The sequence below is a fragment of the Pseudophryne corroboree genome, chromosome 10 (assembly GCF_028390025.1).
Source record: "Pseudophryne corroboree isolate aPseCor3 chromosome 10, aPseCor3.hap2, whole genome shotgun sequence".
NCBI classification, from domain to species: Eukaryota; Metazoa; Chordata; class Amphibia; order Anura; family Myobatrachidae; genus Pseudophryne; species Pseudophryne corroboree.
Genome location: NC_086453.1, coordinates 222,876,148 through 223,087,211, shown reverse-complemented (window position 1 = coordinate 223,087,211; position 211,064 = coordinate 222,876,148). Strand labels below are relative to the sequence as shown.

The 211,064-nt window shown below is 47.3% G+C and overlaps 1 long non-coding RNA gene across 3 annotated transcripts; it reads left to right on the top strand.

Annotated features, from left to right (window-relative positions):
• The first annotated feature begins 55,813 nt into the window (after nucleotides 1-55,813).
• Nucleotides 55,814-153,860, top strand: LOC134966401 (uncharacterized). 3 transcript variants are annotated; one of them, XR_010188640.1, is made up of 5 exons: nucleotides 140,241-140,550; nucleotides 141,387-141,514; nucleotides 145,447-145,577; nucleotides 152,955-153,137; nucleotides 153,474-153,860. It is a non-coding gene; the product is annotated as an uncharacterized LOC134966401 (long non-coding RNA). The 3 variants fall into 3 exon arrangements; XR_010188641.1 differs by lacking the exons at nucleotides 140,241-140,550; nucleotides 141,387-141,514 and adding an exon at nucleotides 55,814-56,009; XR_010188642.1 differs by lacking the exons at nucleotides 140,241-140,550; nucleotides 141,387-141,514 and adding an exon at nucleotides 58,410-58,449.
• Nucleotides 153,861-211,064: the final 57,204 nt, after the last annotated feature.

Sequence of the window (211,064 nt, the reverse complement as noted above, 5' to 3'; positions counted from 1 at the left end):
GGCGATACCCTGTGTGGCGAAAACGCGGCCATCGGGTGTTTATACATACGAAAATGCTATAAAACCCCCGAAAACAGGGGTTTTATCGGATTTTCCCTTTAGTACATACTGCCCACAGTGTGGCTGCTCAGTGACACCATCCAAGGAGGTGACACCAAAATAGCAGGGTAGCTCTACTACTGTATCTCGAATTTTTGGTGTCACCCGGTACAGCCCACACCCTCTGCAGCCCCCTAGTGACCCCGCTGTGGAGAGGTAGAGATTGAAAAGGTGAGCTAAAATCTAAAGTAGGTTTATTATAAATGAATAGGATGAATCTGTAGTAGGTGAAGTCAATGTAGAAGTCTAATTTTCTGCATTGACGCTCAGTGGAACGGAAGCACCTGAGCAGGTGGTGAGTCTGTTTAGGTACAAGAGGAAGAAACAAAGGGAAAATTTACCAACTCTACCAAAAAGATCAAAATTGTTACGTAGCTGCTGTGATACACAATGCAATAAATGACAGTATGAATAGATATGGAATGAGTTAGTGAAGAGTATATTTAAAAATGATATGTAAGAATATGACTATCACACACAAAATGAATAACCACATTTATTCTCAGGAATAATTCCTAAAACAATCTCATCTACTGTAATATACATAAAAAAGTAAGATAAGTATGCAAATACAGTACTAAGATATTAAAATAATATAGATGAACTACAAGTCTCAGAATCATTGTATTGTCAGCATAAATTCACAAACGTCATATTTCAGTTTCAGGAAGTGACACTGTGTTGTCAGCATAGACTCTCAAACTTTGTGATAGTTTAGCAGTATATATATAACAGCAAAGCAATTCATGGATTATCTCATGTGTGGTAAACCAGTCTCCGATGTGCTTGCACTGCAAAACTGGTCTGTGACCACTGCATGTATCATCATATAGAAGTGTGACCTAGTATTTCACCTCTGCTGGGATTTTGCAAGTGTTTTGAAATCCAAAATTAACTGAAAACATCCAGAGATAAGCCACCTAAAATGGACAGAACCACTAATACCCCTTTCACACCACACAAATAACCCGGGTCGGCACGGGCCAGTGTGCGGTGTGAAAGCGCCAAGTCCGAATTGAACCCGGGTTATAAGCAGTGTTATTCCCAGGATGAATACTGGGTTAGTGGCTGCATAAACGGATTCCCGGGTCGATGCGACCCAGGACCCGTTTACTAGATAGGTAGAGGCGGCGCGGAGCTGAGCTCATCTCCCAGTGCCGCCGCCGGTTCCGCCCCCCGCCGCTATGGCAACCGACCCGGCATATTGCCGGGTCTGGAAGCCAGCGAAAAGGGTAGGAGAGTCTCCAATGCCGGATCCCACCCAGGAAGGACCCGTTTCCAATTCCCGGTGGGATCCGGCTTTGGAGATGTGAAAGAGGTATAAGGGAACCAAGGTGGCAGTTTATGAAGCCTTATCACTCATATTCAACCACTATAGTATTAGGGACATTTCACACCAAAACACAATTGAGTTATTGATATTCATGTTCTTCATCCCCATGTGTAGGGGATCAAGGAGAAGGCTTGGTATTTATATCGACATTCATAATGTCGAAATGAGAAAGTTGACATTTAGCATGCTGGCATTACCGATGTTGACATTCAGCATCTCGACATGTTCAGAATGTCAACAAAATTGTGGGTCCCCGGTGGTGCAGTGATCACTTACCTCTGTTCAGGTGGTGTCAGGTGATGCAGAGTTCGGGTAGTGACTTCTGATCCAGCGGTTTTGTCATTGAGTGTACTAGCCTCCATCACTAACCCTCACCCTTTACTCTAGACCTAACCCTCCTCTGACGTGGTGCCTCATATGAACAGTAAGTCTGTTTGGAGTGCCAGGGTTGGGGTTTAGATGTGGTGTCTGAGGCTACCTTGCACAGAGCTGAGGAGAGTAGTATTGTAAAGAAGAGAACCGGACAGTTTAGATGTGGGAGAGAGGAGTAGAACAAGATAGAAAAAGAAGAATATAGGGTCATGGTCCTTTTGGTGACACTATGGGGCTAATTCAGACTGGATTGCGTCAGCGATCGCAGTCTGAATTCTTTTGTAGAGTGCGCACCGCGGGAGCCCAGTAAGATTTTAAAAGCATCTCTGGGCTGTGATCACCTCTGCCGGAAGGGGGCGTGTCAACGGCGTTAGAACGCCGTTTGCGGGGCGCAGTCTGGACAACGGAGGCGTGTCTGGACCGTTGCGGGGGTGGTCCGCGGCAGCTGTGTGACATCACAATCAGCTGCTGCGACCCGGGATGCAGCAAATAGCGGCCTGCCAGCACGCAGGAGCTTCGCTGGCAGGGAGCTACTCAGCGGGTGCAAAAGCATCGCTGCTGTGCGATGCTTTTGCACCCTTGCGGGGGGTAGGGTCAGACATGCGAGGCGGACTAGCCCTGTGCTGGGCGTCCCCCCGCATGTCTGAGAAACTGATCGTGCATATGCTAAATTTAGCACATCTACGATCAGATCTGAATTACCCCCTAAGTTTGCGAAGGTTTGTGCACAAGTGGAGCACAGGGATCGGGGTATAGTAAAACAAAAGGATATTATGGCCGAAAGAGGAGAAAGATTGAGGTAGAGAAGCAGATGTCACAGAGATGGGAAAACAAGGTACAGGGAGAGTCCATCAGGATGAGTGTTAGATGCAGACCATAAAAAAAGCTTTGGAAGTTTGGAAGTGGCAAATCTGATAGGAATGTCAGCGATGTTGAAATCCCTTAAATTAAGAGTAAGTTGGTCAATGTAAAGGCCCAGCCAGAGAACATGAGCCATCTGTGTAACCCTCAGGTTACTTAGAATGTCCGTCCATCCGACATCCGTTGCCAAGGCCAGTAAATCTGCATTGGAACGGAAGACACAGACAATGGCATTGGCACTCATTGAAAGTGGCAGCAACACAGGGTCTGCCCTCAAACAGCCGCAGCCTATCAATCTAGCTGCAGTTAAGGGGACACTGCATGCCATGAGGTAGGGCCAGTTCTGCACATGTGCAGAACAGTTCATGCCTGTGCACAGTCCCCCTGCCATCAGAGTTTTATGCACACCACTGGTTAGCAGCTAATTGGGGGTTAGGTTCGATTTGGCAGCATTCGGGATGCTGGCGGTCAGAATACTGTCCGCAGCGTTGTCAGAGGTTCCAGTGTTGGGAATCCGGCGTTGGGATTCTGACTGCCGGGATCTTGACGGATCCCCTAATTGAAACCTATTACATTTGGGCCTAGGAATTTGCATTTCTCACACTCGTCTTCACATTCATTAATGACTACACCACTTACTGTCTCCAAAATAAATACAAAAAGAAATATGCATAAAAGAAAAGGAGAGAATATTCTGCTAACCACAAAATAATACTTTGAGCTTAACATACAAATATTGTGAATAGTCTTGTATCAATCCATACTGCTAGCAAAACTGCAGGGAATGGACACCGATTATAGTAGATAACTATTGTCAAGCAGCAACCTTGTAACTAACATGTCCTATTTAGATTGTAAATTACAGTACTGTTACCCTCAAAACTATAGATGGAAACTTACTGTCTACCCTCAAAATACAAATGAGAATAAAGAAACATGGGGGTAATTCCAAGTTGATCGCAGCAGGATTTTTGATAGCAATTGGGCAAAACCATGTGCACTGCAGGGGGGGCAGATATAACATGTGCAGAAAGAGTTAGATTTGGGTGAGTTATTTTATTTCTGTGCAGGGTAAATACTGGCTGCTTTATTTTTACACTGCAAATTCGATTGCAGACTGAACACACCCCACCCAAATCTAACTCTCTCTGCACATGTTATATCTGCCTCCCCTGTAGTGCACATGGTTTTGCCCAATTGCTAACAAAAATCCTGCTGCGATCAACTTGGAATTACCCCCCATGTTGGTACATTTACAGCAGTGCCATAAGTATACATTTTAGCGATGTGTTAAAGAAACAGCATCGGCGTCCCCACCCCTCATATTTTAAATAGGGCCAGCGTGCGTGCCATAAATATAGGGGCTTGGCTTTATGGGGAAGGGGCCTGGTCACAAATAATACCAATTTCTCTGACGTCCTAGTGGATGCTGGGGACTCCGTAAGGACCATGGGGAATAGCGGCTCCGCAGGAGACTGGGCACAAAAGTAAAGCTTTAGAACTACCTGGTGTGCACTGGCTCCTCCCCCTATGACCCTCCTCCAAGCCTCAGTTAGATTTTTGTGCCCGAACGAGAAGGGTGCACACTAGGTGGCTCTCCTGAGCTGCTTAGTGAAAAGTTTAGTTTTAGGTTTTTTATGTTCAGTGAGACCTGCTGGCAACAGGCTCACTGCATCGAGGGACTAAGGGGAGAAGAAGCGAACTCACCTGCGTGCAGAGTGGATTGGGCTTCTTAGGCTACTGGACATTAGCTCCAGAGGGACCGATCACAGGCCCAGCCATGGATAGGTCCCGGAGCCGCGCCGCCGGCCCCCTTACAGAGCCAGAAGACAGAAGAGGTCCGGAAAATCGGCGGCAGAAGACGTCCTGTCTTCAACAAGGTAGCGCACAGCACTGCAGCTGTGCGCCATTGCTCTCAGCACACTTCACACTCCGGTCACTGAGGGTGCAGGGCGCTGGGGGGGGGGGGCGCCCTGAGACGCAATAAAAACACCTTGGATGGCAAAAAAAAATAAAAAATGCATCACATATAGCTCCTGGGCTATATGGATGAATTTAACCCCTGCCAGAATACACAGAAAAACGGGAGATAAGGCCGCCGAGAAGGGGGCGGAGCCTATCTCCTCAGCACACTGGCGCCATTTTCCCTCACAGCTCCGTTGGAGGGAAGCTCCCTGGCTCTCCCCTGCAGTCACTACACTACAGAAAGGGTTAAAAAAGAGAGGGGGGCACTAATTACGCGCAGTATTAAAAATACAGCAGCTATAAGGGGAAAAACACTTATATAAGGTTATCCCTGTATATATATTGCGCTCTGGTGTGTGCTGGCAAACTCTCCCTCTGTCTCCCCAAAGGGCTAGTGGGGTCCTGTCCTCTATCAGAGCATTCCCTGTGTGTGTGCTGTGTGTCGGTACGTTTGTGTCGACATGTATGAGGAGAAAAATGATGTGGAGACGGAGCAGATTGCCTGTAATAGTGATGTCACCCCCTAGGGGGTCGACACCTGAGTGGATGAACTGTTGGAAGGAATTACGTGACAGTGTCAGCTCTGTATAAAAGACAGTGGTTGACATGAGACAGCCGGCTACTCAGCTTGTGCCTGTCCAGACGTCTCATAGGTCGTCAGGGGCTCTAAAGCGCCCGTTACCTCAGATGGCAGATATAGACGCCGACACGGATACTGACTCCAGTGTCGACGGTGAAGAGACAAATGTGACTTCCAGTAGGGCCACACGTTACATGATTGAGGCAATGAAAAATGTTTTACACATTTCTGATAATACGAGTACCACGAAAAAGGGGTATTATGTTCAGTGAGGAAAAACTACCTGTAGTTTTCCTGAATCTGAGAAATTAAATGAGGTGTGTGATGATGCGTGGGTTTCCCCCGATAACAACTGATAATTGCTAAAATGTTATTGGCATTATATCCTTTCCCGCCAGAGGTTAGGGTGCGTTGGGAAACACCCCCTAGGGTGGATAAAGCGCTCACACGCTTGTAAGAACAAGGGCTCTACCCTCTCCTGAGATGGCCGCCCTTAAGGATCCTGCTGATAGAAAGCAGGAGGGTATCCTAAAATGTATTGACACACATACTGGTGTTATACTGCGACCAGCAATCGCCTCAGCCTGGATGTGCAGTGCTGGGTTGGCGTGGTCGGATTCCCTGACTGAAAATATTGATACCCTAGATAGGGACGGTATATTATTGCCTATAGAGCATTTAAAAGATGCATTTCTATATATGCGTGATGCACAGCGGAATATTTGCCGACTGGCATCAAGTCTAAGTGCGTTGTCCATTTCTGCCAGTAGAGGGTTATGGACACGACAGTGGTCAGGTGATGCGGATTCCAAACGGCATTTGGAAGTATTGCCTTATTAAGGGGAGGAGTTATTTGGGGTCGGTTTTTCAGACCTGGTGGCCACGGCAACAGCTGGGAAATCCACGTTTGTACCCCAGGTCGCCTCTCAACATAAGAAGACGCCGTATTATCAGGCGCAGTCTTTTCGTGGGCAAGCGGGCAAAGGTTCCTCATTTCTGCCCCGTGACAGAGGGAGAGGAAAAAGGCTGCAGAAATCAGCCAGTTCCCAGGAACAGAAGCCCTCTCCCGCCTCTGCCAAGCCCTCAGTATGACGCTGGGGCTTTACAAGCAGAATCAGGCACGGTGGGGGCCCGTCTCAATGAATTTCAGCGCGCAGTGGGCTCACTCGCAAGTAGACCCCTGAACCCTTCAGGTGATATCTCAGGGGTACAAATTGGAATTCGAGACGTCTCCCCCTCGCCGTTTCCTAAAGTCGGCTTTACCGATGTCTCCTTCTGACAGGGAGGCAGTTTTGGAAGCCATTCACAAGCTGTATTCCCAGCAGGTGATAATCAAGGTACCCCTCCTGCAACAGGGAACGGGGTATTATTCCACACTGTTGTGGTACCGAAGCCGGACGGCTCGGTGAGACCGATTCTAAATCTAAAATCTTGAACACTTACATACGGAGGTTCAAATTCAAGATTGAGTCACTCAGAGCAGTGATTGCGAACCTGGAAGAAGGGGACTACATGATGTCTCGGGACATCAAGGATGCTTACCTTCATGTCCCAATTTACCCTTCTCACCAAGGGTACCTCAGGTTTATGGTACAGAACTGTCACTATCAGTTTCAGAACCTGCCGTATGGATGGTCCACGGCACCCCGGGTCTTTACCAAGGTAATGGCCGAAATGATGATACTCCTTCGAAGGAAGGGAATTTTAGTTATCCCTTACTTGGACGATTCCCTGATAAGGGTAAGATCCAGGGAACAGTTGGAGGTCGGTGTAGCACTATCTCAGGTAGTGTTGCGGCAGCACGATTGGATTCTCAATATTCCAAAATCGCAGCTGATTCCGACGACTCGTATTCTGTTCCTAGGGATGATCCTGGACACAGTCCAGAAAAAGGTGTTTCTCCCGGAGGAGAAAGTCAGGGAGTTATCCGAGCTAGTCGGGAACCTCCTATAACCGAGCCAAGTCTCAGTACACCAATGGTGGCTTCCTACGAAGCAATCCCATTCGGCAGATTCCACGCAAGAACTTTCCAGTGGGACCTGCTGGACAAATGGTCCGGGTCGCATCTTCAGATGCATCAGCGGATAACCCTGTCACCAAGCACAAGGGTGTCTCTCCTGTGGTGGTTGCAGAGTGCTCATCTTCTAGAGGGCCGCACATTCAGGACTGGGTCCTGGTGACCACGGACATAAATATCCTGAAGCTAAGGGCCATTTACAATGCTCTAAGCTCAGCAAGACCTCTGCTTCAAGGTCACCCGGAGTTGATCCATTCGGACAACATCACGGCAGTCACCCACGTAAACAGACAGGGTGACACAAGAAGCAGGAGGGCAATGGCAGAAGCTGCAAGGATTCTTCGCTGGGCGGAAAATCATGTGATGGCACTGTCAGCAGTATTCATTCCGGGAGTGGACAACTGGGAAGCAGACTTCCTCAGCAGACACGACCTCCACCCGGGAGAGTGGGGACTTCACCCAGAAGTCTTCCACATGTTTATAAAACTCGACAAGTATTGCGCCAGGTCAAGGGACCCTCAGGCAATAGCTGTAGACGCTCTGGTAACACAGTGGGTGTACCAGTCAGTGTATGTGTTCCCTCCTCTGCCTCTCATACCCAAGGTACTGAGAATTATAAGATGGAGAGGAGTAAGCACTATATTCGTGGCTCCGGATTGGCCAAGAAGGACTTGGTAACCGGAACTTCAAGAGATGCTCACGGAGGATCCGTGGCCTCTACCTCTAAGAAGGGACCTGCTCCAGCAAGGACCCTGTCTGTTCCAAGACTTACCGCGGCTGCGTTTGACGGCATGGCGGTTGAACGCCGGATCCTGAAGGAGAAAGGCATTCCGGATGAAGTCATTCCTATCCTGATCAAAGCCAGGAAAGATATAACCGCAAAACATTATCACCGCATTTGGCGAAAATATGTTGCGTGGTGCGAGGCCAGTAAGGCCCCGACGGAGGAATTTTCAACTAGGTCGATTCCTACATTTCCTGCAAACAGGAGTGTCTATGGGCCTGAAATGGGGGTCCATTAAGGTTCAAATTTCGGCCCTGTCAATTTTCTTCCAAAAAGAACTAGCTCCAGTCCCTGAAGTTCAGACGTTTGTGAAAGGGGTACTGTATATACAGCCTCCTTTTGTGCCTCCAGTGGCACCTTGGGATCTAAATGTAGTTTTTGGGTTCCAAAAGTCACGCTGGTTTGAACCACTAAAATATGTGGAGTTAAAATATCTCACATGGAAAGTGGTCATGCTGTTGGCCCTGGCCTGGGCCAGGTGCGTGTCAGAATTGGCGGCTTTATCCTGTAAAAGCCCTCATCTGATTTTCCATTCGGACAGGGCGGAATTGAGGACTTGTCCTCAGTTTCTCCCTAAGGTGGTTTTCAGCGTTTCACCTGAATCAACCTATTGTGGTGCCTGCGGCTACTAGGGACTTGGAGGACTCCAAGTTGCTAGACGTTGTCAGAGCCCTGGAAATATAGGTTTCCAGGACGGCTGGAGTCAGAAAATCTGACTCGTTGTTTATTCTGTATGCACCCAACAAGCTGGGTGCTCCTGCTTCTAAGCAGACTATTGCTCGTTGCATTTGTAGTACAATTCAGCTTGCACATTCTGTGGCAGGCCTGCCACAGTCAAAATCTGTAAAAGCCCATTCCACAAGGAAGGTGGGCTCATCTTGGGCGGCTGCCCGAGGGGTCTCGGCTTTACAACTTTGCCGAGCAGCTACTTGGTCAGGAGCAAATACGTTTGTAAAATTCTACAAATTTGATACCCTGGCTGAGGAGGACCTGGAGTTCTCTCATTTGGTGCTGCAGAGTCATCCGCACTCTCCCGCCCGTTTGGGAGCTTTGGTATAATCCCCATGGTCCTTACGGAGTCCCCAGCATCCACTAGGACGTCAGAGAAAATAAGAATTTACTTACCGATAATTCTATTTCTCTATCGTCCTAGTGGATGCTGGGGTTCCTGAAAGGACCATGGGGAATAGCGGCTCCGCAGGAGACAGGGCACAAAAAGTAAAGCTTTTCCAGATCAGGTGGTGTGCACTGGCTCCTCCCCCTATGACCCTCCTCCAGACTCCAGTTAGATTTTTGTGCCCGGCCGAGAAGGGTGCAATCTAGGTGGCTCTCCTAAAGAGCTGCTTAGAAAAAGTTTAGCTAGGTTTTTTATTTTACAGTGATTCCTGCTGGCAACAGGATCACTGCAGCGAGGGACTGAGGGGAGAAGGAGTCAACTCACCTGCGTGCAGGATGGATTGGCTTCTTGGCTACTGGACATCAAGCTCCAGAGGGATGATCACAGGTACAGCCTGGATGGTCACCGGAGCCGCGCCGCCGGCCCCCTTGCAGATGGTCAAGTCAGAAGAGGTCCAGAATCGGCGGCTGAAGACTCCTGCAGTCTTCTAAAGGTAGCGCACAGCACTGCAGCTGTGCGCCATTTTCCTCTCAGCACACTTCACACGCGGTCACTGAGGGTGCAGGGCGCTGGGGGGGGGCGCCCTGGGAGGCAAATGTAACCTATATAAAGGCTAAAAATACCTCACATATAGCCCCTAGAGGCTATATGGAGATATTTAACCCCTGCCTGATTTCTCTAAATAGCGGGAGACGAGCCCGCCAGAAAAGGGGCGGGGCCTATCTCCTCAGCACACGGCGCCATTTCCTCTCACAGCTCCGCTGGTCAGGACGGCTCCCAAGTCTCTCCCCTGCACTGCACTACAGAAACAGGGTAAAACAGAGAGGGGGGGGCAAATTTATGGCGATATTTTGATATAACAAAGCAGCTATAAGGGAGCACTTATTATAAGGCTATCCCTGATATATATATAGCGCTTTTGGTGTGTGCTGGCAAACTCTCCCTCTGTCTCCCCAAAGGGCTAGTGGGTCCTGTCTTCGTTAGGAGCATTCCCTGTGTGTCTGCTGTGTGTCGGTACGTGTGTGTCGACATGTATGAGGACGATATTGGTGTGGAGGCGGAGCAATTGCCAAATATGCCTTTATTTATGGAACTACGGGATAGTGTCAACACGCTAAAGCAGTCGTTTGACGACATGAGGCGGCCGGACAATCAATTAGTGCCTGTCCAGGCGACTCAAACACCGTCAGGGGCTGTGAAACGCCCTTTGCCTCAGTCGGTCGACACAGACCCAGACGCAGGCACTGACTCCAGTGGTGACGGTGACGAATCAACCGTATTTTCCAGTAGGGCCACACGTTATATGATTTTGGCAATGAAGGAGGCGTTACATTTAGCTGATACTACAGGTACCACTAAACAGGGTATTATGTGGGGTGTGAAAAAACTACCTATAGTTTTTCCTGAATCAGAAGAATTAAATGACGTGTGTAATGAAGCGTGGGTTGCCCCTGATAAAAAGCTGATAATTTCAAAGAAATTATTGGCATTATACCCTTTCCCGCCAGAGGTTAGGGAGCGCTGGGAAACACCTCCTAGGGTGGACAAGGCGCTAACACGCTTATCTAAACAAGTGGCGTTACCCTCTCCTGAGACGGCCGCACTTAAAGATCCATCAGATAGGAGGATGGAAAATATCCAAAAAAGTATATACACACATGCAGGTGTTATACTACGACCAGCTGTAGCGACTGCCTGGATGGGCAGTGCTGGGGTAGTTTGGTCAGAGTCCCTGATTGAAAATATTGATACCCTGGACAGGGACAATATTTTACTGTCGTTAGAACAAATAAAGGATGCATTTCTTTATATGCGTGATGCACAGAGGGATATCTGCACACTGGCATCACGGGTAAGTGCTATGTCCATTTCGGCCAGAAGAGCTTTATGGACGCGACAGTGGACAGGCGATGCGGATTCAAAACGGCATATGGAAGTTTTGCCGTATAAAGGGGAGGAGTTATTTGGAGTCGGTCTATCAGATTTGGTGGCCACGGCTACAGCCGGGAAATCCACCTTTCTACCTCAAGTCACTCCCCAACAGAAAAAGGCACCGACTTTTCAACCGCAGCCCTTTCGTTCCTTTAAAAATAAGAGAGCAAAGGGCTATTCATATCTGCCACGAGGCAGAGGTCGAGGGAAGAGACAGCAACACGCAGCTCCTTCCCAGGAACAGAAGCCCTCCCCGGCTTCTACAAAAGCCTCAGCATGACGCTGGGGCTTCTCAAGCGGACTCGGGGACGGTGGGCGGTCGTCTCAAAAATTACAGCGCGCAGTGGGCTCACTCGCAGGTAGATCCCTGGATCCTGCAGATAATATCTCAAGGGTACAGGTTGGAATTAGAGACAGATCCACCTCGCCGTTTCCTGAAGTCTGCTTTACCAACGTCCCCCTCCGAAAGGGAGACGGTTTGGGAAGCCATTCACAAGCTGTACTCTCAGCAGGTGATAGTCAAGGTACCTCTTCTACAACAAGGGAAGGGGTATTATTCCACTCTTTTTGTGGTACCGAAGCCGGATGGCTCGGTAAGGCCTATTCTAAATCTGAAGTCCTTGAACCTGTACATAAAGAAGTTCAAGTTCAAGATGGAGTCACTCAGAGCAGTGATAGCGAACCTGGAAGAGGGGGACTTTATGGTATCCTTGGACATCAAGGATGCGTATCTCCACGTTCCAATTTACCCCTCACACCAGGGGTACCTCAGGTTCGTTGTACAAAACTGTCACTATCAGTTTCAGACGCTGCCGTTCGGATTGTCCACGGCACCTCGGATCTTTACAAAGGTAATGGCCGAGATGATGATTCTTCTTCGAAGAAAAGGTATATTAATTATCCCATACTTGGACGATCTCCTAATAAGGGCAAGGTCCAGAGAACAGCTAGAGATGGGATTAGCACTGTCTCAAGAAGTGCTAAAACAGCACGGGTGGATTCTGAATATTCCAAAATCCCAGTTAATGCCGACAACTCGTCTGCTGTTCCTAGGGATGATTCTGGACACGGTTCAGAAAAAGGTTTTTCTCCCGGAGGAAAAAGCCAAGGAGTTATCCGAGCTTGTCAGGAACCTCCTAAAACCAGGAAAGGTGTCTGTACATCAATGCACAAGAGTCCTGGGAAAAATGGTGGCTTCTTACGAAGCAATTCCATTCGGCAGATTCCACGCAAGAATTTTCCAAAGGGATCTGTTGGACAAATGGTCAGGGTCGCATCTTCAGATGCACCTACGGATAACCCTGTCTCCAAGGACAAGGGTGTCTCTTCTGTGGTGGTTGCAGAGTCCTCATCTATTGGAGGGCCGCAGATTCGGCATACAGGATTGGATCCTGGTGACCACGGACGCCAGCCTGAGAGGCTGGGGAGCAGTCACACAAGGAAGAAACTTCCAGGGAGTATGGACGAGTCTGGAAACGTCTCTTCACATAAACATTCTGGAACTAAGAGCAATATACAATGCTCTAAGCCAGGCAGAACCTCTGCTTCAGGGAAAACCGGTGTTGATCCAGTCGGACAACATCACGGCAGTCGCCCATGTGAACAGACAGGGCGGCACAAGAAGCAGGAGTGCAATGGCAGAAGCTGCAAGGATTCTTCGCTGGGCAGAGAATCATGTGATAGCACTGTCAGCAGTGTTCATCCCGGGAGTGGACAACTGGGAAGCAGACTTCCTCAGCAGACACGATCTTCACCCGGGAGAGTGGGGACTTCATCCAGAAGTCTTCCACATGCTGGTAACCCGTTGGGAAAGACCAATGGTGGACATGATGGCGTCTCGCCTCAACAAAAAACTGGACAGGTATTGCGCCAGGTCAAGAGATCCGCAGGCAATAGCTGTGGACGCGCTGGTAACGCCTTGGGTGTACCAGTCGGTGTATGTGTTTCTCCTCTGCCTCTCATACCAAAAGTATTGAGAATTATACGGCAAAGAGGCGTAAGAACGATACTAGTGGTTCCGGATTGGCCAAGAAGGACTTGGTACCCGGAACTTCAAGAGATGATCACGGAAGATCCGTGGCCTCTACCTCTAAGGAGGGACTTGCTTCAGCAGGGTCCCTGTCTGTTTCAAGACTTACCGCGGCTGCGTTTGACTGCATGGCGGTTGAACGCCGGATCCTAAAGGAAAAAGGCATGCCGGAAGAAGTCATTCCTACTTTGATTAAAGCAAGGAAGGAAGTAACCGTGCAACATTATCACCGAATTTGGCGAAAATATGACGCGTGGTGCGAAGATCGGAGTGCTCCGACGGAGGAATTTCAACTGGGTCGATTCCTACATTTCCTGCAATCAGGATTGTCTATGGGTCTCAAATTGGGATCTATTAAGGTTCAAATTTCGGCCCTGTCGATTTTCTTTCAAAAAGAATTGGCTTCAGTCCCTGAAGTCCAGACCTTTGTTAAGGGAGTGCTGCATATACAGCCTCATGTGGTGCCTCCAGTGGCACCGTGGGATCTCAATGTGGTTTTGGACTTTCTAAAATCTCATTGGTTTGAACCACTAAATAAGGTGGATTTGAAATATCTCACTTGGAAAGTGACCATGCTTCTAGCCCTGGCTTCTGCCAGGAGAGTATCAGAATTGGCAGCTTTATCTTACAAAAGCCCATATCTGATTTTCCATTCGGACAGGGCAGAACTGCGGACTCGTCCGCATTTTCTCCCTAAGGTGGTGTCAGCATTTCATCTGAACCAGCCTATTGTAGTGCCTGCGGCTACAAGTGACTTGGAGGACTCCAAGTTACTGGACGTTGTCAGAGCATTAAAAATATATATTGCAAGGACAGCTGGAGTCAGAAAATCTGACTCGTTGTTTATATTGTATGCACCCAACAAGATGGGTGCTCCTGCGTCTAAGCAGACGATTGCTCGTTGGATCTGTAGCACAATCCAACTTGCACATTCTGTGGCAGGCCTGCCACAGCCTAAATCTGTAAAGGCCCACTCCACAAGGAAGGTGGGCTCATCTTGGGCGGCTGCCCGAGGGGTCTCGGCATTACAACTTTGCCGAGCAGCTACGTGGTCAGGGGAGAACACGTTTGTAAAATTTTACAAATTTGATACTCTGGCTAAGGAGGACCTGGAGTTCTCTCATTCGGTGCTGCAGAGTCATCCGCACTCTCCCGCCCGTTTGGGAGCTTTGGTATAATCCCCATGGTCCTTTCAGGAACCCCAGCATCCACTAGGACGATAGAGAAAATAAGATTTTACTTACCGATAAATCTATTTCTCGGAGTCCGTAGTGGATGCTGGGCGCCCATCCCAAGTGCGGATTATCTGCATAAATTGTACATAGTTATTGTTAACTAATTCGGGTTATTGTTGAAGGAAGCCATCTTTCAGAGGCTCCGCTGTTATCATACTGTTAACTGGGTTTAGATCACAGGTTGTACGGTGTGATTGGTGTGGCTGGTATGAGTCTTACCCGGGATTCAAAATCCTCCCTTATTGTGTACGCTCGTCCGGGCACAGTACCTAACTGGAGTCTGGAGGAGGGTCATAGGGGGAGGAGCCAGTGCACACCACCTGATCTGGAAAAGCTTTACTTTTTGTGCCCTGTCTCCTGCGGAGCCGCTATTCCCCATGGTCCTTTCAGGAACCCCAGCATCCACTACGGACTCCGAGAAATAGATTTATCGGTAAGTAAAATCTTATTTTCTCGTAGTCCGTAGTGGATGCTGGGCGCCCATCCCAAGTGCGGATTGTCTGCAATACTGGTACATAGTTATTGTTACCAAAAAAAAAAAAAAATCGGGTTATTGCTGTAGTGAGCCATCTTTTCTAGAGGCTCCTCTGTTATCATGCTGTTAACTGGGTTTAGATCACAAGTTATATGGTGTGATTGGTGTGGCTGGTATGAGTCTTACCCGGGATTCAAAATCCTTCCTTATTGTGTACGCTCGTCCGGGCACAGTATCCTAACTGAGGCTTGGAGGAGGGTCATAGGGGGAGGAGCCAGTGCACACCAGGTAGTTCTAAAGCTTTACTTTTGTGCCCAGTCTCCTGCGGAGCCGCTATTCCCCATGGTCCTTACGGAGTCCCCAGCATCCACTACGGACTACGAGAAATAGAATTATCGGTAAGTAAATTCTTATTTTATATTACGCTGCACAGTATGTAGTCTCCATTATTCAAATGCCACTGCACAGTAGTGCCACTTACATTACTCCAGGTAGAGCCCCTATCACACATTACGCCAGGTAGAGCCCCCTTGTACACATTATGCCAGGTAGAGTCCCCTTTCACACATTACGGCAGGCACAGCCCCCTTTCACACACTACGGCAGGTAGAGTCCTCTTTCACACATTACGGCAGGTAGGGTCCCCTTTTACACATTACGGCAGGTAGGGTCCCCTTTTACACATTATGGCAGGTAGGGTCTCCTTTTACACATTATGGCAGGTAGGGTCCCCTTTTACACATTACGGCAGGTAGGGTCCCCTTTTACACATTACAGCAGGTAGAGCCCCCTTTTACACATTACAGCAGGTAGGGTCCCCTTTTACACATTATGGCAGGTAGAATCCCCTTTCACACATTACGGCAGATAGAGCCCCCTTTTACACATTACAGCAGGCACAGCTGCCTTTTACACATTACGGCAGGCAGAGCTCACTTTTACACATTATGGCAGGCAGAGCTCCCTTTTACACATTACGGCAGGAGGAGTTCCCTTTTACACAGTATGGCAGGTAGAGTCCCCTTTTACAACTGTTCCATGGTACTGTATGCTGGACCCAGAGCATCTGCGGAAAAGGGACAGCCTGGCCAGGGTGCACTGCATGCATCAGTTCTTGCTGCAAGTGCTCCTGAATTGACGGGTTGCTGCTTCATAGGCTGGGGAAATGGCTGTTCAGCCCACACTAAGCCCTGCCTCAGTACACTGTACAGTAGATGCCGGGGCCACGTCTGTAGATGAGGGATTCCAAATATAATAGGCGCTTCTGCCGGATTGGTTCCGGTGGCAGTGGCCTCACTGTGGTGCTCCCGTGACAGCTGACGCAGGGTGGCAAATGGATATGCCAGGAGTTATGCCACCACCCCCACCCAAATGCTGAGGCTCCTCGTGGTGCTGGGCACTGTGGAGGTGAGCTGGCTGGACTCAGGATACACAGCAGGTGGCAGAGCATCTGGGAAGAAGCTGCAGCACTTCCTTGTATGTAATGATGCACACGGCAGAGAAGGAGCCAGGGCACCACTACTTACAGGCAGCTAATGGTGGCAGGCGGCAGTGTGGTGTTAAGCAGCCACGCGGGTGCTGCTAGATGGTGCACCCACAGTGCACATGTGCTGTGGGCAAGGCACCGCTGGCACACCACTAGTTACGCCCCTGATTTACAGTACAGACAACTGATATATTCAACATGCATCAAGCTGGAGACATTTCCTTCCTTGATTACTTGCACCATCTTGATGGGGAAATCTGACCCTTCAAAGGCAAATTATGGCACATACAACAAATTCTGTGGTACACATTGAATAGTGTTACTGTTACATAGTGCTTCTGTGGAAATGTGGTTGTTACATGGGGTTGGCCCGTTACGTTGATATAGAAATATTTGCAGGTAAGTTAGTAGATTTCGATATTCCCTAGTAGGATCTATCTTGAATATCCCATAGGTGGGAGTACTTCCATCCTTTATCTACCAGTCCAAACCTACAGACTTTAGTGCTTCATAGTTATCCATGGAGAAATGGGCCAATGGGCCTTATTCAATATGGATCTGATCAGCGATGCAATCGCTTATTGAAGTATTGATGACCAGTGCGCAGGCCTTTATGCGGCTTAACCCAACTGCTATGGGTGTGATAGGGGTGATAAAATAGATAAATTGAATATCGCCCCGTAATCTCCCGTCACTTTAGACTGGAGATCATGCACAATAAATCTATTGGAACAAGGATTGCTATCATGAAGATCGGTTCTGATAACTTATGTAGCTTGATGGCTATGTATTTTCTATTTTTATTTCTTTTAAAGCTGACAAGTATGCTTTCTCATACGTCCTAGAGGATGCTGGGGTCCACTTCAGTACCATGGGGTATAGACGGTTCCGCAGGAGCCATGGGCACTTTAAGACTTTTCTAGAGTGTGAACTGGCTCCTCCCTCTTATGGCCCTCCTCCAGACCTCAGTTTAGAAAATGTGCCCAGGCTGACTGGTCGCACTCCAGTGGAGCGCTACTGAGTTTCACTGAAAAGACTTTATGTTAGGTTTTTTATTTTCAGGGAGACTGCTGGCAACAGTCTCCCTGCTTCGTGGGACTTAGGGGGAAGACGTAGGAACCAACTTCCTAATAGTTTCATGGCTCTGCTTCTTGCTGACAGGACACCATTAGCTCCTGAAGGGTACTGAACACTAGCTGCGGCTATGCGCTCACTCCCACAGTACGCCGTCACCCCCCTAACAGAGCCAGAAGTCAGAAGACGCGTGAGTATTATTACCGGAGATCTGCAAGAGGGACCTCCGGTCATCGTGACGGCTCAAGGTACCACGCAGCGAGCGGGAACGCTGCGCGGACATTCTACCCATATACAGTGCACAGCAGGGTGCAGGGCTCGGGGGGGGTGCCCTGGGCAGCATGAAAACCTACTCTTACACTGGCAAAAGTAGCATATTATGCCAAGGCACAATCCTACACCCCCACCAGTATAAATATTTAGTGAGAAATTCTGAGGGGAAACGCGCCATTACAGGGGGCGGGGCTTCCTCCTCAGTCAGCCAGCACACTGCTCAGCGCCATTTTCTCCACACAGGCTGTAGGGGAAGAAACGCTGGTCCTCCTCCACTTCTGAACCAAGTATCAGGGTGTAAATAAGGGGGGGCACAGTGTATTTGGTGCTGTAGTGTATAATTTGACATTATAAAAGCGCTACAGGTCTCTGTGGACATTTTATATTTCACAGGGATTTTATATGGGTGCTGAGTTGTGAACTGGCAAATCCTTTCTATGTCCTTCTGACAGATTTTACTGTGGGTCTGTCCCCTTAAGCCCCGGAGTGTCTGTGGTGTGTTTGTGCACGTGTGGTGACATGTCTGAGGCAGGGAGCTCTTCCCCTGAGGGAGCCATTTTAGGGACACAGAGTTGTAATGTGGTGGCGCTGCTGGCACACCACGAGCCTGAATGAGTGAAAGAATTACGTGATAGTGTGAATCATATCAGTAAGAGATTGGATAAGCGAGTCTCATGCAGAAACCTGGAGAAAATCCGTGGAGGATGTGATTTTTAATAGTTATGCGTTTTCATCCACAGGGGACCTCTCTGGGTCACATAAAAGGTCATTTGCACAAGTAGTACAAACTGATACCGACACGGACTCTGATTCCTCTGTGGACACTAGTGATTCCAGGGGAATAGATCCAAAATTAGCGAAAAACATTCAGTACATGATTGTTGCTATAAAGGAAATCTTAGAAGTTACAGAAGCCCCTCCTTTATGTTACGATCCTGATGCTCAGGACAGGGGAGATCTTATGTAGTGAGTCCTGAGCACCAAGACGGAATGCTGGGATTGGGAAATGGGGAGGAAATAGCCCCTAGCACCCTACCTCCGTTGTCTTACCCGTGTTATCAATTCACGCCTGAACGACTATGGTTTCTTGGGCCCATGGCAGCCGCGTTTGAAGGGCGGATTAGGTCTGCCCAACTCCGATGCCCCCTCAGGTCTTAAAGAGAGACAAGGCGTGAACTGAGACAGGGTAATAACAAGGGGACCTCTAACTGAAACAACCACGCTAGGGGCTATAAACTACCTAAAAACTAAACGTATGTGCGGCACGCCGCCAAAGGAAAAAGAACTACAAAGAAACCACTGTCCACTCCCCTACACGGCACCGCCGAGTTCCGGGGAGGACAGTGAAAGCGGAAACCTCCGCAAATGCACCAATTCACAGTAAAGTAAACACTAAGCGGCATAGGCCGCAACACACGGCAGAAGCCGCTACTCACGAAACCGGGCGAGAACCCCAGATGACAAACAGGTTCGCAAGGACTAGAAGGATTCCCAGGACCGGCTCCGGACCTCCAAAGTACCAAAGGGCAGAGAGCAAGATCCACCAAACTCGGCTGACAGGTACAGAGTTCTGCAAGACAGGAACAGCATACAAGAAGCTATCACCGGCGGGGCTGCAGTGTGCTAGCTCACATAAAAAGGCCCTGCTGGCCAATAACAGGAGGGCCAGCAGGACCAGCCCCCAGAGCCAAATTACTAGTTGCCGTGCAGCTGCCCTGCTGCACGAGCAACCTAATTAACTATTCTTAGCAACGGGGAACGCGGTCCACCTGTGGTGTCCCCATTGCTATGCACCCGGCGGCCCTGCACGCACAGCATCCTGCGTTGCCAGGGACCCGGCGGCTATCGTGCGCACGGCGTCCTGGCGTTGCTAGGCGCCGTGCGGGGGCCAGGGAAGGAGAGAGGCGCAGCGGTCGTGACCGCTGCTCAGTCAGGGCACGGCCGAAGACCGCCGCGCCTAACAGTACCCCCCCCCTTGAGGAGGGGTTAAAGAACCCCTAGAGCCAGGTTTCTGAGGAAACTCCTGAAAGAAAATCCTCTTCAGCTTGGGAGCATGTAAATCTTTATCCAACACCCAAGATCTTTCTTCAGGGCCATAACCTTTCCAGTGGACCAAAAAATAGAGCCGACCCCGAGAAAGCTTAGAATCTAAAACCTTCTCCACCAAGAACTCTTGTTGCCCCTGAACATCCACCGGAGATCTACCCTGGGAAGTCCTCCGAGGAAATCTCCTGGAAGAAAAATACTGTTTCAAAAGAGAACAGTGAAAAGTATTGCCAATTTTGAGAGATCTCGGCAAGCGTAGCCGAAAAGCAACTGGGTTGACCTTCTTAATGATAAGGAATGGTCCAATAAATTTGGGTCCCAATCTAGCCGAAGGTTGTCGGAGCTTGATGTTGCGAGTTGACAACCATACCTTATCTCCCACCTTAAAAGTGCAAGGACGTCGGAGCCTATCAGAAAATTTCTTTTCTCGGAAGGCAGCTTTTCTCAAGGCCAGGTGCACCTTTCTCCAAATTGTTCTGAGATGGGAGGTTAAGGTCAACGAGGAGACTGGAGAATGAGGAAAAAAAGAGTTGGCTCTAGGATGAAAGCCAAAGACTGAAAAGAATGGGGACTCCTTGGTGGAAGAATGACAAGAGTTATTATAAGCAAATTCGGCTAACGGAAGAAATTCAGACCAATCATTCTGGAGTTTGGCCGAATACAACCGTAAATACTGTTTTAATGACTGGTTAACTCGTTCGGTTTGTCCGTTAGATTGTGGATGGTACCCAGATGTTAAAAAGAGTTTCATATTTAATGAGGCACAAAAACGTTTCCAGAAACGAGCAATGAATTGCGGACCCCGATCAGAGACAATATCCCTGGGCAACCCATGGAGCCTGAACACATGACAGAGAAACAAGACTGCCAACCCTTGAGCAGAGGGTAATCGGGGAAGAGCAATGAAATGAGCCATCTTACTAAAACGATCTACTACCACCCAAATTACTCGAAATCCGGCTGAAAGAGGAAGGTCCACCACGAAATCCATGGATATATGTGACCATGGCCTGAGAGAAACGGCTAAAGGTACGAGTTGCCCGATCGGCAATGAACGAGGAACCTTATGCCGTGCACAAACCTGACAGGAATGGACAAATTCCCTTACATCTTTAGAAAGACTAGGCCACCACACTGAGCGAGAGACTAACTCCAAGGTCTTAGTGATACCTGGATGACCAGAGACTTTTTTGTCATGAAACTCAGCTAAAACAGTGCCTCTCAGAAATTCAGGGACAAAGAGACGATCAGCAGGAGTCGGTTTAGGAGCCTGCTGTTGAAGCTGGACTAACTGAGTAAATAAATCCTGTGTGAGGCCTGCCCGGATGACAGATGATGGAACTATGGGGGTAGTAGCAGGATGGTTATTGTGAACCGGAAGAAAACAACGTGACAGGGCATCAGCTTTAGTATTTTTGGAACCGGGCCTGAAGGTGATAATAAACCTGAAACGAGTAAAAAACAATGCCCAACGTGCCTGCCGAGCATTAAGCCGTTTAGCTGACTCAATATACTGCAGGTTCTTATGGTCAGTAAACACTGTAATAGTATGCCTAGCTCCCTCCAGCCAATGCCTCCACTCCTCGAAAGCCCATTTAACTGCCAGCAATTCTCGATTACCAACGTCATAGTTGGATTCTGCGGAGGAGAATTTCCTGGACATGAAGGCACAAGGGTGTAATTCCTGAGACTCCGGATCTTCCTGAGATAGGATAGCCCCCACTCCAACCTCTGAGGCATCTACCTCGACTATAAAGGGGAGCTCCGGGTTAGGGTGCCTGAGAACAGGAGCCGAGACAAAGGCCTGCTTTAAGGCCCGAAAGGCAGACTCGGCTGCAGGCGACCAATTGGAAGGGTCCGCTCCTTTTTTAGTCAATGCTACTATAGGAGCGACCAAATCAGAAAAGGTATGAATGAACCGCCTATAATAGTTTGCAAACCCTAAAAAGCGCTGAATTGCTTTTAAATTTGTGGGTTGCGCCCAATTAAGGATGGCCTGGAGTTTTTTCGGTTCCATGAAAAATCCCTGGGGAGAAATAATATACCCCAAGAAGGACACTTCCGTGATGTGAAAATCACATTTCTCTAGTTTTGCGTATAAATGATTCTCCCGTAGTTTTTGAAGAACCAGACGCACATGGGTAATATGTTGTTCCATAGACTCAGAATAAATCAAAATGTCGTCTAAATAAAAACGACAACGAACTTTCCAAGAAAGTCACGAAGAACATCATTGATGAGGTCTTGAAATACCGCAGGAGCATTTGACAGCCCAAAGGGCATCACCAGGTATTCATAATGACCCGACTGTGTGCTGAAAGCCGTCTTCCACTCATCCCCAGATCTTATTCGGATGAGATTGTAAGCTCCTCTAAGATCGATTTTTGAGAAGATAACGGCAGAGCGTAACTGATCAAAAAGTACTGAAATCAAAGGCAAAGGGTAGGTGTTTTTAACAGAAATTTTATTCAGAGCCCGAAAATCAATACATGGTCTGAGCGACCCATCTTTTTTCTCAACAAAAAAGAATCCTGCACTCAAAGGAGATTTCGAAGGCCTAATGAAGCCTTTTTTCAGGCTTTCCTGGATATAATTATCCATAGCCGTGGTTTCTGGCCCGGAGAGGGCATATAATCTCCCCTTAGGTAAAGTGGCCCCGGGAACTAAATCTATAGCGCAGTCATAGGACCGATGGGGAGGCAGAACGTCCGCATTACGCTTGGAGAACACATCAGCAAAATCCTGATATTCCAGAGGAATAAGTTCTGGGGTAACTGCCGCAACCCGGACAGGATGGGAAATACACTCCTTAACACAAAAAGGACCCCATTGGGAAATCTCCCTAGACCGCCAATCTATGGTGGGATTATGAAAGGCAAGCCAGGGGTGACCCAAAACTACTGTAACTGCCGGACAATGTGTAAGGTAAAATTCTATTTCTTCTGAATGTAGGGCCCCTACTGTCAGCAATACTGGAGGTGTGCGGTGAGTAATAACCCCATTGGAAAGCGGACCCCCATCCAAGCCGTGCATGGTGATACGTCTATCTAAGGGTATCAGTGGAACGCCTAAAGCCTTAGCCCAAGCTAAATCCATAAAATTTCCTGCAGCTCCACTGTCGACGAAGGCCGACACCAACGAACTGAGGCTGCCAAAGGAAATCTTTACAGGAACTAATAGAGAATTATTAGAGGAGATTAACTGCAGACCCAAGTGAACCCCCTCACAATTCACTTGGTCAGAGCGTTTCCCGGCTTGTTCGGGCAGTTACGTGGGATATGTCCCTTACCACCACAATACAAACAAAGACCAGAACTTAACCTTCTGGTTCTTTCCTCTGGGGACAGCCGGGAGAGACCCATTTGCATGGGCTCCTCGACGTCCTCAGGAAAAGTATATACACATGGATTAGGCCTAAAAGTTGTTCCTCTTTCAGCCCTCCGCTCTCGGAGACGACGATCAATTTTAATAGCGAGCTCCATGAGTTTGTCTAGAGTCTCAGGAGCGGGGTACTGAAGGAGACTGTCTTTAATCACTTCCAACAGTCCGAGGCGAAACTGACTGCGCAGGGCCGGGTCATTCCAGCCACAGTAATTCGACCAACGGCGAAATTCGGTACAATACACCTCTGCTGGATTTTTGCCTTGCTTAAGGGCACGCGGGTGACTCTCAGCTGATGCTTCTCTATCTGGGTCGTCATATAAGAGTCCTAAGGATTTAAAAAAGGCGTCTACTGATAATAAAGCAGCATCATCCGCCAAATTTCTAGGCCCACCAATACAACGGAAAAAATTAAACCGCTTTTTTTTATTTTTATGTGGGCCGGTGATAATGTTACGATCCTGATGCTCAGGACAGGGGAGATCTTATGTAGTGAGTCCTGAGCACCAAGACGGAATGCTGGGATTGGGAAATGGGAAGGAAATAGCCCCTAGCACCTTACCTCCGTTGTCTTACCCGTGTTATCAATTCACGCCTGAACGACTATGGTTTCTTGGGCCCATGGCAGCCGCGTTTGAAGGGCGGATTAGGTCTGCCCAACTCCGATGCCCCCTCAGGTCTTAAAGAGAGACAAGGCGTGAACTGAGACAGGGTAATAACAAGGGGACCTCTAACTGAAACAACCACGCTAGGGGCTATAAACTACCTAAAAACTAAACGTATGTGCGGCACGCCGCCAAAGGAAAAAGAACTACAAAGAAACCACTGTCCACTCCCCTACACGGCACCGCCGAGTTCCGGGGAGGACAGTGAAAGCGGAAACCTCCGCAAATGCACCAATTCACAGTAAAGTAAACACTAAGCGGCATAGGTAGCAACACACGGCAGAAGCCGCTACTCACGAAACCGGGCGAGAACTCCAGATGACAAACAGGTTCGCAAGGACTAGAAGGATTCCCAGGACTGGCTTCGGACCTCCAAAGTACCAAAGGGCAGGGAGCAAGATCCACCAAACTCGGCTGACAGGAACAGAGTTCTGCAAGGCAGGAACAGCATACAAGAAGCTATCACCGGCGGGGCTGCAGTGTGCTGGCTCACATAAAAAGGCCCTGCTGGCCAATAACAGGAGGGCCAGCAGGACTAGCCCCCAGAGCCTAATTACTAGTTTCCATGCAGCTGCACTGCTGCACGAGCAACCTAATTAACTATTCTTAGCAACGGGGAACGCGGTCCACCTGTGGCGTCCCCGTTGCTATGCACCCGGCGGCCCTGCACGCACGGCGTCCTGCGTTGCCAGGGACCCGGCGGCTATCGTGCGCACGGCGTCCTGGCGTTGCTAGGCGCCGTGCGGGGGACAGGGAAGGAGAGAGGCGCGGCGGCCGTGACCGCTGCTCAGTCAGGGCACGGCCGAAGACCGCCGCGCCTAAGACTTTACCTCAGGAGAAGGCTTACTTTTATTAAGAAAAGAAAATTAACGTAACTTTTCCTCCATCTCATGAGCTGAACATTCTCTTTGAGGGAGTCTGGGTAAACCCTGAAAAGAAATTTCAGATTCCCAAAAGAATTCAGGTAGCTTATCCTTTCCCGGCAGAGGACAGGAAAAGGTGGGAGTCACCTCCCGTTTTAGACAGTGCCCTGTCACGATTAACAAAAAAGGTGATTCTCCCTGCGCCTGGGACGGCTTCCCTAAAGGAGCCGGCAGACCGCAAGTTAGAGACTACGTTAAAATCTATTTATGTGGCCAATGGGACTCTACTCAGACCTACCATTGCCTGTGCGTGGGTGAGTAGTGCGATTGAAAAGTGGTCAGAAAATTTGTCATCAGAGATTGACACAATAGATAGAGACAAGATTCTCCTAACGTTGGGTCATATCAAAGACGCTGCTGCGTATATGCTGGAAGAAATGAAAGATATTGGGCTCTTGGGATCAAAAGCAGCTACCATGGCTATTTCAGCAAGGAGGGCGTTGTGGATTCGCCAATGGAATGCTGACGCAGATTCCAAAAGAAATATGGAGGCTCTCCCGTTTAAAGGTGAGACCTTGTTTGGAGATGGGCTGGATGCTTTAGTCTCTGCGGGTACCGCAGGTAAGTCGACATTCTTGCCTTATGCTCCTGCGCCGGCGAAAAAGACACATCACTCTCGGATGCAGTCCTTTCGGCCCAATAAATACAAAAAGGGTAAAGGTTCCCCTTTCTTTGCGGGTAGAGGAAGGGGAAAGGGAAAAAAGTCAGCAGCGTCTCCAGGATCACAGAAGCAGAAATCAACCCCTGCTTCTGCCAAATCTTCAGCATGACGCTGGGGCCTCCTTGCGGGAGTCTGCTCAGGTGGGGGCACGTCTGAAACTCCTCAGTCAGTTCTGGGTTCAATCTGGCCTGGACCCGTGGGTGGTACAAATAGTGTCCCATGGGTACAAACTGGAGTTTCAGGACGTTCCCCCATGCCGATTTTTCAAATCGGCCTTACCAGCTTCTCTTCCAGACAAGGAAGTAGCAGCAGCAATACAAAATTTATGTCAGGATCAAGTCATTGTCCTGGTTCCCTTGTCACAACAAGGAGAAGGGTTTTATTCAAGCGTCTTTGTAGTTCCGAAGCCGGATGGCTCGGTCAGACCAATTCTAAATCTGAAATCTCTGATTCTCTACCTGCAAAGGTTCAAGTTCAAGATGGAGTCTCTGAGGGCAGTGATTTCCAGTCTGGAGGAAGGGGAATTCATGGTGTCAGTGGACATAAAGGATGCCTACTTACATGTTCCCATCTATCCTTCTCATCAAGCTTATCGGAGATTCGCGATACAGGAGTGTCATTACCAATTTCAGACGTTGCCGTTTGGACTCTCCACGGCACCGAGGGTGTTCACTAAGGTGATGGCAGAGATGATGGTCCTCCTTCGACAGAAAGGAGTCAATATAATTGCTTGCCTGGATGATCTCCTGATAAAAGCGAGGTCCAGGGAAAAGTTGGTGCACTCTCCCTGACAGTACTCCAACAACACGGTTGGATAATAAATTTTTCACAGTTGGACCGACGACAAGATTGTCCTTTCTGGGGATGATACTGGACACAGAGGTACAGAGGGTATTTCTTCTAGTAGAAAAGGCTCTGGAAATCCAGAAACTGGTCAAACAAATTCTGAAACCAACAAGAGTGTCGATTCATCAATGCATTCGATTGTTGGGAAAGATGGTAGCGGCCTACGAGGCCATACAGTTTGGCCGATTCCATGCCAGAGTATTTCAGTGGGACCTGTTGGACAAGTGGTCCGGATCCCACCTACACATGCACCGGAAGATAATCCTGTCATCAAAAGCCAGAATTTCGCTCCTGTGGTGGCTACACAGGTCTCACCTGCTAGAGGGACGCAGGTTAGGGATTCGGGACTGGGTCCTAGTAATCACGGATGCAAGTCTCCGAGGCTGGGGGGCAGCCACACAGGGAGAAAGCTTCCAAGGAAGATGGGCAAGTCAGGAAACCTGTCTTCACATAAACGTTCTGGAGTTGAGAGCCATTTACAATGGCCTTCTACAAGCGGGGCATCTTCTTCAAGATCAACCCATACAGATCCAGTCAGACAATGTAACAGCTGCGTACATAAACCGTCAGGGCGGAACGAAAAGCAGAGCGGTGATGGCAGAGGTGACAAAGATCCTCCTCTGGGCAGAAAGACATGCAAGAGCTCTGTCAGCAATTTTCATTCCGGGAGTAGCCAACTGGGAAGCAGACTTCCCCAGCAGACACGATCTCCATCCAGGAGAATGGGGCCTCCACCAAGAAGTCTTCGCAGAGGTGACAAGTCTTTGGGGAGTGCCTCAAGTAGACATGATGGCATCTCGTCTCAACAAGAAGCTTCAGAGATATTGTTCCAGGTCGAGAGACCCTCAAGCAATAGCAGTGGATGCACTGGTGACCCAGTGGGTGTTTCGGTCAGTGTATGTCTTTCCTCCACTTCCACTAATATCGAAGGTGTTCAAGATCATAAGAAGAACAAGGGTTCGAGCGATCCTCATTGTCCCAGACTGGCCAAGGAGAGCTTGGTATCCAGATCTTCAGGAGTTGCTCATAGAAGACCCTCGGCCTCTTCCTCTTCGCGAGGACCTGCTGCAGCAGGGGCCGTGCGTGTATCAAGACTTACCGCGGCTACATTTGACAGCATGGCTGTTGAGCGCCGGATCCTAGCCCGAAAGAGTATTCCCAAAGAAGTCATTCCCACTCTGATTCAGGCCAGGAAAGGAGTAACGTCTAAACATTACCACCGTATTTGGAGAAAATATGTGTCTTGGTGTGAATCCAAAAAGGCTCCTACGGAAGAGTTTCAGTTAGGACATTTTCTCTATTTTCTGCAGGCAAGTGTGGATGCGGGCCTCAGATTGGGTTCAATCAAGGTCCAGATTTCGTCCTTGTCCTTTTTCTTTCAGAAACAATTGACCTCCCTTCCAGAAGTTCAGACGTTCGTGAAGGGGGTTCTGCACATCCAACCCCCACTTGTGCCTCCTGTGGCACCTTGGGATCTTAACGTGGTGTTGCAGTTCCTTCAATCGGATTGGTTTGAACCTCTCAAGGAGATTGAGTTAAAGTTTCTCACTTGGAAAGTGGTCATGCTGTTGGCCTTGGCATCAGCAAGGCGGGTGTTTGAGTTAGGGGCCTTGTCTCACAAGAGCCCTTATTTGATTTTTCATGAAGATAGGGCTGAGTTAAGAACTCATCAGCAATTTCTTCCAAAGGTGGTTTCTTCTTTCCATATAAACCAACCTATTGTGGTGCCAGCGGCTACTGACACCTTCACTGCTTCAAAGTCTCTGGATGTGCTTAGAGCTTTGAGGATCTATGTCGCAAGAACAGCTCGGAAAAGGAAAACAGAGTCTCTGTTTGTCCTGTATGCTCCCAACAAGATTGGGTGTCCTGCTTCTGAGCAAACCATTCGCTGGATCAGAGGTACGATTCAGCACGCTCATTCCACGGCAGGATTGCCGTTACCGAATTCGGTAAATGCCCATTCTACTAGAAAGGTGGGCTCATCCTGGGCGGCTGCCCGGGGTGTCTCGGCGTTACAACTTTGCCGAGCAGCAACTTGGTCAGGGGCAAACACGTTTGCTAAGTTTTACAAGTTTGACACATTGGCCGATGAGGACCTCAAGATTGGTCAATCGGTGCTGCAGGGTCATCCGCACTCTCCCGCCCGTACTGGAGCTTTGGTACTGAAGTGGACTCCAACATTCTCCTAGTCCGTAAAGTACGCACCCGACCCAGTGCGTACTTTACCTGCAGTTGTTAGTTTGTTGTAGTTGCACAGATGTTGTCTTACAATTATTTTCAGCATGTTGCTGCAATAGTTCATGCCCGTTGGCATGTGTTATGTTGAATGCCATGTTGTGTGGCATGGTTGAAGTGTGAGCTGGTATGAATCTCACCGTTAACTTTAAAGTAAATCTTTTCCTCGAAATGTCCGTCTCCCTGGGCACAGTTCCTATACTGAGGTCTGGAGGAGGGGCATAGAGGGAGTAGCCAGTTCACACTCTAGAAAAGTCTTAAAGTGCCCATGGCTCCTGCGGAACCGTCTATACCCCATGGTACTGAAGTAGACCCCAGCATCCTCTACGGACTAGGAGAAAGGATTTACCGGTAGGTATTAATATCCTGTTTTTACATATTATGCATTTATATATACACCTGGAGTTCTTTACATTCCTTCTTGAACACAGCACAGTTAAAGTATGTATGTCACAAGTAGCCTAATTTCTGGATTGGGTGATGTGAATAATTTTTTTCTTTCATGAGTAGTGTAAACAAGTCTATATTTAGAACAAATACTGCTCTGGGCACTGTGACTAAAGACACCATAAAAGACTAATTATGCACCCCAAATGCTCATTCCAAATCCTACTCCTCTTATTATTTTAGTAGAAAAACATTGCTGGTTGTCTAAGGTCAAGTAGCAACAAATAAACAAATAAAATAAGTCTAAAGGTGGGTACACACTAGCCGATAAAGTAAATGACATCGCTCATTTTACCCTTCCTGAGTAATGTAAATTACCATATCAACCAGTGTGTACGCTGCCCCACAGGTCGTTAATGACCCTCGCTGTCGGCCATGCATGCTGATCAATTTGGACTTGTGTCCATAAACTGCATGCACAGCCCGGCCGCTGCACGGCGTCTCTGAGCGATATAGTTTGCATATTGCTCAATGTGTACGCACTGCCGGCAGGGAAGGGAACACATTTGGCGACGTCGCTCATAAAGCACATCGCCTATTGTGTACCCACCCTAACATAAAACAATTTTTATGACGTTCCCATGGTATCTACTGTATTTAACTTGTATGACTCTGTTACAGATTTTATAAAACTCATATGGAAAATCTGTTCTGAGAATTTTTTTTTAGATATCTTATTATTCCTTTTTTTTGTTGTTTTACTCGTCAGCCATTTCTCTTACATCCTAGAGGATGCTGGGGTCCACATTAGTACCATGGGGTATAGACGGGTCCACCAGGAGCCATTGGCGCTCTAAAAGTTTTAGAGTGTGGGCTGGCTCCTCCCTCTATGCTCCTCCTACCAGACTCAGTTTAGAAAATGTGCCCGGAGGAGCCGGTCACAGCTAGGGTAGCTCTCCTGAGTTTTCTGGTAAAAGTTTTTTTTAGAGTTTGTTTTTTTACAGGAGGCTGTTGGCAACAGCCTGCCTGCAGCGTGGGACTAAGGGGGGGAGCAGTGTCCGCCCTGCGAGGTCTGAGCCACAGGGGAACCGCTTGCCCCAGCAGCATGCCTCTAACCCCTTACAGAGCTTAAAAAAGTGGTGCGTTAGTCACCGACACCCCTAGCAAGTGGGGGGCCGGTGTGAAGATGGCGACAATGGGGAGGGAGCGCGGTATTAACTGCGCTCCTGGGCTGGTACCAGATGCACATAGTGCGGCGCTGTGAGGGACGCCCTGGGCCAGCGCTTACCCCCCCACCACCACCACCACACTGGTCAGCAAGCCTGGAGCGGTCCGAGGATCTCAGCCAGCAACTTTCCTCAGGCCAGTATAATCATCTGAAGAGCGGGAAGACAGCGTCATTAAGTGGGCGTAGCTTCTCCTCAGAGCGGACCCAGCAGCGTTCCAGCGCCATATTCCTGCCTGCACAGCGCTGGATGGAAGATCAGGTCCCTCCACAGCAGCTCTACTGACTGTACACGGTACCAGGGGGTTGTAGAAGGGAGGGGAAGCTGCAAAACGGCTGTGTCTCCTATTAAGGGACACAGTCTGCGCTGGTATGGGGTTGCCTTTTACTATAAGCGCTGTGTTGTGGGTTGGCTCCGATCTCTGTGTCTCTCTTGCCTTTCTTGGGGGGGAAACTCTGTCTGCCCAACGTGTGTGTGTGTGTGTGTGTGTGTGTGTGTGTGTGTGTGTGTGTGTGTGTGTGTGTGTGTGTGTGTGTGTGTGGAGTGTCTTGTGGTCTCCTTTAGCTATGTCCAGGGACACTGTGTCATATGCTGCAGAGGATTTATCCTCCCAGGATGATCCCATTCCATGTAATCAGGTTAGCACTGGTTTAGCACAGATACCAGCAAGGGAACCAGAGTGATTTTCCTCTATCAAATCTTGGATTTCTCAGATTTCTGACAGGCTTGCTAGTAATGATTCTGCAACCCAGGTATTACAGAGCTCTATGGCTGTATGGCCCATGTCTGGTACCTCAGGACACCCCGCTATATACCCCCACAAACGTGCGCTTGTGCATGTCACACAAGACGACACGGATACCGATTCTGACACTACAGATGGTGATGGGGATGTGTTACGGGGGTCCGCATCTCTTGCAAGGGGGGCTGCAATTGTTGATAGAGGCTATCAGGGATGTGTTAAATGTTAATGATACCACACCTGAGCAGGTTGAGGAGGCTTTTTGCACTGAAAGTAAAAAAGCCTCGCTAACCTTCCCTGCATCAAAGGAGTTAAATGCTATATTTGAAAAGGCATGGGTAAACCCTGAAAAGAAGTTTCAGATCCCTAAGAGGGTTCTGGTGGCTTTTCCTTTCCCTGAGGACAATAGGAAAAGGTGGGAAAACCCTCCGATTGTTGACGCATCTGTGTCCAGACTCTCAAAAAAGGTGGTTTTACCTGTTCCGGGATCTACCGCCTTAAAGGAGCTGGCAGATAGGAAGATTGATAATAAACTTAAGTTAATGTATACTGCTTCTGGGGCCATATTACGTCCCACTATTTCTAGTGCATGGATTGCAAAGGCAATAGTGAAGTGGTCGGCAACCTTGCTTGAGGATTGGGATACGATGGATAGGGATGAAGTTGCATTATATTTACGCAACATTCATGATTCTGCAGGTTTTATGGTAGAATCCATGAAAGACCTGGGTTCCATGGCTGCGGGAATTTCTTCCATGTCTGTTTCAGCTCGTCGGGGACTGTGGCTGCGCCAGTGGTCGGCCGACGCGGAATCCAGAAGAAGTGTGGAGTCGCTACCCTATACAGGTCAGGCTCTCTTTGGGGAAGCTCTAGACACGTGGATATCCACCGCTACAGTGGGTAAGTCTCCGTTTCTTCCCTCAGCAGCACCTGCTCCGAAGAAATCCTTCTCCTCAGCTGCGCAGCAGTCTTTTCAGCCTAACAAGCCTAGAAAGGCCAGAACATCCAATACCTTCTTTAAGGGAGGTAGGGTTAAGTCCAAGAAACCTGCCGCTGCAGCTTCCCAGGAACAAAAGCCTGCTTCAGGTACCCCAAAGTCCTCCGCATGACGGTGGACTGCACGCCTCGGTGGTGGGGCCAGTGGGAGCGAGACTCAGACATTTCAGTCATGTCTGGGTATTGTCCGGCCTGGATCCCTGGGTGGTAAATATTGTGTCTCAGTGATACAGGCTGGAATTTCAAAGTCTCCCTCCTCATCGTTTCTTCAAGTCGTGCTTACCAACTCTGTTGGAGGACAGTGCAGTGCTTCAAGACGCTGTCCGGAAGCTGGTAGAGGCACAGGTCATTGTGCCAGTACCACCTCACATGCTGAACAAAGGTTATTATTCAGACCTTTTTGTGGTACCGAAACTGGATGGTTCGGTCAGGCCCATTCTGAACCTAAAGTAATTGAACCCCTTTCTAAAGGAGTTCAAGTTCAAAATGGAGTCTCTCAGGGTGGTGATATCAGGTCTGGAAGAGGGGGAATTCCTGGTATCACTGGATATCAAGGATGCGTACCTTCACATTCCGATCTGGCTGCCGCATCAGGCTTATCTACACTTCGCAATGCTGGACTGTCATTTTCAGTTCCAGGCCCTGCCATTCGGCATCTCCACAGCACCAAGGGTATTTACCAAGGTGATGGCGGAAATGATGATACTACTCCGAAAACAGGGTGTGAACATCATTCCATATCTGGACGATCTCCTGATAAAGGCGTCGTCCAAGGAGAAGCTGCTGCAGTCCATTGTTCTCACAACGTGACTGCTCCAGAGTCACGGGTGGATTCTGAATTTTCCAAAGTCACATTTGGAACCAACCCAAAGATTGTCATTTCTGGGAATGATCCTGGATACGGAAGTGCAGCGGGTTTTTCTTCCGCGGGACAAGGCGTTGGTGATCCAGTCCATGGTCCGGGATGTCCTGAACCCACCCCGGGTGTCGGTTCATCAATGCATTCGCCTATTGGGAAAGATAGTGGCCTCCTACGAGGCTCTCCAGTACGGGTGGTTCCATGCTCGGACCTTCCAACTGGATCTCCTGGACAAGTGGTCGGGATCTCACCTCCACATGCATCAGAAAATTTGTCTGTCGCCAAGGGCGAGGATTTCACTCCTCTGGTGGCTCCAATTGCCTCACCTCCTGGAAGGCCGCAGATTCGGGATTCAGGACTGGGTCCTGCTAACAACGGATGCGAGTCTCAGGGGCTGGGGAGCAGTCACTGAAGGGGTTACCTTCCAAGCAAGGTGGTTAAGCCTGGAAGCCGGCCTGCCCATCAACATTCTGGAACTAAGAGCCGTCTACAACGGTCATCTTCAGGCGGCCCCTCTTCTAAGAAACCGGGCCATTCAAGTGCAGTTGGACAACGTAACAACAGTGGCTTACATAAACCGTCAGGGTGGAACGAAGGGCAGAGCGGCAATGTCAGAAGTGACAAAAATACTCCTCTGGACAGAAAAGCACGCGTTGGCGCTGTCAGCCATCTTCATTCCAGGAGTAGACAACTGGGAAGCAGACTTCCTCAGCAGATACAATCTCCATCCAGGAGGTGTTCAAGGAGGTAAAAGATCTTTGGGGCCTACCCCAAATAGACATGATGGCATCTCATCTCAACAAGAAGCTTTCAGCGTTATTTTTCCTGGTCGAGGGATCCACAGGCAGTGGCAGTGGGTGCCCTGGTGTCTCCGTGGGTGTTCCCGTCAGTGTACGTGTTTCCTCCACTCCCACTCATCCCAATAATCCTAAAACTCATAAGGAGAACAAGAGTTCATACGATCCTCATTGCCCCAAACTGGCCAAGAAGGGCTTGGTACGCGGACCATCTGAATCTACTGCAAGAAGAGCCGAGGCCTCTCCCTCTTCGGGAGGACCTGCTACAGCAGGGGCCGTTCGCCTATCAAGACTTACCGCGGCTACGTTTGACGGCAAGAAAGTTGAGCGCCTGATTCTTGCTCGGAAGGGTATTCCGAAGAAAGTAATTCCTACCCTAATACAGGCTAGGAAAGGGGTAACGTTTTTGGAAGAAATATGTTTCTTGGTGTGAGTCCAAGAAGTTTCCTATGGTGGAGTTTCAACTGGGACGTTTCCTCCTCTTCCTGCAGGCAGGAGTGGATATGGGTCTGCGGTTGGGATCTGTGAAGGTCCAGATCTCAGCCCTGTCCATTTTCTTTCACAGACAATTGGCTGCCCTCCCTGAGGTTCAGACCTTTTTGATGGGAGTCCTGCATATCCAACCTCCCTTTGTACCGCCTACGGCGCCTTGGGACCTTAACGTGGTGTTGCAGTTCCTCCAATCGGATTGGTTTGAGCCTCTACAGGAGGTAGAGCTCAAGTTTCTTGCTTGGAAGGCGGTCACTTTGTTGACCTTGGCTTCTGCTAGACGTGTGTCCGAGCTGGGGGCTTTATCATGTAAAAGCCCTTACTTGATCTTCCATGAAGATAGAGCTAAGCTCCGGACTCGTTGGCAGTTTTTTCCGAAGGTTGTGTCGGCATTTCATATCAACCAACCTATTGTGGTGCCAGTGGCTACTGACTCCTCAATCACATCAAAGTCCTTGGATGTCGTAAGGGCTCTGAAGATATATGTGAAGAGAACTTCTCGTCACAGTTAGTCGGACTCTCTGTTTGTCCTATATGATCCCAAGAAAATTGGGTGTCCTGCTTCTAAGCAGTCGATCTCTCGCTGGATCAAGTTCACTATCCAGCACGCTTATTCTACGGCAGGACTGCCGTGTCCAAAATCTGTTAAAGCCCACTCTACTCGTAAGGTGGGGTGTCTCGGCAGTGCAACTTTGCTGAGATGCAACTTGGTCTGGGTCGAACATGTTTGCAAAGTTTTACAAGTTCGATACTTTGGCCTCTAATGATCTGAAGTTCAGTCAATCAGTTCTGCAGGAGCCTCCACACTCTCCCTCCCGTTCTGGGAGCTTTGGTACATACCCATGGTACTAATGTGGACCCCAGCATCCTTTAGGACGTAAGAGAAAATAGGATTTTGGTACTTACTGGTAAATCCTTTTCTCGTAGTCCATAGAGGATGCTGGGCGCCCGCCCAGCGCTTCGTTTTCCTGCATTGTTCTTTGGTTCAGTACAACTTCATTTTAGTTGGGTACTGCATTGTTACTTGGTAAGTAATGTTTCAGCTGTTGCTGAGTAGTTCAAGCTAGTTGTCTTGACGTGCCTTGTATGTGTGAACTGGTATGAATCTCACCACTATCTGTGTTAAGTCCTTCTCTCGAAGTATGTCGTCTCCTCTGGCACAGTTTCTAGACTGAGTCTGGTAGGAGGGGCATAGAGGTAGGCAGGGGCGGATTGGGAACAAAAAGCGGCCCTGGAAAAATTTGTACTAGTGGCCCCACATGGGCAGCACCAGAGGTGTAAGGTCTAGCCATGGGCCATGGCAGCAGCACCCTCCCCCCAAGACTTTCCAGATAGTGGGCATGTCCAGCATCAAGGGGGAAGTTAAAAAGAAATAAAATTAAATATTATGAGCACATTATATGATACACCTTCACCTTTAGGAAACTATATAATTCTTTAGAAAGATATATTTTCTTGTTTATTACACCAACCGTATCCCAGTCACTATTCACTCAATCTTATATGTCAGCCAAGCAGGCAGAGAGAGCATACACTAGATCATCTGCAATCACAGGCTAAGTAGCAAAGTCAGGGCCGGATTAACAATGGGGCGGATGGAGCTGCAGCTCCAGGCCCCCCATTGAAAATAGGCCCAGAGAGATCCGCTGGAGGCCTGCAGCATGTACAGGGAAAAAAATGTTTCCTGTTACAGCCAGCGCCGGAATCCATCGGAGGTCCTGCAGCCCTTCCAACACCTCCACCATACACCCCGCTGTCTGGCTAGTATGCTTGATTCCCATACAACCAACGATCGAATACCGCTCCACTCAGTGATCTCATCTGCAGTGCAAGGACTGTTGTGCTGTTGCTTAAACAACAGACCACCCCCTTTATCAGTATTGGTGTGTAGAATGAAGGGGCCGGCTCAGGAGACAGCAGGTGCCACCCACACGTGACGCCACTTGCCACCACCTCTCTGATACCTGGGTTTCCAAAGCTAAGGAGGCGGCTTCATGAATGGGCGGAGGTGGCTCCAGGAATGGAAAAGGCGGCGGCTCCAGGAATGGGAGGAGGCGGCGGCTCCAGGAACGGGCGGAGGTGGCTCCAGGAATGGGAGAAGGCGGAGCCAGCTCTAAGAACGTGAGTAGGTACACCGGCGGCACAGCATCTGATAGGTTCATGATGCTTTTGTGTAGTGAGCCGAGTCACCCGCACCGGGTGTAGCGGAGCGGGTGCCGGCATGTGTTCTTCTGCAAACCCTGTGTGCTGGATCCCTTTCATCCATTGCTGCCAGTGATATGTCCACCAGCAGCACCTGCTCCCAGCCGCATCCCTATAGCGTGACCCACCTCAATGGGGCACTGCCTGTGTGCTGGATGCAATGCTAGTTCAGGGGTATACTTTCTCTCCTATAAGGCTGCCTATTCTGCATGCTAGGGGCAGGTGCACTGGGCACATACACACTGAGGCACTGGGCACATGCACACTGAGAGAGTGATGTGCAGGAGTATGAGAAGAAAAAGGAGTGAGGTGCAGGAGTATGAGAAGAAAAAAGGGAGTGAGGTGCAGGAGTATGAGAAGGAAAAAGGGAGTGAGGTGCAGGAGTATGAGAACTAAGGAGGGAGTGAGGTGCATGAGTGAGAGAAAGAAGCAGGGAGGGAGTGAGGTGCAGTGCAGGGGTGAGAGATGTAAGGAGGGAGGGAGTGAGGTGTATAAGCGAGAGAAGGAGGGAGAGAGGGAGGTGCAGTGCAGGGGAGAGAGATGGAAGGAGGGAGTGAGGTGCAGTGCAGGGGTGAGAGATGGAAAGAGGGAGTGAGGTACAGGAACGAGAGAGTGAGGTGGTATGAGAAGGAAGAAGGTAGTGAGGTCCAGGGGTATGAGGATGGAGTGAGGTGCAGGGGTATAAGGAGGAAAGAGGGAGTGAGGTGCAGGGGTGAGAAATGGAAGGAGGGAATGAGGTACAGGGACCAGATAAGGAGGGAGAGAGTGAGGTACAGTGCAGGGGTGAGAGATGGAAGGAGGGCGTAAGGTGCAGGGGTGAGAGAGGGAAAGAGAGAGTGAGGTGCAAGGGTATGAGGAGGGAGTGAGGTGCATGAGCGAGAGAAGGAAGCAGGGAGGGAGGTGCAGTGCAGGGGTGAGAGATGGAATGAGGGCGTGAGGTGCAGTGCAGGGGTGAGAGATGGAAAGAGGGCGTGAGGTGCAGTGCAGGGGTGAGAGATGGAAAGAGGGAGTGAGGTACAGGGACGAGAGAGGGAACGAGAGAGTGAGGTGGTATGAGAAGGAAGAAGGTATTGAGGTCCAGGGGTATGAGGATAGAGTGAGGTGCAGGGGTATAAGGAGGAAAGAGGGAGTGAGGTGCAGTGGTGAGAGGTGGAAGGAGGGAATGAGGTACAGGGACCAGAGAAGGAGGGAGAGAGTGAGGTACAGTGCAGGGGTGAGAGATGGAAGGAGGGAGTGAGGTGCAGTGCAGGGGTGAGAGATGGAAAGAGGGAGTGAGGTACAGGGACGAGAGAGGGAACGAGAGAGTGAGGTGGTATGAGAAGGAAGAAGGTAGTGAGGTCCATGGGTATGAGGATGGAGTGAGGTGCAGGGGTATAAGGAGGAAAGAGGGAGTGAGGTGCAGGGGTGAGAGATCGAAGGAGGGAATGAGGTACAGGGACCAGAGAAGGAGGGAGAGAGTGAGGTACAGTGCAGGGGTGAGAGGTGGAGGAAGGAGGGAGTAAGGTACAGGGGTGAGAGAGGGAAAGAGAGAGTGAGGTACAGTGCAGGGGTGAGAGATGGAAGGAGGGAGTGAGGTGGAGTGGTATGAGGCGGAAAGAGGGAGTGAGGTGCTATGGTATGAGGAAGATAGAGATATTGAGGTGCAGGAGTATGAGGAGGGAGTGAGGTGCAGGGGTATGAGGAAGAAAGAGGGAGTGAGGTGCTAGGGTATGAGGAGGAAGGAGAGAGTGAGGTGCAGTGCAGGGGTTAGAGATGGAAAGAGGGATTGAGGTACAGAGGCCAGAGAAGGAGGGAGAGAGTGAGGTACAGTGGTGAGAGATAAAAGCAGGGAGTGAGGTACAGGGACAAGTGATGGAAGGAGATAGTGAAGTGCAGGGGTGAGAGATGGAAGGAAGAAGCGAGGTACAGGGATGAGAAAAGGAGGGAATGAGTGTGGTGCAGTGCAAAGGTGAGAGATCTATGATTTTGTTTAATCGAATTATGAAGTACATGGAGATTTTGGACCTTGGGGGTCATTCTGAGTTGATTGCAGCCAGCAACTTTTTGCTGCTGCTACGATCAACTAATTTCCGCCTATGGGGGAGTGTATTTTAGCATAGCAGGGCTGTGATCGCTTGTGCAGCCCTGCTATGCTTAAAAAGTTTCCTGCAAAACAAGACCAGCCCTGCAGCTACTTACCCTGTGCGACGTATCCAGCAATGAAGGTCCCGGTCCTGACGACAGACATCCGCCCTCCGTTCGCCTGGACACGCCTGCATTATTCTTACCACTCCCCAAAAATGGCCTCCAACGGTGAGTATCCACCCCGGAACGCCTCTCCGCTTTCAATCTTCTTCCGTCCAGCGCTGTGTCTTTTTTTTTTTTTGCTGGGCGCTCCGTTGCCTGGCGATGTCCGTCGCCGGGCAACGACGTGCGTGCGCAATGCGCACGCCACGCATGCGCAGTTCCGACCCGTTCGCACTGCAGCGAAGAACCGCTGCGTGCGAATGGGTCGGAATGACCCCCCTAGTCAAGAGTCACAAAATATGTTTTCTGTAATCAGGGGCATATTAAAAAGGGAGGCGGGTGCCATGTGTTGTAGTCTCCATTGAGGACCCGTCCTCTGTAACCGGTCACACAAGGGAGTAGTATGTATCTGGCTTTGTGAAAATCTACTGCGCATATGTAGGTCTCCAGGAAAATGGCCACCATGCCATTTTTCCTGTGATATGTGCAGCGCTGCCAATACAAGAATCAAGAAAGGTAATTATTAAAGACCATGGGTGCAAAGTGGACCTAATTCAGATGTGGTTGGAATTGCTATCACTGCCACTTCCTTGGAAGCAGCAGTGATACCGCTGTGTGGTGATGCAGCAGAAGACATCTACACAAGCAGATTACAAGCAGATACCTCCTGCTGCAGTAGTGATGTGACCTGCATCCTAGGACGCAGCATCGGATCACTCAAGTCACCACCGGGCAGCTTATGACATCCATGGTGCTAAACAAGCCATCTGTGGCGATGACCAGGAAATCTCCATCCTACAACAGAGATCCCTGACCTCTTTCTACCACCTAAATGGCGGCGACACACCGCCGTTATCACAAATGGTGGCCGGCCCCCCCTCCCCGCACCCAGCAGATTGTCAATAACTGCCAGTCTGCTGCCAATCTGTGTGTCGCAGGACCCACTTGCGCACACACAGAACAGGTCCTGTGCATGCATAAAGTACAGAAAATCTGTGCTTTGCAATGATGGAAGCAGGACCGACCGAACCTGAATTAGGCCCAGTATGCAGTGTGTGCTCCCCTGAACCCAGGGGCCCGTGTGCACCGTACACCTTGCACCCATTATAGATACGCCATTGCCTATCCTCACTTTCTGACTATTATATGGGTTATGTATTTTACATTACTATATAATATATTATACCTAATTAGGGGTGCGGGGGCCTGATTCAGAGATGTATGCAATGTTGATTTTGTATGCAGTGGAGCAGATTTGTTTGCCACTGCGCATGCATATAAGTCGCACTGCAATGTGGCACGATGGTCTTGCAGCGCCAGTCACAGTGAGGATTTTTTTTGCAAAGTGATTGACAGGTAGGGAACATTTGTTGGAACTACCAGGAGAGTGATGTCTCAATCGCAGGTGTGTCACAAACTATTTTAAAAAGATACTTAATAAATCATCTGTACTTCTGTCACAGCCTCTGTTTTACCATATATTGTGTTGTTTCTCTTTTCCAAAGCAATGGTGATCTTCTATTGAAATTATATAACAAACTTACTCTAAACAATCACTACAGGGAAAAAGTTAGTATTGGTCATAAATTAAATAGCCAAAGTTCCAATAACTTTACTAAACTTTAAGTGGTACTGTGGAAATGCCTATTCCTGAAGAACAGGTTGGAACACTCACTTGTCTGTAGTTTACTCATTTAATGCAGCATGCCTTCTTAGTAGATTTAATTTAAATCTTTAGCAGTTTTCCCGGGGTTCCTCCATTTCTGTACAATCGCAAATGCTTTTTGCTCACCTCTTTAAAATGATTGTGTGAGGTGGAGCAAGAAGACCAAAATAGAATCTGCAATAAGAATGGTGTTATTCTTCCTTACTGACCACATGCCGCTCAGGACGCTTCTACTCTATTGTTTGTGCATGTTTTAAAATTAATATCTTGCATTTTCTTGAGCACTACGCTGGTCTAATTCAGAGTGACTGCACTGGCTTCACTGTGACTGGGAGTGACTTCCTGTTCGAATTCCTACCTGTCAGTCACAGACACATAAGGCAGTCCCATTGGGAGGGGTTTCATCCCTCTGGGACTGCCAGACCAAGCTGCGATAAGCAGAGAGCTGGCTTTGTGTAGGAAGCCACTCCTTGTCTTTTGCACAGCCCAACCAGGCTTCTATGGGCTGAATACATTGCGCAGGTGCCGGGACCCGGGGACTGGCTGTCTGCTCTCCTATAAGGGCACAGGGTAGCGGCAGCCCCCCTACCAACGTAAGTAGGAACCACCGCTGGTTATGTTGTTTCTGTGCAGGGTAAATATTGGCTGCTTTTGCCTGTAGCCCACAAATGTTAGACAACTTTATTTTTACACCGCAGTTTAGATTTCAGTTAGAACACACCCCACCCAAATGTAAACCTCTCTGCATGTTATATCTGCCCCACATGTAGCTCAACATGGTTTTGCCCCGCTGTGTGCTTTTTTTGCTTCGCTAACAAACCTGAATCAGGCTCAGAGACAGACCTGTTTTATTGTTTCCTTCATCAGAAAATACTCCACTGTGTAATAATGTACTTAGACGATATGCTACTAACACATACAGACTGGGGCAAGTTTTACATTTTTACATAAACAAGATGTCACGATAACAGGTTTCACAGTATAGACCACCAAGCATGTACATCAAGGCAGTAAACAGAAAACATGGACATATGGCCCAAGATAGCATAATCAAAAATAAGATCAAAAGAATAAACATGTAGACAAATACTGTATCACATAAAAGGCAAAAATCTAAACAGAATGAAAAATAATAGAAATAAAATACAAAAAAAGATAGAAGAAAGTGGTAATAAGGGGATGCAGTTACATTGCCCGCAGTTGGGATCCCGGCGGTCAGGATATCGACACCGGAATCCCGACCACTGACAATGCCGACAGCCGGAATCCCGGATAACAGGGGCTATGCCCACTCGTGCGCTCTCCTTCGAGCAGCGTGGAGAGCACAGCAAGCCCTTAAGGGGCTACGTTGCATTTCCCCCCCCCCCCTTGCGACACACTGGGACCGGAATACCGTCATCGGTATGCTGACCGCCGGGATCCCAGCCGCGGGGATACCATACCCAATGCGTAACAAGCATTCATAATTCAAAACCTAGATTTTGCATCACGAGTCCAAGGGACTATTATTCTGTTTACCTAGCGTAAACTGACACCATCTGTCCCAATTTCTATGGTAATTGGACATGGAGTTACATCACATAGAAACCGTCGTGTTTGGAAACATCAATATCATCTCAGACTTTACAGACTGGGACATATTTATCACTTAGGTGAGTTTATATAGCGCCTCTCCGGGGACTCTCTTTTTGATGCTTTGCAGCACTAAGATCTCCTGCAATGCTGAGATAAGCGACAATGCATTATGGACCTTATTCAGGTCGCATCACTAATGCAATGCAACCACCTTCTCCTGTGATCGAGCCCACTGCGCACGCGCAGGTTCCATTCTGTGCGGGTGGGAGAATGCGATTGCATCGCATTGATGCAAAAGCCTCTGCCTGATTGTGCTAAATAAGCAAAACTGCAACTGAAGCTGAACAAGGGGGGTAATTCAGAGTCGATTGTAAATTTAGCACATCTACGATCATTTACTCTGACATGTGGGGGGACGCCCAGCACGGGGCTAGTCCGCCCTGCATGTCAGGCCCTACGCCCCCCCCATCGGCACAAGTACAAAAGCATCACACAGCGGCGATGCTTTTGTACTTGACAAGTAGCTCCCTACCAGTGCAGCTCCTTCACACTGGCAGGGAGCTACTTGTCGCATCCTGGGTCGCAGCGTCAGCGTTGCCCGGACCACGTCCCCAAAACGGCAGCCAAACGCCGCTGCCCCGCCCACTCCCGCCCAGCGAAGCCTCTGCCTGTCAATCAGGCAGAGGTGAACCGCTGGGCTGTGATGCCGATAGCATCTCTGGCATGCACATGCGCAGTTCAGACCTGATCGCCCGCTGTGCGAAAACACATAAGCGATCAGGTCTGAATTAGCCCCAAGGTGTTATGTTTTTTTAGCACTGAGATAAGTCAGACATTGATACATTGCAGAAACAAGTAATCCTGCATTGCTGTGATAAGCTTTAATTTTTCCAATATCTTTGTCTAATGGACCCCATACATCACAGATCTATTGGGACAATGGCCCTCATTACGAGTTGTTCGCTCGCAAGCTGCTTTTAGCAGCATTGCACACGCTAAGCCGCCGCCTACTGGGAGTGAATCTTAGCTTAGCAAAATTGCGAACGAAAGGTTCTCAAAATTGCGAATAGAAATTTCTTTGCAGTTTCTGAGTAGCTCGGGACTTACTCTACCACTGCGATCAGTTCAGTCAGTTTCGTTCCTGGTTTGACGTCACAAACACACCCAGCGTTCGCCCAGACACTCCTCCGTCTCTCCAGCCACTCCCGCGTTTTTCCCAGAAACTGTAGCGTTTTTTCACGCACTCCCATAAAACGGCCAGTTTCCGCCCAGAAACACCCACTTCCTGTCAATCACATTACGATCACCAGAACGAAAAAAAAAACACGTAATGCCGTGAGTAAAATACCAAACTTTTTAGCAAATTTACTTGGCGCAGTCGCAGTGCGAACATTGCGCATGCGCAATTAGCGGAAAATCGCTGCGATGCGAAGAAAATTACCGAGTGAACAACTCGGAATGACCACCAATGTCCTGATCCCCTGACAGCCAGGTCAGGAAATCAGGAATAGTAAACATGTTTAAAATTCTGGTTTCCCGATTCCTACCGAAACTGGTCAGGATCTACAAATCATGCATTTTTAACATGTTAAATTTCCCCGATTCCCTGGCCGCCGATTGGCAGATTCGGTTGGTTGATCAGTGGGGAATCGGGATGAATGATAAACAAAAAAAGAAGCAAAATATTCAAATACAATAAATTTTCAGGAATGTAACCTTTTTTTTTCATGATGTGCCCCTACCCTTACCTTTCTGTGCTCCACCTGCCTCTAGAGCAAGGACGTGTAGTCAGGGGTGGTCTTCAGTATGCCGGCTGTCGGGATCCCGGCGCTCAGTATACCGGTGCCGGAATCCCGACAGCCGGCATACCGACACTTATCTCCCTCGTGGGGGTCCCCTGGAGGGAGAATAAAATAGCGTGGCAAGGGGCTCATTTGCGCTCGCCACACTGTCGGTATGCCGGCGGTCGGGCTCCCGGCGCCGGTATGCTGGTCGCCGGGAGCCCGACCGCCGGCATACCATACTACACCCGTAGTCAGGGTAGGCAGAGCCTCCATTGTCATACCCCAGTATTTTGACTATACAAAATACTAGCATATTGCAAAGAAAATATTTCTAACTTCCCACCTAAAGGGTAACAAGTATATACTGCTGCAACATTGTATAATGCCCACATAAACCATCAGGTAAGTATATGTGTGTGTAAATCTGTCCCTGACACTAGCCAGTGACTCCACAGCCACTGACCTCACCGCCCGTCACTGCTGTAGACACCTCCAAGCAGCATGCTGTTAGCATACTGGTTTGTGGATGGTGCCAGACGTCCAAAAATCACCGTGCTGGAAGATCTCCAAACAGTGGGCTTCATTCAGCGCAGAGTACAACTGCAACTGAATGCACACTGATTATAGTCGCAATTACAAATCTGCGAAGACCTCTGACACAAACCCACCATTGCATCTGTGTATACTATAACCCCATTGCAAATATAGCCCACTCCCAGTGCACGCATAGGTACAAATGCAGCATTGCATACATTCACTAATAAAATGACGAGAATAAATGCATCTCTTATACATCGATGTCAGCACAACCATATATATATTTAGAAATAAATTGTGCATTAATAATGTAGCTATGCTAAAATAGGGCATTCAAAAATCAGACTGCAGTAATGTGCTAGGATGGTTTGCTTCTTGTCAGAATAATGTTAGGCACACATTAAGCGTCATAGTGTAAACACAATACATGCATGTAAAATGTTTAAGCGATGTTGCTTACAATAGTAATAATAAATTATGCACTACACTGATTTTTGGTACTGTGCACAGGCGCAGAACCTGTTCTGCGCGTGCGTGAATGGGTCCTGCAGCAAAGGACTCAGGCTGGCATCAGACTGTCATCGCTGTTGTTTCAGGCGTGGGGAGGGGGCGGTGACACACTCCATTTGGAAAAACAGAGGCGAGTTGCCGCCGTTTAGAGGGTAGGATGCAGCTCGGATCACTAGTGCAGCAGAAGGCGTCTGCATATAAGAGACGCCTACTGAATGCATTTACATATAGCGCTATCACTTCTGCTTCAAAACCAACCACATGGCCCCCACTGTGCTAAAATAATAATACACATGACCACATACATACCTCAAGAAAAGTGTTATTTTGTTAATTGTGAAAAGCTAATTTATTTCATATGGCATGCAACACACTAAACAGCATTCCCTGCATCACCATGAACACCAGAGTCGGATTATGGGAGGGGCGACATGGGCGGCCGTCCCGGAGCCCCCACACATTAAAGGCCCCAACAGACCCCTGCTTTTTGAATTGAAACAGTCTCCCGCGGCCGCCGAGGAGCTCCGGATACAGCACCAGACGGCGGTGGCCGCTGAGGAGCTCTGTATTCAGTACACGCCGGCGGCTCAATCACTGTCTCGGGGATTTCCCTTCACTATCCCGTGAGACACTGAGTCGCCGGTGTGTGCTGCTGTCACCGGCCAGGCTGAGGAGCGTCCAGGGTGAGTGAGTGAGTGAGTGTGTGTGTGTGTGTGTGTGTGTGTGTGTGTGTGTGTGTGTTGGGGGGGGGGGGTAATCTGTGGCAGCAATTGATGTGTGTGTGTTTATACGCGCTGGTGGGGGGCATGGCGTTTAGCCACGGGGGGGGGGGGGGGGTCTACCACCAGCAATTTTAGTAGTGGAGGGGTGTCTCCCAGCAATTTTAGTAGTGGGGCCCCCCACAAATTTGTTGCCTGGGGCCCCCACCTGCCTTAATCCGGCCATGATGAACCCCATCAGCTGCCTGTGATTTTGCAATTATTATCTTGATCATCGGAACTTTTGCTGCTACCATCAGTACTTCCAGTCTGTGTAGTTCTCTAGCTACTCAGCCCGTGCTGTTGATGCATTTGTAATTCCTGCAATATGTTTCATATATATTGCGATTACAGCGTCTACGACACACCCACTACATGTCCTGCATCCCAGAAATTGCATACCCATCCCACTGACATGCCTCCAACAGTCCTTTTTATAGTTGCTTGTGACATTGCCATGGCTTTCCGCAATTTCTCAAAGTCGTGTCATGACTGTATGCTTACTGTGTAGGCAGTGCTATCTGTTCTATGAGCAATAAACTCACCGGTACCAGTATGGGAATTATTATAGTACTCCCAAAATGTATATTTTATAAATATTGGCTTAGATGTGAATTGATTAGTGTATCAAAATAGCAGCTATGCTGTGTCCTGAATGTGACCTGGGGGGCAGATAGTTTATACCCTTCTATGGAGTCAGGGAACAGATAACAATCACGTACCAGTCGCAAAAGGTTGTGTGCTAATGCTTCATGCTTCATTCCCCAAGTAACCAGATCCATCGTACCAGGTCAAGAAGTGAAAATCCTAAAGAGTTATGGGAAGATCCCTTAATAGGACTTTTGTATATATCTGGACTGTCACAACCCCTCTATCTATTGGGAGACGGTAATTTGGAACTGAGTGACTAACTGACTTATTAATTAATGTCCAGCAACAAGAGATTTAAAATCCAATGGTGGCGGCTGTTTCTTGGAGTGACTGCCAGGGAACAAGTAGGAGCCGAAAGCAGCATCAAATGTTCACACTCAAGGGAATAACATCATGCTAGGAGTGAACTAATTTTCCTGTTTTCTGTGGTATCCCTCCACTCAGATAAGCTAAACCCCATCATAACATTAGGTTAGGTTCTTCTGACTTTTCTATTTCTTTTTATTTACTCGAAATCCATCTGTGCATATCAAATTGTATGTCTTGCTTATTATCAGTTTTTTTGGTATAACTTAACTCTGGAAATATTTCTCAATAAATCCTAAAAATTGATCAGCGTACCTCTGTGCCTCCTAAGAATTCATGTGCCTGGAAAGGCCATGCTACATGTATGGAATAACAGTGGATTATTAAGTTCATTTAAGTATCTGGTGATCACAGCAGCGTATTCAATACTTTGCGTGTGTGCAGCTAAACCACGTCACGAGAGCCCACCTGCATCAAGTTAGAGTATCTGAGCACAGACTGGGGCATGGTGCTGTGACATTGCCAAATGCGATCGCTACTGTGTTTGCAGATACCTATATACTATCACGAAAACCAGACTTGACGCGTGCACACTGTCTTATGTATGGTGGTGTATGCATGCGCAGTTTGCCGATAATCGCTCACTGCGCAGTTATTCGCATTTGAAACTGATGCTGAATGAGGCCCAGTGATTGGTTGGTTGCCATGGGTGGATTGGGAAGGAAAACCTACCTGAGAGATTTCCAGAAGCAGCCCTAATGGGGGTGTGGGGGTGGGTTTGTTGGAGGGGTTAAGTCTGTGAAAGGGTTGGGTACTATCTCCTCATAGGGCCGTTGCAGCCTTCCTTTCATCTTTTGCTACAGTCTCATCTGTGACATTGGGAGAGATGTATACAAGCTTGGAGAGTGATAAAGTGTGTGTGTGTGGGGGGGGGGATGTACAAGCACGGCAACTGCGGCAGCCAGTCAGCATGCAGGGGGTGTGACTCGCAGCTACACTTTAATGTGAAGCTGGGAATGGCAGGGATGGAAACCTGACTGTACACAGTAGTCTGAGGAGGGGTCCTGGGGGGTGAAACACAAGGACAAAGCTGGGAATCCTAAGGTAGCAGGTACAGTGCTGGGGTTCTAAGTTGACAGAGCTGGGGATCCTTAGGTGACAGACACAGGGACAAAGCTGGGGGTCCTAAGGTGAGAGACACAGGGACAATGCTGTGAATCTAAAGGTGTCAGCGACAGGGCTGGGGGTACTTAATAGACAGGGACACAGCTGGGGGATCTAAGGAGACAGGGACAGAGCTGGGCTCCAGGAAGTGAGAGTCCTAGAGATTAGGAACTAATCCGGTTTATTTACTAAAACTTGGATGGAGATAAAGTCGGCTCCTGTAATATTTCAAACCCAGACTGTGACATGGCAGTTAGACAGTGACTGGCTGGTACTTTATCTCCATCCACTTTATCTCCATCCAAGGCTTAGTAAATAGACCCCACAACACTTACATATGCTCCAACTATACCATTTTAACAAATACATTATATTTTTAATGGTCTATACCGGCAAACAGGAGCTTTACTGTTTTGTGGTGGGTAGGTACAATCTCCCAGATTTGATAGCAGGGCTGAAGGGACACGGACTCCTGCAGCACAGCTGAGTGACAGGCGGCTTCAGCACGACGCCAGCGCCAGTGTAGAGACGGAATTAAGAAAAATCCAACTATGCGCCAGTAGCACTATCAGGACAGCAAGAGAAAAAAAGCACAGGAGTGTGGGGAGCAGACAGGGGAATGGGCCATTCTAGAACATGTCGGCTGCATGTTGTTCCGAGACCTGTCCCTGTGGCTCTTTCCTTGTGCTTTATATCCCCCCCCCCCCCCCCCCAATCAGGCTGCACTGTCCCTGTACTGTGTACCCGCCCCCCATCATATGTGTTGTATTGATTTATTTATAAGCACAATGGACTTTGTTCTGGGGCCAGGGGTGGCTCATGAGTGACACGGGAGAGCGGGAGAATTCTGGAGCTCTGGGCAGGTGAGGAAAAATGGCAACCTCCATGCTCCCTGTCATCAGAGTCATTTGGGGAGTCTGAGGTACCTGTCCACCAATCTGGAGCCCACACCATGAGCTCTGGAGTCCCGCATGGACACCGGAGGGTGTGCAGTGAGAGTCTGATAGTGAATTCATCGGCTGGCGAAGCGCTGTACCTGACATCCAGTTAGCAGCGCCGTCACCAGAACGGGAGCAGAGCATAACACCAGAAATGTTAATTGGGCTATTAATAGCAGTAAATCACTGCCTCATCTGTCAACCGATGGTGGCGGTTCCCAGCTTACAGCTAATGAGGACTCAGGAGCCCGCTCCTTTTATACCAGGTCTTGGGGGACTGGCTCTGAGAAAAGCTGTTATCAGCCAAAGGTAGGCAGAGGTGCAGGCATAACAGAGCTAGGCAGTTTCAAATGCAGGATTTCTGGAGGGGGGTTTCCAAATGCAATCCAAAACCTACCACTCTGTGGGACATGGAATACAATATTAATATTTAAGACTATAGATGGTCTGTAGTAAAGCCTGTATCAAACAATAATATAAGTAAATAAATAATATAAATAAGTGGTCAGGAAAAGGTTAAACATACAATAATAAATAAATACACAAACATAGCAGATCCAGTACTGAACTTTCTAAGCACACATTCTCCCACCTCGGTAAGGCTCCTGTCTGTTCTTCCTGGTTGCTACTCTCTGGTCCAGTGCACTGATTGAAAACTCAGAACCACACACACAGCAAACTTGGTAGAAGAAGCTGCTACCACTGGGCATGTGCAGCAGCTCAGCTCAGTTCCTTAAACTGCATGATGTGGCGGCAGCTGTATTAATCATATTATATACTATACCGTTGCTATTGTTGTCATAATTTGAGACACATGCCAAGATGTCATATGGTACAGTACAGAAATATTTTGCAGTTACAGGTACATTTCAGGCTAACAGTACCAACACAAGCATCAAGTGCCACCCCTCACATGCCTGATGGGAAATTTGCCACTGATTTCAGTGAGGATCTCGCAGGTGGTATGATTAATATTACAGTGTATTTATATGTTTTTACCAATTACTAATCCTTTACATAGAGAGTAGGACCTGATACAGAATTGAACGTAAACCTGTATGTGGAGCATGTCTTGCATGTGAGGAGGAGACGTAACCTGGCTGTGAGTGGGAAAAAAGCCGGGGAGAAGCGTGGCTGCCAGGGAGCAGATAGGAGAGTGGGAGAGACAGAACACAGCTAACAGAAAGTCAGCTGCTGGACCAAGAGCTGTACCCCATTTTATAATTGCTACAGCACGGTTCTCTGGTGTTTAACTGTAACGGAGAATCAGCTTGCTGTAGCCAAGTATTGTTATGAGCCACGGCTGTGGCTCATTCCTGTTTTGCATTTTGGTTATGTATTTTATGTTATACTTCTGTTTATGTTCCCCGTGGGTGTCATGAGGTGTTCGGAGCTCACCCTTAAGGAGAGGGTACTGTTATGAACCACAGGTAGTAGTTCATTCCTGTTTTCCGTATTTTATGTTTATAGTTGTCTTGCAGGCCAGGATTTCCCGTTGCTCTGGTTTAAGAAGACTCTTGTTTGCTGCCGGTGGTGAGTCTGTGTAATTGCAGCTTGTTCCCATGTGTTCAGCCTCACCTGTCTGTTAATTGCACCTCTCAGTTGTGCAGCAGGGCAGCTGCACGACATAATTAATTAGGACTCTCTGTTATATTCTGGCTCAGTGCAATACACAGACACTGGTGATAGTTCCAGAGTTCTTGAGTTCTGAGCTAGTCCCTGCCAGTTCCTGAGCTCCTGTCTAGCAGTGTCTGTCTAGCTGCTTCCAGTGTCGGTTCCTGTGTCGGTTCCAGTGTCGGTTCCAGTGTCGGTTCCAGTGTCTGATCCCGTGTCCTGCCGTGAAGCGTTCCTGTCCAGAAGTCCTGTGGCTTTGTCTGTGCCTGGTCGAGTGTCTGGCTTCTTGGTGTCCACCGGTCTGTCGTTTGGGATTCTGCCTGTCCTCCGGTTCTGAGAGTCTGTGTCGGCTGCATTGGGGGTTCCTGTCCGTTTGCCAGTATTTGTACCGGTTCCGTGAGTAGCGGCTTTGCCGCGTCCGTCGGCCTAGGCCGCAGTATTCTTTGGTTATATTTTGTTACTGGTGTTTTGCAGAGGGTTCTGCTTATGCTGTCACCGCCGGTACACAACAGTATTGTGTCGGCGTGTGGACAGCATTTCCTTTGTTGTTCTTTTCCTTTGGCGGCGTGCCGCACATATATTTAGTTTTAGGGTTGTTAGTAGCCCCTAGCCTTCTGTTTGCTTTAGTTAGAGGTCCCCTTGTTATTATCCTGTCTCGGTTCACGCCTTGTCTCACTCTAAGACCTGGGGGCATCGGAGTTGGGCAGACCTAATCCGCCCTTCAAACGCGGCTGCCGTGGGCCCAAGAAACCATAGTCACTCAGGCGTGAACTGACCACACGGGTGAAACAATGGAGGTAGGGTGCTAGGGGCTATTTCCACACCACACCTTATTTCAGCACCACGTTCTGGTGCTCTGGACTCACTACGCAACATCTCCCTTGTTCTGAGCACCAGGAACCTAATAAATATATGGAAAGAGGAAAATAGAAGAGTGTATAGAAATTAAATTAAAGATGTGCGCTGGACCATTTTTGATGGTTTTGGTTCTAACTCATCATCTGGTTTTGGTTTTGTATTTGGTTTTGTATTTTGGTTATGACTGGTTTTGGTTTTGTATTTTTCCCAAAAATTTACAAAAAATGCTAAAATCACATAATTTGGCCCTTTTTTGTTACTAGAGTATTATTAACCTAAATAACATCTATTTCCACTAATTTCCAGTCAGTTTTGACCACAGCATAGCTCACAATATTGTTTTCGTCCACTTTAGGCCAAAAGCTACAGCAAGCTGGTTACTAAGTGACAGAGGAGCGGCACAAACACATGAAACATTGTCACATAGCAGTGGCAGAAATGAAAAGTGGGGCAAGATGGAATTGTCCTTGAGCTCTCCCATCCACCCTTATGTTGAATATTAAAAAGGACATGCACAGTTTAAAAGACCAAGCACTTCAGCGACAGGGACTGACACTTTTGTGGCTGAAGTGCTTGGTTTGTTTGGGCCCCCACAAAGTATTTTTTGGGAATCACTAATGAGGAGGTTGAAGATGAAGGTTTTAATTACATTATAATTTTGTAAGATAAATTTCATGAACATGGATTAGGTGCCTTGATGGCTAATGGCTAATATACTCTACTAACTTTGGCCTCACAAATGCAGTAGATGCCTTTTACAAATGCCGTCAGGATTTGGGTAAAAAAGAGGTGGCTTTTTGGTCTTATGCCCAGGCATCTCAATGGCTTTCTTTTTATTACGGGCAAGAACTGCTGACACTGGTAGCTGACTTACACAAACAACAGCATCAACATCCTCTTCCTCAGTGTCAGCTAGTAGTAGTAGTAGTACATACATATTCCCCTCATCCTGTTCCACTTCCATACAGGCATCCTCATTTTCTATTATGTCCTCATCACCATCTTTACTTGTACTGCTCCCCACATGTGCAGATGGTACAGAAATAGTGGAAGAGGCGAAAAAGAGGCTTTTCTATGAGGACAGTGTGAGAATTGTCAGAGTCACATAGCTAATGTGAACACCCCTAGACTCTCCTCAGGAACATGTGATGGTTCTGAATGCACAGTTTGTTCTACTGCCTTATTGATTTTCATTTTTTTACACCTCTTCTAGACTCTGAGTGAAAAGTTCTTGCATTGTCATGAGAGGCAGAAGATGCCCATATGCATGCGCTGAACTGCCGGTTTTTAGCCTGATCGCAATTCTGCTAAAAACGGCAGCGAGCGAACAACTCGGAATGACCATCTATATACCTTAACAATCACTTTTTTTAATTAACACAATTATTTGTGTCAATATTTAGTATTAGGCACAATTTATATTTCATATATTTTTTTTTATATACTGTACCTCAAACAACGAATCTAGTATATACCAGGCACATTTTTAACAAGGGCTTATTTTATTCCATTTTGTTTCCAAATGTTGTCCACTAATCTGCTGTCCATACAGCCCATTAAGGCTATTTAAGTGAGGTTTACAAATCAGTCATGTGTGTTAGGCTCATTTGATTTTAACTGCATTTCAGTGTGCTGAGTATAGTTGTTAGGGTGGGTACACATGTGCGCGAATAGGTAGCGCGACACAGGATGGCAGCTGACTGCCAGTGATTGACTATCTGCTGCTGTCTGGGGGGCGGCGAAGGCCTGTTTGTGAAAATGGAGGCTTGTCACCACCGTTTAGGGGGAAGGAATAGGTCAGGGATCTCTGTCGTTGGATGGAGCTTTCTTGGCCTCTGCAACGGCCAGCTTGTGCAACCTGGGTGCCGTAAGCCGACCGATGGTGACTGAGTGATCCGATGCTGCGTCCTAGTATGCAGGTCGGATCACTACTGCAGCAGAAGGCATCTGCTTGTAATAGATGCCACCTCATGCATCACTGTACAGTGCTATCACTGCTGCTTCCAAGGAACTCCAACCACATCTGAATTAGGCCCACTATGCCAATGTTGGCACGATATGTTGTGCATATCGGGCAGTGTGTATGCCCGGTTGCGTGCCCCCGTGGGTCGCATGCGATATCTTCTGCATGGCTAACCGGCAGATATCGTGTATGATGCGCATGGCATTGTACGTACATCACACCATTGTCCCCTGTATCATGCAAGTGTGTATGCACGGCATGATGAAGTGCCCCACAGGTGTCGTATTGCCCGGGAACACATCGCTCTGATGTGTAGCCGGCCTTAGTGTACGATATGCAAACATGATGATCATTGACCTGGATTATATGTTTTGATAAACTACAGTATGACCTAATACCTCATACTTTTATTTTGCTAGATACACAGATTAGTAAAAATAACAATAAGCGCCAACAACCGTGATTTTTTACATTTTTTAACATGACACCTGTACAGATGCATATAATACCTATACAAAGGAACCTGTACTACACAATGCATTTGCAGGGCGTATGTAGAGATTAGCACATTGCTAGAATACACAATATAAGATGAACACATGCATGGCCCCAGGAAGGATGATACAGCATAATTTCCAACTACAGAAATGAGTGCTTGCAGTTTGGTATTTTTTGCTAACGACTTTTAATTAAAAGGGGTGCACACTTTTCGTACCCCCTTAATTTAATCTGCCATCGAGGTTGCCTGCAATGGTCATTGCTGAGCAGTCCGTCATTCTAAACACGTTTGTAACACAGAATTGTGAAAAAGTATATTACTAAGACAAGATTGGCGTTTGAGAAAAACCTTGACTGTCCAAATATCGCCGCATATGAATACCCCCAAAAGTATGATACCTGAGAATGATCAGATCAATTATACCAACAGAATAATGGCCCTCATTCCGAGATGATCGTAGCCGTGCTAAATTTAGCACAGCTACGTTCATTCACACTGACATGCGGGGGGACGCCTAGCACAAGGCTAGTCCGCCCCGCATGTCAGTGCCGGCCCCCCGCAGAAGTGCAAAGGCATCGCACAGCGGCGATGCCTTTGCACTTCAAGAGTAGCTCCCAAACAGCGCAGCTTTAGCGTGCTAGCCGGGAGCTACTCGTCGCTCCCCGGCCCACAGTGACTGCGTATGACGTCACGCAGCCGCTGCGGGCCGCTCCCTGCACGGTCCGGCCATGCCTGCGTTGGCCAGACTGCGCACATGAAACGGCGGGCAAACGCCGCCGTTCCACCCCTTCCCACCCAGCGATCGCCTCTGCCTGTCAATCAGGCAGAGGCGATCGCAGCCCAGCTACGGCCTTCGGCCATCTGGCATGCGCTGGCGCAGTGGGTACTTGTTCGCTTGACTGCGATAAAAAGCAGCGAGCGAATGGGTCAGAATGACCCCCAATCTGCAAAAAGGCGGCAAACTACATATACAGTAGCATACCTCCCAACTGTCCCGATTTTCGCGGGACAGATCTGTTTTTTGGGGACTGTCCCGCTGTCCCAACCGCGGGCCGCGGTGTCCTGCGGTGGGGAAGGGGGGGCAGTTGGGAGGCTCTGTCTCTCGCTGCCCTGCTTAGCAGAGCAGCTGAGAATAGACCGTCTATTCACAAGTGACAGAGAGAGAAGGGGGCATGCCAGCAGCTCACAGAGCGCTGGGCATGCCCCCTTCAGTGACGGACAAGGGAGGCGTGGCCTAAATCACGGCATCACTGTGAAGCCACGCCCACTTTCAGAGGCCATGCCCCTTTTATTTTCTTTGCCGCACGTGTGTCCCTCTTGGACATTAAAAAAAGTTGGGAGGTATGACAGTAGTTTAATTTGGACCACATGGCCTGCCTGGTAGTCGTATCACTTCCTATTGCAACAATATTAACACAAGGTCCCAAAGGTCAAAGCGCAACAACAACAACAACAAAAACATTACACTGTTCAACACTTAAGTCACGTAATCGGTCAGGCAGAGATGTACCTCTCTGCCGGTAACCTCAGGGTACCATGTGTAAAACGTGGCACTGGTGCTCCCGAACTTTGCATCTCATGTGGAACGCAAAACTGGATATATGCAGCTAGCTCCTCCTGTGGAATGCAACAACTTCTAAATTTGCAGCTACCAGGTAGCAAACAACATCAGTGCACATGTGCAGACCAGTAGGGACCATATGGTAGAACTGATCCAAAGTTTTGAATGACCAGATAAACTACAGGAAATAATTCATTACACTCTGAATACCCCAAACAGGAGTTAAAATGAATGTCTCACATCAGCACATACCTAGGCATACAATGCTAGCAAACTCTGGGGCAGATGTATTAACCTGGAGAAGGCATAAGGAAGTGAGAAACCAGTGAGTGATAAGTGCAAGGTGATAAACGCACCAGCCAATTAGCTCCAATATGCAAATTGATAGGAGCTGACTGGCTGGTGCATTTATCACCTTACACTTATCACTGGTTTATCACTTCCTTATGCCTTCTCCAGGTTAATACATCTGCCCCAAAATGTGATATTAGAATATTACTACAGATGTGCACAGGACCATTTTTGCTGGATTTGGATTTGGCCCTGATTTGTCATCCGGCTTTGTATTTGGTTTTTGCCAAACAGCCGTGACTGGATTTGTTTTTTTGTTTTCAAAAATTGACAAACAAAACTAAAATCACATAATTTGGGCCTTTTTTTTGTTCCATGGGGTCGATTCAGACCTGATCGTTGATGTGCTAAATTTAGCTCATCTACGATCAGATTCTCTGACATGCGGGGGGGAAGCCCAGCACAGGGCTAGTCCTCCCCACATGTCAGGCACCCGCAGGAGGCCCGCAACCATTTTTGTGATTGCATCGGCTGCGTGTGATGTCACGCAGCCGCCCCAACTACGCCCCCTGTTTTTCTGTTGCCGCCCCTATTTTGAAGCCTCATCCCCACAATGTTCCGTCTCTGCCTTGGAAATGGAGCGTTGCTGCCCCCCGCACTGCGACCATCTCTGCCTCATTGACAGACAGAGGCGATAGCATTTTCTGCGGGGCGCCGCAGAAACTGCAGGCGCATGTGCAGGATGGGCCCTGCGCATGAGCCCGCATCCTCTTAGCAATTTTTGCCGTTGGATCGCTTATTGCGATTGCGATCCAACCGGAATCAGGCCCTATGTGTACAATCAGGGCCGGCGCCACCACTAGGCAGCTTTAGGCAGCTGCCTATGGGCGGCTGCCACTGGAGGGCGTCGCTGCACGCTACCGATGAATGCTTCCTTTATTTCATTAGCTGAGCGGCTCCTCTTCCTTAAGAGACGAGGAGCAGGGATGTCACGGCCGTTTAACTGTAACCAGCTAGCACAGTAAGTGTAACCCATCGGTTTTATGCACATAAAGTAAGCAGCATGGTGGTGATAAGCAAGTTCTCTGTACAGTTAAAGTACACCACTGTCTGATCCTCTCTCTGCAATCCCCCCCTCCACCCCTCTCTCCCTGCAATAGCATCCGCATAAATTCCCCCCCCCCCCCCCCCCCCCCCCCGTTGCAACATGTATACACGGCAATCACTGTGAGGCACCTGCACAAGGGGTCGCCTCTGCTGCACACACCCTGGGTACGGTAGAGTACCTGCCGCCGGAGGCGTAATGTTGATGGGTCAGGCTGGGCAAGTGACCTCAGTGGCAGTGCAAGGGGGAGGGGGGGAGCACATGTACGGAGACATGGTGAGGCTACTACAGGATGGAGATCATGACATGAGACTGGCTCTGCTGTACCGTATATATTTTATCAGGACAGGAGCTACTGCTGCCCTTCGGGTGGGTCGGCTGCTTCAGTGAGTGAGTAACCTGATCTCTCCCTGTTTGCAGATCGCATGCTGGGAGTGAGGGACAGGCTGCAAAGTACTTGCCACTTTATAAGTGTATTCAAACACTTTTAAAGACACTTGTATATTGACAAGTAGTTGCAGACTGTCCCTCACTCCCAGCACGAGTTAGACCTCACAGACAGGGAGAAAGGGGTCCAGTCGCTATCTCTACCAACAATGTACACCAATGGGGGACCTATATTTTGTAATGATTGCTGTGTGCTGCACCCTTTGTTTTGTAATTAATGGTGGCAGGTCTCCCACTCCCTCAGGAGTTGGGACCCATGCTATGCAGCATATAATACATTTGTCCATCCATCCTATTTCCTCCCCTCTCCATGTTTCTCTCCATATTGCATTCTGCACACCCCTCCCCTTTGTCAGCCCCGGCAACAAGGTACCAAGGGACCCTGAGTCTTGGAATGGTCCAAAATGTTTAGGGGTCCCTAGGTGCCAGTAACAACATGTATTACCAGCGCCAGGTGTGTAAAAATGTTTATTTAAATGTTTTTCGCTGTGCCACAGCCCCACACCATCTCTGGCGGCTACGGTGATGCATGTGTTAACGCCTTGCAAGCTGCACTAGCGGGCGGTTTGTAGGAGGCCGCTGCAGCCGGGACTTAGCCCCTGAACTGCAGTGCTATGTGTGAGAGCAGAGCTGCCTGCAAGGGGCCCAGGACCACCGCCTCCCAACGCAGCGATTCGACAGCACTGCAGGCAGACAATCAGGTTTACCCCAGTGCGCTGAACGAGAGAAATTGAGTTGCTACATACTGGTGAGACCGGTATAGACATCTACCATTGTTACAATACAGTGCGGTGGCAAAAAGTTTAATTGCACCAATTGGCGCTTGGTGCACTGTGAAATGTCGGGTCCAGAGGATGTGGGCTGTATAATGGGAACCAGTAGCTCTGGGATACCAGGGAAGGCAGCATTGAGTAGACACAGCAAGCTGAGCACTGGACCGTGTTCCACAGCTGCAGTGACACCTGATGCACCATTAAATAGACACAAATATACAGTATAAAGGGCATGCTGACGTGCAGCTCTGGCGCTTCTCTGTCCCTGCCTCTTGGGATCCCGCTGCGGCCGCCTAGAAGTAGCTGAGCAACCACCGCTGCACTGCCAGATGATTGCCAGCTGCCACACATCAGCACATCATCTATAGGTGCTCTGGGGAAGGCGTGCATGGGTGGGAGTGCTGGGTTGAGATAGGGGACCTCGGAGACAACAGTATACTTGGCCCCATTATTCCGGTCACTGGCGCTGCTTTTTATCTAAATGGCAGAGGTCCATCACCTAGTGGAATGCTGCTGCACTATGGCTCCTCCTATAGGTGACAGCTCAGGCAGATCAGTGAGTAACCAGCAGAGCTAACCTGACTGAAGAAAGCAGTGAAGATAGGATTTGACAGCAAGTATTAAGGTAATGTACCCCCTCCCCCCGAGAATGTTGTATACTTTAAGGGGGAATCCAATTAAAGGTGAAGGGTGCAAGTTGCTGTTGCAGTGGCGTTGAAATGCCGGCAGCGGCACTGGATCTCGCACCTCTCATGGCACATTCTCATCCCGCATTAGTACATTTATGCAGGGGCAGTATTATGTAGCTTTGCCTAGGGTGCCTAGCAACCTTGCACCGGCCCTGTGTACAATATAAAATATACACCACTAAGCAAGCAAAACTGTGGGCAAATGGTAGTAATAAAAATTTTCTAATGTAATAGTTTTAAATAATGAGTGAAATCACATTTCCCTTAGGTCAGTCATGTAAAAGACAAGGGCCTCAAACCAGAAATAACCAGTCTTAGCCGGTCTGTTGGGGTGTGTGAGGTCATGCTGTGATGTCATAATGACAACTGCCTATATCAGGGCTGTGCTGTTGCTGTCTCTTGCATATGCTTTCAGAGGCCTGGCACGGCATAGCACACTGGTAGAAGGTTAGTGACTGGACAAAGATAAGAGCAGCTTAGTTCGAATCGTCAGCAGACTCTTAGCATGACTATTATAATATATGACTTATGACCTTGGGGATAGCATAGTATTGGATAAAATAGGATTTTGATAATCTACCGGTAAATCCTTTTCTCCTAGTCCGTAGAGGATGCTGGGGACTACATCAAGACCATGGGGTATAGACGGGATCCGCAGGAGACATGGGCACTCTAAAGACTTTTCATTGGGTGCGAACTGGCTCCTCCCTCTATCCCCCTCCTCCAGACCTCAGTTGTAGGAACTGTGCCCAGGGAGACTGACATTTCGAGGAAAAGAATTACTTAACTAGTGGTGAGATATCTACCAACTCACACCCTCAACCATGCCGCACACATGGCATTCAACATAACACATGCCAACAGGCATGAACCAATTGCTGCAACATGCTGAAACCAAGATAACACAACTTGTGTAACTCTAATAACTAAACTGCAGGTAAAGTACGCACTGGGACGGGCGCCCAGCATCCTCTACGGACTAGGAGAAAAAAAGGATTTACCGGTAGGTTATCAAAATCCTATTTTCTCATACGTCCTAGAGGATGCTGGGGACTACATCAAGACCATGGGGTCTATACCAAAGCTCCAGTACGGGCGGGAGAGTGCGGATGACCCTGCAGCACCAATTGACCAAACTTGAGGTCCTCATCGGCCAAGGTGTCAAACTTGTAGAACTTAGCAAATGTGTTTGCTCCTGACCAAGTAGCTGCTCGGCAAAGTTGTAATGCCGAGACCCCCCGGGCAGCCGCCCAGGATGAGCCCACCTTCCTGGTGGAGTGGGCCTTTACCGACGTCGGTAACGGCAATCCAGCCGTAGTATGAGCTTGCTGAATCGTATTTCTAATCCAACGTGCAATAGCCTGCTTGGAAGCAGGACAGCCAATCTTGTTGTGATCATACAGGACAAATAGAGTCTCTGTTTTCCGTATACGAGCCATTCTAGCAACATAGATTTTCAAAGCTCTAACCACATCTAGAGATTTTGGCTCAGTGAATGTGTCAGTAATTACTGGCACAAAAATGGATTGGTTTATGTGGAAAGATGAAACCACCTTCGAAAGAAAATGCTGACGAGTCCTCAACTCTGCCCTATCTTCATGGAAGATCAGGTAAGGGCTCTTGTGAGACAAGGCCCCCAATTCAGACACCCGCCTTGCGGATCCCAAAGCCAAAAACATCACCACTTTCCAAGTGAGAAATTTCAGCTCTATCTTTTGTAGAGGCTCAAACCAATCTAATTGGAAGAACTGCAATACCACGTTAAAGTCCCATGGTGCCACTGGAGACACGAATGGAGGCTGGATGTGCAGAACCCCTTTCACAAAGGTCTGAATCTCTGGAAGAGAGGCCAATTGTTTCTGGAAGAACACTGACAAGGCCGAAATCTGGAGCTTGATTGATGCCAATCGGAGGCCCGCCTCCACACCATCCTGCAAAAAATGGAGAAAACGTCCTAAATGAAACTCTTCCGTAGGAGCTTTCTTGGATTCACACCAAGATACATATTTTCTCCAAATACGGTGGTAATGTTTCGACGTTACTCCCTTTCTGGCCTGAATAAGGGTGGGGATGACCTCCTCGGGAATACCCTTCCTGGCTAGGATACGGCGCTCAACAGCCATGCCGTCAAACGTAGCCACGGTAAGTCTTGGCAGGGCCGGATTAAGATCCACATGGGCCTGGTGCTGAAAATTATCAAGGGCCTATTGTGAGAAGTTGAGGAGGTGTGGCTAATGTTGTGCGGGTGTGGCCAGTGACATATAGGCATGTACACTCCTTACACTATAATCCCCAATGTCTCCCAAAATAAGTAAAAGTAGAAAAACAGCATCACTTTGTGAGGAAATTAGAATTATAATTTAAATTCTTATCATTTATGGAAACCATGTGACCAACTGGGCAGTTTATCATCATCAGGCTGTCATGTTGATGGGCCTATTTTTGTCTGGGGCATGGAGCTGTAGCTCCATCCGCCCCATTGTTAATCTGGCCCTGAGTCTTGGTACACACACGGCACCTGCTGCAGCAGGTCCTCTCGAGGAGGAAGAGGCCGAGGATCTCCTATGAGTAACTGTTGAAGATCTGGGTACCAAGCCCTCCTTGGCCAGTCTGGGGCAATGAAGATTGCTCGAACCCTTGTTTCTCTTACGTCCTAGAAGATGCTGGGGACTCCAAAAGAACCATGGGGTATAGACGGGATCCGCAGGAGCTTGGGCACACTTAAAAGACTTTGACTGGGTGTGAACTGGTTCCTCCCTCTATGCCCCTCCCCCAGACCTCAGTTAGACTTTGTGCCCAGGAGTGACTGGACACACACTAGGGGAGCTCTCCTCAGTTTCTCTAGAAAGACTTTTGTTAGGTTTTTTATTTTCAGGGAGACCTGCTGGCTACAGGCTCCCTGCATTGTGGGACTGAGGGGAGAGAAGTCAGACCTACTTCTTCTTAGTTAAAGGCTCTGCTTCTTAGGCTACTGGACACCATTAGCTCCAGAGGGTTCGATCACTTGGTTCGCCTAGCTGCTTGTTCCCGGAGCCGCGCCGTCACCCCCCTCACAGAAGCCAGAAGAAAGAAGACGGGTGAGTATTAGAAGAACCGAAGACATCAGACGGCAGAAGACTTCAGTAACGGTACAGCGCAGCGGTAGCGCTGCGCTCCATGCTCCCACACACACTTCACCAACGGCACTCACAGGGTGCAGGGCGCTGGGGGGGAGCGCCCTGGGCAGCAGTTACTGGGGTCAGAGGACTGGCAAAATGTATATACGGTGCCCGGGCACCGTATAGAATACCCCCGCCAGTATAATACATTTCAAATTGAGCGGGCTACAGCGCGCCGGGAAGAGGCGGGGCTTAGTCGCACACTGCTCACCAGCGCCATTTTCTCTCTCTCCACAGTGCTGCAGAGACGCTGGCCCGGACCTCCAAGCTCCCTCAAGTAACAAGGGAGCAAAACGGGGAGGGGGGGGGGGGGCACATAAAATTTGGTGCTTTTATCCTATTTAGACAGCGCTAGACACATATATTATCTCTTTTAGTATATGGGCGCTGGGGTGTGAGCTGGCATACTCCCTCTGTGTTTCTCTCTACAGGCTTCCCTGTGGGTCTGTCCCCTTGATTTTTGGCCGGTGTGAGTGTGGGTGTGTCGGTACTACGTGTCGACATGTCTGAGGCTGAGTGTTCCTCCCCGGAAGTTACTGGGGGCACAGAGAGGGATTTGAGTATGACTCTGTCGGCACAGCCGACTGCTGATTGGGTGACTATGCTGAGTACACTGAATGCAAATGTGGCTTTATTGTCTAAGAGGCTGGATAAATCTGGTTCGCAGACACAAACATGGAGGAAATCCATGGAGGAGGCTTTGTCTCAGGTACAGACCACCTCAGGATCACAAAAGCGTTCTTTTACCCAGATGGCAGATACAAATACTGACACGGACTCTGATTCCGATGTCGATTTCAATGAGGCTTCTTTACATCCAAGGGTTGTTAGGAGTATTCAGTACATGATTGTAGCTATCAAAGATGTTTTACATATCTCTGCGGAACCTGCTGTTCCAGACACAAGGGTTTGCTTATTTAAGGGGAAAAAGCCTGAGGTGAAGTTTCCGCCCTCTCATGAAATGAACGCGCTTTGTGAAAAGGCTTGGGAGTCGCCTGACAAAAGATGGCAGATTCCCAAGAGAATTTTGATGTCGTATCCTTTCCCCTCTGACGACAGGGAAAAATGGGAGTCGTCCCCGAATGTGGACAAGGGCCCTCATTCCGAGTTGATCGGTCGCAAGGCGAATTTAGCAGAGTTACACACGCTAAGCCGCCGCCTACTGGGAGTGAATCTTAGCTTCTTAAAATTGCGACCGATGTATTCGCAATATTGCGATTACTAACTACTTAGCAGTTTCAGAGTAGCTCCAGACTTACTCTGCCTGTGCGATCAGTTCAGTGCTTGTCGTTCCTGGTTGACGTCACAAACACACCCAGCGTTCGCCCAGGCACTCCCAGCGTTTCCCCGGCCACTCCTGCGTTTTTTCCGGAAACGGTAGCGTTTTCAGCCACACGCCCCTGAAACGCCGTGTTTCCGCCCAGTAACACCCATTTCCTGTCAATCACATTACGATCGCCGGAGCGAAGAAAAAGCCGTGAGTAAAAATACTTTCATCATAGTAAAGTTACTTGGCGCAGTCGCAGTGCGAACATTGCGCATGCGTACTAAGCGGATTTTCACTGCGATGCGATGAAAAATACCGAGCGAACAACTCGGAATGAGGGCCAAGGCTCTATCACGACTGTCCAAGAAGGTGGCGCTTCCGTCTCCTGACACGGCTGCTCTCAAGGATCCGGCGGATCGCAAGCTGGAGACGACATTGAAGTCCATTTTCGTTAATACTGGTGCATTGCTCAGACCTGCTGTGGCGTCGGTTTGGGTGAGTAGTGCTATTGCTAAGTGGACTGATAATTTGGCTTCTGATATGGATACCCTTGATAAGGATAACATTCTTTTGACTCTTGGTTATATCAAGGACGCTGCGGTGAGGGATGTTGGCCTCTTGGGATCAAGAGCCAATGCCATGGCGGTCTCGGCCAGGAGGGTGCTGTGGATTCATCAATGGAATGCTGATGCCGACTCCAAGAAGAATATGGAAGCTCTCCCTTTTAAAGGTAGTGTCTTGTTTGGTGACGGCCTTGCTGACCTGGTGTCTACCGCTACTGCGGGTAAGTCATCTTTTCTTCCTTATGTTCCCACACAACAGAAAAAGGCACCCCATCATCAGATGCAGTCCTTTCGGCCTAATAAATACAAAAAAGGAAAGGGCTCGTCCTTCCTCGCTTCAAAGGATAGAGGAAGGGGAAAGAATTCGCCCGCCGTGTCAGGCTCCCAGGATCAAAAGTCCTCCCCTGCCTCTACCAAATCTACAGCATGACGCTGGGGCTCCCCTGCGGGAGTCTGTACCGGTGGGGGGCCGTCTCCGATTCTTCAGTCAGGTCTGGTTTCAATCGGCCCTGGATCCTTGGGTCTTAGACATAGTGTCCCATGGGTACAAACTGGAGTTTCAGGAGATGCCCCCCCCCCCCCCTCCGCGCGCTTTTTCGTGTCGGCCTTGCCAGTTTCTCTTCCCGAAAGAGATGTGGTAAGTGCTGCGATACAAAAGTTGTGTCAACAGAGGGTCGTTGTGCCGGTTCCCCCGTCCCAAAGGGGGGAAGGGTTCTATTCGAGCCTCTTTGTCGTGCCGAAGCCGGACGGCTCGGTCAGACCGATTCTGAACCTGAAATCCCTCAATCCATACTTGAAAATTTTCAAGTTCAAGATGGAGTCTCTTCAAGCTGTGATCTCCAGCCTCGAAGGGGGGGATTTTATGGCGTCAGTCGACATAAAGGATGCTTACTTGCACGTCCTGATATACCCTCCTCATCAGGCCTTCTTGAAGTCTGCGGTACAGGATTGTCATTACCAATTTCAGGCGTTGCCGTTTGGGCTTTCCACGGCCCCGAGAGTTTTCACCAAGGTAATGGCGGAAATGATGGTTCTCTTTCGCAAGCAAGGGGTCACAATTATCCCGTACTTGGACGATCTCCTGATAAAGGCGAGGTCCAAGGAACAGTTGTTAAGAAATGTGGATCTCTCCCTGTTGGTTCTACGACATCACGGTTGGATTCTAAATTTACCAAAGTTTCAGTTGATCCCGTCCACTCGGCGGCCCTTCCTGGGCATGATCCTAGACACGGAGCTACAGAGAGTGTTTCTTCCGGAGGACAAAGCTCTGGAAATCCAGACCATAGTCAGGGAGCTTCTGAGGCCGACAAGTGTGTCGATTCATCAATGCACTCGGGTGCTAGGGAAGATGGTTGCGGCTTACGAAGCCATTCCGTTTGGCAGGTTTCATGCCCGGGTGTTTCAGTGGGATCTGCTGAACAAATGGTCCGGGTCTCACCTGCAAATGCACCGGAAAATAAGTCTATCTTCCAGGGCCAAGATTTCTTTCCTGTGGTGGCTGCAAGGTTCTCACCTTCTGGAGGGGCGCCGATTCGGAATCCAGAACTGGGTCCTGCTGACCACAGATGCAAGTTTCCGAGGCTGGGGCGCAGTCACGCAAGGAGGAAGTTTCCAGGGAAAGTGGTCAAGCCAGGAATCTTGTCTACACAAAAATGTTCTCGAGTTAAGAGCCATTTACAACGGCCTCCTGCAAGCGAAGAACCTTCTTCAGGGTCTCCCTGTCCTGATCCAGTCGGACAACATAACAGCGGTAGCGTACGTAAACCGCCAAGGCGGAACAAGGAGCAGGGCGGCAATGGCGGAGGCCACAAGAATCCTTCGCTGGGCGGAACAGCACGTGAGCGCTCTGTCAGCAGTCTTCCTCCCGGGCGTGGACAACTGGGAAGCAGACTTCCTCAGCAGACACGATCTCCATCCGGGAGAGTGGGCTCTTCATCAAGAGGTATTTGCAGAAGTGACAAGGCATTGGGGAATTCCTCTGATAGACATGATGGCGTCTCGCCTCAACAAGAAGCTTCCGAGGTATTGTTCCAGATCAAGGGACCCCCAAGCCAGTGCAGTGGATGCCCTGGTGACTCCGTGGGTGTTTCAGTCGGTGTATGTGTTCCCTCCGCTTCCTCTCATTCCAAAGGTGCTGAGGATCGTAAGACGAATGAGGGTTCAGGCAATACTCGTCGTTCCAGATTGGCCACGGAGGGCCTGGTATCCGGATCTTCAGGAATTGCTTGTAGAAGATCCTTGGCCGCTTCCTCTAAGAGAGGACCTGTTACTCCAGGGGCCCTGCGTGTTTCTGGACTTACCGCGGCTGCGTTTGACGGCATGGAAGTTGAGCGCCAAATCCTAGCTCGGAAAGGTATTCCCGGGGAGGTCATCCCCACTCTCCTTAAAGCTAGGAAGGAGGTTACGGCAAAACATTATCACCGTATTTGGAGAAAGTATGTGTCGTGGTGTGAAACCAAAGCAGCTCCTGCGGAGGAGTTTCACTTGGGTCGTTTCCTCCATTTTTTGCAGGCAGGCTTGGATGCAGGCCTGAAATTGGGTTCCATCAAAGTGCAGATTTCGGCTTTATCTATTTTCTTTCAAAAAGAATTGGCCGTCCTTCCTGAGGTTCAGACTTTCGTGAAGGGAGTGCTGCATATCCATCCTCCGTTTGTGCCTCCCGTGGCGCCGTGGGATCTTGAAGTGGTGTTGCAGTTTCCTATGTCCCACTGGTTTGAACCTTTGCGTAAGGTTGAGTTAAAGTTTCGCACTTGGAAAGTGGTCATGCTTTTGGCTCTGGCGTCTGCCAGACGGGTGTCCGAGTTGGCAGCCTTGTCTCACAAGAGCCCGTATTTGATCTTTCATTCGGATAGAGCGGAATTGAGGACTTGTCAACAATTTCTGCCGAAGGTGGTTTCTTCGTTTCACATAAACCAACCTATTGTGGTACCTGCGGCTACGGATGCTGTGGCGGTCCCAAAATCTCTTGATGTTGTAAGAGCTTTGAAAATTTATGTCGCCAGAACGGCTCTTACTAGGAAGACAGAGGCTCTGTTTGTCCTGTTTGCTTCCAACAAGATTGGAAATCCTGCCTCTAAGCAAACTATTGCACGCCGGATTTGTAATACGATTCAGCAAGCTCATTCTTCGGCTGGGCTACCGTTGCCGAAGTCAGTAAAGGCCCATTCTACCAGGAAGGTGGGTTCATCTTGGGCGGCTGCCCGAGGGGTCCCGGCACTTCAACTTTGCCGAGCAGCTGCATGGTCGGGTTCAAACACTTTTGCTAAGTTCTACAAGTTTGATACCCTGGCTGATGAGGACCTCATGTTTGCTCAATCGGTGCTGCAGAGTCGTCCGCACTCTCCCGACCGCTCTGGAGCTTTGGTATAGACCCCATGGTCCTTTTGGAGTCCCCAGCATCCTCTAGGACGTAAGAGAAAATAGGATTTTAATACCTACCGGTAAATCCTTTTCTCCTAGTCCGTAGAGGATGCTGGGCGCCCATCCCAGTGCGGACTGTTCCTTGCAGTTGTATTGATATAGTGATGAGCGGGTTCGGATTCTTGGAAACCGAACCCCCCCGAACTTCATCCTTTTTACACGGGTCCGAGCCATACTCGGATTCTCCCGTATGGCTCGGTTAACCCGAGCGCGCCCGAATGTCATCATCCCGCTGTCGGATTCTCGCGAGATTCGGATTCTATATAAGCAGCCGCGCGTCGCCGCCATTTTCACTCGTGCATTGGAAATGTTAGGGAGAGGACGTGGCTGTCGTCCTCTCCGTTATTGTTGAACTTGATTGTGCTTTATTGCTTAATTGTGGGGAGGACTGGGGAGCAGCTGTATAATATAGGAGGAGTACAGTGCAGAGTTTTGCTGATCAGTGACCACCAGTTTTATCCGTTCTCTGCCTGAAAAAAACGCTCCTTATCTGTGCTCAGTGTGCTGCATATATCTGTGCTCACACTGCTTAATTGTGGGGACTGGGGAGCAGCTGTATTATATAGCAGAAGTACAGTGCAGAGTTTTGCTGACAGTGACCACCAGTATACGTTGTCTGCCTGAAAAACACTCCATATCTGTGCTCAGTGTGCTGCTTTATTGTGGGGACTGGGGACCACCAGTATAATATTTTATAGGAGGAGTACAGTGCAGAGTTTTGCTGACCAGTGACCACCAGTATATAATATATAGCATTACGGTACAGTAGGCCACTGCTGTACCTACCTCTGTGCCGTCAAGTATACTATCCATCTAGATTCTATACCTGTGGTGCATTTTAGTTTTGCAGTTTGCTGACACAGTGACCACCAGTATATATAGCAGTACGGTACGGAAGGCCACTGCTGTACCTACCTCTGTGTCGTCATTAAGTATACTATCCATCTACATTCTATACCTGTGGTGCATTTTAGTTTTGCAGTTTGCTGACACAGTGACCACCAGTATATATAGCAGTACGGTACGGAAGGCCACTGCTGTACCTACCTCTGTGTCGTCATTAAGTATACTATCCATCTACATTCTATACCTGTGGTGCATTTTAGTTTTGCAGTTTGCTGACACAGTGACCACCAGTATATATAGCAGTACGGTACGGAAGGCCATTGCTGTACCTACCTCTGTGTCGTCATTAAGTATACTATCCATCTACATTCTATACCTGTGGTGCATTTTAGTTTTGCAGTTTGCTGACACAGTGACCACCAGTATATATAGCAGTACGGTACGGAAGGCCACTGCTGTACCTACCTCTGTGTCGTCATTAAGTATACTATCAATCTACATTCTATACCTGTGGTGCATTTTAGTTTTGAAGTTTGCTGACACAGTGACCACCAGTATATATAGCAGTACGGTACGGAAGGCCACTGCTGTACCTACCTCTGTGTCGTCATTAAGTATACTATCCATCTTCATTCTATACCTGTGGTGCATTTTAGTTTTGCAGTTTGCTGACACAGTGACCACCAGTATATATAGCAGTACGGTACGGAAGGCCACTGCTGTACCTACCTTTGTGTCGTCATTAAGTATAGTATCCATCTACATTCTATACCTGTGGTGCATTTTAGTTGTGCGCAGAATATATAGTAGTAGGCCATTGCTATTGATACTGGCATATAATTCCACACATTAAAAAATGGAGAACAAAAATGTGGAGGTTAAAATAGGGAAAGATCAAGATCCACTTCCACCTCGTGCTGAAGCTGCTGCTACTAGTCATGGCCGAGACAATGAAATGCCATCAACGTCGTCTGCCAAGGCCGATGCCCAATGTCATAGTAGAGAGCATGTAAAATCCAAAAAACAAAAGTTCAGTAAAATGACCCAAAAAGCAAAATTGAAAGCGTCTGATGAGAAGCGTAAACTTGCCAAAATGCCATTTACGACATGGAGTGGCAAGGAACGGCTGAGGCCCTGGCCTATGTTCATGGCTAGTGGTTCAGATTCACATGAGGATGGAAGCACTCATCCTCTCGCAAGAAAAATGAAAAGACTTAAGCTGGCAAAAGCACAGCAAAGAACTGTGCGTTCTTCTAAATCACAAATCCCCAAGGAGAGTCCAATTGTGTCGGTTGCGATGCCTGACCTTCCCAACACTGGACGGGAAGAGCTTGCGCCTTCCACTATTTGCACGTCCCCTGCAAGTGCTGGAAGGAGCACCCGCAGTCCAGTTCCTGATAGTCAAATTGAAGATGTCAGTGTTGAAGTACACCAGGATGAGGATATGGGTGTTGCTGGCGCTGGGGAGGAAATTGACAAGAAGGATTCTGATGGTGAGGTGGTTTGTTTAAGTCAGGCACCCGGGGAGACACCTGTTGTCCGTGGGACGAATATGGCCATTGACATGCCTGGTCAAAATACAAAAAAAATCAGCTCTTCGGTGTGGAATTATTTCAACACAAATGCGGACAACAGGTGTCAAGCCGTGTGTTGCCTTTGTCAAGCTGTAATACGTCACCTGCAGTGCATTCATCATAAGTCAGTGACAAGTTCAAAAACTTTGGATGACAGCGGAAGCAGTCCACTGACCACTAAATCCCTTCCTCTTGTAACCAAGCTCCTGCAAACCACACCACCAACTCCCTCAGTGTCAATTTCCTCCTTACCCAGGAAAGCCAATAGTCCTGCAGGCCATGTCACTGGCAAGTCTGACGAGTCCTCTCCTGCCTGGGATTCCTCCGATGCATCCTTGAGTGTAACGCCTACTGCTGCTGGCGCTGCTGTTGTTGCTGCTGGGAGTCGATCGTCATCCCAGAGGGGAAGTCAGAAGACCACTTGTACTACTTCCAGTAAGCAATTGACTGTCCAACAGTCCTTTGCAAGGAAGATGAAATATCACAGCAGTCATACTGCTGCAAAGCAGATAACTCAGGCCTTGGCAGCCTGGGCGGTGAGAAACGTGGTTCCGGTATCCACCGTTAATTCAGAGGCAACTAGAGACTTGATTGAGGTACTGTGTCCCCGGTGCCAAATACCATCTAGGTTCCATTTCTCTAGGCAGGCGATACCGAAAATGTACACAGACCTCAGAAAAAGAGTCACCAGTGTCCTAAAAAATGCAGTTGTACCCAATGTCCACTTAACCACGGACATGTGGACAAGTGGAGCAGGGCAGACTCAGGGCTATATGACTGTGGCAGCCCACTGGGTAGATGTATTGCCTCCCGCAGCAAGAACAGCGGCGGCACCAGTAGCAGCATCTCGCAAACGCCAACTCGTTCCTAGGCAGGCTACGCTTTGTATCACCGCTTTCCAGAAGAGGCACACAGCTGACAACCTCTTACGGAAACTGAGGAAGATCATCGCAGAATGGCTTACCCCAATTGGACTCTCCTGGGGATTTGTGACATCGGACAACGCCAGCAATATTGTGCGTGCATTACATCTGGGCAAATTCCAGCACGTCCCATGTTTTGCACATACATTGAATTTGGTGGTGCAGAATTATTTAAAAAAACGACAGGGGCGTACAAGAGATGCTGTCGGTGGCCCGAAGAATTGCGGGCCACTTTCGGCATTCAGCCACCGCGTACAGAAGACTGGAGCACCACCAAACAATCCTGAACCTGCCCTGCCATCATCTGATGCAAGAGGTGGTAACGAGGTGGAATTCAACCCTCTATATGCTTCAGAGGATGGAGGAGCAGCAAAAGGCCATTCAAGCCTATACATCTGCCCACGATATAGGAAAAGGAGGGGGAATGCACCTGACTCAAGCGCAGTGGAGAATGATTTCAACGTTGTGCAAGGTTCTGCAACCCTTTGAACTTGCCACACGTGAAGTCAGTTCAGACACTGCCAGCCTGAGTCAGGTCATTCCCCTCATCAGGCTTTTGCAGAAGAAGCTGGAGACATTGAAGGAGGAGCTAAAACAGAGCGATTCCGCTAGGCATGTGGGACTTGTGGATGGAGCCCTTAATTCGCTTAACCAGGATTCACGGGTGGTCAATCTGTTGAAATCAGAGCACTACCTTTTGGCCACCGTGCTCGATCCTAGATTTAAAACCTACGTTGTATCTCTCTTTCCGGCAGACACAAGTCTGCAGAGGTTCAAAGACCTGCTGGTGAGAAAATTGTCAAGTCAAGCGGAACGTGACCCGTCAACATCTCCTCCTTCACATTCTCCCGCAACTGGGGGTGCGAGGAAAAGGCTAAGAATTCCGAGCCCACCCGCTGGCGGTGATGCAGGGCAGTCTGGAGCGAGTGCTGACATCTGGTCTGGACTGAAGGACCTGCCAACGATTACTGACATGTCGTCTACTGTCACTGCATATGATTCTCTCACCATTGAAAGAATGGTGGAGGATTATATGAGTGACTGCATCCAAGTAGGTACGTATACTGGCAGGAAAAAGAGGCAATTTGGAGGCCCTTGCACAAACTGGCTTTATTCTACCTAAGTTGCCCTCCCTCCAATGTGTACTCCGAAAGAGTGTTTAGTGCAGCCGCTCACCTTGTCAGCAATCGGCGTACGAGGTTACTGCCAGAAAATGTGGAGAAGATGATGTTCATCAAAATGAATTATAATCAATTCCTCCGTGGAGACATTCACCAGCAATTGCCTCCAGAAAGTACACAGGGATCTGAGATGGTGGATTCCAGTGAGGACGAATTAATAATCTGTGAGGAGGGGGATGTACACAGTGAAAGGGGTGAGGAATCGGAGGATGATGATGAGGAGGACATCTTGCCTCTGTAGAGCCAGTTTGTGCAAGGAGAGATTGATTGCTTCTTTTTTGGTGGGGGCCCAAACCAACCAGTCATTTTAGTCACAGTCGTGTGGCACACCCTGTTGCTGAAATGATGGGGTCGTTAAAGTGTGAATGTCCTGTTTATACAACATAAGGGTGGGTGGGAGGGCCCAAAGACAATTCCATCTTGCACCTCTTTTTTCTTTCATTTTTCTTTGCATAATGTGCTGTTTGGGGACAATTTTTTTGAAGTGCCATCCTGTCTGACACTGCAGTGCCACTCCTAGATGGGCCAGGTGTTTGTGTCGGCCACTTGTGTCGCTTAGCTTAGTCACACAGCGACCTTGGTGCGCCTCTTTTTTTCTTTGCATCATGTGCTGTTTGGGGACAATTTTTTTGAAGTGCCTTCCTGTCTGACACTGCAGTGCCACTCCTAGATGGGCCAGGTGTTTGTGTCGGCCACTTGTGTCGCTTAGCTTAGTCACACAGCGACCTTGGTGCGCCTCTTTTTTTCTTTGCATCATGTGCTGTTTGGGGACAATTTTTTTGAAGTGCCATCCTGTCTGACACTGCAGTGCCACTCCTAGATGGGCCAGGTGTTTGTGTCGGCCACTTGTGTCGCTTAGCTTAGTCACACAGCGACCTTGGTGCGCCTCTTTTTTTCTTTGCATCATGTGCTGTTTGGGGACAATTTTTTTGAAGTGCCATCCTGTCTGACACTGCAGTGCCACTCCTAGATGGGCCAGGTGTTTGTGTCGGCCACTTGTGTCGCTTAGCTTAGTCACACAGCGACCTTGGTGCGCCTCTTTTTTTCTTTGCATCATGTGCTGTTTGGGGACAATTTTTTGAAGTGCCATCCTGTCTGACACTGCAGTGCCACTCCTAGATGGGCCAGGTGTTTGTGTCGGCCACTTGTGTTGCTTAGCTTAGTCACACAGCGACCTTGGTGCGCCTCTTTTTTTCTTTGCATCATGTGCTGTTTGGGGACTATTTTTTTGAAGTGCCATCCTGCCTGACACTGCAGTGCCACTCCTAGATGGGCCAGGTGTTTGTGTCGGCCACTTGTGTCGCTTAGCTTAGCCATCCAGCGACCTTGGTGCAAATTTTAGGACTAAAAATAATATTGTGAGGTGTGAGGTGTTCAGAATAGACTGGAAATGAGTGGAAATTATGGTAATTGAGGTTAATAATACTATGGGATCAAAATGACCCCCAAATTCTATGATTTAAGCTGTTTTTTTAGGGTTTTTTGAAAAAGCACCCGAATCCAAAACACACCCGAATCCGCCCGAAAAAATTTCGGTGAGGTTTTGCCAAAACCCGTCCGAATCCAAAACACGGCCGCGGAACCGAATCCAAAACCAAAACACAAAACCCGAAAAATGTCCGGTGCACATCACTATATTGATACTGGTTATTTTTGTTACACGTGGGTTGTGTATCAGTTATATTCAGCTTGTTGCTGTTGTTAGTTCATACTGTTATCTGCTTTCCTGCTACTCCGGTTGTACGGTATGTTTGCGGTGTGGGCTGGTATGTTTGTCGCCCTTAGTTTAACAAAAATCCTTTCCTCGAACTGTCCGTCTCTCCTGGGCACAGTTCCTATAACTGAGGTCTGGGGGAGGGGCATAGAGGGATGAGCCAGTTCACACCCAGTCAAAGTCTTTTTAGTGTGCCCAAGCTCCTGTGGATCCCGTCTATACCCCATGGTCCTTTTGGAGTCCCCAGCATCCTCTACAGACTAGGAGAAAAGGATTTACCGGTAGGTATTAAAATCCTATTTTTTCTTATGATCCTGAGTACTTTTGGGATCAGCGGAAGTGGAGTTTAGACATACACTGACGGAAACACCCACTGGGTCACCAGTGCATCCACTGCTACTGCTTGAGGGTCTCTCGACCTGGAACAGTATCTCTGAAGCTTCTTGTTGAGACGAGACGCCATCATGTCTATTTGAGGAACTCCCCAAAGACTTGTCACCTCTGCAAGGACTTCTTGGTGGAGGCCCCACTCTCCTGGATGGAGATTGTGTCTGCTGAGGAAGTCTGCTTCCCAGTTGTCTACTCCCGGAATGAATATTGCCGACAGAGCTTGTAGATGTTTTTCTGCCCAGCGGAGGATCTTTGTCGGCTCTGCCATTGCCGCTCTGCTTTTCGTTCCGTCCTGCCTGTTTATGTATGCGACTGCTGTTACATTGTCCGCCTGGATCTGCACGGGACGGTCTTGAAAAAGATGTACCGCTTGTTGAAGGCCGTTGTAAATGGCTCTTAGCTCCAGAACGTTTATGTGAAGGCAGGCTTCCTGTTGTGACCAACGTCCCTGGAAGTTTTCTCCCTGAGAGACTGCTCCCCAGCCTCGGAGACTTGCATCCGTGGTTACCAGGACTCAGTCCTGAATCCCGAACCTGCGTCCCTCTAGTAGGTGAGAGTTGTGTAACCACCACAGGAGCAAAATCCTGGTTTTTGACGACAGGATTATCTTTCTGTGCATGTGTAGGTGTGACCCGACCACTTGTCCAACAGGTCCCACTGGAATACTCTGGCATGGAACCTGCCAAACTGTATGGCCTCGTAGGCCGCCACCATCTTCCCCAACAACCGAATGCACTGATGGATCGACACACTTGATGGTTTCAATATCTGTTTTACCATTTTCTGGATTTCCAGAGCCTTTTCCAGCGGAAGAAATACTCTCTGAACTTCTATGTCCAGAATCATCCCGAGGAAAGATAACCTTGTTGTCAGTTACAACTGTGACTTTGGGTAATTTATGATCCACCCGTGTTGTTGGAGTATTGACAGAGAGAGTGATATGTTTTGTAATAACTGCTCCCTGGATCTCACATTTATCAGGAGGTCGTCCAGATAAGGAATTATATTGACTCCTTTCTGACGAAGGAGAACCATCATCTCCGCCATCACCTTGGTGAATACCCTCGGCACCGTGGAGAGACCGAAAGGTAATGTCTGGAATTGGTAATGGCAATCCTGAACCGCGAATCTCAGATAAACCTGGTGAGGAGGATAAATGGGAACATGCAGGTAAGCATCCTTTATGTCCACCGACACCAAGTAGTCCCCCTCCTCCAGACTGGCAATCACTGCCCGAAGTGATTCCATCTTGTACTTGAACCTTTTTAGGTAACCATTCAGATCCTTTAGATTTAGGATCGGTCTGACCGAGCCGTCCGGCTTCGGAACCACAAAGAGGCTTGAATAAAAACCCCTCCCTTGTTGTGACAACGGTACCAGGACTATGACCTGGTGTTGACATAATTTTTGGATCGCCGCTGTTACTGCTTCTCTTTCTGACGGAGAAACTGGCAAGGTCGATTTGAAAAATCGGCATGGGGGAACATTTTGAAACTCCAGCTTGTACCCCTGGGATACTATTTGCAACACCCAGGGATCCAGGCCAGACAGAATCCAATCCTGGCTGAAGAGTCTGAGACGTGCCCCCACCCGAGCGGCCTCCCACAAGGGAGCTCCAGCGTCATGCTGGGGATTTGGCAGAAGTAGGAGTAGACTTCTGCTCTTGGGAACCTGGAGCCGCTGTGGGCTTCTTTCCCCTTCCCCTACCTGCAAAGAAGGGGGAACCTCTCGTCTTTTTGTATTTATTGGGCCGAAAGAACTGCATTTGCGGGTGATAGGTCTTTTTTGCCGGTGCAGGCGCAGAGGGCAAAAATGTCGACTTACCTGCGGTAGCCGCCGAGACTAACGCATCCAGGCCATCGCCAAATAAGGCCTCACCTTTATATGTGAGAACCTCCATGTTTCTTTTGGAATCTGCATCCGCGTTCCACTGGCGAGTCCAATATAGTTCATTGCTTCCAGCATGTAGGCGGCAGCGTCCTTGATATTCCCTAACTTAAGGAGTATCTCATCTTTATCAATCGTGTCAATTTCTGATGACACGCTTTCTGACCATTTTTCAATAGCGCGACTCACCCATGCGCAGGCAATAGTGGGCCTAATCAGTGTACCATTGGTAACATAAATGGATTTCAATGTCATTTCCATTTTGCGGTCTGCCGGCTCTTTAATAGAAGCCGTGCCAGGAGCAGGGAGAATTACCTTCTTTGTCAACCTGGAAACTGCACTGTCTAACACAGGGGGTGACTCCCACTTTTTCCTGTCCTCAGCCGGGAAAGGGTAAGCTATGTGAATCCTTTTGGGAATACGAAATCTTTTATCAGGATTCACCCACATCCCTTCAAACAGAGCATTTAGTTCGTGTAAAGGGGGGAATGTGACTTTGGACTTCTTTTCCTTACATAAATACGCCTTCTCCTGAGGTACAGGAGTGGTTTCTGTAACCTCCAACATGTCCCTTATAGCCACAATCATATATTGTATATTTTTTGCCAATTTATGATCTATCTCTCTGAATCCGTGTCGGTATCAGTGTTTACAACATTTGCAAATGGTCTCTTATGCGACCCAGAGGGGCCACCTGCATAAGGAATAACAGCATCCTGAAAAATCACATCTTCCACAGATTTTCTCGAGCATGCAGCCTTAGATTCAGACTTATCTAATCTACGGTTAATCAGATGCATACTGTAACGTATCTCTTTCACCCATGCAGGCTCTTGGTGTGCCGGTAGCGACACCACATTACAACTCTGTGTCCCTAAAATGGCTTCCTCCGGGGAGGAACTCCCTGCCTCAGACATGCCTCATACGTGTACAGCACACCAACAGACACACTGGGACTTATTTTGGGGACGGACCCACAGTAAAATCTGTCAGAGGGACACAGGATAGGAGCAGCCAGTCCACAATCCCAGCACCAGTATTTCCTGTGAACACAGTATGTCCACAGCCTAACAGCGCTTTTTAAATAGTAATATACACTATCAAATGCACCACAATCGCTTTGTGCCCCCCCTTAATAGCACCCTGTACTTGTCAGAAGTGGAGGAGAGGACCAGCGTGTTCTCTGCTGCCTGAGGAGAGAGAGAGAAAATGACGCTGAGTAGTGTGCTAGCTGCCTGAGGAAGAAGCTACGCCCCCGCAATGGTGCATCCTTACACTCATGCAAACACTGTAGGGGTAGGGCTGTGCCAGTGGCAACTTATGCCCCCTTTTAGCCAGTTTGAGGTATTTTTCTTGCTGCCCAGGGCGCACCCCCGCGCCCTGCACCCTGTAGTGCTTGTGTGTGTGGGCAGCAATGTCGAGCTGTGCTCCCGCCAGCCGCGCCGCACCTCAGCCGTCACTTACTTGATAGAAGATCATTCTTCTTATACTCACCTGTCTTCTGACTTCTGGCTCTGTGAGGGGGGTGACGGCATGCGGTGGGAGTGAGCATCTAGACACGGCTAGCGTTCAGTTCCCTTCAGGAGCTAATGGTGTCCTGTCAGCAGTGCCGGCCCTAACCAATATGATGCCCTAGGCAAGATTTTGGCTGGTGCCCCCTAGCACCGCCGCTAGTTCTGCAGGAGATGCCTGGCATGAGTCAGCTGGCAGCTCTGCTAACATCGGGCGCCTTTTGTTTATGAAAATGCATCTTATTTGCATTACTATGTGGCAAGGATGCACAAGCTTCAGCTGATTAAAATGATATGCAGCATGCCTATATTCTGTGTGCGACTGCGTCTGTATCTGCATACGAAATGCTACATTGCAGTGATTTCCAGGAATACACTGCAACGTAGCATTTCGTATGCAGATACAGCCGCAGTCACACACAGAATATAGGCATGCCGCATATCATTTTAATCAGCAGAAGCTGCTGGTGCCCCTAAGCATACCAAATGCCCTAGGCATTTGCCTAGTTTGCCTATACCTAAGGCCGGCTCTGCCTGTCAGCCAGAAGCTGAGCCATGAAACTCTGAGGAAGTTGGTTCTGCTTCTGCCCCCTCAGTCCCACTAAGCAGGGAGTCTGATGCCAGCAGATCTCCCTGTAAATAAAAAACCTAACATGAGTCTTTTCAGAGAAACTCAGTAGAGCTCCTCAGAGTGCATCCAGTCGACCTGGGCACATTTCTAAAACTGAGGTCTGGAGGAGGGGCATAGAGGGAAGAGCCAGTTTGCACCCAATGAAAAGTCTTTAGAGTGCCCATGTCTCCTGCGGATCCCGTCTATACCCCATGGTCTTGATGTAGTCCCCAGCATCCTCTAGGACGTATGAGAAAAACAATCTCACGGATGTGGATCATCAAATCAACAGTGTCTATGTCGACAATGTTTAGGTCGACCACTAAAGGTCGACAGTCACTAGTTTGACAGGGTTGGAAGGTCGATAGGGTTTCTAGGTCGACATGTGCTAGGTCGACAGGTCAAAAGGTCAACATGAGGTTTTTTTGGGGGGTTTGGTGTCGTTTTCTGCGTACAGTGACCGGGAAGCCAAATTAGTGCACCGTGTCCCCTCGCATGGCTCGCTTCGCTCGCCATGCTTCGGACAGTATGAAAAATGGCAAAAAAAGAATTTTTTTTTAAAAAACTCATGTCGACCTTTTGACCTGTCGACCTTCCAGCCCTGTTGACCTAGTGACTGTCGACCTATAGTGGTCGACCTAAACATTGTTGACCTAGACAGTGTCGATCTTCAGACCGGATCCCAATCTCACACCTACTGGGACAGTGCCATTAGTTAACATCCACAAGCGGCTGCAAATGGGCCATAAACATCTTAGTGATAATTGGTGGACCCCTTTCTTTGAAAGTAAAGCATTCATAACATAACCAGAAATAACGACACAGAGACTTGAATTTGGCAGAAAATTGCTAGCTATTTATTTGTCCCTAACCATTAGGAAACCTGTAATAAAAAGAGATTAATTTAAATATGCCGCTCCAGCTGGCATACGGTGGCGGCCCAAAAGAACGGCTCCTTAATCTAAATTAAACTTAAATAACTCAATCCTATAAATTTACTAAAAGCTTACCATAAACCGGTAATAGGTGACAACTCAACCCCCACAGTGACTACCCACCGCTCCTGGGTGCCCTGCCGCTGCCTTCCCGGACGGGTGGTCAAGCGGCCATAAGTCGATGGAGGTGAGTGCACCTAAACCACAACAAACTGTAAAACACTACAGTTTTCTCTACCATACGAAACTGCCGTTCTTTTCCGCCAATAAATAGCCAACGATAAAACAGCCAACAACTTAGAGCCAAAGCACCACGTGCCATCATTTTCAAACTACCAGGGCGGGTGGGTGGGAAACCGAGTCACCAAGAGACTTAAAATGGCTTCACCTTCCCTATATATATCAAGCCCTCCCCTTAAAGAAGGCTGTACTTTCCTTACAGCTAGGTCCACCCCTCCCCAGATGTTTAACCCTTTCCTCTCCTATGCAGTCAATACTCTCTTCTAAACATCTTAGTGATAATTGGTGGACCCCTTTCTTTGAAAGTAAAGCATTCATAACATAACCAGAAATAACGACACAGAGACTTGAATTTGGCAGAAAATTGCTAGCTATTTATTTGTCCCTAACCATTAGGAAACCTGTAATAAAAAGAGATTAATTTAAATATGCCGCTCCAGCTGGCATACGGTGGCGGCCCAAAAGAACGGCTCCTTAATCTAAATTAAACTTAAATAACTCAATCCTATAAATTTACTAAAAGCTTACCATAAACCGGTAATAGGTGACAACTCAACCCCCACAGTGACTACCCACCGCTCCTGGGTGCCCTGCCGCTGCCTTCCCGGACGGGTGGTCAAGCGGCCATAAGTCGATGGAGGTGAGTGCACCTAAACCACAACAAACTGTAAAACACTACAGTTTTCTCTACCATACGAAACTGCCGTTCTTTTCCGCCAACAGCGAAAGACTCATCCCCAAAATCTTTCGCACCGCCACCATAAACCTACACTAACTCCTGCAAAGCGAAACCTAGATCCTCCAGAAACAACATCATCCCCTCATTGGATAGATGTACTCCATCGCGCCGGAAAAGGTGGCTGTCTCTGAACCGTATCCTCGGGTGGCGAACCACCCTCCCACCGTGGGACAGCACCCACTTTGCCACTGCTCCGTTCACCTTTTTCCGGGCCTCGTCAATCCGGCGACCATCCGCCACACCCCTCCAACACAATCTCGGCACCATCATGGAAAAAACCAACACACAATTGGTCCATTGCGCGGTCACACTTGCCAGATCCTGTATCATGGCCCACCGCAGCTCCAAGGATGTCCTCTTCCCCAAGTCGTTGCCACCTAGATGGACAACCAAAACCCTAGGGACTCCATGCTCTCTGGCCTGACTCACTAACCTACTCCTCAGCTCGCCCCACATCATTCCTCGCCAGCCGAGCCATCTGACACCCTGAGTTCCAAACAATGCCTGAGACCCTTCTGAGGCCACAAACCTGGCCGCCCAGTAAATGTAAGAGTGGCCAACCACCCAAATGGGCAAATAGTCTTCGAACCATCCTGAAGGGAAAAAGAGGGGTAGAATTGATTACTAAGAGGCTTATTTATTGTTTATACTGAAGGATCTGCCAAAAAAGAAAACTTTAGATCTCGCCATTGCAGCAGTCACGGCCTAGCCGACTGCACCACGTTCCGTTGCCAATTTAAAACGCATTTAAAGACACAAAGGGGAAAATCAAATAAAACAAACGAAATAAAAAAGGGGGGGGGGGGAGGGGAGGGGGGGGTATAAAATGGGAAACACATGTAATAACTCAGCTGGAGGTGAACGTAAAGACCTGCTGAGGGACTCTGATTAGACCAAATTAGCCGAATTATAGATTAGAATTCAGTCCGTCAAGTCAGGCAAAAAATCGCAAATAACTCCAGACCCCCGCTGCCGACTCATGCCGGCAACGGCGAGTAGCTAATCCCTGAGTAGGATAAAAAACGGGGGAACAAACATTAACAAACGCACAACTTCATGAAAAACACAGAACTGAAACAGCATAACGAATTGCAATTAAACAATGCCCCCAGCGCCGGGCGCCCTCTCAAGTGACAGGGCGAATATATCGCTTATAACTGGACGACTTCCATCGCCCCCACCGCCTGGATCTCAGTTCTGGAGAAACCCGCCGCAGCTGCCGACGTCGCCGCGCCTATCCGAAAGGAATGGGTACCGAAAGCAGCAGGCGAGAGGCCCAAGCCCGTCAGACAGCGACCCAGCATCCACCGGAACTGGTATTTTGTGACTGGCAGCCCGTCATAGTGCAATAGCCATGACCCCTCCTTAGCGGGTCGTACTCCCAGATATTGCATTGCCAGACCCACTGGGCAAACGCTTACTTCTAGCGCTGGAACCATCGTAACCCAGCGCCCTCTCCCCACTTGATCCGTCTTGGATCGCCGCAATCTGCACAGCAAGGACCTCTCACCCACTACTACGTCCCCGACCAGCATGCGCGATTCCGACCTCTTGGAAGGCGCTACCAACTCAGAAACTCGAAAAGCCCCGTGGTAAGCCATCGAGAAGGCTAAACGGAACAAAAGCGCCTCAAACCTGGACGACGCTACTCGCCCCACCGCCTCGATGACGGCCGGCAACAAAGCCGCATCGATGGGCCGCCTCCTATCCGGCGGCGTCGGCGCAACTCGCGCCCACCCTTTCATAGCCTTCCGTAGAACCTCGCTTTTCGTTACATCCGGGACGCCTCGCAGCTTGCAGAAGAATGAGACGCCAGCCAAGTACCGGGACACCACCGCTCGCGACCTACCGGAAACGTAGAGCTGCCACATAAAAGAAAGCATCAGCCGATGCTTGCTCTTACCTTGATGTTGACGACTCTGAACAAACGCCTCCCACTCGCTCCACGCTTGTCCGTACGCCTTGAGCGTGGCCGGCGCTACCGACCGCAACGCTAGACCTTCCAATCCGGCCCGATCACCTGCCAAACATAATCAGGACAGTGAAAACCCTGTTCTTCGGCCTCGGGTGCCAAAACCCAAAACCTCTCCCACTGTCCCCGCGACAATGCATCTGCGATTTCGTTTTCCAAGCCGGGAACATGCTGCGCCCGGAACCATAGATTCCTACGCAAGCATGTCAAAAGCAAGTGCCCGAGCACCCTCAGAACCACTAGCGATTTCGCCCTCTGGTTATTAATCGCATGCACTACGCCCAGATTGTCGCATCTAAACACTATGCTGCGATTAGCCAACCGGTCGCCCCAAACTTCCAGGGCTACCATAATGGGAAAAAGCTCCAGTAGCAACAGATCCCTTGTAAGACCTTCACTATGCCAGCTTTCCGGCCAAGATGCCACGCACCACGATCCCTCCAAAAAACAACCAAATCCATAGGCACCTGCGGCATCGGTAAACAGCTGCAACCGGTCGCTGTCTACGGCTGGCGCTTGCCATATGCTCACACCGTTGAAATCCTCCAAGAACGAAGCCCATACGGCCAGATCCCTTTTTAATTCAGAGGACAATCGACGAAATGATGAGGCCTGGCACACCCCGCCGTTGCCCTTTCGAGCTTCCGGCAGAAAACCCTGCCCATCGGAATTACCCGACAAGCAAAGTTAAGCATGCCTAGCAAGGACTGCGCCTGACGCAGCGTGACCTTACGCGAGCCTTTGAACCGGCAAATGGTTTCGCGGAGCCTCGACACTTTGTCCTGAGGCAAGCGACACTCCCCCGCCACTGTGTCGATTTCAATCCCCAAGAACGATAAACATGAGTCAGGACCTTCTGTTTTGTCCTCGGCTACAGGAACACCGAAGTGGTAAAAGAGAGCCTGGGTGCTAAACAACAAATCGGCGCACCTTGTATCGTTCGCCGGACCTGCGCATAGGAAATCGTCGAGGTAATGTGCAACCCCGTGGCCGCCTGACGTCGACTCCACACACCAATGAAGAAAAGTGCTAAAGCGCTCGAAAAATGAGCATGAAACGGAACATCCCATCGGCAGACATTTGTCGATGAAATACTCCGTCCCAATCCGGAAACCCATGAAACGGAATGAGTCAGGATGCAATGGCAATAATCTAAAGGCTGACTCAACATCGATCTTAGCCATGAGGGCCCCGCTCCCGTAGCTGCGGACCATCTCCAGCGCCTCGTCAAATGACTGATACACCACCGAGCAAAAAGCCGGTGGTATTGCGTCGTTGACCGAAGCCCCCGGCGGGTAAGACAGATGTTGTATGAGCCGAAAAGCGCCAGGGGTCTTCTTTGGAACCACCCCGACCGGGGAGATGACCAAGTCATCCACCGGGGGTGATCTAAAAGGCCCCCCCATCCTGCCCAACCTGACCTCCTTATCTACTTTCTCCCGCAGGACAGTCGGCAATGTCCGTGCAGACTGGAGGTTTCTCTGCGCCCGCACTGATACCTCGCTTGCAACAGGCAAACGAAAACCAAACTTAAAACCGTCTAACAAAAACTTCGCATCCGCTCTATTTGGATACATATACAGCCACTTTCCCATCTTTTCCAACTTAACTGGCGTTGGGGCTCTGCTGAGCGGTCCCGCTCGCGGCCTGCTTCGAGTACGCCTGCTTTCCCTTGCTTCCCTGTCGCCCCCCTTTAAAACAAGAGGAGGCTGGGTGGGCTCCCCCACAATGGTGGCAGGAGTGACGAAAACGACACTGCTTGCCATAGGAACATGCTCCGCCATTAAACGCGAAGCATTTCCCCCGAGTAGCAGACCGCCCGCCCCCGCGAGCGGCCGATCCGCCTGTCCTGGCCATTCCTACGTCCGCGGCCGCCCCCTGGGCTGATGACCCCGCGCGACGCATACCTGCTCCCTGTTTCTGGGGCTCCACCTCTTGTTGTGATGCCCGGGTCACTTTGAGCCAGACCTCCACATCTTTGAAACCAAAATCCATGACCCGCAGCCCGTCCTGTTTCTCCCGAAACTCTTGGTCATACTGCCGCCACTCCGAGCCCGCGGACGTGCGCTGCATGTCATGCACGAGATGCAGGTACCGGATAATATTCATGTGTTCTTCCGGCCTATCCTCCAAATAGCATGCCGCAAACACCCAAAAACCGGCCAGCCAATTATCAAAAGACCGGAAAGCTTCTGTCCCCATGCCCGTCTTAGCGGCCGCCGCTTTGTAGTCCCTCTTCATGGCCCTAGTCAAGACGAACAAGTCTACGAGGTCACCCCTACGTATCTTCTTGCGGCAGCTATCTCGCAGCCCCCTCATAACTGCGGTGTACTCGCAGCGCACTACCCCCGGCAGATCGCGCCGCTTCTTTGCTCTACGCTCCTCTACACTCATTCGCCTGCGTCGCTTGCGCCTCTTCTGCTGCTTCGCCGCCCTTTTGGCAAGTTTCTCGGCCTCCCTCCTTGCCCTAGCGGTACTATCCGCGTCGGACGCTTGCGAAGCCAAAGAGGAGGATGAGGAGGAGGATGAAGAGCTACGCGAACTCGAGCTCGCGGTGGAATTTGAAAAAGACTGCACCAACTCACCGGATGCCGTCGACCTCTCCGACTCGGATTGCTCGTCGTCTTCATTCCAATCTTCGTCCACTGCGAAGTCTGCCGAGTCCCCTTCACCTTGGTCCTCTGTGGAAGACAAAACAAAAGAGGGACCGGCCCGCGCGTGCGGCGCACGCCGGGCACCCCGTGTGGAATGCGCAGGGCCCGAGCCTCCCTGTCGCTCGCAGTCTGGCCCTAGCTCCAGCTCCGCTGCTGCCGCCCCCAGCTCTCGGCAGGCTCTTGCCACTCGCTGCGCCGCTGATGACTTGACCTTGTCTGACCTCTTGCGCCCTGCAGCCCGGCCGGAGTCCGCCGTTGTCCTGGGGGAGGCCACTCCCGCTAACGGCACAAGCGCCTGCGCCACCGTGGCCAGTGCCGACGCTATGGCCCCAGGGGAATCCCATGCGGCACGACCCCCTGAAACGCCGCCCGAAGGGCGACCGGTCCTTGTTTGGGCGCGAGCCCGCGCCCTTTGACCGCCTGATACGTCCCGGGGGTCCCACGCCTCCTGCTCCGACCCGAAGGCAAGAGCCCCCCTGCCGGCCCCGAGGCTCTCCCTCTCCGATCCCTCCTCGTCCCTATCCAGGGAAGGAGAGGAATCTCCTGATCCGGGGGAGGACCCGCTGACTGGTACAGCTGCTTGGGCCGCGGCCCTGCGGCCGCTGACCCATTCCCTGTCACTCCTCCCGCCGCGGGCCCCGCCGCGTCCGGCGACAGTGACAGGGACCTGCAGCCCCTCCGCGCGTGCTCTCCCGCGTGTCGTCAGACCAGCAGAGGGTGGGCCCGCCTGTTGTTGACGGCCACCCCTTGCCGGTCCTGCTGTGCCCCCATCATTATTTATGCTGACAGTGCCCCCAGCGCTGCCTCCACGAGGCCCGCGCTGCACCCCCCTCAACCTATCTCTCCCCCTGCCGAAGTCCGGCAGCCGGGGAGAAGAAGAGGCTGCTGTGTGATCAGCTGGCGCCGCTGCGCGCACACGTGTGCGGCTAGCGGCGCCCGGAGCGAGCGTGGGCGCGCGCGCACCACGCACAACCGCCAGCTGCCTCCCGGCCTGCTCTTCCTGTCTGGCCGCCGCGCGAGGTGCTTGACTAGACCCCGCGCGGCGACCGCCAGCTCCCTGTGGCCTCTCCACCTCCCGCCCGACCCGAACAGCCGCCCGGGGCGGGGAAGGAGAGACAACCTCCGCTGTGCCCTGGTGCCCCCCACCGCGCGCACTCGCGCGCCCGCGGGCGCCCGCCATGCAGCCGGTCTCGGCGGCTCCCGGCGGGGACGGCCGCCGCCCGCCAACGCTCGAGCGGCCTGCAGGGACCCCTGGTCCCCTACGCCGCCCTCGTCTGGCTGGGGTGACCGGCTCAGCACCCGGCGACGATTCTGCCCGGGCCCCGCCATCGATGCCAGGGGGGGTATCTGATGAGGCCCTAGGGGACGGAGCCCCGTCCCCCCCACCACTCACCGCAGCGTCAGGGCCCGCTCGTCGGAACCGAGCCGGGGCCCTTAAAATGCGTTGGGGGCGAGAGGACATTTTTGCAACCCTTGATATAAGCAAGGGACACCCTGGGCTACTGGAGAGGAGCACTAAAGAGGCAGTATGCCACTGATAACAGCAAGCAAATAAAAAACAATTGATTTTTTGCTGGCACTGCAGCACTCACCAAACCGAGTCACCAAGAGACTTAAAATGGCTTCACCTTCCCTATATATATCAAGCCCTCCCCTTAAAGAAGGCTGTACTTTCCTTACAGCTAGGTCCACCCCTCCCCAGATGTTTAACCCTTTCCTCTCCTATGCAGTCAATACTCTCTTCTTAGAGATATTTGAAGAGCGCTGTCTAGATGGGCCTATAATGTTCCTAATGAAATCATTTATGTGCGGCTGCACCTATGACATCTCCTTGGAGTTGTTTGGTGAGCCTATAATGTTGCAATTTAAATCCTTTACTCTCTCTCCCTGCCTGCTTAAATCCCAGTGTGCCAGTGTTGCAGGCTGATCCATTTGTAGTAATCTGCAGAGATGTAAGAGAATTATATTGTGCTTTAATCATTACTTTTGTTTTTATCCAATACTATATACAGATGTAGCCATGCTGATCATGGCAACATCTGAGGGAAACATGCACCCTCGACGCAGCTATGCGCGCCTGTGCCTAGCCGTGCCGAGTTGCTGCATTTGCCGCTCCCATCCATGCAAATGGGTCACACACATGTCTTAGACGTCCAGACGTACGCGGTGCGGTCACGCCTAACTATGCGCAATCGCCGTAAGGTGTAACCACGACGAGAATGGCTACATTTGTACAGTTGTAATCCTTTTTAGCATCAGAAATTAATGTTATGGTGGTTATGACTGTCCCCCTACCCGCCTCACTCCCACTCATCTCTTGCTCTCTTTTTTCACTCTCTCACCATTGACGTATAGGTGCGTTTTTCTCCGGCCGTGTAAATAGGTCAAAAAAGTAGATTTGAGGTGACAGAAGGGATGACTGGGTTAGGCAAGGGTAGTTGGTGGGTGGGTGGTCTGGGCAAACTCTGCATAGTCTCTTAATGCCTAGAGGGACGGGCAGTTCTTCAGCCATGGGTCCCCAGAGGTTTCCTCCACAAGGGGGTTTTTCCTCACCTGAGTGCTGAAGGATGACTCTTCATGAGTCATGAGGCTCCCGCCATCTTGTTCCTCTTATAGGACAAATTTGTAAGATTACTGGACCAATCTTAGTCTGAAATTCCCTATCAGAAGCAAAAGAGAGAGATAAATGTGGGTGTCAGAGGTTTGTGAAAGTTTTTTATGGTGAGAGGTTGTAGATGTTATTGTCAATGAGTATAGGGAAGTAAAAAGCTCATGAGTGCTAATAAGAGGGGAGTGTAGAATTAAGGGGGCAACATGTACAGAGGGGTGAGTTGCTGGGAGACTGAATGATGCAATGGCCTTTATGAATACTCCATGAAGAGCAATGCAGAAAATCAATTTGTGGAACATAGTTAGTTTGAGATGAAATCAGTGTTTTCTAGGCTGAGAGTGTAAGTTTTTACTTGTTCAAGTTAAAAGTGCAGGTGCCTACTGGTGTTGTTCTGCTGTATGTTAACTGTGCATTATAGAGCAAAGTGACAAACTGGTATGTACAATCCCAATGTATATAGGCCCTCATTCCGAGTTGATCGGTCGCAAGGCGAATTTAGCAGAGTTACACACGCTAAGCCGCCGCCTACTGGGAGTGAATCTTAGCTTCTTAAAATTGCGACCGATGTATTCGCAATATTGCGATTACTAACTACTTAGCAGTTTCAGAGTAGCTTCAGACTTACTCTGCCTGTGCGATCATTTCAGTGCTTGTCGTTCCTGGTTGACGTCACAAACACACCCAGCGTTCGCCCAGGCACTCCCACCGTTTCCCCGGCCACTCCTGCGTTTTTTCCGGAAACGGTAGCGTTTTCAGCCACACGCCCCTGAAACGCCGTGTTTCCGCCCAGTAACACCCATTTCCTGTCAATCACATTACGATCGCCGGAGCGATGAAAAAGCCGTGAGTAAAATTACTTTCTTCATAGTAAAGTTACTTGGCGCAGTCGCAGTGCGAACATTGCGCATGCGTACTAAGCGGATTTTCACTGCGATGCGATGAAAAATACCGAGCGAACAACTCGGAATGAGGGCCATAGTTGTCTACCAAATTGGTTGCATTTTGTTCTTAGAGGTCATGAGGATTTTAGTTGGTAAAATATTTACATACGCTGAAATACACAGATGCTTGGAAATGTAAGGAAGGGACGATGTTTTCTGTTTTGTCGGTGGGTTGTTTCCGTCTGTTTTCGTCCTGGTAAGTCCTGGGTAAGTCTATATTGTAATATTTTCATAACCCTTTTAAAAAAGCCCTTCTAATAAAGCCCTGTTCAGCTGGCTGTTGTTCAGCCAAGCATCTTTCCTTATGAATGGTAAGTATCCATGTGTCTCTAGTAATTGCAATCAAGGCCTAACAACCCAACCCCGTTTACAGAGCATGCCATAAAACTCAACTAAAACAAATACTAAGATAGCAGTTACCAACTATATAAAGCTGCAAAACAGTTTCATCCTAGAATACAATTAAGTGCAGAGGGAAATGCAGTACAGTTCCTGAGAATGCAGAAGGTATTTGAGACTGTGGCTATGCAGAACAAGATGACTAAAAGTCCTTGCCAAATTCCGGAGTTGAAAAGTCCGTGCCACAGCTAACCGCTGTAATGAGGAACAAGCAAGTACTGCCCAGTAGGTGGTTGACAGGAGACTCGGATAGGCACTGATACACTGAGGTTGAAGAGATGTAATAGGAATTGCCAGAGATTACCGGACGGAACCGGTATGAGGAACGATGTGCTGTACTCACTGCTGGAGCAAAAGTTCGAAGGTGAGCATCGATGAATACTGTGATCCGATGTTGTGTGGAAGGATATGCAGAGTGATATAGGAATACTGCTTGAGATGATGTGAAGCACCGCTGTAGGCAGATGGTAACACCAAGCACTGCTGGAAGCCAGTGACAACTGTACCATAGAAGCTAGTGAGCGATGCAGTAGATATTGGAAGTGGCAACGATACCAGAACACCGCTGGAAGCTGGGAGCAGAGTAGGTCCAAAGCTGGAAGCCGATGTCAGGATCGCAGTAGATAGCCAGGAAGCAGAGCTGGAACACTGCTGGAGTCAGGCTGCACAGCAAGGTGGTAATTGGTGCCGGTCTCTTGGAGAAGCTGAATCACAGGAGCCCCCTTCCTCATCCCACTCATCTCTTGCTCTCTTTTTTCACTCTCTCACCATTAACGTATAGGTGCGTTTTTCTCCGACCGGGTAAATAGGTCAAAAAAGTAGATTTGAGGTAACAGAAGGGATGACTGGGTTAGGCAAGGGTAGTTGGTGGGCGGGTGGTCTGGGCAAACTCTGCATAGTCTCTTAATGCCTAGAGGAACGGGCAGTCCTTCAGCCATGGGTCCCCAGAGGTTTCCTCCACAAGGGGGTTTCTCTATCGTCCTAAGTGGATGCTGGGGTTCCTGAAAGGACCATGGGGAATAGCGGCTCCGCAGGAGACAGGGCACAAAAGTAAAGCTTTTACAGGTCAGGTGGTGTGTACTGGCTCCTCCCCCTATGACCCTCCTCCAGACTCCAGTTAGATTTTTGTGCCCGGCCGAGAAGGGTGCAATTCTAGGTGGCTCTCATAAAGAGCTGCTTAGAGAGTTTAGCTTAGGTTTTTTATTTTACAGTGATTCCTGCTGGCAACAGGATCACTGCAACGAGGGACAGAGGGGAGAAGAAGTGAACTCACCTGCGTGCAGGATGGATTGGCTTCTTGGCTACTGGACATGAAGCTCCAGAGGGACGATCACAGGTACAGCCTGGATGGTCACCGGAGCCACGCCGCCGGCCCCCTCACAGATGCTGAAGCAAGAAGAGGTCCAGAATCGGCGGCTGAAGACTCCTGCAGTCTTCTTAAGGTAGCGCACAGCACTGCAGCTGTGCGCCATTTTCCTCTCAGCACACTTCACACGGCAGTCACTGAGGGTGCAGGGCGCTGGGGGGGGGCGCCCTGGGAGGCAAATGTAAACCTTTAAAAAGGCTAAAAATACCTCACATATAGCCCCAGAGGCTATATGGAGATATTTACCCCTGCCTAAATGTACTAAATAGCGGGAGACGAGCCCGCCGGAAAAGGGGCGGGGCCTATCTCCTCAGCACACGGCGCCATTTTCTGTCACAGCTCCGCTGGTCAGGAAGGCTCCCAGGTCTCTCCCCTGCACTGCACTACAGAAACAGGGTATAACAGAGAGGGGGGGCAAAATAAATGGCAATATATTAATATAAAAGCAGCTATAAGGGAGCACTTAATCATAAGGCTATCCCTGTCATATATAGCGCTTTTTGGTGTGTGCTGGCAGACTCTCCCTCTGTCTCCCCAAAGGGCTAGTGGGTCCTGTCTTCGTATAGAGCATTCCCTGTGTGTCTGCTGTGTGTCGGTACGTGTGTGTCGACATGTATGAGGACGTTATTGGTGTGGAGGCGGAGCAATTGCCAAATATGAGGATGTCACCTTCTAGGGGGTCGACACCAGAATGGATGCCTTTATTTGTGGAATTACGGGATAGCGTCAACTCGCTTAAGCAGTCGTTTGCCGACATGAGGCGGCCGGACACTCACTTAGTGCCTGTCCAGGCGCCTCAAACACCGTCAGGGGCTGTAAAACGCCCCTTGCCTCAGTCGGTCGACACAGACCCAGACACAGGCACTGATTCCGGTAGTGAAGGTGACGAATCAACCGTATTTTCCAAAAGGGCAACACGTTATATGATTTTGGCAATAAAGGAGATGTTACATTTAGCTGATACTACAGGTACCACTAAACAGGGTATTATGTGGGGTGTGAAAAAACTACCAGTAGTTTTTACCGAATCAGAAGAATTAAATGACGTGTGTGATGAAGCGTGGGGTGCCCCGATAAAAAACTGCTAATTTCAAAGAAGTTATTGGCTTTATACCCTTTCCCGCCAGAGGTTAGGGAGCGCTGGGAAACACCTCCTAGGGTGGACAAAGCGCTAACACGCTTATCAAAACAAGTGGCGTTACCCTCTCCTGAGACGGCCGCACTTAAAGATCCATCAGATAGGAGGATGGAAAATATCCAAAAAGGTATATACACACATGCAGGTGTTATACTACGACCAGCTATTGCGACTGCCTGGATGTGCAGTGCTGGGGTAGTTTGGTCAGAGTCCCTGATCGAAAATATTGATACCCTGGACAGGGACAATATTTTACTGTCGTTAGAACAAATAAAGGATGCATTTCTTTATATGCGTGATGCACAGAGAGATATCTGCACACTGGCATCACGGGTAAGTGCTATGTCCATTTCGGCCAGAAGAGCTTTATGGACACGACAGTGGACAGGCGATGCGTAGAGGAGTTATTTGGGGTCGGTCTATCGGATTTGGTGGCCACGGCTACGGCCGGGAAATCCACCTTTCTACCTCAAGTCACTCCCCAACAGAAAAAGGCACCGACCTTTCAATCGCAGCCTTTTCGTTCCTTTAAAAATAAGAGAGCAAAGGGCTATTCATATCTGCCACGAGGCAGAGGACGAGGGAAGAGACAGCAACAGGCAGCTCCTTCCCAGGAACAGAAGCCCTCCCCGGTTTCTACAAAAGCCTCAGCATGACGCTGGGGCTTCGCAAGCGGACTCGGGGGCGGTAGGCGGTCGTCTCAAGAATTACAGCACGCAGTGGGCTCACTCGCAGGTAAATCCCTGGATCCTGCAGATAATATCTCAGGGGTACAGGTTGAAATTAGAGACAGAGCCACCTCGCCGTTTCCTGAAGTCTGCTTTACCAACGTCCCCCTCAGAAAGGGAGACGGTTTTGGAAGCCATTCACAAGCTGTATTCTCAGCAGGTGATAGTCAAGGTACCTCTTCTACAACAAGGGAAGGGGTATTATTCCACTCTTTTTTTGTGGTACCGAAGCCGGATGGCTCGGTAAGGCCTATTCTAAATCTGAAGTCCTTGAACCTGTACATAAAGAAGTTCAAGTTCAAGATGGAGTCACTCAGAGCAGTGATAGCGAACCTGGAAGAAGGGGACTTTATGGTATCCTTGGACATCAAGGATGCGTATCTCCACGTTCCAATTACCCCTCACACAGGGGTACCTCAGGTTCGTTGTACAAAACTGTCACTATCAGTTTCAGACGCTGCCGTTTGGTTTGTCCACGGCACCTCGGGTCTTTACAAAGGTAATGGCCGAGATAATATTTCTTCTTCGAAGAAAAGGCGTATTAATTATCCCATACTTGGACGATCTCCTAATAAGGGCAAGGTCCAGAGAACAGCTAGAGATGGGTTTAGCACTATCTCAAGAGGTGCTAAAGCAGCACGGATGGATTCTGAATATTCCAAAATCCCAATTAATGCCGACAACTCGTCTGCTGTTCCTGGGGATGATTCTGGACACAGTTCAGAAAAGGTTTTTCTTCCCGAAGAAAAAGCCAAGGAGTTATCTGACCTGGTCAGGAACCTCCTAAAACCAGGAAAGGTGTCTGTACATCAATGCACAAGAGTCCTGGGAAAAAATGGTAGCTTCTTACGAAGCAATCCCTTTCGGCAGATTCCATGCAAAGGGATCTGTTGGACAAATGGTCAGGGTCGCATCTTCAGATGCACCTGCGGATAACCCTGTCGCCGAGGACAAGGGTATCCCTTCTGTGGTGGTTGCAGGAGGCTCATCTATTGGAGGGCCGCAGATTCGGCATGCAGGATTGGATCCTGGTGACCACGGGTGCCAGCCAGAGAGGCTGGGGAGCAGTCACACAGGGAAGAAATTTCCAGGGAGTGTGGTCGAGCCTGAAAAAGTCTCTTCACATAAGCATTCTGGAACTAAGAGCAATCTACAATGCTCTAAGCCAGGCGGAACCTCTGCTTCAAGGAAGACCGGTGTTGATCCAGTCGGACAACATCACGGCAGTCGCCCATGTAAACAGACAGGGCGGCACAAGAAGCAGGAGGGCAATGGCAGAAGCTGCCAGGATCCTTCGCTGGGCGGAGAATCACGTGATAGCACTGTCAGCAGTATTCATCCCGGGCGTGGACAACTGGGAAGCAGACTTCCTCAGCAGACACGACCTTCACCCGGGAGAGTGGAGACTTCATCCAGAAGTTTTCCACATGCTATTAAACCGTTGGGTAAAACCAATGGTGGACATGATGGCGTCTCGCCTCAACAAAACACTGGACAGGTATTGCGCCAGGTCAAGAGATCCGCAGGCAATAGCTGTGGACGCGCTGGTAACATCTTGGGTGTACCAGTCGGTATATGTGTTTCCTCCTCTGCCTCTCATACCAAAGGTATTGAGGATTATACGGCAAAGTGGAGTAAGACTAGTGGCTCCGGATTGGCCAAGAAGGACTTGGTACCCGGAACTTCAAGAGATGGTCACGGACGCTCCGTGGCCTCTACTTCTGAGAAGGGACCTGCTTCAGCAGGGTACTTGTCTTTTTCAAGACTTACCGCGGCTGCGTTTGACGGCATGGCGTTTTGAATGCCAGATCCTAAAAGGAAAAGGCATTCCAGAAGAAGTCATTCCTACCTTGATAAAGGCAAGGAAGGAAGTCACCGCGAAGCATTATCGCCGTATTTGGCGAAAATATGTTGCGTGGTGCGAGCAGCGGAGTGCTCCGATGGAGGAATTTCAACTGGGTCGTTTTCCTACATTTCCTGCAATCAGGATTGTCTATGGGTCTCAAATTGGGATCTATTAAGGTTCAAATTTCGGCCCTATCAATATTCTTCCAAAAAGAATTGGCCTCAGTCCCTGAGGTCCAGATTTTTATCAAAGGAGTACTGCATATACAGCCTCCTGTGGTGCCTAAGGTGGCACCGTGGGATCTAAATGTAGTTTTAGATTTCCTCAAATCAAATTGGTTTGAACCACTAAAGAAGGTGGATTTGAAATATCTCACATGGAAAGTGACTATGTTACTGGCCCTGGCTTCGGCCGGGAGAGTATCTGAACTGGCGGCTTTGTTTTATAAAAGCCCTTATTTAATTTTCCATTCGACATAGGGCAGAGCTGCGGACGCGTCCGCATTTTCTCCCTAAGGTGGTATCAGCGTTTCACCTGAACCAGCCTATTGTAGTGCCTGCGGCTACAGACGACTTGAAGGACTCCAAGTTGTTGGACGTTGTCAGAGCCTTAAAAATATACATTTAAAGGACGGCTGGAGTCAGAAAATCTGACTCGCTGTTTATACTGTATGCACCCAACAAGTTGGGTGCACCTGCTTCTAAGCAGTCGATTGCTCGTTGGATTTGTAACAAAATTCAACTTGTACATTCTGTGGCAGGCCTGCCACAGCCTAAATCTGTTAAGGCCCATTCCGCAAGGAAGGTGGGCTCATCTTGGGCGGCTGCCCGAGGGGTCTCGGCATTACTACTCTGCCGAGCAGCTACGTGGTCAGGGGAGAACACGTTTGTAAATTTTTACAAATTTGATACCCTGGCAAAGGAGGACCTGGAGTTCTCTCATTCGGTGCTGCAGAGTCATCCGCACTCTCCCGCCCGTTTGGGAGCTTTGGTATAATCCCCATGGTCCTTTCAGGAACCCCAGCATCCACTTAGGACGATAGAGAAAATAAGAATTTACTTACCGATAATTCTATTTCTCGGAGTCCGTAGTGGATGCTGGGCGCCCATCCCAAGTGCGGATTATCTGCAATACTTGTACATAGTTATTGTTAACTAATTCGGGTTATTGTTTAGGAAGCCATCTTTCAGAGGCTCCTCTGTTATCATACTGTTAACTGGGTTTAGATCACAAGTTGTACGGTGTGATTGGTGTGGCTGGTATGAGTCTTACCCGGGATTCAAAATCCTCCCTTATTGTGTACGCTCGTCCGGGCACAGTACCTAACTGGAGTCTGGAGGAGGGTCATAGGGGGAGGAGCCAGTACACACCACCTGACCTGTAAAAGCTTTACTTTTGTGCCCTGTCTCCTGCGGAGCCGCTATTCCCCATGGTCCTTTCAGGAACCCCAGCATCCACTACGGACTCCGAGAAATAGAATTATCGGTAAGTAAATTCTTATTTTTTCCTCTCCTGAGTGCTGAAGGATGACTCTTCATGAGTCATGAGGCTCCCGCCATCTTGTTCCTCTTATAGGACAAATTTGTAAGATTACTGGACCAATCTTAGTCTGAAATTCCCTATTTTAGAATGCAGAGTAAATAATAATATTAATAATTACAAAATAATAATAATAATCATCATCATAAGAAGAAGACAAAGAAGACGAAGAAGAAGTAGAACAAAAACAGACTAAATTTTACTTAAAATAAAAATAGACATTTATTTTTTAAATATATTTTGCTTGAAGTTGTCTTTATAAATAAATTCTCTCAAAAGGTGAAGAAATGACACATATACAAATATATTTGGAGAGTTCAGAACCATGCATAGTTTATTCTACACAAGAGAGTACTAGGTGAGGCAGCCATGTTGAATGCACTATATAGCTTACACTGTGCGATACGTAAAACATGGCAGTAAGGCATACAAGGGTAAAATGAAAAGCAACTAACAGTACACCTAGTTTGCAGCTTACATAGTAAGGATTATGGTCTTACTCTATAATTGCTTTTAGATAATTTTCTCCTTTATAACTATTTTAAAGTGAGCTGAGGGGAAAATAACAATGGAGGGTCCAGTTACAATTTGAAATAATAATAATTAAAAAAAAAATACCTAACCAAGAAAAATAAAAAATAAAAATGTATACTAATTCTCCAACACTCCGAAGATGGTAAGCTCATATTGTGAATTGCATAAAATATTTATATGAATCCCACATAATCACTGTTACACACTGGTTCTCACTGAGCGGAGGTTGAGACAAGAGGGGTGTCATTCGGCTCCCCAGCTGACGAGTGTATGCAACAGGTAGCAGTGCAGGATCACTGGAAGTGTTGTGGATATCTGATAATCTCAGGTCACTGAGGAGTTAAGTGAAAAACGACTGTCTTCAACTGTGATGCTCTAAGACATTGACAAGATGGCGCCTGTCACAACTGAGGGCTGAGGCTGACTCAGGGAAGCCTCAGGTGTAGGGGCTGGTGCATAGGTGAACCGAGGAGGTAGGATTAGGTTCTTAGACATACAGGATGTTTGAACACCATCAACCCGAAGGCGTGACCACAACAACGAAGTAAAATATAAAAGTCAATTTATTGAATACACAGTATGTATCTTGGCAATGCGATATCTTCAACAATTAAGTGCAGAGAGAAATGCAGTACAGTTCCTGAGAATGCAGAAGGTATTTGAGACTGTGGCTATGCAGAACAAGATGACTAAAAGTCCTTGCCAAATTCCGGAGTTGAAAAGTCCGTGCCACAGCTAACCGCTGTAATGAGGAACAAGCAAGTACTGCCCAGTAGGTGGTTGACAGGAGACTCGGATAGGCACTGATACACTGAGGTTGAAGAGATGTAATAGGAATTGCCAGAGATTACCGGACGGAACCGGTATGAGGAACGATGTGCTGAACTCACTGCTGGAGCAAAAGTTTGATGGTGAGCATCGATGAATACTGTGATCCGATGTTGTGTGGAAGGATATGCAGAGTGATATAGGAATACTGCTGGAGATGACGTGAAGCACCGCTGTAGGCAGATGGTAACACCAAGCACTGCTGGAAGCTAGAAGCCAGTGACAACTGTACCATAGAAGCTAGTGAGCAATGCAGTAGATATTGGAAGTGGCAACAATACCAGAACACCGCTGGGAGCAGAGTAGGTCCAAAGCTGGAAGCCGATGTCAGGATCGCAGTAGACAGCCAGGAAGCAGAGCTGGAACACTGCTGGAGTCAGGCTGCACAGCAAGGTGGTAATTGGTGCCGGTCTCTTGGAGAAGCTGAATCACAGGAGCACCCCCCCCCCCCCCTTCCCCTCATCCCACTCATCTCTTGCTCTCTTTTTTCACTCTCTCACCATTGACGTATAGGTGCGTTTTTCTCCGACCGGGTAAATAGGTCAAAAAAGTAGATTTGAGGTAACAGAAGGGATGACTGGGTTAGGCAAGGGTAGTTGGTGGGCGGGTGGTCTGGGCAAACTCTGCATAGTCTCTTAATGCCTAGAGGAACAGGCAGTCCTTCAGCCATGGGTCCCCAGAGGTTTCCTCCACAAGGGGGTTTTTCCTCTCCTGAGTGCTGAAGGATGACTCTTCATGAGTCATGAGGCTCCCGCCATCTTGTTCCTCTTATAGGACAAATTTGTAAGATTACTGGACCAATCTTAGTCTGAAATTCCCTATTTTAGAATGCAGAGTAAATAATAATATTAATAATTACAAAATAATAATAACAATCATCATCATAAGAAGACAAAGAAGACGAAGAAGAAGTAGAACAAAAACAGACTAAATTTTACTTAAAATAAAAATAGACATTTATTTTTTAAATATATTTTGCTTGAAGTTGTCTTTATAAATAAATTCTCTCAAAAGGTGAAGAAATGACACATATACAAATATATTTGGAGAGTTCAGAACCATGCATAGTTTATTCTACACAAGAGAGTACTAGGTGAGGCAGCCATGTTGAATGCACTATATAGCTTACACTGTGCGATACGTAAAACATGGCAGTAAGGCATACAAGGGTAAAATGAAAAGCAACTAACAGTACACCTAGTTTGCAGCTTACACAGTAAGGAAAATGGTCTTACTCTATTATTGCTTTTAGATAATTTTCTCCTTTATAACTATTTTAAAGTGAGCTGAGGGGAAAATAACAATGGAGGGTCCAGTTACAATTTGAAATAATAATAATAAAAAAAAAATATCTAACCAAGAAAAATAAAAAATAAAAATGTATACTAATTCTCCAACACTCCGAAGATGGTAAGCTCATATTGTGAATTGCATAAAATATTTATATGAATCCCACATAATCACTGTTACACACTGGTTCTCACTGAGCGGAGGTTGAGACAAGAGGGGTGTCATTCGGCTCCCCAGCTGACGAGTGTATGCAACAGGTAGCAGTGCAGAATCACTGGAAGTGTTGTGGATATCTGATAATCTCAGGTCACTGAGGAGTTAAATGAAAAACGACTGTCTTCAACTGTGATGCTCTAAGACATTGACAAGATGGCGCCTGTCACAACTGAGGGCTGAGGCTGACTCAGGGAAGCCTCAGGTGTAGGGGCTGGTGCATAGGTGAACCGAGGAGGTAGGATTAGGTTCTTAGACATACAGGATGTTTGAACACCATCAACCCGAAGGCGTGACCACAACAACGAAGTAAAATATAAAAGTCAATTTATTGAATACACAGTATGTATCTTGGCAATGCGATATCTTCAACAATTACGTGCAGAGAGAAATGCAGTACAGTTCCTGAGAATGCAGAAGGTATTTGAGACTGTGGCTATGCAGAACAAGATGACTAAAAGTCCTTGCCAAATTCCGGAGTTGAAAAGTCCGTGCCACAGCTAACCGCTGTAATGAGGAACAAGCAGTACTGCCCAGTAGGTGGTTGACAGGAGACTCGGATAGGCACTGATACACTGAGGTTGAAGAGATGTAATAGGAATTGCCAGAGATTACCGGACGGAACCGGTATGAGGAACGATGTGCTGAACTCACTGCTGGAGCAAAAGTTTGATGGTGAGCATCGATGAATACTGTGATCCGATGTTGTGTGGAAGGATATGCAGAGTGATATAAGAATACTGCTGGAGATGACGTGAAGCACCGCTGTAGGCAGATGGTAACACCAAGCACTGCTGGAAGCTGGAAGCCAGTGACAACTGTACCATAGAAGCTAGTGAGCGATGCAGTAGATATTGGAAGCGGCAACGATACCAGAACACCGCTGGAAGCTGGGAGCAGAGTAGGTCCAAAGCTGGAAGCCGATGTCAGGATCGCAGTAGACAGCCAGGAAGCAGAGCTGGAACACTGCTGGAGTCAGGCTGCACAGCAAGGTGGTAATTGGTGCCGGTCTCTTGGAGAAGCTGAATCACAGGAGCCCCCTTCCTCATCCCACTCATCTCTTGCTCTCTTTTTTCACTCTCTCACCATTGACGTATAGGTGCGTTTTTCTCCGACCGGGTAAATAGGTCAAAAAAGTAGATTTGAGGTAACAGAAGGGATGACTGGGTTAGGCAAGGGTAGTTGGTGGGCGGGTGGTCTGGGCAAACTCTGCATAGTCTCTTAATGCCTAGAGGAACGGGCAGTCCTTCAGCTATGGGTCCCCAGAGGTTTCCTCCACAAGGGGGTTTTTCCTCTCCTGAGTGCTGAAGGTTGACTCTTCATGAGTCATGAGGCTCCCGCCATCTTGTTCCTCTTATAGGACAAATTTGTAAGATTACTGGACCAATCTCAGTCTGAATTTCCCTATTTTAGAATGCAGAGTAAATAATAATATTAATAATTATAAAGTAAAAATAATAATCAGCATCATAAGAAGAAAACAAAGAAGAAGAAGAACAACAACAACTAAAATAGGCTAAATTTTACTTAAAATAAAAATAGACATTTATTTTGTATATATATTGTGCACTGAAGTTGTCTTTATAAATTCTCTCAAAAGGAGAAGAAATGACACATATTTGGGGAGACAAATATATTAGGAGAGTTCAGAACCATGCATAGTTTATTCTACACAAGAGAGTACTAGGCAAAGCAGCCATGTTGGGTGTACTATATAGATTACACTGTGCGATACGTAAAACATGGCAGTAAGACATACAAGGGTAAAATGAAAAGCAACTAACAGTACACCTAGGGGGTCATTCCAAGTTGATCGCTAGCTGCCGTTGTTCGCAGCGTAGCGATCAAGCTAAAAATCGGCATTTCTGTGCATGCGTACGGGCCGCAGTGCTCACGCGCGACATACTTTCACAAAAAACTATGCAGTTTCACACAAGGTCGAGCAACTCTTTTCTGTCGCTCTGCTAATCGGTGAGTGATTGACAGGAAGTGGGTGTTTCTGGGTGGTAACTGACCGTTTTCCAGGAGTGTGCTAAAAAACGCAGGCGTGTCAGGTAAAAACGCAGGCGTGCTGGGAGAAATGGGGGAGTGGCTGGCCGAACGCAGGGCGTGTATGTGACGTCAAAACAGGAACTAAACAGACTGAAGTGATCACAAGGTAGGAGTAGGTCTGCAGCTACTCTGAAACTGCATGAAAAAATTTCAGCACTGTTCTGCTAACCTTTCTTTCGCACTTCTGCTAAGATACACTCCCAGAGGGCGGCGGCTTAGCGTTTGCACTGCTGCTAAAAGCAGCTAGCGAGCGATCAACTCGGAATGAGGGCCCTGGGCCCTAGTTTGCAGCTTACACAGTAAGGAAAATGGTCTTACTCTATAATTGAATTTAGATAATTTTCTCCATTATAACTATTGTAAAGTGAGCTGAGGGGAAAATAACAATAGAGGGTCCAGTTAGATTTTGAAATTTAAAAAAAAAAAAAATCTGCCCAAAAAATAAAAATGTATAATAATTCTCCAACACTCTGAAGATGGTAAGCTCATATTGTGAATTGCATAAAATATTTCTATGAATCCCACTTAATCACTGTTACACACTGGTTCTCACTGAGTGAAGGTTGAGACGAGAGGGGTGTCATTCGGCTCTCCAGCTGATGAGTGTATACAACAGGTACCAGTGCAGGATCACTGGAAGTGTTGTGGATATCTGATAATCTCAGGTCACTGAGGGGTTAAGTGAAAAACTACTGTCTTCCACTGTGATGCTCTAAGACATTCACAAGATGGCGCCGCACTTATGTGCAGTATTTAGGTCAGCAGCCATCCTGGTACAGGGAGTGAAGCCTCCCTGAAGGAACAGTATGGAATCTGCGCAGTAGCGCTCTCCCCTCTCAACACTTTTTACCTACAAATAGGATAATGATAAAACACACACATTGTCATCTAAATGGGATGTAGTCACCATCCCGGCAGTCAGCATACCGCCACCGGGATCCCGACCACCAGAATACCGGCAGGGGACCGAGGACTATTCCCACTAGTTGGTGTCCATGACATCCATAGAGTGGGAATTGAACCTGTGGCGAGCACAGCAAACCACGAGCCCGCAGCGTGAATTAAGGGGCTTCGTTTCGCTTGCCACCCTGCCGGCATTCTGGCAGATGGGATCCCGACGTCGTATGCTGCCCGCCATGATCCCGGCCGCTGGTCAACCATACTCAACACATCTGAGTGATTACTGTGCCTGGTGTAGGATTTTCAAATATGTGTAGTTTACTGTATACAAGTGTATAAAACCGTATAGGAACTGATATCTAAGGTGTATTACATGTAGGGGGTAATTCCAAGTTGATCGCAGCAGGATTTTTGATAGCAATTGGGCAAAACCATGGCCCTCATTCCAAGTTGTTCGCTCGCTAGCTGCTTTTAGCAGCATTGCACACGCTAAGCCGCCGCCCTCTGGGAGTGAATCTTAGCTTTGCAGAATTGCGAACGAAAGATTTGCATAATTGCGAATAGAAATTTCTTTGCAGTTTCTGAGTAGCTCGGGACTTACTCAGCCACTGCGATCAGTTCAGTCAGTTTCGTTCCTGGTTTGACGTCACAAACACACCCAGCGTTCGCCCAGACACTCCCCCGTTTCTCCAGACACTCCCGCGTTTTTCCCAGAAACGGCAGCGTTTTTCCGCACACACCCATAAAACGGCCAGTTTCCGCCCAGAAACACCCACTTCCTGTCAATCACACTCCGATCACCAGAACGATGAAAAATCCTCGTTATGCCGTGAGTAAAATACCTAACTTTTGAGTAAAATAACTAACCGCATGCGCTCTGCGAACCTTGTGCATGCGCAGTAAGCGACTAATCGCAATATAGCGAAACTCGTCAACGAGCGAACAACTCGGAATGAGGGCCCATATGCACTGCAGGGGAGGCAGATATAACATTTGCAGAGAGAGTTAGATTTGGGTGGGTTATTTTATTTCTCTGCAGGGTAAATACTGGCTGCTTTATTTTTACACTGCAAATTAGATTGCAGATTGAACACACCCCACCCAAATCTAACTCTCTCTGCACATGTTAAATCTGCCTCCCCTGCAGTGCACATGGTTTTACCCAATTGCTAACAAAAATCCTGCTGCGATCAACTTGGAATTACCCCTGTAGTTAAAAGTTTTATTTTAATTTTATGGCAGTAGTGTCCAAACTGGGGGCCGTGACACCCTGGGGTGCCTCGGGAAAGTGTGTGTGTGGGGGGGGGGGTTTAAGGGTGGCCTTGCAGTGGTGCCGTAGTTTGGTGGTCCACGACCAATTCAAATTATTTATACTGAATTTAATTGGCAAAACCAGTCCTTCACCACATAAGTGAACTTAAGGATCACATATTATAATCGCAATTACTTTTTCTATTTTTTTATGAATTTCTCACTAAGAAATGTTGGTCTAGGTGTGCCGTGAAACAAATTCTGATACTCTAGGGCAGGGGTGTCAAACTCCCAGCCCCTACCGCATTGCTTTGCGGCCATCGGGCCGGGGTCCTTTTGCGGCCCGACCACCTTGCTTGCAGGGAGAGCATAGCACGTGCCTCTCCTGCTCCTCAGTCCGGTCTCCAGCGATGGTGTGGGTATCTTAAATCAGGCGTCGGTTCATGAGCCAATCAGACCAGCAGCCAATCAGGAGCAGTGCCAGAGTCTTTGCTTTTTATGTGCAGCGCCATCTTCCTGAAGAGACCACCAGAAAGATGGCACCACAGAACAGGCATACTGGGGAGGGGTAGCAAACTGTGGGCCCTGCCGGGCCCCTCCAGCAGCCCTTCCACCAATGCACGTCTTTTGGCGTTTTTATAACAACATGGTGACGACACTGTAGCACAGAGATTTTCAAGCTTTTACAACTCGCGGCACACTGAACAAGATCTAAATATAGCCAAGGCACACTCAAATATAATGGTGATGCATGGTGCCGTTGGGTGTCCTAGGATGTCATGTCGCAGCTTCTCAATAGGTAACGCCTGAGCCACATATGAGAAAGCCAGAAGAGCCCAACACTGCCTGGCCCAAAATTAGAACTGGCTCTGCAACCACTAAACCCACCAGTATTGATCGTTCCAGGGCCTCAGTAGCGGCATAACACTGACGGGCCTGGCTGTGCTTCTATGGCGGCACACCTGGAGACTGCTCAGGGCACACTAGTGTGCCACGGCACAGTGGTTGAAAAACGATGCTGTAGCAAATGCAGAATCAGACCAATCGGATAATGTTTGTGCTTTTCACAGATTTACTCCGATTTTTTTCATCGTTTTGTCCTCAAATGAGGTTATCACTGAAACACTGTAACAGTAATAAACAATATAACAGTGGAAATTGGGTTCACACAAAGCCTTACATAGCCAAAGATAAAGAGGGGCACCCTACAATAAAAATCTATACATATAATAAAACTGTAAGGGTTGTGTCTGTACATAGACATTTTTTTGTTGAAAATTATACTTCTAGGGACTGTTTATGGACCATCAAGACAAAAAAAAAAAGTGAAATTTAGTCTGTCTGTCTGTACGTTCTGGCATCACACAAAAACTACTGTATGAATTTATATCGCATTTTCACTATTGTATAGCTAAGTGACCTAGACAAGGACTGAGGTATATGGTCTCGATCTAACATCAGGGAGAGGAACAATAAATGAACAACCGGACGCGTGCAGTGTGCAGGCTCCTCAACTCCAAAAGGGATGCGGTTATGTGACCGGCGGTCACAATACCAGCGCCGGCATCCCGAACACTGACTACTCTGCCGGTTGGCATGCTGAGCAACAGGGACTGTTCCCATAGAGTGGCAAGCGCAGAAAGCCCGCAAGGGGCTTTGTTGCGCTGTCCGACACCGCCTCCCGCTGGCCATCTGAGAGACAGGATCCCGGCATTGGTATAGTGACCGCCAGTCTCCCAACCACCAGTCACCCAATACCAACCCTTCCAAAATGACTATACAGTTCGAGTGGAATTATTAAACTCACTTAGTGCAGCTGGACTTCCAGCGTATTGCACTGCACTGACAGTTGGTGTTCCGGTCATGCTTCTGCGGACCTTGACTCAGGTTATACAACAGAACACGACTTAAAGCATACTTAAAGTAAAAAAGAAAAAGCAATGCCCTGACTTTGAGTATTTCTCTATCGTCCTAAGTGGATGCTGGGGTTCCTGAAAGGACCATGGGGAATAGCGGCTCCGCAGGAGACAGGGCACAAAAAAGTAAAGCTTTTACCAGATCAGGTGGTGTGCACTGGCTCCTCCCCCCATGACCCTCCTCCAGACTCCAGTTAGATTTTGTGCCCGAACGAGAAGGGTGCAATCTAGGTGGCTCTCCTAAAGAGCTGCTTAGAGAAAGTTTAGCTTAGGTTTTTTACTTTACAGTGAGTCCTGCTGGCAACAGGATCACTGCAACGAGGGACTTAGGGGAGAAGTAGTGAACTCACCTGCGTGCAGAGTGGATTTGCTGCTTGGCTACTGGACACTAGCTCCAGAGGGACGATCACAGGTACAGCCTGGATGGTCACCGGAGCCGCGCCGCCGGCCCCCTTGCAGACGCTGAAGAGAGAAGAGGTCCAAAATCGGCGGCTGAAGACTCCTCAGTCTTCTTAAGGTAGCGCACAGCACTGCAGCTGTGCGCCATTTTCCTCTCAGCACACTTCACACAACAGTCACTGAGGGTGCAGAGCGCTGGGGGGGGCGCTCTGAGAGGCAAATAAAAACCTTATTAGAGGCAAAAAATACCTCACATATAGCCCACAGAGGCTATATGGAGATATTTAACCCCTGCCTAACTTCAAAAATAGCGGGAGACGAGCCCGCCGAAAAAGGGGCGGGGCCTATCTCCTCAGCACACAGCGCCATTTTCTCTCACAGAAAAGCTGGAGAGAAGGCTCCCAGGCTCTCCCCTGCACTGCACTACAGAAACAGGGTTAAAACAGAGAGGGGGGGCACTGATTTTGGCGATATTGTATATATATAAAAGATGCTATAAGGGAGAAACACTTATATAAGGTTGTCCCTATATAATTATAGCGTTTTTGGTGTGTGCTGGCAGACTCTCCCTCTGTCTCCCCAAAGGGCTAGTGGGTCCTGTCCTCTGTCAGAGCATTCCCGGTGTGTGTGCTGTGTGTCGGTACGTGTGTGTCGACATGTATGAGGACGATGTTGGTGAGGAGGCGGAGAAATTGCCTGTAATGGTGATGTCACTCTCTAGGGAGTCGACACCGGAATGGATGGCTTATTTAGAGAATTACGTGAGAATGTCAACACGCTGCAAGGTCGGTTGACGACATGAGACGGCCGACAATCTATTAGGACCGGTCCAGGCGTCTCAGAAACACCGTCAGGGGTTTTAAAAACGCCCATTTACCTCAGTCGGTCGACACAGACACAGACACGGACACTGAATACAGTGTCGACGGTGAATAAACAAACGTATTTCTCATTAGGGCCACACGTTAAGGGCAATGAAGGAGGTGTTACGTGTTTCTGATACTACAAGTACCACAAGAAAGGGTATTATGTGGGAGTGAAAAAACTACCTGTAGTTTTTCCTGAATCAGATAAAATAAAATGAAGTGTGTGATGATGCGTAGGGTTACCCCGATAGCAAATATTGGCGTTATACCCTTTCCCGCCAGAAATTAGGGTACGTTGGGAAACACCCCTTAGGGTGATAAGGCGCTCACACGCTTATCAAGTGGCGTTACCGTCTCCAGATACGGCCGCCCTCAAGGAGCCAGCTGATAGGAAGCTGGAAAAATATCCTAAAAAGTATATACACACATACGGTGGTTATACTGCGACCAGCGATCGCCATCAGCCTGGAGATGCAGTGCTGGGTTGGCTTGGTCGGATTCCCTGACTGAAAATATTTTATTCATGTAGAGCATTTAATAGGATGCATTCTATATATATGTATGTGAGATGCACAGAGGGATATTTGCTCTCTGGCATCAAGATAAGTGCGTTGTCCATATCTCCCAGAAGATGTCAGGGACACGACAGTGGTCAGGTGATACAGATCCCATACGGCAGATGAAAGTATTGCTGTATAAAGGGAAGGAGTTATTTGGGGGTCGGTCCATCGGACCTGGGGACCACAGCAACAGCTGGGAAATCCAACCTTTTTACCCCAAGTTACATCTCAGCTAAAAAAGACACCGTCTTTTCAGCCTCAATCTTTCCTTTCCCATGAGGGCATGCAGGCAAAAGGCCAGTCATATCTGCCCAGACATAGAGGTAAGGGAAGTAGACTGCAGCAGGCAGCCCTTTCCCAGGAAAAGAAGCCCTCCACCGCGTCTGCCAAGTCCTCAGCTTGACGCTGGGGCCGTGCAAGCGGACTCAAGGTGGGGGGGTAGTCTCAAGAGTCTCAGGGCGCAGTGGGATCACTCGCAAGTTGACCCCTAGATCGTACGAGTATTATCCCAGGGGTAAAGATTGGAGAGTCGAGACATCTTCTCCTCGCAGGTTCCTGAAGTCTGCTTTACCAACGGCTCCCTCCGACAGGGAGGCAGCATTGGAAACAATTCACAAGCTGTATATCCAGCAGGTGATAATCAAAGTACCCCTCCTACGACAAGGAAAAGGGTATTATTTTTCCACACTATATTGTGGTACTGAAGCCAGACGGCTTGGTGACACATAGTCTAAATCTAAAATGTTTTGAACACTTACATAAAAGGTTCAAATCGAGATAAAGTCACTCAGAGCATTGATAGCGAACCGGAAAAAAGGGGACTATATGGTGTCCCTGGACATCAAGGATTACCTCCATGTCCAAATTTTGTCCTTCTCATCAAGGGTACCTCTGGTTCGTGGTACAGAACTGTCAATATCAGTTTCAGACGATGCCGTTTGAATTATCCACGGCACCCCGGGCCTTTTTACCAAGGTAATGGCCGAAAAGATGTTTCTTCAAAGAAAAAAGGCATCTAAATTATCCCTTACTTGCACGACCTGAAAAGGGCAAGTTCCAGAGAACAGTTGGAGGTCGGAAGAGCACTATCTAAAGTAGTTCTTCGACGGCACGACTGGATTCTAAATATTCCAAGAATCGCAGCTGTTTTCCGACGATACGTCTGCTGTTCCTATGGATGATTCTGGACACGGTTCAGAAAAAGGTTTTTCTTCCCGAGGAAAAAGCCAAGGAGTTATCCGACCTGTCAGGAACCTCCTAAAACCAGGAAAGGTGTCTGTACATCAATGCACAAGAGTCCTGGGAAAAATGGTGGCTTTTTACGAAGCAATTCCATTCGGCAGATTCCATGCAAGAGTTTTCCAAAGGGATCTGTTGGACAAATGGTCAGGGTCGCATCCTCAGATGCACCTGCGAATAACCCTGTCGCCAAGGACAAGGGTATATCTTCTGTGGTGGTTGCAAAAGGCTCATCTATTGGAGGGCCGCAGATTCGGCATACAGGATTTGATCCTGGTGACCACGGACGCCAGCCTGAGAGGTTGGGGAGCAGTCACACAAGGAAGAAACTTCCAGGGGGTATGGACGAACCTGGAAAAGTCTCTTCACATAAACATTCTGGTACTAAGAGCAATCTAAAATGCTCTAAGCCAGGCGGAACCACTCCTGCAAGGAAAACCGGTGTTGATTCAGTCGGACAACATCACGGCGGTCGCCCATGTAAACAGACAGGGCGGCACAAGAAGCAGGAGTGCAATGGCAGAAGCTGCCAAGATTCTTCGCTGGGCGGAGAATCACGTAATAGCACTGTCAGCAGTGTTCTTCCCGGGCGTGGACAACTGGGAAGCAGACTTCCTCAGCAGACACGATATTCACCCGGGAGAGTGGGGTCTTCATCCAGAAGTCTTCCACATGCTAATAAACTGTTGGGAAAGACCAATGGTAGACATGATGGCGTCTCGCCTCAACAAGAAACTGGACAAGTATTGCGCCAGGTCAAGAGATCCACAGGCAATAGCTGTGGACGCACTGGTAACACCTTGGGTGTACAAATCAGTATATGTGTTTCCTCCTCTGCCTCTCATACCAAAGGTATTGAAGATTATACGGTGAAGAGGAGTAAGAACAATACTAGTGGCTCCGGATTGGCCAAGAAGGACTTGGTACCCGGAACTTCAAGAGTTGGTCACGGACGACCCGTGCCCTCTACTTCTGAGAAGGGACCTGCTACAACAGGGTCCCTGTCTCTTTCAAGACTTACCGCGGCTGCGTTTGACGGCATGGCGGTTGAACGCCAGATCCTAAAAGGGAAAGGCATTCCAGAAGAAGTCTTTCCTACCTTGATTAAGGCAAGGAAGGAAGTCACCGCGAAACATTATCACCGCATTTGGCGAAAATATGTCGCGTGGTGCGAGGATCGGAGTGTTCCGACGGAGGAATTTCAACTGGGTCGTTTCCTACATTTCCTACAATCAGGATTGTCTATGGGTCTCAAATTGAGATCTATTAAGGTTCAAATTTCGGCCCTGTCAATATTCTTCCAAAAAGAATTGGCCTCAGTTCCTGAGGTACAGACTTTTGTTAAAGGAGTACTGCATATACAGCCTCCTGTGGTGCCTCCGGTGGCACCGTGGGATCTAAATGTAGGTTTAGATTTCCTCAAATCCCATTGGTTTGAACCATTGAAAAAGGTGGATTTTAAATATCTCACATGGAAAGTGACTATGTTACTGGCCCTGGCTTCCGCCAGGAGAGTATCTGAATTGGCGGCTTTATCTTATAAAAGCCCTTATCTAATCTTCCATTCGGATAGGGCAGAACTGAGGACTCGTCCGCATTTTCTCCCTAAGGTGGTATCAGCGTTTCACCTGAACCAACCTATTGTGGTGCCTGCGGCCACTGGCGACTTGGAGGACTCCAAGTTGTTGGACGTTGTCAGAGCCTTAAAAATATACATTTCAAGGACGGCTGAAGTCAGAAAATCTGACTCGCTGTTGATACTATATGCACCCAACAAGTTGGGTGCCCCTGCTTCTAAGCAGACGATTGCTCGTTGGATTTGTAACACAATTCAACTTGCTCATTCTGTGGCAGGCCTGCCACAGCCTAAATCTGTTAAGGCCCATTCCACAAGGAAGGTGGGCTCATCTTGGGCGGCTGCCCGAGGGGTCTCGGCATTACAATTCTGCCGAGCAGCTACGTGGTCGGGGGAAAACACGTTTGTAAAATTCTACAAATTTGATACCCTGGCAAAAGAGGACTTGGAATTCTCTCATTCGGTGCTGCAGAGTCATCCGCACTCTCCCGCCCGTTTGGGAGCTTTGGTATAATCCCCATGGTCCTTTCAGGAACCCCAGCATCCACTTAGGACGATAGAGAAAATAAGAATTTACTTACCGATAATTCTATTTCTCGGAGTCCGTAGTGGATGCTGGGCGCCCATCCCAAGTGCGGATTATCTGCAATACTGTACATAGTTATTGTTAACAAATTCGGGTTATATTGTTAAGGAGCCATCTTTAAGAGGCTCTTTCTATTATCATACTGTTAACTGGGTTTAGATCACAAGTTGTACGGTGTGATTGGTGTGGCTGGTATGAGTCTTACCCGGGATTCAAATTGCCTCCCTTATTGTGTACGCTCGTCCGGGCACAGTACCTAACTGGAGTCTGGAGGAGGGTCATGGGGGGAGGAGCCAGTGCACACCACCTGATCTGGTAAAAGCTTTACTTTTTTGTGCCCTGTCTCCTGCGGAGCCGCTATTCCCCATGGTCCTTTCAGGAACCCCAGCATCCACTACGGACTCCGAGAAATAGAATTATCGGTAAGTAAATTCTTATTTTTGGACCTTTGCACCGGAGACAAGCCCTGGGCTTCCAGTGTGTACGCAGACGAGCCAGCATCAGCAACGGTTGCCTCAGGCGGACACGAGCTGTCTGCAGCCGCAGATGACGGAGGTGGCAGACTCCGTCACTCCAGCTTCACACAGCTTCCAGCGCTATATACTGACAATTCGGATACGAACGGTCAATAGCTGTGAATGACGGAAGCGGCAGGCTCCGTCACTCCAGCTCAATACAGGTACCTGACAGTACGGCTCCTTGCAATTAGAGACAAATAACTCCTGCACTGAGACTCTTAACCACTATATTGCTATCCACCTGGATTCCTTTCCAAGTGACAGGTGAGGGGTAATATATTCATGGAACTATCGGAGTAACAATTCATTTATTAGTACCTTTTCTGGAAGCACATGCGGCATGTTCAGATTTCATGTCCAGATTTTCTGAAGCCTATTGCTTATAATACAGGTGCAATGATGTCCATGATTGGAAAGTTTTAATCTTTTTTTTGCTTTTATCAAGAGCGCCTTTTTTTTTTACCAACAGCTGTGGTACAAAGTCCTTTATTATTTTTTATCAACTAAAGGTCTTTACCAACCTATTGATTCTTTTATGATTTAGGTATATATGTTTCCAGCTAGGGGTAGTTTGTGGATATTATAAATATTTATAATATCATATTGTGAATGTTTACATGCTGATATATATTTATCTTACGTCCTAGAGGATGCTGGGGTCCACATTAGTACCATGGGGTATAGACAGGTCCACAAGGAGCCATTGGCACTTTAAGAGTTTGAGAGTGTGGGCTGGCTCCTCCCTCTATGCCCCTCCTACCAGACTCAGTTTAGAAAATGTGCCCGGAGGAGCCAGTCACAGCTAGGGGAGCCCTCCTGAGTTTATTATTTTACAGGGAGGCTGCTGGCAACAGCCTCCCTGCAGCGTGGGATTGAGGGGGGAGCAGTGTCCGCCCTGCGGGGTCTGAGCCACTGTCTCCGCTGAAACTGAGCTCCAGAGGGGTCTGATCGTTCTCCCTGACAGGGGACCGCTCGCCCCAGCAGCATGCCGCCACCCCCTTGCAGAGCTGAAGAATCGACTCACAGTAAGAAATGCAGTGCTGCTCCTATCAAGGTATCTTTGTCACAGTACGACGTGTATATTCAGTGATCACTCCATTGCACAGATCATTAAAAAGAATAACAAATGTATTGGATCACAAACAAGATCCTTTATCCATATCAGCCAGCATCCAAAAACAATAAAAAAAACAAGTCTTTAGAAAGATGAAATCCAAATGGAAGTAAACAGCTACTCACACTCCAGGTGTCCTTTTATCAACGCGTTTCGGTCGTCAGACTTTTATCAAGATATCTGCACTGCATTTCTTACTGTGAGTCGGGGTACGCTGTATACATCATCTATTCACTCCATAAAGATACCTTGAAGTGTTTGCCACCAATCTGTTTCCTGTGAGTGTTGGGGTACGCCTCCTTTTACACTATTTGTTCTCTCCTTCCACACCGGGTGGCACTAAAGATATGAGACTAGACTTCTGAAAACTATGATAAAGATACCTTGATGTGTATAGAATTCACCCATATCTGTATGAGTGGGGTACGCCGCAGCATTAATCTTTGTGCTACCTTTATCAACATCGATTTTTACATTTAAAACCTACTACACATTGGTTGTCCCTTTTTGTTTGTTTTTTCTTTATTTTCCATATCGAGACTGGGGTATTGGACATCCATCATCACAAGAGAAAATTCTTAAAGACCGTCTATATTGGAACATAAAGGGACGTAATTTTCACTCTTAATTTTAGCGCTCTGTGTTTACTATAAGCTTGAATTTGTTTGTATTATATCAGTTTTATAAATGTGGTGACGTTTATACTCTAGCTTTATATACCAGAGCTGCTTTTGCGCCATTTAGGGAGCCCTCCAAAATATTCTTTTTCTATAGGGCTCATTGTGTCTTATAACCAATGCAGGGAAATGGCACTGATGTTCCCATTTGAATGTATGTATCTGTGATTTACTCCCCCCCCCCCCCCCTCCCCAAGAATGTAACAGCTGCACAATGGGGTTAAGGTGCAATCAGGGAGATTGCTGGACTATTCAGGTAGTCAGGGAGATTGCTGCTATTTCAGGGAGTCTCCTGCAGAATGAGGGAGTGTAGGCAATTATGGATCAAACTCAACCAGGTTATTTTAGGACATCGTCAGAATTTGGTCTGCCGATAACTACAATCAGCCTGTGTGCTGCTTCTCCCATAGGCAGCTTTACGTGGCTTGCTCACAAGTAAGTAGCCCCAAGCATCTTTTTGTGTGAATAGTATACCTGAAGGAAAAACTGCAAATATTGGCCCTCATTCCAAGTTGATCGCACCAAGCAAGTTTTTGCTGCTGGTGCGATCAACTAATCTCCGCCTATGGGGGAGTGTATTTTAACATAGCAGGGCTGCAATCGCTTGTGCAGCCCTTCTATGCTAAAAAAGTTTCCTGCAAAACATGACCAGCCCTGGACATACCCTGTGCGATGGATCCAGCGATGATGGGCTCGGCTTTGACGTCAAAAATCCGCCCTCCATTCGCCTGGACATGCCTGCGTTTTTCTTACCACTCCCTGAAAACGGTCTCCAACGGTCAGTTGACGCGCCGGGACGCCTTCCTGCAGTCAATCTTCTTGCGATCGCCGCTGCGACCGCTTTTTCCGCTGTCAGCGTCGTTGCCCAACGTTGCGCGTGCACATTACGGTCCCTGTGCGTGCACAGTAGTGACCCGGTCGCAGCTGTGTGAACGAAAGCACGCTGCGATCAGGTCGGAATGACCCCCATTGTTTACAAAGAAATTTTGGGATCAATGGGGGAAATTCCAAGTTGATCGCAGCAGGAATTTTTTTAGCAGTTGGGCAAAACCATGTGCACTGCAGGGGGGGCAGATATAACATTTGCAGAGAGAGTTAGATTTGGGTGGGTTATTTTGTTTCTGTGCAGGGTAAATACTGGCTGCTTTATTTTTACACTGCAATTTAGATTGCAGATTGAACACACCACACCCAAATCTAACTCTCTCTGCACATGTTATATCTGCCTCCCCTGCAGTGCACATGGTTTTGCCCAACTGCTAACAAAGGCCCTCATTCCGAGTTGTTCGCTCGGTAAAAATCTTCGCATCGCAGCGATTTTCCGCTTAATGCGCATGCGTAATGTCCGCACTGCGACTGCGCCAAGTAAATTTGCTATGCACTTAGTAATTTTACTCACGGCTTTTTCATCGGTCTGGCGATCGTAATGTGATTGACAGGAAATGGGTGTTACTGGGCGGAAACAGGCCGTTTTATGGGCGTGTGGGAAAAAACGCTACCGTTTCCGGAAAAAACGCAGGAGTGGCCGGAGAAACGGAGGAGTGTCTGGGCGAACGCTGGGAGTGTTTGTGACGTCAAACCAGGAACGACAAGCACTGAACTGATCGCAGATGCCGAGCAAGTCTGAAGCTACTCAGAAACTGCTACGAGGTGTGTAATCGCAATATTGCGAATACTTCGTTCGCAATTTTAAGATGCTAAGATTCACTCCCAGTAGGCGGCGGCTTAGCGTGAGCAACTCTGCTAAAATCGCCTTGCGAGCGAACAACTCGGAATGACCTCCAAAGATCCTGCTGCGATCAACTCAGAATTACCCCCAATATGTAGAACATAAAAAATACATCACAATATTAGATGGCACTACTGTCTTTGTAAAATGAGTTCAGCTGAACAACAACAGACATCCATGCGAACAAAGCCGCAGGCAAACACTCGTTTGTTTTTATAAAATAAGATGTCAGCAGGCTGAACTTTGAAAATTGTTCAAGCTTATGAATGGCCAGTAGATGGCAGTATGATTTGTGGTTTGATGAATCTTCACATGGCTGTTTTTTTTTGTTTTTGTGATTTATATGACTTCTTACAGTAATAATACATTCTCATATCAAATAGTTTTCCTCGGAACACAGAATCATAAACGCATAATTTTTGCATGTTGCCAATCTCTGTCAGGGTATGACATAATTATATTGTAGGAGTGCTACCTTTCAGACAGGTGTAAATTTTCACTTCCCGCTACCACTATCAGCAGCTGTACCCCCTGTAGTTAATTTCTCCTTCAACAATCTTTCCTACCTTGTAGTTTATTAATTGATTTAATCATTGTTAATAGACAGCTATTGCTTTTATCGGGCACTTCTGACCCTGGTTGTAAACTGAAGTACTAGGCAATCTGGCTCACAGCCAATCACATGCTCTCCTCACTGCCACTGAATGCTCCAACTTTTTCAATGCAGTATTAAGCTGGGTACACACTGGCAGATATATCTGCAGTTCAATCGATCTGCAGATATATCTGCAGATGGTGGTTCATACACACAGAAAGATGCACCAATATAACTTAAAGATATATCTGCTGTTCAATTTATCTGCAGCTATATATGCAGATGGGGATTATTCATACACACTGAAAGATGCAGTAATATATCTGCAGATATATTGGTCATCTGCTATGTTGCACAGCAGATGCAATATATCTGTGAAAGACATCTTTCACATGGGCCCTACACACTCTGCGATCCGCCACCGAGCTGCCCGACGGCGGATACGGCCGATGGGCGACCCGGCAGCGGGGGGGAGGTGACAGGGGGAGTGAAGTTTCTTCACTTCCCCCATCACATGGCTCCATAGCACTGCACGCTAATATGGACAATCTCGTCCATATTGGCCTGCATGCATAAGCGACCCGGCACCAACGATTAACGAGCGTGAGCCGCGCATCGTAAATCATTGGTGCCTACACACTGCATGATATGAACGAGTTCTCGTTCATTAATGAACGAGAACGTTCATATCGTGCACCGAGATCTGTAAAGGCTCGTATACACTGGCCGATATATCGGCCGTTCTCTTGAACGGGCGATATATCGCGGGTCCGTTGGCCAGTGTGTACGGCCGATACGTCTGTGAACTCCGTCGTTCACAGACGTATCGCGTCGGCCCCGCTGCACGGCCGATGGCCAATATATCTAACGATATATAGGCGCGTTACTGTGTGTGTACGGCGGTCGGCCGACCGCCCGTACACGTGCTACGGCGGCCGTCGGTGATTGACAGCTGAACTGGGCGGGCGTGTGTACACGGCCGCCCAGTTCATGACGTCAGTCCCCGACGGATCGGGCAGTGTGTATGCACAGCACACTGCCCGATCCGTCCATAGATATATCTGCAGATCAATTGATCTGCAGATATACAGTATCTTTCCAGTGTGTACCCACCTTAAGTGTGTAGGGCCCAACAGACATATTGCTTGTACACACCTGCAGATCAGCAAAAGATATATTGGACAACCAACTGATTGGCCAATATATCTGCCAGTGTGTACCCAACATTAGTACCCTACAGGAAAATCACAGGATGCCATGGGACAGGTCAGACAACAGGGCTGACATCTGTGAGTGATGCTTTGTCGTGTGTAGTATAAATGGATGATAATGGGGGATTCACGCTTAGGCTAGATTTGGTGAAGGTTGATGGTGCGTCAACACAACGGCAAGCTATGCTGGGCATACGTGTAATTACACCTGTTTTCAGATTCATTTTCGCACCAAGGCAGGGCCTGCTTAAGGGTTCCAGTTGCCCTAGGCTAATACAGAAGTGGCCGTCGCCACTCCCCCCCCCCCCACCTTTTTACACCCTCCACCACCCATTTTTTTTTGCTCATAGTCAGCTCAAAATCTGTAATTATGTATCAAAATTTGCCACAGATTCCATTATTGTTTGCTGATACAAATTGTATTTGTTTTTATTGTATGGAAAACAGAGACTAATGACAATAATAGGAAATTATACATTAAATATAGACGTCAAACTCATCGTTCAGTGGTTTCTATAGCACATAAAGGGACTACCAGCTACAAAGGGCCCCTGGAGCTCCTCTTCTTTATTCACTATCTTCTTTAGGTCTTGACAGTAGGCAGCCGGCAGAATAAGCGATGCAGTTAGCTGCAGGTGCAGTCTGTGTGCTTAGCCTGATTACCACTTCTCAGGACACCAAGCTGAGAATTAAGTACTGCAATAGCGCAGCTAACAGCATCGGACTTGATGTTAGATGCCTGCCCACCTCCTTGACACTAGGGGCGGCCCCAATGACAGTTTAGGGCAGATGAGCAGCGATGGCAGAAAAGAACTGCCCCGGCGCCGCTTAGAGGTAAAAAAAACAGGAAGAAAAAAAGTAACCTAATTAATCTATTGTGCCGGTTATGCGCCCCTCCAGGACCCAGCACTCCAGGCTGCAGCCCAATCAGCCTATTGGTTGATCAGGCCCTGCACCAAGGGCTGGTGCAAGTGTGTACTGTTGAGGGTGACGGTTATGAAACCATAAATACAGATATGAGATGCGGTCGCATAGATGCGCAAAGCTCAGCCTATGGGCAATTTTTGTGTGTGCATGCAATGCAGATGTAATTTGGCCCCCATGTATGCTGTAAGCCAGGGGTATTCAACATGCAGCCCTTCAGCTGTTGGAGAACTACACATCCCAGTATGCCTTGTACAGGGAGGTAACTAGAGGTGTGCAATTGGTGTAGACGCCTCGCCTGGGCTGTACTTAGGTTACTGCGGGCAGTTTTCTTCTCGCAACCCCCCCCCCCCCCCCCCCAAGCATGACGTTTGGGGCCGGCAAAGAGCTCGTGAAACTATAGAATACAATTGGAAAGGACTTTTTTCTTTCTTTCTTTTTTTTAAACACTGTACAAGAGTTTAGAAATGAGTTACTTCTGGTTGTGCTGGTTCTGTGACACTTTTTGAAATGCTCACATTATGACATAACTGTAAATTAATGAGTTTTATCATAATGCTGTGATCAGTGAGGAAAATATGTCCAAATCAAGACACTTTTTCTAACCCTTTAGTCCCTGGGGAGCAGTATTTGGAAGGCATGCTGTTCCCTGTAGTGCTAATGGGAAATCATTGGGGTGGCTCCCGGGTAAGTTAGCTTTCTGTCTGGATGCATTTTAGTATGAGCCTTTATCATGAGGTACTGAAGACAAATCACATGGCCCTATTTGTTCACTGCTATTATGTAGTGTTAGGACTGCTGATATCGGAGAAGCCTTGACGCGGCTCAGCAGATAAACGTATCTTTGCAAACGCATGCAACCAATTCTCTGAAATTCTATTACCAGATAGGTTCAGATATGGTTACAGGTAATTTTTAAAATGTGCTGGGGTGATACCCTGGCCATTACAGAAACCTGGATTACTCCTCATGACACCACTTCTCCTGCTGCTCTCTCTGCTGGGAGCCTCACATTCTCACACACACCCCGACCCGGGGTCGCCATGGGGGTGGTGTTGGGATCCTTTTACCCTCAAGCTACACATACCAACTTATACCTCCAGAACCTTCTCTTACATTCTCTACATTTGAGGTCCATGCAATACGCCTCTACCAACCTACTAATCTTCGAGTTGCTGTAATTTACCGTCCACCTGGCATTTCCTCCAAATTCCTCGACAACTTTGCTTCCTGGCTACCTCACTTCCTCTCTTCTGACATTCCCTCCATTATTCTAGGTGATTTCAACATCCCTATCGATAACCCCACAAAATCACCTGCCTCTAAACTCCATAACCTCACCTCTTCACTTGGTCTCTCCCAGTGGACCACCTCACCCTCCCATGTGAACGGGAGCTCACTGGATCTGGTTTTCACTCACCGCTGTGATATTTCTGATTTCTCCAATTCCCCTTTTCCTCTCTCTGACCACCACTTGCTCTCTTTCAACTTATCTATCTCTGCTTCCCCATCTCTCCCTCCTAAGGCTACCATCACGAAGCGTAACATTGAGGCTATTGACACCTCATCCCTATCCTCCCTGTTTGACTCCCTTCTCTCTCCTCTTCTCTCTCTCACATGCCCTGAACAAGCCACATCCCTATACAATGCATCTCTTACTTCTGCCCTTGACTCTGTTGCTCCGCCAACCACTATGCACCCTCGCAGATCAACACCTCAACCCTGACACACCAAATGCACTAGATATCTACAAAAATGCTCACGTACTGCCGAGCGACAGTGGAGGAAATCACGCTCTAAAGCAGACTTCCTCCATTTCAAATTCATGCTCTCATCCTTCAGTACTGCCCTTTCCCTTGCTAAACAATCATACTTCAAAATCCTCATTTCTACCCAGTCTTCCAACCCCCGGCGCCTCTTTGCCTACTGTTAACTAGAGATGAGCGCCTGAAATTTTTCGGGTTTTGTGTTTTGGTTTTGGGTTCGGTTCCGCGGCCGTGTTTTGGGTTCGAACGCGTTTTGGCAAAACCTCACCGAATTTTTTTTGTCGGATTCGGGTGTGTTTTGGATTCGGGTGTTTTTTTCAAAAAACACTAAAAAACAGCTTAAATCATAGAATTTGGGGGTCATTTTGATCCCAAAGTATTATTAACCTCAAAAACCATAATTTACACTCATTTTCAGTCTATTCTGAATACCTCACACCTCACAATATTATTTTTAGTCCTAAAATTTGCACCGAGGTCGCTGTGTGAGTAAGATAAGCGACCCTAGTGGCCGACACAAACACCGGGCCCATCTAGGAGTGGCACTGCAGTGTCACGCAGGATGTCCCTTCCAAAAAACCCTCCCCAAACAGCACATGACGCAAAGAAAAAAAGAGGCGCAATGAGGTAGCTGTGTGAGTAAGATTAGCGACCCTAGTGGCCGACACAAACACCGGGCCCATCTAGGAGTGGCACTGCAGTGTCACGCAGGATGGCCCTTCCAAAAAACCCTCCCCAAACAGCACATGACGCAAAGAAAAAAAGAGGCGCAATGAGGTAGCTGTGTGAGTAAGATTAGCGACCCTAGTGGCCGACACAAACACCGGGCCCATCTAGGAGTGGCACTGCAGTGTCACGCAGGATGTCCCTTCCAAAAAACCCTCCCCAAACAGCACATGACGCAAAGAAAAAAAGAGGCGCAATGAGGTAGCTGACTGTGTGAGTAAGATTAGCGACCCTAGTGGCCGACACAAACACCGGGCCCATCTAGGAGTGGCACTGCAGTGTCACGCAGGATGTCCCTTCCAAAAAACCCTCCCCAATCAGCACATGATGCAAAGAAAAAGAAAAGAAAAAAGAGGTGCAAGATGGAATTGTCCTTGGGCCCTCCCACCCACCCTTATGTTGTATAAACAAAACAGGACATGCACACTTTAACCAACCCATCATTTCAGTGACAGGGTCTGCCACACGACTGTGACTGATATGACGGGTTGGTTTGGACCCCCCCAAAAAAAGAAGCAATTAATCTCTCCTTGCACAAACTGGCTCTACAGAGGCAAGATGTCCACCTCATCTTCACCCTCCGATATATCACCGTGTACATCCCCCTCCTCACAGATTATCAATTCGTCCCCACTGGAATCCACCATCTCAGCTCCCTGTGTACTTTGTGGAGGCAATTGCTGCTGGTCAATGTCTCCGCGGAGGAATTGATTATAATTCATTTTAATGAACATCATCTTCTCCACATTTTCTGGATGTAACCTCGTACGCCGATTGCTGACAAGGTGAGCGGCGGCACTAAACACTCTTTCGGAGTACACACTTGTGGGAGGGCAACTTAGGTAGAATAAAGCCAGTTTGTGCAAGGGCCTCCAAATTGCCTCTTTTTCCTGCCAGTATAAGTACGGACTGTGTGACGTGCCTACTTGGATGCGGTCACTCATATAATCCTCCACCATTCTTTCAATGGGGAGAGAATCATATGCAGTGACAGTAGACGACATGTCCGTAATCGTTGTCAGGTCCTTCAGTCCGGACCAGATGTCAGCATCAGCAGTCGCTCCAGACTGCCCTGCATCACCGCCAGCGGGTGGGCTCGGAATTCTGAGCCTTTTCCTCGCACCCCCAGTTGCGGGAGAATGTGAAGGAGGAGATGTTGACAGGTCGCGTTCCGCTTGACTTGACAATTTTGTCACCAGCAGGTCTTTCAACCCCAGCAGACCTGTGTCTGCCGGAAAGAGAGATCCAAGGTAGGCTTTAAATCTAGGATCGAGCACGGTGGCCAAAATGTAGTGCTCTGATTTCAACAGATTGACCACCCGTGAATCCTTGTTAAGCGAATTAAGGGCTGCATCCACAAGTCCCACATGCCTAGCGGAATCGCTCCCTTTTAGCTCATTCTTCAATGCCTCCAGCTTCTTCTGCAAAAGCCTGATGAGGGGAATGACCTGACTCAGGCTGGCAGTGTCTGAACTGACTTCACGTGTGGCAAGTTCAAAGGGCATCAGAACCTTTCACAACGTTGAAATCATTCTCCACTGCACTTGAGACAGGTGCATTCCACCTACTATATCGTGCTCAATTGTATAGGCTTGAATGGCCTTTTGCTGCTCCTCCAACCTCTGAAGCATATAGAGGGTTGAATTCCACCTCGTTACCACTTCTTGCTTCAGATGATGGCAGGGCAGGTTCAGTAGTTTTTGGTGGTGCTCCAGTCTTCTGTACGTGGTGCCTGTACGCCGAAAGTGTCCCGCAATTCTTCTGGCCACCGACAGCATCTCTTGCACGCCCCTGTCGTTTTTTAAAAAATTCTGCACCACCAAATTCAAGGTATGTGCAAAACATGGGACGTGCTGGAATTTGCCCATATTTAATGCACACACAATATTGCTGGCGTTGTCCGATGCCACAAATCCACAGGAGAGTCCAATTGGGGTAAGCCATTCCGCGATGATCTTCCTCAGTTGCCGTAAGAGGTTTTCAGCTGTGTGCGTATTCTGGAAAGCGGTGATACAAAGCGTAGCCTGCCTAGGAAAGAGTTGGCGTTTGCGAGATGCTGCTACTGGTGCCGCCGCTGCTGTTCTTGCGGCGGGAGTCCATACATCTACCCAGTGGGCTGTCACAGTCATATAGTCCTGACCCTGCCCTGCTCCACTTGTCCACATGTCCGTGGTTAAGTGGACATTGGGTACAACTGCATTTTTTAGGACACTGGTGAGTCTTTTTCTGACGTCCGTGTACATTCTCGGTATCGCCTGCCTAGAGAAGTGGAACCTAGATGGTATTTGGTAACGGGGGCACACTGCCTCAATAAATTGTCTAGTTCCCTGTGAACTAACGGCGGATACCGGACGCACGTCTAACACCAACATAGTTGTCAAGGACTCAGTTATCCGCTTTGCAGTAGGATGACTGCTGTGATATTTCATCTTCCTCGCAAAGGACTGTTGAACAGTCAATTGCTTACTGGAAGTAGTACAAGTGGGCTTACGACTTCCCCTCTGGGATGACCATCGACTCCCAGCGGCAACAACAGCAGCGCCAGCAGCAGTAGGCGTTACACGCAAGGATGCATCGGAGGAATCCCAGGCAGGAGAGGACTCGTCAGAATTGCCAGTGACATGGCCTGCAGGACTATTGGCATTCCTGGGGAAGGAGGAAATTGACACTGAGGGAGTTGGTGGGGTGGTTTGCGTGAGCTTGGTTACAAGAGGAAGGGATTTACTGGTCAGTGGACTGCTTCCGCTGTCACCCAAAGTTTTTGAACTTGTCACTGACTTATTATGAATGCGCTGCAGGTGACGTATAAGGGAGGATGTTCCGAGGTGGTTAACGTCCTTACCCCTACTTATTACAGCTTGACAAAGGGAACACACGGCTTGACACCTGTTGTCCGCATTTCTGGTGAAATACCTCCACACCGAAGAGCTGATTTTTTTGGTATTTTCACCTGGCATGTCAACGGCCATATTCCTCCCACGGACAACAGGTGTCTCCCCGGGTGCCTGACTTAAACAAACCACCTCACCATCAGAATCCTCCTGGTCAATTTCCTCCCCAGCGCCAGCAACACCCATATCCTCCTCATCCTGGTGTACTTCAACACTGACATCTTCAATCTGACTATCAGGAACTGGACTGCGGGTGCTCCTTCCAGCACTTGCAGGGGGCGTGCAAATGGTGGAAGGCGCATGCTCTTCACGTCCAGTGTTGGGAAGGTCAGGCATCGCAACCGACACAATTGGACTCTCCTTGTGGATTTGGGATTTCGAAGAATGCACAGTTCTTTGCTGTGCTGCTTTTGCCAGCTTGAGTCTTTTCATTTTTCTAGCGAGAGGCTGAGTGCTTCCATCCTCATGTGAAGCTGAACCACTAGCCATGAACATAGGCCAGGGCCTCAGCCGTTCCTTGCCACTCCGTGTGGTAAATGGCATATTGGCAAGTTTACGCTTCTCCTCCGACAATTTTATTTTAGGTTTTGGAGTCCTTTTTTTACTGATATTTGGTGTTTTGGATTTGACATGCTCTGTACTATGACATTGGGCATCGGCCTTGGCAGACGACGTTGCTGGCATTTCATCGTCTCGGCCATGACTAGTGGCAGCAGCTTCAGCACGAGGTGGAAGTGGATCTTGATCTTTCCCTAATTTTGGAACCTCAACATTTTTGTTCTCCATATTTTAATAGGCACAACTAAAAGGCACCTCAGGTAAACAATGGAGATGGATGGATTGGATACTAGTATACAATTATGGACGGGCTGCCGAGTGCCGACACAGAGGTAGCCACAGCCGTGAACTACCGCACTGTACTGTGTCTGCTGCTAATATATAGACTGGTTGATAAAGAGATAGTATACTCGTAACTAGTATGTATGTATAAAGAAAGAAAAAAAAACCACGGTTAGGTGGTATATACAATTATGGACGGGCTGCCGAGTGCCGACACAGAGGTAGCCACAGCCGTGAACTACCGCACTGTACTGTGTCTGCTGCTAATATATAGACTGGTTGATAAAGAGATAGTATACTCGTAACTAGTATGTATGTATAAAGAAAGAAAAAAAAACCACGGTTAGGTGGTATATACAATTATGGACGGGCTGCCGAGTGCCGACACAGAGGTAGCCACAGCCGTGAACTACCGCACTGTACTGTGTCTGCTGCTAATATATAGACTGGTTGATAAAGAGATAGTATACTCGTAACTAGTATGTATGTATAAAGAAAGAAAAAAAAACCACGGTTAGGTGGTATATACAATTATGGACGGGCTGCCGAGTGCCGACACAGAGGTAGCCACAGCCGTGAACTACCGCACTGTACTGTGTCTGCTGCTAATATATAGACTGGTTGATAAAGAGATAGTATACTCGTAACTGGTATGTATGTATAAAGAAAGAAAAAAAAACCACGGTTAGGTGGTATATACAATTATGGACGGGCTGCCGAGTGCCGACACAGAGGTAGCCACAGCCGTGAACTACCGCACTGTACTGTGTCTGCTGCTAATATAGACTGGTTGATAAAGAGATAGTATACTACTAATATTATATATACTGGTGGTCAGGTCACTGGTCACTAGTCACACTGGCAGTGGCACTCCTGCAGCAAAAGTGTGCACTGTTTAATTTTAATATAATATTATGTACTCCTGGCTCCTGCTAACCTATAACTGGCACTGCAGTAGTGCTCCCCAGTCTCCCCCACAATTATAAGCTGTGTGAGCTGAGCAGTCAGACAGATATATAATATATATAGATGATGCAGCACACTGGCCTGAGCCTGAGCAGTGCACACAGATATGGTATGTGACTGACTGAGTCACTGTGTGTATCGCTTTTTTCAGGCAGAGAACGGATATATTAAATAAACTGCACTGTGTGTCTGGTGGTCACTCACTATATAATATATTATGTACTCCTGGCTCCTGCTATAACCTATAACTGGCACTGCAGTAGTGCTCCCCAGTCTCCCCCACAATTATAAGCTGTGTGAGCTGAGCAGTCAGACAGATATATATAATATTATTTATATATAGATAATAGATGATGCAGCACACTGGCCTGAGCCTGAGCAGTGCACACAGATATGGTATGTGACTGAGTCACTGTGTGCTGTGTATCGCTTTTTTCAGGCAGAGAACGGATTATAAATAAAACTGGTGGTCACTGGTCACTATCAGCAAAACTCTGCACTGTACTGAGTACTCCTAATGCTCCCCAAAATTAGTAAATCAAGTGTCTCTCTAATCTATTCTAAACGGAGAGGACGCCAGCCACGTCCTCTCCCTATCAATCTCAATGCACGTGTGAAAATGGCGGCGACGCGCGGCTCCTTATATAGAATCCGAGTCTCGCGATAGAATCCGAGCCTCGCGAGAATCCGACAGCGTCATGATGACGTTCGGGCGCGCTCGGGTTAACCGAGCAAGGCGGGAAGATCCGAGTCGCTCGGACCCGTGAAAAAAAACATGAAGTTCTGGCGGGTTCGGATTCAGAGAAACCGAACCCGCTCATCTCTACTGTTAACTCCCGCCTCTGCCCACCACCACCTCCTCTCCCTTCCTCATTGTCTGCTCTTGACTTTGCCACTTATTTCACATCCAAGATTGACTCCATACGTCAGGACATCACATCCCACCAGACCAGCAACCAGCCACCACCCATCCCTTGCCACCCCTCCCCTTCCCTCTTACCAACTCTGACATCTTTCTCCCATGTATCTGGCGAGGAAGTCATGGCCCTCATCCGTTCCTCCCCCCCCCCCACAACCTCCCCGCTCGACCCTATCCCCTCCCACCTCCTCCGCTACCTCTCTCCTTCTGCCTGTTCCCATCTTGCCCACCTTCTCAATCTCTCCCTTTCATCAGGCACTGTCCCCTCTGCCTTCAAGCATGCTCTTGTCTCCCCTATTCTTAAAAAACCTACCCTTGATCCTAACATTCTCTCCAACTATCGACCCATCTCTCTCCTCCCCTTTGCCTCCAAACTTCTTGAGCGTATTGTCTATAATCGCCTCACTGCCTTTCTTTCCTCTCACTGACTGCTTGACCCATTCCAGTCTGGTTTCCGTTCTCTCCACTCCACTGAAACTGCCCTCACAAAAGTCTGCAATGACCTCCATGCAGCCAAATCTAAGGGCCACTACTCGCTGCTTATTCTTCTTGACCTCTCTGCTGCTTTTGACACTGTGGACCACCCTCTCCTTCTGCAAATCCTTCACTCTCTTGGTCTGCGTGATACTGCCCTCTCCTGGCTGTCCTTCTACCTCTCTGATCGTTCCTGCTCTGTCTCCTCTCATGATGCTACCCCCCCCCCCCCACTTCCACTAACTGTTGGTGTCCCCCAAGGCTCAGTTCTTGGTCCTCTCCTTTTCTCTCTCTATACGTCCTCTTTAGGTGAACTCATTGGTTCTTTTAACTTCCAATACCACCTCTATGCTGATGACACTCAAATCTACCTCTCCTCCCCTGATCTCTCCACGGCTCTCCTCACTCGGACCTCAAACTGTCTTTCTGCTATCTCTTCCTGGATGTCTCAGCGCTTTCTTAAACTCAACATGTCTAAGACTGAGCTGATCATCTTCCCACCCTCCCGCACAGCCTCACCTCCCACAATATCATTATCCATTGATGGCACGACTATCTCCCCTAGCCCCCAAGTACGCTGTCTTGGCGTAATCCTTGACTCCTCCCACTCCTTCAAACCACACATTCAGCACCTCTCACAAACCTGTCATTTTCATCTAAAACATTTCTAGAATCAGACCTTTTCTCACCCAGGATGCCACTAAGATCATTATTCACTCACTGATTATTTCCAGACTGGACTACTGTAATCTCCTCCTAACTGGCCTCCCTGACAATTACCTCTCTCCACTCCAATCTATCCTCAATGCTGCTGCCCGGCTCATCTTCCTCACCAAACACACTATGTCTACCTCCCCTCTCCTACAGGCCCTCCCACTGGCTTCCCTTCCCTTTCAGAATCCAATTCAAACTTCTCACACTCACTTACAAAGCTCTCACCCACTCCTCTCCCATCTACATCTCTGACCTTATCTCCCTTTACTCTCCTACCCGTCCTCTTCGCTCTGCTAATGCACGCCGACTCTCCTGTCTTCTGATTACTTCCTCCCACTCCTATCTCCAAGATTTTTCACGTGCTGCTCCCTTTCTCTGGAATTCTTTACCTCTCCCCCTCAGACTCTCCACCTCTCTACAAAACTTCAAACGGGCTCTTAAGACCCATTTCTTTACCAAACCTAGCCAAATCTCAACCTAACCCTCTGTTCCATGCTCTCTATGTACCCCATCTGTGTCACCCCTGTCTGTCTACCCCTCCCCTTAGAATGTAAGCTCTCACGAGTAGGGCCCTCTTCCCTCATGTGCTTATACTTTTCTTACTTTAATAATCCTCAACTGCCCAGATCCCGCAGTTTTTTGGCCACCTGGAACTTATCTCTATGTTTACTGGTGTAGTTATGCTTAGTTGCCCTGTACTTGTCCTATATTGTCTTCAACTGTAAGTCACTGTTTTCCTGTTTTGATTATGTGCATATGTACTCTGTAATTGGGCGCTGCGGAACCCTTGTGGCGCCATATAAATAAAGGATAATAATAATAATAATAATAATACCAGGGGATAAAAAGCACCCCCCTCTCTTTCTGCTGTTTGTCTGCGACCCCTCCCCCTTTCCAGCACCGGATATATAATCATCTCCAGGAATGATTGAGCAACTGCCACTGTTTGTCTCCATTTAGCCCCTGGACAGGAAAAAGTAAGGCACGCTGTAAGGATGTGGACTAATGAGTAACCTCACAACATATGAAAGTGATGATGAGTTACCTTCATTTCACAAATTCTGTAGAAACTTGAAACCAGCTGGCCACATCATCAGTAGGGAGAGCATTTCATTACAATAAGAACTAAATTAGGACCAGATCTGTATATACTCCTAGTTTGAGGGGATATATTAGAACAGATAGAATAGGGATTATGGGTGTGATTCTGAGTTGAGCGCAAAGAAAAATAAAACAAACAAAAAAAGTAGCGCTGCACCTGGACAAATCATGATGCAATTCAAGGGGTGCAAAACATGCAGGGTAAATATTGTCTGCTTTTGCATGCAGCCCACAAATACCGGACAGCTTGATCTTTACTCTGCAATTTAGATTTGAGTTTAGACACACCCCTCTCATATCTACACTAAGGGGGAGATTCAAATGTTTGAAAAGTCGGTTGGGTGTCTGTTTTTTCCTGTCTATTAGATAGGAAAAAAAACAGACTCCCAACTGACTTTTCAAACATTTGAATCTCCCCCTAAATCATGGTGGTCATTCCGAGTTGATCGCAGCCAGCAACTTTTAGCTGCTGCTGCGATCAATAGTCCACGCCTATGGGGGAGTGTATTTTAGCTTAGCAGGGCTGCGATCGCTTGTGCAGCCCTGCTAAGCTAAAAAAAAATTCAAGCAGTTTCATAGTAGCCCTGGACATACTTACCCTGTGCGATGATCCCTGCGATGCTGAAGCTGCTTCTGATGTCAGACATCCGCCCTCTGTTGGTCTGGACACGCCTGCGTTTTTCAATCCACTCCCCGAAAACGTCCGCCAACGCTGGGGAGACGCCCAGGACCGCCTTCTCCCTGTCAATCTTCTTAGCGGTCCGCTCTGCGACCGCTTTGTTCTCTGGACGCGTCGTAACCCGCATGGGCAATGCGGCCGCCGCGCATGCGCATTCCGCACCCGTTTACACCGCAGCGAGACACCGCTGCGTGCGAACGGGTCGGAATGACCCCCCATGTGCACTGCAGGTGGGGCAGATATAACATTTGCAGAGAGAATTAGATTTGGGTGGGTTATATTGTTTCTGTGCAGGGTAAATACTGGCTGCTTTATTTTTACACTGCAATTTAGATTTCAGTTTGAATACACCCCACCCAAATCTAACTCTCTCTGCACATGTTATATCTGCCCATGGCTGTGTAGGCTCCTGGGCACAGCAATGTACTGGGGCCCCTACCCATCATCCAGTGTTAGGGGTGGGGGGTGCTATCAGCAGCAGCTTTGATGTCCAGCGGGTGGTAGGGGTGTTCTATCTTCGCTCACCATGTAAGACCTGGAGCAGTAATTTCTGCTAATTACTTCTTTACTGCACAGATGATGGAAGATGGGGTGGGAGGAAGAACACTAAACTGTAGAAGGGGGCATTGGGCTGAATGAAGGGGCCCCGGTACATAGTGTCGGACTGGGGCATGAAGGGCCCACCGGGGGGATGCAGTGATAGGGGCCCATACATAGGGGTGTGGCCAGCCTACAAAGGGGGTGTGGCCAGCCTCCACATAGGCTTGAAATACACAATAGTCTAATGCAGTGTAATGCAACATATCTACCATGTATAATACAAATGCACAGTCTGGAATCTGATCCCTAGAGGAAGGAGTGGGCCCTCAGGCAGTGGGGCCTACTGGTGGTTTCCCTGGTAGCCCTGTGGGCCAGTCCGACCCTGCCGGTACATGACCTCCATGGTGATAGGGGGCAGGGTCGGACTGGCCCACAGGGGAACAGTGGAAACCACCGGTGGGCCCTACTGCCTGTGGGCCCTCCTCCTCCTCTAGGGATCAAGTTCCAGACTATCCTAGTGCACTGGATTTATGCATAATACATATGTTACATTATACTTCACAATAATTTGGTTTATTATATATTTACCAAGGGGCACATAACATGTAATGGTTAGCCAAACCTCTGTGGTGGCTGGCCATGCCCCAACTGGAACCTGGCTACACCTTTAAGCATGGGCCCCTACAGCAGCATCCCCCCGGTGGGCCCTTCATGACCCAGTTCGACACTGGTAGGGGGTGTTTAATACGCAGGGGAGGGGTGGATAGTGGAGTCGGCTTAATATTAATAATTTTCCGATGGGAGGGCAGCTTGCTTGACTGCGGATATCTCTAGTTCCTGGAAATAGATTTCTTAGCTTTCAATGGGATAAAAAAAAACTAGAGAGTCCCACCTTTCAGAAGGTACTGGGGACTTGGGGATTAGAGTTCAGCAGCCAGAGCAATTCATAGACACAAATATAAAACTGCATACCAGGTGTGTATAGCTGGAGCAGGGACCAGCTGCTGGAAGGCTGATATCTCTGGTTCTGGGCATTGTAGAGACAAGCTGCTAGTATCCACCAAAAGGGGAGAGTCCCAGCTTTTTGAGTATACCCTCAGAAAATCTCTAAGTCAACAGAACCCAAGATATCTGGCTAGGAAGAGCAATTAACAGACTTGGATGGGGACCACTGCTTTGAAGTTGGATATCTCCGATTCCCCAGAGCCGATTTTCAAACATTTTGTATCCCTAGAAAAAGGGGACCCTCAACTATAAGGCAAGAGCCCATTGAGTCCATACGAGAAGACGGCCCTTTATCTACCCCCTGCAGTGCACATGGTTTTGCCCAACTGCTAACAAATTTTGCTTCTACGATCAACTCTGAATTACCCCCATTGTCCCCATTGCTTTACTTAGCCCTAGACTCTACAGCATAGACATCTCTACTGCTAAATGTAAAAATAGCAACATTTAGTATCAGTGGGCTTGTACAGTTAGGAAATGTAATAAATTGCTAATCTAATGCAGGACACAGAAATATCTTAGGCCCTAGGGGGAGGGTTAGGGTTAGGCTTCAGGAGGGGATGGTTAGGATTAGGCTGCAGTGGGAAGGTTATGGTTAGGCTACAGGAGGGGACAGTTAGAGTTAGGCTGTGGGGGGGTTAAGATTAGACTGCGGGAGAGGTGGGTTATGCTGCAGGGGGAGGGTTAGGCTACAAGAGGAGCGGGTTAGGGTTAGGCTGTGGAAGGGGAAGATTAGGGATGCAGGGGGGATGGTTAGGGTTAGCCTGAGGGATGGTTAACTAGCGGTGTGCCAGTGCTGCCTGACCCACAGGGCATGTACACTGTGGACACACCATCTGGCAGCACCCACACGGCCTCATACCACCGCCACTGCTGCCTGCTGTAGCGATGCTTGCTGTCCTTCATGTAGAGGTGCGCTCAGCTACTTCTCTGACAAGCAAACCACTATATACAAGGTAGCAAGCAATGATGCAGCTTCTCCCCAGATGCCCCACCCCCTGCAGTGTCTCCAGAGTCCAGGGATAGACGTGATGATGTCTCTCCCAGCCCCAGCTCACTCCCACAGTGCCCAGCGCCGCGAGGAGCCTGAGCAGGACGCAAGCAATGCAGACTGAGAGAGCCAGCCCAGGACAGGTGTAGCCAGGCAGGTCGGACAGCCCAGCCATGCAGCAGAGTCAAGTCCTGGGTGAGTCATCTCTATCCACACTGCCCTGGCCCTGTCATTTCCGTTCTTCCACTCTGTACTGTCCCTGTCATCTCAGTACTAACCTTATTACCTTCCTGTCCCTGACATCCCTCTCTCCTGTCCCCTCTGTTCTGTCCCTGTCACCTCTGTCATGTCCCTGACACCCCTCTCTCCTGTCCCATCTGTTCTGTTCTGGCCCTGTCACCCCTGTTCGTTTCCTGTCCCTGATTGACAGGCAGAGGCATTTGCAAGGTGGTACGGGGCAGCAACGTGGCGTTGAAGGGGAGGTGGCGCACGTTTGATCGGGCTTGGGAAACAGAGGTGTGTTCGGGGCAGATCTGCGTCTGCCTTTGCTGCCTGGCTGCAGAGGCAGGGGGCATCCACAAATCAGCCCTGTGCTGGGCAGCACCCAGCATGCGATTTTATTATTAGCAATTTTACAGTTCGTACTATTGTGTGGCATTGCCCCACCCATTTGCAGCGTGCGACTTTGGCGCGCACTGTCCCTTTATTGAGTATGGTAGGGAGGGCGCAAATTTATAGTTTGCAGGGGGGGGCACCGAACACCCTTACACCGACCCTGCATGTCACAAATGAATTTAAAAATTATCCTCTGAATGATTAGAGCAGGGACTGTACTACACTACTGTGCGGTGTAATGTGAATAACGGACACTACTGTGCGGTGTAATGTGAATAACGGACACTACTGTTAGCGTTACTAACAGACATTACTGTTAAGTGTAATGTGAATTTGTACTATTCTGTGGCCACGCCTCTACCACATAAAGTCCCGCCCCTTTATTTTTGCCTATCCCATTTATGCATATATGTGTGGGTGGGTGGGTGGGATTGCTTGGGGGGTTGCACCAATTCTCTTTCTGGCACAGGGCAGCAAAATGTCTAGTTACAGCACTGGGTTAGGTTGCAAGAGGGGAGGGTTAAAGTCATCCTACAGGACAGGTGGGATAGGCTGCAGGGGGAGGGCTAGGCTACAAGAGGGGGAAGTTAAGGTGTGGGAAGGGAAGGGTTAGGCTGTGGGAGGGGTGGGGTAGGTTGCAGGAGGGGTGGGTAATGCTGCAGGAGAGGTGGGTTAGAGTTATCCTGTGGGAGGGGTGGGTTAGGCTGCGGGAGAGGTGGGTTAAAGTTATCCTGCTGGAGAGGTGGGTTAGGCTACAGGAGGGAGTTAGGTTTTAAAGACTAAAATATGTTGGGATTTTGTATGTCAGGATGCTGCTGTGGAATTCTGTACACCGGGATATCGATACCAACCGCACTCTGAAATAACAAAAGCTAATTTGTTGTTTTGCATTGCTTAGGAGCATATTTACCTCAATCCATATTTTTAATGTGGGTGTGATAAATATTTTTCACATGATTTTCCACATTAATTAATTCATTAATTAATGTATTATTCTGCTCTTGCCAGGAGATAGGCTTGGAAAAGAATCTGCCCTGGTGAACAGCTGAATACAGAGTGATAGCTCCATAGGACATCTGGGGGATCTTTAATAGCTGTTTTGGGAAACAAAAATAAATAAATAAAAATAAAATAGTATATATATATATATATATATATATATATATATATATATATATATATATATATATACACACACACATACAGGGTGTCCCTAAAGTCTGGACTCATAGGCCATAATGCATAATGCATATTTTCAAGGAATTAAATTTTCAACATTTTATTTAATTGGAATATTAACATCTTCTTTAATACGACTTCCATCATAAGTGATGCAAAGTTTGATGCGCTTTCCAAGATTCATGTGAACTTGATGCAATAACCCTGTGTCTAGACATATATATATATATATATATATATATAAATGTTATACTGTTATCTTGAGAAAAGCACTCAATTGGCCGTAATGTTGCTGCTTTGACATGCAGTTTGCTTTAATAAATGGTGTTGGTCTTTAAATTTGGGCTGCCTTTTTTTTAACCTATACTCTACCTGTGTCTGTATATATAATCCCTATTCTATCTATTCTTGTGATAACTGTTGGCATGTGACTTCCTATCCCTTTACCCTTACAGGCCCTTTCTATTTTCGGGGGTCATTCCGAGTTGTTCGCTCGTAAGCGGATTTTAGCAGATTTGCTCATGCTAAGCCGCCGCCTACTGGGAGTGAATCTTAGCATCTTAAAATTGCGAACGATGTATTCGCAATATTGCGATTACACACCTCGTAGCAGTTTCTGAGTAGCTCCAGACTTACTCGGCATCTGCGATCATTTCAGTGCTTGTCGTTCCTGGTTTGACGTCACAAACACACCCAGCGTTCGGCCAGACACTCCTCCGTTTCTCCGGCCACTCCTGCGTTTTTTCCGGAAACGGTAGCGTTTTTTCCCACACGCCCATAAAACGGCCTGTTTCCGCCCAGTAACACCCATTTCCTGTCAATCACATTACGATCGCCAGAACGATGAAAAAGCCGTGAGTAAAATTCCTAACTGCATAGCAAATTTACTTGGCGCAGTCGCAGTGCGGACATTGCGCATGCGCATTAAGCGGAAAATCGCTGCGATGCGAAGATTTTTACCGAGCGAACAACTCGGAATGACCCCCTTCATTCATTAATTGGAATTTTTAATGTTCTCTTTTTGTGACATACAATTTTTTCTCTGCCTTATAAAGTTTAGATACTTTTTACAAAAAAATAATCCTTTTATTGATACTCAAATGGCCTTCTACTATTTCAGCCCATCCAGCCTGTCTTACTATTACTTCAGTTTTGGTGGCAATTGGTGGCTCTTAATAACAAGGGATGTGGCTGAGTTTCTGTGCCACGCCCAAGATTGTGCAGTTTTTGGAATGTGAATAATACATAGACTTGCTTCGCCTTCACTGTCATCAGGGAGTTTATATTGTGGGGTGAGTTTTTAAGACATCAAATGCCTGTATAGTTTGACCCCATGTGGTACAGCTGGGGTAGAAACCATTGCCAGTTACTAGATTAACCAGTGGTTGCTCTTATTGGAGACACATTTTCATAATAATTAGTCACAGACATACACAGAGGCATATCCAGGGGTGTGGTTCATAGGGTTGACCACACTTAGGTTGACAGTGTCTAGATCGACCACTATTGGTCGACAGTAACTAAGTCGACACCCAAAATAGGTCGACACAAGCATTATGTCGACATAAGCAAGGTTGAAATTAGGTTTTTAATTTTTTTTTTTGCTGTAGTTTTCTTCGTAGAGTGACCGGGAACCCCAATTAGTGCACCGTGTTTCCTCACATGGCTCGCTTGACTCGCCATGCTTCGGGCAAGGTGCCTCGTTCTGATGCCGCTGCGCTTGGCACAGGTTACTGTTCCCAATTGTAGTCCATGTGGATCGTAAAGTATTAAAAAGTTAAAAAAGAAAAAAAAATTGTGAACTCATATCGACCTTTTGTCATGTCGACCTAGAACATGTCAACCTAGTGACCATGTCGACATAGAAACCCTGTCGACCTAATGCATGTTGACCAATAGTGGTTGACCTAATGACTGTTGACCTAAGTGTGGTCGACCTAGATACCGGATACCATATCCAGAGAGGACTTTGTTAAGTGTCTTTACATACAGGTAAGGTTTATGAAACATAATACTAGGAAAGTTCTTGCCATTGATGGTCTGTTTATACTATACCATCCTTCTACTACAATGTTTTTGAAACTGGTAATTGATAAAATAACGAAGTCTTCCAATGGTTACTGAGGGCTAAAAGCAATAAAATATTTATAGGGAACTATTATCTCCAATATTAACCTAGAACTCAGAAATTCTGTTCAAAGAAGAGTTCTAATCATTGTCAGGAACCAAAATAGCAACTACAGTATACAACCTGTCCCATACTTGTGCTATCATTGGGCCTAATTCAGACCTGATCGCAAAAGCAAAATCGAGTCCATGCATCAAGTGTACGGGTGGTCGGTGGACTGCTCATACATACAGCCAGATGTGGCAATAAATCTTGTGCTATGCTGCACAGCCGACGCAATGTGTGGGTAATTCAGAGTTGATCATAGATGTGCTAAATTTAGCACATCTACGATCAGTTACTCTGACATGCGTGAGAAAACCCAGCAAGGGGCTAGTCCACCCCGCATTTCAGGCCCTCGGGTGCCATCTAATGACCGCCATCATGCAAAAGCACTTGAATTTCCCCCATAAAGGTGAGGTGCAACTTCTGCTTTTATTATATAGGATATGGTAATATGGTCGACAGAAAGCACTTGATTGGCTATTCATATAGTTAATAGAGCCTCCTAACGTAATGTAGGCCACCCCCCTGACTGATGCCCAAGTCTCATCATGAAATGTGTAAGGGCGTGGCTTACTGACACTGCCTTCCACTGACCTGGCATCTGCCATCTCTTCCATTGCCTAGCCACTCCCGGACACGTGCTTCCTGCCGCGATGTGGGGACAGAACAATCTGCTGCCGCTTGCTGAATTTGACGTGATGTGCAGTCCCGGTATTCGCATTGGAGACGGTTGCTGATTTCCTGGTGCAGTATACTAAACCATGTGGTATCCAGCCCACAGTGTATATTGATTTGGTAGGAGTTGCAATGTTCTTATCGCTTCATAAAATAAATAATTGTACATACTATGGAGTGCCCCATATCTACTTGTTTTTTTTTAGAATGTTGATGGACCTGTGAGATCCTGGGATTGTTTCTTCAGAGGGGAGCTACAATCTTAATAGACAATGAGAGACACTGGTGCTTAAATACACCCACATAGTGGGCAAATCTGTGGACTTGGACTAGCTAAGTATACGTATTAGGTTATATCCACTGAGCGCTCTTCCTATATTCTTTGAATGTATGTGTGTGTGTGTGTGTGTGTGTGTGTGTGTGTGTGTGTTTACAGTATCTATCTATCTATCTATCTATCTATTATATATATATATTATATATATATATATATTGTAACACTGTAGGGGTGCAAGGCACCTTTTCCTGGGGAATATGGCGGCACGCAGCAGCTGAGGAACAACACAAGTCCAGTTTCTGGTACAACTGACCCCGGCCAGTTTTATTGAAACAGAAAATAAAACAAACCCCAAAATAAAAATACCTTGCCTGTCCGGCACTAACTAAACATAAGATATTCCTAACTGTCACTAAACAAAACACAGAGTTCTTCAGTACATACTGTATAGCTCACTTGCATCAGAAAGCGTGTCTCTCACACACAGATCCTGCAGCCTTCCCAGGCAGTCTGCCCATACTAATCAGGTTAGCAGCACTATAACACACTTACACAGCTGAAACCCTGATTAGCCCTCTGTGAGGCCAAAGACCCGAACTGGGCCCAATGTCTAGAACTCGCCTTATCTCTCTCTCAGAGCCTTTACCCAGCTTTTACAGCAAACTGAAAAGGTTCAGACAAAACAAAAAGCATTTTTCCTAGAAGTTAACATTTTCTAAAACATGTAAGACAAGAACCTGGGACAAATATACCTGCCCTCAAACACTATCCCAGTGTTCTTGTCACATATCCCCCTCCCCTGTTTCGACCTAGGGGCCGGAACACTTGTAGCCCCCAAACAGAAGATGCGAGACAATGCATCTGCGTTGGCCAATTGTGTTCCCGGTCTATGTTCGACAGTAAACTTAAAGTCCTGCAACGCTAGAAACCATCTAGTTACACGAGCATTCTTGCCTCTATTTACATACATCCATTTTAAAGGGGCATAGTCTGTCACTAGTCTGAATTGTCTACCCAAGAGGTAATATCTCAAGGTATCTAGTGCCCACTTAATGGCCAAAGCCTCCTTTTCCACAATGGCATACCTTTTTTCATGCTCATTGAGTTTCCTACTCAAATAAATGATAGGGTGTTCGTCCCCATCTCTGGTTTGGGACAGCACAGCCCCTATCCCTACCTCTGAGGCATCTGTCTGTACCACAAATTCTTTTGAAAAATCTGGCGTTATCAATACCGGTTGTGAACATAAAGCCACTTTTAACGCTTGGAACGCTTTTTCTGCATCAGGGTTCCATTTCACCATATTTGACTGCTTCCCTTTGGTAAGGTCTGACAACGGCACCGCTGTGGTCGCAAAATTGGGAATAAACCGTCTATAGTACCCAGTAATTCCCAAAAAAGCCCTTACCTGTTTTTTATTCACTGGACGAGGCCAGTTTTGAATAGCATCAACTTTATTCAATTGGGGCCTAATCAGACCTCTGCCTATGGTGAAGCCCAAGTATTTGACCTCCTCCATTGCGAGGCAGCACTTCTTTGGGTTAGCAGTTAACCCTGCCTCTCTGATTGAGTCCAGTACTGCTTGTACTTTAACCAAATGGGACCCCCAGTCTGTACTGTGAATTACCACATCATCCAAATAGGCAGCTGCATATTTTCTATGGGGCCTCAAAATTGTATCCATCGCCCGTTGAAAGGTTGCTGGAGCCCCATGCAACCCAAAGGGTAACATCTTATACTGGTACAGCCCCTCCGGAACCGAAAAGGCTGTTTTTTCTTTGGCGCTATCAGATAAAGGTATTTGCCAGTAACCTTTGGTCAGGTCCAATGTGGTGAGAAACCTGGCTGTTCCCAGCCTTTCTACAAGCTCATCTACACGGGGCATGGGGTATGCGTCAAACTTGGACACCTCATTTAACTTACGAAAGTCATTACAGAAGCGTATGCTACCGTCGGGCTTCGGGATGAGCACTATGGGACTGGACCACTCACTGTTAGACTCCTCTATGACTCCAAGTTCTAACATGGTTTTAACTTCTTTAGAAATAGCTTCTCGCTGAGCTTCAGGAATCCTATATGGCTTTAAATGAACCCTGACCCCTGGTTCTGTGACAATGTCATGTTTTATTATGGTCGTTCGGCCAGGCAGCTCTGAAAATACCTCCCTATTTTGGATGAGAAATTCTTTAACCTGATGGTTCTGATCAGCTGATAATGTCTCGGACACCTTCACTGCGGGAAGCAACCGGGGTGAAGACACCGAAGGGCAAGGCTCCGCTGACAGAGACAACCTATCTTTCCAGGGTTTGATTAAGTTAACATGGTAGATCTGTTCGGGTTTTCTCTTTCCCGGCTGGTATACTTTGTAATTAACCTCATTCACTTTTTCCCTAATCTCAAATGGACCCTGCCATTTAGCTAGGAATTTGCTTTCCACAGTGGGTACCAAAACAAGAACTCTATCTCCAGGAGCAAATTCCCGTATCTTGGCACTCCGGTTGTATACCCTCTGTTGAGCACTTTGGGCCTGTTCCATGTGCTCTCTGACAATAGGTACCACAGCTGCAATCCTATCCTGCATTTGTGATACATGTTCAATAACGCTTCTATAAGGAGTGGGCTGTCCTTCCCACGTCTCTTTGGCAACGTCCAACAGCCCTCTGGGGTGTCTACCATACAACAAATCAAATGGAGAAAACCCCGTAGAGGACTGAGGAACTTCTCTGACGGCCATTAACAAGTAGGGCAACAAACAATCCCAATTTTTCCCATCTTTATCAACCACCTTTTTAACATACTTTTTAATGTTTTATTAAACCTTTCCACCAACCCATCAGTTTGGGGATGGTAAATGGACGTCCTGAGGTGAGTGACCTTAAATAATTTGCACAATTCTTTCATGACCTTTGACATAAATGGAGTACCTTGGTCAGTTAAAATTTCTTTTGGTATTCCCACTCTACTAAAAACCTGCACCAGCTCCCTAGCTATCGCCTTGGTTGTGATAGTGCGTAAAGGGACAGCCTCAGGATATCGAGTGGCATAGTCCATTATTACCAGGATATACTGATGGCCCCGAGCGGACTTTAACAAGGGCCCCACGAGATCCATGGCTATTCTGTCAAACGGGACCTCTATAATAGGCATGGGAACTAGTGGGCTCCTGAAATGGGGTCTAGGGGCATGATACTGGCATTCAGGACAGGAAGAACAATATTCAGACACTTCTTTATAAACCCCTGGCCAAAAGAACCTTTGTAAAACTCTTTCAGTGGTTTTTTCTGCCCCTAAATGTCCTGCTGTAACGTGACTATGAGCTAAATCTAGCACCGTTCTCCGATAAGGCTGGGGTACTACCAGCTGTTCTACCACATCCTCACCCTTTTTGACAATGTGGTACAAAAGCTCATTACAGATGGCCATGTGGGGATACGTAACCCTGTCACCTGGTACCACAGGCTCCCCATTAACAATCTTAACATTCTCTCTAGCCTTTATCAAGGTAGGATCCTTTAACTGTTCAGATGCAAACAGATCCTTTTTTACTTCCAGGTCAGGCACGCTTTCGTTTCTAACCACTATGTCTCTGTTCCCAGCAAGAGGGTCCTCACTGGACTCCCCATCTGTCACTTCCCCAGCCAAACTGGCAAAAGGCAAAGGGTCAGAAAGTTCCGAAGACACACCTACATCCATACAATCACCGGTATTACCAACTGGCTCTTCACTTCTCACATCTGCTGATAAACGTGATTCCCACAGTTTCCAGAAATGAGGAAAATCCCTCCCTATTATGGCGTTATGCACCAAGGTGGGGACCAGTCCTACTTTAACCATTGCTGACCCACAAGAAGTTTCTATATTCACTTCAGCAGTGACATAATACTGGGTATCCCCATGTATGCAAGTTACCCCAATAGGTATTTGCTGGACCTTTAAGGGGTTCACTAACCCAGTTTTCACGAGGGTAACTAAACTTCCTGAATCTAGCAAGGCCTCTACCCAGTTACCCTCTAAGAACACATCACACATTTGTTTTTCCAGCTCAGGTGAAGGTACCACAGTACAGGCTAACCTAGCAAAGAAAGACATTCTGCGACATTCAAAGGCAGCATCACATTGCATGGGTTCTTGCATGACTGGGCAATTGGCAACAACATGACCTGGCATACCACATCTAAAACATTTAACCACACGATTATCAACCCGTTTGGGCAACATAGACCGTTCTAGCCCCATTGGCCTGTCTCCAGGGCCAGTGTTTACAGTCTCTCCAGCCTTGCGTTCTCTTAACCGCCCAGCAACGTTTTCCCACGGAACAGTCTTACCAGTCTTTACTGAAGGGCGCTGTCGAGGATCTATGGGTTGCTGGGTGGTCATCAGTAGTTCCTCTGCTGCCAAATACCGCTCTACCATGTCCACTAATTGGTCAGCAGTACCCGGGTTTCCATGGCTCACCCACTTGCGCAGGACCATGGGCAAAGATCTCAAGTAGCGGTCCATGACGACTCTTTCAACCATCTGGGGACCAGTTAATGTCTCTGGCTGTAGCCATTTTTTTGTTAGCTGAATAAGGTCGTGCATCTGAGAGCGCGGAGGCTTCTCCATGGCGTACACCCAACGGTGCACCCGTTGTGCTCGTACTGACAGCGTGACTCCCAGGCGGGTCAGGATCTCAGTCTTTAGTTTATCATAGTCCCGAGCCTCAGCAGGGCTTAAATCAAAGTACGCTTTTTGGGGCTCACCTGACAGAAAAGGTGCCAGCAGACTGGCCCATTGTGCTTTTGGCCAGTTCTCACGCTCTGCAGTCCTTTCAAACGTGGTCCAGTAGGCCTCCACATCATCAGCCTCTGTCATTTTCTGCAGGAAGTGACTGGCCCGTATAGAACTAGAGCTGGTCGGAGCACTGACGGCCACATCTCCAATCCGGGCTGCAAGGCTCTGCACCACTTCTGTTAAGGCCTCTCTATCCTGACGCTGTTGCCTGTAAAGTTCGTCAATAGCCACCTGCTGCTGTCTCCTATTTTCCTCCATTGCCACCTGCTGTTGTCTCCTATTTTCCTCCATTGCCACCTGCTGCTGTCGGTTGGCCTCCTGCTGAGCCGCTGTAGCTTGCAGCAAGGCTTTAAGCAGATCCTCCATGTCGACAGATTTTTCAGGCGGCTTTGTAGCTGCTTTCACCCAGGACATATATCAAACCCTCAGGGGTGAGTCTCAGTAACTTCACACTGGGCTGTATCTGCATAAACCACCGTTTTCTGCAGGCCTCACAAAGCTGCTGCTTTCACTTATGCGCAGAACGGGGTTGCTCGCATTCTCCACCAAGTTGTAACACTGTAGGGGTGCAAGGCACCTTTTCCTGGGGAATATGGCGGCACGCAGCAGCTGAGGAACAACACAAGTCCAGTTTCTGGTACAACTGACCCCGGCCAGTTTTATTGAAACAGAAAATAAAACAAACCCCAAAATAAAAATACCTTGCCTGTCCGGCACTAACTAAACATAAGATATTCCTAACTGTCACTAAACAAAACACAGAGTTCTTCAGTACATACTGTATAGCTCACTTGCATCAGAAAGCGTGTCTCTCACACACAGATCCTGCAGCCTTCCCAGGCAGTCTGCCCATACTAATCAGGTTAGCAGCACTATAACACACTTACACAGCTGAAACCCTGATTAGCCCTCTGTGAGGCCAAAGACCCGAACTGGGCCCAATGTCTAGAACTCGCCTTATCTCTCTCTCAGAGCCTTTACCCAGCTTTTACAGCAAACTGAAAAGGTTCAGACAAAACAAAAAGCATTTTTCCTAGAAGTTAACATTTTCTAAAACATGTAAGACAAGAACCTGGGACAAATATACCTGCCCTCAAACACTATCCCAGTGTTCTTGTCACAATATATAGAGAGAGAGAGAGAGAGAGCAGTGGTTCTCAAACTCGGTCCTCAGGACCCCACACGGTTCACGTTTTCCATGTCACCCAGCAGCTGCACTGTGTATCACCAACTGTCACATTTTAAAAATCTACAGGCGACCTGCAAAACATGAACCGTGTGGGGTCCTAAGGACCGAGTTAGAGAACCTGTGATATAGAGCATTAATGATTTTCGGATATTGCAGGTGGCAGAGTCTGAATTTCAGAGATAACTGCTGTGTTATGAATAAAAGTGCAATATTTGTATGGGATATAAAGGGACAGGTGCAAGAATAAGATTTTCGTCAGGGTGCTTACAGACTATGGCCCAAATGTATTAAGCCTTAAAAAGCGATTAAGTTGAGATGGATAAAGAGTGATAAATGACCAGCCTATCAGGGGCAGATGTATTAAGCCTTGAGAAGTGATAGAGCAGTGATAAGTGCAAGATGATAATGCACCAGCCAATCAGCTCCAATATGTAAATTGACAAGTAGGAGCTGATTGGCTGGTGCATTATTACCTTGCTCTTATCACTGCTTTATCACTTCTCCAGGCTTAATACATCTGCCAAAATGGCAGTTAGGAGCTGGTTGGCTGGTACTTTATTACTCTCAATCCATCTCCACTTTATCACTTTTTAAGGCTTAATACATTTGGGGCATAATACTTACCAAGCTAAGTACCCACACTTGACCGCCTATTTTGTGTTTACAGCTCACTTGTGGTATGAATGCTCCATGATGCCAAATCTATTTATCTTACCTCTGTTCCCCTCCTATGTTCTTCCTTTCTGCATCCACACATGCTGCATTCATATTTTCCATTGGCCAAAGCCATGCTGTAGCTCATTATCTGTCACCTGTCTCACAGCTCTGCTGTTTTCTTCTTTACCTCAGTAACTGATGCAAACAGATGCCTTGAGCAGAGATCAAACTTTAGGGAAAAGAAAGATATCACACGGTGCTAGGTCTGGTGAGTATGGAGGGTGTTCTAGCGCTGCAATCTGTTTCTCGGCCAAATAATGCCTCACAGAGAGAGCTGTGTGGGCTGGTACGTTGTCCTGACGGGTAATGAAACCATTGTCCCACAACTCTGGCCTCTTTCTTCTGATTCTTTCCCACAAAGTTACTAAAATATTCTTGAAGTAATGTTGATTCACTTTTGCGCCTTCTGGTACCTAGTCTGTCAAAATAACACACTAGCTATAAAAGAAAACAATTATTATGGTTTGAATTTGGAATTGCTTTGACGTGCTTTCTTTATTCTTGATGATGGCTGAATTTTATTAATAAACCATAGTTTGTGGGGGGTCTTTTTATGTTTTTTTTTATTTGGTGGTCAATAATATAACAGATGATATATGCTTTATATATGCAAGGAGGGGAGGGAGATTAAGGTGGTTAAAGGTAGGTGAGTAGCTTTGCCCTCCATGGTGCTAGCCACACCCCACAGCACAGGCTACACCCTTATGTCAGTAGTCACACCCCCACCATGCTGGTCACACCCCTTACGGTGGCACACAATAGGCCCTTCATAAATTTCAGCTCCAGGCCCATGAGGACCTTAATCTGCAACTGGGGTTAGGCACTAGGGGACGGTTAGGGTTAGGCTGCGGGAGGGTGGGGGGTGGTTAGGGTTAGGCTGCGGGAGGGGACTGTTAGGGTTAGAATGCGGAAGGGGTGGGTTAGGGTTAAAATACTTACCAAAATCCGTCATGATTTTGAACGTTAAGATGCTGCAGTCATTACAGTGCCAATATAAAGCAAGAATAGTTTTGTAAATGCTGATCTTTAACTGTCTGTGTTTAGTAACATGCAATAGTGGAAGGAGATCTAAGGATGGACTTGTTCAGGCTGGAATTTCTATTCCTGTGCAGCGTAGTTCCAAGATTGTCACTTACAACAAGACTTCAAGGAAATGACTGAGTGGGTCAAAGGTAGATTCGTTTTACTTCTGTGAGATCATACCTGTATTTTACTTAACTACCAACAGACGATAGGGCTTTTTGTTATACTGTATATATGCAAATATGAGTACATTTTTAAAAATCTGTCCAGTTTTACATTTGCATATCAGATTTTCAAAAGAATTGTTTTGTACATTACATTGCAGTACGTATGGAGTTGTGAAAAACTCGGCATGCTACTAGAACGGGTGTAGTATTGTATGCCGGCGACCAGCATACCGGCGCCCGAATCCCGACCGCCGGCATACTGACAGCGTGGCGAACGCAAATGAGCCCCTTGCGGGCACGGTGGCGCGCTATTTATTCTCCCTCCAGGGGGGTCATGGACCCCCAAGAGGGAGATAAAGTGTCGGTATGCCAGCTGTCGGGATTCCAGCGCCGGTATACTGGTATAAAGGGGGACTGGCTGCCGTAATGTGTAAAAAGGGGGACGCTGTCTGCTGTAATGTATAAAAGGGGCTCTACCTGGTGTAGTGGCGCTACTGTGCAGCGTAATTTGAATAATGTAGACTACTGTGCACCGTAGTATGAATTGATATTATTTTGTGGCCACGCCCCTTCCCTGTGAAGTCACGCCCCTATAATTTTTTTGCGCGCCTACGGCGCGCACTGCCCCTATCTTACATGGGGGGGGCGCCACTGTCATTTCTTGCACACAGCGCTAAAATGCCTAGTTACGGCACTGGGTGCAGGTAGTACATCGGCTAGGAGGTCCATCTTCCCTGTCACAGTTGCATGTGTTATATACATTTTTCACCATTGGTAAATACATAGGAGACCTTACAAACTTATGCATTGGGGTCTACAATATATCTAGTTATGCCTCTGGACCTGCTCATGGCAATGTGATATAAAATGAACTGGAGGGCATTATGTTACATAATAGAAACTAGGGCACTGTAATATCGCACAATATGAAGTGGAGGGACTAGGGTGTGGCGAAATATGAAATGGGGCAGCACTGTAATATGACATAATATGAACTGGGGACACGTTATGTCATAATGTGAATTGAGGATACTGTGTTGCATAATGTCTACTGGTAGCCATACAATGTGACATAATGTGAACTAGGGCACTACTATGGTTCACAAAATAAATTAGGGCACTACTATTGGGCAAAACATTAACAACTGCTGCAGAGAGGTGTCTTGCTTGAGGCATTGGGATGGGGGTCCCTTCAAAATGTTGCTATGGGACCCACAAGGTTCTGCCCTTGCCCATGTCCCCTGAGGTTAAGTAATATCTATGTGGTCACAATTTTCCATTGTATTATGAAAAGATGCCATATAACACAATGTATACTTTATATATATATATTTTTATACATTCAAAGTAAATTTAGTAAAGTTATGCTAAATAGTAAAGGAAACTGAGATATACAAAGCAGCAGAGTTTAATAAACTTTAAATACACTTCATTCTTCCGCCACCTTTTCTTGTATAGGATTCCTCATTCTTGCAAACTCACAATAAGCAGTTTCCAGACAGGAGCCATTTTTCTTGACTGTAGCATAAGTGTGTCAATAGTCCCAATATTTGCACTACTGTCCTAATTCCCAGCTGTCAAAAGGTTATATTGTTGTAGTGTATTGTAAAGGCCTTGTGAGAAAGAATGTGGTGTGGGTGCACTCAAGAATAATAGAAAGTATTATCTAATTAATTAATCTAAATGCAGATTCAAGACCATACAGATGGGATTAACTGCTGCTGGTCTCAATATAACTTTGGATAACTCTTAAGAATACCTTTAAATCTGTTGAAAATCCATTGAAGATTTTTTGGTGTCAATATAAATCCTTAGAATCTTAGGAATAGGAAATCATGACAAACATTACTAATCTGTAGAATTTAAATGAGAAAGCTTCATATATGCTTCCAGTATAATTTAATTATGGTGTTTTCATCTGAGAATGAGAAACATTCCTGTCACTACAATTTGAAAGTCCATTAGTTGGACAACTAACACCCCTGAAGAAGTCGCCACAGACGAAACGCGTTGGTTGAAATAAATTTTTAATGTTGTATTGGCATTGTACTAATAAGAAGTGAATGTGTATAGAGAAAGCCCTTGATCAGTTATCAGTTATCAGTTACGCGATGGCTCTGGATGGTGGAAGGTGACTGTGACTTGGTGTGCGGGTCTTGAACGGTCCACATGGGACCGAGGTCGACGGACGTACTGGTTTGATCTTTATCACATCCTTTCTATATGCAAGACACTCTTTTATGAAAAAGCATTTGATGATGCTGTATAAGCTGCTATTTATTCAATGAATTTTTTTGCTGAGCCACCACCATCAATGTGATTCCTCCTGGAATGCCCATGGTTGGGCAAAAATAAATATTTATGAGATTTTTTCATTTATCATGACTGTTTGAGTGCCTCTTTTCTATCTATATATATATATATATATATATATATATATATATATACAACTCTCAGCTCCGGCACTCCAGACGTCCCTTAGGACCTACTTGCAGCGGTGCTTGCAGCGGTACCGTCATCCCAGACCCCGTGGGTCTGGGATGACGGTACAGGGTCTACCATTCTCCCAATTCCTGCGGGTGTGTAGGGTGAACAGTGACAGTGCTGTTAGAGATGCGCAGCTGGAGGAAATGGAGCAGAGGTTTGCTAAAAGAGGCTATCCTCGGGACCTCCTTTGCACGGCCAGACAGAGGGCTGTAGCCAAAAATAGGGAGGAGTTACTAAAGCCCACGCAGACACGGGACATGTCTAGAACCATCCCGTGGGTTAAAGAATTTAATGTATACAGCGAACAAGACTCCAGGAAGTTGCGACATTTGTGGCCCATAGTATCTACAGACCCTGAGTTAAAAGTATTTCATGATAAAAGGGTAATGCCCAGCTATACCAGGGGTCGTAACATCAGAGATATGGTAGTCAAGACCGACATGGCTAAGTTGAAGACTCCTCTCACTAGACATTTTCTGACCCGCAGAAATGGGTGCTTTAAATGTACAGGGTGCACTACGTGCACCCATATGTCCCCAGGGGACAGTATCTCGCATCCTTTCTCTGGGAAAAAATACAGTATCAGATGGCCCCTTACCTGTACCTCTAAATACGTGATATACGCCATCATCTGTCCATGCGGACGTTATTACATCGGGAAAACCGAATGCCAATTCAAGGTGAGGATGGCCCAACACAGGCTAGCTATAAGGAATGCGCTGGCATCAGGTAACGGGGAACAGCCAGTGGCTAAGCACTTTGTAGAATATAGACATAGCATGGCCACATTTAAACACCGGATAATAGATCATGTCCCTGAATCTCCCCGGGGGGGTAATAGGGGCAAGAAACTCCTTCAACTTGAGTCTATGTGGATACATAGGCTCAATACCCTTAAACCGGGCGGGCTTAATGACAGTCTTGGGCTCATTAACTTCTTGTGATTAAAGAGAGCAGGTTAGGACAGTGATGCTATGTTCAGATTTTTCTTCACTCTTTTTAGGCCATGTTTACATATGAGTGTAGACCGTTTTTAGGGGGTACCTAACAGAGTTATGCTGACATTTTACTGACATTTGAGACTTACACATAGACACTTTGAACAGGATTATAGACAGTATTGATACGGCACATACTCTGTTTTAGATATGTCTCAGCCCCTCTGGTCAGCAGTTCTTTATATATATCATGCACACAGTGTATTATGTCGATTTAGTATGTGACACCGATAGACACAGTTCTATGTATAATTAGCGCTTTATGCACGATCACTTAAAAGTCACTTACAAATTGTTTATTGCATATTGCCAAAGTGTTGTTGGCCTTCAATAGCACTATCATGCACTTTTGTTTATCTATAATGTATGTACTATCAGAATCTTTTAATTAGGCACGAGTGTCTTTTACATGTGTTGTTTTGTTTACAGCGTCTCCATGGCCACGCAGGAGGGAGCCGCGTCGTCACTTCCGGTTCCGCTGATGCGAGCGGTGACGCCGAACGGGAAACCCAATTGACGTGGCCAGGGGAGAACGCACGTGTGGGAGCAAGTGAAGGGGGGTAAGTTTATCACTATATAAGATTGTTTTACACACTGTTGTGGTTATCCTGACGAAGGGGAGGTGGTCCCCGAAACGTTGACAGCACCTAATACATGTTTGAAGTTTTTGCAAGCCTCCGAGTGCCGCCTCGTTATTCTTTGTTGTATATATATATATATATATATATATATATATATATAGATATATATAGATACATACACACACACACACAGTATAATACACACACACACACACGAATGAATCGGCACTCTCTCCTATCACAGTTCACTGCCCTGGTGCCATCCGGAAAAATCCTATATACAACAAGCCCAGCAGCGGCGGCACTCACGGGTCTACTCACAGTCAGTAAAGTGCATAAAGTGCATTTATTTCATCACTCAGTGTCCGACGTTTCGGGGCCACAACGCCCCTGTTTTTAGGTGTTTAAACAATCAATTGTTTTAATTATATATGTTATTGAAATAATTTGCACTTGGCAACCAGCTGTGATGAATTGAAATAATTAAGTGATGGCCTTAAAAAGGAGAGACGTACTGATATAGACCACACCCCCTGACAAAGTCCAACGGTGACGAAACGCATTGGGCGTGGCCAATTTAGGACGTGTTTGATCTGCTGAATGCGAGCAGTATGTCTGTAAGCTGAGACGCTGATCTATTGGAGACTGTAGCCAGAACTGTGCAGGATGAGCCGCAGGCTGTGATCCGGAGACGGCAGCGATTCTTCTTCAAACTGGTGCTTTTAAACTAAGATGTATTTGAGCATATGTTAGGTGTAGTAAAACAATCTGACATTTGTATCTCACTGAGTGCGCCCTCGTTTCTTTCAGTGTAAATATATATATATATACACACACTGCTCAGAAAAATTAAGGGAACACTAAAATAACACATCCTAGATCTGAATGAATTAAATATTCTTATTAAATACTTTGTTCTTTACATAGTTGAATGTGCTGACAACAAAATCACACAAAAATTATCAATGGAAATCAAATTTATTAACCCATGGAGGTCTGGATTTAGAGTCACACTCAAAATTAAAATGGAAAAACACACTACAGGCTGATCCAACTTTGATGTAATGTCCTTAAAACAAGTCAAAATGAGGCTCAGTAGTGTGTGTGGCCTCCACGTGCCTGTATGACCTCCCTACAATGCCTGGGCATGCTCCTGATGAGGTGGCGGATGGTCTCCTGAGGGATCTCTTCCTAGACCTGGACTAAAGCATCCGCCAACTCCTGGACAGTCTGTGGTGCAACGTGGCGTTGGTGGATGGAGCGAGACATGATGTCCCAGATGTGCTCAATTGGATTCAGGTCTGGGGAACGGGCGGGCCAGTCCATAGCATCAATGCCTTCGTCTTGCAGGAACTGCTGACACACTCCAGCCACATGAGGTCTAGCATTGTCTTGCATTAGGAGGAACCCAGGGCCAACCGCACCAGCATATGGTCTCACAAGGGGTCTGAGGATCTCATCTCGGTACCTAATGGCAGTCAGGCTACCTCTGGCGAGCACATGGAGGGCTGTGCGGCCCCCCAAAGAAATGCCACCCCACACCATTACTGACCCACTGCCAAACCGGTCATGCTGGAGGATGTTGCAGGCAGCAGAACGTTTTCCTTGGCGTCTCCAGACTCTGTCACGTCTGTCACATGTGCTCAGTGAGAACCTGCTTTCATCTGTGAAGAGCACAGGGCGCCAGTGGCAAATTTGCCAATCTTGGTGTTCTCTGGCAAATGCCAAACGTCCTGTACGGTGTTGAGCTGTAAGCACAACCCCCACCTGTGGACGTCGGGCCCTCATACCACTCTCATGGAGTCTGTTTCTGATCGTTTGAGTAGATACATGCACATTTGTGGCTTGCTGGAGGTCATTTTGCAGGGCTCTGGCAGTGCTCCTCCTGTTTCTCCTTGCACAAAGGCGGAGGTAGCGGTCCTGCTGCTGGGTTGTTGCCCTCCTACGGCCTCCTCCACGTCTCCTGATGTACTGGCCTGTCTCCTGGTAGTGCCTCCATGCTCTGACAGACACAGTAAACCTTCTTGCCACAGCTCGCATTGATGTGCCATCCTGGATGAGCTGCACTACCTGAGCCACTTGTGTGGGTTGTAGACTCCGTCTCATGCTACCACTAGAGTGAAAGCACCGCCAGCTTTCAAAAGTGACCAAAACATCAGCCAGAAAGCATAGGAGCTGAGAAGTGGTCTGTGGTCACCACCTGCAGAACAACTCCTTTATTGGGGGTGTCTTGCTAATTGCCTATAATTCCCACTTGTTGTCTATTCCATTTGCACAACAGCATGTGAAATTGATTGTCAATCAGTGTTGCTTCCTAAGTGGACAGTTTGATTTCACAGAAGTGTGATTGACTTGGAGTTACATTGTGTTGTTTAAGTGTTCCCTTTATTTTTTTGAGCAGTGTATGTATATATATATATATATATATATATATGTGTGTATGTATATATATATATATATATATATATATATATGTGTATGCATGTATGTGTGTACACACACATATATATATATATATATATATATATATATATATATGTACACACATACATATACTGTATTACACATACTGTATTACTTAAAGAATATAGAGGTGCAGGGAAAGCTAGTAACTCTGTACTTGGATAAATGTTGCAATGCAAGGGGAGCCAATGTATTTCTGTCATTAACCGACAAACACTGGAGAACTGTTACAGAACTGGTAGAAATTGTTCCCGGAGAGATTTCCGGTGATTGGGAAGTGGAACCAGTGTAGTGCAGGAACTGAGGGGGTCTGATATATGTTTTCCTCATTCAATGGGCCATGCAAACAAGGACAAGGCAGACAAAGTTGAGACTGCAGATTGCAGCAAGAACTGTAGAATTCAACTAGGCTGGGTCTAGAGCAGTAACAACCGACTGTGGATAACTTGGCTTGACCTGGAATAGTAACAGCAGGCTCTGTATATAACTAGGCTGGACCTGGAGTAGTAATAGCGGTTCTGAGATTACCAGGCTGGACCTGGATTACTGTAGCAGCGGCTCTGTAGATAACCAGACTGGATCTGGAATAGTAACAGCAGCAGACTCAGTGGATGTGTAAACAGACTGGATCTGTACACTGTGCAAACAAGTGCTGCAGCAAGCAGATCTAGACTTAAACGAAGGTGGGGAGCGACGTTGTTGAGGCGCCAATGCCTTGCCCGGCCTCTTCTTTTAAACCTCCGCCCCACTGCTATTGGATGTGCGGTTCACGTGATTGACTGGGATGCCGTGATTGGCTATCAAGCTGATCTGACTCACGAGGAAGATGGCGGTGCCCATAGATTACCGCTGGCAGGAACTCTCCCAGCGTGGACACTGGTCGGCCGAGACCACAGACCCGTGGACACAGCCCCAGCAACGGGAGACCCAACTCTGGCTCCGGATCAGAATGCGCTTCAGGGAGATAAGCGCTGTAGCCGCTGCTTGCGGAACATGACAACAGCTTTATTACACTGAAATTTAGATTTCAGTTTGAATACAGTATGTCCCTCTCTAATCTAAATCTCTATGCACATTTTAAATCTGCCCCACCTGTAGTTCAGCATGGTGTTATTAATACTTCTTTTACACCCAAGTCCTGGATCCATCCCTGGACAGTGAACACGGGTTTCAAGTCAAGTCACATCGGCTTGAACCCTGTTTACACCGCAGGCTGGACCCAGGATATTGCTGGGACTTTCTTCTGCCGGAGTTCGAAGATGACATCATCTACAAGTGCCGGGAATGTGACTCTCCCTATGCAGTGAACGGGACCCGGGTTGGACAACCCAGGTTACCCGTTCACACTACCCTGCATCCAAGGTCCTTCTTGGACCAACCCGGGTTAACCCGCAAATATCCCAGGTTTTGCAGCAGTGTACACGATGCACATTTACTTTTTTTTTTTTTTAGTTGCTTTACTCCCACCTCAGAATTAGCCCTAGAATCTACAGCATAGCCATCTCTAATGCTAAATGTAAATATGGCAACATTTAGAATCAGCGGATTAGATTTAGTTAGAAAATGCGAGATAATGCTAATCTAATGCAGAACACAGAACTATCTTAAGCCTTTTAGACACACTAGCTTCTAGCGACCAACTCATGTTCACACACAATCAGTGTTCGCTCAAAGATTAGTGAATCTTTTTTTTCCCGAGTGTGTGCAGTGCCCATGTGCATGATCCAAATGTATGCAGAATCAATATGAAAGGTGTATCTTCTCACCAAATCAACTGTATAATAATTAATATAAACACAATGCCACAGAGAACAACATTATATGATTTAGAAAAAAAAAACAGCACTCAAGTCACTAAAAGTTCAGCTTTTAATTTGAGCTCTTAAAAGTATTTTGACTCAGTAGCTCAGTCATTCTGACTCAATCCTATAAAGAAGTTGGAACTCTGCACAAACAACTCTGTCCTCTAAGACCCGATACTAGTAACCTGATCCATTGTATTAGTTGCACATGGAAAATCATATAAGGGTTTATGTCTTCCAATATTGCCCACTGTATCATTAAATTAACTTAATACCTAATTAACCAATGTATTTACCAAATTGTATTTTCACATTTCTGATTAGTTTCAGTTTAAACATCAACAATATTACCATTTAAAAGCAGCCTTTATAGACTAAACTGAATAAACAGTTTTTTCCTTGACAAATTACATATGTTCAGAGCCGACCCTAGGAATAGGCAAACTAGGCAAATTCCTAGGGTATTTGAATTGCCTAGGGGCAGAAGCAGCTTCTGCCGATTAAAAGGATATGCAGCATGCCTATATTCTGTGTGTGACTGCGGCTCTATCTGATTACGAAATGCTTTTCTAATGTGCGGCACTATGTGTATAAAGTGTACTACAGTACTTTGTGGTGTAACGTATAGAAAGGGCACTACTGTGTGGTCTAATGTGAATAAAGAGCAATATGGTGTAGTGTAATGTGAATAAGGGGCACTACTGTGAGGAGTAGCGTGGTACTACTGTTTGATGTATCGTGAATAAGAGACACTATTGCATGATATAATGTGAATAAAGTTGCTTTACTGTGTGGCGTAATTTCAACTGGGGGTATTATTGTGTGGCCATGCCCCTTCCCAGCAAGAACACGCCCCGTTTTGGGCTGCGCAGCGAATGTGCACACTGTTCCTATTTAAATTATAGGGGGTAGGAGCACCAAAATGAAGACTGCTATGGGTGAGGGTGATTTTGTTGGGAAAGGGGAACAGGGTCAGAGGCAGAGCATCTGTGCAAGGGGGCACCAGCCAAAATATTGCCTAGGGCATCATATTGGTTAGAGCCGGCTCTGCATATGTTTATATAAAAATAAAGGTCTTTCATATTTGCCTACTCAACTCCCGATTTTTGGGGTAGTCCCCCACACCCCCAGAAGAGTGGGCATTCCTCCCGCATTCTGCCCACTTCTGTGCGGAGGAGACGGAGGCTAGTGATGCGATTCTATGTTATTTGTGTCATTTAGGCCCCGTCCCATATTCAAACATGCACGATTCACTGCACTTTGTTATGAGTGGAGGGGGCCAAATTACACAAGTTCTCCGTCCCCATCACAGCCCACCTGATTGTCCTCCCTGGGCTTATCCCGGAGAGGACAATTTAAAAGTAGGGAAGTATGAGGTCTTTGTATGCTAAAAATTCCAAAATGTGCTCCATGTTGGTTAGGCCATCTAAAATAAAATAAAATATTAAACTAACATTCTTTGATTAAAAACAGGTTTCACTTTTGAAAATTCCAAATTTCAATGAGTTCATGACCTTCTAGAATTTCAATCAGGAAACCATGGGGCTGACACTGCTCTTACAGCAAGACGGGAAGTTATTCTGTTAAAGCAAATGCCAATTATAAAGAATGGCCGCATTTGCCTCAGAGAAGACCAATATGCTTGCAACATGTATATAAATGAAAACATACAGAAACAGTGTTTTACATAACTACTGAGAACCATGGCCAGTCTAACATGTAATAAAACTTTATTGATTACATTTTAAACACTTTTTTTTTACAATGCTGTATTTAACAGAACGGTAAAATAAAGATACATTTGAAGGAAACAAGAAGGATAAAAAGCTATTTGATATAATCAGATGTGTACGTATAAACAAGAGGCAAAATGAGGCAGCCAGCTCCGGCAGCAGGTTTGGGAGACTAAATATTTTATTTTTTTGCTCTAAAGGTGGGTACACACTAGGCGACATGCTCTATGAGCGACGTCGCCTAGTGTTTCCCCTCCTGGGCCGGTCAGAGGCAGGCCGTACACACTGAGCGTTATGATGACCATATTGCTCAGTGACGTCACGCAGCGGCTGGGCGTTGCAGGCAGCTCTTGGATGACTATTCAAATTGAGCTGCCTGCATGGCCGACAGCGAGGGTCGATAACGGCCCATGGGGCCGAGCATCGCTGGTCGATGGTGGCATACACATTTGCAGAGAAAGTGAACGCCGTCGCTCAGGAAGGGTAAAAATGAGCGATGTCGCTCATTTTCTCGGCAAGTGTGTATGCACCTTAAGAGTATAATTTAGTGAGCTTTGTTTGTTGGAATCGCTAATAATGACAGCAATATTTGTCTTTTACAGAGTGCACTGCTCATATGCATACAGTATATTTATGGTAGATTATGCCTAGGATTAAAAGGGCGTTATTTCAGTATGATCAGGCACAGCCCTGCTAATGGTCTTCTGCAATTAGCTGCTTTTACAGCATCCTGTTATAGCACCACTTCCCTCTCTGCAGAACAGAACGTATAATGTCCAAATAGCTTTAGCATTATTACTCATAGCACCAGTCATATTATGTAGATTTGTACACAGATTATTCCTTTGTTCTTGAGTCAATATAATAATAAATTTGTGTATTATATATCACTTTTTCCCCCCAACTGCTTTACATTTGCTTTTCAAAAAAACATATGATATGAAATTAAATTAAGGGGGGAATTCAATTAACCGTGGAAATGTAACACGGATTAATTGAAGCAGTGGTGCTATGTAATTAGTCATGAAGGCAGTACACAGGCTGCAGTTAATGAGGATTTTTTTTCCAAGCCTGAGCAAGCCTGAAAAGAAATCCATGTTAAATAGTCTATTTTTGGGGTGCCGCAACTGTTAACCCACAGGTCCGGGAATTTATCCCAGATTCTATGGGTTAACAACCGTTAATACTGTAATTTACAGTGCAAGGAAAAGGGTCTCTAATTAAATAGCCCTGTGTGTTAAAGCCTGAGGCTACCACCTTTTTTCACCTGTGGCAAATTACCGCATCTTTTTCCAAGTTACTAGAGTACAGAAAAGAAAGCTAAGTAAGTGAGTTGTACATTCTTTTTTTTTTTTTAGAAATGCTTGTGTCAACAGGCGAGTCTTGAGTCTCTTTTTGAAGGATTGTAGAGTGAAGGTCTCAAAAACCGTGTGAGGAAGCGAATTCCATAGAGTTGGGGATGCAGAACCAACAGCGCAACCACCAAATAAAGTAATAAGAGATTCTATGTACTGGGACTAGTCCTTCATCTGCAGATTGAAGTAAGTGAGTGGGGGTGTTAGCAATCAGAATCTGCTTATGCTACCTTGGACCATGGCTGTGTAAGTCAGTAAGAACAGTATCCTGTACACATGCATTTCTCTAATTATTACCTGTAAGCTGATGTTCCACTATTTCAAATGGAAACTTTATTTTATTTATCACATAGATTCATTACTCCTGTACTCTCCGCTTAACAATGTGCAGAACTTCTAGGGCGGTATATTTGCTGATTGCTACTTCAATGTCACAACAACCAGCTAAGACACTGCCAAAGAAACACTCACAGACAGTGACCAGGTTGGGATCTCTTGCCGATAAGTTTCTTCTTTCCACAGAGTCACCCCTACAAATAGAAAACAAACAACTAATAAAAGAGGAATGCCCAATGCCGCCGACCTCCACAGAAGAACCAAAACATGAGTCACATCCAACTGTGGCCGCAAAGGGAATACTCAATGACTGATCATTGTTAGTTCTGAACTGAAGACAAATGAATAGTGAAGAAAGCATGTCACATTAGATCAGTGTGGTATTTGTATTAAATCAATGTGGTTTTCATATCATGGGTTTGGATCCAAGACAAAAAAAAACCCAACATCCAAAAAACACATCTAGAAGTAAATAAGAGCGTTGAGTCAGCTACCCACTCATCCTCCACTCAACTGGACATAATTAACATTTTTTTTTTGTAAATGTAAAGAATATACACGAAAAACAAGTGATCTCGTTTTGGAAATATTTAGCCTTCTAGCTCTTATTTTAGAAGAGTTGAAATTTGTGGAGCTGTCACAACAACCTTATTTTATATACCCCAGAGTCACAGGTACAAACAAATTAGCTTGTGCATCTGAGAATTCTAAAAATGCCACCAATGGAGAAGTGTTTTCCGTAAATAAAATCAATATATATATATATATATATATATATATATATATATATATATATATATGTTATTCCTACAGGTGGAGTCTCCTATATCCCAAATGCTTGGGACCAGAAGCATTTTGGATTTTTCCGTATTTTGGAATATTTGCATACCATAATAAGATGACTTAGGGATGGGACCCTGAGCCTAAACACGAAGTGCATTTATGTTTCATATACAGCTTATGGCCTGAAGGTAATTTTAAACAATAGTTTTGTGCATGAAACAAAGTTTGTGTACATAGAACCATCAGAAAGCAAAAGTGTCACTATCTCAGTTATGCTCAAAACATTTTGGATTTTACAATACTTTAGATATCGGATTTTCGGATACAGGAGACTCAACCTATGATATAGTCAGTGCATCTCCAATTAATGACTACCTGCATGGATCACCATTTTATCACCTACTTTTGTGCTAAATCACATCCACAAATGTTAACAATGTTCCTTTAAATCTATGGTGGCTTGTACTACATAGGCAAATTAGTTTTTATACCCTAACTGCATAGGCAGCCCGTGCTAACAATATATTCAGGGGCATCACTACGGTCTGTGCCACCCAGACGTGGCCTTGCAGGAAGGAGGCGTGGCCTTGTGACCCATTCCCCGTTTTCATCACTCCAGGGGTCCTGGAGATGTTTGGCTGCCCCCGCAGACTGTCTGGGTGCAGTGTAGGCTCCTACACTGTGACAGGAGCAGAGTGCTGCACGTAATGTTACACTGCAACACCCGGCTCCTGAGGCAGAGCTGGCATTTTGGTGTCACCCATCAGAGGGTGACATCCGGGTGGGTCTCGCACCCCTCCAGTGACACCACTGAATATATTTAAAGTGAACCCTAGAGATCTAATTGTTAAAGGCAAGACCAGTTATCAGGAATTACCTGCTATGGACATGGGAAGTTTGAGGCTTTGAAAAATGAAGTGATATTAGGCAGAATATCTTTAACTTAACAATAGCATATTAACGTAACTCACATAGTTATTTGACAAGAGTAAATGTCAGATTCCTTAGTCCTCTGTCATCACAGGATCATGCTGCCACTGCAGGTAGCGGGTACCTTGTCAGCAAGCCACGGCAAGGAAAACCCAACCTACAGATACACAGAGACAAAAAGTAATTTTATCTAACAAGTAAGTTATTTTGGTTAAAACAAACACAGTAGGTTAAAACAGAGTATCTCTGCCATTGTTCTGGAACTACAAGTACCAGAATGCCGTATCCACCATGTAATAGAGTGGCAGCACATGCTAGTAATTCTGGCAAGCTCAAATATGCCACATTCCTCAACGCTCATCTGTACTGCAAAATGGTAGTCATTATGTCACTGCCATACTTCACACAATAACACATTTAAAAACTGAAGCCTTCACACCCAGGGCGTGCACTTTACTTTTAATTGTTTCTATAGTTAGAAATAAGGTTCATACACCTCCCTGCCTTTATTTTGATGAATCACACATATTTGTATTAGAAATATTTTAAACACCGTCATTAGCATCACAGAACAAAACCTGCTCTCTAGAAATGCAACAGGCTTCAGTACAAATGATGGAGTCTGTCATAGAGATTATTGTGAGCAAAACCTTTAGAATACAGTATACAACATTCAAACCTGCAACTCCAATCTGGGGTTTGCAATAAGATGCCCTCCAGCTGGACTACACATGCCAGCATGCCCTGCCATCATTTTTCTATCAGGGCATGCTAAAACTGTAGCAGGACATGCTGGCATGTGTAGTTCCACGACAGCTGGAGGGCTGGTCATTGTCCACCTCTTTTTCATCAGATGCTCACTAGTTACAGTATTTATACAGTATATGCAGGGTGAGGCAGAAAAACCTCCCAGATTTTAAAGGTTAACAGAAAGGGCATGGTAAATGCTATTCAACTGCTGTTCAGTGAAACCATGTTCTATGGATATTTTTTTTTTATGAGATAATTTTTTTTTTTTTTTATATTAATCTACAGGGGGCTTAGTTTAGAGAAAAATAATATGCATTACTTTTAAAATATGTAATGAAAGAGTTGAATGTCATGCTAGTGAAAACTCCACCCTGGTAGGCTGATGTCCATATAACCCTGCGCAATGACTTTATTTACAGTATACATTTTTAACAGTAATATTCAGAGACTGTTCAGATGGAACAGAGCTATTTAAAAAAAAAAGCAATATTTTTATAGGATATACACTAGCATGAAAATACACATATTGTTTTCGAGAAAAATAAGACTACACATCTAATACATAATTACAAGTACCAAACTGTAAGACACTCTCCAACATTCAGAGGTATTTTAGCTGTATTTCGTGCTTGCAAAGTAATTTATCGATGTAGGTGTTGATAGATTACAGTTCTCTTGTCAGAGAGAGGGTTAATTAAAAAATGCTGTTCCACTTTATATAACTGAGCGTCTCAGTGACGTGCGGTGAAGTCAATGGCTGGGGAGGCACTTTTGAGATGAATATGAATATACTGTATGTAAAATAGAAATCACCCAAGAAAAGTTACATGTATAAAAAAAATTGGAGGAAAAAAAATAAGCTCCGTACAAAATACATACCTCCCAACATTCTTGTGCTGGAAAGAGGGACTCTTCGCGCGGCGCTGCACCAAAAAGGGGGCGAGACCTAATGGAAAGGGGCATGGCTTCGCACGGGTGACACGTTCGCGAGCCACGCCTCCAAATGTCGTCATAGTGGGGGCACGGCCAGCACTCTGTGACCCGCTGGCCATGCCCCCAGTTCCTCTCCCTCACTGGAATAGACGGGCGTCTATTCTCCGCTCCTCTGCTCTGAACTGAGCAGAGCAGCAAGTGATCAGGTACCTCCCAACTGTTCCCCCTAACCGCGAGACACTGCGGCCCGCGGGAGGGACAAACCCCAAAAAACAGGACTGTCCCGCGAAAATCGGGACAGTTGGGAGGTATGATAATATTATTATTATTATTATTATACGGACACACTGAATGAGAGTGGTACACACCGTATAAGTACACCCATCAATTTAATGAGGGAGAGCTGAGCCCACACATTGCCCCACATCAGTTGCATACTTGCTGGTGTCCTCACTGGCAGTGCTGGTGAAGATTGGGTCTCGGCAGCCGTTTCTTTCGGGAGCTACAGGGGGAGGAGGGGGCTTCAGAGTCACCAAGGGGGATCCAGGAAAGATGGAAGACCGGGCAGCAGCGCCAGGACAAGCTGTAAAGAGACTGTGAGCTCGGCGGCTGGCAGGGTACTCGGGTCTGCGTGCCTATCCCCGGGGATACAGCAAGGCTTCCTATGCTGGACACTGTCACCTCCTTCCGGGGTGCGGTGCTGGCGGCACAGGAGAGAAGGATTCCTCTTTGGTGCGGGGCTGGGTGGGAGCTTGTGTGCCTCCGGCTTTTTCTTACAGTGTCAGCGCTGTTCAGACTACCTGGATTGGTCCATCATAGCTAAGGGGCCCTACACATATCTCGATGCGCCGTCGAGGTGCCCGACGGCCGATACGACCGACGAGCGACCCGGCGGCGGGGGGGCAGTGACGGGGGGAGTGAAGTTTCTTCACTCCCCCCGTCACGCGGCTGCATTGAAGTGCAGGCAAATATGGACGAGATCGTCCATATTGGCCTGCATGCACAGCCGACGGGAGACCAGCGATGAACGAGCGCGGGGACGCGCATCGTTCATCGCTGGAGTCTCCACACTGAAAGATATGAACGAGTTCTCGTTCATTTATGAACGAGATCGTTCATATCTTTCAGAAAATCGGCCAGTGTGTAGGGCCTATAAAGCATACCTCCCAACATGACCCTCTTCTGGAGGGACAGAATACTCTGCTCCTGGACTTCCCTCTTAATTTATGATTGCCAGCACCTGTGCTGAAACACCTTTCTTATCCATTAACCTGTTCAACACAGGTGCCAGCAATCCTAAATCAAGAGAAAAAGTCCAGAAGCAGATCATTGTGTCCCTCCTGGAGAGGGTCATGTTGGGAGGTATGGCTAAAGGCACGCCCCCCAACTGTGGGGCATGCCTCACATTGCTCTTTGCCATGGTGTGGCCCCGCCCTTCACACAGTGACAGGCCGTGTCTGACTATGAGATGTGAGGCAGAGCTGTTGCTGCCTCACATCTTGTCTCTCCCTGCAATTCCAGGGAATCCGCAAATCTGCCAAGTAGTAACTATGAAAATTATTGCAATATTACAAAGAATATACTTCTAAGTTATAAATATCTTCTTTGTATTAATTTAATCATCCCTGGAGCGTCTGTGTTGCACTGTTCGAATGTGGACAAGACGGTAAGTTTACAAATATAGATCAAGCAATGTAGGGCTTTGTTTATTACATACATGTATTCTACCTTTATAGAAAATAAACACATGCATGTTTCTTTGTGTTGGTGACTGCCATCTGTCATATAAGAGACTTCAGTTCATATTTTTATCTTTGAAACTTTCAAGTTTACTTCCCACAGAGTAAATAATCTGATTGTCATCTTTTTGATAAAAAAAAAAAACAAACATAGTAAAGTCCAAGAAACAGCTGAACTCAAATGATAAACTTCACAGGTTTCTTTCTATTAATGGTATATATAGGTTGAGTGATGCTCGGGAACATTCCCCATTAAGTGACATGTACAGAAGGAATGCATTTTTTGCCGCTAGCCAAAATTCTGGCGCACCACGGTTATTCCCACTCGTGGGTGTCCACGACACCCATAGAGTGGGAATAGGTCCTGTGGCAAGCGCAGTAAACCCGCAAGGTGACTCTTAGTGCTCGCCCTACTGGCGGCATTCCGCCGGTAAACTATACTGAATCCGTACAGAAAGTACTTTATGAAAGACATAATAAAGCAGACAAGAGTGGATGAGTGGTCTCATGATACGTTCCTTTGTCAATGATAACTCCATCATAATCAAGGTATGTTTGTTTATTTAATTTTGGCTGAACTGTTCACATTATATATATATATATATATATATATATATATATATATATATATATATATATATATATATATATATATATATATATATATATATATATATATATATATATATATATATATATATATATATATATGGAGGTATTGATCGCTGGACAACATTTTAGACATGCAGCTGATCCTCCACAACTTCCCATTGATTTTTAGATTCGTGCCATGAGCTGTTTTTCTTTGATGATCTCAGATTTTTTTGTTATATGCTGGCATTTTAGATGTATAATAACTCCCCTCCATCTGCCGTGATTTGGGGAAGTTTATGTTTAGAGAATCATTTCACTTTGAAGGCAAACCACAGCAGAATGTAGCTATACAAGATTTGCATGTATGCTGCACTTTTCTTGGTTTCATGTTCACAGGTTACTCTCTGCTATGTTTTAAGGCAAAAATAAATGATTTTGAGTAGCTTTTTACTTCACGTGTGTACTGCACATTTCTATGTTCAAGACGAAATCAGAGAGTAGGTTAAAAATACATAGACAAGGTAATGAGTCCAGACAACAGGAAGATCCGTTACCAGGAACAAGAATTCAGTAACCATACATACTACTAACATTCCTACGTGACCAAGGCAAATTACAGTATCCTCTACATTCACCAATAGAGCTGAGCCACATTATGGAGAAGGGCATTTTTATATTAGTACTAATCAATAACATCTGAATGAAGGATCTGTACCTATTTACTTTCTCAAAGTTGTTTTGTGTTCTTTATAATCAATGTTTTCATTTTAGTAATCATCAGTGCTAAACCACTTGGAGAGGTTTTCATTCACCTATACAGTATTATGTTTTACTACAAGTAAACATAGGTGGAGAGGTTTCTCATAAGGATCAATGGGGCAGATGTATTAACCTGGAGAAGGCATAAGGAAGTGATAAACCAGTGATAAGTGCAAGGTGATAAACGCACCAGCCAATCAGCTCCAATATGTAAATGAACAGTTAGGAACTGATTGGCTGGTGCGTTTATCACCTTGCACTTATCACTGGTTTATCACTTCCTTATGCCTTCTCCAGGTTAATACATCTGCCCCATTGATCCCTAATGCTCCAACCTTTCTTTTTGGTACACCGTATGAAAAACGGAATGAAGCATGGGCAAATGTAATCCATCCTTGTACGCCTAGCTTTAATGTTCATCCACAGTTGAAGCAGTTATTGTGGTAGACAAACCAATATTTAGGAGAATACAGTCTATCAATTCCATAGGTTCCCAGGGAAGCGATATGCTGCTGGGTTCTCCTGAATATAGGTTTTGGCTCACAATGCGATGTCATTCACAGTGTGTGTAGGCAACATGTGAACTTTGTAACAGCACATAATAAAAACATACCAGTTGCAATAAAAAAATACTGTTTAATGTCACACTAATTAAATTTCCAGGTAGGTCAGTATTTAAATATTTTTAGATTAAAAGTCCAGGGTTTAATGTCCAATGTTCAGAGCATAATTTGTCGCTGTGGCTGAAATATAAGCTGGTAAATATAATGCTTTTACATTTCTGTTTGGAATAAAGGTGACACAGAAAAGCAAACTCCTTGGGATGTTATGTCAACATAGGAGTGTGCTGAGCAGGATTCAGCCTCCTGCCTTGCATTTAGAGGAGATGTACCCAGTACCCGCTCCTAAGTTACTGGCCGTGGAAAGAATAAGCCTATGCTCTGACCTCAACATTTAATTACGGAGATTCCCAAAGCACAAGGGAACATTACAATGAGCTGAAGTGAGTTAGAGGAAAGAACATTACACATTCTCCATTTCCAAGATAAAATATCCATGTAGCCATGACTGATCCTAAAAGCAAACAGCTTGGATTTATTTTAAGAAACATTGAACTCAAAGTACATGCCAAGGAATGGAGGTAGTTTGTACACACACTTAAACAAAAGGTTAATGCATTTACCACATGTAATTTCCCTATTTATCAGGGTTATGTGTATATTCACAGATTTTCCATTTGCAACATGCTAACACTAGAGGGCCCATCTGACATATTTTGTACATGACAGAATGATTGTGCAGCTATATTCATCATACTGTACCTCTATCCTAACAGTAGTGTCATTCTCCACATTAAAATCATGATAACCATAACCCCCTAAAGTGTGTTTATTTATACCAAGTTCCCATAATGTGTGCAAATTTACTGAACCATTTCAGTGCTAAGGGCGAGTGGAACATAAAATATCGGAGGAGTCCACTCATCCTCAGCACTGCTCACTTATACCCCTTTCAGACTGCCAGCAATAACATGTGAATGCGCAGCAACCCGGGTCGCGACGCAGTCTGAAAGGGGTAAGCTATCATTAAGGTTAATATTAGAGATGAGCGGGTTCGGTTTCTCTGAATCCGAACCCGCCAGAACGTCATGTTTTTTTTCACGGGTCCGAGCGACTCGGATCTTCCCGCCTTGCTCGGTTAACCCGAGCGCGCCCGAACGTCATCATGACGCTGTCGGATTCTCGCGAGGCTCGGATTCTATCGCGAGACTCGGATTCTATATAAGGAGCCGCGCGTCGCCGCCATTTTCACACGTGCATTGAGATTGATAGGGAGAGGACGTGGCTGGCGTCCTCTCCGTTTAGAATAGATTAGAGAGACACTTGATTTACTAATTTTGGGGAGCATTAGGAGTACTCAGTACAGTGCAGAGTTTTGCTGATAGTGACCACCAGTTTTATTTATAATCCGTTCTCTGCCTGAAAAAAGCGATACACAGCACACAGTGACTCAGTCACATACCATATCTGTGTGCACTGCTCAGGCTCAGGCCAGTGTGCTGCATCATCTATTATCTATATATAATATTATATATGGGTGGTCTTCTGTTTGCCGGCGGTCGGGCTCCCGGCGCTCAGTATACCGGCGCCGGGAGCCCTACCGCCGGCTTACCGACACTTATTTTCCCTCGTGAGGGTCCACGACCCCCATAGAGGGAGAATAAAATAGTGTGGCGCGCGTAGCGCGCCACCGTGCCCGTAGCGTGGCGAGCGCAGCGAGCCCGCAAGGGGCTCATTTGCGCTCGCCAAGCTGTCGGTAAGCCGGCGGTCGGGCTCCCGGCGCCGGGATGCTGGTCGCCGGGAGCCCGACCGCCGGCCACCCGTAGTGAACCCATTATATATATCTGTCTGACTGCTCAGCTCACACAGCTTATAATTGTGGGGGAGACTGGGGAGCACTACTGCAGTGCCAGTTATAGGTTATAGCAGGAGCCAGGAGTACATAATATATTATATAGTGAGTGACCACCAGACACACAGTGCAGTTTATTTAATATATCCGTTCTCTGCCTGAAAAAAGCGATACACACAGTGACTCAGTCAGTCACATACCATATCTGTGTGCACTGCTCAGGCTCAGGCCAGTGTGCTGCATCATCTATATATATTATATATCTGTCTGACTGCTCAGCTCACACAGCTTATAATTGTGGGGGAGACTGGGGAGCACTACTGCAGTGCCAGTTATAGGTTATAGCAGGAGCCAGGAGTACATAATATTATATTAAAATTAAACAGTGCACACTTTTGCTGCAGGAGTGCCACTGCCAGTGTGACTAGTGACCAGTGACCTGACCACCAGTATATATAATATTAGTAGTATACTATCTCTTTATCAACCAGTCTATATATTAGCAGCAGACACAGTACAGTGCGGTAGTTCACGGCTGTGGCTACCTCTGTGTCGGCACTCGGCAGCCCGTCCATAATTGTATATACCACCTAACCGTGGTTTTTTTTTCTTTCTTTATACATACATACTAGTTACGAGTATACTATCTCTTTATCAACCAGTCTATATTAGCAGCAGACACAGTACAGTGCGGTAGTTCACGGCTGTGGCTACCTCTGTGTCGGCACTCGGCAGCCCGTCCATAATTGTATATACCACCTAACCGTGTTTTTTTTTTCTTTCTTTATACATACATACTAGTTACGAGTATACTATCTCTTTATCAACCAGTCTATATTAGCAGCAGACACAGTACAGTGCGGTAGTTCACGGCTGTGGCTACCTCTGTGTCGGCACTCGGCAGCCCGTCCATAATTGTATATACCACCTAACCGTGGTTTTTTTTTCTTTCTTTATACATACATACTAGTTACGAGTATACTATCTCTTTATCAACCAGTCTATATATTAGCAGCAGACACAGTACAGTGCGGTAGTTCACGGCTGTGGCTACCTCTGTGTCGGCACTCGGCAGCCCGTCCATAATTGTATACTAGTATCCAATCCATCCATCTCCATTGTTTACCTGAGGTGCCTTTTAGTTGTGCCTATTAAAATATGGAGAACAAAAATGTTGAGGTTCCAAAATTAGGGAAAGATCAAGATCCACTTCCACCTCGTGCTGAAGCTGCTGCCACTAGTCATGGCCGAGACGATGAAATGCCAGCAACGTCGTCTGCCAAGGCCGATGCCCAATGTCATAGTACAGAGCATGTCAAATCCAAAACACCAAATATCAGTAAAAAAAGGACTCCAAAACCTAAAATAAAATTGTCGGAGGAGAAGCGTAAACTTGCCAATATGCCATTTACCACACGGAGTGGCAAGGAACGGCTGAGGCCCTGGCCTATGTTCATGGCTAGTGGTTCAGCTTCACATGAGGATGGAAGCACTCAGCCTCTCGCTAGAAAAATGAAAAGACTCAAGCTGGCAAAAGCAGCACAGCAAAGAACTGTGCATTCTTCGAAATCCCAAATCCACAAGGAGAGTCCAATTGTGTCGGTTGCGATGCCTGACCTTCCCAACACTGGACGTGAAGAGCATGCGCCTTCCACCATTTGCACGCCCCCTGCAAGTGCTGGAAGGAGCACCCGCAGTCCAGTTCCTGATAGTCAGATTGAAGATGTCAGTGTTGAAGTACACCAGGATGAGGATATGGGTGTTGCTGGCGCTGGGGAGGAAATTGACCAGGAGGATTCTGATGGTGAGGTGGTTTGTTTAAGTCAGGCACCCGGGGAGACACCTGTTGTCCGTGGGAGGAATATGGCCGTTGACATGCCAGGTGAAAATACCAAAAAAATCAGCTCTTCGGTGTGGAGGTATTTCACCAGAAATGCGGACAACAGGTGTCAAGCCGTGTGTTCCCTTTGTCAAGCTGTAATAAGTAGGGGTAAGGACGTTAACCACCTCGGAACATCCTCCCTTATACGTCACCTGCAGCGCATTCATAATAAGTCAGTGACAAGTTCAAAAACTTTGGGTGACAGCGGAAGCAGTCCACTGACCAGTAAATCCCTTCCTCTTGTAACCAAGCTCACGCAAACCACCCCACCAACTCCCTCAGTGTCAATTTCCTCCTTCCCCAGGAATGCCAATAGTCCTGCAGGCCATGTCACTGGCAATTCTGACGAGTCCTCTCCTGCCTGGGATTCCTCCGATGCATCCTTGCGTGTAACGCCTACTGCTGCTGGCGCTGCTGTTGTTGCCGCTGGGAGTCGATGGTCATCCCAGAGGGGAAGTCGTAAGCCCACTTGTACTACTTCCAGTAAGCAATTGACTGTTCAACAGTCCTTTGCGAGGAAGATGAAATATCACAGCAGTCATCCTACTGCAAAGCGGATAACTGAGGCCTTGGCATCCTGGGTGGTGAGAAACGTGGTTCCGGTATCCATCATTACTGCAGAGCCAACTAGAGACTTGTTGGAGGTACTGTGTCCCCGGTACCAAATACCATCTAGGTTCCATTTCTCTAGGCAGGCGATACCGAAAATGTACACAGACCTCAGAAAAAGAGTCACCAGTGTCCTAAAAAATGCAGCTGTACCCAATGTCCACTTAACCACGGACATGTGGACAAGTGGAGCAGGGCAGGGTCAGGACTATATGACTGTGACAGCCCACTGGGTAGATGTATGGACTCCCGCCGCAAGAACAGCAGCGGCGGCACCAGTAGCAGCATCTCGCAAACGCCAACTCTTTCCTAGGCAGGCTACGCTTTGTATCACCGGTTTCCAGAATACGCACACAGCTGAAAACCTCTTACGGCAACTGAGGAAGATCATCGCGGAATGGCTTACCCCAATTGGACTCTCCTGTGGATTTGTGGCATCGGACAACGCCAGCAATATTGTGTGTGCATTAAATATGGGCAAATTCCAGCACGTCCCATGTTTTGCACATACCTTGAATTTGGTGGTGCAGAATTTTTTAAAAAACGACAGGGGCGTGCAAGAGATGCTGTCGGTGGCCAGAAGAATTGCGGGACACTTTCGGCGTACAGGCACCACGTACAGAAGACTGGAGCACCACCAAAAACTACTGAACCTGCCCTGCCATCATCTGAAGCAAGAAGTGGTAACGAGGTGGAATTCAACCCTCTATATGCTTCAGAGGTTGGAGGAGCAGCAAAAGGCCATTCAAGCCTATACAATTGAGCACGATATAGTAGGTGGAATGCACCTGTCTCAGGCGCAGTGGAGAATGATTTCAACGTTGTGCAAGGTTCTGATGCCCTTTGAACTTGCCACACGTGAAGTCAGTTCAGACACTGCCAGCCTGAGTCAGGTCATTCCCCTCATCAGGCTTTTGCAGAAGAAGCTGGAGGCATTGAAGAAGGAGCTAAAAGGGAGCGATTCCGCTAGGCATGTGGGACTTGTGGATGCAGCCCTTAATTCGCTTAACAAGGATTCACGGGTGGTCAATCTGTTGAAATCAGAGCACTACATTTTGGCCACCGTGCTCGATCCTAGATTTAAAGCCTACCTTGGATCTCTCTTTCCGGCAGACACAGGTCTGCTGGGGTTGAAAGACCTGCTGGTGACAAAATTGTCAAGTCAAGCGGAACGCGACCTGTCAACATCTCCTCCTTCACATTCTCCCGCAACTGGGGGTGCGAGGAAAAGGCTCAGAATTCCGAGCCCACCCGCTGGCGGTGATGCAGGGCAGTCTGGAGCGACTGCTGATGCTGACATCTGGTCCGGACTGAAGGACCTGACAACGATTACGGACATGTCGTCTACTGTCACTGCATATGATTCTCTCAACATTGATAGAATGGTGGAGGATTATATGAGTGACCGCATCCAAGTAGGCACGTCACACAGTCCGTACTTATACTGGCAGGAAAAAGAGGCAATTTGGAGGCCCTTGCACAAACTGGCTTTATTCTACCTAAGTTGCCCTCCCACAAGTGTGTACTCCGAAAGAGTGTTTAGTGCCGCCGCTCACCTTGTCAGCAATCGGCGTACGAGGTTACATCCAGAAAATGTGGAGAAGATGATGTTCATTAAAATGAATTATAATCAATTCCTCCGCGGAGACATTGACCAGCAGCAATTGCCTCCACAAAGTACACAGGGAGCTGAGATGGTGGATTCCAGTGGGGACGAATTGATAATCTGTGAGGAGGGGGATGTACACGGTGATATATCGGAGGGTGAAGATGAGGTGGACATCTTGCCTCTGTAGAGCCAGTTTGTGCAAGGAGAGATTAATTGCTTCTTTTTTGGGGGGGGTCCAAACCAACCCGTCATATCAGTCACAGTCGTGTGGCAGACCCTGTCACTGAAATGATGGGTTGGTTAAAGTGTGCATGTCCTGTTTTGTTTATACAACATAAGGGTGGGTGGGAGGGCCCAAGGACAATTCCATCTTGCACCTCTTTTTTCTTTTCTTTTTCTTTGCATCATGTGCTGATTGGGGAGGGTTTTTTGGAAGGGACATCCTGCGTGACACTGCAGTGCCACTCCTAGATGGGCCCGGTGTTTGTGTCGGCCACTAGGGTCGCTAATCTTACTCACACAGTCAGCTACCTCATTGCGCCTCTTTTTTTCTTTGCGTCATGTGCTGTTTGGGGAGGGGTTTTTGGAAGGGACATCCTGCGTGACACTGCAGTGCCACTCCTAGATGGGCCCGGTGTTTGTGTCGGCCACTAGGGTCGCTAATCTTACTCACACAGCTACCTCATTGCGCCTCTTTTTTTCTTTGCGTCATGTGCTGTTTGGGGAGGGTTTTTTGGAAGGGCCATCCTGCGTGACACTGCAGTGCCACTCCTAGATGGGCCCGGTGTTTGTGTCGGCCACTAGGGTCGCTAATCTTACTCACACAGCTACCTCATTGCGCCTCTTTTTTTCTTTGCGTCATGTGCTGTTTGGGGAGGGTTTTTTGGAAGGGACATCCTGCGTGACACTGCAGTGCCACTCCTAGATGGGCCCGGTGTTTGTGTCGGCCACTAGGGTCGCTTATCTTACTCACACAGCGACCTCGGTGCAAATTTTAGGACTAAAAATAATATTGTGAGGTGTGAGGTATTCAGAATAGACTGAAAATGAGTGTAAATTATGGTTTTTGAGGTTAATAATACTTTGGGATCAAAATGACCCCCAAATTCTATGATTTAAGCTGTTTTTTAGTGTTTTTTGAAAAAAACACCCGAATCCAAAACACACCCGAATCCGACAAAAAAAATTCGGTGAGGTTTTGCCAAAACGCGTTCGAACCCAAAACACGGCCGCGGAACCGAACCCAAAACCAAAACCCGAAAAATTTCAGGCGCTCATCTCTAGTTAATATATACATTTAATGTTATTTTTAGTTGTATTTAACAGACTGAATTAACCCTTAAATCTATTTGAAGTGACCCCTAGTGTACACCACAGGATGAGAAACTGGACTGTACAATAATGATGTAATCAGAGAGGAAGATTAGAAATTAGTTTGTGAGGTAAAGGCGACAATTTGGTGAAATTAATGTCCAGCATTGCTAAATGTCAATAGATTTAACAATTAGATGTTAAATACATTAGATGCACATATATAATAAAATATGAATCTAGCTAAGCTACTGAACTTGGAAGGAGAAACAGCTGCATAACCTTCTTGAGTATCACAAGTCATTCTAGTGCACAGGTTCTCAAACTCGGTCCATGTTTTGCAGGTCTCCTCACAGAATCACAAGTGAAATAATTAGCTCCACCTGTGAACCTTTTAATATGTGTCAGTGAGTAATTAATACACCTGTGCACATCCTGGGTTACCTTTAAAACATGCACTGTGTGGGGTCCTGAGGACCGAGTTTGAGAACCTATGTTCTAGTGCACAGGTTCTCAAACTCGGTCCTCAGGACCCCACACAGTGCATGTTTTGCAGGTCTCCTCACAGAATCACAAGTGAAATAATTAGCTGTACCTGTGGACCTTTTAAAATGTGTCAGTGAGTAATTAATACACCTGTGCACTTGCTGGGTTACCTGCAAAACATGCACTGTGTGGGGTCCTGAGGACAGAGTTTGAGAACCACTGTTCTAGTGCATGTAACACACGGGCAATTTGTCCAGCGCTCATTAGTTTGTGTTTACTAATTTGTATTCCTGAAGCAACACAAACAGTAACCAATCCCAGGGATCTTCTCAGCAATGACTAAATTACTGATAATTAAATCTGTCACACAATTCTAATTTACTTTGATCAACCTTCAGGAGTGAAAAGAGAATAAAATGAAAACCCTCTTTTACGGCAACAACAAGCTAAACAAACCCCCTGTTTTAAAGTGTATTGTACAGTATATTTCAGATCAAGCAAATTAAAGTTTATATGAAAACTAATCCTCCAGAGATAAACATTTTAGATCCCTGTTTCATTTATTACAAGTGGATGTAACAAAATATATACAGTCCAATATTCACAAGTCTAATTCATATGACAGAACATTACCTGGGTCACTGAGCCTTGCACAGATCTGTGTACTTGCGGATTACCTGGCTGTTTCTGTCACTGATGGTGTCTGATCAGTCTATGTATGCTCACAACAACTGTGTGAACTTATATATAATCTAATTGTACATATTCATACAGGCATGTCTCCCAGCCTTAGACCACACCTAGGTGCAAGCTTTACACCCACAGGTGAGTGGTAAAATCAGCTGCACTGAGTCACAAGCAAACTGAAAGCGAAGACCTGATACTTATCAGCAGGTGCCGACAGATAGATACTCAATAAAACAAGTGACACTGAAAGTTCCGTCAGGTGGGAATTCTCAATCAGCATTTCCACGTTGCCGTGTTGGCACCGCCTCATTCACCTCTGTGACCTATGTATGACAAGGCGCCATCAGCTTTGACTTATGTGTAAACTCATTCTCTTCCCCTCATCAAACTATTGTTTGCCCTCATGTCTGGTATTGTTTTGACTATGTAGGTTTTTGTTATGCATGATTACCCGATTTGTCCAAGACACCTATGCAAAAGTCACCTGTCAGGTTTGCACTGACTGAAAGTACATTACATTTACATGTCACCCCTTCCTAGAGACAAGTCACACACAGTTTTTAGGAACCAAGTTTTAGCAGTTAAATAAATGTGTCATTTAAAGTTAAATGTGGGATGGAATTTCCTACCGCAACCAAGTCCATATAGGTTACTTGTATGGGGTCCAGAGTTAATGGTGTGTAACCTCTAAATGTGTGCCAGTCCCTGCAGCTCTCACACACTCGCAGGCAAAGAGACTTCCATTGGACAACATGCTGTCAGTAAGTATAAAGACTGTTTGGTAGGAGGGAGGAAAGTTGAGCATTAGTTACTGCAACAAAAGAAACAGGCATTTTAAAGTCTGGGTGACATCTCCCGCCTTGCTCAGTTCTCATGCTGGTGGTTTCTTTATGCAGTATGTAGGTTTACTATACTATCACTTTAAACAGGGACAGTCATGGATTGCACAGGTGCTCTAGGTGATTAAAACCAGGTGAGATACAGGTTGAAGTCAGCCAGACCCAGAACCTGTGTCATTCATGAGTGTCCCGGTTTAAAGGGATAGTATCAGTGGCGCACGTGGGGTGAGAGGTGTTCCGAGAAAACCACCCCTGATGAGCATAATTTTCTATTTTGAGATGGACACAGCTGAGTCTCTGTCTCAGCAAAAGCTGCGACCGTGATCGTGGTTGCTACAGCAGCAATAGTGAGCTATGGAGCTCTCTGCTTCCAGAATGTCCCGGGGGAGCTGCTGGCTGCGCATGCTCAGCCACAGTAGCTCCCTCGTCCTCACACTGCCGCCCTTCTACTCCCAGAATCTGGTGGCTCGCATATAACTAGGTCCCTTTAATTCTGGACACATATTGATTACACAGGTTCTGTGACTGACTTCAAGACTCCATTTCACCTGGTTTTAATCAGCCACAGAACCTGTGTAATTTATATGTGTCCAGAATTATACCCCTTTCACACCAGAAATGCAGGGAATTCTGCCACGGGCTCATGCAGGGACATTCCCGGCTTGGCACCATTCACACCAGCATTTTTTGCCGAGACATCCCGGGTCTGCACCTTTCATACTGAACCCGGGATGGCCCTGCATTTTCTGAAAATGGGCGTCTCAGAAAAACCACAAGACCAGGAAGTGCCCTGAATAGCCAATCAGCATCAGCAGAGGCAACCCGGGAAGGTGGGACATGTCCCTGCACCATTCACACTGTCCAGGGTCCAGGGATCATCCCGGGACCAACCCTGGTCGATTGCAGGGTTGAAATGCAGGGACAGAAATCCCGGGTTTTTGTCCCTGTACCCTTTCACACCAAGAAATTTCCCGGGTTGATGCGCGTTCATGTGTTTTAACCCGGGAAATTTATGGCTGTATGAAAATAAGATTTTACTCACCGGTAAATCTATTTCTCGTAGTCCGTAGTGGATGCTGGGGACTCCGTAAGGACCACGGGGATTAGCGGCTCCGCAGGAGACTGGGCACAACTAAAGAAAGCTTTAGGACTACCTGGTGTACACTGGCTCCTCCCACTAAGACCCTCCTCCAGACCTCAGTTAGGATACTGTGCCCGGAAGAGCTGACACAATAAGGAAGGATTTTGAATCCCGGGTAAGACTCATACCAGCCACACCAATCACACCGTATAACTCGTGATACTATACCCAGTTAACAGTATGATAACAACTGAGCTTCTCAACAGATGGCTCAACAATAACCCTTTAGTTAGGCAATAACTATATACAAGTATTGCAGACAATCCGCACTTGGGATGGGCGCCCAGCATCCACTACGGACTACGAGAAATAGATTTACCGGTGAGTAAAATCTTATTTTCTCTAACGTCCTAAGTGGATGCTGGGGACTCCGTAAGGACCATGGGGATTATACCAAAGCTCCCAAACGGGCGGGAGAGTGCGGATGACTCTGCAGCACCGAATGAGCAAACTCTAGGTCCTCCTCAGCCAGGGTATCAAACTTGCAGACTCTAGCAAGAGTGTTTTAACCCGACCAAGTAACAGCTCGGCAAATTTGTAAAGCCGAGACCCCTCGGGCAGCCGCCCAAGAAGAGCCCACTTTCCTCGTGGAATGGGCTTTCACAGATTTAGGGTGCGGCATTCCAGCCGCAGAATGTGCAAGTTGAATCGTGCTACAAATCCAGCGAGCAATAGTCTGCTTAGAAGCAGGAGCACCCAGCTTGTTGGGTGCATACAGGATAAATAGCGAGTCTGTTTTCCTGACTCCAGCCGTCCTGGAAACATATACTTTTCAGGGCCCTGACTACGTCCAGAAAACTTGGAATCCTCCAAGTCCCAAGTAGCCGCAGGCACCACAATAGGTTGGTTCACATGAAAAACTGATACCACCTTAGGAAGGAATTTGGAACGAGTCCTCAATTCCGCCTTATCCATATAAAATACAGATAAGGGCATTTGTATGACAAAGCCGCCAATTCTGATACACGCCTGGCCAACGCCACGGCCCACAGCATGACCACTTTCCACGTGAGGTATTGTAGCTCCACGGATTTAAGTGGCTCAACTCAATGCGACTTCAGGAAATCCAACACTACGTTGAGATCCCACGGTGCCACTGGAGGCACAAACGGGGGTTGACTATGCAGCACTCCCTTAACAAAAGTCTGAACTTCAGGCAGTGAAGCCAGTTCTATTTTGGAAGAAAATCGATAGAGCCGAAATCTGGACCTTAATGGAACCCAATTTTAGGCCCATAGTCACCTCTGACTTGTAGGAAGTGCAGAAAGCGACCTAGCTGAAATTCCTCCTTTGGGGCCTTACTGGCCTCACAGCACGCAACATATTTCCGCCATATGCGGTGATAATGGTTTGCGTTCACTTCTTTCCTAGCTTTAAATAGCGTAGGGATAACTTCCTCCGGAATGCCCTTTTCCTTCAGGATCCGGCGTTCAACCGCCATGCCGTCAAACGCAGCCGCGGTAGGTCTTGGAACAGACAGGCCCCCTGCTGCAGCAGGTCCTGTCTGAGCGGCAGAGGCCATGGGTCCTCTGAGATCATTTCTTGGAGTTCTGGGTACCAAGCTCTTCTTGGCCACCCGGAACAATGAGTATAGTTCTTACTCCTCTCCTTCTTATTATTCTCATTACCCTGGGTATGAGAGGCAGAGAAGGGAACACATACACCGACTGGTACACCCACGGTGTTACCAGAGCGTCCACAGCTATTGCCTGAGGGTCCCTTGACCTGGCGCAAAATCTTTGTAGCTTTTTGTTGAGGCGGGACGCCATCCTGTCCACCTGTGGCCTTTCCCCACGGTGTACAATAATTTGGAAGACTTCTGGATGAAGTCCCCACTCTCTCGGGTGGAGGTCGTGTCTGCTGAGAAAGTCTGCTTCTCAGTTGTCCACTCCGGGAATGAACACTGCTGACAGTGCTAACACATGATTTTCCGCCCATCGGAGAATCCTTGTGGCTTCTGCCATCGCCATCCTGCTTCTTGTGCCGCCCTGTCGGTTTTCATGAGCGACCGCCGTGATGTTGTCTGACTGGATCAGCACCGGCCGGTGTTGAAGCAGGGGTTTAGCCTGACTTAGGGCATTGTAAATGGCCCAAAGTTCCAGAACATTTATGTGTAGGGAAGTCTCCTGACTTTTCCATAGGCCTTGGAAGTTTCCTCCCTGTGTGACTGCCCCCCCAGCCTTGAAGGCTGGCATCCGTGGTCACCAGGACCCAGTCCTGTATGCCGAATCTGCGGCCCCCTAGAAGATGAGCACTCTGCAGTCACCACCACAGCGACACCCTGGCCCTTGGAGACAGGGTTATCCGTCGATGCATCTGAGAATGCGACCCGGACCACTTGTCCAACAGATCCCACTGGAAGATCCTTGCATGGGACTTGGCGAATGGAAATTCTTCGTAAGAAGCTACCATCTTTCCCAAGGCTCGCGTGCATAGATGCACCGATACCTGTATTTGTATTAGGAGGTCTCCGTCTAGAGACGCCAACTCCTTGGACTTCTCCTCCGGGAGAAACCCTTTTTATCCTGTTCTGTGTCCAGAACCATACCCAGGAACAGTAGACGCGTCGTAGGAACCAGCTGTGACTTTGGAATATTCAGAATCCAGCCGTGCTGGTGTAGCACTTCCCGAGATAGTGCTACTCCGACGAACAACTGCTCCCTGGACCTCTCCTTTATAAGGAGATCGTCCAAGTACGGGATAAGTACTTCGGCCATTATCTTGGTAAATACCCTCGGTGCCGGGGACAGACCAACGGCAACGTCTGGAATTGGTAATGACAATCCTGTACCACAATTCTGAGGTACACCTGGTGACGAGGGTAAATAGGGACATGCAGGTAAGTATCCTTGATGTCCAGTGATACCCTGAAATTTTCCAGGCTTGCAATAATCGCCCTGAGCGATTCCATTTTGAACTTGAACCTTCGTATATAAGTGTTCAAGGATTTCAATTTTAGAATGGGTCTCACCGAATCGTCTGGTTTCGGTACCACAACATTTTGGAATAGTAACCCCGGCCTTGTTGAAAGAGGGGTACCTTGATTTCACCTGCTGGAAGTACAGCTTGTGAATTGCCGCCAGTACTACCTTTCTCCGAGGGCAGCAGGCAAGGCTGATGTGAGGCAACGGCGAGGGGGAGTCGTCTCGAACTTCAGCCTGTATCCCTGTGATACTACTTGCAGAACCTAGGGATCCACCTGTGGGCAAGCCCACTGATCCCTGCAGTTCCCGAGACGCGCCCCCACCGCACCTGTCTCCACCTGTGGAGCCCCAGCATCATGCGGTGGACTCAGAGGAAGCGAGGGAAGATATTTGATCCTGGAACTGGCTGACTGGTGCAGCTTTTTCCTTCTTCCCTTGTCTCTGTGCAGAAAGGAAGCGCCTTTGACCCGCTTGCTTTTCTGAAGCCGAAAGGACTGTACCTGAAAATACGGTGCTTTCTTTAAGCTTTTGAGAGGAAACCTGAGGTAAAAAATTTTCTTCCCAGCTGTTGCTGTGGATACGAGGTCCCAGAGACCATCCCCAAACAATTCCTCGCCCTTATAAGGTAGAATCTCCATGTGCCTTTTAAATGCAGCATCACCTGTCCACTGCCGGGTTTCTACTACCCTCCTGGCAGAATGGACATTGCATTAATTCTGGAAGCCAGCCGGCAAATATCCCTCTGTGCATCCTTTATATATAAGACAACGTCTTAAATATGCTCAATGTTAGCAAAATATTATCCCTGTCTTAGCGTATTAATATTATCTGACAGGGTGTCAGACCACGCTGCAGCAGCACTATTTATGCTGAGGCAATTGCAGGTTTCAGTATATAACCTGAGTGTGTAAATACAGACTTCAGGATCGCCTCCTGCTTTTTATCAGCAGGTTCCTTCAAGGTGGCCGTATCCTAAGACGGCAGTGCCACCTTTTGACAAACGTGTGAGCGCCTTATCCACCCTAAGGGATATCTCCCAACGTGATCTATCCTCTGGCGGGAAAGGGTACGCCATCAGTAACTTTTTAGAAATTACCAGTTTCTTATCGGGGGAAACCACGCTTCTTTACACACTTCATTCATTCATCTGATGAGAGAACAAAACAGTGGCTGTTTTTTCTCCCCAAAAATAAAACCCCTTTTATGTGGTACTTGGGTTCATGTCAGAAAATGCGTAACACATTTTTCATTGCCGGGATCATGTAACGGATGTTCCTAGTGGATTGTGTATATGTCTCAACCTCGTCGACACTGGAGTCAGACTCCGTGTCGACATCTGTGTCTGCCATCTGAGGTAACGGGCGTTGTTTGAGCCCCTGATGGCCTTTGAGACGCCTGGGCAGACGCGGGCTGAGAAGCCGGCTGTCCCACAGCTGTTACGTCATCCAGCCTTTTATGTAAGGAGTTGACACTGTCGGTTAATACCTTCCACCTATCCATCCACTCTGGTGTCGGCCCCACAGGGGGCGACATCCCATTTATCGGCCTCTGCTCCGCCTCCACGTAACCTTCCTCATCCAACATGTCGACACAGCCGTACCGACACACCACACACACACAGGGAATGCTCTGACTGAGGACAGGACCCCACAAAGTCCTTTGGGGAGACCGAGAGAGAGTATGCCAGCACACACCAGAGCGCTATATAATGCAGGGATTAACACTATAACTGAGTGATTTTTCCCCAAATAGCTGCTTGTATACATATATTGCGCCTAAATTTAGTGCCCCCCCTCTCTTTTTAACCCTTTGAGCCTGAAAACTACAGGGGAGAGCCTGGGGAGCTGTCTTCCAGCTGCACTGTGAAGAGAAAATGGCGCCAGTGTGCTGAGGGAGAAGCCCCGCCCCCTTTTCGGCTGACTTTTTCCCGCTTTGTCTGTGATACTGGCAGGGGTAATTTTACATCTATATAGCCTCTGGGACTATATATGATGTATATTTTGCCAGCCAAGGTGTTATTTATTGCCCTCAGGGCGCCCCCCCCCAGCGCCCTGCACCCATCAGTGACCGAAGTGTGAGGTGTACATGAGGAGCAATGGCGCACAGCTGCAGTGCGCTACCTTGGTGAAGACCGAAGTCTTCTGCCGCCGATTTTCCGGACCTTCTTCGTGCTTCTGGCTCTGTAAGGGGGACGGCGGCGCGGCTCCGGGAACGAACACCAAGGTCGGGTCCTGCGGTCGATCCCTCTGGAGCTAATGGTGTCCAGTAGCCTAAGAAGCCCAAACTACCACCTGTTAGGTAGGTTCGCTTCTTCTCCCCTTAGTCCCTCGCTGCAGTGAGTCTGTTGCCAGCAGATCTCACTGAAAATAAAAAACCTAAATATACTTTCTTTCTAGGTGCTCAGGAGAGCCCCTAGTGTGCATCCAGCTCGGCCGGGCACAAGAATCTAACTGAGGTCTGGAGGAGGGTCTTAGTGGGAGGAGCCAGTGCACACCAGGTAGTCCTAAAGCTTTCTTTAGTTGTGCCCAGTCTCCTGCGGAGCCGCTAATCCCCGTGGTCCTTACGGAGTCCCCAGCATCCACTTAGGACGTTAGAGAAAGGGGTATTAAAGTGATGAGGTGGTAACCCTACATATAACATTGTATATGTAAGTTTGAAGTCTGTGTGAATGTGTGTATTTGTATGTTTGCATATATGTGTTTGTGTGAGTGCGCTTGTGTATGTACTGTATGCATGTATATATGTATGTGTGTTTGTATATATGAATGTGTGATATATGTATATCATACTTGCCTACCTGACCCTCTCCATGAGGGAGAAAATGCTCTGTTCCTGGACTTTCCTGGTAATGTATGATTGCCATCACCTGTGGGGAGCTAGTTAATTGATAAGAAAGGTGTTTCACCACAGGTGATGGCAATCATGCATTACCAGGAAAGTCCAGGAACACAGCATTTTCTCCCTCATGGAGAGGGTCAGGTAGGCAAGTATGATATATATACACTGTACACGTACATGCACAAATGCATGTACACCCATAGAAACCCCACTCGCTAAATCCTGCAATTGACCCTGAGTATGGCAAGCCTTTGAATATGTATCTTCCATATTGCACAAGAACATCTGCAACTTTTACAGTAAATATTACAAACTCGAACTTCCATCTGTGCTTTTCACCACCGTCTGTATATAATCCAAGCAGAGTTATTGTGTGACTTGGATAGAACTGTATTTACCATGCAATTTTGTGTCATATCCAAGGCCAATGAACGGTTAACATTGCAGATTCCTTTTCTTCAAACTGCCTTTGTTGTGCATATGAAATAATAGGATAATTAAATATTTCTAAAGTGATGGGAAAAAGCACAAGAGAAAAACAAAGAAATGGACAGACATGAGAAAGGGCTGCAGAGTAAACATTACCTTAGAAAAAATAAACCATGTCGGCAAAAGTAATGTGACAGTGACCGCAAGCTAGTGGTAAAAGAAAGGAAGTACAAGATCGTCGGTCAGCTAAGGTAACGGGTGGGTTGTACAGTATATGTGTGTGAGTGGGCAGACGTGCTGATAAAAGTGGGTTACTTTGTGTTGGTAGGGTAAAAGAGCAGGGAGAGGCAGAGAAAATACATAAACAGGGTCAGATTCCACTGCTGTCACATGGCATCCCCTCCCTGTGGCTATTTTCAGGAGTTTGCATCATTGTAGAGTCACAAACACCAAGGTATGAGGAAGCTTTGCTCTGTCCCATTCTGGCGTGGGTGTGTGCATATTATCATCAGGTACATTTGTTTCTGCAGGGTACAGCCCAAGCCCCTCATGCCTAGAAAACAGCAGCAGATGAGCAGAATGTAGAGCTTACCGAATAGATAGATAGACTGCATACAATGTATTTATATTACAAATGCAGAATTCTTCTTTTTTTTATTTCTCTATCGTCCTAGTGGATGCTGGGGTTCCTGAAAGGACCATGGGAATAGCGGCTCCGCAGGAGACAGGGCACAAAAAGTAAAGCTTTAGGATCAGGTGGTGTGCACTGGCTCCTCCCCCTATGACCCTCCTCCAAGCCTCAGTTAGATTTTTGTGCCCGGCCGAGAAGGGTGCAATCTAGGTGGCTCTCCTAAAGAGCTGCTTAGAAAAGTTTAGCTTAGGTTTTTTATTTTACAGTGAGTCCTGCTGGCAACAGGATCACTGCAACGAGGGACTTAGGGGAGAAGAAGTGAACTCACCTGCGTGCAGGATGGATTGGCTTCTTTGGCTACTGGACATTAGCTCCAGAGGGACGATCACAGGTACAGCCTGGATGGTCACCGGAGCCTCGCCGCCGGCCCCCTTGCAGATGCTGAAACAAGAAGAAGGTCCAGAATCGGCGGCATGAAGACTCCTCAGTCTTCTTAAGGTAGCGCACAGCACTGCAGCTGTGCGCCATTTCCTCTCAGCACACTTCACACGGCAGTCACTGAGGGTGCAGGGCGCTGGAAGGGGGGCGCCCTGGGAGGCAATGAAAACCTATTTTTGGCTAAAAATACCTCACATATAGCCTCCGGGGGCTATATGGAGATATTTAACCCCTGCCAGAATCCGTTAAGAGCGGGAGACGAGGCCGCCGAAAAAGGGGCGGGGCCTATCTCCTCAGCACACAGCACCATTTTCCCTCACAGAAAGGCTGGAGGGAAGGCTCCCAGGCTCTCCCCTGCACTGCACTACAGAAACAGGGTTAAAACAGAGAGGGGGGGCACTAATTTGGCGTTAGAAATATATAAAAAAGATGCTATAAGGGAAAACACTTATATAAGGTTGTCCCTATATAATTATAGCGTTTTTGGTGTGTGCTGGCAAACTCTCCCTCTGTCTCTCCAAAGGGCTAGTAGGTCCTGTCCTCTATCAGAGCATTCCCTGTGTGTGTGCTGTGTGTCGGTACGTGTGTGTCGACATGTATGAGGACGATGTTGGTGAGGAGGCGGAGCAATTGCCTGTAATGGTGATGTCACTCTCTAGGGAGTCGACACCGGAATGGATGGCTTATTTAGGGAATTACGTGATAATGTCAACACGCGGCAAGGTCGGTTGACGACATGAGACGGCCGACAAACAATTAGTACCGGTCCAGACGTCTCAAAAACACCGTCAGGGGTTTTAAAACGCCCGTTTACTTTAGTCGGTCGACACAGACACAGACAGGGACACTGAATCCAGTGTCGACGGTGAATAAACAAACGTATTCCTTATTAGGGCCACACGTTAAGGGCAATGAAGGAGGTGTTACATATTTCTGATACTACAAGTACCACAAAAGAGGGTATTATGTGGGATGTGAAAAAACTACCGTAGTTTTTCCTGAATCAGATAAATTAAATGAAGTGTGTGATGATGCGTGGGTTCCCCCCGATAGAAAATATGGGCGGTATACCCTTTCCCGACAGAAGTTAGGGCGCGTTGGGAAACACCCCTTAGGGTGGATAAGGCGCTCACACGCTTATCAGAACAAGTGGCGGTACCGTCTATAGATAGGGCCGTCCTCAAGGAGCCAGCTGACAGGAGGCTGGAAAATATCATAAAAAGTATATACACACATACTGGTGTTATACTGCGACCAGCGATCGCCTCAGCCTGGATGTGCAGAGCTGGGGTGGCTTGGTCGGATTCCCTGACTAAAAATATTGATACCCTTGACAGGAACAGTATTTTATTGACTATAGAGCATTTAAAGGATGCATTTCTATATATGCGAGATGCACAGAGGGATATTTGCACTCTGGCATCAAGAGTAAGTGCGATGTCCATATCTGCCAGAAGATGTTTATGGACACGACAGTGGTCAGGTGATGCAGATTCCAAACGGCACAAAGGTGTATTGCCGTATAAAGGAAGAGGAGTTATTTGGGGTCGGTCCATCGGACCTGGTGGCCACGGCAACTGCTGGAAAATCCACCGTTTTTTACCCTAAGTCACAGTCCCTATAAGAGTCATATCTGCCCAGGGATAGAGGAAAGGGAAGAAGACTGCAGCAGGCAGCCCATTCCCAGGAACAGAAGCGTTCCACCGCTTCTGACAAGCTCTCAGCATGACGCTGAGACCGTACAGGACCCCTGGATCCTACAAGTAGTATCCCAGGGGTACAGATTGGAATGTCGAGACGTTTCCCCTGCGCAGGCTCCTGAAGTCTGCTTTACCAAGGTCTCCCTCCGACAAGGAGGCAGTATGGGAAACAATTCACGAGCTGTATTCCCAGCAGGTGATAATTAAATTACCCCTCCTACAACAAGAAAAGGGGTATTATTCCACACTATATTGTGGTACTGAAGCCAGAAGGCTAGGTGAGACCTATTCTAAATCTAAAAAAATTTGAACACTTACAAAGGTTCAAATCAAGATGGAGTCACTCAGAGCAGTGATAACGAACCGGGAAGAAGGGGACTATATGGTGTCCCGAGACATCAGGGATGCTTACCTCCATGTCCCAAATTTGCCCTTATCACTAAGGGTACCTCAGGTTCGTGGTACAGAACGGTCACTATCAGTTTCAGACGCTGCCGTTTGGATTGTCCACGGCACCCCGGGTCTTTACCAAGGTAATGGCCGAAATGATGGTTCTTCTTCGAAGAAAAGGCGTCTTAATTATCCCTTACTTGGACGATCTCTTGATAAGGGCAAAGTCCAGGGAACAGTTGTAGGTCGGAGTAGCACTATCTCGGATACTGTTACAACAGCAGGGGTGGATTCTAAATATTCCAAAATCTCAGCTGATCCCGACAACAAGTCTCCTGTGCTTAGGGATGATTCTGGACACACAGTCCAGAAAAAGGTGTTTCTCCCGGAAGAGAAAGCCAGGGAGTTATCCGAGCTAGTCAGGAACCTCCTAAAATCAGTGCATCATTGCACAAGGGCCATGGTAAAAAAAAATGGTGACTTCCTTCGAAGCAATTCCAGTCGGCAGATTTCATGCAAGAACTTTTCAGTGGGATCTGCTGGACAAATGGTCCGGATCGCATCTTCAGATGCATCAGCGGATAACCCTATATCCAAGGACAAGGGTGTCTCTCCTGTGGTGGTTACAGAGTGCTCATCTTCTAGAGGGCCGCAGATTCGGCATTCAGTTTTGGATGTTGGTGACCACGGAGGCCAGCCCGAGAGGCTGGGGAGCAGTCACACAAGGAAAAAATTTCCAGGGAGTGTGATCAAGTCTGGAGACTTTTCTCCACATAAATATAGCTAAGGGTAAATTTATAATGCTCTAAGCTTAGCAAGACCTCTGCTTCAAGGTCAGCCGGTATTGATCCAGTGGGATAAAACATCACGGCAGTCGCCCACGTAAATAGACAGGGCGGCACAAGAAGCAGGAGGGCAGTGGCAAAAACTGCAAGGACTTTTCGCTGGGCGGAAAATCATGTGATAGCACTGTCAGCAGTGTTTCATTCCGGGAATGGAAACTGGGAAGCAGACTTCCTCAGTAGGCACGACCTCCACCCGGCAGAGTGGGAACTTCATGGGGAAGTTTTCCACATGATTGTAAACCGTTGGGAATTACCAAAGGTGGACATGATGGCGTCCCGTCTGAACAAAAAACGGGACAGGTATTGCGCCAGGTTAAGAGACCCTCAGGCAATAGCTGTGGACGTTCTGGTAACACCGTGGGTGTACCAGTAGGTGTATGTGTTCCATCCTCTGCTTTTCATACCTAAGGTACTGAGAATTATAAGACGTAGAGGAGTAAGAACTATACTCATGGCTCCGGATTGGCCAAGAAGGACTTGGTACCCGGAACTTCAAGAGATGCTCACAGAGGACTTATGGCCTCTGCCGCTAAGAAGGGACTTGTTTCAGCAAGTACCATGTCTGTTCCAAGACTTACCGCAGCTGCGTTTGACGGCATGGCGGTGGAACGCCGGATCCTAAGGGAAAAGGCATTCAGGAAGAGGTCATTCCTACCCTGGTCAAAGCCAGAAAGGAGGTGACCGCACAACATTATCACCACATGTGGCGAAAATATGTTGTGTGGTGTGAGGCCAGGAAGGCCCCACGAAGAAATTTCAACTCGGTCGATTCCTGCATTTCCTGCAAACAGGAGTGTCTATGGGCCTCAAATTGGGGTCCATTAAGGTTCAAATTTCGGCCCTGTCGAATTTTCTTCCAGAAAGAATTGGCTTCAGTTCCTGAAGTCCAGAAGTTTGTCAAGGGAGTATTGCATATACAACCCCCTTTTGTGCCTCCAGTGGCACTGTGGGATCTCAACGTAGTTCTGGGATTCCTCAAAACACATTGGTTTAAAACCAGTCAAATCTGTGGATTTGAAGCATCTCACATGAAAAGTGAACATGCTCTTGGACCTGGCCTGGACCAGGCGAGTGTCAAATTGGTGGTTTTTTTCTCAAAAAAGCCCATATCTGTTTGTCCATTCGGACAGGGCAGAGCTGCGGACTCGTCCCCAGTTCTCTCCCTAAGGTGGTGTCAGTGTTTCACCTGAACCAGCTTATTGTGGTGTCTTGCGCCTACTAGGGACTTGGAGGACTCCAAGTTGCTAGATGTGGTCAGGGCCCTGAAAATATAGGTTCCAGGACGGCTGGAGTCAGGAAAACTGACTTGCTGTTATCCTGTATGCACCCAACAAACTGGGTGCTCTTGCGTCTAAGCAGACTTTTGCTAGTTGGATGTGTAATACAATTCAGCTTGCACATTCTGTGGCAGGCCTGCCACAGCCAAAATATGTAAATGCCCATTCCACAAGGAAGGTGGGCTCATCTTGGGCGGCTGCCCGAGGGGTCTCGGCTTTACAACTTTGCCGAGCGGCTATTTAGTCAGGGGCAAACACGTTTGTAAAATCCTACAAATTTGATAACCTGGCTAAGGAGGACCTGGAGTTCTCTCATTCGGTGCTGCAGAGTCATCCGCACTCTCCCGCCCGTTTGGGAGCTTTGGTATAATCCCCATGGTCCTTTCAGGAACCCCAGCATCCACTAGGACGATAGAGAAAATAAGAATTTACTTACCGATAATTCTATTTCTCGGAGTCCGTAGTGGATGCTGGGCGCCCATCCCAAGTGCGGATTATCTGCAATACTTGTACATAGTTACAAAAATCGGGTTATTATTGTTGTGAGCCATCTTTCAGAGGCTCCGCTGTTATCATACTGTTAACTGGGTTCAGATCACAGGTTGTACAGTGTGATTGGTGTGGCTGGTATGAGTCTTACCCGGGATTCATAAATCCTTCCTTATTGTGTACGCTCGTCCGGGCACAGTATCCTAACTGAGGCTTGGAGGAGGGTCATAGGGGGAGGAGCCAGTGCACACCACCTGATCCTAAAGCTTTACTTTTTGTGCCCTGTCTCCTGCGGAGCCGCTATTCCCATGGTCCTTTCAGGAACCCCAGCATCCACTACGGACTCCGAGAAATAGAATTATCGGTAAGTAAATTCTTATTTTTTAATCCATTCCAAAAAATTAATTATGTCTCAGTGCAATATTTATCTATATAATGAATGACACAGGACAACATACTGTAAGTTATTAGAAATGACTTAAGCATTGTATATATTATAGACCATGGGTCTTCAACCTGTGGCCCTCAAGCTGCTTTAGAACTACACATCCCAGCATGCCCTGCCACATTTTTGCTATTAAAGCATGCTATAACTGAGGCAGAGCATGCTGGGATGTGTAGTTCCACAGCAGCTGGCGGGCCGCAGGTTGAAGACCCATGTTTTAGACTATAAGAAAATGGCATGTTGTCATTGATTTTTTTTTTGCAATATGTTTATTGTTTTTAAAACAAACATAGGGCCTTATTCAGGTTGCATCACTAATGTGATGCAACCGCATTCTCCCGTCCCCTGGGCCCGTGCGTAAGCTCAAGTCCCAATGTGTACAGCCCGGGCAATGCGATTGCGATGCGAGGGCCTATGCCTGATTGACATGCAATTTATTACTCTCCAAGGCTTGATAAATCTGGGCCTAAGGGGTATATGCAATTGCGGTCAAATTCCCGAAAATGTCAAAAAACTGGACTTTTTCGCCCCCCCCCAAAATTTGACAATGCAATACAGTACTTTTCGTAAAAAAAACGGACTTTTCAAATTCGACTTTTTGAAATTCGACATTTGACAAATTCGACATTTCTGCAATGGTACAAATGCGGCTTTTCGACAAAAGCATATTCAATTGAAGAATGTAAATTCGACAACAGTGCTTTTTGACAGTAAATTCGTCATTTTCAATCCGCCTCACTTTGCTGGCGGAATGTAATAAATTTTTTTAAAAACATGTTTTTTTTGTGTTTTTTTTTATTGCTAATAGCATATCTATTTATAAAGAAAGGGATTAGGTACTTGGTTTGTCTATTTAGGAGGCACAAGTATTATTTATATATTTTTTAAAATATATATATATTTTTTTTATGGAATGGGTTAAAAACCCGAAAAAAAATTGCGTGGGGTCCCCCCTCCTAAGCATAACCAGCCTCGGGCTCTTTGAGCCGGTCCTGGTTGCCAAAATACGGGGGAAAAAATGACAGGGGATCCCCCGTATTTTAACAACCAGCACCGGGCTTTGCGCCTGGTCCTGGTGCAAAAAATACGGGGGACAAAAAGAGTAGGGGTCCCCCGTATTTTTTGTACCAGCACCGGGCTCCACTAGCTGGACAGATAATGCCACAGCCGGGGGACACTTTTATACCGCTCCCTGCGGCCTTGGCATTAAATACCCAACTAGTCACCCATGGCCGGGGTACCCTGGAGGAGTGGGGACCCCTTCAATCAAGGGGTCCCCCCCCCAGCAACCCAAGGGCCAGGGGTGAAGCCCGAGGCTTTCCCCCCCATCCAAGGGCTGCGGATGGGGGGCTGATAGCCTTGAGTAAAATTAAAGAATATTGTTTTTTTGCAGAAGAACTACAAGTCCCAGCAAGCCTCCCCCGCAAGCTGGTACTTGGAGAACCACAAGTACCAGCATGCGGGGGGGAAACGGGCCTGCTGGTACCTGTAGTTCTACTGCAAATAAAATACCCAAATAAAAACAGGACACGCACACCTTTAAAGTACAACTTTATTACATACATGTCGACACACACACACATACTTACCTATGTTGACACGACGTTCGGTCCACTTGTCCAAGTAGAATCCACGGGGTGTACCTGAAAATAAAATTATACTCACCTAAATCCAGTGTCCAGTGATATTTGTAATCCACGTACTTGGCAAAATAAAAAAAAAAAACGCATTTACCCGATCCACACGGACTGAAAGGGGTCCCATGTTTACACATGGGACCCCTTTCCCCGAATGCTGACACCCCCTGTGACTCCTGTCACAGAGGGTCCCTTCAGGCAATCAGGGAGCGCCACGTCCTGGCACTCTCCTGATTCCCTATGCGCGTCTGAGCTGGCAGACAGCGCATCGCACAGCACCTCCATTAGTTTCAATGGTGGGAACTTTGCGGTCAGCGGTGGGGTTACCCGCGGTCAGCCGCTGACCGCGGGTGACCTCACCGCTGACCGCAAAGTTCCCACCATTGAAGATAATGGAGGGGGCTGTGCGATGCGCGTCTGACAGCTCAGACGCGCATACAGCCAATCAGGAGAGTGCCACGACGTGGCGCTCCCTGATTGGCTGAAGGGACCTTCTGTGACAGCAGTCACGGGGGGTCTCTGCATTCGGGGAAAGGGGTCCCATGTGTAAACATGGGACCCCTTTCAGTCCGTGTGGATCGGGTAAATGCGTTTCTTTATCGTCCTAGTGGATGCTGGGGTTCCTGAAAGGACCATGGGGAATAGCGGCTCCGCAGGAGACAGGGCACAAAAAGTAAAGCTTTAGGATCAGGTGGTGTGCACTGGCTCCTCCCCCTATGACCCTCCTCCAAGCCTCAGTTAGATTTTTGTGCCCGGCCGAGAAGGGTGCAATCTAGGTGGCTCTCCTAAAGAGCTGCTTAGAAAAGTTTAGCTTAGGTTTTTTATTTTACAGTGAGTCCTGCTGGCAACAGGATCACTGCAACGAGGGACTTAGGGGAGAAGAAGTGAACTCACCTGCGTGCAGGATGGATTGGCTTCTTTGGCTACTGGACATTAGCTCCAGAGGGACGATCACAGGTACAGCCTGGATGGTCACCGGAGCCTCGCCGCCGGCCCCCTTGCAGATGCTGAAACAAGAAGAAGGTCCAGAATCGGCGGCATGAAGACTCCTCAGTCTTCTTAAGGTAGCGCACAGCACTGCAGCTGTGCGCCATTTCCTTTCAGCACACTTCACACGGCAGTCACTGAGGGTGCAGGGCGCTGGAAGGGGGGCGCCCTGGGAGGCAATGAAAACCTATTTTTGGCTAAAAATACCTCACATATAGCCTCCGGGGGCTATATGGAGATATTTAACCCCTGCCAGAATCCGTTAAGAGCGGGAGACGAGGCCGCCGAAAAAGGGGCGGGGCCTATCTCCTCAGCACACAGCGCCATTTTCCCTCACAGAAAGGCTGGAGGGAAGGCTCCCAGGCTCTCCCCTGCACTGCACTACAGAAACAGGGTTAAAACAGAGAGGGGGGGCACTAATTTGGCGTTAGAAATATATAAAAAAGATGCTATAAGGGAAAACACTTATATAAGGTTGTCCCTATATAATTATAGCGTTTTTGGTGTGTGCTGGCAAACTCTCCCTCTGTCTCTCCAAAGGGCTAGTAGGTCCTGTCCTCTATCAGAGCATTCCCTGTGTGTGTGCTGTGTGTCGGTACGTGTGTGTCGACATGTATGAGGACGATGTTGGTGAGGAGGCGGAGCAATTGCCTGTAATGGTGATGTCACTCTCTAGGGAGTCGACACCGGAATGGATGGCTTATTTAGGGAATTACGTGATAATGTCAACACGCGGCAAGGTCGGTTGACGACATGAGACGGCCGACAAACAATTAGTACCGGTCCAGACGTCTCAAAAACACCGTCAGGGGTTTTAAAACGCCCGTTTACTTTAGTCGGTCGACACAGACAGGGACACTGAATCCAGTGTCGACGGTGAATAAACAAACGTATTCCTTATTAGGGCCACACGTTAAGGGCAATGAAGGAGGTGTTACATATTTCTGATACTACAAGTACCACAAAAGAGGGTATTATGTGGGATGTGAAAAAACTACCGTAGTTTTTCCTGAATCAGATAAATTAAATGAAGTGTGTGATGATGCGTGGGTTCCCCCCGATAGAAAATATGGGCGGTATACCCTTTCCCGCCAGAAGTTAGGGCGCGTTGGGAAACACCCCTTAGGGTGGATAAGGCGCTCACACGCTTATCAGAACAAGTGGCGGTACCGTCTATAGATAGGGCCGTCATCAAGGAGCCAGCTGACAGGAGGCTGGAAAATATCATAAAAAGTATATACACACATACTGGTGTTATACTGCGACCAGCGATCGCCTCAGCCTGGATGTGCAGAGCTGGGGTGGCTTGGTCGGATTCCCTGACTAAAAATATTGATACCCTTGACAGGGACAGTATTTTATTGACTATAGAGCATTTAAAGGATGCATTTCTATATATGCGAGATGCACAGAGGGATATTTGCACTCTGGCATCAAGAGTAAGTGCGATGTCCATATCTGCCAGAAGATGTTTATGGACACGACAGTGGTCAGGTGATGCAGATTCCAAACGGCACAAAGGTGTATTGCCGTATAAAGGAAGAGGAGTTATTTGGGGTCGGTCCATCGGACCTGGTGGCCACGGCAACTGCTGGAAAATCCACCGTTTTTTACCCTAAGTCACATCTCTGCAGAAAAAGACACCGTCTTTTCAGCTTCAGTCCTTTCGTCCCTATAAGAGTCATATCTGCCCAGGGATAGAGGAAAGGGAAGAAGACTGCAGCAGGCAGCCCATTCCCAGGAACAGAAGCGTTCCACCGCTTCTGACAAGCTCTCAGCATGACGCTGAGACCGTACAGGACCCCTGGATCCTACAAGTAGTATCCCAGGGGTACAGATTGGAATGTCGAGACGTTTCCCCTGCGCAGGCTCCTGAAGTCTGCTTTACCAAGGTCTCCCTCCGACAAGGAGGCAGTATGGGAAACAATTCACGAGCTGTATTCCCAGCAGGTGATAATTAAATTACCCCTCCTACAACAAGAAAAGGGGTATTATTCCACACTATATTGTGGTACTGAAGCCAGAAGGCTAGGTGAGACATATTCTAAATCTAAAAAAATGTGAACACTTACAAAGGTTCAAATCAAGATGGAGTCACTCAGAGCAGTGATAACGAACCGGGAAGAAGGGGACTATATGGTGTCCCGAGACATCAGGGATGCTTACCTCCATGTCCCAAATTTGCCCTTATCACTAAGGGTACCTCAGGTTCGTGGTACAGAACTGTCACTATCAGTTTCAGACGCTGCCGTTTGGATTGTCCACGGCACCCCGGGTCTTTACCAAGGTAATGGCCGAAACGATGGTTCTTCGAAGAAAAGGCGTCTTAATTATCCCTTACTTGGACGATCTCCTGATAAGGGCAAAGTCCAGGGAACAGTTGGAGGTCGGAGTAGCACTATCTCGGATACTGTTACAACAGCAGGGGTGGATTCTAAATATTCCAAAATCGCAGCTGATCCCGACAACAAGTCTCCTGTGCTTAGGGATGATTCTGGACACAGTCCAGAAAAAGGTGTTTCTCCCGGAAGAGAAAGCCAGGGAGTTATCCGAGCTAGTCAGGAACCTCCTAAAATCAGTGCATCATTGCACAAGGGCCATGGTAAAAAAAAAAATGGTGACTTCCTTCGAAGCAATTCCAGTCGGCAGATTTCATGCAAGAACTTTTCAGTGGGATCTGCTGGACAAATGGTCCGGATCGCATCTTCAGATGCATCAGCGGATAACCCTATATCCAAGGACAAGGGTGTCTCTCCTGTGGTGGTTACAGAGTGCTCATCTTCTAGAGGGCCGCAGATTCGGCATTCAGTTTTGGATGTTGGTGACCACGGAGGCCAGCCCGAGAGGCTGGGGAGCAGTCACACAAGGAAAAAATTTCCAGGGAGTGTGATCAAGTCTGGAGACTTTTCTCCACATAAATATAGCTAAGGGTAAATTTATAATGCTCTAAGCTTAGCAAGACCTCTGCTTCAAGGTCAGCCGGTATTGATCCAGTGGGATAAAACATCACGGCAGTCGCCCACGTAAATAGACAGGGCGGCACAAGAAGCAGGAGGGCAGTGGCAAAAACTGCAAGGACTTTTCGCTGGGCGGAAAATCATGTGATAGCACTGTCAGCAGTGTTTCATTCTGGGAATGGAAACTGGGAAGCAGACTTCCTCAGTAGGCACGACCTCCACCCGGCAGAGTGGGAACTTCATGGGGAAGTTTTCCACATGATTGTAAACCGTTGGGAATTACCAAAGGTGGACATGATGGCGTCCCGTCTGAACAAAAAACGGGACAGGTATTGCGCCAGGTTAAGAGACCCTCAGGCAATAGCTGTGGACGTTCTGGTAACACCGTGGGTGTACCAGTCGGTGTATGTGTTCCATCCTCTGCTTTTCATACCTAAGGTACTGAGAATTATAAGACGTAGAGGAGTAAGAACTATACTCATGGCTCCGGATTGGCCAAGAAGGACTTGGTACCCGGAACTTCAAGAGATGCTCACAGAGGACTTATGGCCTCTGCCGCTAAGAAGGGACTTGTTTCAGCAAGTACCATGTCTGTTCCAAGACTTACCGCAGCTGCGTTTGACGGCATGGCGGTGGAACGCCGGATCCTAAGGGAAAAGGCATTCAGGAAGAGGTCATTCCTACCCTGGTCAAAGCCAGAAAGGAGGTGACCGCACAACATTATCACCACATGGGGCGAAAATATGTTGCGTGGTGTGAGGCCAGGAAGGCCCCACGAAGAAATTTCAACTCGGTCGATTCCTGCATTTCCTGCAAACAGGAGTGTCTATGGGCCTCAAATTGGGGTCCATTAAGGTTCAAATTTCGGCCCTGTCGATTTTTCTTCCAGAAAGAATTGGCTTCAGTTCCTGAAGTCCAGAAGTTTGTCAAGGGAGTATTGCATATACAACCCCCTTTTGTGCCTCCAGTGGCACTGTGGGATCTCAACGTAGTTCTGGGATTCCTCAAAACACATTGGTTTAAAACCAGTCAAATCTGTGGATTTGAAGCATCTCACATGAAAAGTGAACATGCTCTTGGACCTGGCCTGGACCAGGCGAGTGTCAAATTGGTGGTTTTTTTCTCAAAAAAGCCCATATCTGTTTGTCCATTCGGACAGGGCAGAGCTGCGGACTCGTCCCCAGTTCTCTCCCTAAGGTGGTGTCAGTGTTTCACCTGAACCAGCTTATTGTGGTGTCTTGCGCCTACTAGGGACTTGGAGGACTCCAAGTTGCTAGATGTGGTCAGGGCCCTGAAAATATAGGTTCCAGGACGGCTGGAGTCAGGAAAACTGACTTGCTGTTATCCTGTATGCACCCAACAAACTGGGTGCTCTTGCTTCTAAGCAGACTTTTGCTAGTTGGATGTGTAATACAATTCAGCTTGCACATTCTGTGGCAGGCCTGCCACAGCCAAAATATGTAAATGCCCATTCCACAAGGAAGGTGGGCTCATCTTGGGCGGCTGCCCGAGGGGTCTCGGCTTTACAACTTTGCCGAGCGGCTATTTAGTCAGGGGCAAACACGTTTGTAAAATCCTACAAATTTGATAACCTGGCTAAGGAGGACCTGGAGTTCTCTCATTCGGTGCTGCAGAGTCATCCGCACTCTCCCGCCCGTTTGGGAGCTTTGGTATAATCCCCATGGTCCTTTCAGGAACCCCAGCATCCACTAGGACGATAGAGAAAATAAGAATTTACTTACCGATAATTCTATTTCTCGGAGTCCGTAGTGGATGCTGGGCGCCCATCCCAAGTGCGGATTATCTGCAATACTTGTACATAGTTACAAAAATCGGGTTATTATTGTTGTGAGCCATCTTTCAGAGGCTCCGCTGTTATCATACTGTTAACTGGGTTCAGATCACAGGTTGTACAGTGTGATTGGTGTGGCTGGTATGAGTCTTACCCGGGATTCATAAATCCTTCCTTATTGTGTACGCTCGTCCGGGCAGTGGGCACAGTATCCTAACTGAGGCTTGGAGGAGGGTCATAGGGGGAGGAGCCAGTGCACACCACCTGATCCTAAAGCTTTACTATTTGTGCCCTGTCTCCTGCGGAGCCGCTATTCCCCATGGTCCTTTCAGGAACCCCAGCATCCACTACGGACTCCGAGAAATAGAATTATCGGTAAGTAAATTCTTATTTTTTTTATTTTGCCAAGTACGTGGATTACAAATATCACAGGACACTGGATTTAGGTGAGTATTAAGTTTATTTTCAGGCACCCCGGATTCGTCTACATTGGAGACGTGGCAGTCGGCGTGTCAACATAGGTAAGTATGTATGTGTCGGCATGTGTGAAATAAAGTTGTATTTTCACGGTGTGCGTGTCCTGTTTTTATTTGGGTATTTTTTTTGCAGAAGAACTACAGGTACCAGCGGGCCCGTTTTTGCCCCGCATGCTGGTACTTGTGGTTCTCCAAGTACCAGCTTGCGGGGGAGGCTTGCTGGGACTTGTAGTTCTTCTGCAAAAAACAATATTTTTTCATTTTTACACATGGCTATCAGCCCCCCATCCTCAGCCCTTCACCCCTCATCATCCTCATCATCCATCCTCATCTTCCATCCTCAGCTTCACCCCTGGCCCTTGGGTGGCTGGGGGGGGGGGCCTTGATTGAAGGGGTCCCCAATCCTCCAGGGTACCCCGGCCAGGGGTGACTAGTTGGGTATTTAATGCCACGGCCGCAGGGAGCGGTATAAAAGTGTCCCCCGGCTGTGGCATTATCTGTCCAGCTAGTGGAGCCTGGTGCTGGTACAAAAAATACGGGGGACCCCTACTCTTTTTGTCCCCCGTATTTTTTGCACCAGGACCAGGCGCAGAGCCCGGTGCTGGTTGTTAAAATACGGGGGATCCCTGTCATTTTCCCCCCCGTATTTTGGCAACCAGGACCGGCTCAAAGAGCCAGAGGCTGGTTATGCTTAGGAGGGGGGACCCCACGCAATTTTTTTTCTGGGTTTTTACCGTTTTTTTTACATTTTTAAAAATCAAATCAAAATCCGTCAATTGGCCCGTTTTTCGACAGCGGGACTGTCGAATCCGTTTTTTATTGAATATGTCGAATTGCGGCACCCACCTGCCGGAATTCGACGGTCGAATTTAAAATCGGGCGAAAAAGTGCCGCAATTCGCCCGGAATTGCATATACCCCTCTATAACTGAGTAACTGAACTTGCAAAGTAGTTGCAAAAACATCTAACACCAATCCTGAGGAGTAAAAGAGAATTGTAAGTCACGTTCCCAATCACCTAGAAACTTAGGAGGTTCAGAGTAAGCATTTTCGAACAATAATTTATAGCATGTTGAGAGAAAATGTGGCAGGCATGTAGGTGCCTACATTTATTTTATTATTATCATCTTTTATTTATACAGGTATTGTGCCACAAGAGCTCTCTAGAACCGTACATCCTAGATTACATAGGCATAAGATGGACAATTTAGACAGTTACACACAGGTTTGCAAATGAACATGTATGCATAATTAAACCCACAAATTACATTTACGCACACAAAACAAAAGGTGAGAGGGCCCTGCTCATAAGAGCTTACTTCTAAAGGAGAATTGGTTGGACATACAGAGGGAGAGGGGAGCAAAGCAGTGGTATATACAGACTAGAGGGTTAGGGAGTGGCAGCAGACTTCAGTTATAAGGTGAGGTTTAAGGGAACGTTTAAAGGACATGAGGCATGCACAAGTCTGATGGCGCATGGGAGGGCATTCCAAATGACAGGAGAAATGTGGGAGAAATCCTGAAGGTGGGTGTGGGAAGAGGCGATCAGGGAGTAGGCAGTAATTGGCTGGGCAGAATGGGCAGTGTGTGGAGATGTGGGGGTGTTGCTGCAGGCTTTGTAGATGAATGAATCTTGAATTTGATTATGTTTATAGATTGCTAGCCAGTGGCGTGACTGACAAAGGGATGCAGCCCAGGTAGTTCAATGAGAAATACACAATGTAGTCAAAAGTGATTGGACCTTCCCCCTGCGCGCAAGCGAAATGGTGTGCCTCTGTAGCAGACACGTGTTTGTGACGGTAAAAAATAGGTAGAGGGGAACAGATTAGATCATGTGCTAACGAAAAGGCTTGCCCCGAAGGAGCTGAATTTGAAAAGGGGAATATCATAGGCTGCGTGATATCATGTTTCCAGGGTGACGCTGGACTGGTCTACAGAAAATTTGGTAACCCGGATAGACTGCTCAGAGTCTAGATTTTAACGTTTAACATTGAGAACCTCTGGTATGAATTAGAATGACAGGTGTGTTCTAGACCGACTCGACCTTCTTCAATGTTGCAGTTGACCACTGTACTTAAGGCAGAATGACAAAACATACGGCCTGCTGTTGTCCAGGAACATGTGGACAGTTTGCGAAGAAGGCTGTCAGCAGAAATCACTGCATTTGGTGGACCTACTAAGTACCGACGTCAATAAATCACATTGATCTATTTGCTATCGGTGTCCATTCACTTTTGTCTACATAGTATTTAAGGTGTTCAAAGGATTTCAGGATGGACTGAAGAGGACCAAAGCAAGCGGGGTAGGCCAGAGAGGACTAGGCTACAGTAATCAAGATGCTAAGGGCATGGGTGACAGTTTTGTTGGCTTTGTCATGTAAGCTAGGTATGGACATAAACTTCAGTCTTATAGGAAGGGATTCCAGTTGCAGGGGGCACAAAGACAGGGCACACTGAGAGAAGATAGAAGCAGAGAGTGCAGACAAGCTGTTTCAGTACACATTTAAGCAGTACTGACAACATACAGAAGCGGGTAGTCAGATGAGCTAGATTGATGCAAAGAATAACCTGGGTATCGGAATATTGTGGGTAAACTTTCCAACAGCACTAGAAAAACAATTTTTACAAGGTGCAAAGTGATAAAATGGAGTGTGAAAAATTACCAGCCAGTCAGCTCCTAAATGCCATGTCACAGGCTGTGTTTGAAAATGGCAGTTAGGAGGGTTCCGGTATGAATGGTCGACAATGTTAAGGTCGACCACTATTGGTCGACATTGACAAATGGTCGACACGTGAAAATGGTCGACATGTGAAAAGGTCGATATGGATTTTTGAACTGTTTTTGGTGTCATTTTTACCGTAACATGACCAGGAACCCCAATTAGCGTCCCCTTGCATGGCTCGCTTAGCTCACCATGCTGCAGGCAGAGTGCCACGCTCCGCTACCGCTACGCTCGGCACAGGCTACTATTCCCAATTGTAGTCCACGTGGATGGTAAAGTATGAAAAAGTAAAAAAATCTATAAAAAAAAATAAAAAAGCCACGTCGACCTTTCATGTGTCAACCATTTGTCCATGTAGATGTCGACCAATAGTGGTCGACCTAATGAGTGTCGACCTTAACATTGTCGACCATCTGAACGGATACCGTTAGGAGCTGATTGGCTGTTACTTTTTCACTCTCAATTTTATCACTTTCCAAGCGATGATGCATCTGGCCCAACAGTTTCAGGCAGTGATGGATCATCCAAAAGGAGAAGGATAACAGATGGTGATATAGGAGAAAGCAACAATGGTGAGAAGTCAGGGGTGGAGAGGTAAAGTTAAGTGTCATCAGCATACATGTGGTAATGAAGGCAGAAGGAACTCATGAGCAATCGGAAGAAAGAGTTATAAAGGGAGAAGACAAGGGGACCAAGTACAGATTCTTGGGGAATACGGACAGGAAGGACGAGAGGGGGAAGGTGGAAGAAGAAATAGAAACAGAGATAAAAAGAGGTATCGAAGGCCGCTGTAAGGTCAGGTAGAGTAATAGACTAATAGCCGTTAGAATTTAGCAGTGATAAGGTTGTTGTTGACTTGGGAAAGACAAAGGAGGAAATAGAGGAGAAGAAGGAAGTGAGGAAGTTACTTATAACCCTGTCAAGCATCTTAGAATTTTTACAAATAGTGGCAGGATGAAAGGTAGGTTTCTCGAGAATGGAAGAGACAAGGGCATGTTTGAAGCATCAAATATTAGTAAACAAACTATATAAGTCTTCCAAACAAACTAAGTGAATGGGAATTAATGATGCTGGAAAATAATGATATAATAGGTTTTTAAAAATTGTTTAGATGAAGTTCATGATAGTTTATTTGAAAGTCTTTACCATGTTTGCTTTGGATGATGTGGGGTTCTGTTAAAATAAAAAAAAACCTAACAAACACAAAACTTTTCCCAGCTAAGGGATTATATGATGCGTATACATACAGTATGGGAAGATTATGTCAATATAGCGTATCTATGGCTTGATATACATGGAGAAAAAGAACAATGTAATACATTGTGATTTGTTTATAAGCAACTTAGCATGTTTTTGTACTGAATTTCAGCTATTATCACAAATTAAAAATTCAGTAATGAGAAATACTGTAGGGTCCTCATCGTGGATATGTATCACAGTTCAGATATAAACTGTGTAACACTGTAGGGGTGCAAGGCGCCTTTTCCTGGGGAATATGGCCGCACGCAGCAGCTGAGGAACAACACAAGTCCAGTTTCTGGTACAACTGACCCCGGCCAGTTTTATTGAAACAGAAAATAAAACAAAACCCAAAAATAAAAATACCTTGCCTGTCCGGCACTAACTAAACATAAGATATTCCTAACTGTCACTAAACAAAACACAGAGTTCTTCAGTACATACTGTATAGCTTACTTGCATCAGAAAGCGTGTCTCTCACACCCAGATCCTGCAGCCTTCCCAGGCAGTCTGCCCATACTAATCAGGTTAGAAGCACTATAACACTCTTACACAGCTGAAACCCTGATTAGCCCTCTGTGAGGCCAAAGACCCGAACTGGGCCCAATGTCTAGAACTCGCCTTATCTCTCTCTCAGAGCCTTTACCCAGCTTTTACAGCAAACTGAAAAGGTTCAGACAAAACAAAAAGCATTTTTCCTAGAAGTTAACATTTTCTAAAACATGTAAGACAAGAACCTGGGACAAATATACCTGCCCTCAAACACTATCCCAGTGTTCTTGTCACATATCCCCCTCCCCTGTTTCGACCTAGGGGCCGGAACACTTGTAGCCCCCAAACAGAAGATGCGAGACAATGCATCTGCGTTGGCCAATTGTGTTCCCGGTCTATGTTCGACAGTAAACTTAAAGTCCTGCAACGCTAGAAACCATCTAGTTACACGAGCATTCTTGCCTCTATTTACATACATCCATTTTAAAGGGGCATGGTCTGTCACTAGTCTGAATTGTCTACCCAAGAGGTAATACCTCAAGGTATCTAGTGCCCACTTAATGGCCAAAGCCTCCTTTTCCACAATGGCATACCTTTTTTCATGCTCATTGAGTTTCCTACTCAAATAAATGATAGGGTGTTCGTCCCCATCTCTGGTTTGGGACAGCACAGCACCTATCCCTACCTCTGAGGCATCTGTCTGTACCACAAATTCTTTTGAAAAATCTGGTGTTATCAACACCGGTTGTGAACACAAAGCCACTTTTAACGCTTGGAACGCCTTTTCTGCATCAGGGTTCCATTTCACCACATTTGACTGCTTCCCTTTGGTAAGGTCTGACAACGGCACCGCTGTGGTCGCAAAATTAGGAATAAACCGTCTATAGTACCCAGTAATTCCCAAAAAAGCCCTTACCTGTTTTTTATTCACTGGACGAGGCCAGTTTTGAATAGCATCAACTTTATTCAATTGGGGCCTAATCAGACCTCTGCCTATGGTGAAGCCCAAGTATTTGACCTCCTCCATTGCGAGGCAGCACTTCTTTGGGTTAGCAGTTAACCCTGCCTCTCTGATTGAGTCCAGTACTGCTTGTACTTTAACAAAATGGGACCCCCAGTCTGTACTGTGAATTACCACATCATCCAAATAGGCAGCTGCATATTTTCTATGGGGCCTCAAAATTTTATCCATCGCCCGTTGAAAGGTTGCTGGAGCCCCATGCAACCCAAAGGGTAACATCTTATACTGGTACAGCCCCTCCGGAACCGAAAAGGCTGTTTTTTCTTTGGCGCTATCAGATAAAGGTATTTGCCAGTAACCTTTGGTCAGGTCCAATGTGGTGAGAAACCTGGCTGTTCCCAGCCTTTCTACAAGCTCATCCACACGGGGCATGGGGTATGCGTCAAACTTGGACACCTCATTTAACTTACGAAAGTCATTACAGAAGCGTATGCTACCGTCGGGCTTCGGGATGAGCACTATGGGACTGGACCACTCACTGTTAGACTCCTCTATGACTCCCAGTTCTAACATGGTTTTAACTTCCTTAGAAATAGCTTCTCGCTGAGCTTCAGGAATCCTATATGGCTTTAAATGAACCCTGACCCCTGGTTCTGTGACAATGTCATGTTTTATTATGGTCGTTCGGCCAGGCAGCTCTGAAAATACCTCCCTATTTTGGATGAGAAATTCTTTAACCTGATTGTTCTGATCAGCTGATAATGTCTCTGACACCTTCACTGCGGGAAGCAACCGGGGTGAAGACACCGAAGGGCAAGGCTCCGCTGACAGAGACAACCTATCTTTCCAGGGTTTGATTAAGTTAACATGGTAGATCTGTTCGGGTTTTCTCTTTCCCGGCTGGTATACTTTGTAATTAACCTCATTCACTTTTTCCCTAATCTCAAATGGACCCTGCCATTTAGCTAGGAATTTGCTTTCCACAGTGGGTACCAAAACAAGAACTCTATCGCCAGGAGCAAATTCCCGTATCTTGGCACTCCGGTTATAGACCCTCTGTTGAGCACTTTGGGCCTGTTCCATGTGCTCTCTGACAACAGGTACCACGGCTGCAATCCTATCCTGCATTTGTGTTACATGCTCAATAACGCTTCTATAAGGAGTGGGCTGTCCTTCCCACGTCTCTTTGGCAATATCCAACAGCCCTCTGGGGTGTCTACCATACAACAAATCAAATGGAGAAAACCCCGTAGAGGACTGAGGAACTTCTCTGATGGCCATTAACAAGTAGGGCAACAAACAATCCCAGTTTTTCCCATCTCTCTCAACAACCTTTTTTAACATACTTTTTAATGTTTTATTAAACCTTTCCACCAACCCGTCAGTTTGGGGATGGTAGATGGACGTCCTGAGGTGAGTGACCTTAAATAACTTGCACAACTCTTTCATGATCCTTGACATAAATGGAGTACCTTGGTCAGTCAAAATTTCTTTTGGTATTCCCACTCTACTAAATACCTGCACCAGCTCCCTAGCTATCGCCTTGGTTGTGATAGTGCGTAAAGGGACAGCCTCAGGATATCGAGTGGCATAGTCCATAATTACCAGGATATACTGATGGCCCCGAGCAGACTTTAACAAGGGCCCCACGAGATCCATGGCTATTCTGTCAAACGGGACCTCTATAATAGGCATGGGAACTAGTGGGCTCCTGAAATGGGGTCTAGGGGCATGATACTGGCATTCAGGACAGGAAGAACAATATTCAGACACTTCTTTATAAACCCCTGGCCAAAAGAACCTTTGTAAAACTCTTTCAGTGGTTTTTTCTGCCCCTAAATGTCCTGCGGTAACGTGACTATGAGCTAAATCTAGTACCGTTCTCCGATAAGGCTGGGGAACTACCAGCTGTTCCACCACATCCTCACCCCTTTTGACAATGTGGTACAAGAGCTCATTACAGATGGCCATGTGGGGATACGTAACCCTGTCACCTGGTACCACAGGTTCCCCATTAACAATCTTAACATTCTCTCTAGCCTTTATTAAGGTAGGATCCTTTAACTGTTCAGACGCAAACAGATCCTTCTTTACCTCCAGGTCAGGCACGCTTTCAGTTCTAACTACTATGTCTCTGTTCCCGGCAAGAGGGTCCTCACTGGACTCCCCATCTGTCACTTCCCCAGCCAAACTAGCAAAAGGCAAAGGGCCAGAAAGTTCCGAAGACCCACGTACATCCATAAAATCACCGGTATTATCAACTGGCTTTTTACTTCTCACATCTGTTGACAACCGTGATTCCCACAGTTTCCAAAAATGAGGAAAATCCCTCCCTATTATGGCCTCATGCACCAAGGTAGGGACCAGTCCCACTTTAACCATTGCTGACCCACAACAAGTTTCTATATTCACCTCAGCAGTGGCATAATGTTGGGTATCCCCATGTATGCAAGTTACCCCAATAGGTATTTGCTGGACCTTTAAGGGGTTCACTAACCCAGCTTTCACGAGGGTAACTAAACTTCCTGAATCTAGCAAGGCCTCTACCCGGTTACCCTCTAAGAACACATCACACATTTGTTTTTCCAGCTCAGGTGAAGGTACCACAGTACAGGCTAACCTAGCAAAGAAAGACATTCTGCGACATTCAAAGGCAGCATCACATTGCATGGGTTCTTGCGTGACTGGGCAATTGGCAATAACATGACCTGGCATACCACACCTAAAACATTTAACCACACGATTATCAACCCGTTTGGGCAGCATAGACCGTTCTAGCCCCATTGGCCTGTCTCCAGGGCCAGTGTTTACAGTCTCTCCAGCCCTGCGTTCTCTTAACCGCCCAGCAACGTTTTCCCACGGAACAGTCTTACCAGTCTTTACTGAAGGGCGCTGTCGAGGATCTATGGGTTGCTGGGTGGTCATCAGTAGTTCCTCTGCTGCCAAATACCTCTCTACCATGTCCACTAATTGGTCAGCAGTACCCGGGTTTCCATGGCTCACCCACTTGCGCAGGACCATGGGCAAAGATCTCAAGTAGCGGTCCATGACGACTCTTTCCACCATCTGGGGACCAGTTAATGTCTCTGGCTGTAGCCATTTTTTTGTTAGCTGAATAAGGTCGTGCATCTGGGAGCGCGGAGGCTTCTCCATGGCGTACAGCCAACGGTGCACCCGTTGTGCTCGTACTGACAGCGTGACTCCCAGGCGGGTCAGGATCTCAGTCTTTAGTTTATCATAGTCCCGAGCCTCAGCAGGGCTTAAATCAAAGTAAGCTTTTTGGGGCTCACCTGACAGGAAAGGTGCCAGCAGACTGGCCCACTGTGCTTTTGGCCAGTTCTCACGCTCTGCAGTCCTTTCAAATGTGGTCAAGTAGGCCTCCACATCATCAGCCTCTGTCATTTTCTGCAGGAAGTGACTGGCCCGTATAGAACTAGAGCTGGTCGGAGCACTGACGGCCACATCTCCAATCCGGGCTGCAAGGCTCTGCACCACTTCTGTTAAGGCCTCTCTATCCTGACGCTGTTGCCTGTAAAGTTCATCAACAACTGCCTGCTGTTGTCTCTTATTTTCCTCCATTGCCACCTGCTGCTGTCTTATATTTTCCTCCATTGCCACCTGCTGCTGTCTGTTGGCCTCCTGCTGTAGTCTCCAATTTTCCTCCATTGCCACCTGCTGTTGTCTCCTATTTTCTTCCATTGCCACCTGCTGCTGTCGGTTGGCCTCCTGCTGAGCCGCTGTAGCTTGCAGCAAGGCTTTAAGCAGATCCTCCATGTCGACAGATTTTTCAGGCGGCTTTGTAGCTGCTTTCACCCAGGACATATCAAACCCTCAGAGTCTCAGTAACTTCACACTGGGCTGTATCTGCATAAACCACCGTTTTCTGCAGGCCTCACAAAGCTGCTGCTTTCACTTATGCGCAGAACGGTGTGCTCGCATTCTCCACCAAGTTGTAACAGTGTAGGGGTGTAAGGCGCCTTTTCCTGGGGAATATGGCCGCACGCAGCAGCTGAGGAACAACACAAGTCCAGTTTCTGGTACAACTGACCCCGGCCAGTTTTATTGAAACAGAAAATAAAACAAAACCCAAAAATAAAAATACCTTGCCTGTCCGGCACTAACTAAACATAAGATATTCCTAACTGTCACTAAACAAAACACAGAGTTATTCAGTACATACTGTATAGCTTACTTGCATCAGAAAGCGTGTCTCTCACACCCAGATCCTGCAGCCTTCCCAGGCAGTCTGCCCATACTAATCAGGTTAGAAGCACTATAACACTCTTACACAGCTGAAACCCTGATTAGCCCTCTGTGAGGCCAAAGACCCGAACTGGGCCCAATGTCTAGAACTCGCCTTATCTCTCTCTCAGAGCCTTTACCCAGCTTTTACAGCAAACTGAAAAGGTTCAGACAAAACAAAAAGCATTTTTCCTAGAAGTTAACATTTTCTAAAACATGTAAGACAAGAACCTGGGACAAATATACCTGCCCTCAAACACTATCCCAGTGTTCTTGTCACATCTGGCATAATGAAATTAGCGGTTGTGATTTCTATATATTTTTAAGAGTCATCTACCTATTGTCAGTGACTAATCAATATATCTAATGTACAAGTATAGGGGCATTTGGGAATCAGTGATCACAACATGGCAATATTTGACATGACTTTCAATACAACGCTAGAAAGGTAAAGTTTAAGCAGCTCTGAGAGGCTGAAGACCTGAAATACATGCTTGCAACCATGGCACTACACCGCTGATCAATGTCATAAGCATATAAGGAACACCCAGGAGACACCCCCCACCCTACTACAACAACAACAACAAAAATATTTATTGAGGTGCCTAAAACAGGTATGACAGTAGCTTGGCTGCTTTTATGCAACAAAGGACAAGTTACTGTATCGGTGAAGACTCTGAGGGATCACCCTCCTCAAAGCGTTGTGTACTACAGATGTGTCCCAGCAGGAGATGCCTGGAGCGAGTGAGCTGATAGGTCCTGTGCAACTCTGCTAGTGCCCTGACATATTTATTGGCCGAAAATGCATCTTAGTCACAGCGTGGTGTTACCAGGAGACTGAGCTGATTATTTTGATATACAATACTTGTATATTGTGTGTCACTGAATCTGTATACGGAGCACAACAGAACTTGTATTGGGAAGTGATACAATGTAGCATTTCCTATGCAGATTCCAAGACTCAGTCACACACAGATACACAAGTGTCATATATCCAATCAATCAGCCCAGTCTCCTGGTGCGTCCTAGCTGCATCGCATTGCGACTAAGATGCATTTTCATAAAAAAAGATGCAGTCTCGCGTGACTTGGTGCACCAAGAAGGGCTGTTTGGAGCGACTGCAGCAGTGATGTATAAGAACACATCTGTATGTTAGCGTTATATAAAGGCTAACAATCATCTGCACATACTGTATTGAATTCACAAGCTTCAAATGATAAGTGTTATTTTTTCTCTCAACTACTACTGGAGATCTCTGGGTGAGTAATGCAATCTTATCATCCTGTGCCCTTTCTCTCTTTGATCATGAGACTGAGGGCCTAATTCAGCATGTAGATGTGCGAAAAATCCATTACACTGACATGCGGGGGACGCCCAGCATATGGCAAGTCCACCACGCATGACGGCGATGCTTTTGCATGTTTAGGGTAGCCCTCTGAAAGTCGACTACCTGCCATGTTTCGGGTAGCAGCGGCTGCGTGTGATGTCACACAGCCGCCGCAGCCCACCCCGCACACTGTGCGGACATACTTGCGTTGTCCAGACCGCACCCCCAATGCCGCCGCAATGCCCCTTAAATGCCGAGTTGATGCCCCCTCCCACCCCGCAAATGTTTCTGCCTACTATGTTACTGTGTGCGCATGCTCAGTGCAGCTGATGCGCACACTTCACAGGGCTTCAGTGTGTGTACGCAATCTGACTTAGGTCCTGAGACAATAATACTGTTTTTGACAGTGGCGTTGGAACGGGGGGAAGGGGCGGGGAAGGGGCCTGAATCCCCCCCCCCCTTCCAAATATGACAGAGGCTCAGGTGCTGGGAAGGGGGGGGGCGCTTACCTCCAGATCTGTGTGGTGACTCGTCCTTTACAAAGTCAGCTGCCGCAGCGTGCTATGCCATGCTCTGCCCTAACCGGCTCTTCACAGATGCATTTCTGGGGGGAGGCAGGGATGTTCCAGCAGGCGCAGCATGGCCACGTCTCCTCCCAGTAATGCATCTGTGAAGAGCCGGTTAGGGCAGAGCATGGCATAGCACGCTGCAGAAGCTGACTTTGTAAAGTACAAGTCACCGCGGGGATCCGGAGGTAAGCGCTCCCCCGCACTGGGAGTGGGGGTTAGGGGGAGCGCCAATATGTAATTTTCTTTGCGTCCCCCAAACATCAAAACATTCTGGCGCCCGTGGTCTCTGATACCCATCCATCACATCTAACCGTCACTATTTCCAAAGTTAATATCTTCACTTTTCTGAAATGTTCAACCTCCATTTGTTATCTGCCATAAGTACAGCCATGCCTTGATCCATTTCTCCAATGAGCTATGGTCTCTAAAGCTAAACATCTTAACAGTATGAGATACTCCATCCTCTTACAGTCTATAATATGCTTGTCGCACACTGTACGTTTCACACAGATTAAGATCTTACACACCACACAACCCAATAAACAAAACAAAAGTACTTTGGACCAATTTGTACCATATGTGAATCCTATTTTACTTGCCCATGTACCATCGCAGACCCTGGAAATGAGAACTGGCATCCAGAATCATTTCATGCAACTGTCTTCCAGAGGAATCTTGTTTTCCTTAGTTTTGGTTAAATGTTCTAGTATCACTCTGACCAATGTTTCCAGGGTTCTTCTAGTCAATGTTGGAGAATGTGACCAATTTTTTAAGGGGGCATCCACCCCGTAGTAATGCCCTAGTTATTTTTATAGTGTCTAGATAATATTATTACTAATACCAGTGCCATAGTAAATTTTATGCTACACTGTAGTGCCCTAGTTCACATTACACCCACAGTGCCCCCATTTCATATTATGCCACATTGTAGTGCTGCCAGTACACACTGAGGCTTGTTCAGGTGTTTTCTTACTGCGCATGAGTCTGAACCACAGTATGCATGCACAGCGTGTGAATTGTGGTCGCTCCGAGGAATGAGTGACAAAGTGAGTGACAGGAAGTCAGAATTTGGGAGTGGGAACAGGGAGTGGTCGGATTAATGCAGGCTTGTCATGGCCGTTCACACTGCGTTATCGCGGCATGCATAAATTAGCAGTTGCAATCTTACTTGCTACTGCAGAGCTCTCAGTGTCCCTGGAGAGCAGCTCAGCCTGAGCATCTTCAGAGGCACTCAGATCCTGCAACATGACCCGATTGTGGCAATGGTACTGATGTAATCAGCAATTATACACCGTCAGACGGAAATGATGAGACTGTAGTGAGCGTCCCTATTCTCAGGTTAACTTCTGCCCATATTAGCATATAATCGCATACGGCAAAAGATAGCAACAGCAGCAGCAAGAACAACTGCACCTGAATGAGCCTCATTATGCCAGACAGTATCCAGTTCGGGTGAAGTATGTTATGCCGGCGGTCAGGCTCCCGACGGCCAGCATACCGGCGCAGGAATCCCGACCGCAGGCATACCAACAGCTGGGCGAGCGCAAATGAGCCCCTTGGGGGCTCACTGCACTCGCCACTCTGCAGGCACGGTGGTACGCTGCGCGTGCCACGCTATCTATTCTCCCTCCAGGGGGGTCGTGGACCCCCAAGAGGGAGAAAAGCTGTCGGTATGCCAGCGGTCGGGATTCCAGCGCTGGTATGCTGGTCGTCGGGAGCCCGGCCGCCGGCAAACTGAAGACCACCCATCCAGTTCACATTATGCCACAAAATGTCCCCTAGTAGTGACGTGCAGTCAGAGTAGGCTGGGGAGGCAGAGCTACTAAATTACTAAAGCAAGCACACAAAGTACCTATCTGCATCCCCCATGTATTCACAATCAGCCAATCACAAGTAGTTTGCTAGTGATCGCTATCAATGTTTTATAATTGTGCCATCACTTGGGCACCTGCAAATAGGATTTTAATACCTACCGGCAAATCCTTTTCTCATAGTCCATAAGGGATATTGGGGGAAACTAGTACGATGGGGCTATAGATTGGGTCCAAAGGAGCCAGTGCACTTTAAACTTCAACTGGGTGTGCTGGCTCCTCCCCTCTATGCCCCCTCTCACAGGCAGTTAAAGGTAAAAACGTGCCCGAAGGAGAAAGGACATATATGAGAGCAGGAACATGATAACAAAAGGTGGTGAGATTTACAAACCAGCACAGCACTAACATAGAACAACCAGCAACGGCTGGCAACAACAACAGCAACAGTTGAACAGGTAACTATAGAACAAGAACCTGCAGCAAAGTCAACGCACTGAGGTGGATGCCCAATATCCCTTATGGACTACTAGAAAAGGATTTACTGGTAGGTATTAAAATCCTACTTTCTCTAGCATCCATAAGGGATAGTGGGGGAAACTAGCACAATGGTGATGTCCCAAAGCTTCCAGAACGGGCAGGAACGTGCAGAGACTGCTGCAGCACCGCCTGCTCGAACTGGGTATCCTTTTTGGCCAGGGCATCAAACCGGTAGTACTTCACAAAAGTGTTCTTACCTGACCAGGTAGCAGCTCAGCACAGTTGCAAAGCCGAGACTCCAGGGGCAGCCACCCAGGAAGACCCCACCGATCTTATAGAGTGGGCCTTCAGAGACTATGGAACAGGTAAGGCTACCGACACATAGGCCTGATGGATAGTTAGCCTAAGCCAATGTGCAATAGACTGCTTTGAAGCAGGGCAACCCTTTTTCTGTGCATCATATAGCACGAACAAAGAATCCGTCTTTCTGATCCAAGCCGTACTCTTGACATAGATCTTCAAGGCTCACACAGCATTCCAAAGCCTCTGGAGGAGCAGAAGTGCCAGACCCTAATGGAACCACAATAGGTTATTCAAGTGGAACGCAGAGACAACCTTCGGCAGGAACTGCTGTTTAGCCTGAAGCTCCGTTCTGTCCTTGTAAAAGACCAAGTACAGACTTTTACACGATAAGGCCCCCAATTCCGAGACACGTCGAGCAGAAGCCAGGGCCAGTAACATCACGTGAGGTACTTGTCTTCTACCGTCATCAGAGGTCCAAACCAGGAGGACTGTAGAAATTCCAACACTACAGTACATCCAAATCCCAGGGTGCTGTAGGCGGCACAAAAGGAGATTGTATCTGAAGTACCCCTTGGAAGAAGGTCTGAACTTCTGGCAACACTGCCAATTTCATCTGAAAGAAAATTGAGAGAGCTGAAATCTGGACCTTAATGGAACCCAGATGTAAGCCCTTATCCACACAGCCTGCAGGAAATGTAAGAAACGTCTCAAGTGAAACTCCGCAGGCGGATACGTGCATTCCTCGCACCAAGAGACATATCTTCTCCAGATATGATGCTAGTGTTTCAACGTCACAGGTTCCCTGGCCTGAACCATGGTAGCAATAACCTTCTTGGAAAGACCCTTGTGAGCTAGGATGTTCTGCTCAACCTCCATGCCTTCAAACAAAGTCGCTGTAAGTCCGGGTAGACGAACGGTCCTTGTTGTAGAAGATATCTTCTGAGTGGTACAGGCCAAGGGTCTTCGACGGACATGTCCAGAAAATTTGCGCACCACTCTCTTCAGGGCCAATCCGGGGCAATGAGAATTGAATGGACACCTTGATTCCTGATTCGCTTTAGCACCCTTGGGAGCAATGGTATCGGAAGAAACACGTAGACTACCCGGTACGGCCAAGGCGACGTCAGTGCGTCCACTGCCCCCGCCTGAGGGTTTCTGGTTCGTGAGCAATACCAGGGAAGTTTCTTGTTGAGACGAGAAGCCATCATGTCTGTTTGTGGGCAACCCCACCGGTTGATGATCTGCTGGAACACCAGATGGTGGAGTCCCCACTCCCCCGGGTGGAGATCGTGACGACTTAGGAAGTCCACCTCCCAGTTGTCCACACCCGGAATGAAGATTGCTGACATGGCTTTTGCATTTCTTTCCGCCCATAGGAGTATTCTTGACACCTCTCACATGCAGGCCCTGCTTTTTGTCCCTCCTTGTCGATTGACGTACACCACCGCCGTGGCGTTGTCCAACTGCACCTGGATTGCATGATCCTTGAGCAGAGGAGAGGCTTGAAGCAGAGCATTGTAGAACGTCCAAAATTCCAGAATGTTGATTGGAAGGAGGCTTTCGTGGGCTGACCACCTGCCCTGGAACTGCACCCCTTGGGTGACAGCTCCCTATCTCCTCAGACTCGCATCCGTCGTGAGGAGGGTCCAATCCTGAATCCCGAAACTCTGGCCTTCCAGGAGATTGGAGGACCACAGTAGGGAAATCCTGGCCTGAGGTGACAGTTAAATCATCCGGTGCATCTGTAAATGTGAGCCGGACCACTTGCTCAGGAGATCCAATTGAAACGTTCTGGCATGGAACCTCCAGAGGCGGATTGGACATAGGGCTCACAGGGAAGATTCCCGGTGGGCCGACGCACCAGTGGGGCCTGTTTTGTTTGAGGACATGTGGTCCTTTTTATAGACATAATGAATAAGTTGCTAAATAATTTGCATATATGAAAATTACTTTGCTACTTAGCCTGTGATTGCAGATGATCTAGTGTATGCTCTGTCTGCCTGCTTGGCTGACATATAAGATTGAGTGAATAGTGATCGGGATACGGTTGGTGTAATAAGCAAGAAAATATATATTTCTAAAGAATGATATAGTTTCCTAAATTCTGAAGGTGTATCATATAATGTGCTCATAATATTTAATTTTATTTCTTTTTAACTTCCACCTTGATGCTGGACATGCCCACTATCTGGAAAGTTTTGGGGGGAGGGTGCTGCTGCCATGGCCCATGGCTAGACCTTACACCACTGGTGCTGCCCATGTGGGGCCACAAATTTTTCCAGTGCCGCTTTTTGTTCCCAATCCACCCCTGGTAACCTCCCATACTGTATCGCCTCATGTGAGGCAACCATCTTGCCCAACAATCTTATGCAAAGATGTACGGACAATCGAGTAGGTCATAGCACCATGCGGACCATCTCCTGGAGTGTTTTCGCCTTGTCCTCTGGGAGAAACACATTCTGGGCCACAGTATCCAGCAACATCCCCAGGAACTGGAGCCACTGAGTTGGCTCCAAGTGGGACTTCTGTAAGTTGAAGATCCAACCATAGTCTGACAGAAGATGGATGGTGCAGTCGATATGGAGCAACAAAAGCTCCCTGGATCTGGCCTTTATCAGAAGATCGCCTAGATAAGGGACCACATTGACCCCCTGGTCCCGGAGTTGAAGCATCATCTCCACCATCACCTTTGTGAATACCCTTGGGGCTGTAGACATGCCGAAGGGCAGTGCTTGGAACTGGAAGTGATTGTCCAGCAGGGCAAACCATTGGTACACCTGATGAGGCAGCCAAATCGGAATATGGAGATAGGCGTCCTTGAAATCCAAGGAGACCATAAATTCCTATTCTTCCAGGCCCGCAATCACTGCTCGCAGAGATTCCATTTTGAACTTGAACACCCTCAAATAAGGATTCAGGGATTTCAGATTCAGGTTTGAGTAAAACCCCTTGCCACATTGCGGTATTGGTACTGGAACAATGATGTGGAACTGGACCAACTTTCGGATAGCCTGTTGCAACGTAACTTGCATATCCTCCAAAGCTGCAGACACATAGATTCCTGCGCTAATTAACTCTACAGAATGATATGGCTCAGAGTTTGCTTGACTCAATAAAAACAAAACAAAAAGGATAATTAAATATACTTTATATGATTCTTTTTTATTTTTATCACACATACATACATGTATGTTTAAAAATTAATTTAAGAATAAATTGATTAGACAGGTCTAAATAAAACATAAATCAAAAAAGCAAAAATCAGAACATAATAATAAGCTAATAATAAGCTAAAGGAGGTGGATCATAAGTAAACTCCTGTGCACAGAAAAATCAATAAAAATACTAAAAATAAGTCCTTTGTATAGGATTGTGCAAATAGTTTGACCAGCTATAAATTGCAACAGTGTCTCGTTATGTTTTGTAGTGTTAGACACTCTTCATCAAATTGCCACTCAGCCAAAAAGTACAACAGGTAAGTGTGGCAAACGCTCCACAACGGAACTTTACATATGGTTCGCACCTGAAGCTGACATGCGGAACAGGAAAATAATGTGAGACGGTCTCGGGCTGCGGGAAGGCGCTTCGCTGGCGCCTGGTATGTTATTGTTAATTACCCCGACTTCCAGGCTCTGTAAGTCCGCGTCTTCGGGTGCCGTATGCAGACACCTGCGTCCCGTTAATAGGCACACCTTCACCGTTGGTTCTCCTGATAATGCCTCTGGAGCCCGGCTTCCAGGCTCTGTGAGTCTCCGGGTGCCGTATGCAGACACCTGCGTTTTAGTGTTACTCACACGTTCACCATCAATTCTCCAGATAATGTCACTGGAAAAGATATGCTGTAAAAGTGCAATATAGCTGGTGCACAAAGGTCCAAATAGGCTGCTCCTCTGACGCGTTTCGCTCCTCTTATGGGGGCTTCCTCATAGAATAAACTCTCAATACTCCAGGACCCTTATAAAGGGGAGATCCTAGCTCCTATTGGTGTTTCAATTATTGAATGAAAAACACCTGGTGTATCGTTTACCTGATTCCACCTCCTGATCCAACCTCCTTATAAACATCACTTAACCTAGAACCAACAGTTTATAAAAATAGTATGCTATAGATATAGACAAATATAAGTATCAATAGATTATACTATATGAATTCATAAATAATTTTCAGACACTAATGCACATTAAATCCAATATAATATAATATAATATACACAGGCCCGCTTGTCCTTCCAATATCTTTTGTGTATGGTATATATTCTAACCATTCTTTAATCAATAATTCAAAATAAAAATAACAAATTAAACAGATTAATTTATAAGTACATAAAAAATAAAATCATAATAAAAATAAAAAATAAATAAAATATAAATTAACAATCCCACATGTGAATTGAACCGAGTACCCTATCTCTCATAGTCCGATACTCTACCATTACTCTATCCTCAGTTTCCGTGTGTATGTCTAATTCCAATGGTATAGATAGTTCAAAACTCCATATTATTCATAGGAGTAAATTTGAGCACAAAGCATGTGATTCCCATATAGATGGATATTTATCAAATTAGATCTCATATACTAAATATTTTTAAGAAGTAAAATAGAATAATATGATGCATTAAATTTATCACTATAATGTCCAATATTATTAGTCTAGAAAAAAACAATATTGGACTCCAATTAACAATCCTTGTATTGAACTTATGATCATATCTATCCCAAACGGTTAATCTACCACTACCCTACCTGACCTTTCTATATCCCAAATTGTTAATATTTTACATATAGATATTATATATGCAATATGTTCAACTTCCCCCGTATAAATCTGACATTTGACATGATCAAAACTGTTTAGTTATTAATTATTTTAAATCCATTTGAATCAATTAAAATTCTTTAAGCAAATGATTCGAACTCAATACTTTCGTTGAGTCCTTGTGGCGATATGGTTCTCAACTGAAAGATCCACAATGATTCCTTTCTGCAAAGTTTCCGAAAACGGTCTCCCCCTCTAATAGTTCCCTTCACATGATGGACCCCTACAACCCTGAGACCTGTTGGATTTGATTGATGTACCAGACCAAAATGACGGGAGACACTGTGCTTGTTGAAACCCTTCATAATATTGAGACGATGTTCCCTAAACCTCGTTTTTAAAGAACGAGTGGTCCTACCTACGTACTACAGGCCGCATGGGCACTGCAGTACGTAAATGCAATAAGTGGTGTCGCAGTTAATAAATTCCTGTATACTAAATCTCTCTTTTGTGATAAATGATTCTATCTCACTCGATTTATTAACTATGTGACTGCATGTCAAACATTTGCCTTTTCCACACCTGAAGCAACCCACAATCGGTTTCCCCAGCCATGATAAAGAGTTGGAATGGTTGGGTTCCCTAGAGAACTTTCTTAACATGCTGGGTGCTAATATATTCTTCAAATTACGATTCTTTTTGAATATAATTTGTGGGTCGGGTAAGATAGCTGTTTGTAGCAAGTTATCCTGTAATAAAATTTTGAAGTTTTCCTTCACAACCCTTTTTATTTCTATAGATTGACTGTTATATTTAGTAATGAACTTCATCTTAACTGGAGTCTCTCTGTTGTTTTCCCCATGTGGTGAAGCACTTTTTTTCTTAGTTAATAGTGTACTCCTGTCGCTCTTTGATATTTTATCACTAGCTGCCATTACCATATCTTTCGGATAACCTCTCATGATAAACTCATGTGTCATTCCATTAGCCTGCTCTGTGTAATCTTCAATATTGGAGCAGTTCCTGCGTAACCTACCGAATTGACTAAAGGGGACATTACGTAACCACGGTTTATAATGATTACTGGAATAATGCAGGAAGTTACTAGTATCAACCTCTTTTTTATAATTCTTTGTGATTATAATATCTTCACTAGAAGA